A 243,793-nucleotide genomic window follows, 5' to 3' on the forward strand; every position below is an offset into this window, starting at 1 on the left:
TATTTATGCAGTTGTTTCTTTCAGGCTATACAGATATATTGCTTACCGGCACTTCACCAGATGGATTTACCACATCCTTGGTAAAAAAAAAAAAAAAAACAGAAAAGTTTTGCCATCTTGTGCAGTCTCACGAATTCGTGCACAGTGGGAAAGTGAGGACTATACATACTGTGGTTTCAAATATCCCCAAGTTTGATGTGAACGCAATGACATGTGATATAAATACCAGGAAGCAATGTGGACTTATGAAATCACTGTTAGTTTGATTACAAAGTCATGTACCATGTACTAGTCTGTTGACTCTTTATCATGTTTATGTGATGGCAATACTGCTGCTGTACACAACCTAGTCAGTGCTTCAATGATTAAACCGTGTTCGCGGTCTTTCAGACACTACATCTGATTTAGTGTGTCTTTTGTAGGTATCTGCAATATTTTATACCTCCGGTCCAGCGGCGGCGCCAGGAATTTTTAGTTGGGGAGGCTAAGGGGGGGCTGAGCAAATTTTTGGGGGGCTAATAGTAATATGATAATACACATATATTATCCTCATTTCAGAAGGGGAGGGGGTTAATGGTAGGGCTGGCACTGATGGCTGACAAATCTTTAGCCCTGGCAATTAAAAATTCCACTTAATAAAATTATTTAAATGAGTGTTTTAAATTTTCAATTTGCTCATTTCAGTTTGGGGGGCTAATGGGGGGGCTGGCCACTTTTTTGGGGGGCTAAAGCCCCCCCAAGCCCCCTGGCGCCGCCACTGCTCCGGTCCATGGCTTCAGGGCCAGTTTAATTCACTAGGCCTATATAGGCCATCCTGCATGTCCATGGAATTTATAACAAGCCCTCTCTGACATAGGCATAGGCCTAAGCCTAACGCATGCACATGATGCATGGAGTCAGAAAAAGTAAACTGCCTACGGTACCTCAAGCCTCCGGCGTTTATCAAACGCTGACCTCCTACTTTTCTTTTTTGGTTTCGGCGTGGAATGCTTTGTAGTAGCTGCAAAAATTTAGGGCACGGCATCAGGTTTTAGATGTCTCCTGGTCTTCTCCATAAATCCAATCGATAACGCTAGATTCATTTCGAAGCATTCCTCTTCGAAGTGGTCAGAGCAAAGTTCTGAAAACTTCGAAGGCTCCCACAGTTTGCTCGGTCTTTTGCCTGCTCTGTTCACCTTTCTATCCATTCCGATCGTCGGGCTGGTTCCGTAGGAAATTGAAAGAAACTCCTCCCACTTCCACTACCATTGTTGCAGCCTGCGGCAACGCAGTACACCATTATTATCACAATTTTGTGACAATAAAAAAAAAAAAATTGAGACACTCAAGAGACGACACACGACTGACAATGCAAAAGCGATACGATGCACTCTCAGAATAACAATATTGTTTGGCAACTGTGACGTCACGAACGCGGAATTCCCCGAACGTTCCCGAAGCGCACGGGCGGGTTGTTTCGAATAGCAGACGACGCAATGAGATGAAGACAAACAACTGTTTTTGCCAAATTTGATAAGATGTAGATGGTGGAATTATATAGAATAATGTCAGTATGCTTTTTTATGTACATTAAACTGTAAATACAAAAAGTTACGGAAGTCTTGATATCTGACCTTTAAGTACAAAGGGTTGGGACAACGTCCTGCCATTTTATTCTAATTGACCTTTCGTTCAGATAGTTGCAGAGCATCCGAGTGAACGGCAGGGCAGAGTCGAAAAAATGGTACAGTTTGTACTAAAGGCCTTCGTACCAGACAGTGTCGAATACCTTCTTGCACACCATACTTGCCTTTCCGGGACGATCGTCCGGTGGTTTCTGGGCCCATTGAGCAATCAAGGAAATGACGTCCTTTGAGCTCTAGGAGACAAAATTAAGCGAAAAACCTGTGGATTTGACCCACAAATCAGTCTCGCCTAAAATGAAAAAAAAAAAAGATTCTATATGTAAAAAAAAAGTCAGGCTTATAAGAAATACAAGCGTTCTCACTCACCTAATTACCTGCCACACTTAATCACCACCATCTTCAGAGGCAGTGGAATATGATTCTAAGTACTTTTACTGTTCGTTTAGAAAAACACCTAAGCTTTAATGTTTGATTCGCTTGTTTAGTAATTTCTTCGTTTAACCATCTATTCTTAACATCCGACCTAGTTGTGGACCAAAAGGTCCCTTGTCGGTATGATACTCTTCCTTTGTAAAAATCTTTGTAATACTGTGAACTATTTCCCTTCCCTACCTCTTTTTCTCCTTTCACTTCCCTCTTTCTCTTCTTCCTTCCATTCCACCCTCCTCCCACACCTTACATTCTCACTCTTCTCCTTTCTTCCTCCTCTCCCCTCTCTTCCTTCCCTTTCCCGCTTTCCCTTCCTCCTAACCACTCCGTCTCTCCTTACATTTTCCCTCCCTCTTTCCCTCGATCTTTCTCTCTTTTCTCTATCTCCTTCTCCACCCCTCTCTCTCTCTCTTTTCCTCTTTCTCCCATACCCTACTTCCCTTTCAAGACAAGATAACATATATGGGGCAAAGTGACATATTTTGAGTGAAGTAGGTGAACAGCATTAGGTGAAAAGGTAGGTTAATTAAAACACGCAGGGACAAAATCTCAGGGAGGTATATTGCGTAGAAGATGGTGGACGAGAGAATTCGCAAAGAAGCGAATCCTACCGGACAAGTTCCAGCCAGTAATGATGAGGTTATTATGACCCCGACGTGGATTAACGATGATGACAAGCACTTTCTGCAACTCCTGCTCCATTCCTGAGGTCCCTTACGTTTCTAGCCGCTCCTCCCTCACCCCTTCCTCTCTCTCTCTCTCTCTCTTTCTCTATCTATCTATCTATCTATCTATCTATCTATATATCTATCTATCTATCTATCTCTCTTTGCCTATATTTTTCTCTTATACACACTAATGCATCATACACAAACAACACCTTCAGACACATACACAAGTTCGCACAAACAGTAAATACAAATGCAAAGCAGTAAGATACAAAAATAAAGCGATGTGAAAGATGGAAAAAGAAGAAAGAGAAAAGACAGACAGCGAAAAATGTCGGAGGATAACGGTCTTCAATAAATTCGACTCAAGTATACACATTCTGTAAAAAAGATAGAGAAGTATAAGTACGATGAGAAAACATTATGCATATCGTACACGTGTACGCACACAAAGTGGTAGATGCCTGGAACAAATTGGATGAGGCAACAGTGTGTGCTAAAACTATACAAGAATTTAAGAACAAACTAGATGCTGAAAGATAAAAAGACGGGTCACTAAGAGCATAGCTCTCTTCCCGTATAATACAACTAGGTAAATACACGCGCGCGCGCACACACACACAGCTATTCTATAGATTTATAAACAACAAATTGAAAAACGAACAAGAATTAGTGAAACTACGACAAGGAGGAGTTGAATACACAGAGGAAATAGAAATGGCAGAAATTATGAACAAGCATTTTAAGTCGGTGTTTACGAAGGAGAACATACAACTTAGAGATGTCGAGTGGGAGGATAAAGTCCCCCTATGAAACAGAAGTAACAGGGAAAGAAATAATGAATCACTTGAGTAATCTCGATGTCAGATAATCGCATGGATCAGATAAAATGGCAAACTGAATTTTCAGAGTATGCAGGAATGAACTAACAGACAAAATACATAGTCTAATAAGCAGTTCATTGAAAGAAGGAAAAGTTCCAGAAGATTGGAAAAGAGCAAATATAGTACCAATATATAAAGGGTGAAACAAGGAAGACCCTCCTAACTATACACCGGTCTCTCTTACAAGTACAATAGTTAAAATTTGTGAAAGAATGATCAAAATTTGATGGGGAAGGCATTTGGAAAAAACAATGTACTAAATCCAAGGCAGTTTGGATATAGACAAGGACGATCATGCGTCACAAACTTGTATTTATATTCAAGACTAATAGATGTAATACAAGGAGATAGATGGGCTGATTGTGCATTTCTAGACCTGAAAAAAGCTTTTGATAAGGTGCCACATAAGAAATTGCTATAGAAATTAGAAACTGCAGGAGGAATACAGGGCAAACTGCTGAAGTGGATGGAAGACTTCTTTCATGAAAAAAAAAATGAGAGTGGTGATAAGAGACAAACATTCTAATTGGGATGAAGTGATTAGTGGAGTTTCCCAAGGAACCGTTCTTGCCCCAATAATGCTTGCTATATATATTAATTATATGGATAAAGGAATTGAAAATTATATGAGCTTCTTTGCGGACGATGCAAAATTGTTGAAAAAAGTGAACATTGTAGAAGGTTGTGAATCGCTGCAGAGTGATCTCAATAAAGTATGGGAATGGAATAGGAAGTGGGAGATGGAATTCAATATTAAGAAAGTAGTATAATGGAATTTGGAAGAAGCAAAAAAAGAATAGTGGGATCATATAAATTGGGAGAGGAAGAAATTAAAAAAGTAGAAAATGAGAAGGACCTGGGAGTCATTATCATGAATAATATGTTCCCTGAGAAACATATAAACAAAATTTTTGGAGAAACATATAATTTAATAAGAACAATCAAAGCGGCATTTATACACCAGGACGACGTGGTCACTAAGTACAAAAAAATGTATAAAAAACTTGAAAGAATACAAAGAGCAATTACAAAATTGGCACCAACACTCTCAGAACTATCATATGAAGAGAGACTAGCAAAACTTGAGCTACAGACATTAGAGCAAAGAAGAGAGAGAGGAGACTTGATAACTATTTATAGAATCATGAAAGGCATAGAAGCTATTGACAGAGAGCATCTAATAAAATGGAATAGTAGAGATACAAGAGGATACGGAAAGAAAATCAAGAAAGACAGTTATAGAAGACACCTGAAAAAGAACAGCTTCCCCCACAGGGTAATAGACGTTTGGAACAAGTTAGATGAATAAGTGGTGTGTGCAAAAACGATACACGAATTTAAAAACGTCTAGATAAAACGAGATATGAAGACGGGATACCACGAGTATGCTGTAGATCCCCTTCCCGTATAATACAACTAGGTAAATACAACTAGGTAAACACACACACACACACTCGTTGCGCAGTGATTAGAGTTCCCGGCTGCCACCAGGGCGGTCCGGGTTCAAATCCCGCCCAGGACTGAAATAATTTCAGTTGCGCGTCGTTACTCCAGCTCTCGTGGGTGGGAAATTGTGTGTATTCACCTTGGTCTTTGGATCACGTGTTGGACTTGTGATCGACAGCTATTTCCCTCCCGGAAGAGAGCTCAGAGCTCGTATGACCGATCTATGGGTAATGCTATGACCTTTCACACACACACACACAACTCCCCGCCCACGAGAGTCAGAGTAACGACCCGAAGCACAGCGATACCGAAATAATTTCGGCCCTGGGCAGGATTCGAACCAGGTACTGCGAGCACCACCGTACTTCCCAGTGTGTGTGTGTGTGTGTGTGTGTGTGTGTGTGTGTGTGTGTGTGTGTGTGTGTGTGTGTGTGTGTGTGTGTGTGTGTGTGTGTGTGTGTGTGTGTGTGTGTGTGCGTGTAAGGTCACAGTATTACCCATAGATCGGTCATATATGAGCTCCAAGCTCTTCCGGGAGTGATCCAAGACCGTGGTAAGTCACACAAACACACACACACACACACACACACACATATGTATATGTATATATATATATATATATATATATATATATATATATATACATATATATACATATACACACACACACACACACACACACACACACACACTTTCAACGAACGGACGGCTTGAAGAACGTTCTGAAGAAAAGTGCAGATTGTGGATCCCAACGCAAAGAGAAGTGCCTTTTTGTATTTGCAGGGTGGGGGGAAATTGCTCGTGGGGTAGTGGGAAAGTAAGGAAAGAGGAGAGGGGGAGGGATTGCTGGGGAAATGGAAGGTAATGAGGAGGTGGAGGAATTGGCCCTGACGGGCCGCCGAAAGGTGGACAAGCGACCGCAAGACGAGCTGGTGGATGACGACATGTCTAATAGGAATGTGAAGATTAGAGGTATAGATAGGAGCAATACAGTAGAAAGTGATGAGAATATTTTCAAGGGATTTAAAGAGGGTGGGGAGGACACAACCCCCCCCCCCCCGACTGACAAGACTGGAAGAGAAGGTCGATAAGATGAACGAGGACTTGGAGCGTAGGTTCGGTAATGTTGACAGTATGATACGAAGAATTGAAAAATTGGAAGAACTAGAGAGGGCGAACAAAAACTTAACTAAGGAAATTGAAGAATTAAAACAACAGTTAAAAGAAGTAAAAGATGAGAATAAAGTCTTAAAGGAGAATAATATGGAGAACAAGGAGGGTTGGAAAAAATTCATGAAAATAGCAAGGTTGCATTCACTGACATAATCAGACAGCAAATGAATGAACAAACTGAAAACTCAGTTATTAAAGTGATGAGACAGAAGGAGAATATAGTAAGAGACTTAGCAGACAAAAAGAAATGTATAATTATATTAGGAATGGAAGAGAAACATAACCCAGATAGAACCACAAGAATCAAAGAGGAAAATGAAAAAGTAAGAAATTTACTAGAATTAGTTCAGGAAGATGAACCAGAAATAATGAAACAAATCGAAGAGAAATTCAGGCTAGGGAAATATAGTACAGACAAGACCAGACCAATCAAGATTAAATTCAGGTCACAAACTACGGCTGAGAATATCTTATCCAAAACAGGGAAACTAGCAACAAGTGAACAATATAAAAAGGTATGGATAAAAAGGGAAATGAATAAAGAGGAAAGAGAGGAAGAAAAACAGAAAAGACTTGAAGCAAAGGAAAAAAACGAGATAAGAACGGAGTCAGAAAAAGAGAGATTCTATTGGAGAGTAGTGAATATGAAACTGAAGAAAGTCGACATACAAGAGAAAAACAAAAGGGAAACAGAGAACACAATGGAAGTGGCAGAAAACTAAGAGTGTCTTACACAAATATAGATGGAATAATAACAGGATTGAATGAACTGAATGATTACTTGAAAGAAAAAGAACCAGACATAATGGGAATTGTAGAAACAAAATTAAAAGGTCCACTACCACCCAACAGTGTAGGACATGATGCATATAATTATTGGATTAGAAACAGAGTGAAAAAGGAAGGGGGTGGAGTTATGTTCCTAACTAAGAAGGATATAAACGTGAAGGGTGTCACATATGGAAAGAATACAGTAGAAATGATAATGATGGAAGTAGAAGACAGAGATAAGAAGAACAGAAAGTTTGTGATAAATTATGTGCCCCCAAAAACAACCTCATGGGAAGAGAGTGAACATAAAAGTATGTTAGAGGACACAATGATAACATTAAATAAGATAATGGAAGAGGGAGGAAAAATAGTTATGATGGGCGACTTTAATTGCAAAGAAATCTGCTGGGAAGAAATGACAGTAAAGGGTGGAGACGGCTCATGGGGTAACGCTCTACTCGAGATGGTTACTGACCATACAATGACACAATGGATACAGGAGAACACTAGGTATAGAAATGAAGAAGAGCCATCGAAACTAGACCTAGTAATTACATCCGAACCTAGAATAGTGGACAAAATTGAATATAAAACACCAATAAGTAAAAGTGACCACATATTGATTGAACTGGAACTCAATGAAGAAAAATATATCAAAAGAAATTAACAATACAGAAAAGGAAGAATGATGTATGAAAAAACAAACTTTGATCAAATAAGAGAATTCTTTCAAAAGGAAAACTGGGAAGAAATATACAAAGAAGAAACAACAGTAGAAGAGAAATGGAATATTTTGACAAAAATTTACAAAAAAGGAGTGGAAAAGTATGTCCCAAGACAAAAACAAGAAAAAGAATATGTAAAATGCTGGTACAACAAAAGCTGTAGGGAGTTAAAAGACAAAAGAGACAAAGCATGGACCAGATGGAAAAAAGACAGAAGACCTGAAAAATGGAAAATATATACCTGCTATAGAAATGAATATGTACAAATGTGCAGAGAGGAAAAGAGAAAATATGAAAAAGATATCATAGAAAAGTGTAAAGATCAACCGAAACTATTCTACAGATTTGTAAACAATAAACTGAAAAACAAACAAGACTTGGAGAAATTAAGAGGGGAGGGAGTCGAATACACTGAGGAAATGAAAATGGCGGAAATTAAGAACAAACATTTTAAATCAGTGTTTACAAGGGAGAACATACAACCTGAAGAGAACGAATGGAAAGAGAAAGTCCCCCCTATGGAAGAAATAGAAGTAACAAAGAATGAAATATTAACACACTTGAGTAATCTTGATGTCAGAAAATCGCATGGACCAGATGAAATAGCAAACTGGATACTAAAAGAATGCAGGAATGAACTGGCAGACAAAATACATAGCATAATAAATAGTTCCTTGAAAGAAGGAAAAGTTCCAGAAGATTGGAAAAAAGCAAACATAGTACCTATATACAAAGGAGGAAATAAAGAAGAACCTACCAACTATAGACCAGTCTCTCTAACAAGTACAATAGCAAAAATTTGTGAAAGAATTATCAAAAGTAGATGGGTAAAATATTTAGAAAAAAAAAGTGTTAAATCCAAGGCAATTTGGATTCAGACAAGGACGATCATGCGTCACCAATTTAATATGTTTCTATTCAAGACTAATAGATATAATACAGGAAAGAGATGGATGGGCAGACTGTGCATTTTTAGATCTAAAGAAAGCTTTTGACAAAGTACCACATAAGAAGTTGCTTAAGAAATTAGAAACTGAAGGAGGAATACAGGGCAAGCTACTAAATTGGATGGAGGACTTTTTGCAAGAAAGAAAAATGAGAGTAGTGATAAGAAACCAGCACTCAAAATGGGATGAAGTAATAAGCGGTGTTCCGCAGGGAACAGTTCTGGCCCAATAATGTTTGCTATATATATTAATGATATGGATGAAGGAATAGAAAGCTATATGAGCTTCTTTGCAGATGATGCAAAACTACTGAAAAGAGTGAAAACTGAAGAGGATTGTGAATCACTACAGAGAGATCTAAATAAAGTACAAGAATGGAGTAGGAAATGGGAGATGGAGTTCAATACAAAAAAGTGTAGTATAATGGAATTTGGAAAAAGCAAAAACAGAATAACAGGAGCATATAAATTGGGAGAAGAAGGAATAAAAAAGTAGAAAATGAGAAGGACCTGGGAGTCATTGTTATGAATAATATGTCACCTGAGAAACATATAAATAAGATTTTCGGAGAGACTTATAATCTAATAAGAACGATTAAAGTTGCATTTACATACCTGGATGAAGAAATGGTGAAGAAAATCCTAATCACCCTGATAAGACCAAGATTGGAATATGCAGCAACGATATGGTCACCAAGTACAAAAAAATGTATAAAAAAACTTGAAAGAATACAAAGAGCAATTACAAAACTGGCACCAACACTCTCAAAACTATCATATGAAGAGAGACTAGAAAAACTTGAACTACAGACACTAGAGCAAAGAAGAGAGAGAGGAGATTTGATAGCTATTTACAGAATCATGAAAGGCATAGAAATTACTGATAGAGAGAATCTGATAAAATGGGATGACAGAAATACAAGAGGACACGGAAAGAAAATAAAAAAAGACAGCTATAGAAGAGATTTGAAAAAGAACAGCTTTCCTCACAGAGTAATAGACAGTTGGAACAAGTTAGATGAGAAAGTGGTGTGTGCAAAAACAATACATGAATTTAAAAATAGTTTAGATAAAATGAGATATGAAGACGGGACCCCACGAGCATAGCTCCCCTTCCCGTAAAATACAACTAGGTAAATACAACTAGGTAAATACACACACACACACACACACATATATATATATATATATATATATATATATACATGTATATGTATATATAATATATATATATATATCCTTAAAAGTGGCAGTTTGCCGACAAGATTGACGAGATAAACACCATATGAGGTCGGAGCCTTTATTTGTACGACGTTTCGCTTATTACAGCTTTTTCAAGTACTGGATTCTGGATTCCAAGGAAAGACCACCTCGCTTGCGCGGGATCGGGTTTTGTGGGAGGGGAAGAATGTCTGTAGGAAAATGAAAAGATAGTAGCGTATAAAAGAGGGCTATTGCCACCGGGCGAATTGCGAGCGATTAGGGGTTTATTTGTTGTCGTGGCTTGGGAGAAATGGACCGGGAGCTTGGAGGGCAGCGCTTGACGCCGGGGTTAGGATTAGGATCACCAACGAAAGTTTAGAAAATGGTAGGAGGCGTAGTAGTAGAGAAAGGTGGAAAAACGGAAAGATCTTTAGTGGGAGGTAAACTGAAATGAGAAGATGTAGTAGAAGAGAAAGTTAGAAAGGAAGCGAATTTTAGTCGAAGAAAAAGTAAGTGTAGATGTTTGTGCGTGTGTAGTGGCATTGTTCGTGAGAGGTGCAGTATGTGTGTATCTTACGGAAAGTGAGTTGAGTTCACTTCCCGCGTGTAGAGGGCGGTCCTGATAAGCCACAGGTGGGGCGAGCGTATCCTGATTTTCCCCAGGTTTTGGGTTTGAAGTCCTGTAGAGCTGATCCAGTGGCGGTGCGAGGGGGGGCAGACGGGCGGTGTACACCCGCCTGCCGACGTCAACGAAGAGATCCATAACCAGACCGGCAGCGGCAAAGGAGATGTAACTCCTCGCCACCACCGCTGGCGAGCGCGTTCCTGATGAGCCACAGGTGGGGCGAGCGTTGCCTGTTTATCCCCAGGTTGGGTTTGGATTCCAGAAGAGTTGATTCAGTGGCGGTGCGAGGGAGGGGCAGACGGGCGGGTGTTGTATGGTCTCTTTCCTTCCAATCACAACTCTGAAAACAGAGAATTACGCGATTGGGAATTGTGTGTAAATGTCAGAAGTGTAAACTCGCTCACCAGCGTCAGCGAGAGGCCAGCGTTAGGTTGCGGGCCGGTTGGACAGAGAGGTGTCCCAAGTCTCTCCGTCTACCAGCCTGCGATCAGATTGAGCGTTCTGAGTGAGACGGTTTGGGCCTCTGCTTTTGCCAGCGAGCAAGTGTGCGTGTGCCTCTTTTCTTCCAAGCACTACTCTGAAAACAGAGATTTACGTGACTTGGGAAATGTGTGTATTTGTCTTGGTGTAAACCCGCCTGCCGACGTCAGCGTAGAGGTCGGCCATGCCAGACCGGCAGCAGCAAGGAGATATCTCTCCCCACTACCACCGGCCGGCGAAGATTCCTTGGAGCTTGTTGAGAGAGCTGGTTGAAGAGACGTCCGACCTCTACGAGCCCTGTGTTGATTCTGCCTGGGAGACTTCACGATATGTATTATCATCAGCCTCGGGCTTAAGTTTGCAACCGGTACCCACAGGAATAATCAAAACATCGATTTGATCACGAAAAACTACAGATACCAAGACAGTGAATTCATGCAAGGTTACACACAAGGACTACTGACCTTAACTCTCAACGAACGTCCCAACCCTACAATACCCAGAAGGTACGTTCGAGCTCCAGCAGAGCTAGCCAAGGATTCTTCCATCAGAATCACCACCGCTGACAAGGGAGGTGGAGTAGTGGTGATGGACAGCTCAGACTACGAGAAGAAGATGAAATATCTGCTCAGTGATGATAATACATATCGTGAAGTCTCCCAGGCAGAAGTAGACAACGAGACGAAGAACTTCGCATACAAGGTAAGAAAAATTCTCAAAAGTTCAGATGCAGGTAAAAAGCTCCTTCACTTATTGCCAAATCTCCCACGCACAGCTACGATGTATGGTCTGCCCAAAAACACACAAAAATGATATTCCAATGAGACCTATAACATCAGGGATAGGGAGTGCTCCCCACAGATTAGCAGGTACGTTGGCCAGATATCTGTCCCCCCTCCTGGGAACCATCAGTGGAGCTCATCTCAGACACTCAGGGGACCTACTAGACAGAATCCGAGATATCTCCGCCAGAAACAAGAAGTTGGCCAGCCTGGACATGAAAAGTCTCTTCACATGTGTCCCCTCGGATAAGGTAATACAGCTCCTTGGGGATAGGATCGAGAAGGAGAAAATCGACTTCCCCCTGCCCCCCAACCATTTTGTCGATTTGATCAAACTTTGTGTTGAATTTAATTCTTTCAAATTCCAGGACCGTTTCTTCCACCAGAAATTTGGCATGGCCATGGGCTCTCCATTAAGTGCAGTCCTGGCCAATTTATTTATGGAATTTCTAGAAACAGGACCCTTTGCCAACATCGTTCCCGAGCATGTGACCTGGCTGCGATATGTGGACGATATCTTACTCGTCACACCCAGGCGTTTCAATCTTCAGCGCTTGCAGACGGCCTTAAACGAAGTGGAGCCCACCATTCAGTTTTCTCTAGAGGAAGAAATCCACGAGACTCTTCCTTTCCTGGACACACACATCTTTAAGTACGGTAACCAACTTGAATTCAAAGTGTATAGAAAGCCCACCAACAAAAATTATTTAATTCATTTCTACTCCCACCATGATATAAGGACCAAGAGAGGAGTAGTAATAGGCTTTTTCCTTAGGGCATTTAGGATATGTAGTGCAAAATACTTAGAAGAAGAGTGCAGGTATATTAAAGAGACCTTTTTAACACTAAAATTTCCAGAATTTCTTTTAGATAATTGCAGACAGCAGGCCGCTAAGATTCGGGAAAGCTGTAGGCAGCAGGACAGCACAACAAGACGTCTCGTGTTGCCAACCGGCGACGTTGCCACCAACCTGACACGTCTTTTAAGAACCACCAACTTGGAAATAGTGTGCCAGACAAGCAGAGCGATAAAAGACATCACGAAGACGGAAATACACAACAACCAGACACCGGGCACCAAAGCCGGTGTTTATCGTATTCCGTGTTCAGGATGTGATAAAGTTTACATCGGAGAAACGTCACGCGACCTGAATACACGAATACGTGAACACCGTTACGACGTCAGGCATGATGTCACCACCAATGCATGTGTGACACATAGAAACAAGGAAAACCATCTTATGGACTGGAAGAATGCAGAGCTGCTGATACGGGAACCAGACAAAATCCGCAGAAAGTGTTTAGAAGCAGCAATCATTCAAGGAACGAACACTATTGAACAAAACAGGGACATGTTTAACATCTCGCCACACATTATTCCCCTAATACCCATGGCCAGCAAAATATTAAATATCTAAACCACCCTCTTGGATATTTCGCCCACGGACGTTTGGGCCAGCATTCTCATTCTTTCTCCTCCTCCTCCTCCTCCTCTTCCTTCCCCCCCTTTTCTCTCCCCATTCCCTCCTTTCCCCTTATTTAATCTCAAGCATTTGTATCTCAACTTGTACTTGAAAAAGCTGTAATAAGCGAAACGTCGTACAAATAAAGGCTCCGTCCTCATATGGTGTTTATCTCGTCAATATATATATATATATATATATATATATATATATACATATATGTATATATATATATATATATATGTATATATATATACATATATATATATAAATATAATATATATATATATAAATATATATACACACACACACACATTTGCTGGATGAAAATATAATCCAAGCCAACTCTATAAATGAATTCTCGTCAAGGTTTGACCAATGGAGGACAGGAAACGGTATCCCATGAACACAGTTCCAACCTCCTGCATTATAGCTAGGTATATATATATATATACATATATATATATATATATATATATATATATATATATATATTATATACATAAATATATATATATATATATATATATATATACACGCATTCGCGCGTGCGCGCACACACACACAAACACACACGCACCCACACACACATACACACGCGGTTGGTAGAGTACCAGACTGTCAGTATGGCGGTACAGGCGGTACAGGCGGTACCTGGTTCGAATCCTGCCCAGAGCTGAAATCATTTCAGTATCGCTGCGCTTCGAGTCGTTACTCCAACTCTCGTGGGTGGGGAGTTGGGTGTGTATGTGCGTGCAAGGTCATAGCATTACCCATAGATCGGTCATACGAGCTCTGAGCTCTCTTCCGGGAGGGAAATAGCTGTCGATCACGAGTCCAACACGTGATCCAAAGACAAGGTGAATCACACATACACACACACACACACACACACACTTCAATGAACGGACGGCCTAGACGACGTTCTGAAGAAAAAGTTCAATTTCGTGGATCCCGAAGCAAATGAAGTACCTATTGTATTTACAGGGTGGGGGAAATTGCTCGTGGGGTAGTGGGAAAGTAGGGAAAGAGGAGAAGGGGAGGGATTGCTGAGGGAAATGGAAGGAAATGAGGAAGGAGAAGACTTGGCCCAGGCCGACAGACGTAATGTAAACAAGAAACGGCCCCCCGATCAGCTAAGTGACGACGAAATGTCTAATAAAAATTTAAAGATCAGAAACATAGATAAAAGCAGTTCAATGGAAGGTGAGGATGATAATTTCCAAGGATTTAATGAAAGGGCGGCGGATACCAACCTCCCCCGACTGAAAAAACTGGAGGAAAAACTTGAACAAATGTCTGACAACTGGGAAGTTAGGTTTGGCAAGATGACTAAAATTGCCGAGAGGTTTGAAAAATTGGAAAAACTAGAGAAGGCGAACAAAAACTTAACTGATGAAATAGAAGACCTAAAAAGACAGTTAAGAGAAGTAAAGGTGGAGAATGAGGAATTGAAGAGGAATAGTAAAGAAAACAGAGAAACCATAACTAAAGAAGCTAAAAATTGGAAGACAACCCAAGAAGAAAACAAAGTTTCATTCACTGACATAATCAAACAGCAATTGAAGGAACATACTGAAGACTCAGTTATTAAAGTGATGAGACAAAAGGAGAATATAGTAAGAGATTTAGCAGACAAGAAGAAATGTATAATTATATTAGGAATGGAAGAGAAACACAACCCAGATAGAACCACAAGAATCAAAGAAGAAAACGAAAAAGTAAGCCAATTACTAGAATCAGTACAGGAAGATGAACCGGAAATTATGAAGCAAATCGAAGAGAAATTTAGACTTGGAAAGTATAGCACAGACAAGACCAGACCAATTAAGATTAAATTCAAGTCACAAACGACGGCAGAGAATATCTTATCAAAAACAGGGAAACTAGCAATAAGTGAACAATATAAAAAGGTATGGATAAAAAGGGAAATGAATAAAGAGGAAAGAGAGGAAGAAAAACAGAAAAGACTTAAAGCTAAGGAAAAAAACGAGAACAGAACGGAGTCAGAAAAAGAGAGATTCTATTGGAGAGTAGTGAATATGAAACTAAGGCAATTCGACATACAAGAGAAAAACAAAAGGGAAACAGAGAACACAATGGAGGTGGCAGAAAACTAAGAGTGTCTTACACAAATATAGATGGATTAATAACAGGATTGAATGAGCTGAATGATTATTTGAAGGAAAAAGAACCAGACATAATGGGAATTGTAGAAACAAAATTAAAAGGTCCACTACCACCCAACAGTGTAGGACATGATGCATATAATTATTGGATTAGAAACAGAGAGAAAAAGCAAGGGGGTGGAGTTATGTTCCTGACTAAGAAGGATATAAACGTGAAGTGTGTCACATATGGAAAGAATACAGTAGAGATGATAATGATGGAAGTAGAAGACAGAGATAAGAAGAGCAGAAAGTTTGTGATAAATTATGTGCCCCCGAAAACAGCCTCATGGGAAGAGAGTGAACATAAAAGTATGTTAGAGAACACAAAGATAGCATTAAACAAGATAATGGAAGAGGGGGGAAAAATAGTTATGATGGGCGACTTTAATTGCAAAGAAATCTGCTGGGAAGAGATGACAGTAAAGGGTGGAGACGGCTCATGGGGAAACGCTCTACTTGAGATGATTACTGACCATACAATGATACAATGGATACAGGAGAACACTAGGTATAGAAATGAAGAAGAGCCATCGAGACTAGACCTAGTAATTACATCTGAACCTAGAATAGTGGACAAGATTGAATATATAACACCAATAAGTAAAAGTGACCACATATTGATTGAACTGGAACTTAATGAAGAAAAATATATCAAAAGAAATTAACAATACAGAAAAGGAAGAATGATGTATGAAAAAACAAACTTTGATCAAATAAGAGAATTCTTTCAACAAGAAAACTGGGAAGAAATATACAGAGAAGAAACAACAGTAGAAGAGAAATGGAATATTTTGACAAAAATTTACAAGAAAGGAGTGGAAAAGTATGTCCCAAGACAAAAACAAGAAAAAGAATATGTAAAATGCTGGTACAACAAAAGTTGTAGGGAGTTAAAAGACAAAAGAGACAAAGCCTGGACCAAATCGAAAAAAGACAGAAGACCTGAAAAATGGAAAATATATACCTGTTATAGAAATGAATATGTACAAACGTGCAGAGAGGAAAAGAGAAAATATGAAAAAGATGTCATAGAAAAGTGTAAAGATCAACCAAAACTATTCTACAGATTTGTAAACAATAAACTGAAAAACAAACAAGACTTGGAGAAATTAAGACAAGGGGGGAGTTGAATACACTGAGGAAATGGAAATGGCGGAAATTATGAACAAACATTTTAAATCAGTGTTTACACGGGAGAACAAACAACCTGAAGAGAACGAATGGAAAGAGAAAGTCCCCCCTATGGAAGAAATAGAAGTAACAAAGAATGAAATATTAACACACTTGAGTAATCTTGATGTCAGGAAATCGCATGGACCAGATGAAATAGCAAACTGGATTCTGAAAGAATGCAGGAATGAACTGGCAGACAAAATACATAGCATACTAAACAGTTCCTTGAAAGAAGGAAAAGTTCCAGAAGATTGGAAAAAAGCAAATATAGTACCTATATATAAAGGAGGAAATAAAGAAGAACCTACCAACTATAGACCAGTCTCTCTAACAAGTACGATAGCAAAAATTTGTGAAAGAATGATCAAAAGTAGATGGGTAAAATATTTAGAAAAAAAAAGTGTTAAATCCAAGGCAATTTGGATTCAGACAAGGACGATCATGCGTCACCAATTTAATATGTTTCTATTCAAGACTAATAGATATAATACAAGAAAGAGATGGATGGGCGGACTGTGCATTTCTAGACCTAAAGAAAGCTTTTGACAAAGTACCACATAAGAAGTTGCTTAAGAAATTAGAAACTGAAGGAGGAATACAGGGCAAACTGCTAAATTGGATGGAAGACTTTTTGCAAGAAAGAAAAATGAGAGTAGTGATAAGAGACAAACACTCAAAATGGAATGAAGTAATAAGCGGTGTTCCGCAGGGAACAGTTCTGGCCCCAATAATGTTTGCTATATATATTAATGATATGGATGAAGGAATAGAAAGCTATATGAGCTTCTTTGCAGATGATGCAAAACTACTGAAAAGAGTGAAAACAGAAGAAGATTGTGAATCACTACAGAGAGATCTAAATAAAGTACAAGAATGGAGTAGGAAGTGGGAGATGGAGTTCAATACAAAAAAGTGTAGTATAATGGAATTTGGAAAAAGCAAAAACAGAATAACAGAAGCATATAAATTGGGAGAAGAAGGAATAAAAAAAATAGAAAATGAGAAGGACCTGGGAGTCATTGTTATGAATAATATGTCACCTGAGAAACATATAAATAAGATTTTTGGAGAAACTTATAATTTAATAAGAACAATCAAAGTTGCATTTACATACCTGGATGAAGAAATGGTGAAGAAAATCCTAATCACCCTGATAAGACCAAGATTGGAATATGCAGCAACGATATGGTCACCAAGTACAAAAAAATGTATAAAAAAAAACTTGAAAGAATACAAAGAGCAATTACAAAATTGGCACCAACACTCTCAAAACTATCATATGAAGAGAGACTAGAAAAACTTGAACTACAGACACTAGAGCAAAGACGAGAGAGAGGAGATTTGATAGCTATTTACAGAATCATGAAAGGCATGGAAATTACTGATAGAGAGAATCTGATAAAATGGAATGACAGAAATACAAGAGGACACGGAAAGAAAATAAAAAAAGACAGCTATAGAAGAGATTTGAAAAAGAACAGCTTTCCTCACAGAGTAATAGACAGTTGGAACAAGTTAGATGAGAAAGTGGTGTGTGCAAAGACAATACATGAATTTAAAAATAGTTTAGATAAAATGAGATATGAAGACGGGACCTCACGAGCATAGCTCCCCTTCCCGTAAAATACAACTAGGTAAATACAACTAGGTAAATACACACACACACACACACACACACACGCCCGCGCGCTAGGGCCTATTCAAATTAAAAACCATAGAACATATGGTAGTCTTAAAAATGTTGGTTGACACTTTATTGGGAAGAACCAGCAAAATTTAATGACATCATGGAACGACAAAGGAATGAGGAACATGTTGGTACTGAAAAACAGGCGATGAAAGAAAAATTATACTGAGAAAGAGATAAGGAGAGAGATTGTGAAAGAATACAAAGTTAACAACAATAGAATTGAACAAAAGAATATCTTGTCTAGTGTTTTCAGCCAAAATCAAAGAAAATATACATGAAAGGGAAAATACAACAAAGCGGTGCAACAAACATGACAAGAAAATTAAAAGTTGTATTTGTGAATGTGTAGAGGTTGTGTAGATCAGATCTTTGTGGTAAGACAGATATGTGAGAAAGCTATAGGAAAGGGGAAGGATGTTTTTTGGCCTTTTATGGATCTGGAAAAGGCTTGTGATAGGGTGGACAGGAAGGCACTGTGGGAGGTTATGCAGATATACGGGATAGGAGGAAAGCTTCTGGGAGCTGTCAAGATTTTTATGAGAATAGTAGAGCTTGTGTCAGGATTAGAAATGGAGAGAGTGAGTGGTTCGAGGTAAAGTTGGGACTTCGTCAGGGATGCGTTATGTCGCCCTGGCTGTTCAACTTATACATGGATGGGGTGGTGCGAGAGGTAAATGCAAGGGTAGTGGGCAAGGGATTGGAGATGGTTAAAGAAAATGGAGAAAAGTGGGAGGTGAGCCAGCTGTTGTTTGCGGACGACACTGCACTTGTGGCAGGATCGGAGGAGGGATTGAGGAAGTTGGTGGCAAAGTTTGGGAGAGTATGTGATAGAAGAAAGCTAAAGATAAATGTGGGTAAAAGTAAGGTGATGAGATGTACAAGGGGTTAAAGTGGCAGTAGACTGGAAGTGAGCATTAAGGGAGAGCAACTGGAGGAAGTGGATAGTTTTAGATACTTGGGTGCAAATGTGGCAGGGAAAGGTGGAGTGAAAGTGGAGGTAGAATGTAGATTGAGAGAAGCGAGTAAATACCTTGGTGGATTAAAGAGTGTAATGAGGAATAGACATTTGGGAATGGATGCTAAGAGGAGACTGTATGAAGGAGTGATTGTGCCAACAGCACTGTATGGGGCAGAAACATGGAACATAAGAGAAGAAGAGAGAAGGAGGTTGAATGTGTTTGAGATGAGGTGTCTGAGAAGTATGATGGGGGTTACTAGGCTAGATAGAGTGAGAAATGAGGAGGTGAGGAGGAGAACAGGGGTGGAAAAGGAGCTGGGAGATAGGGTTGATGAAAGAATATTAGGATGGTTTGGACACATGGAAAGAATGAGTGAAGAAAGACTAGTAAAAGAGGTGTGGAAGGCAGATGTGGAGGGAGTGAACATGAGGGGACGTCCTAGGATGAGGTGGATGGATGGGGTGAAGAGGGCTTTGGGGAAGAGGGGAATGACTGTTGAGGAAGGACGGGAGAGGACAGAAGACAGGGGTGAATGGAGAATGGTTGTATATGGATGATGTTGTGATAGCATGAGGTGAAATGGGCGGGTGGATGAGGGGTGAGGTAGTATGTGTAAGCAAAATTTGACGCAGCCCGATGGGATTTCTCCCCGTCCTCTCGTTTTATGCAATGGGGGAACGGAGAGGGGGGGGGTCGCCGATTTAATGAAGCGGCCTTGCTGTGGATGTGCTGTGTCTTGCGACACTGCTTCTGACCCAGGGCAGTGGACAAGGTGCAGGGATGACCCTTCATTCAGGAGGTGCTAAGATAAGAGGGAGGGTGGAGGGGTGTGGAGTGTATTCAGGGATGGAATGGGTGGAAATGATTTTATGCCTTTTTCTTTTTGGCTACCCCCCTTGTAAGGGGGAAAAAGCCTTGGTATATGTATGTATGTATTTGTGAATGTGGATAAATCATCATAATCCAGGTTAGAAATAAATTATTACATATTGCCCAATGAATATGATATATTGTGTCTGGTCGAAACTAAGATAAAAAAAAATAATAATAATAACTGGAAGGTGGTAGAAACGCTAGAGACGCCATAGAAAATAATGAGAGTAGTGGTGGCACCTAAAGTAAATCAAGTTAAACTGAGCGAAAGAAGGGCTTTAGAAGTGAAATTAAAGGAAAAGAAGGAAGAGGCTTCATGGTAGCTTAGGTACCACACAAAAGGAACGCATGTACGAGTAAGGCTGGGTTCACACGAGTGAGTACGACCACCGTGCACACGAGCCATTTGGTGGCAATCACAAATGAGGACACACTATGAATGTGCCATGTCGGACATTGGTCGTGTTGGCACTAGAGAAGGAATATGAGAAAGCCATAAGAGATCACTTCACCTTATATTTTATTATTCCTCAAAGAGCTTTCTCATGGCAGTACAATAAAGTGTAGATACTGACCATGATAAGTGAATCTCATGAGTCTGAAGATTGTTATAAGAAGGGAATATATATTATGTAAACATAAACACACACACACACAGGCTACATACATACACACTTTCATCCACAAATGCACATGTGAACAGATACACAAATATATACAAACACACATATATGTATGCATACAGAGACTGACTGACGCAAAGGAGGCAAGTATAAATGTTATACTTGCCTGCTTTAAGTCAATCTGATGATTTTTTATCAATATAGTATAGTGTTACCTTTCTCGTTTTTTTTTTTTTTCAAAAGATACTCCAGTCAGTGTTCTCAGCATAGCATACATTGGTCCACAATTTTTCTTTAATATTCTCATCACTGTATTCCTTCAGATTCAAATCGTAAAGTGCTGGTCTCTCCACTCATTGAAAGGATTACTTGACTCTGTAATAGACAGGACAAAACAGCGCAAAAGCAGCAGGAGGCAAGGAAACAGATAGTGGCTCGTGCGTATGCTACCGTTTGAAATAACGGTTTCTATCGCTGGCCACTGTGGTCGGCCAGAGTGGTGTGGTCGAAAAAATGGCTCCGCCCGCCACAGGTCGCAATTTTTTTTTGTGGATGCCACAGAAATGTGCCCGTGTGAATGGAGACATATAGGTGCAGTAACGTGCACAGACATTGCAAGAGGCAGGTGCTTTGGGCTGGAAATTGGGCACTTCACTCTTTTGTATTATTCGCGTGTGTGATTCACCTTGGTCTTTGGATCACGTGTTGGACTCGTGATCGACAGCTATTTTCCTCCCGTAAGAGAGCTCAGAGCTCGTATGACCGATCTATGGGTAAAACTATGACCTTACACACACACCCCAACTCCCCACCCACGAAAGTTGGAGTAACGACTCGAAGTGCAGCGATACTGAAATTATTTCAGCCCTGGGCAGGATTCGAACCCGGTACCGCCTGTACCTCCATTCTGACAGTCTGGGACTCTACCAACCGCGCCACCGAGACGTGTTGTGGGTTCCATTATAAACGGAACAAGATCATCATCAGAAATTTGGAGCCCACTGCTGAATAAATGCCTACCCTAATCTATTCCAAGAATTCCTTTATATGAGTCTGTGTATGTGTCTAATGTGGAGACAATGTAGACTATGAATAGGTACAAAAAAATAAATCATATCCAGAATCAAGAAATTTATATTTAAAAAAAGGCAGACTCATCCAAGCATGTACGGAGCCTTTAAATAAAAAATTAATAAACAGACACCCATTATAGGACCCAAAAATCAATGCATATCAATTTAATAAGTAAAAATTAGATATGAGGTAAATGAAGACAAACATTACAGTAAAAGAACAATATTCATAGTAATGACACATTGTAAATGCAGCAAAAATCGACGAGCAATCCCCTCAACCAAGCACGAATTACAATGATAATAGAAAAACTGAACATAACATAGCATTAATAACACATTATAGAACAAAGAAACACATCGATCGGTTGGTGTAATTTTCAGTTTTCACTGCAATCTTTCTGTTGACAATGTTCTTGAAAATATCGATGACTTCATCATGACTGACATGAATATCATTCTCAAAAGCCAGAAGTAATAAATCAGAAAACCTCTCCTCACCACAAAGACTGCGAATATTTGTCTTCACGAGCTTAAGTTTGGAAAAAGACCTCTCTACTGTAGCTTTTGTCACAGGCAGTGTAGCATATGTCTTCAATAGTTTGGGTAAATTTGGAAATATGTCCTGAACGTTGTTCTCCTTCAGAGTCCCAAGCATACTGCCAACTGTATTCTGCGAGGAACAAGAGAATGTTAGATGAAAAACTTTCAATTCTGACTGGAGTTTGTCCACTTCATCAATCTCGTAGAATTCACACAGGTTTTGCACCAACTTAAGTGACTATTCCTCAACAGTGTGTAGCAATTTGTCCCGCTCTGTCAGTCTGTAGAAGGCTTTGAGGATCTCAGAAGTTGAGTCTCCACTACCCTTGAACCTTCGGTCTAACTCCTGCGTAATTGAATCCAAGAAAACATAGAAAACTTTGACTCGGTAGTAGTGCTCCACACTTTGAAACTGTTCATCTTCGGTTGCAGATGTGGCACTGTACTTGAATCGTTCAGGGATTTTCCTCTTTCTACTGTGACCCGGGACCACAGATGGACTGTCTATATCCATGGTATCAGCTTTATCTCTAGCTTTCTTGAAATTTTCTTTAAACTTCTCTTCGTTTCTCAACATCCTCATGTTATGTAGCACTACTTCCACAAGATTTAGCCATTGTAATGCGTCAGAGGCATATGCAGTCTCTTGAAAGATAGGGGCGGTGATTTCAAGACAGACAACAAATTCAAAACTGATACTTTTCATTCAATAACATTGATGCGTTTCCTGCTGATGCAGGAGGTACTTTCAGCGTTACTTCTTCCAGAAACTGTTGCAGGGGTCTGATAACTGCACTCAAAGTTTGGTTGGTTGTGGGTTTGTTTGTGATTTTGTACATGCTGAGGTTTTTCAACTTGCTGTTTCAATCTTGTAAATCGTTTTCCCCACATGGAGATGATTTCACTTCATGTATCTGTTTTTATATTGTGGTGCTGCTACTGATATATGGGCATTTTTATGCATAATTATATAAAAAACTGTATATGTACTTTCCACTGTTCTTGTTTCGTTGTGAAGCACATTTTTTTTTCTTAATTTCACAGTTCCACTAATAATTATACAGGCTCTTGTTTTGGATGTTTTCTATTCTTTTAGTGGTTGTTGCTCGCAGCACATTAGAGCAGGGGGACCCGCTTGGTTTCGAGTCCAATATTACCAATATTGGATTTTAAACGAATCCAGCTACCCTATCAAGATGACACTGTTACTATACTATAAATTTTGTTATTTGATAATAGTGATATTGAGAACGCCAATAATGTTTTATATGAATTTTGTGTTAAAAGACAAAGAGGAAAGATAGAAATGTTAAAGAAGAAATATTAATCTCTTCTTAGAGAATTAGAATCAATGTAAAAATAAAACCTAACCTAAACTAAACCTAACCTACCTAATGTATTTGCCAATGGTGACAATTGACGAATGAGTCACGAAGTCCATAAGTGGTCCGAATCAGCCATTGCTAGCGAGGGCCGAATGAGCCACGAAAATAAACACAATTTCTGATTGTTATAGTAGACGCAACGAGAACTGGCCGCTAAGGCGGGGTTAGGGAATTTCCCGGTGTTGCCACATCTCCACAGATAACACGGCCCGCACGGCTCGCCCACCCACCCACCTGCCCGCTCTCTCTCTCTTTCTCTCTCTCTCTCTCTCTCTATATATATATATATATATATATATATATATATATATATGTATATATATATATATAAAATGTATATATCCATGGCGAGAACGTGCGTGTGGATGCAATGCTTTCTGAATGCAGTGTGGGGGCGTGGCCAGAGAAGGGATGGAGTGGCAACGTCGCTCTCTCCCGCACATATGCCATGTCCACGACCCGAGGAAACGAAAGCTTTGTATAGAAAACATTGCTTTGATTTTTACCTCAGTGGTGGTGTGTGACAAAAAATTATGATATAATTACATGTTGCAACATTATAAAATTATAAAATAAAATTTAAGATAAAATAGAATTATGAAATAATTATATGTGGCACCACAGGGGGAATCCCCGTGCTCCGCCCTAACGGCCAGTTTTCGATGCACCGAGTATAGTGTGTTATGTATAGGGCCTATAGTACTTAAAGAAAAATTCGTCCCACCCCCATTTTTAATCATGTGTTCTAGTTTTCTGTATAGGTCATGGATCGCTTCCTAATTCCCCACAAGAGGCAACGAGTTAATGACGACGATCAAGAACCATGTACTTCTAGTTCTACTGAAAATCCGGAGTTGGAAGAGAATGTGAATGATGATAGTACCCAGAAAAACACAAGACGTCCTCCAGGGCCAAACAACATCAGCCTGCTGCCAAATAGTGGGCCTACCTGTCCTGATTTGAAGAAATATCCTTCACACATGCAAGGTGGTCAGACAAGATCATTCAATAAAAGATGGCACCAACAATATTCTTGGCTTGAATATTCCGTGGTCAAAGATGCAGCTTACTGTTTTGCGTGTCGTCATTTACAACTTCCCATCTTGGTCGAGCTGAACAATCATTCACCCACAACGGATTCAAGAATTGGAAGAAGGCAACCATGTCTGAAGGCTCATGATACTTCAGCTTGTCATAAATTTGCGATGCAAGCTTGGGGAGAATTCAAATTGCAGAAAGTTACAGGGGCAACAATTTATCAAGCCATTGATGCCGGGCATGCCAAGACAGTAGTGGATAATCGGCGATACATTAGAGCAGTTATTGATGTACTTGTCTATACAGCATGTCAAAATGTTGCCCAGAGAGGGCACAGAGAAAGGGATGAATCCGACAATTCAGGAAACTTTTTAGAATGACTTAATGTGCTAGCCAAATATGATCATACAGTTGAAAAAAAAATTAACGGTCTGGGGAATGCAAAATATACTCAGGTATGATCAGAAAGGAGATAAATGATGAGGTGAAACAAGCAGTGTTGTGAGGTATCTCCATGATCAGGAGCTTCATGAAGAATTCTTGGATTTCACACCGACTGAAGGCCTTGATGCAGAATCGTTACTCCAGAAGATAAAAGAAACTTTAGCCAAATGTAAAATTGACCACAATACCTGTGTGGTCAGTGCTATGATGGAGCGGCAGTTATGTCGGGTTGCACCAATGAGGTCCAAGAAAGATTCAGAAGAGATGTTTCGTAGGCTGTATACATCCACTGCTATGCTCATAGGCTAAACCTCGTTTTAGTTGACTGTGTAAACAATATAAGGTCAATCTCTGAGTTTTTCGTCACAATCCAATCACTGTACAATTTTTTCTCCTCGTTGGTGGTGTATCAAGAATTTCTAAAATTCCAAAAGGAGCTGAACCCAGAAAGACCACATATAGAACTCAAACGGTTATCGGATACCAGATGGGCATGCCAACACTCAGCCTGCCAAGCTGTTAAGAGGACCTTGCCTGGCATCGTTGCAACCCTAAAACATTTAATGGAAGGGGAAAATGTAGACAGGGCCAGTGAAACAAGGTCACTCACTGCCCTTCTGGATCACCATTTTGTGACGAATCTGGTGTTCATGGAGAGTTTGCTGCATTTGACGAAAACCTTATCAGATCAACTTCAGTCCCCCGATCTCCAGCTTGCCTCAGCAGTTGATTTGGTTGAAGCAGTGATGTCTAGTCTCACAGAGATGAGAAACGAAGAGAGCTGGGAGCAACTACGAAATCATGCTGAAGAATTGTGCCAGACTGTAGGGATTCGCAGACAAATTGCACGTCAGAGGCAAAGGGCAGCCCAACGATACTTCGATGAGTTTGTCATAACATCCGGCATAGGACAAGATGATGATTCGAATGACTCCGATGTTACCAAGAGACGGATTTACTACTCCGTGATAGACAAGTTTCTCAGTGAGTTGAGAAGAAGGTTTTCCGGCGATACATGTCAGGTACTTATTGGAGTATCTGCCCTCAACCCCAATCATCCAACCTTTTTGAACAAGGAAAAGCTATCAGGAATGGCTGCAAATTACGGGGTGGAGGACAAAGATCTATCCGTAGAGCTGCACCAAAATAGAAAGTTGATTGCCAGAAAGCAAGAGCAGGCAATGGAAGTGGACACACCTATGCAACTTGCCATCATGCTCCAACCGTACAAAGATGTATTCATAGATTTGTATAAGCTAGTGCGTATTAGTGTTACTCTTCCAGTCTCAGCATCATGTGAAAGCTTTTCGTGCCTAAAGCAACTGAAACCTACTTGCGTAACAGTAGCGGTGACAAATGTACCAGCAATCTTGGAGTATTAAACATCAGTTCCCAAAGAGCAAAGATGTTGACAGGGATATGATTATCGATGCATTTGCTGCCAACCATAATAATAGGCGTATCATTTTAAAGTAGATGGAACGATGTATTTCCTGAGATTATCATCGTGAGCTTCTCTTCTTTTTTTAACTTTATCTGTTTATGGTTGAAATCCATGAAATGTCAAAACATCAAGGATTTACTAGCTTTTTCATATGAAGGACACTGAATGAAGAAAACATGTATTTCTATCTGTTTTTAAAATTATTCTTAAGGAACAACTTGCAATTAAGTCTAGCAAAAGGCTTACATTTTTGTTATCGAAATATGTAAATAGTTTCTAGGGAAGTGCTTATGTTTCAAAAGTGTTTGTTCAGCTATATATGAATTTCATTTTCATTCCTATAAATGTTTTACAAACCGCAAAACCTTTTTGTTTTTGTTTTTATTTCAATTTTTGTTTATCCAACAATTGAAGAAATGTAGCCCACTTCAAGTAATGTTTCATGAAGCAATTTACACAGACGTATATGCTACATGGGTTAAAAGGGTGATTAGATGCCAGGGCCCACAATACTATATAAGAAGCTTTTGAATGTCCACATTGGCCCTGAATTTCCCATGGCATGCACTGCATGATGAATTGGTCACGGTAAAAATATACACTTGATTTCCTTCCTGGCCCAATTACACAATTTGATGATTGACAGACAATAATACCCCATTCATTGACATTTAATCCAGCTCAGGAAACCCTAGTCACAGCATGCAGAGCATGTAGAGGGGGTTTTGATTACAATCCTGCCCAAAGTACCGTGTAATTTTTTGCAACCTAAGTGGAATAGCAGCTCGGTGAAGTGATAATAATAGACCTCCAGCAGTGGGTTTGGAAACTCGATATACCTCACTCGAACAATAGATAAGTGAGGTTAGAAAATAATTTTTTTTACCGGGAGCAAAACAGCATGATGCCTCCCATGTTCAGATGTTCGTGAATGATCATCATCTGAGTTTATTTTTCTGAGACCACCACCTCGTTAACACATCGAGTCCCTCCTCAGCCCCCAACAAAAAATCCTAGCAATGTTTCCCGTCAGGGCGGTGCCCCTGGACCCCACCAAGGACTCTAGGCCGGCTCCTTTGACCCCATGCCGGACCTTGGACTACGCCTTTCGGATTGCTGCTAACGCGGAAATTATAGTACTGTAAGCCACCCAAAAAATTTGCTCATCCCCCCCTTAGCCTCCCCAACTAAAAATTCCTGGCGCAGCCGCTGGTGAAAACGTAGAATATGGACAAGACCATCGTTATTATACAACAGGATCGGCGAAGCGCACCAAACTCTGATAAACATATTGATAGGGGATGATGCGTGTTTTACGACACGCACAATAGAAGAGAAAGGAGTGTTCAAAAACTTCTTAAGGATCTCAAGATGTGATTTTGACTACTTGCTGCAAATGATTGGTAGCAAGATCAGTAAGCAGGACACAAAATATCGGCAATCAATACCGGCCAAAGGCCGCCTTGCTGTGACACTGCGATAGTTGGCCACAGGAGACACCTACACCACCCTTGGAACTACGTTCAAGATTTCCAAACAAGCAACCATTCTCATTGTTCCAGAAGATTGTGAGGCGTTGATTACAGCTCTCAGCGACTAGACCTACACTGAGGCAAGGAGAATTATAACATTAACGAACCTTAAAAACACGTACCTAACATTACCAAAGCAAATGATTCAGGATATTCGAAGTAATAAAAAAAAAAATACTATGTACATTTACCTTTCTTTAATACTTATATACCAACAGCAGCCCCTTTCAATAGCTACAAATAAACATTCATAACAATACCCTTCACCAATTATGCATAAATGTGTTTATGACGCACGAATACGCTATGCCATTTATGAGCATAATTAAATATTGATATAAAAACCAGTAGTGAATGATCTTTTAAGGGCGTCTAAAGCTTCTACTCAAAAACATATCAGTTCTCAGTATATTTCTAAAATTCAGTATGTGTGGTTTATCCAACATGTCCGGGGCATTCATCTGTATCTAAGGGGGAAGGGGAGTGCCTAGGTGGATACTTCCAGTGGTTACGGGATTGAAGTGGATAGTCAAACATTCCCTGTTCTCCCTCATACAATATGTTTTGAATTCTATGCTGCACTGTTGCTTGATCATATGGAGTTTTTAATTTTCTTAATTTAGTGGCCACCAAGTTTCCAAATAATTGCTGATCATCTCTTTAAGTATAGCGTTCATACAAATCATTCATAATACTGTATGCGTTTTCTACCATGTCATTTTTGTCTTTTAGTTTGCAACACATGCCTTCTACCCTTTGTAGGAGGTCCAGCGGTACTCTGCTCGACATCTTGCACTGAATCATCAATCACTGCTAGTTCGTCCACACATCCATCATCGTCGGCCAATGCTGACGTGTTATCACCAGTATCATTCTCTTAGGGAAGAGAGCAAGTTGGTATTAATAAAATGAATTGTGTGCGCGCGCGCGTGTGTATTTACCTAGTTGTATTTTACGGGAAGGGGGAGCTATGCTCGTGTCCCGTCTACATATCTCATCTTATCTGGATTGTTTTTAAATTCGTGTATCGTTTTTGCACACACCACATTTTCATCTAACTTGTTCCAAACGTCTAATACCCTATGGGGGAAGCTGTTCTTTTTTCAGGTCTCATCTATACCTGTCTTTCTTGATTTTCTTTCCGTGTCCTCTTGTAAATCTACTATCCCACTTTAATGTGTATTTACCTAGTTGTATTTTACGGGAAGGGGAGCTATGCTCGTGGTGTCCCGTTTTCATCTCATTTGATCTAAACTATTTTTAAATTCATGTATTGTTTTTGCACATACTACTTTCTCATCAAACTTGTTCCAACTGTCTATTACTCTATGAGGAAAGCTGTTCTTTTTCAGATCTCTTCTATAGCTGTCTTTCTTGATTTTCTTTCCGTGTCCTCTTATATTTCTATCATCCCATTTTATTAGATTCTCTCTATCAATAATATCTATGCCTTTCATGATTCTGTAAAAAGCTATCAAATCTCCTCTCTCTCGTCTTTGCTCTAGTGTCTGTAGTTCAAGTTTTGCTAGTCTCTCTTCATATGATAGTTTTGAGAGTGTTGGTGCCATTTTTGTAATTGCTCTTTGTATTCTTTCAAGTTTTTTTATACATTTCTTTGTACTTGGTGACCACATCGTTGCTGCATATTCCAATCTTGGTCTTATCAGTGATTAGTATTTTCTTCACCATTTCTTCATCCAGGTATGTAAATGCCACTTTGATTGTTCTTATTAAATTATAAGTTTCACCAAAAATCTTATTTATTTGTTTCTCAGGTGACAGAATATTCATAACAATGACTCCCAGGTCCTTCTCATTTTCTACTTTTTTTATTCCTTCTTCTCCCAATTTATATGATCCTGTTATTCTGTTTTTGCTTTTTCCAAATTCCATTATACTACACTTTTTTGTATTGAACTCCATCTCCCACTTCCTACTCCATTCCTGTACTTTATTTAGATCACTCTGTAGTGATTCACAATCTTCTTCCGTGCTCACTTTTTTTAATAGTTTTGCATCATCTGCAAAGAAGCTCATATAACTTTCAATTTTTTCATCCATATCATTAATATATATAGCAAACATTATTGGGACCAGAACTGTTCCTTGTGGAACACCGCTTATTACCTCATCCCAATTTGAGTGTTTGTCTATTATCATTACTCTCATTTTTCTTTCTTGCAAAAAGTCTTCCATCCATTTAAGCAGTTTGCCCTGTATTCCTCCTTCAGTTTCTAATTTCTTAAGCAACTTCTTATGTGGTACTTTGTCAAAAGCTTTTTTTTTTTTTTAGGTCTAGAAATGCACGATCAGCCCATCCATCTCTTTCTTGTATTATATCTATTAGTCTTGAATAGAAACATATTAAATTAGTGACGTACGATCGTCCTTGTCTGAATCCAAATTGCCTTGGATTTAGCACGGTTTTTTTTTTTTTCTAAATATTTTACCCATCTACTTTTGACAATTCTTTCACAAATGTTTGCTATTGTACTTGTTAGAGAGACTGGTCTATAGTTGGTAGGGTCTTCTTTATTTCCCCCTTAATATATAATTACTATATTTGCTTTTTTCCAATCTTCTGGAACTTTTCCTCCTTTCAAGGAACTGTTTATCATGCTATGTATTTTGTCTGCAAGTTCATCCCTGCATTCTTTCAAAATCCAGTTTGCTATTTCATCTGGTCCATGCGATTTTCTGACATCAAGATTACTCAAGTGTTTCATTATTTCATTCTTTGTTACTTCTATTTCTTTCATGGGAGGGACTTTCTCTTTCCATTCGATCTCTTCAGGTTGTATGTTCTCCCTTGTAAACACTGATTTAAAATGCTTGTTCATAATTTCCAACATTTCTATTTCCTCTGTGTATTCAACTCCTTGTCTTAATTTCTCCAAATCTTGTTTGTTTTTCAGTTTGTTGTTTACAAATCTGTAGAATAGTTTTGGTTGATCTTTACATTTGTCTATGACATCTTTTTCATATTTTCTCTTCTCCTCTCTGCACGCTTGTACATATTCATTTCTATAACATGTATATATTTTCCATTTTTCGGGTCTTTTGATTTTCTTCCATTTGGTCCAAGCTTTGTCTCTTTTGTCTTTTAACTCCATACAACTTTTGTTGTACCAGCACTTTACATATTCTTTTTCTTGTTTTTGTCTTGGGACATACTTTTCCACTCCTTTTTTATAAATTTTTGTCAAAATATTCCATTTTTCTTCCACTGTTGTTTCTTCTTTGTATATTCCTTCCCAGTTTTCTTTTTGAAAGAATTCTCTTATTTTATCAAAGTTTGTTTTTTCATACATCATTCTTCCTTTTTTATATTGTTCATTTCTTTTCATGTATTTTTCCTCATTTAGTTCCATTTCAATCAATATGTGGTCACTTTTACTTATTGGTGTTTTATATTCAATCTTTTCCACTATTCTAGGTTCAGATGGGATTATTAGATCTAGTCTCGATGGTTCTTCTTCATTTCTATACCTAGTGTTCTCCTGTATCCACTGTGTCATTGTATAATCAATAATCATCTCGAGTAGAACATTGCCCCATGAGCCGTCTCCACCCTTTACTGTCATCTCTTCCCAGCAGATTTCTTTGCAATTAAAGTCGCCCATCATAACTATTTTTCCTCCATCTTCCATTATCTTATTTAATGTTATCCTTGTGTCCTCTAACATACTTTTATGTTCACTCTCTTCCCACGAGGCTGTTTTTGGAGGCACATAATTTATCACAAACTTTCTGCTCTTCTTATCTCTGTCTTCCACTTCGATCATAATCATCTCTACTGTATTCTTTCCATATGTGACACACCTCACGTTTATATCCTTCTTAGTCAGGAACATAACTCCAACCCCTTGTTTTATCTCTCTGTTTCTAATCCAATAATTATATGCATCATGCCCTATACTGTTGGGTGGTAGTGGACCTTTTAATTTCGTTCCTACAATTCCCATTATGTCCGGTTCTTTTTCCTTCCGATAATCATTCAACTCATTCAATCCTCTTATTAATCCATCTATATTTGTATAAGACACTCTTAGTTTTCTACCACTTCCATTGTATTCTCTGTTTCCCTTTTGTTTTTCTCTAGTATGTTGTATTTCCTTACTTTCATATTCACTACTCTCCAATAGAACTTCTCTTTTTCTGACTCTGTTCTCATCTCGTTTTTTCCTTAGCTTCATGTCTTTTCATTTTTTCCTCCTCTCTTTCCTCTTTATTCATTTCTCTTTTTATCCATACCTTTTTATATTGTTCACTTGCTGCTAGTTTCCCTGTTTTGGATAAGATATTCTCTGCCGTCGTTTGTGACCTGAATTTAATCTTAATTGGTCTGGTCTTATATGTACTATACTTTCCGAGTCTACACATCTCTTCAATTTGTTTCATGGTTTCAGGTTCATCTTCCTGAACTTATTCTAGTAAACTGCTTATTTTTTCTTTTTCCTCATTGATTCTTGAAGTTCTATCTGGGTTATGTTTCTCTTCCATTCCTAATATAATTATACATTTCTTTTTATCTGCCAAGTCTCTTACTATATTCTCCTTCTGTCTCATCACTTTGATAACTGAGTCTTCAGTTTGTTCTTTCATTTGCTGTTTAATTATATCAGTAAATGCAACTTTACTGTTTCCTGGATTTTTTTCCAACCCTGTGCTTCTTTTGCTATGGCCTCTTTGTTGTCTTTATTATTCCTCTTTAATTCTTCATTCTCCTCTTTTACTTCTTTTAACTGTCTTTTTAATTCTTCTATTTCATTAGTTAAATTTTTGTTCGCCTTCTCTTGTTCTTCCAATTTTTCAACTCTTTGCGCAATTTTGGCTACGCTACCGAACCTGTTTTCCCAATGTTCGGTCATCTGATCAAGTTTCTCCTCTAGTCTTGCCAATCGGGGGAGGTTGGTATCCCCCCACACCCTCTTTAAATCCTTGGAAACTACTATCATCACCTTCTACTGTGCTGCTCTTATCTATGTTTCTAATCTTTACATTTTTGTTGATCCCGTCGTCACCAAAATCATTATTGTCGGTCCGCCTCTTGTTTACAAGACGCCTGGCCTCCTGGACCATGTCCCTCTCTTTCTCATTTCCCTCAATAATCCCTTCCCTTCTCCTTCCCTATCACTCCCCCACTACTCCACGAGCACTCCCCTTCCCTATAAATACAATAAGGCACTTCCTGCACGTTGAGATCCACGTAGATTTTCCTTTTTCTTCGGTATACCAATTCTCGCCGTCCATTCGACGAAAGTGTGTGTGTGTGTGTGTGTGTGTGTGTGTGTGTGTGTGTGTGTGTGTGTGTGTGTGTGTGTATATACCTAGTTGTATTTACATTGTTGTATTTTTCGGGAAGGGGAGCTATGCTCGTGTTGTATACTATTTCATTGTCCAGTTTGTTCCAAGTGTCCAAAACTCTATGAGGAAAACTGTTTTACTTCAGTTCTCTTCTATAGCTATGTTTTTTTATTTTCTTTCCATGTCCTCTTGTGTTTCTTTTGTCCATCACCTCTTTCCAGTCTGAATATTTTTCTCTGAGCACTACTCTCATCTTTCTACCAGTCAGAAAGTCCTCTATCCATTTTAGTAGGTTTCCCTGTATTCCTCCTATGTGTTCCAGTTTTTTTAGTAGTTTTCTGTGTGGTACTTTGTCAAAGGCTTTTTGCAAGTCTAGGAATGCACAATCAGCCCATCCATTTCTTTCTTGCACTATGTCTATTAGTCTTGAGTAAAAGCATATTAAGTTTGTGGAGCATGATCTTCCTTGTCTGAATCCGAATTGTCTTGGGTTTAATATGTCATTGTCTTCCAGATGTTTTACCCATCTATTCTTGATTATTTTCTCACAAATTTTGGCAATGGTGCTTGTTAGTGATACTGGCCTATAGTTGGTGGGTTCTTCTTTGTTTCCTCCTTTGTGTATTGGTACAATGTTAGCGTTTTTCCAGTCCTCGGGTATCTTTCCTTCTTTGAGTGAGCTGTTTATTAAGATGTGTATTTTGTCTGTTAGTTCTTCTTTGCACTCCTTTAGAATCCAATTTGCAATACCGTCCGGGCCATGTGATTTTCTGACATCCAGCCTTGATAAATGTTCTGATATTTCCTTTAGTGATGCTGTAAACTCATTCATGAGGGGAGATTTCTTGTTTTTGTCTATGTCACAATTCGGTATTTTCTCTCTGGTGAAAACAGATTTAAAGTGATTGTTCATGACTTCGGCCATCTCTAAATCTTCTGTGTATTCTATGTTTCCTTGGCATAGTTTCACCAATTCCTGTTTGTTTTTAAGTTTACCATTCACATACCGATAGAATAGTTTGGGTTGCTCTTTGCATTTGTCTATAATATCCTTCTCATGGTTCCTTTTCTCCTCTCTTCTCACATTAACATACTCATTTCTGTAGTTAACATAAATTTGCCATTTGCTTTGTTTTTTGTCTTTTCTCCACTTTTTCCAAGCTTTGTCCCTTCTGTCTTTTGCCTCACTGCATCTTTTGTTGAACCAACATTTAATGTACTCTCTCTCTCGCTTTTGTCTTGGTGTGTGTGTGTGTGTGTGTGTGTGTGTGTGTGTGTGTGTGTGTGTGTGTGTATTTACCTAGTTGTATTTTACGGGAAGGGGAGCTATGCTCGTGGTGTCCCGTCTTTATATTTCATTTTATCTAAACTATTTTTAAATTCATGTATTGTTTTTGCACACACCACTTTCTCATCTAACTTGTTCCAACTGTCTATTACTCTATGAGGAAAGCTGTTCTTTTTCACATCTCTTCTATAGCTGTCTTTTTTTATTTTCTTTCCGTGTCCTCTTGTAATTCTATCATCCCATTTTATCAGATTCTCTCTATCAGTCATTTCTATGCCTTTCATGATTCTGTAAATAGCTATCAAATCTCCTCTCTCTCGTCTTTGCTCTAGTGTCTGTAGTTCAAGTTTTGCTAGTCTCTCTTCATATGATAGTTTTGAGAGTGTTGGTGCCAATTTTGTAATTGTTCTTTGTATTCTTTCAATTTTTTTTATACATTTTTTTGTACTTGGTGACCATATCGTTACTGCATATTCCAATCTTGGTCTTATCAGGGTGATTAGAATTTTCTTCACCATTTCTTCATCCAGGTATGTAAATGCCACTTTGATTGTTCATATTAAATTATAAGTTTCACCAAAAATCTTATTTATATGTTTCTCAGGTGACATATTATTCATAACAATGACTCCCAGGTCCTTCTCATTTTCTACTTTTTTTATTCCTTCTTCTCCCAATTTATATGATCCTGTTATTCTGTTTTTGCTTTTTCCAAATTCCATTATACTACACTTTTTTGTATTGAACTCCATCTCCCACTTCCTACTCCATTCCTGTACTTTATTTAGATCACTCTGTAGTGATTCACAATCTTCTTCCGTGTTCACTCTTTTCAGTAGTTTTGCATCATCTGCAAAGAAGCTCATATAACTTTCAATTCCTTCATCCATATCATTAATATATATAGCAAACATTATTGGGGCCAGAACTGTTCCCTGCGGGACACCGCTTATTACTTCATCCCATTTTGAGTGTTTGTCTCTTATCACTATCATTTTTCTTTCTTGCAAAAAGTCTTCCATCCAATTTAGCAGTTTGCCCTGTATTCCTCCTTCAGTTTCTAATTTCTTAAGCAACTTCTTATGTGGTACTTTGTCAAAAGCTTTCTTTAGGTCTAGAAATGCACAGTCCGCCCATCCATTTCTTTCTTGTATTATATCTATTAGTCTTGAATAGAAACATATTAAATTGGTGACGCATGATCGCCCTTGTCTGAATCCAAATTGCCTTGGATTTAACACTTTGTTTTTTTTTTTTCTAAATATTTTACCCATCTACTTTTGACAATTCTTTCACAAATGTTTGCTATTGTACTTGTTAGAGAGACTGGTCTATAGTTGGTAGGGTCTTCTTTATTTCCTCCTTTATATATGGGTACTATATTTGCTTTTTTCCAATCTTCTGGAACTTTTCCTTCTTTCAAGGAACTGTTTAGTATGCTATGTATTTTGTCTGCAAGTTCATTCCTGCATTCTTTCAAAATCCAGTTTGCTATTTCATCTGGTCCATGCGATTTTCTGACTTCAAGATTACTCAAGTGTTTCAGTATTTCGTTCTTTGTTACTTCTATTTCTTTCATGGGAGGGACTTTCTCTTTCCATTCGATCTCTTCAGGTTGTATGTTCTCCCTTGTAAACACTGATTTAAAATGTTTGTTCATAATTTCCGCCATTTCAATTTCCTCTGTGTATTCAACTCCTCTTTGTCTTAATTTCCCCAAGTCTTGTTTGTTTTTCAATTTGTTGTTTACAAATCTGTAGAATAGCTTTGGTTGATCTTTACACTTTTCTATGACATCTTTTTCATATTTTCTCTTCTCCTCTCTGCACGTTTGTACATATTCATTTCTATAACAAGTATATATTTTCCATTTTTCAGGCCTGTCTTTTTTCCATCTGGTCCAAGCTTTGTCTCTTTGGTCTTTTAACTCCCTACAACTTTTATTGTACCAGCACTTTACATATTCTTTTTCTTGTTTTTGTCTTGGGACATACTTTTCCACTCCTTTTTTGTAAATTTTTGTCAAAATATTCCATTTCTCTTCTACTGTTGTTTCTTCTTTGTATATTTCTTCCCAGTTTTCTTTTTGAAAGAATTCTCTTATTTGATCAAAGTTTGTTTTTTCATACATCATTCTTCCTTTTCTATATTGTTCATTTTTTTCATGTATTTTTCTTCATTTAGTTCCAGTTCAATCAGTATGTGGTCACTTTTACTTATTGGTGTTTTATATTCAATCTTGTCCACTATTCTAGGTTCAGATGTAATTATTAGGTCTAGTCTCGATGGTTCTTCTTCATTTCTATACCTAGTGTTCTCCTGTATCCATTGTGTCATTGTATTGTCAGTAATCATCTCAAATAGAGCGTTTCCCCATGAGCCGTCTCCACCCTTTACTGTTATCTCTTCCCAGCAGATTTCTTTGCAATTAAAGTCGCCCATCATAACTATTCTTCCTCCATTATCTTATTTAATGTTATCTTTGTGTCCTCTAACATACTTTTATGTTCACTCTCTTCCCACGAGGATGTTTTCAGAGGCACATAATTTATCACAAACTTTCTGCTCTTCTTATCTCTGTCTTCCACTTCGATCATAATCATCTCTACTGTATTCTTTCCATATGTGACACACCTCACGTTTATATCCTTCTTAGTCAGGAACACAACTCCACCCCCTTGATTTGTCTCTCTGTTTCTTATCCAATAATTATATGCATCATGTCCTATACTGTTGGGTGGTAGTGGACCTTTTAATTTTGTTTCTACAATTCCCATTATGTCCGGTTCTTTTTCCTTCAAATAATCATTCAGCTCATTCAATCCTCTTATTAATCCATCTATATTTGTGTAAGACACTCTTAGTTTTCTACCACCTCCATTGTGTTCTCTGTTTCCCTTTTGTTTTTCTCTTGTATGTCGAATTGCCTTAGTTTCATATTCACTACTCTCCAATAGAATCTCTCTTTTTCTGACTCTGTTCTGTTCTCGTTTTTTTCCTTAGCTTCAAGTCTTTTTTTTTTCTTCCTCTCTTTCCTCTTTATTCATTTCCCTTTTTATCCATACCTTATTTATTTTGTTCATTTGTTGCTAGTTTCCCTGTTTTGGATAAGATATTCTCTGCCGTCGTTTGTGACCTGAATTTAATCTTAATTGGTCTGGTCTTATCTGCACTATACTTTCCGAGTCTGAACTTCTCTTCGATTTGTTTCATTATTTCTGGTTCATCTTCCTGAACTAATTGTAGTAAACTGTTTACTTTTTCATTTTCCTCTTTGATTCTTGAGGTTCTATCTGGGTTATGTTTCTCTTCCATTCCTAATATAATTATACATTTCTTTTTGTCTGCTAAATATCTTACAATATTCTCCTTCTGTCTTATGACTTTGATAACTGAGTCTTCAGTTTGTTCTTTCATTTGCTGTTTAATTATATCAGTAAATGCAACTTTACTGTTTTCTTGGATTGTCTTCCAACCCTTAGCTTCTTTAGCTATGGCCTCTTTGTTTCCTTTATTATTCCTCTTTAATTCTTCATTCTCCTCTTTTACTTCTCTTAACTATCTTTTTAGTTCTTCTATTTCATCAGTTAAGTTTTTGTTCGCCTTCTCTAGTTCTTCCAATTTTTCAACTCTCTCTGCAATTTTTGACATTTTACCGAACCTAATCTCCCAATGTTCAGTCATTTGTTCAAGTTTTTCCTCCAGTTTTGCCAGTCGGGGGAAGTTGGTATCCGCCGCCCCCTCATCAAATCCTTGAAAATTATTATCCTCACCTTCCATTGTACTGCTCTTATCTATGTTTCTAATCTTTACATTTTTGTTAGTCCCATCATCGAAATCCAAATCATCGGTTCGGTGTTTGTTTACAAGCCGTCTGGCCTCTTGGACCAAGTCCTCCCCTTCCTCATTTCCTTCCATTTCCCTCAGTAATCCCTCCCCTTCTCCTTTTTCCTCACTTTCCTACTACACCACGAGCAATTTCCCCCCACCCTGTAAATACAATAGGTACTTCCTTTGCTTTGGGATCCACGAAAATTTCACTTTTTCTTCAGAACGTCCTCTACGCCGTCCGTTCGATGAAGTGTGTGTGTGTGTGTGTGTGTGTGTGTGTGTGTATTTTCACTTGGTCTTTTGGATCACGTGTTCGACTCGTGATCGACAGCTATTTCCCTCCTGGAAGAGAGCTCAGAGCTCGTAGGTCCGATCTATGGGTAATGCTATGACCTTTCACACACACACCCCCAACTCCCCGCCCACGAGAGTCAGAGTAACGACCCGAAGCGCAGCTGTACCGAAATTAATTTCGGCCCTGGGCAGGATTCGAACCAAGCACTACGCGCACCACCATGCTAGTAGTTCATCGTTCTACCAACTGCGCCACCGAGTCGTGTGTGTGTGTGTGTGTGTGTGTGTGTGTGTGTGTGTGTGTGTGTGTGTTTACCTAGTTGTATTTACCTAGTTGTATTTTACGGGAAAGGTAGCTATGCTCGTGGTGTCCCGTCTTAATGTCTCGTTTTATCTAGACTTTTTTTTAATTCGTGTATCGTTTTTGCACACACCACATTTTTATCTAACTTGTTCCAAACATCTATTACCCTGTGTGTGTGTATGTTTTCATGCAAGATGTTTCAGTAAAGTAAATACAACCTAAACATGCTTTCAGATACCAGCAACTGAGGGTGAATGGCGAGAAGTAGCCCAGAGGTTCGAACATAGGTGGAGCTCCTCGCACTGTGTAGGTGCGCTGGATTGTAAACACTTCACAGTGCAGAGACCAGCGTCAAGTGGTAGCGATTACTACAATTATATCGGATACTTTAGTATCGTTTTGTTAGCTATTGTTGACAGTATGTACAATTTCCTTTATATAAATGTAGGTAGTCAAGGTAGATTGTCCGACGGTGGTGTTTTGTCAAACTCTAGATTTAGTCAGTCTATGAGGAATGGTACTTTAAATCTACCATCTTCACATTCTCTTCCGGGTCGCGATATTGCCACCCCTTACAAATTTGTTCCTGATGATGCTTTCCCCTTAACCCATTCAACTCCGATGACAAGATGTCTTGTCATTTGGTCAAATAAAACAAAAAATCATAAAACACCAAAATGTTTGATCAAACACCAGAAAAAATATGACGTCAGTCCTCGCTTCGCTGCGAGCGAAGCGAGGACTGACGTCATATTTTTTCTGGTGTTTGATCAAACATTTTGGTGTTTTATGATTTTTTGTTTTATTTGACCAAATGACAAGACATCTTGTCATCGGAGTTGAATGGGTTAACGGAGAATATCATTAAACCCTACCAAGGTCAGTAACGTCTAGGCTCAAACGAGAGAATATTTAACTATCGTTAGCAGGGCTAGAAGAGTTGTAGAGAGCGTGTTTGGGATTCCTTCGGGGGTATTTAGAATTTTGTGTAAACCAATGTATGAAGCCTGATTCTGCAAAGAAAGTAACATTAGCATGTGTATATTTACACAATTTCCTACGGAGGAGTTCGACATCCCAATAATTATACACTCCACGTACTTCTGATACCTATGATATGGACTATAACACTTTTATCCCAGGATCTTGGAGGGAAGTAGATCTACCACCACTTGAGGATACCCTGATACTGTTAGAACCACTAACGGAGAACAATACAAATGTAAACGGTAGTGCTATCCGTAGAGAATTTACAGAATATTTCATCAGTGATAGGGGTCGTTTGAGCTGTCAGGATAGGGACATGATAAAGGAAAGATAATACAATGAATACTATACAGATATATTGGTAGTTTAATTTTACTTTGTTTTTTAAACACAACATTATAAACTTTCATTCGAAACAGACTAATGTTAATAAATGTAGTATATAAAAATGTGCTTATTATCTTACCTGAAATCCAGCGTCGTATGTCCTGTGAGGTGTGTAATTTGTCCACCAGGAACAACATGCTGTCGAAGCCAAACCACTGGCTATGGTATGTATTGCCACCACAGCTGCTGCCGTTTTTGTTGTTGTTGTTGTTCTCTCTCTCTCTCTCTCTCTCTCTCTCTCTCTCTCTCTCTCTCTCTCTCTCTCTCTCTCTCTCTCTCTCTCTCTCTCTCTCTCTCTCTCTCTCTCTCTCTCTCTCTCTCTCTCTTCAGTTCTCTTTCGAACTGTGCAATACAAAATTTTACTTTCTTCTCAGCCTCTTTTCGGTCTACATTAAGAATGTTGGCAATGTCAACCCAAGCAACTGACCTCTTTATGCGGTTCTTGTACATCATATGGGTTGGTTGCCACAGCAACGTGTGGCTCCGGTAGCAATCAACTCCAGCGTCTTCTATATCGTTCACTACATATTGGTCTGTTAGTTGGTTAGAGGTCTCTGACGACATCACCTCATCCACACCAGGATTGCCAACATATCACCCAACAAATCCGTACCAACAAGTCCAACATGTCTACTACGATGTTCCTCAACGACTTAACAACTTGCTACCCAACTTGTCAGTCTTAATGTTCCCATCGTGTTTTGTCACTGGTGTTGACGCAGCCTAAGGCTCTATCGGCTCAGTCTCGCTGTTTACATTCTGATGCATGCCATATGCGTGCACTATAAAATGACATGCTGCGCTGTTAACTTGATCAGTGAATTGTCATATTTCGTGTGTTAGCAAGGTTTTATCAAATATTTAGTTCGAAAATGGTTTGTTGTATCGCCACAAATTGCAACAGTGATTCGATGAAACTTTCTGCTGCGAATGGACTTCATTTTCATTCTTTTCCGAAAGATCCTGTTCGCAAAAAGGACTGAATTATTCGGCGCAGACGGCACGAATCATGGAAGCCTGGATTTAAAGCGAAAGTGTTCGAAACATTAAAAAAAAAAAAAAAAAGTACACTCGGGACCCTGGCCTTGTCAGCAAGTTCGAAGGTCATGGTGAAATACATTCAACCTGTCTGCACGAGCCCGTTGACGATAGGGAATAGCTGAAAGAAGGTAATAAGCCCAGTTCACACTGCCAAAGATTTGATCAAAACTTCGTCCTCTTTCCTGTACAATGTAATAAAATTTAAAATTTAACAGTCTTTGACAGTGTGAACCTGGCGTTTCTTGTAAGTTATAATACAAAGTGTAGTAAAGGGAATTGATGACATCAAAAGTGACAAAATTTTCACACTGAGAATTCGACAAGAAATAATGGTCTCAAACTGTCAGGAAATATATTTAATTAGGAATTGGATAGAAACAACTTCAACCGTATAGTTAATGAATGGAATAAACTTCCTGCAGAACCAGTGCAATGTTGTTCAGTTCGAAGCTTCAAGATTCGTTTAGATAAACACTTAAGCAAGATACTGTAATGCCTGCTATTTATTTTATATTGTTTGTTTATTTGTTTGTCATTATTTGTCTGTTTATTATTATTTGCTTGATTTTCATTATTAGTTATCTGTCAGCTTATTATCATTTGCTATTTCCCTGTTTGTTTATCATTTTTATATACCTATGCATTAATTTATTTATCTTATCTATTATGATTTATATTATTATAATTTTATTTCCCCGTCTAGGGTATTGGCTGCATATTATTGTGGCTAAGAAGCAAGCAGCTGATACTTTAGGGTCTATATGGGGTGCCCCTTAGGACCAGAACCACACATCATTTGTCTGTGATAGAGGAAATCTCTGTTCAAAGAGAAATGATGGTACTTTATTATACTGCAGCTGTCCCTCCGTTATGCTGTCCCCCTACCCCTTGTTTCTGTCCTGTACCATTTCTCTGAATGTTTATTTCCTTTTATTGCCTAACCCTGTGGTGGGGGAAAAGAATACTGCCACCAAGTCTTCCCACTTGAGCCATACGAGGCGACAAAAAATGGGACGGGGACAGGACTATGCATTCCTCTCCCTGTAGCCCCACAGGGGACATTCCTAAAAACAGTAAAGGCATAAGAGGGTCTAGGGGTTTTCCAATCAGTACCCTAAGGCGTGGATGTGGTACAGATGAGAGTAAAAGGGAAGAGATATGCAGTATGTTTGTGAGAAGAAAGATGGATATGTTGGCATGAGTGAAACTAAGTTGAGAGGGATGGGCGAGTGTGAGTTTATAAATGTAGTGGGGAGGTTCTCAGGAGTGAAGAGAGGACGAGGAAGAGAAGGAGTGGCTATACTAGTAAGTGAAGAGATAGGTAAGAGTGTAGTGGAGTGGAAGGAGGTTTCTTCAAGGTTAATGTGGATGAACATGAAACTGGGAAATATGTGGGTTTTTGTAAGTGCATATGGGCCTAGTAGCAAGAAGAGTGTAAAGGAAAGGGAGGCTTTTTGGATATATTTAAATAAGTGCATAGAGGGATTAGGGAGAAATGTCAATGTAGTGGTATTGGGAGACCTTAATGCTAGGGTAGGAAATGATCCAATAGATGGAGTGGTTGGAAGTGTGAAGTTCCAGGAAAAAATCGTAGTGGAGAGTTGATGGTGGAGATGTGTCTAGAAAGTTGATGATAGCAAATACAGTGTTTAGGAAGAAAGTCGAGCATAAATACACATGGGAGAGGGTGGTGGATGGAAGGGTGGTAGATGGAGCGTTAATGGACTATATAGTGGTAACCAGGAGTATAGTAGGAAGAGTTAAGAATGTACATGTTCTAAAGGGAGAGAGTGGGGAAATATCAGATCATTTTTTGGTGGAAGGTAAGTTGAGAGTGGAGGATAGATGGAGAAAGAGGAAAAGGACAAAAGGTAGGTAGGTGCTTAAAGTGAATTGCTTACACGAGAAAGAAAAGGAGGAGTACAAGAAGGATAGAGTAGAATTAGGAGTGGAGGAGAAATGAGGATGGTTCAAGGAGGGAGTCATAAGGTGTGCAAAGATGGTGTATGGAACAAGGAGGATGGGAGGAAATAGAAGGAAGGGTTGTGAGTGGTGGGATGAGGAAGCAAAGAAGGTTGTAGAAGAGAAGAAGTGAGCTTTTACAGATTAATTATAAAATAGGACAAGGGAATCATATGAGAGGTACGAAAAAAAGAAGAGAAGTACATACATACATATACCAAAGGCTTTTTTCCCCTACACGGGGGGGGGGGGAGTAGCCAAAAAGAAAAATGCATAGAAGCCACTCCCACCCGTCTGGAGTATTGGCTGCATGTTATTGTGCCAAAGTAGCATGCAGTTGATACTTTAGGGTCTATGTGGGGCGCCCCTTTGGACCAGAGCCACACATAATTTTGTCTGTGATAGAGGAAAACTTTGTTCATTGAGAAATTATGACACTCATACTCCGGCTATTCCTCCGTTATGCTGTCCCCCTACCCCTTGTTACTGTCCTGTACCATTTCTCTGAATATTCATTTCCTTTTTTCGCCTACCCTGTGGTAGGGGAAGAGAATGCTACCAAGTCTTTCCACTTGAGTCGTAAAAGGCGACAAAAAATGGGACGGGGGATGGGATTAGGAGTCCTACTCTCTATAGCTCCATAAGGGGACATTCCTTGAAAAAAAAAACTATGTTCAGTAAATGATCACACCATATACCGGTATATCACTGTTTCCACTACTTTGGTGGTGGGTGCTGTTGAGTTAATCTTGAACACTTGTGGAGCAGGCCTTATTTTATGTTTCAGGAAAAAAAAAACAGGATGTTTGTGCAAATAGTGTAGGCATTGCCATAAGAACACTTTTTTGTTTATTATAATAAACCTTCATAGTGTTAATCTTGATTCGTGTTCTCACCTTCATATTTCGTTAGGTTTGGGTAAATTATAAAGGTTGATATATTAACCAGTATATTACATATATTGTCACGTTCGATGGTTATCAATTGATTAGTTAGTAACCAAATTGCATCGCAACGTTTTGGCAATTTTAACACAGGCGAGCACTCGACGGCCCGAGATTAGAGATAATTGAGAGTTACTTGTGTTCTCGATAAATGCGCGTGCATTGAGTGTATGATACTCCAGTTATTCGTTTTAAATACGAACGAGTCTCCACCTATTGTGTTGCGTTAACAAAAAATAACAAAAAGACGGTGAGTCTTCGTGATTATAAGTGCCGTTAAGTGTAGAAGAAATTTATACGAACTATGAGTGATAGTTTTCCGTTCCGCCCTCCCACCCGCTTCAAACAAGCATACCTCAAATTCATTAGCTGGTGCCTGATTAAGTCATAACATACATACAATATTAATAAGGATGCCTCATGTTAACTTCTTTATGGAAAGTGACTGACAAAATTGACACAATTGTCAGCCACTCAAGTCTCTCGGTGCAATCAAACGTGAACGAGTCGTTGACAGTCCTGCAGGATGCACCAGAGCTCCGAGGATCCTGATAACGTGTGCACCGGCAATATCCCTATCTTCAACTGGCTTCAGAAATGTAGGTCCTTGTGTTGTAACGTAGCTTGACCGTGTTACCTCATGATTATACAGTATTACATTAAGGCCTTTGTGTGCGATGTAATGGGTAGACAGTTCGGGTAGGGGTGTGTACATATTGGACATATTTCAGGCAAGAAAGGTGATGTTACAATTCCTGAAACTGACGATCCAAATGACCCAAAATACTTGGTGTCTTTCAGAATGTTCATCTGTCCAAGATATTTGGTTAATCGATTTTTTACAATCCTTTCACAAAATTTCACTGTTGTGCTGGTCAGTGATATACCAACCTATAATTCAGTGGTGTCTATATTAACAGTAAATACACTAATACACAAATCAGGTTAATTATCAAAGGTAAAACAAGGAAAAAAATAAAAGTGATAGATAGAAAACAATAGAGTGAAAAAGTCAAACTTTGATCATGCAAGAATATATGTCGAAAATTTCGATTTGACGGTTTAAAACGAAAGTATATCCATGGAAATAATCACTGAACTATGCAAGTCTTAACTTATTTAATAAACATTGCAACTACTTTTTACAGATATAGGTAAACAGTACAACTATTTTCACGCCAAATTTCAAGTACATACTCTGAAATGAAAATTGAGGCTTCTGGGATTTCGGAGGTCAAATCAAATCAGCCATCCTGACTCCACTACTGATCACTCCTGCAAACTTCTCAATTTCGTCTCTCCGTCTTCTGTCTGGTCTCCCTCTTCCACGTTTCACACCTCGCGGCGTCCACTCAGTAACACACTTGCTCCATCGCTCATCAGGCGTTCGCACAAACTTACCTGCACAATTCCACATCCTCTCTTTTAACGCCTCCACAATATCTTTCACTCTAGTCTGTTCTCTTACCCAACTTGTAATGATGAAATGGCAAATGAACTTCAATATCTCAAAGTGCAGCGTGTTAAACGTAAGGCTACACAACCCCGAAAATAAATATAACTTAGATAACACATTTTTAGAGAAAACTGAATGCGAGAGACTTGGGAGTTCTTGTGAGTCCTGGCCTTAAATCCAGGAAACAGTGCATTAGCACCAGGAATAAAGCAGAGCATTAGGTTTCATTGATTGACGGTTACGAATAAGAGTGCTGAGGTAATTATCAAAATCTAGCCAGCGCTAGACCCATCCTTGACTATGTGGTACATTTTTGGTCTCCATCTTACAGAATGGACATAAATTCACTAGAATCAGTACAAAGGAGAATGACCAAAATGATACATGGGCTCAGAAATTTTCGTTACGAAGAGAGGCTTAGGCACCTTAACTTAAACTCTTTGGAAAGACGCAGAGTGAGGGTGATCTAATAGAGCTGTTTAAGTGGATCAAAGACTTTAACAAGGGCGACACAAACAAGGTCATCATATTAAGACAACAGGGCAAGACTCGTAGTAATGGATTTAAACCGGACAATTTTATATTTAAGAAATAGGTAAGAATTTGTTTACTAATAGGGTGATCAACAAATGGAACAGACTTAGTAACCATATAGTGAGCGCTGAAACTATCAGTTGTTTTAAGAAATGTAGGTTGTAAGTTACGTACATTGGGAATTGGTGGTGAAATAAACTTGGGTGGAGTTGTTGGCTTTAATGTGCCAGGCTTAGTTCTGTCTACAATATACACGGCAAGTTCCAGTCAAAACTCGGAGGGTTGCCAGAAACATACTATACTACGTTTGTACAAGGGTTGCCAAACATGGTAATAGTGGGTTGTTGCCATATTGTAAGGAAATTTGGAAGGTTGGGTCCGACACAGAGAGGCGCCGGCCGAGATCCTTTGTCCGAGCAGGTGGGTTACCCGAAATGCAGTGAGGCCATTGTTCAAAGTTGAGGGCTTGACCTGAGATGCAGAAAATATATTGTCGCTGAAGGGCGTTGTCAAGAAAGGTCGGTGAGCTGGGTCACTTGGAACAATGAACCGTCCCTTGGGAGATGCTCACTGTCGTCGATAGTACCAAGTTGCAGCCTATGTGTGCATACGCGCGTGTGCACGCTAGGCATTGCAGGGAGATGGCAGCTACGATGAATATAGATTTGATAACAAAAACTGTTAGACAACTTTATGGATGGGGATGGCAGGTGGTAGTGGACATGGAACTGCCTAGTGTAGACCTCATGGTCTCTTGCAGTCTCATTCATTCTCATGTTCTTATGTTGCTCTCTTTCGGTCTCTCAGCGTTATTCCCATTACTGATCTCTCCATTCTCCTCTTTGTAGTCCTTAGTTTTGTCTCCATCGTCTTCGTCAATTTCCAAGTCTCACACTCGGAGATTATTGCTGGCAGAATGCATTGATTGTAAACTTTACGTTTCAAATATAAAGGGAGAGAGCTTCTCAGGAATTTATTATACTTACCAAACACTTTCCAACCAGTTGTAATAAGCATTTTTATTTAATTATCATGATCTTTGGTCACTTTCACCATCTGCCCTAAATAACTATATTCTTCAACTTCTTCAAGCCTCTCATAATCGATTATAATCTCTTTTCTTTTAACTTTCGTCTTCAAGATCTTACAAATAGACTAAGTCAAAATTTAGATGGAAACCAACCGAGAGAACAGACAGGCTTTAGAAGCAGATATTCGACTCTAGATCATTTGTAGGTGATGAACCAACTAACCGAGAAAACAACAGAATATAATATACCTCTTTGTTTAGCTTTTGTAGATTACGAGAAAGCCTTTGACTCGGCAGAACAAATAGCAATACGCAAGCAGGGCACCGTTGTAATTTGACTACATAAAGATACAGAAAAGATCAAGATCGAGAAAGGAGTACGGCAAGGCGATAAAATTTCACCCAAATCATTTACAGCTTATTTGGAAGATATTTATTAGAAAATTGAGTTAGGAGGAGAAAGATTTGAAGATTAATGGCGAATATATGAACCACCTAAGATTTGCGAATGATATTATTCTTATATCAGAAAGAGCAGAAGACTTGCAAGATATGCTGAATGATCTGAAAAGGGAAAGTCTCAAAGCAGGTTTAAAAACGAATAAGAGTAGAACCAAAGTAATGTTCAATACGAAGCAACAAAGTAATGTCTGGTCGAAATATGCGGATATTTTTACTTTCGCCTATTTCTCTCCGAAAGTGGATAATTAGTATAATTCAATACGAAAGTTCAACACGAAAGTTTCGGGGGTACCCCCGGGAAATTTGAAAGTTGTTTTGATGTTGTATCCGAAGAAAGAAATTGGATTTGGCTTTAGTTTCCTGTAGTTTATTAATTTGTATGTAAAATTACCCAGTATTATTTATTAAGTCAACGGGTAAATTTTTATATCTTGAATCTTTATATGAACTAATTATAATTATCAATTATTTTTAAATAATGCGAATATAACAACGTTTTACTCCTTTGAGGGTTAAAACGATGGCCGCTACGATGAGGAAACTGCTAAATGATTTCAGGTAATTAGATAATATTTTAGGCTGTCATGTGTTAGGAACATATGAAAACCATATTATTTTGATAACTGAAATTATGATTAGATACACATGAGGCAGTTTTTAGCAGTGAAATCGAATACGTGCATACTGGGAAGGTGTAAATGTTAATATGGACAGCTCAATTTTGTATATTCTATTCCATGTGTTTATTAAGATTGTAATATTGTGGTCATAGCTTTATCCAAACGTACTATGACATATGACATAAAGCTTGGTAATTGTATAGTTGTTTGCCAGCTTCACAGATGCAATTATTACCCATATATTTCATCATTCTGGGTATTTTGAACTCGACGAATGTACCACAAATTAATAAATAGCAATGTTGGTAGTGATTTATTAATATATATATATTTTTAGCAAGACTCAGGGATGACCTATCATCCAAGAGAAGCTGAAAAAAAAGAGAGGGATGGATGGTGAATGGGAGTGGAGTATGTTGGGATGAAATGGGTGGGAGTAGATTTATGCCTTTGACTTTGGTGACCTCCCATGTAAGGGAGAAAAACCCCTTGACATATGTAGTATATGTATGTATTTTTTTTGGCGAGTGGGGGCTATGGTGCAGAGTAGCACACCCTTATGTTAGATGTTAAGGAGTGGGCTACAAGGCTAGGTATTTATTCGTCAACATCTACAAAGGGGAAACACTCATCCAGACTTTCTTTGCTAGCTCTGTGCCCCACTTCATGACAAGTGTCATCAGCCATGTATAGTACCTCCACTTGATATTTTGAGCAGTGAATAAGCTGACAATAGAAAATGATGGGACATTTTTTTTTTTTTTTTTTTTTTTTTACTTTTCTGGGAAACATCTTTACGTACATACCAGGTTGGGTTAGGTGTGGTTATGCTATTCTCCACTGCATCCCCAGCCAGAAAACCACTAGATTTTTGAAATTCATGACTGACATTACTATTAATTTGTGGTACTTATTCATGGGGTTTGGAATACTTGGAATGACAAAAGTTATCCAGTGATATAGATAAGAATTTCATTTGTGAGACTGGCAAACAACTTTATATTTACTAATTGTTACACAAGGTCTTATCACCTTTTTTTATAAATAGGGCAAACAGTTGCCTTCCCCTAGTCTTGAGGATTACAAAGGAAGAGCATTCCAACCAACCTTTTGGTCCATATATGTGAAAAAATAGATAAATTAATTAAATGAATAAGTGAATAAATAAAATCAATCAATAATGATGAATAATAAACAAAAATAATATTAAATAATAGATAAATGATAAACAGATGAATAGTAATAGATAAATTATAATAAATGAATAGATAAAATAAATGGCAAGCATTACAGCATATTGCTTAGTTGTTTATCTAACTTCAATTGTACTACATTGCACTGTCTCTGCAGGGAATTTATTCCATTCATTTACTACATGGTTGGCAAGGTTGTTTCTCCCCACTTCCAAATTTAATCTACTTCCCAAAAGTTTGAGACCATTATTTCTTGTATGATTTAAGTCAGTGTAAAAAATTTCTCACCTATGACGTAACTTCCCTTTAGAATCTTTAAGACCTGTATCAAATCACTCCATAGTCAACGCTCTTTTAGGGAAAATAAATTCACAAGTTTTAGTCAATTTTTGTATGATTTATTTCTAATATTTGGAATCAGAGGGGGATGTCTTGAGGAAGGAAGAGAGAAGACAGAAGGTAGGGATGAGTGGAGAATGGTTGTGTATGGAAGTTGTGATACATGGAAGGGAGTTGGTGGGGGAGGGGAGGTTAGGGAGTGGTTATGTGTGAATGATATTGTGAAGCATCCCAAAGGGATCCCCATCTCTTTTTCTGCATGAGGGAATGGAGAGGGAGGTCACTGATGAAATGAAGCAGCCTTGCTGTGGATGTGTTCTGTCTTGCTGCATTGCTTATGACCCAGGGCAATGGGCAAGATGCAGGGATGACCTGTCATCCAGGAGGAGCCCAGAAAAGGGGGAGGGAGGGAGGGTTGGTGAATGGGAGTGGAGTGGTGGGGATGAAATGGGTGGGAGTGGATTTATGCCTTTTGACTTTGGCTACCTCTCCTATAAGGGGGAAAAAGTCCTTGGTATATGTATGTATGCTTATATAAACGGGGTATTCAATATCCAGTACATGCTTTTTACAATAACTTTTCTCTGCATCCACTGTAACTGAGATGCTGCAATGTCCAGTTTTCAAGGAGGTGCACTGAATGTTGAGAAGGTGAGGAAAGGAACATTTGAAAATGATAGGAACACAACACAATTCTACACCAGAACCCTATACATCACACACCCTTCACACTACATATCACAACCACCAAGAACAATATACAGACTTTTTAGAATGGAGCACTGGGAGTAATAACAGGTTGCACCAAAACTACCTCTATTGGATACCTGCATAAAGAAACCAAAAACCTCCTCATAGAACACCTCATGAAAATGACAGGAACACAATTCTACACCACAACTTATGATATTTCACAACCTATATACTAATTTCACAAGCACTACTAACAGAAAAAAAATAGCAGTATATTACTCAAACATCTATAATAACCTAACAACTATACCACACAAAAACACTTATACACTCAGAATACTAAAGAAGGGCTTCAAGACAGACCTAAACTCAATACTCCAATGACAGCCCCCAAACATAAACCTCACAGAAAAAAAAAAATCCAAATGCAACTACTATACAGAGGACAGAGTACCTTATACTACAATGCCGCACATTAACAATCCCCAGAGAACAAGACAATATATCTTCCCAAAGTGATTTATGATCCCACCTGCAAGCTGTTCTATGTAACCTGAAGGCCACTGGTTTTCTGCAAGAGAGAGCAAGGGCAATGGATTAATTGGATTGAATATATTGGTTGCAATAAACAGCACAATCTGAAATCAGTATACATGAGCTACTGATCTTAATACCTCTACAGAGTTCAAGATATTTTCCCCATATTTTATTCATTTAACTGATTAACCTTGCACATTTCTGTTCAACATTCCCTACTAAATATATAATAGAATGGTCATCAAACATTATGTAAATGTCCATTTTCAAGAGGCTTCAACTTATCTAGTATAATACTGATCATCATCTGTGAAATTAGCATGTGCATCCACCAGAATGTGAATTGATTGAACTAAATGAAAATGTGTTAGAGAAGCTATAGAAACACCAGTTGAAAAATAAGATTTTTGGGATGCTGAGAACAAACCTTGGAGACTTCACCAATCTCATACACATACCCATTTTCTGATGCACCTGAAAGTGAAGAACACTTGTGTAATACTGAATAGTAAACTGACTTCAAGTAATCAGTTTCACAGATACAAGATGGCATGAACGAACGAGAGGCTGGAACGGACATTTAACAATGAGCTCTGAAGTGCAGGGTTTTTTTGATAAGTTGGAGGAACACTTAGCTTCATATTTGTATTTTGGACAGAAATGATAAAATAGAGTAATTTCACATTAGTGGTCAATACACAAAATGGAAAATGAAAGACAAAAACATAGTGAACCAGCGAAGAGAAGACTGAATGTAAGCAGGGTGGAATCACTGTTAGGGGTCATACCAAAAAAAGAGCATTGCAGTATGGAAACCCTGAAATTGAATTACAGGTTTGAAAATAATGTTTTGTCAGGGTTTATAAAAGAAAATGGAATACTAAGTAGAGGTTTAGAATTGGAAAGAGAATCAAGGTATAGAAATATCCTAAGAAATCAGGAGCCTACAGAATTGATAAATGAAATTATAGATCTGAAAGCTGAATACAAAGAGATAAACCAGCTGAAAAGACTGAATGCTGGAACTAATAGAGAGCTTAATGATCTAAAAAAGGAATTAAACATAAAAGTGAAAATGAAAGAATGAAAAATGAAGATACAAACAAAAATGAGGCTTTGAAAAAAGAAGTAAAAGAACAAGTGGTGACCCGGAAAGTTGGAGAAATAATAAAAGAGACATTTCCAAGAAATAAAAAAATCATTGGAAAGTGGAGCAAAAAAAAAAATAAATAAATAAATAAAAATAAAGAAATAGTACAGCAACAAGTGGAAGAAAATACTAAAGAAACAGTAATTAAAGTGATTAAGGAGAAAGAGAATTGGGTCAGAAATGCAGTGGATAAAAAAAAAGTGCGTAGTAGTTTATGGTATTAATGAGAAACATTATGTAGCTAGATACCAAAGAGAAAAAGAGAAAGAAATTGCAAAAGAAATCCTGAAAGAGATACAAGAGGAGGGACAAGTAATGGAAAAAGGAATAGAAATGCATAGAATGGGTCTATACTCTAAAGAAAACAATAGACCACTAAAAATGAAAGTAAGGTCTCAAATGATAGTGGAAGAAGCACTGTCAAAAACAGCAAAGTTGACAAAAAGTGAAAATTACAAAAATGTATGGATAAAAAAAAAAGAGTGATGAGGAAAAAGAGAAGGAAAAGATACTAAGAAATGAAGCAAATAAAAAAATGAGAGAAAAACAGAGACCAAAAAGAGTGTTTTTGGAGAGTACTAGACCTGAGGCTGAGAAAACTGTATTAAAAAAATAATAATAATAATGTATACCATCATAAATGGCATGATTTCAGAACTAAACAAATTAAATTACTATCTGGCAGAAGAGAAACCAGATATAATGGGAATTGTGGAGATGAAATTAAAAGGTCCACTACCACCTAATACTGTGGGACAAAATCTATACAACCATGGATGAAAAATAGAAAAGAGAAACAGTGTAAAGGAGTCATGTTTTTGACTAAGAAAGGCAATGTGATCAAGATAACAGAAGGAAAAAATAATGTGGAATTGATTATGATAAAAGTTGAAAACCATGACATGAAAAGTAGAAAATATGTAGTAATATATGTGCCCCCAAAAACACAGTCTTGGACAGAGAGTGGTCATTCCAAAATGTTGAAAGACACAAAGCATGCATTAAATGAATTACTAAAAGGAGGAAACATAGTAATTGTGGGTGACTTTAACTCAAAAGAAATATGTTGGGAAGAAATGACAGTGAAAGGTGGAGAAGACCTTTGGGGAAATACACTACTGGATATGACCATTGAATGCACAATGACTCAATGGGTAAAGGAAAATACCAGATATAGAAACAGTGAAGAACTGTTGAGATTAGACTTAATATTTACATCAGAGCCTGAAATTCTGGATAAAATGGAATACAAGACACCAATTGGGAAGAGTGACCACATACTAATAGAGTTTGAACTAAAATAACAAATTTATTTGAGAAGAGATGAGAAACATAGAAAAAGAAGACTAATGTACAACAAAACAGATTTTGAGAAACCCAGAAAATTCTTTCAAAAACTAAATTGGGAAAACTTCTTAACCACTTCAGTACCGGACTTAAATCTCGCGGGCAGCAGCCAATGCCAGCCGTATGACGTGTCGTAATAATACTCGCATCATAGAATATAGTCACCGCTTATATCGATCGTTCTCTCTTTCACCCGCGAATTTTGAAAACCACAGAGAATGGGATTCAGGGCGCATTTGGGAGAATGTAAAAACACAGGGGCGACTACAATAAATATAATCAAGACGCCGATATGGCAGCATCGCGAATCCACTTGCTCCTCATGACGCCTACGTGTGTGGCACCGTATGGAAGGGGTTAATCACTTCCATATGGTGCTGCACACATAGGCGTCATGAGGAGCAACTGGATACGCGAGGCTGCCATATTGGCGTCTTGATTATATTTATCGTAGTTGCCCCTGCATAGTGACATACTCTCTAAACTGTCTTCATCACATTTTCTATGGTTATCAAAATTCACGGGTGAAAGAGAGAACGATCGATATAAACGGTGACTATATTTTAGGATGTGAGTATTATTACGACACATCGTACGTCTGGCAGCTAATACTGCCTGCGAGATTTTGGCCCGTACTGAAGAGGTTAAATGAAGAAATATGGAATATTTTGAAAGAAATTTATGAAGAAGGAATAGATAAATATGTACCAAAGCAGAAGCATGAAAGGGTACATATTAAGTGCTGGTACAACAAAAAATTCCCTGTCTGGGGTATTGGCTGCATGTTATTGTGGCAAAGTAACATGCATTTGATACTTTAGGGTCTATATGGGGCGCCAGAGCCACACATCATTTTGTCTATGATAGAGGAAAACTGTTCATAGAGAAATGATGACACTTTTATACTACAACTGTCCCTCTGTTATGCTGTCCCCCAACCCCTTGTTGCTGTCCTGTACCATTTCTCTGAGTATTCATTTTCTGTTTTCCCTGTGGTAGGGGAAGAGAATGCTACCACAGTCTTTCCACTTGAGTCGTAAAAGGCGAAAAAAAAAAAAACGGGATGGGGATGGGATTAGGAGTCCTACTACCTGTAGCCCCAAAAGGGGACATTCCTAAAAAGAAAAGAAAAGGCATAAGAGGGTTTAGGAGTTTTCCAACTAGTACACTAAGGTTTGGGTCTTTTAATGTGCGTGGATGTGGTACAGATGAGAGTAAAAGGGAAGAGATAGGCAGTATGTTTGTAAGAAGAAAGATGGATGTGCTGGCTTTGAGTAAAACTAAAATGAAAGGAAAGGGCAACTGTGAGTTTGGGAGTGTAGCTGGGAGGTACTCAGGAGTGAAGAGGGGATGAGGGAGAGAAGGGGTGGCTATACTAGTAAGTGAGGAGATAAGTAAGCGGGAAGTGGAGTGGAAGGAGATGTCATCAAGGTTGATGTGGATGAAGGTGAAGCTGGGAAGGGAGATGTGGGTTTTTATAAGTGCGTATGGACCTGGTAGTGAGAAGAGCATAGAGGAAAGGGAGGCTTTTTGGGTAGATATAAATGAGTGCATAGAGAGATTAGGGAGAAATGTCAATGTAGTTGTATTGGGAGACCTTAATGGTAGGTTAGGAAATGAGCCAATAGACAGAGTGATTGGGAAGTATGGAGTTCCAGGTAAAAATCATAGTGGAGAAATGATGGTGGAGATGTGTCTTGAAAGAGAGCTGATGATAGCAAATACAGTGTTTAAGAAGAAAGTCAAGCATAAGTACACATGGGAGAGGGTGGTGGATGGAAGGGTGGCAGATAGAGCGTTATTGGACTATATAGTGGTGACCAGGAGTATGGTAGGAAGAGTTAAGGATGTACATGTTCTAAGGGGAGAGAGTGGGGGAATATCAGATCATTTTCTGGTGGAAGGTAAAATGAGAGTGGAGAATAGGTGGAGAAAGAGGAAAAGGGCAGAAGGTAGGGAGGTACTTAGAGTGAACTGCTTAAATGAGAAAAAAAGGAGTGAGTTTAAGAAGAAACTGAAAGAGTAGTGGGAGGGAGTAAAGGATAGAGTAGAACTAGGAGTGGAGGCGGAATGGGGATGGCTCAAGGAGGGAGTCATGTGTGCAAAGATGGTGTGTGGAACAAGGAGGGCAGGAGGAAAAAGAAGGAAGGGTAGTGAGTGGTGGGATGAGGAAGCAAAGAAATGTGTAGAAGAGAAGAAGCAGGCATTCATAGATTGGCTGCAAATTAGGATGAGGGAATCATATGAGAGGTACAAAGTAAAGAGAAGGGAAGCTAAGCATAAGATAAAGGAAGCAAAGAGGAGAGCAGATGTGAAATGGGGTAAGACTATGACAGAAAATTTTGAAAGCAATAAAAAGATGTTTTGAAAGGAAAATAAAAGAGAAAAAGGAGGCGAATCAAGTAGAGAAGAAAAGGAAAAAGGTGCAGATGGAGAGATGATAATGAAAGAGAAGGCAGTGAGAGGAAGGTGGGCAGAGTATTTTAGGGAGTTGCTAAATGTGAAGGAGGATAGGGAGGGAAAGGTGGTTGCAGTGGGAAGCGCTAAGAAAATGAAAGTGATGAGTGAGGAAAATGGAGGAGAAATAGGGAAGGATGAAGTGAAAGCAGCTGTTAAGATGATGAGAGCAGGTAAGGCACCTGGTCTGGATAGATGCCATGCAGAATGTCTGAAGAAAGGAGGTACAGTGATGGTGGACTGGCTGGTGAGGTTGTTTAATGTTTGTTTAAGAGAGGGTAGAGTGTCAGAGGACTGGAGGAGTGCTTGTATAGTTCCGCTTTACAAGGGAAAGGGGGACAAGTGTGAGTGTAGTAGTTTCAGAGGGATCAGCTTGTTGAGTGTAGTTGGGAAAGCTTGATTGAGAGGATTAGGAGAGGAACAGAGGGAGTAATTGGTGAGGAACAGTGTGGGTTTAGGACAGGTAGGGGTTGTGTAAATCAGATCTTTGTGGTAAGACAGATATGTGAGAAAGCTATAGGAAAAGGTAAGGATGTTTTTTGGGCTTTTATGGATCTGGAAAAGGCTTATGACAGGGTAGACAGGAAAGCACTGTGGGAGGTACTGCAGATATATGGGATAGGAGGAAAGCTGTTAAGAGCAGTCAAGAGTTTTTATGAGAGTAGTAGAGCTTGTGTTAGGATTAGAAATGGAGAGAGTGAATGGTTTGAGGTAAAGGTGGGACTTCGTCAGGGATGTGTTATGTTGCCCTGGCTGTTCAATCTTTACATGAATGGGGTGGTGCAAGAGGTGAATGCAAGGGTAGTGGGTCAGGGATTGGAGATGATTAAAGAAAATGGAGAAAAGTGGGAGGTGAGCCAGTTGTTGTTTGCTGACGACACTGCGCTTGTAGCAGGATCAGAGGAGGGATTGAGGAAGTTAGTGACAGAGTTTGAGAAGGTGTGTGAAAGAAGGAAGCTGAAGATAAATGTGGGTAAAAGTAAGGTGATGAGATGTACAAGGGGAGAGAGTGACAGCAGGCTGGAGGTGAGCATTAAGGGTGAAAGACTGGAGGAAGTGGATAGTTTTAGATCCTTGGGTGCGAATGTGGCAGGAAAGGGAGGAGTAGGGGTGGAGGTAGAATGTAAATTGAGAGAACTGAGTAAATGCCTTGGTGGATTGAAAAGTGTAATGAGAAATAGACATCTGGGAATGGATGCTAAGAGGAGGTTATATGGAGTGATTGTGCCAACAGCATTGTATGGGGCAGAAACATGGAACATGAGAGAGGAAGAGAGAAGGAGTGAGAAGGAGTTTGAGATGAAATGTCTAAGTATGATAGGGGCTACTAGGCTAGATAGAGTGAGAAATGAGGAGGTGAGGAGGAGAACAGGGGTGAAAAGGGAACTGGGAGATAGGGTTGATGAAAGGGTATTAGGATGGTTTGGACACATGGAAAGAATGGGTGAAGAAAGATTTGTAAAAGAAGTGTGGAAGGAGTGATTTGAGGGGGTGTCCTAGGATGAGATGGATGGATGGGGTGAAAGGGGCATTACAAAAGAGAGGAATGTCTGTGGAGGAAGGACGGGAGAGGACAGAATATAGGGGTGAATGGAGAGGGGTTGTGTATAGATGATGCTGTGATGCATGAGGGGGAGTGGGTGGGGGATGGGGGGTTGAGGAAGTATGTATGAGAAAAAAATTGACGCAGCCTGAAGGGATTTCTCCCCATCTTCTCCTTTTCTGCATGAGGGGATGGAGAGGGGGGGGGTCGCCAAATTTATGAAGCGGCCTTGCTGTGGATGTGCTGTGTCTTGCGACACTGCTTCTGACCCAGGGCAGTGGACAGGATACAGGGATGAACTGTCATCCAGGAGGTGCCAAGATAAGAGGGAGGGAGGAGGGTGGAGGGGAGTGGAATATATAGGAAATGGAATGGGTGGGAGTGGTTTCTATGCCTTTTTCTTTTTGGCTACCCCCCATGTAGGGGGAAAAAGCCTTTGGTATATGTATGTATATATGTACAACAAAAAATGTAGTGGAGCTAAAGATAGAAGAGACAAAGCTTGGAAAATATTGAAAAAAAAACAGCTAAGTGGCAAATATATATCAAACTAAGAAATGAATATGTAAAAATATGCTAGGAAGAAAAAAGAAACTATGACATAATAGACAAATGTAAGGACCAACTTAAACTATTCTACAGGTATGTAAATGGTAAATTAAATAATTAATAGTGAAACTGCATCAAGGGGAATGAGGAATATACAGGAGATGTAGAAATGGCAGAAATTATGAACAAACATTTTAAATCTGTAGTCACAATTGAAAATACACAAAATTGAGAAGACAGAAAGATCCCCCCAATGAAAGAAATATTTGTGACACATACAGAAATAAGGGATCAAATAATAAACTTTGATGTCAAAAAGTCACATGGTCCAGATGGAGTTGCAAATTGGTTACAAAAATAATGTATAGATGAAATAACGGACAAAATATATAAGATAAAGAATACCCAACAAACTATAGACTGGTTTCCCTTACAAGCACAATATCTAAAATATGTGAAAAAAATGATCAAAAATAGATGGATTAAACATCTGGAAGAAAATAATGTATTGAATCCAAAACAATTTAGCTTTAGACACAGAAGATTGTGTGCTACCAACTTGATCTGTTTTTACTTAAGGCTAATAAACATAATGCAAGAAAGGGATGGATGGGCTGATTGTGCTTTTCTAGATTTACAAATGGCATTTGATAAAGTACCACACAAGAAGCTACTAAGAAAACTCTAAATAATAGGTGTACAAGGAAAGTTATTTAAATGGATGGAAGATATCTTGAATGGGAGAAAAATGAGGGTGGTACTTAGAGACAAAAACTTGACCTGGGAAGAAATAATAAGCGGAGTCCCACAAGGTTCTGTATTAGCTCTGATGATGTTTGCCATATACCGTATTTTCCGGCTTATAATGCGCATCGGGTTATAATGCGCACCCATGCACTTCTTTATCTCAGTACACAGATAGCGCGCACCGACGTATAATGCGCATGCCCGATCGCATTTGTCTATAACGCAGTTTTACCTTTGTATTTATATCATGTGAACGAGGTTACATGGAGAAGTATTTTTCATTGGCTAGAGCCACCGCTGGGAAATCTGTTTATTTGTCACTAAATTAACCCCTTCCATACGGTGCCGCACACGTAGGCGTCATGGACTTAGATCTCGGTGGCAGCAGCCAATGCCAGCCGTACGACGTGTCGTAATAATACTCGCATCATAAAATATAGTCACCGCTTATATCGATCGTTCTCCCTTCACCCGTGAATTTTGATAACCATAGAAAATGCGATTACAAAATAATTAGAAAGAATGTCATTATGGAGGGGCGACTACAATAAATATAATCAAGACGCCGATATGGCAGCCTCGCGAATACACTTGCTCCCCATGACGCCTACGTGTGCGGCACCGTATGGAAGGGGTTAAGTGTCAGTTTAGGCATCAATCAGGACACAACTAAGAAAAATTCAGAACTACATGTACCGCAATATGACTCATGTTGTGCATTGGTCCCTTATTACTTTGTAGCTTAAATAGTTTGTTGGAAATATGATCTAAAAAAGTTTATTGAAAGTAGAATATACAGAAAAATTTCGGGATTTTTACAGAAAATGTTCATTTTATATCTTGAGGAAATAATTCGTCTTTATCATTTTTTTTATTTAATACTGAAACAAACTACAGACTGTTTCGTTTTAGCTTTGAACCTGCAATGACAGTGGTGAAATAGGACAGTCTCTGATCGAGGTGACGTTTAGTTAATATAACTCCCGAAAGAGGGTGTTGTAGTCAGGTGTTTGACACGTTTATGAACGGCCGCAACGGAATTTGTACCATACCTAAAGTGAAGCAACAAAGCCAATATAAAAATTCAAACTAAGATGCTGTGAACATGGGCAAATATCATGAATATTGATCATGTTTCATGGTGTTTAGGCCTATTTAAACATGAAAAATAAGATTCGATAGATACCTACCTATACCAAATATTCATATACGGTAGCCCATGCTGGCATATTCTTTCATGTCACCATGGCTGTTCTTCTTGTTCTCACGGAATGTCACGGAGAGGTGTGCGTCCCGACTTTGTTGTGAAAAAAAATTACACACACAGCCGCAGAATTTTTATCGTAGGCCGTAGATAATGCGCACCGCCGGATAACGCGCAACCCCCATTTTTAGGCCCTTCCAACAGAAAAAAGTCGCGCACTATACGCCGGAAAATATGGTATATAAATGACATGAATGAAGGTGTAGAACAAGGGTTCTCAGCCTTACTTGGCCCATTCACCCCTTTCACCATTTGTCTGAATGTCATTCCCCCCTCCTTTCCAAGATTGCCTGTTTCAAAAAGTGCATTCTAAATAATATGCCAATACAGGTAAACGTCGACTTACGATGGCCGCGACTTACGATTGTTCGACTTTACGATGACGACGACGACGACGACGATATGATAATTTAACCCCTTCCATACGGTGCCGCACACGTAGGCGTCATGAGGAGCAAGTGGATTCGCGACGCTGCCATATCGGCGTCTTGATTATATTTATTGTAGTCGCCCCTGTGTTTTTACATTCTCTCAAATGTGCCCTGAATCCCATTCTCTGTGGTTTTCAAAATTCGCGGGTGAAAGAGAGAACGATCGATATAAGCGGTGACTATATTTTATGATGCGAGTATTATTACGTCACGTCGTACGGCTGGCATTGGCTGCTGCCCGCGAGATTTAAGTCCCGTACTGAAAATACATATTATAGTGTTTGAATATGGTAAAAAGGATAAAAATAATTAAATAAACTACTGTACATGTTTAATAGGCTATATTCAGTATCTCTGGTGGTTAATATACAGGTAGGCTAGGTACAGTGACCACGGAACAGAGTGGGGATCGACTTACGATGAGATCGTCTTACGATGGGTCTATCGAAACCTAATGCCATCGTAAGTCAACGTTTACCTGTATTACTAAAAAAAAAATTATTTTTTCTAAATTAGTATATATTTTTCCTATATTAGTATAATTCCAGCCCAGGTGACAGGCCAGATAGGCCAAAACCTATAATTGCTTTCCTCACCGCATAAACTGACTGTGGTCACAAATCACCCCCAGAAAACCCAAAATTCCCCCCTGGGGGTGAATTTCTCCCCTAATGAGAACCCCTGGCGTAAAATGTTATATGAACTTCCTTGCAGATGATGCAAAATTATTAAAGAAAGTACAGGAAAAGACTAAATCACTACAAAGAGACCTGAACAAAGTCTGGAAATGGAGCCAAAAGTGGTAAGTGAACTTCAACATCAAGAAATGTAGTATAATGGAGTTTGGAAAAGTAAAAATAGAATACCAGGACAATATAGAATTGGTGCAAAGGAAGTAAAAACAGTCAGCTCAGAATAGGACCTAAGAGTAATTATTAACAAAGCCATATCAACAGACAAGCATATTGACAAGATAGTCGGAGAAACCTACAATTTACTAAGATCAATAAAGGTGGCCTTCAACTACTTGGATGAGGTAATGGTAAAGAGAATATTAGTCACACTGATAAGACCAAGATTGGAGTATGCTGTGACACAATGGACACCCAGCACAAAAAAAGAATATAAAGAAATTAGAAAGAATCCAAAGAGCATTGACAAAGATGGCACCAGCATTTTCATAATTGACATACAAACAGAGACTGTCCAAACTGGAACTACCAAGCCTGGAACTAAGAAGAGAAAGAAGAGATCTACTGGCCATTTACAGAATCATGAAAGGAATGGAAGTCCTCAACAGAGAAGATTTGTTAAAGTGGGATAAAAGAAAAACAAGAGGACATAAAAAGAAATCCAAAAAGGATAGTTATATAAGAGATCTGAAAAAAAAAAAAATAGTTTCTCATACAGAGTGGTGGATGTCTGGAACAGATTGGATGAAGCAACAGTGTGTGCAAAAACCATCCAAGAATTTAAGAACAAACTAGATGCTGAAAGATACAAAGATGGGTCACTACAAGCATAACTCCCTGTATAATACAACTAGGTAAATAGATACAACTAACATACAGATGTTGCAAATTTGCTTATGCTTGCATTCTGCAATAACTGATGTACAGTGCTGCCAACTACCTACAAAAAACAACATACAAAACAAAGCCCTAAAGATGATTACAAGTTACACAAACACAACACCTAACAGACCATTTACACAAGTGATTCTTAACTTGGTGGGGAATGTGCCTCCCTGGGGGGCTATCTGTAATTTCTAAGGGGGGCACAAGCCCTTGGGAAAAAGCAAGAATTTCACTATATGCTATTGTTTTAAAGAGAGTATGATCAAATAGTGGGAAAATATTGAGGTATTACCTTATGATTTTTTTTTTTTTTTTTTTTTTTTTTTTATTCATACTCAGTAAAAAGACTAAGACCATATATTTTACTTTATAATCTAGGAGGAAATTTTATTCATATATATAAAGGTGTGGAGAGAAGGCCAAATTCTTAGAGGAGTCATGTTAGTAAAACAGTTAGAACCACTGATTTACACCATGAAACAAAAGTCCTCAAAGTCAAGTGTCACCTTGACATGAGAGGCACAAACACATCACACCCAATACACTAACTGACAAAAAACATAACATAATAAATTGCTCACTCAAAGAAGGAAAAATACCAAAAGACTAGAAAAATGCTAACATTGTACCAGTATATAAAGAAGGAAACAAGGAAGAACCGAAGAACCAACTAACTATAGGCCAGTCTCACTAGCAAGCACTATAGCCAAAATATGTGAGAAAATCATCAAGAATAGATGGGTAAAACACCTGGAAGACAACAATATAATAAACCCAAGACAATTTGAGTTCAGACAAGGAAGATCATGTACCACAAACTTAATATGTTTCTACTCAAGATTAATAGACATAGTGCAGGAAAGGAATGGATGGGCTGATTGTGCCTTCCTGGACTTACAAAAAGCTTTTGACAAAGTACCACACAAAAAAATTATTAAAAAAACTGGAACATATAGGAGGGATACAAGGGAACCTACTAAAATGGATGGAGGATTTCCTGATTGGTAGAAAGATGAGAGTAGTGCTTAGAGAAAAATATTCAGGTTGGAAAGAAGTGATCAGTGGAGTACTGCAAGGATCTGTATTGGCTCCAATAATGTTCGCTATTTATGTGAATGACATGGATGATGATGTGAAATGTTACATGAGCTTCTTTGCAGACGATGCCAAACTAAGGAAAGTAAAATCTGAAAAGGATTGTGAATCACTGCAGGAAGACCTGAATAAGGTGTGGAAATGGAGTCAGAAATGGGAAGTGGACTTCAATATTAAGAAGTATAGCATAATGGAGTTTGGAAAAAACAAAAACAGAATATCAGGACAATATAAAATTGGAACCAAGGAGGTAAAGAAGGAGAGATCCAAAAAAGATTTGGGGGCAATTATCTCAAACGACTTGTCCTATTTCAAACAGATAAACAAAATTATCAGAGAATCCTACAACTTGCTAAGATCAATAAAAGTGGCATTTACATATTTGGACAAAGAAATGATTAAGAAAATATTGGTCACACTGATAAGGCCTAGAATAGAATATGCAGCAACATTGTGGTCACCCAGTACCAAAGAGAATATAAAGAAAATAGAAAGAATCCAGAGAGCAGCAACAAAAATGGCACCCGCACTTGCAAAACTTTTCATATGAGAAGACATGGGCTAAACTGGAGTTACCGACTCTGGAGCAAAGAAGAGAGAGAGGTGACCTACTGACCATCTATAGAATCATGAAAGGCACAGAAATACTCGATAGAGAGGACTTGTTAAACAGGGACGAGAAGCACAAGAGGACATGGAAAGAAAATAAAAAAAAACATAGCTACAGAAGAGATCTGAAGAAAAACAGTTTTCCATATAGAGTGGTGGACACTTGGAACAAACTGAACAATGAAATAGTGTGCACAAAAACCATTCATGAGTTTAAGAGCAAACTAGACACTGTGATATACAAAGGCGGGACACCACGAGTGTAGCTCCCCTTCCCTAAAATACAACTAGGTAAATACACTAGTCATAGCAGAACACCCACACACACCACATGAAAACAATACCCAAATATCCATATCACATACAAATACTCTCTTCTCTTCCTCCACAACCACCAGACACCAGCCTCTAGAAGTATATCCATAATCATGTCACTCACTGCTCTGTCAACAAACTGGAAGACACTACATTGCTGTATGCCAGACCCCCTAATACCCAGCCCTCTTAATCCCCTCTCCCACAAAAGGATGGAGTCCACCTGGCCAGACTGCAGTGTAGCCACCATCCAGCCCCTGTAAGCTACCAGAAGAGGCTGGATGACTACATCCCAGATAACTGTCCAGAATGCAACACTTCACCCTATACTAACACATTATGGAAGACTGCATTGTACACAATCACACATGCCAACAAAACAATATACACTCAATAAAGGATTTGTTGGAAAACCACGTTCCAGCCATGGTATTCCTCAGGGAGGCAGGACTGCCCAGCTAGACAGTCTAGGGAGCAACAACAACTAACATAATTAGATTTACCTCCAAATGTGGTTGTAGCTGATGAAGTCTGTTCCAGAAATACCATAATACATAAAAAGGATTTTTCCCATTAAACCACCCCAAGAAAAGACTGATCATCCCTGGCAAATCTTAAGACACCTCTTTCATTGTTACTTTTGATTTCAGCCATCCTCCTTCCACTCAATCTGGTTTTATGCCTCTCAACTTCTCCCATTTCCCCACGTGTCCTTTGTCATTGCTGTAAACTGTAGACTGCAATAGCTCATGAATATGTAATTTACTGTTCATTACAGGGGAAAATGGTTGAATTCAGTCAACATCATCTTACAAAATGCCACAAGATCATCTCAACTGAGGTGTATGTCTTCACAGAAACAACATTTTGCTAACGTGTCACCACTGCTCTATCCCTTGGACAGTCATCCCCTGAGTCCTCTCTCCTTCTCCACGAGCCAGGTTCTTGCCAAGAAAAGGAAAGGTGGTGAGAAGGTATGAATAGTAATTACTTTCTTGCTGCACTAAATTAATGTTATGATTACATTCATGGGGAAGTTTGCCATGGAGCCAGTGACAGGTACCTGTATGTGGTGGTCATGCAAGATGGACAGCAAAACTGCTTCCCATTTTCAAAACCTTTGAACCTCCTCACCTCTTTCTATCAGCTTCAACTATATTTCTTACACTTTTTCACACATGTAGAGATGACAACTAATAGCTCCTATCCTTCCCTACCACTTTCAGCCGGTGAAATGTGTAAAGGATCTGAAGAAATAGTTGTTCATAGAGATGCATAAATACTCAGAATAACTTAGGTGATACAGCCCAAGCTTTGAATATTACATGAATTCAGAACTAAATATAATAATTGTAAATTAAAGATACAGAACAAATGGGAACTTAGGTATGATAAATTGTAGAGTATGAGATGGGACCCAAAGAACATTTCTCCTTTCCCAGAGAGATCATCTGTGCGAGGTTCCAAGGACTGTTGCCAACCATTGTGGGGCTGCAGGCTTCCACTCATTGATTGGCCTGTCAAAATTGCCTTCAAGTAAAGGATCCTGCTTTTTCATAAAGACAGAATAACTATTATCTTTAGGTGCTTTTTTATATGTGCAGGTAGCATAATCAGAGCTGCAGAGTAGCCCAGTAGATACCATGTCAAATTCATGACCAGGTGGTCATGAGTTCAATTCCTGGGATCCGCTATGTGCTTTTTCTGTTGGCTCCAGACAGCCTTGGCCAGGCAGGGAAGTGACCCAAACATCAGCCTTAAAAACCCAGTGACTTGCTGCAACTGACATGGCTTACCCTACCAGGGGTTTCTTACTTCCCAATTCATGGGAGTGGGATGGTGAGGAGAGGTAGCATAATCAGAAGCATGCTGGTCTTGCATTCATTAATATGTAAGTTCAAATACCTCTCTGTTCTCTGATTCCCAGCCATGATTTTTGCCTGCCCCAACAGTCCAGCTTTGGCTGCAGCTATGTGCCTCATGAGATAGGCTCTTCACCACCTTTACAATTAATTGGATCTTTACAATTTTCCCCGAGCTTTTCAAAATGAGCAGAATGAAATTATGGATAACTGCCAACTGGTGACTATTCTCTTCTCCCTACAAATTTGAGCTGGTAACATTGAAACAGTTTCACACTGATACAAAACAAGCAACAGTTCAAAGTGTCTTTCCAGAGATATCTGTGGGAAGTTCCAAGGACTGTTACCAACCACTGTGGGGCTGCAGGTTTTCCACCTAGTGAAACTCAAGGTAGCAATTCATTTATTGATTGTAAAGTGTAAAATGTACATAATTTATTTATTTATTTGCAGTTGTATTGCTATTCACAAAGAGATTAGCAAAAAGAAGAGTGGAAGGTTTTGAGTGAACTTTAGGGGACAACCACCGCATGTGTCAATTACCTCATTTAGCCTACTGCCTAGTTCAGGCCACCTTTCAAGGCAAGAAGGACATTACCTGTTTGAGCTGGGTCTGGGAATGCAAGACAGCTTTACAAGTTGTAATATCTGGCGATAGTATATGAGGTGAGGGTGGTAGAAAGGTTGGAGTAAATCTTAAAGGAGAGAGGTTACAGGAAGTGGATAGTTTTAAGTATTAAAAGTCACATGTAGCAGGGAATGTAGGAGTGGGTGTGTAGGTAAATTATTGAGTGAGGGAAGCAAGTAGATATCTTTGGGAAATGAAAAGTGTCATGAGAAATAGATATCTGGGAATGGATCCAAAGACCTCAGCTCAGTCTGCTCTGTGACCTCAGCTTGAGAACTCGTCATCTGTTGAGACACCAGCTAGCAAATACCTCGTGTTAAGTTTATTACTTCTTGTGAAGTTTATATCTTCAAATAGTGACTAGTGATTATGTTGTGTATTTGTAATTCTATATGTATAGTGCTATACAGTTACAGGTATAAGATAAAGTGTAGTGTTCTAGTAATTTAGAACCAAAACAGTACTCTAATGGTAAGAGTAATAGTATAAGTATTTAGTGACTGCTTTTGTTTTCTTTTGTTGTTTTATATTTTCTCTTTGCCATTTGTATTGCCGAAGGAGGAGCAAAATGGCTTGTGAAGGTTGTGTGAACCTGGAGGACCGTCTCAGGAAGTGTGAGGAGGAAATTCGTCTTCTCAAGAGTGCGCTCTGTGAGAAGAGTGAATCTTCCCCGCAGCCCAAAGAGCGTTCCACCTCTTGTACTTCTGACACTGCTGTGAGCAAGTGGCACTCCATGGGGTCCTGTTTGTCGAGCCCGCGTTCGGTAAGTGGGTCCCCTGTGGAGCAAGTGCTGGCTCTAGCCAATCATTTTTTGCTCTGCTGGAAGACGAGGTGGCCGAAAATCAGGAGTTCTTGGTGGTGGGGGACTCCATGGTGCGAGGCTATGATGACATCCTGCAGCAGAAGACTAAATGACATTGCAAGCTTGTATGTAAACCAGGCCGTGGGATCGCTGATTGTACTCAGACCATCTGGGAGCAAAGGTGGACAAACAGGGTTATGATTGTTCATACGGGAAGTAATGATGTGGGTAGGGTGAGATCAGAGGAACTTGTTCGGAATTACAAGTTCCTTCTTGGGGAGATGAAGGAGCATGGGAGTCGTCATGTAGTCTGTGGGATCCTTCCGAGGATCTACACTGGCACGTGTTGGAACAGTAGAGCCAGGTCCTGGAGCCGCAGCGTCTACGTCATGGGACCACCCCCCAACCCCAAGAGTTGGGGGCCAAACGGCAGCAACCAGCCCTGGCCATCGGCTCTACGCAGGTGGCACCGATCCCCAAGAGGAGCTACGCCTGCCTTGGGGAGTACCACAATCCTTTTTCTCAACATGCAATGTTACATTTTTTCTGCACTGAGGGGTGATTTTCTGGCAATCACCCCTCTTCTTCTATTTTTAGCCGGAGATGTATAGAGCAATCCTGGGCCCACCACAAAATACACATGCCCAACATGCTCAAAACCCATTACTTCGAGCAGACAGACAAAGGGCTCAGTTCAGTGCAACATGTGCAAAAACTGGGCCCACCTCACTTGTACAACACTTGCTGACACAAACCAATACACAAACCTTTGACACAAGCCTTTGACAAAGTACCACACAGAAAACTACTAAAAAAACTGGAACACATAGGAGGAATACAGGGAAACCTACTAAAATGGATAGAGGACTTTCTGACTGGTAGAAAGATGAGAGTAGTGCTCAGAGAAAAATATTCAGACTGGAAAGAGGTGATCAGTGGAGTACCGCAAGGATCTGTGCTGGCACCAATAATGTTTGCTATCTATATGAATGACATGGATGAGGACGTGAACTGCTACATGAGCTTCTTTGCCGATGACGCCAAACTGCTAAGGAAAATAGAAACTGATGAGGACTGTGAAGCACTGCAAGAAGACCTAAATAGGGTATGGAACTGGAGTCAGAAATGGGAAGTGGACTTTAATACTAAGAAGTGTAGCATAATGGAGTTTGGAAAAAGCAAAAACAGAATATCAGGAAAATATACAATTGGAACCAAAGAAGTAAAGAAAGTAGGATCCGAAAAAGATTTGGGAGTAATTATCACGAACGACTTGTCCTATGATATACAGATTAACAAAATTGTCGGGGAGACTTACAACTTGCTAAGATCAATAAAAGTGGCGTTTACATACTTGGACGAAGACATGATGAAAAAAATATTGGTTACATTGATAAGGCCTAGATTAGAGTATGCAGCGACATTGTGGTCCCCCAGTACCAAAAAGAATATAAAGAAAATAGAAAGAATCCAAAGAGCAGCTACAAAAATGGCACCTGCACTTGCAAACCTATCATACGAAGAGAGATTGGCTAAACTGGAGTTACCGACACTGGAGCAAAGAAGAGAGAGAGGTGACCTATTGACCATCTACAGAATCATGAAAGGCACAGAGGTACTCGATAGTGAGAACTTACTTAACTGGGACAAAAGAAACACAAGAGGACATGGAAAGAAAATAAAAAAACATAGCTATAGAAGAGAACTGAAGAAAAACAGTTTTCCTCATAGAGTTTTGGACACTTGGAACAAACTGGACAATGAAATAGTATGCGCAAAAACCATTCATGAGTTTAAAAACAAACTAGACACTGCAAGATACAAAGGCGGGACAACACGAGCATAGCTCCCCTTCCCGCAAAATACAACTAGGTAAATACAACTAGGTAAAACACTTGGACATGTTCTACCTGCCCTCCAGTAACCCCACTCCCACCTCCCCAACCACAGCCAGCACCCTTACCCACTCCCAATTTCCCTTTGCCCTTATCCCCAATCATTACTCCCCTTCCTTTGTCCCCAATCTCTCCTTTCCCCCCCTCTAACCCAGATCCTATACCCTCCCCGTTAACACCCCAACCTCAACCCCAAATGGCAACATACAACACATACAGAACACACAACATCAACATATTACAACACAACATTGACAGTATTAACACAAAAAAACATGAACTCGAACACTTTCTTAAACAACACAACATACACATTGCAATCATACAAGAAACAAAACTAAGACACTCACACAAAACACCATCATTTCATAATTACACCACCATCAGACAAGACCGGACCGACGGCAATGGCGGTGGACTCATCACCCTCATCCACCACTCCATCTGTTTTGTGGACACAAGTGCCACAACCAAAATTCTCCTCCCTACCACAGATAACACTACAGAAATCCAGTCCATTCGAATCTGCACAGGCAACAAATCAACACTGACAATAGTTAACATGTACATTCCCCCCCAATCATCCCCCACAGTTCCAAACACCTTCAGGCCTCAATTTAGCCAACTAGCCTCAATCCCCAACCTGATCATGGGTGGTGACTTCAACACCAAGTTGTCTGCCTGGTATGTCGACAACCCTGACACAGACAGAGGGCTTGATATACAGACTCAGTTTGACTCATTGACTATCATGAACAACAGACATAATCATACACATCCCACACCAAGCCCTCTACACTCCCTCCTCTCCTGATATCACCTTCTGCTCCCCCTGCCTAACCCCAACAACATCATGGAGAGTGGTCGGAACCCTTGGTTCTGACCACCTTCCAATCATCATCACTACCAAAACAAGATGCACCCCAGTTGGCCACAGACACACATACACCAATTACAAGAGAGCTAACTGGGAAGCTTTTACTAAAGAGACAGAACAAAATTTGAAACACTTAACAGTACACCAATCACAAACATAAACAATGCTGTGCACACTTTTAATACAATCATACAAAACGTAGACAAGAGATACCTCCCTAGAGGCAACCGAAAATCACACAACCCCAACTTCACACCAGAAATCCAAGGCCTCATCAGACAACGAGACACACTTAAACACAATACCCCCACACCTATCCCTCAAAACATAGCAGACCGAATACAAACACTAAACACTGTGATTGCCAATAAAATACACGAACAAAAAACACAAAATTGGCAAAACTTTACCAATACACTTGATCACAAAACAAACACCAGCAAATTGTACAAAATACTCAACAGCATTACACTATCCAACAGTAACACAACACGCTCTCATGCAGCAATAATCACAACAACAGACAATCTACCCTCAAACAGACAACAAGCAAACACACTCATAAATCATTTTGCACAGACAAACCATCTCACTTCTCACCCTGACAACTGACGCACTATTCGATGTAGGAAAGACTTTCCCACAGACTCAGGCTATACATCCTTCATAGACAGTCAGACAAAACACATAATACATAATCTCAAGCACTCATCTGCCTGTGGCCCTGATAACATAAGCAACATCCACCTAAAACACATTGGACCACAAGGTATACACGCACTCACAAACATTGCAAACTACAGCTATTCACACAACACTATACCCGACATCTGGAAGCATGGTAAAATAATCACCATTCCAAAACCGAACAAAGACCCAACAATCCCAACATTGCACTGCCCAATCACACTTCTCTGCACCCCCTCTAAAGTCATTGAACGCCTAATACTTAAACTTGTCACACCACATATTCCCCTTGCTGACTCACAACACGGTTTTCAGCCACTACACTCCACAAACACTCTTCTGATAAACCTCACACAAAGAATTTTAGATGGCATCAATTCAGATAGGCCCCACCACAGAACACTTCTTATAACATTAGACATTAGTAAAGCTTTTGATGCTATCCCCTGCCACAACCTAACAAATATAATATATAACACAGACATGCACAATAACATCAAAAGATAGCTGGCCAATTATCTGGCAGGTAGGAATGCTTACGTGTCATATAATGGCCAATCATCGCACATCAGAAACATTAAGAATGGAGTACCACAGGGCTCAGTTCTATCCCCCACGCTCTTTAATCTATACATGCATGACTTACCCACACCAGACACCTCAGAAATACAAATCTCTTCCTACGCAGACGACATAACAATCACATGCACACATTGTAACACAGACAAAGCTGCAGAAATAATCCAGCCATACCTTGATACACTCAACACATGGTTCATCACAGACTCAAAATAGCTCCAACCAAATCTACAGCAACACTTCTCACCAACTGGACAAAAGAACACAAATACATACCTCATCTCTACATCAACAACACTCTAATACCGCACACAAACACACCGAAAATTCTTGGTGTAACGATACATCCATGTCTTTCAAACAACACATCACAAACATAAAAAACAAATGCACACCTAGACTTAACGCACTTAAGTCAATCACTGGAACAACATTTGGACAAAACAAAGAAACTAATATAACAATATACAAACAATGCTTACGCTCAGTGATGAATTATGCGAGTCCTGCATGGGCTCCTAATCTCAGTGAGACACACCACAACACCCTTCAAATCATACAAAACAAAGCCCTAAAAACAATTACAGGCTGCACAAATACAACACCTACAGACCATTTACACCATGAAACAAAAGTCCTCAAAGTCAAGGACCACCTCGACATGAGAGGCACACAAACACTTGCTGCAGCCACCACAAACACATCACACCCGCTACACTACATAGCAGAACACCCACACACACCAAGAAACATTAAAACAACACCCAAAGACCTTTATCACACACAGATACTCTCTTCTCTTCCTCCACAACCACCAAATACCAGCCTCCGGAAACATATTCATAATCATATCACTCACCGTTCCATTAACACACTGCTGCATGCCAGACCCCCTGATATCCACCCTTCTGAATCCTCTCTCCCACAAAAGGACAGAGTCCACCTGGCCAGACTGCGGTGCGGCCACCACCCAGCACTTCTAAGCTACCAGAAGAGGCTGGATGACCGCATTGTGAACAGCTGCCCAGGATGTAACACTTCACCCCATACCATACAACGCATAATGGAAGACAGCATTATATACAATCATGCATGCAAACAACACAACATACACTCTATAAAGGATTTGTGGGAAAACCCAATTTCGGCTGTGGCATTCCTTGGGGAGACGGGACTGCTCAGACAGACAGTCTAGGGAACGACAACAACAACAGTAGAGCCATAGGAATCAATGAGAGGATATCACGATTGTGCACGCAACTGGGATACCACTTTCTTGATCCTTGGTATCTCTTTTCCAGGTGTCATGACCTTTATGCTTCTGAAGGGATCCACCTTACTCGCAGAGGCAAAGATGTTCTTACAAACCTCATTGTGAGAGTTTGTAATGAACTAGTTCCTTTTTTGGGGTAGGAACTCAAAGGGAAGGAAAAATGGAGTGTATTGGGGAAAACAGAGTAGGGTATAGTAATAATGTAGAGCAATATGTCAGTGTAGGACAAAATATCATTTTAGGATATAATGTCAGGAGAGGACAAAATATTACACTAGGGTGTAATGTCAAAGGACAAAATGTCACTATGGGATATATTGATAGTGGAGGACAAAATATCACAATGGGATATAATGATAGGGGAGGAAAAAATATCACGATATACAATGAAAGTAGAGGACAAATATCATGGTAAGATATAATGTCAGTGGAGGACAGAATATCAGCGAACAATGGGTGGCTGGTGTGGAATGTGATGACGTAGTTGGGCAAAGTGCACACAAGAGATGAAATGACTGAGAGGGACCAGATGTCCGTGATGGGGCAAATGTCCATGAGGCATTGAATGTCAGTGAAGGACCAAATGTCATTATAGAGTAATGTGTCAATAAAGAACAAAATTATAATGTAAGGCATCATGTTGAAATACAAAACCTGTCAAAAAGAAATAATCACGAGTTTCTTAATACCATGTATTTTAATGTTCGTAGTATTAGGAATAAATTTCAAGAAATACAGGCATATGTCAAAAATGAAAATCTCGATATACAGGTAAACGTCGACTTACGATGGCCGCGACTTACGATTGTTCGACTTTACGATGACGACGATATGATATATTTAACTCCTTCCATACGGTGCCGCACACGTAGGCGTCATGAGGAGCAAGTGGATTCGCAAGGCTGCCATATCGGCGTCTTGATTATATTTATTGTAGTCGCCCCTGTGTTTTTACATTCTCTCAAATATGCACTGAATCCCATTCTCTGTGGTTTTCAAAATTCGCGGGTGAAAGAGAGAACGATCGATATAAGCGGTGACTATATTTTATGATGCGAGTATTATTACGACACGTCGTACGGCTGGCATTGGCTGCTGCCCGCGAGATTTAAGCCGTACTGAAAATACATATTATAGTGTTTGAATATGGTAAAAAGGATAGAAATAATTAAATAAACTACTGTACCTGTTTGATAGGCTATATTCAGTATCTCTGGTGGTTAATATACAGGTAGGCTAGGTACAGTGACCACGGAACAGTGATACACAAATTGGGGATCGACTTACGATGAAATCGTCTTACGATGGATCTATCGAAACCTAATGCCATCGTAAGTCGACGTTTACCTGTAATAGGAATAACCAAGACGTGGTTAAATGGTAAAGAGTTTGAAGCTTGATTTAATATTGCGGGATTTAAACACTTTCATCTGGATAGAAACCATAAAAAAGGTGGAGATGTTCTGTTAGACATTAAAAGCAATGCCCATGCCTGTGTTTTAGAGAAAGTAAAACAGGATGCATATGATAGTTTGTGGGTAGAATTAACCCAAACAAATGGACAAAAAATGAATGTAGGTGTAATATATAGGCCAAAAATATTATCATTAGCAGACGACAAACTGTTGTTTCAAGAACTGTCTAGTTTCTGCAGCCGGGACTTATTGATAATGGGTGATTTCAATTTTACTGACATTGATTGGATGACCCTTGAACATGGCCATATAGGTAGTCACTTGATAGATTTTCTCAGTGACAAATACTTAGTTCAGCACGTAAAAGAACCCACGAGAGGACACAGAGAAAAACTGAAAAAGGATAGTTATAGAAAAAACTTGAAAAGGAACAGTTTTCCACACAGAGTGATAAATACATGGAACAAATTAGACAACAAAATAGTATGTGCAAACACTATACAAGACTTTATGATAAAACTTGATGCGGAGAGATACAAAGACGGGTCACCACGAGCATAGCTCCCCTCCCGTATATTACAACTAGGTAAATACAAGACATGGAAACTTACTCGATCTATTGATCACTAGCCATGAAAGCATGATAGCCGATGTGGAGGTTGGTGAAACTATTGCAAATAGCGACCACAACTTAGATTCAAACTGCTAAAAAAAAATTAGAATAGATACATGTGCATCTAAAATACCCAATTTTAGTAAAGCTCAGTTCATAGGACTATGTCAGGAGCTTCAGCTTACAGATTGGGAGGCAATTTTAAGCGAAAGACCTATAGATTAGATTTGGGAAATATTTCAAAATACACTTACTAAGATGATTCATACTTACAATCGTCACCAAGAAAATCTATCAAGCGACTACCTATATGGTCATGTTCAAGGGTCTTCCAATCCTTACCTTTTCCTATAGTTTTCTCACATATCTGTATTACCATAAAAATCTGATCTACACAACCCCTACCTGTCCTAAACCCATACTATTCCTCACCAATTACTCCTTCTGTTCCTCTCCTAATCCTCTCAATCAAGACCCTCCCATAAGCCTTCACAACTACACTTAGCAAGCTGATCCCTCTGAAACTACTACACACACTTGTCCCCCTTTCCCTTGTAAAGTGTATACAAGCACTCCTCCAGTCATCTGGCACTCTACTCTCTCTTAAACAAACATTAAATAATCTCACCAGTCAGTCCACCATCACTGTACCTCCTTTTTTCAGACATTCTGCATGACATCCATCCTACCCAGGTGCCTTACCTGCTCTCATCATCTTAACTGCCCTCACTTCATCTTTCCTTATTTCTCCTCCATTTTCCTCACTCATCACCATCATTTTCTTAGCACTTATCACTGCAAGTACCTTTCCCTCCCTATCCTCCTTTACATTTAGCAACTCAAAAATACTTTGCCCATCTTCTTCTTACTGCCTTCTCTTCCATTATCATCACTCCATTTGCACCTTTTACCTTTTTTTCCTCCACTTGATTTGTCTCCTCTTCCTCTTTTAATTTATTTCCAAAACATCTTTTTATTGCTTTCAAAATTTCTGTAATACTCTTAGCAATTGATAGTTTGAGAAATTATTTTTTGAGCAATTTATTTTGAGTCATTGATTTCAAAAAATTTACCTTGATCCCTGTGGATGTGTGGTGTCTAGCTGGATTGCTTTTGATCCAACCAGTGGGTGACAGGGATGACCTTTCATCTACAAGGAGTTAAGATAAAAGGGAAAGAAATGGGTGATGAAGTGGAGTGGGTTGGGTCATGGTGGACCCCTCGTATCAGAACCTTTGGTATATAGATAAATCACTTCATTATTTCATTCAGATATATGGTAACTTGTTTGGTATTGAAAGGGGTTATTTTTTAAATAAATGTTATTTTCTTGTTTAAAGCTGAAATAGAATTAATATTTCTGAGATATGGTGTCTGAAAAAGAAATTTTTCAGTAATGGATAGTGAGAGAAATGCAAAGGTGGGGCAGAAAAAGTGTGTTTAAAACAATCTGCTGGATTGGGTAGACTAGTATTGATGTAGTTTGGGCATATGGTAAGAATGAAGAGTGTGTTACCTTTCAAGCAGAAGAGAAAGAGTGCAAAAGATAGGAATGAATGGATGAATGGGTGAGCCCCTTGAGGATGTCCTCTTCTACTTTATAGATGGGTGGATAAGGAGGATTGCCTAATGACAAAGCAGTGGAGTTAAATCAGATGTTGGGTCCTAATAAGTGTATGTTGTGCTTTGCTTCACTGCATAGTACCAAAGCAGTGTGGTTGCAGACAAGGTGACAACACTGGCATCCTCGCATTCCCACTTTTGCCTCATGACACCTACATAGGTGTCATCATATGGAAGAGGTTAAAACCAAACCACCCCTCTTATCTGAATACTCAAATAGTAGGGGTGGTTTGGTTTTAACCTCCTCCATACAATGTCATGAGGCACGAGTGGGTATACAAGGATGCTGGCATTGTCATCCTCATTATATTAATTTTGTAGTTGTAGATGAGTGATCTCAAAATTCTGTGTTTATTGTTACTCAGAATGAAAAAGATAGCGACACTGCTTCTGACCCAGGGCAGTGGACAGGATGCAGGGATGACCCATCATCCAGGAGGTGCCAAGATAGGAGGGTGGAGGGGAGTGGAATATATGGGAAATGAAATGGGTAGGAGTATTTTCTATGCCTTTTTCTTTTTGGCTACCCCCCCATGTAAGAGGGAAAAAGCCTTTGGTATGTGTATGTATGTAGAATGAAAAAGAACAAGTAAATCAACAGCGACCATATATTTTATATTGCGAGTTTTGTGATGTATCATTGAATCATCATACATCAGGCATCTGATGCTGTGTGCAAGAATTTGACTTGTATTGAAGAGGTTAATTTCTGAAGTAGATGTATGCTTTGATTTGACCAGCTTCCCTTGTAAGTGGGAAAGGGCCTTTGGTCCATAAAATAATGATGTTTGTTGACTCAGTTTTAAGTGACTGGAAACCTACAGCTCCACAGTGGCTGACGATAGTCCTTGGGTCCTTACATAGATCTCTCTTGAATTTTTTTTTGGGTCATTGTGCTGTATTAATATTGGACAGGTTCTCTGTAATAAACTTGTAGAAGAAGGAGGGGAACCATTGATGGTTGTCAGCCCCTCCTATGTATTTACCTAGTTGTATTTAACGGGATGAGAGCTATGCTCGTAGTAACCAGCTTTTGTATTCCTCCACATCCAGTTTGTTCTTAAAATCTCGTATAGTTTTGGCACTCACTTTTCCCCATTTAGTTTGTTCCAGACATCAATCACTGTGTGAGAAGCTATTCTTTTTCAAATCTCATTTGTAACTGTCCTTCTTTAGCTTCTTGTTTAGGGTTCAATATTTTATTCTCTTCCAAGTGTTTGATCCATTTGCTCCTGAAAACTTTCTTGTATATTTTTGCTACTGTGCTTGTAAGGGATACCGGTCTGAAGTTTGTAGGATCTTCTTTGTTTCCTCCTGTATATATTAGTACGATGTTTGCATCTTTCCAATCTTGTGGTACCTTTCCTTCTTTGAGTGAGAAGTTTATTATCTTGTATAATTTGTCCATTAGTTCATCTATACACTATTTCAGTATCCAATTTGCAATTCCATCCAGTCCATATGATTTCCTAACATCTAGGTTTTTTATTTGGTCTCTTATTTCTTTCTGTGTTACCTTTATTTCTTTCATTTGAGGGGATCTTTCTCGTCCATCTTCCCAAATTTGTGAGCTCTCAATTGTAAAAACAGACCTGAAATGTCTGATCATAACCTCTGCCATTTCTATGTCATCTATATATTCTTTATCTCCTTCACGCAGTTTTACAATTTTGTATTTGTCTTTTAATTTATCATTTACATATCTATAAAAGAGTTTAGGTTGATCTTTACATTTGTCCATAATATCTTTTTCATAGATTCTTTTTTTTTTCCTGTGTATATTCACATATTCATTCCTAAGTTTTATGTATGTTTGCCATTTGGATATTTTTTGTCTTTTTTCCATCTTTTCCAGGCTTTGTCTCTTCTGTCTTTAGCCTCACTGCACCTTTTGTTATACCAACACTTTATATAAATCTCTTTTTGCTTCTTCTTTGGTACATATTTATCAATTCCTTCCTTGTACTTTTCTTTAAATATGTTCCATTTGTCTTCCATCTTTGTTTCCTCTTTGGAAAATTTATCCCAGTTTGTGTTTTGGAATTTTTTTCTAAGTTTTACAAAATCCGTTTTGTTGTACATTAACCTTCCTTCTCTATGTTTTTCATTCCTTCTCACATTGTTTTGTTCTTTTAATTCAAACTCTATTAGTATGTGGTCACTCTTCCCAATTGGTGTCTTATACTCCATTTTGTTCACAATATCAGGTTCAGAAGTGAATACTAAGTCTAGTTTCAACAGTTCCTCATTGTTTCTATATCTAGTATTTTCCTTAACCCAATGTGTTGAGGTATATTTGATGGTCATATATAGCAGAATGTTGCTCCAAGTTCTTCTCCCCCTTTTATTATCATTTCTTCCCAGATTATATCCTTTGCATTAAAGTCACCCATAATTACTATGTTACCACCCTCTTTCAGTAACTCATTTAAAACATTCATTTCGTCCTCCAGTAATTTAGAATGATCACTATCAGACCAGGCCTGTGTTTTTGGTGGCACATATACTACTACAAATTTTCTGCTTTTCATATTTTTATTTACAACTTTAATCATAATTAATTCCACATATTTGCCTTCATTTATCATTTGTCACGTTTAAACCCTTTTTGGTCAATATCGTGACCCCTCCTCCCTGTTTATCTGTTCTATTTTTTTGCCCAGTGGTTGTATAGACCTTGTCCCACCATACTTGTTGATAGAGGGTCTTTCAGTTTTGTCTCCACAATTCCCATAATGTCAGGTTTTTCTATTTCCAGATAGTCATTTAATTCATTGGTGGAAGTGATACAGTTGAAGTTGGGACTTGTTGAGGAGAGGAAGTGTCAGCCTCCAGACAGAGTGAGGGTTTTGATGGGTTTTGAAGATGGGCAGCAAAGAGATTAATTTCCTGATGTCCATCTTGCAGGACTCCCTTTCAGGTGTCATTAGCCCATGGTACAAATATATTATGGAATGTTGGAAAATCTATTTTTTCCCATATCTACTGACATGTATTTGTTTTTGTTTTCTGTTACAATTATATTTCCTATAAGATTAATGTATTTTTAACAGAGAGGACCAAATAACGATAAAGATTTGAAGGAAAAACCCAAGATTGTGACCATATGGAAGAACATGACAGTACAAGAACTAGCAGATAGTATTCAAAGAGATATAGGTGGGTAATGAATGATAGATTTGTAACATAGGAGTATCATTAGATGGAAATCATCACCAGAAATTGTGTTGATTTACAGGATGATATGTATGTAGAATTCTCATGGAATAGGGGCACAGTAGTCCATCAAGTTTCCCAACATCTTGTGGTAAGTTTTCTGTGGGGTTTATAACTAGGAATTGTTGTTGGAGTATTGAGTCTGGTCTGTCTTGAAGGGCTTGTTTAGTGTCCTGTTTGTATTTACCTAGTTGTATTATACAGGAAGGGAGCTATGCTCATGGTGATCCGCCTTTGTATCTTTCATTATCAAGATTTTTCTTAAAATCTTGAATAGTGTTTACACACACTGTTTCCTTATATACCGTAATTTATTCCAGGTATCCACGACTCTATGTGGGAAGCTATTCTTTTTCAGATTTCTTCTATAATTATCCTTTTTGAGTTTCTTTTCATGTCCTCTTGTTTTTCTGTTGTTCCATTTTAATAAATTATCTCTTTTGTGTGGAGGTGGTACTTTGCTCTAAATGTTTGAGTAATATGCTTCTGTGTTTTTTTTTGTTTTTTTATCATTATGTTGATGTTTGTGAAATATAGTGTGAAGGGTGTGTGGTGTTTAGGATTCTGGCATAGAATTTTGTTCTTACAATTTTCATGTGGTGTTTCATGCAGAGGATTTTGGTTTCTATATTAAGGCATTCAATAAGGATGGTTTTGGTGTACCTTTTATTACTCTCAGTGCTTCATTCTGTAAAGTTTGTGTTCAACTTGCTGATTGTTGGAAACCATGCTGAGGAGACATAGTCTACAGTGGTTCTTATGAATTGCTTACAGATGGTTGATAGTTTCTATTTTCCACAATCAGTGCTTGTGATGAATTTAAGTAGGTTTGTTTCCTTGTTGATTTTTGCTGTTAGGTCTGATATGTGGGCCAGAAATCATACGAGTATCAAGTGTGAAGCCCAGAACTTTAATATTCTTTTCCAGTGGAAGGATTTGGCCATTTAATCTTATCATAGTGTAGTCTTTTGATTCATAGTTGTCCAATGTGAGCACTGTTAATGTTAATTTTGGAGTGAAGCTTTCATTCTGTTATTTTTTGAGCCAATGTTCTAGTTCAAGTAGGCTCAGGTGTTCTTTACTATTATTTTATATTTAATGCACTGGGTTATTATTTTCAGGTCATCTGTATATGAGAATAATGTTGGTGTTTAGTTCTGGTTCTGTAACTGGAAGATTACTCATGAAGAGATTGAACAGAAATGGTGAAACTATAGCACCCTGAGGGACTCCATTGTGTCAATTTTTTCCTGAGATTTGGTTGTTTTGGGTTACTCTGCACATTCTTCCTGCTATAAAGTTGATTAATCACTTTTCAATGTCATAAATATGTACCCCACTTATCTTTTTGGATTATCTTGGAACCTTGTCAGAATCCTCTTTTATATTAATGGCTTCCATGACTGTTTTTTTTTTATTATGCCAGTACTTATGTGATGTTTGTCATTAGTTTGCTGGTGGGGTTGTGTTCCTTGAATCTACATTAGTTGGGAGATATGGGTATTCCTGATTTAATTCTTGCTGCTATCAGCCTTTCCATTAGTTTGGATATTGTGGATATCAGTGAGATACAAGGTGATATCAGTGTGATACAGGGTTTTCAGTGGGCTTGTTAGGTTTCAAAACAGGTATAATGTGAGGAGTGACTACTTTTAACTTTTTTCCTTCTTTTATATTTCCCTCCTCGAATCTGCCATTCATCTTCTGAGTATCACTTTTTTCTTCTTTTTTTCCCTCTCCAATTAGATGCAAAGCATGGTGCACTTACTGTATGTAGATAAATCATACATATATTCATAATTAAGGCAGTAATGATCTGTATGCTGGAGTTTATTTTTATTATTAAAAAAAATTATATTTGATTAGTGTGTATATGCTCATAGACCTAATGTACATTTTGGTTTCAGATGAACTTTATGAAATTTTTCTGTATGTGGAAAATAGTGAACAGTATGATGGTCCAGATGTGCTCATAGACAATTTGAAAGTTTCTCAAGATGCTGTTAAGAGAGCAGGACTTCGTTTTGCACTCAGAAAGTCACTACCTGAAACAAGAAAGGAGGCAAAAGATGTTGATGTCAAAAGAAGGTTAGTTATAGACTTCAGATAGAGTTGTTCAGGATACTAAAATATCACTGACATTTGACTGTAAGAAAATCAGGAAGAAGAGCCATCCAATTGCTCATCTAATTGCTATATACCTAGTTGTATTTTATGGGAAGAGAGCTATGCTCGTAGTTACCCATCTTTGTATCTTTCAGCATGAAGTTTGTTCTTAAATTCTTGTATAGTTTTTGCACTCACTGTTTCCTCATCCAATTTATTCCAAATATCCACCACTGTGTGGGAGACTATTCTTTTTCAGATCTCTTTTATGACTATCCTTTTTAAGTTTCTTTTCGTGTCTGGTTTTTCTTTTATCCCACATGAGTAAATCATCTCTATCAAGGACTTCCATCCCTTTCATAATCCTGTAGATGGTCAGTAGATCTCCTTTTTCTCTTCTTTGTTCCAGGGTTGGTAGTTCGAGTTTGGACAATCTTTGTTCTTATGTTAGTTTGAAGAGTGTGGACTAAACCTTAAGATTTTGTATATATGACTTCCGCAATTTTTCTTCCACTTCTCTCATACAAAACATGTAACTGGCAATTGTGGTCTTCCTCATTTTCCTTTTCCTCCTTTTCTTATTCTTTCTTTTCAAGCACCCCAACAGGATACCTTTCTGTTCATAACCAGGTCAGATGTGGAAAAAAAATTATAACAATGATAAAATGAAATAAAAATAAATAAATATTAGAATAATATAAATAATAATAAAATAAATGCATATGTATAGTTAAATAATAAACAAACAGGTAAATAGTAAATAATAATAAATTGACAGATAATTAATAATAAATAAAAATCAAGCAAATAATAACCAAACAATAACAAAGAAACAAATACAGGAGTCCCTCAAATAACGCGGGGGTTAGGTTCCTGAAATTACCACATATGACCAAATCCGCGTATGCTGACTTTCCATATTAAATACCGAGAACCGTATGTATGTGTATGTATTTACCTAGTTGTATTTTACGGGAAGGGGAGCTATGCTCGTGGTGTCCCGTCTTCATATCTCATTTTATCTAAACTATTTTTAAATTCATGTATTGTTTTTGCACACACCACTTTCTCATCTAACTTGTTCCAACTGTTTATTACTCTGTGAGGAAAGCTGTTCTTTTTCAAGTCTTCTATGGCTGTCTTTTTTTATTTTCTTTCCGTGTCCTCTTGTATTTCTGTCATCCCATTTTATCAGATTCTCTCTATCAGTAATTTCTATGCCTTTCATGATTCTGTAAATAGCTATCAAATCTCCTCTCTCTCTTCTTTGCTCTAGTGTCTGTAGTTCAAGTTTTTCTAGTCTCTCTTCATATGATAGTTTTGAGAGTGTTGGTGCCAGTTTTGTAATTGCTCTTTGTATTCTTTCAAGTTTTTTTATACATTTTTTTGTACTTGGTGACCATATCGTTGCTGCATATTCCAATCTTGGTCTTATCAGGGTGATTAGGATTTTCGTCACCATTTCTTCATCCAGGTATGTAAATGCAACTTTGATTGTTCTTATTAAATTATAAGTTTCTCCAAAAATCTTATTTATATGTTTCTCAGGTGACATATTATTCATAACAATGACTCCCAGGTCCTTTTCATTTTCTACTTTTTTTATTCGTTCTTCTCCCAATTTATATGCTCCTGTTATTCTGTTTTTGCTTTTTCCAAATTCCATTATACTACACTTTTTTGTATTGAACTCCATCTCCCACTTCCTACTCCATTCCTGTACTATATTTAGATCTCTCTGTAGTGATTCACAATCTTCTTCAGTTTTCACTCTTTTCAGTAGTTTTGCATCATCTGCAAAGAAGCTCATATAGCTTTCAATTCCTTCATCCATATCATTAATATATATAGCAAACATTATTGGGGCCAGAACTGTTCCCTGCGGAACACCGCTTATTACTTCATCCCATTTTGAGTGCTGGTTTCTTATCACTCTCATTTTTCTTTCTTGCAAAAAGTCTTCCATCCAATTTAGTAGTTTTCCCTGTATTCCTCCTTCAGTTTCTAATTTCGTAAGCAACTTCTTATGTGGTACTTTGTCAAAAGCTTTCTTTAGGTCTAGAAATGCACAGTCCGCCCATCCATCTCTTTCTTGTATTATATCTATTAGCCTTGAATAGAAACATATTAAATTGGTGACGCATGATCGTCCTTGTCTGAATCCAAATTGCCTTGGATTTAACACTTTGTTTTTTTCTAAATATTTTACCCATCTACTTTTGATAATTCTTTCACAAATTTTTGCTATTGTACTTGTTAGAGAGACTGGTCTATATTTTGTAGGTTCTTCTTTATTTCCTCCTTTATATATAGGTACTATATTTGCTTTTTTCCAATCTTCTGGAACTTTTCCATCTTTCAAGGAACTGTTTAGTATGCTATGTATTTTGTCTGCCAGTTCATTCCTGCATTCTTTCAGAATCCAGTTTGCTATATCATCTGGTCCATGCGATTTTCTGACATCAAGATTACTCAAGTGTGTCAATATTTCATTCTTTGTTACTTCTATTTCTTCCATAGGGGGGACTTTCTCTTTCCATTCAATCTCTTCAGGTTGTATGTTCTCCCGTGTAAACACTGATTTAAAATGTTTGTTCATAATTTCCGCCATTTCCATTTCCTCAGTGTATTCAACTCCCTCTTGTCTTAATTTCTCCAAGTCTTGTTTGTTTTTCAGTTTATTGTTTACAAATCTGTAGAATAGTTTTGGTTGATCTTTACACTTTTCTATGACATCTTTTTCATATTTTCTCTTTTCCTCTCTGCACGTTTGTACATATTCATTTCTATAACCGGTATATATTTTCCATTTTTCAGGTCTTCTGTCTTTTTTCCATCTGGTCCAGGCTTTGTCTCTTTTGTCTTTTAACTCCCTACAACTTTTGTTGTACCAGCATTTTACATATTCTTTTTCTTGTTTTTGTCTTGGGACATACTTTTCCACTCCTTTTTTGTAAATTTTTGTCAAAATATTCCATTTCTCTTCCACTGTTGTTTCTTCTTTGTATATTTCTTCCCAGTTTTCTTGTTGAAAGAATTCTCTTATTTTATCAAAGTTTGTTTTTTCATACATCATTCTTCCTTTTCTATATTGCTCATTTCTTTTCCTATATTTTTCTTCATTAAGTTCCAGTTCAATCAATATGTGGTCACTTTTACTTATTGGTGTTTTATATTCAATCTTGTCCACTATTCTAGGTTCAGATGTAATTATTAAGTCTAGTCTCGATGGTTCTTCTTCATTTCTATACCTGGTGTTCTCCTGTATCCATTGTGTCATTGTATGGTCAGTAATCATCTCAAGTAGAGCGTTTCCCCATGAGCCGTCTCCACCCTTTACTGTCATTTCTTCCCAGCAGATTTCTTTGCAATTAAAGTTGCCCATTATAACTATTCTTCCTCCATCTTCCATTATTTTATTTAATGTTATCTTTGTGTCCTCTAACATACTTTTATGTTCACTCTCCTCCCATGAGGCTGTTTTCGGAGGCACATAATTTATCACAAATTTTCTGCTCTTCTTATCTCTGTCTTCCACTTCTATCATAATCATCTCTACTGTATTCTTTCCATATATGACACCCTTCACGTTTATATCCTTCTTAGTCAGGAACATAACTCCACCCCCTTGCTTTTTCTCTCTGTTTCTAATCCAATAATTATATGCATCATGTCCTACACTGTTGGGTGGTAGTGGGCCTTTTAATTTTGTTTCTACAATTCCCATTATGTCCGGTTCTTTTTCTTTCAAATAATCATTCAGCTCATTCAATCCTGTTATTAATCCATCTATATTTGTGTAAGACACTCTTAGTTTTCTGTCCCTTCCATTGTGTTCTCTGTTTCCCTTTTGTTTTTCTCTTGTATGTCGAACTGCCTTAGTTTCATATTCACTACTCTCCAATAGAATCTCTCTTTCTCTGACTCCGTTCTGCTCTCGTTTTTTTTCTTAGCTTCAAGTCTTTTCTGCTTTTCTTCCTCTCTTTCCTCTTTATTCATTTCCCTTTTTATCCATACCTTTTTATATTGTTCACTTGTTGCTAGTTTCCCTGTTTTGGATAAGATATTCTCTGCCGTCGTTTGTGACCTGAATTTAATCTTAATTGGTCTGGTCTTATCTGTACTATACTTTCCGAGCCTGAATTTTTCCTCAATTTCCTTCATAATTTCTGGTTCATCTTCCTGAACTAATTTTAGTAAACTGCTTACTTTTTCATTTTCCTCATTGGTTCTTGAGGTTCTATCTGGGTTATGTTTCTCTTCCATTCCTAATATAATTATACATTTCTTTTTGTCAGCTAAGTCTCTTACTATATTCTCCTTCTGTCTCATCACTTTAATAACTGAGTCTTCAGTTTGTTCTCTCATTTGCTGTTTAATTATATCAGTAAATGCAACTTTACTGTTTTCTTTTATCGACTTCCATCCCTCTCTGTTTTCTTTACTATTCCTCTTCAATTCCTCATTCTCCACCTTTACTTCTTTTAACTGTCTTTTCAGGTTTTCTATTTCATCAGTTAAGTTTTTGTTCGCCTTCTCTAGTTCTTCCAATTTTTCAACCCTTTGTAGAATGTTGTTAACATGACCGAACCTACGCTCCAAGTCCTCGATCATCTTATCGACCTTCTCTTCTAGTCTTGTCAGTCGGGGGGGGTTTGTGTCCCCCCCACCCTCTTTAAATCCCTGGAAAATATTCTCATCACTTTCTACTGTATTGCTCTTATCTATACTTCTAATCTTTACATTTTTATTAGACATTTCATCGTCGCTCAGCTGATCGGGGGGCCGTTTGTTTACCTTTTGCCTGTCTGCCTGGGCCAAGTCTACTCCTTCCTCATTTCCTTCCATTTCCCCAGCAATCCCTCCCCTTCTCCTCTTTCCCTACTTTCCCACTACCCCACGAGCAATTTTCCCCCCACCCTGCAAATACAATAGGCACTTCTCTTTGCTTTGGGATCCACGAAACTTCAATTTTCTTCAGAACGTCTTCTATGCCGTCCGTTTGTTGAAGTGTGTGTGTGTGCGTGCGTGTATGTGTCTGTGTTAACATGTACAAGTAAGCATGTACATGCGTGTGTCTGTGTTCATATTTGTGTGTACACGCACGCGCATTCACAACATACACTGGTTGTCTAACACATGTCTACATGTGCGTGTCTACACGTGTGTAAGCGTGTATATGTCTGTTTTTGATCTCCCAAACCACCACCGCCAGTAACAAGAACCTCAAAATAGCTCCAACCAAATCTACAGCAACACTTCTCACCAACTGGACAAAAGAACACAAATACATACCTCATCTCTACATCAACCACACTCTAATACCACACACAAACACACCGAAAATTCTTGGTGTAACATACGATACATCCATGTCTTTCAAACAACACATCACAAACATAAAAAACAAATGCACACCTAGACTTAACGCACTTAAGTCAATCACTGGAACAACATTTGGACAAAACAAAGAAACTAATATAACAATATACAAACAATGCATACGCTCAGTGTTGAATTATGCGAGTCCTGCATGGGCTCCTAATCTCAGTGAGACACACCACAACACCCTTCAAATCATACAAAACAAAGCCCTAAAAACAATTACAGGCTGCACAACTACAACACCTACAGACCATTTACACCATGAAACAAAAGTCCTCAAAGTCAAGGACCACCTCGACATGAGAGGCACACAAACACTTGCCGCGGCCACCACAAACACATCACACCCGCTACACTACATAGCAGAACACCCACACACACCAAGAAACATTAAAACAACACCCAAAGACCTTTATCACGCACAGATACTCTCTTCTCTTCCTCCACAACCACCAAATACCAGCCTTCGGAAACATATTCATAATCATATCACTCACCTCTCCATTAACACACTGAAAGACAACACACTGCTGCATGCCAGACCCCCTGATATCCACCCTTCTGAATCCTCTCTCCCACGAAAGGACAGTGTCCACTTGGCCAGACTGCGATGCGGTCACCACCCAGCACTTCTAAGCTACCAGAAGAGGCTGGATGAGCGCATTGTGAACAGCTGCCCAGGATGTAACACTTCACCCCATACCATACAACACATAATGGAAGACTGCATTATACGCAATCATGCACGCAAACAACACAACATACGCTCTATAAAGGATTTGTGGGAAAACCCAGTTTCGGCTATGGCATTCCTTGGGGAGACGGGACTGCTCGGACAGACAGTCTAGGGAACGACAACAACAACAACAACAAGAACCTCATAAGAGAAATTAAGACACGACAAGCGCAGTCATTATCAGACTTATTAGTTGTGTTCCAAACGAAAGAAACATTACACATCAACAGGTTAGGGCGGTAAAATTGTTTGCGATGTTGCCGCGTGTGTGCGTATGCGTCCCCGACTCGGCGCGAATTTTAAAACGGTTCTCTACATTTGAGATGGTTTTGAAATAAAATCCGCGTATGATTGAATCCATGTTATTCGAATGCGTGTTATTTGAGGGACCCCTGTAATATAAAATAAATGGTAGTCATTACAGCATCTTGCTTAGGTATTTATCTAAATGAATCTTAAAGCTTTGAACTGAACTACATTGCACTGCCTCTGCAGGAAGTGTGTTCTATTCATTAACTACACAGTTGGCAAAGTTGTTTCTACCCACTTCCAAATTAAATCTATATCCTGACAGTTTGAGACCATTGTTTCTTATCGGATTCTCATTCAGTGTGAAAATGTTGTCACTTTTGATGTCAATTCCCTTTAGAATCTTAAAGACCTGTGTCAAATCACCTTTGAGTCTATGCTTTTTTAGGGAAAACAGATTCTTATGTTTTAGTCCATTTTTGTATGATTTATCTTTGATATTTGGAATCAGTTTTGTGGTTCGCCGTTGTACTTTTTCTAATCTGTCAATGTCTTTAACCCCTTCCATACGGTGCCGCATACGTAGGCGGCATGAGGAGCAAGTGGATACGCATGGCTGCCATATCGACGTCTTGGTTATATTTATTGTAGTTGCCCCTGCGTAATGACATACTCTCTAAACTGTCTTCATCACATTTTCTATGGTTATCAAAATTCACGGGTGAAAGAGAGAACGATCGATATAAGCGGTGACTATATTTTATGATGCGAGTATTATTACGACACATCGTACGTCTGGCAGCTAATGCTGCCCACGAGATTTTGGCCTGTACTGAAGAGGTTAATGAGATTAGGTGACCATACGGAAACAGCATATTCCAAATGTGGATGAACTAACGATTTATTTAGCTTGTTAATGAGAGATGGGCTTTTGAATCGAAAAGATCATGCAGTCAACCCTAGAATCTTATTTGCTTTCTTAGAGGCTGAAATACACTGCTTAAATGATTTGAGATTGTTACTGATAATTACGCCGAGATCCTTTTCACTATCCATTTTTGTTAATGAATTTCCAAATAACTTGTAATTGAACTTACTGTTATTTTTACCTACGTCTGAGGTATTGGCTGCATGTTATTGTAGCAAAGTAGCATGCAGTTGATACTTTGGGGTCTATTTGGGGCACCCCAATGGACCAGAGCCACACATCATTTTGTCTGTGATAGTGGAGGACTCTTTTCATAGAGAAATGATGACACTTTTATTATACTGCGACTGTCCCTCCATTATGCTGTCCCCCAACCCTATGTTACTGTCCTGTACCATTTCTCTGAATATTCATTTCCTTTTTTTGCCTACCCGGTGGTGGGGGAAGAGAATGCTACCACCAAGTCTTTCCACTTGAGTCGTAAAAGGCGACAAAAAACAGGATGGGGGATGGGATTAGGAGTCCTACTACCTGTAGCCTCAAAGGGGACATTCCTAAAAAAAAAAGTAAAGGCACAAGAGGGTCTGGGAGTCTTCCAACCAGTACCCTAAGGTTTGGGTCTTTTAATGTGCATGGATGTGGTACAGATGAGAGTAAAAGGGAAGAGATAGGCAGTATGTTTGTGAGAAGAAAGATGGATGTGCTGGCTTTGAGTGAAACTAAAATGAAAAGGAAGGGCGAGTGTGAGTTTGGGAGTGTAGCTGGGAGGTACTCAGGAGTGAAGAGGGGACGAGGGAGAGAAGGGGTGGCTATACTAGTAAGTGAAGAGATAAGTAAGAGTGTAGTGGAGTGGAAGGAGGTTACATCAAGGTTGATGTGGATGAAGGTGAAGCTGGAAAGGGAAATATGGGTTTTTGTAAGTGTGTATGGGCCTGGTAGTGAGAAGAGCATAGAGGAAAGGGAGGCTTTTTGGGTAGATATAAATGAATGCATAGAAGGATTAGGGAGAAATGTCAATGTGTCGTGCTCCTTGTTTACAAATAATTATAAGTAAGTTTAAGTAAATGGTAGCTTTGGCTGAGATGGTTAAATCAACAAGGAATACAAACGTAGGTACATGTAATTATCAATTTACATTTGGTGGTGAATAAGACTAATGTTTCCTAAATATGTGACTTTTATTATGTGATTTTATTAATTTAAATTCAAAATAGTGAATGACTGTGATGTGTATGGGTGTGTGGAGGCTGGACTTATAGCCTTAATCATACAGACCTTACAACATCCTGGTTGTAGTTCTAACTGTAACCGCTAATCAATGAGCGTACTCACGGACTCACTATTTCTTAGTTCTCTGAATTAACACAATCTCTTCTTGAACTGATAGAACTGAACTTGACTCTGTTGTAACTTTTTAAGAATATCACAGAAGACTGACTTTTTCTCTGTTGATGGCCAGAAGGAAACCTCTGAATGATATAGGCTCCTCCTACAACTAATTTTGATTGGCTCCAAATCTTTCTGTATACTAAAATTGGCCAATGGGAACACATGCCTTTTCGTAAACATCTTATCATGTGCCTATTACAGAAATACTACTTCAGCAACACAACACATGGCTTGAGAATGTTTTTATGGCTCGAGAAGGGCCCAGCGTATGATGTATCATGCCCAGCACGCGATGCGATGACGAAAACTAGTATCGACTAGTATCACTGTCTAGTATCAACTAGTGGTGATAGTGGTGTCATCAAACCAATCACCACAAATGTAGTTGTATTGGGAGACCTTAATGCTAGGGTAGGAAGCAAACCAATAGACAGAGTGATTGGGAAGTATGGAATTCCAGGTAAAAATCGTAGTGGAGAAATGATGGTGGAGATATGTCTTGAAAGAGAGTTGATGTTAGCAAATACAGTGTTTAGGAAGAAAGTCAAGCATAAGTACACATGGGAGAGGGTGGTGGATGGAAGGGTGGCAGATAGAGCATTAATATAGTGGTGACCAGGAGTATGGTGGGAAGTGTTAACCCCTTCCATACGGTGCCGCATACGTAGGCAGCATGAGGAGCAAGTGGATACGTGAGGCTGCCATATCGGCATCTTGATTATATTTATTGTAGTTGCCCCTGCATTTTTACATACTCTCTAAACTGTCTTTAATCACATTTTCTATGGTTATCAAAATTCACGGGTAAAAGAGAGAACGATCGATATAAGCGGTGACTATATTTTATGATGCGAGTATTATTACGACACGTACGGCTGGCAGCGGCTGCTGCCCGCGAGATTTAAGGCCCGTACTGAAGAGGTTAAGGATGTACATGTTCTAAGGGGAGAGAGTGGGGGAATATCACATCATTTTCTGGTGGAAGGTAAATTGAGGGTGGAGAATAGGTGGAGAAAGAGGAAAAGAGCAGAAGGTAGGGAGGTACTTAGAGTGAACTGCTTAAATGAAAAAGAAAAGGAGAAGGAATATAAGAAGCTGAGAGAGGAGTGGGGGGGAGTGAAGGATAGAGTAAACTAGGAGTGGAGGAGGAATGGGGATGGTTCAAGGAGGGAGTTATAAGGTGTGCAAAGATGGTGTGTGGAACAAGGAGGGCAGGAGGAAATAGAAGGAAGGGTAGTGAGTGGTGGGATGAGGAAGCAAAGAAGGGTGTAGAAGAGAAGAAACAGGCATTCATAGATTGGCTACAAATTAGGACGAGGGAATCGTATGAGAGGTACAAAGTAAAGAGAAGGGAAATTAAGCATGAGATAAAGGAAGCAAAGAGGAGAGCAGATGTGAAATGGGGTAAGAGTATGACAGAAAATTTTGAAAGTAGTAAAAAGATGTTTTGGAAAGAAATTAAAAGAGGAAGAGGAGGCAAATCAAGTAGAGAAGAAAAGGTAAAAGGTGCAGATGGAGAGATGATAATGGAAGAGAAGGCAGTGAGAGGAAGATGGGCAGAGTATTTTAGGGAGTTGCTAAATGTGAAGGAGGGTAGGGAGGGAAAGGTAGTTGCAGTGGGAAGTGCTAAGAAAATGAGAGTGATGAGCGAGGAAAATGGAGGAGAAATAGGGAAAGATGAAGTGAAAGTAGCTGTTAAGATGATGAGAGCAGGTAAGACACCTGGGTTGGATGGATGCCATGCAGAATGTCTGAAGAAAGGAGGCACAGTTATGGTGGACTGGCTGGTGAGGTTGTTTAATGTTTGAGAGAGGGTAGAGTGCCGGAGGACTGGAGGAATACCTGTATAGTTCTGCTTTACAAGGGAAAAGGGGACAAGTGTGAGTGTAGTAGTTTCAGAGGGATCAGCTTGTTGAGTGTAGTTGTGAAGGCTTATGAGAGGGTCTTGATTGAGAGGGTTAGGAGAGGAACAGAGGGAGTAATTGGTGAGGAACAGTGTGGATTTAAGACGGGTTGTGTAGATCAGATTTTGTGATAATACAGATATGTGAAAAAGCTATAGGAAAAGATAAGGGTGCTTTTTGGGCTTTTATGGATCTGGAAAAGGCTTACGACAGGGTAGACAGGAAGGCACTGTGGGAGGTACTACAGATATATGGGATAGGAGGAAAGCTGTTAAGAGCAGTTTTTATGAGAGTAGTAGAGCTTGTGTTAGGATTAGAAATGGAGAGAGTGAATGGTTTGAGGTAAAGGTGGGACTTCGTCAGGGTTGTGTTATGTCGCCCTGGCTGTTCAATCTATACATGGATGGGGTGGTGTGAGAGGTGAATGCAAAGGTAGTGGGTCAGGGGTTGGAGATGGTTAAAGAAAATGTAGAAAAGTGGGAAATAAGCCAGTTGTTGTTTGCTGACAACACTGTGCTTGTAGCAAGATCAGAGGAGGGATTGAGGAAGTTAGTGATAGAGCTTGAGAAGATGTGTGAAAGAAGGAAGCTGAAGATAAATGTGGGCAAAAGTAAGGTGATGAGATGTGCAAGGGGAGAGAGTGACAGCAGACTGGAAATGAACATTAAGGGTGAGAGACTGGAGGAAGTGGATAGTTTTAGATACTTGGGTGTGAACATGGCAGGAAAGAGAGGAGTGGGGGTGGAGGTAGAATATAGATTGAGAGAAGCGAATAAATGCCTTGGTGGGATAAAATGTGTAATGAGAAATAGACATCTGGGAATGGATGCTAAGAGGAGGTTATATGAAGGAGTGATTATGCTAACAGCATTGTATGGGGCAGAAACATGGAACATAAGAGAGGAAGAGAGAAGGAGTTTGAATGTGTTTGAGATGAAATGTCTGAGAAGTATGATAGGGGTTAATAGGCTAGATAGAGTGAGAAATGAGGAGGTGAGGAGGAGAACAGGGGTGGAAATGAGCCAGGAGATAGGGTTGATGAAAGAGTATTAGGATGGTTTGGACATGTGGAAAGAATGAGTGAAGAAAGAGTAGTAAAAGAGGTGTGAAGGCAGAGGTGGAAGGAGTGAATATGAGGGGGCATCCTAGGATGAGATAAATGGATGGGGTGAAAGGGGCATTACAAAAGAAAGGAATGTCTGTTGAGGAAGGAAGGGAGAGGACAGAAGATAGGGATGAATGGAGAAGGGTTGTGTATGGATGATGCTGTGATGCATGAGGGGGATGGGGGGTGAGGAAGTATGCATGAAAAAAAAAAATTGACGCAGCCTGAAGGGATTTCCCATCTTTTTTGCATGAGGTGACAGAGAGGGGGGGTTGCCAAATTTATGAAGCGGCCTTGCTGTGGATGTGCTGTGTCTTGCGACACTGCTTCTGACCCAGGGCAGTGGACAGGGTGCAGGGATGACCAGTCATCCAGGAGGTGCCAAGATAAGAGGGAGGGTGGAGGGGAGTGGAATATGTAGGGAATGGAATGGGTGGGAGTGGTTTCTATGCCTTTTTCTTTTTGGCTACCCCCCCCCCATGTAAGGGGGAAAAGCCTGTGGTATATGTATGTATGTACTCTTCAGTTGATTGATGAAGACATAAAAGTTGTTGACTTGAAACTTTTGATACCCCAATGTCCCTTTCACAGCATCTGTGGCATCTCCATTACTGACGTGCTTGTTACACTTGGTTACTCGCCAACTTTCAAATTTGCATGTGCTGCTACCACAGTGATCACCTACCTGCTGCTCCCAATAGTCAAACTTCTCTTTGCATTCATCCAAGAATTTGTTCATGCTCCTCAGAAGAGCAATAGCTCATGTTAATTCGAAGGTAGGACTTTGCAGAAATTTGCTACTGCAGTTGAAGCACTACAAAATGTCATTCCAGAGTTCACACATTAGGGCAATTTCATTGGTGTCCAAGTGTTTAGCCAATCCATCTGCCTCATTTTGTGTACTGTCTTTCTGAATAGCATCTCCAGAGATTTCCCGGGGAGCACTTTGAAACTGGTGGTACATACATACATACATATACCAAAAGCTTTTTCCCCCTTACAAGGGAGGTAGCCAAAAAAGAAAGGCATAAAAACCACTCCCACCCATTCCATCCCCACATACTCCCCTCCCATCCACCCCCTGAAAACTGTTTCTGTGGTATCAACTTGAGCAGACCATTGAGTATCCAATAGATGTTTTGGATCAAGGCATTCGGGTTGCTCTTTAACATGGGTCATCAGGGCACCCTAATGATGTGATGCCACAAAGAATGTATACAGGTGCTGTAATAATTCAAAAAATGAAACTGCTTCAACCCAATAATCCAGTTGACTATCCAATTAGACTCAAAGAGTGAGCAGCACAAGGAATATAGTCTAATAAAGTATTCTTGTTTTTCAAGATTTGCTGCAAGCCAGTGTAATTACCAGATATATTGAAGGCCACAGCAATTTTTGTAGTTGATGTCCTGATCTAACAAGTATAGAAGCAGAGTGTCTGCCCTGTTTGACTGGAGATATTGATGAATGTCAGAAAACACTTCACAGGTTGGTGATCCATCATATGGACATAGAGAAGAGAGATGGTTAGCTGGTCTGTATGGGTATCTTGAGTGGACTCCACTGAAACTGAGAAGTACCATAACATTGCAATCTCATCCTTGATAAGACCAATGACTTGTATACCCATCCTAGCAATTAATTCTTCACTGATTGTTTTTGACAAATATGAAGCATGACCACATCCATGATTGGCATGAGTACAGATGTGCTGCAACAAAAATGGATCAAATTGACCAATTACCTCTAAGATAAAAAAAATATATATAATAATTTGACACAGTCTGAAGGGATTGCTCCCCATCTTCATTTCTGCATGAGGGGATGGAGAGAGGGGTTGCTGATTAAATGAAGCAGCCTTGCTGTGGATGTGCTGTGTCTTGTGACACTGCTTATGACCCAGAGCAGTGGGGGAGATGCAGGGATGACCCATCATCCAGGAGGAGCCAAGACAAGAAGGAGGGAGGGGGTGGATGGGAGTGGAGTATGTGGGGATGGAATGGGTGGGAGTGGTTTTACCCCTCCAAGATGCCCAAATAATTACCATTGTCTCTGGAACAAACAATATAATTCCTACCTCAAAGAGCCAAACCTCTGAGAGAAAAGTAGACATTGCAACACAATGTGACAGAACATTTTTCAGTAGTTGCACTGCTCCAGTATATTGTGATGCAATTGCTCATCAACTTGCCCAGTACCAACACTGCTGGTATGTCAGAACTGATTTTGAAGTGCTTTGGACTTATTTCATGGGCTTTTAAGTACTGGGCCATATTCTTCCAATCTGTAAATCCTGGGCCAGAAAGCTGTACATGGTCAGAAGAAAACAATGCAAGGGAAGCAGAAAACACAGGCTTTGGCGGGAGAATACACAATCCAGTCATGATCAGCCACCTCTCTGTTTGGTAAAACCCATTTGAAGGCACTGGAATTTAAGAAATTATTCACTCTAGAATAATCATGCTTTGTTTCTGGATAACTGTCTGCCAAATTTTGAAAATAGCTTTTTCCCAGACTGATGCACATCTCATATAAATAGTCTGTTGTCACCAAATAGCCCATCATCATTAGGAATGGTTACTGAAGCAGTGTCAGCCTTACTCTCAACAGTGACAGCTAGTCCAACTTCAACAGCAGGCCCAACAGGAGCCTCTTCCTAGAGGATGGGATCAGCAGGAACACTGTCTCTGTCCACCTGAGATATTGAAGGTGAATCATCAGTAGTAGTAGTACATAACATAACACAAGAATGAAGGAGACTCCAAGAGACCATAAGGCCTACACAAGGCAACTCCATATCCATCACCACCTGTCATCCTCATCCATAAAGTTGTATAATCTTTTCTTAAAACAACTGATAGTTTCAGCATTTACTACATGGTTACTAAGTCTATTCCATTCTTCAACCACCCTATTAGTAAACCAATTCTTGCCTATTTCCTTAAATCTAAATTTGTCCAGTTTAAATCTATTACTGCGAGTCCTGCCCTGTTGTTTTAATATGATGACCTTGTTTGTATCACCCTTGTTAACCCCTTCCATACGGTGCCGCACACGTAGGCGTCATGGGGAGCGAGTGTATTCGCGAGGCTGCCATATCGGCGTCTTGATTATATTTATTGTAGTCGCCCCTCCATAATGACATTCTTTCTAATTCTTTCGTAATCGCATTTTCTATGGTTATCAAAATTCACGGGTGAAGAGAGAACGATCGATATAAGCGGTGACTATATTTTATGATGCGAGTATTATTACGACACGTCGTACGGCTGGCATTGGTTGCTGCCACCGAGATCTAAGTCCATGACGCCTACGTGTGCGGCACCGTATGGAAGGGGTTAAAGCCTTTAATCCACTTGTATTCCTCTATTGGATCACCCCGTACTCTGTGTCTTTCCAGAGAGTGTAAGTTAAGATGCCTAAGCCTCTATTCGTAAGGCAAATTTCTGAGTCCATGTATCATTTTGGTCATTCTTCTCTGTTCTGATTCTAGTGAATTGATGTCCACTCTGTAGGACGGAAACCAAAACTGTACTGCATAGTCAAGGATGGGTCTAACTATTGTTAGATAGAATTTGATAATTACCTCTGCACTTCTATTCGTTACTGTCCTAGCAATGAAACCTAATGTTCTGTTAGCTTTATTCCTGGCACTGTTTCCTGGTTTTAAGGTCCGGACTCACTAGACCTCCCAAGTCTCTTTTGCACTCAGTTTTCTCTAAAAATGTTTTCTAAGCTGTATCTATTTTCAGGGTTGTGTAGCCTTATGTTTATGTTAGTAGTAGTAGTAGTAGTAGTAGTAGTACCAGTAGCATCCTTCTTCAGGACAGGGGAAAATGAAATCAGTTTGTGTATTCTTGAGTGCTTCAGTTTCATGACATTTCTTCCCCAACTCCATTGTTTACTCCCAACCACCCTTACATCTCGGCATTGACATTGATTAAGCTATGACCTGCAAACGGATAGTAAGATTTAGATAAGGTTTAGAGATGGATAAAACACTGTTTTTTGTGTTATTCCTCTTCAGTGATATTAGTTTGTTGCATACAGCAAGATCATTTATTTGTTATGTTTCGGTTGTCAATTTCTAATTTTTAAAACAATGCAACTGGGGATTATTCTTCTGTTACCATTTGTTTCACAACACTGTCAACATAATCACTGTTCATAACAGACTATTTGACACTGGAAATAATCACACTTCCACTTCCACTACTGACTAGAGATTTACTAATGGGTGCACGACAATTGGTTGAAAGACATTTGGTCGAATGGGACAATTCGTCGACACTACGTTTCGTCGAACGTGACATTTCATCAACACGTAAAAAATTGTACTTTTGGTGTTATATTTCTAAATTATTTGGTAATATTTGTGTTCTGTGTAAAATTTCCAATCATTTGATGTATTACTCTACATAATTGGATTACCAGGCTCAGAGTTATAAATGTTTGAAGTTTTAGACAATTGCACTTTTTGCCGACACCTTATTTTGTTGCCATTTCAGCCATCTTGATTACCTAGATCAGCAGTAGATCATCACCACTCAGTTGAGTGAGCAGCAGCTTTCATTTTGCTTATCTGAACGGTAACTTTGGTTTTAGTCACATCCGGAACATGTGAATGCCCTTTGGTGGACAGAACATTGTTATCTTCTGTGATAGCTTGACCTTTACCAGTACGATCAGAGCATTTCCAGTAAATCTTTGTGGCTTGTTCACAATCTTTGGTGTAGGTGTAGCCTTCAAAAAGCAGACGTACACCACCATGAGATGTTTTGCAAAATTTAGCCATTATCAAAGTGTATCAAAGAGTGTTCTGATTTTTGTAGGATATGGTCAGACAGTGTCAACCATTGGGAGAGTGCACAACAGTTGGTTGAAAGACATAGGAACACAGCCATGAAAAAAATCCTCGCCAAAACTTATATTGATGTATTTAACATATAATGTGTAATTATTTTATCTTATTGCAATGTCTCAGTGTCGCCAATCAGTGAACAAATGGTGGCATAACAAGTCCTAAATACTCCTTTTAATTCATTTGATATTGTAACTTTTTCTCATGTAATGTCATCTAAACTACCCTAGCATTCCTCCAAAATGAAAATATATGAATATATTTATTAAATTAGTACTTTACATGGATGGGGTGGTGCGAGAAGTAAATGCAAGGGTAGTGGGCAAGGGATTGGAGATGATTAAAGAAAATGGAGAAAAGTGGGAGGTGAGCCAGCTGTTGTTTGCGGACAACACTGCGCTTGTGGCAGGATCGGAGGAGGGATTGAGGAAGTTGGTGGCAGAGTTTGGGAGAGTATGTGATAGAAGAAAGCTAAAGATAAATGTGGGTAAAAGTAAGGTGATGAGATGTACAAGGGGTGAAAGTGGCAGTAATCTGGAAGTGAGCATTAAGGGAGAGCAACTGGAGGAAGTGGATAGTTTTAGATACTTGGGTGCAAATGTGGCAGGAAAAGGTGGAGTGGAGGTAGAATGTAGATTGAGAGAAGCGAGTAAAGCCTTGGTGGTTTAAAGAGTGTAATGAGGAATTGACATTTGGGAATAGATGCTAAGAGGAGACTGTATGAAGGAGTGAGTGTGCCAACAGCACTGTATGGGGCAGAAACATGGAACATAAGAGAAGAAGAGAGAAGGAGTTTGAATGTGTTTGAGATGAGGTGTCTGAGAAGTATGATGGGGGTTACTAGGCTAGATAGAGTGAGAAATGAGGAGGTGAGGAGGAGAAAAGGGGTGGAAAAGGAGCTGGGAGATAGGGTTGATGAAAGAATATTAGGATGGTTTGGACACATGGAAATAATGAGTGAAGAAAGACTAGTAAAAGAGGTGTGGAGGGAGTGAACATGAGGGGATGTCCTAGGATGAGGTGGATGGATGGGGTGAAGGGGGCTTTGGGGAAGAGGGGAATGTCTGTTGAGGAAGGACGGGAGAGGACAGAAGACAGGGGTGAATGGAGAATGGTTGTATATGGATGATGTGATTGCATGAGGTGGAATGGGCAGGTGGATGGGGGGTGAGGTAGTATGTGTGAGCAAAATTTGACGCAGCCCGAAGGGATTTCTCCCCGTCCTCTCATTTTATGCAATGGGGGGACGGAGAGGGGGGGTTGCCGATTTAATGAAGTGGCCTTGCTGTGGATGTGCTGTGTCTTGCGACACTGCTTCTGACCCAGGGCAGTGGACAAGGTGCAGGGAAGACTCGTCATTCAGGAGGTGCTAAGATAAGAGGGAGGGTGGAGGGGTGTGGAGTGTATTCAGGGATGGAATGGGTGGGAATGATTTTATGCCTTTTTCTTTTTGGCTGCCCCCCTTGTAAGGGGGAAAAAGCCTTGGTATATGTATGTATATGTAGTACTTTAAATGTATTTTTAATATCTGTTGACGAAATGTCACATTCGACGAATTGTCCTATCGCCCAATTGTCGCTGTCGACCAATTGTTGTTCGACCAACTGTCGTAGACCCTTACTAATGGCTGACTGGGCTGAGGATCATCTTTTCACAGAAATACCATTGGAATTTTCACATTAGCTTCCCTAGTTATTTTCATGGATTTATCTTCTAAAGAATTTTTTTTCCCCAATGTTTCACATATTTTGTTGGTCTAAGCATGTTTATAGTTATGTGAAATATATATAAATCTAATGTCAATTTCAGAATCAATGAGAAAATAACAAAAATTACAAAATTACTTATTAGATTCTTCCCCACAACAAATGTAAACAAAACCCTCACGTGTAAAGTGATGAAACATCCAGTCAACCCATTGCCAGGCAACAAAGAGTATGAAAAGTCTTCAAAGACAAATGTGTTGTTGTTGTTGTTGTTGTCGTTCCCTAGACTGTTTGTCCGAGCAGTCCCGTCTCCCCAAGGAATGCTACAGCCGAAACTGGGTTTTCCCACAAATCCTTTATAGAGTGTATGTTGTGTTGTTTGCATGCATGATTGTGTATAATGCAGTCTTCCATTATGTGTTGTATGGTATGGGGTGAAGTGTTACATCCTGGGCAGCTGTTCACAATGCGGTCATCCAGCCTCTTCTGGTAGCTTAGAAGTGCTGGGTGGTGGCCGCATCGTAGTCTGGCCAAGTGGACTCTGTCCTTTCGTGGGAGAGAGGATTCAGAAGGGTGGATATCAGGGGGTCTGGCATGCAGCAGTGTGTTGTCTTTCAGTGTGTTAATGGAGCGGTGAGTGATATGATTATGAATATGTTTCCGGAGGCTGGTATTTGGTGGTTGTGGAGGAAGAGAAGAGAGTATTTGTGCGTAATAAAGGTCTTTGGGTGTTGTTTTAATGTTTCTTGGTGTGTGTGGGTGTTCTGCTATATAGTGTAGCGGGTGTGATGTGTTTGTGTGCTTCTCATGTCGAGGTGGTCCTTGATTTTGAGGACTTTTGTTTCATGGTGTAAATGGTCTGTTGGTGTTGTATTTGTGCAGCCTGTTATTGTTTTTAGGGCTTTGTTTTGTATGATTTGAAGGGTGTTGTGGTGTGTCTCACTGAGATTAGGAGCCCATGCAGGACTTGCATAATTCAACACTGAGCGTATGCATTGTTTGTATATTGTTATATTAGTTTCTTTGTTTTGTCCCAATGTCGTTCCAGTGATTGACTTAAGTGCGTTAAGTCTAGGTGTGCATTTGTTTTTTGTTTGTGATGTGTTGTTTGAAAGACATGGATGTATCGTATGTTACACCAAGAATTTTCGGTGTGTTTGTGTGTGGTATTAGAGTGTTGTTGATGTAGAGATGAGGTATGTATTTGTGTTCTATTGTCCAGTTGGTGAGAAATGTTGCTGTAGATTTGGTTGGAGCTATTTTGAGTCTGTTTGTGACGAACCATGTGTTGAGTGTATCAAGGTATGGCTGGATTATTTCTGCAGCTTTGTCTGTGTTACGATGTGTGCATGTGATTGTTATGTCGTCTGCGTAGGAAGAGATTTGTTTTTCTGAGTTGTCTGGTGTGGGTAAGTCATGCATGTATAGATTAAATAGTGTGGGGGATAGAACTGAGCCCTGTGGTACTCCATTCTTAATGTTTCTGATGTGCGATGATTGGCCATTATATGACACGTAAGCATTCCTACCTGCCAGATAATTGGCCAGCCATCTTTTGGTGTTATTGTGCATGTCTGTGTTATATATTTTATTTGTTAGGTTGTGGCGGGGGATAGCATCAAAAGCTTTACTAATGTCTAATGTTATGAGAAGTGTTCTGTGGTGGGGCCTATCTGAATTGATGCCATCTAAAATTCTTTGTGTGAGGTTTATCAGAAGAGTGTTTGTGGAGTGTAGTGGCCTAAAACCATGTTGTGAGTCAGCAAGGGGAATATGTGGTGTGACAAGTTCAATGACTTTAGAGGGGGTGCAGAGAAGTGTGATTGGGCGGTGTGATGTTGGGATTGTTGGGTCTTTGTTCGGTTTTGGAATGGTGATTATTTTACCATGCTTCCAGATGTCAGGTATAGTGTTGTGTGAATAGCTGTAGTTTGCAATGTTTGTGAGTGCGTGTATACCTTGTGGTCCAATGTGTTTTAGGTGGATGTTGCTTATGTTATCAGGGCCACAGGCAGATGAGTGCTTGAGATTATGTATTATGAGTTTTGTCTGACTGTCTATGAAGGGTGTATAGTCTGAGTCTGTGGGGAAGTCTTTCTTACGTCGAATGGTGCGTCAGTCGTCAGGGTGAGAAGTGAGATGGCTTGTCTGTGCAAAATGACGTATGAGTGCGTTTGCTTGTTTTCTGTTTGAGGGTAGATTATCTGTTGTGATTATTGCTGCGTGAGAGCGTGTAGTGTTACTGTTGGATAGTGTAATGCTGTTGAGTGTTTTGTACAATTTGCTGGTGTTTGTTTTGTGATCAAGTGCATTGATAAAGTTTTGCCAATTTTGTGTTTTTTGTTCGTGTATTTTATTAGCAATCACAGTGTTTAGTGTTTGTATTTGGTCTGCTATGTTTTGAGGGAAAGGTGTGGGGGTATCGTGTTTAAGTGTGTCACGTTGTCTGATGAGGTCTTGGATTTCTGGTGTGTAGATGAAGAAGGCTGCCATTTATTCATATGAAAATAAAGGAAAGAATTTTTTACATCACCTGATAATTATATATTTTCAATTTGTTTTTTACTTTATTTTCATGTGGCCTGGATTTTTGGCTGGCCCTAAGGCACGTCTTATTTGCCTAATGGTTAATCTGGCACTGGGTCTGCCTGGTGCCTGTTGGCAGTTATTATGGAAGTTGTGGTTCTTCTGTAAGAGATGTATCAAGAGAATGGTAAAATGTAAGTAAAATCTACATTAGTCTTTGTTTCTTATTACAGACCTCCTTCTGCACCAGAAAACATGGTAAAAAGACCACCGGTTGTTACTATAATGGGTCATGTTGATCATGGCAAAACAACTCTGTTGGATGCATTACGAGATACTTCTGTTGTTGATCATGAGTTTGGTGGAATCACACAACATATTGGTGCTTTTTCTGGTCAGTAATTTTCTTTTCTTTTCTTTTGTTTTTTTATGATTATCTTCATACCTCATAAAGATAGTTATGGGAAGATGAGGGAGAAACATGGGACATAGGGAGAGATTTTATTAGGTGAATAACATATCACTCAGTGGTTTTGACTTGTATTTTTATCTACACAACCTCTTATGAGAAATATTAGTTGAAATTAGTTGAATGATGTACCATTCACCAAATGAGATAGTTTCAGAATCCTTTATTTTCCTCCCCTTATCTTCCCATAATTGTTTTCATTAGAATTACAGTGTGGTTAATTAGTTAAATGTTGCCTTGAGTTCTAGGGGGAGGAATGAAATCACTGGTTGTCAACTCTCCATGTGTGAAAAAATGTAAGAAATATAACTGAAGTTGATAAAGAGCTTGGGCCCAGTCAGTCTGGAGACTGAGTGTCAGTCCCTCTTGAAGGAGGTGAGAGTTAACAGGTTTTGAAAATGGATAGCATTGCTCTCCATTTTGTAGGACCATCACATACGGTCCCTTGCAGTGAGGTACTTACATGTGAAAAGTTCATTATATGAACAAACTGAATAATGATCATGTTTTTTTAAGCAAATTGAGTTTACATAAAATTCTAAAATTTAAACAAGCTCTGAATAAAGTGTATTATTAGCTGGAAACACTATGGATTATGTAGTGGTAAATAGGATTATGATAGGAAGAGTCAAGGATGTACATGTGCTAAGGGGAGAGGGTGGGGGAGTATCAAATCATTTTTTGGTGGAAGGTAAGTTGAGAGTGGAGGATAGATGGAGGAAGAGGAAAGGAACAAAAGGTAGGGAGGTTCTTAGAGTGAACTCTTTGAATGAAAAGGAAAAGGAGAAGGAGTACGAAAAGAAGCTGAAGGAGGAGTGGGAGGGAGTGAAGGATAGAGTAGAGCTGGGTGTGGAGGAGGAATGGGGATGGTTCAAGGAGGGAGTCATAAAGTGTGCAAGGATGGTGTGTGGAACAAGAAGGACAGGGGGAAATAGAAGAAAGGGTAGTGAATGGTGGGATGAGGAAACAAAGAAGGTTGTAGAAGAGATGAAGCGAGCTTTCACAGATTGGTTACAAAATAGGATGAGGGAGTCATATGAGAGGTACAAAGAAAAGAAAAGAGAAGTAAAGCAAAAGGTAAAGGAGGCAAAGAGGAGAGCAGATGTGAAATGGGGTAAGAGTATAACAGAAAATTTTGAAAGTAAGAAAGAGATGTTTCAGAAAGAAATTAAGAGAGGAAGAGGAGGCGAATCAAGTAGAGAAGAAAAGGTAAAAGGTGCAGATGGAGAGATGATAATGGAAGAGAAGACAGTAAGGGGAAGATGGGCAGAATATTTTAGGGAGTTGCTAAATGTGAAGGAGGATAGGGAGGGAAAGATAGCTGCAGTGTGAAATGCAAAGAAAATTAGAGTGATCAGTGAGGAGAATGGAGGAGAAATAAGGAAGGATGAGGTGAAGGCAGTTGTTAAGATGATGAAAGCAGGTAAGGCACCAGGTCTGGATGGATGCCATGCAGAATGTCTGAAAAAGGGAGGTACAGTGATGGTGGACTGGCTGGTGAGGTTATTTAATGTTTGTTGGAGAGAGGGTAGAGTGCCGGAGGACTGGAGGAGTGCCTGTATAGTTCCTCTTTACAAAGGAAAAGGGGACAAGTGTGAATGTAGTAGTTTCAGAGGGATTAGCTTGTTAAGTGTAGTTGGGAAGGCTTATGGGAGGATCTTGATTGAGAGGATTAGGAGAGGAACAGAGGGAGTAATTGGTGAGGAACAGTTTGGATTTAGGACAGGTAGAGGTTGTGTAGATCAGATCTTTGTGGTAAGACAGATATGTGAGAAAGCTATAGGAAAGGGGAAGGATGTTTTTTGGGCTTTTAAGGATCTGGAAAAGGCTTATGATAGGGTAGACAGAAAGACACTGTGGGAGGTTATGCAGATATACGGGATAGGAGGAAAGCTTTTGGGAGCTGTCAAGAGTTTTTATGAGAGTAGTAGAGCTTGTGTCAGGATTGGAAATGGAGAGAGTGAGTGGTTCGAGGTAAAGGTGGGACTTCGTCAAGGATGCGTTATGTCACCCTGGCTGTTCAACTTATACATGGATGGGGTGGTGCCAGAGGTAAATGCAAGGGTAGTGGGTCAGGGATTGGAGATGGTTAAAGAAAATGGAGAAAAGTGGGAGGTGAGCCAGCTGTTGTTTGCGGACAACACTGCGCTTGTGGCAGGATCGGAGGAGGGATTGAGGAAGTTGGTGACAGAGTTTGGGAGAGTATGTGATAGAAGAAAGCTAAAGATAAATGTGGGTAAAAGTAAGGTGATGAGATATACAAGGGGTGAAAGTGGCAGTAGACTGGAAGTGAGCATTAAGGGAGAGCGACTGGAGGAAGTGGATAGTTTTAGATACTTGGGTGCAAATATGGTAGGAAAAGGTGGAGTGAAGGAGGAGGTAAAATGTAGATTGAGAGAAGCGAGTAAATGCCTTGGTGGATTAAAAAGTGTAATGAGGAATAGACATTTGGGAATAGATGCTAAGAGGAGACTGTATGACGGAGTGATTGTGCCAACAGCACTGTATGGGGCAGAAACATGGAACATAAGTGAGGAAGAGAGAAGGAGTTTGAATGTGTTTGAGATGAGGTGTCTGAGAAGTATGATGGGGGTTACTAGACTAGATAGAGTGAGAAATGAGGAGGTGAGGAGGAGAAAAGGGGTGGAAAGGGAGTTGGGAGATAGGGTTGAGGAAAGAGTATTAGGATGGTTTGGACACATGGAAAGAATGAGTGAAGAAAGACTAGTAAAAGAGGTATGGAAGGCAGATGTGGAGGGAGTGAACATGAGGGGACGTCCTAGGATGAGGTGGATGGATGGGGTGAAGGGGGCTTTGGGGAAGAGGGGAATGTCTGTTGAGGAAGGATGGGAGAGGACAGAAGACGGGTGAATGGGGAGTAGTTGTATATGGATGATGTTGTGATGCATGAGGTGGAATGGGTGGGGGGATGGGGGATGAGGTAGTATGTGTGAGCAAATTTTGACGCAGCCCGAAGGGATTTCTCCCCGTCTTCTCCTTTTATGCATGGGGGGGACGGAGAAGGGGGTCACCGATATAATGAAGTGGCCTTGCTGTGGATGTGCTGTGTCTGGCGACACTGCTTCTGACCCAGTCATCCAGGAGGTGCTAAGATAAGAGGGAGGGTGGAGGGATGTGGAGTGTATTCAGGGATGAAATGGGTGGGAATGATTTTATGGCTTTTCCTTTTTGGCTACCCCCCTTGTAAGGGGGAAAAAGCCTTGGTATATGTATGTATGTAGTTACATAATTGTAAGAACAAGCCCTTCAAGACAGACCACCAAACTCAATACTCCAATGACATCCATCAAACATAACCCCCACAAAATTATGTTGGGGGATAGTGATCTGAATGCATATGTGTTGTTGTGTGGTATAGATGGTAGATTGTTTTAGATTGTTGTTATTATTGAACCTACAAACAATGGTGTATGAAGATGCTGGTCATGGTGATGACACCACCATGACATGGTGTTGATGTGATAGATATGCCAAGTGGTCTCTCACAGGGAATATGCATGGAAATATCTGACTGTTAATTTAATGCTTGCTTGTGGGTAGCATATCACTTCAAACATAAGTATGGGACTTACCAGGAGATGTACTCAAGTCGGGCACGGAGGTCAGACTTGGGGTGCCACGTGTGGCCCTTAGGCTTGAATAGTGCCCAATTGCTAGCAGGAACTATTGCCACTTCTGTAGTTATTTCTGCTTTTCCTCTATCAGCTTTCCATAACTCTTTCTCTTTTACCTCTCCAGCTGCTGTCTGTAAACAGGGTAACTTCATACAGGGGTCCCCTACTTCCACCTTAATTTCAGCCATTCTCACTATATTAATGGGTACTTGGCTTGACACCTGGCATTACCAGAGGTTATGTCCCCTCTAGTTGGGGCAACAACAACCATTTAACCACATTACCAACCATGAATTGGTGGATTGGTGGGAACTTGGCTGATGCATACCCAAACACGATCCCCACACAAGACAGCATCACCATGACTTTTGGATCTGGACCAATCACAGACCAATACACCAACACGGACATCGGGTTTGATCTGCAGACACAACTTGGCTCATTGACCAAGTGAGGGTTTGATCTGCAGACATAATTTGACTCATTGACCATCACTAACAACACCCCTAATCACACAAGTATTCCTTGTAATCACACAAGTAACTGCCTTGTTGTGGTGGTGGGGGGCTTGCGTGTATTTACCTAATTGTAGTATACAGGAAAGGAGCAGTGCTCATTGGGTCCTGTCTCCTATTCTCTAATTTTCTAACATACCTAAACTCAAATTCATGTATGGTTCCAACTTAATGACCTGGTTTATGATGCTAGAAAGGGCTTCAGCCCCTACTTTGCCCTACTTAGAGGGGGAGGACTACCCATGCTAGTAAGGTTGCCATATGAAGGACCACCATATGAGGTCGTCCTGTGCTAGATAGTTAGGTGTCTGGGCTGGGATGAGTTGTGGAGGGAGGTCTTAGCTCTGTCATGGACAAACATTTGAGTCAAGAGGATCCACTTTTTAAATTGAGTGCCCTCCATGGGGACAAGGTACCCCATTTACAGCAGCCAGTACTCATCCCTTTGTAATCCCAGTAGGCTGTTGCCCATTGCCCCTGGAGCTAAATAAATAACATAACAACTTATGGATCAAAACCAAGACTAAAACCACTGAGAGGAGGTTGACCAGGCCCCCAGGATATCACCCGCTGGTCGTAATGGAAGTGAGGTCACACTCCCCCTGCCACTGTGTCCTGTGCTGGAAGACCCCATGAGTCCCCTGTTGAGTCTTGTCTTGATACAGTCAAGATAACAAACATTTACCCATCACAGATGATATCCTACAATTATGTCCAGATAATGTTCAACGAGCTACAAAAATCCAAGGAAGTAATATGGCCATGCTCAGGTTTTATGGTTCATATCTTCCCGAACAAGTAAATATTGGTCCTATTTCTCTCCCAGTAAAAGCTTAAATCAACCATCTGTTACAATGTTACCGATATTATGAGTTTGGTCATGAAAAGAAGAACTGTACAAATGGTCCCCAGTGTGGTCACTGCTGCTCTGCTATGGCATATGTTACATTTAATGGATAGTTGATATTTTTGGTGCAGGTGGGGTAAGTGTATAGGAAAAGAAGTGGGTGGGCAGGCATCAGTGTACTGACCTTCTTATATCAAAATATTGGCATATAAAAGAGTGAGAGCATAGAAAGAAGAGTGTGACTCTGGCCTAGTCTGGAGACCAGGTGTTGGCCCCTTCGGGCCACACCCTTTGGCTAGGATGGGGAAGGTGTGTCTGCTTGTGGAGCACACTGGATAACTTCTGCATCTCGTTGTCCATTGTTGCTCCAGTGGTGCAGCCACACACAGGCCGGACACAGTAGCACATTAATCACATGGGGGGAGACTTAGAAATTTATTCTAAGTCATTGGATTTTGGATCTTTCCTCTGAAATCCATGAAATTGACATCAGTTAAATGGAGGGCTGAGTGTAGTTGTTTGTGAGGTATCTTGTGAGAAGGCTCTCACTGGATCTAGGTACAATCCATCCAATCCTCTCTTAAAGCCCCTCAGCTACCCTTGAGTAAAAGTTTAATGTGTTTGATACACATCATCCAATTCTGAAACTGAATTTGTCGTCACCTAAGATGTTTACTTTTTCATGGTATTAGGTTTACTTTTCTTTTACAAACTTCTCACAAAGTTTATAGTTCTGACTAGAAACACTTGTATTTAATTTAAGGGCTTCTCTTTATGTATTGGCATCTCATTTGTCCTCTTCCAGCCCCAAGACACAATTCGTTCTTATGAACACACAATTAAGTTATGAATTTTTTCCAGTTATTCGCTTCATTTCATAAACATCCAGTTGGAGATTGTGTCAAGCCTTGTATATAAGTGTGTTCATGTATACTTACCTTTTGTATTTTTTCTACAGTTCGGTTGCAAGTTGGAGAGGAAATAACATTCTTGGATACACCTGGTCATGCTGCCTTCAGTGCCATGAGATCCAGGGGTGCCACAGTGACAGACATGGTGGTTCTTGTAGTTGCAGCAGATGATGGTGTCATGCAGCAAACCAAGGAATCCATTCAACATGCCCTAGAGGCTAATGGTGAGAATTTAGTACAGTGGTCAATTCCTTAGGGTCATGTTATTTGAATATTGTCCTTTTTCGTTATTGTCAATCATTCTATATTCTTAATGTATGTCAAGGTTTCTCACCAGAAATCAAAATCCTTCCCATAGAACAGTGCATGAGAAGGATTAGAACACATACCCATTATTAAATTTTATTTATTAAGTGTGAGCACAGATTACAGAAGGTCAAGATAACCTATATATCTCTTTCATGGATTTCTCCCAAGTTTTCCTATTTGGTCTACTATTCTCTGTTGCACTCCTCCCATGGTGGGAATGAGAATCTTTGTTGCTCAGTAGGGAAAATCTTGGTGTCCCCTGGACCTATGACTGAAAAACCTAGTTTAGTATATGGCACTTATTTACTACATAGACTACACACATCAAGTCATTTTACTATTAGCCACTTATGTACTACACACAAACTACACACATCAGATTATTACATATATCCCCCTGCACAGAAAAAAAATTAAAGTCTGTGAAGAAAACATTATATGTTTTGGCATGATAATGTGTCAGCTACCACATTTAATTTTCCAGGAATGTGATGTAGACTTAAACCATATCCCTGGAGTGTTAATCCCATCTGGCTAGCCTATCATTTTTACATATTCCTTCTAATATATATATTTCAGTGGATTATGGTCCCTCAAAATTATTACCTTACCATCTAAAAATATTTTGAATTTCTGGAAAGCTACCATGAGGCTGAGGGCCTCATTTTCTGTTGTAGACTACTGCCTTTGACACTCCTTCAAGATTTGGAACATGAATGAGATGGGTCTCATGACACCATCTTTCTCTTGAGCTATCTTATATACAGTGCTTAGAGATAAGAGTACTACATGAGGAAAGGTAATTAGTGGAGTTCCACAAGGATTAGTATTGGCTCCAATAACGTTTGCTATTTATGTGAATGACATGGGAGAGGGTGTGGAATGTTACATGAACTTCTTTGCAGATGATGCAAAATTGTTAAAGAAAGTGAGTACTGAAATGGACTTTGACTCACTGCAGAGAGATCTGAACAGGGTTTGGGAATGGAGTCAGAAATGTGAAATGGACTTCAATATTAAGAAATGTAGCATAATGGAATTTGGAATAAGTAAAAAATAAGATATCAGGACAATATAAAATTGGTGAAAAGGAAGTAAAGAAAGTGGGATCTGAAAAAGACCTGGGAATAATCATCACAAAAGATATGTCCCCTGATAAACATATAAACAAAATTATCGGTGAAACCTATAACTTGCTAAGATCAATAAAAGTGGCTTTTACTTACTTGGATGAAGAAATGGTAAAGAAAATACGAGTGTCACTGATAAGGCCAAAATTGGTGTATGCAGTGACACTATGGTCACCCAGTACTAAAAAGAATATAAGGAAGATTGAGATAATCCAGAAAGTAACTACAAGGATGGCCCCAGCGCTATCAAAACTGCTAAAGGAAGAAAGATTGTCAAAACTAGAATTTCCAACCCTGGAACAAAGAAGAGAAAGAGATGACTTATTGACCATCTACAGAATTATGAGAGGTATAAAGTCTTTGATAGAGAAGACTTACTAAATTGGGATAAGAGAAACACAAGAGGACATGGAAGGAAGCTCAAAAAGGACAGTTATAGAAGATACCTGAAAATTATAAGCTTTCCCCACAGAGATGTGGATGTGTGGAACATACTAGATGAAACAATAGTGTGTGCAAAAACGATACAAGAATTTAAGAGCAAATTAGATATGGCAAGATATAGAGACTGGACACCATGAGTGTAGCTCCCCTTCCAGTAAGATACAACAAGGTAAATAGTAAATACAACTAGGTAAATAAGACTTTGGAACCATGATCAAGTAAGGTCCAGTTACTACACCTCCAGATTTATTGGATATGCACCAGCACAGGGTATTCTTGAACACTTCACTTTTGTGACAGAGGGCTTAAATTGTCATGGCCTCCTGCAGGTTTCATTGAATGGCCCAAGTAACTGGTCTTTCTTTGATAAATTATCAAAGCAGTTGAAACAACATCAGGATGAAGAATTAATAAACATTGGAAGTTGTGGCCTACATGTGTTGCATGGAGGCTTTCAGACCGGCATGAATACTACAGGTCAATGATGTTTTATCAAGTTTGTACCACTTGTACCAATTCCCGTCTGGGGTATTGGCTGTTTGTTATTATGGCAAAGTAGCATGTAGGGTCTATATAGGGCACCCCTATGGACCAGAGCCACATATCATTTTGTCTGTGATAGAGGAGGACTCTGCTCACAGAGAACTTATGAAACAAAGGATTACAAAGGCGGAGCATGCCGACAGGAGACCTTTTGATCCATATCTAGGTCAGATGTGAAAAAAAGAAATCATATTAATGATAAAATAATAAATAAAAACTATGATAATGTAAATAACAAATAAAATACATAAATAAATGCATAAGTATAGTTAAATAATAAACAAACAGGTAAATAGTAAATAGTAATAAATTGACATATAACTAATAATAAATGAAAATCAGATAGACAAATGATAACAAAACAAAAACAAATAATATAAGATAAATTATAATCATTACAGCATCTTACTTAGGTATTTATCTAAATGATTCTTAAAGCTTCGAACTGAACTACATTGCACTACCTGTGCAGGAAGTTTATTCCATTCATTAACTACACGGTTGGCAAAGTTGTTTCTACCTACTTCCAAATTGAATCTATTTCTGGACAGTTTGAGACCATTGTTTCTTGTCTGATTCTCATTCAATGTAAAAATTTGGTCACTTTTGATGTTGTCAATTCCCTTTATTATACTGCTACTGTCCCCCAACGCCTTGTTGCTGTCCTGTACCATTTCTCTGAATATTCATTTCCTTTTTTTGCCTACCCAGTGATGGGGGATAGAATGCTGCCACCAAGTATTCCCACTTGGATCGTAAGAGGCAAGAAAAAGGGATGGGGATTGGGAACAAGCATCTCTCTCCCTGTAGCCCCATAGGGACATTCCTAAAAAAAGTAGAGGCATAAGAGGGTATAGGAGTTTTCCAACCAGTACCTTAAGGTTTGGGTCTTTTAATGTGCATGGATGTGGTACAGATGAGAGTAAAATGGAAGAGATAAGATAGTATATTTGTGAGAAGAAAGATGGATGTGTTGGCCTTGAGTGAATTTAAGTTGAGAGGGAAGGGCGAGTGTGAGTTTAGGAGTGTAATTGGGAGGTTCTCAGGAGTGAAGGGAGGGCGAGGAAGAGAAGGGGTGGCTATACCAGTAAGTGAAGAGATAGGTAAACGTGTGGTGGAGTGGAAGGAGGTTTCTTCAAGGTTAATGTGGATGGAGGTGAAACTGGGAAAGGAGATGTGGGTTTTTGTAAGTGCATATGAGCCTGGTAGTGAGAAGAGTGTAGAAGAAAGGGAGGCTTTTTGGATAGATTTAAATGAGTGCATAGAGGGATTAGGGAGGAACATCACTGTAGTAGTATTGGGAGACCTTAATGCTAGGATAGGAAATAAACCAATTGATGGAGTGGTTGGAAAATGTGGAGTTCCAGGAAAGAATTGTAGTGGAGAGTTGATGGTGGAGATATGTCTAGAAAGAGAGTTGATGATAGCAAATACAATGTTTTGGAAGAAAGTCAAGCATAAGTACACATGGGAGAGGTTGGTGGATGGAAGGGTGGTAGATAGAGCATTAATGGACTATGTAGTGGTAGATAGGAGTATAATAAGAAGGGTTAAGGATGTATATGCTCTAAGGGGAGAGAGTGGGGGAAATATCAGATAATTTTTTGGTGGAAGGTAAGTTGAGAATGGAGGATAGATGGAGATAGAGGAAAAGGACAAAAGGTAGGGACGTGCTTAGAGTGAACTGCTTAAATGAGAAGGAAAAGGAGAAGGAGTACAAGAAGAAACTGAGAGAGGAGTGGGAGGTAGTGAAGGATTGAGTAGAACTAGGAGTGGAGGAATGGGGATGGTCCAAGGAGGGAGTCACAAGGTGTGCAAAGATAGTATATGGAACAAGAAGGACGGGAGGAAATAGATGAAAGGGTAATGAATGGTGGGATGAGGAAACAAAGAAGGTTGTAGAAGAGAAAAAGCGAGCTTTCACAGATTTGCTACAAAATAGGATGAGGGAGTCATATGAGAGGTATAGAGAAGCAAAAAGAGAAGTAAAGCACAGGATAAAGGAGGCAAAGAGGAGAGCAGATGTGAAATGGGGTAAGAGTATGACAAAAATATTGAAAGTAATAAAATGTTTCAGAAAGAAATTAAGAGAGGAAGAGGAGGCAAATCAAGTAGAGAAGAAAAGGCAAAAGGTGAAGATAGAGAGATGATAATGGAAGAGAAGGCAGTAAGAGGAAGATGGGGAGAGTATTTTAGGGAGTTGCTAAATGTGAAGGAGGATAGGGAGGGAAAGATAGTTGCAGTGGGAAGTGCTAAAAAAAAAAGACCGAGATGAATGAGGAAAATGGAGGAGAAATAAGGAAGGATGAAGTGAAGGCAGTTGTTAACCACTTCCATACGGTGACGCCTACGTAGGCGGCATGAGGAGCAAGTGGGTACGCGATGATGCCGATGTCAGCGTCTTTATTATATTTATTGTAGTCGTACCTATGTAACCTCCATTCTCTTTAAACTGGCTTCATCATATTTTCTATGGTTATCAAAATTCACGGGTGAAAGAGAACGAACGATTGAGCACTGACTTTATTTATTATAATGCGATTATTATGATGCAACATCGCACATCAGGCAGCTAATACTGCCAGGCGTGCTATGTGCCCCAGAGTGAAGAGGTTAAGATGATGAGAGCAGGTAAGGCACCTGGTCTGGTATGGATGCCATGCAGAATGTTTGAAAAAATGAGGTACAGTGATGGTGGACTGGCTGGTGAGGTTATTTAATGTTTGTTGGAGAGAGGGTAGAGTGCTGGAAGACTAGAGGAGTGCCCGTATAGTTCCACTTTACAAGGGAAAAGGGGATAAGTGTGAGTGTAGTAGTTTCAGAGGGATTAGTTTGTTAACCCCTTCCATACGGTGATGCCTACGTAGGCGTCATGAGGAACAAGTGGGTACGCGAGGCTGCCATATCAGCGTCTTGATTATATTTATTGTAGTTGTACCTGCGTGACCCCCATACTCTTTAGACTGGCTTTATCATATTTTCTATGGTTATCAAAATTCACGGGTGAAAGAGAATGAGCATTACAGGGGTTACTTTATTTTTTATAATGTGAGTATTATGACACAACATCGCACGTCTGACAGCTAATGCTGCCCGCGAGATTTTGGCCTGGAGTGAAGAAGTTAAGTGTAGTTGGGAAGGCTTATGGGAGGATCTTGATTGAGAGGATTAGGAGAGGAACAGAGCGAGTAATTGGTGAGGAACAGTGTGGATTTAGGACAGGTAGAGGTTGCATAGATCAGATTTTTGTGGTAAGACAGATATGTGAGAAAGCTATAAGAAAATTAAGGATGTTTTTTTGGCTTTTATGGATCTGGAAAAGGCTTATGACAGGGTAGACAGGAAGGCACTGTGGGAGGTTTTGTAGATATATGGGATTAGAGGAAAGCTTTTAGGAGCTGTCAAGAATTTTTACGAGAGTAGTAGAGCATGTGTCAGGATTAGAAATGGAGAGAGTGAGTGGTTTGAGGTAAAGGTGCTTTGTCAGGGATGTGTTATATCACCCTGGCTGTTCAACTTATTACATGGATGGGGTGGTGCCAGAGGTAAATGCAAGGGTAGTGGGTCGGTTATTGGAGATGGTTAAAGAAAATGGAGAAAAGTGGGAGGTGAGCCAGCTGTTGTTTGTGGACAACACCGCACTTGTAGCAGGATCAGAGGGGGGATTGAGGAAGTTGGTGACAGAGTTTGGGAGAGTGTGTGAAAGAAGTAAGTTGAAGATAAATGTTGGTAAAGGTAAGGTGATGAGATGTACAAGGGGAGAAAGTGGCAGCAGACTGGAAGTGAGCATCAAGGGAGAGCGACTGGAGGAAGTGGATAGTTTTAAATGCTTGGGTGCAAATGTGGCAGGAAAGGGAGGAGTAGAGGTGGAGGTAGAATGTAGATTGAGAGAAGCGAGTAAATGCCTTGGTGGATTAAAAAGTGTAATGAGAAATAGACATTTGGGAATGGATGCTAACAGGAGTTTGTATGAAGGAGTGATTGTGCCAACAGCATTGTATGGGGCAGAAACATGGAACATAAGAGAGTAAGGGAGGAGTTTGAATGTGTTTGAGATGAGGTGTCTGAGAAGTATGATGGGGGTTACTAGGCTGGATAGAGTGAGAAATGAGGAGGTGAGGAGGAGAACATGGTGTGGAAAGGGAGTTGGGTGATAGGGTGGATGAAAGAGTATTGGGATGGTTTGGACACATGGAAAGAATGAGTGAAGAAAGACTAGTAAAAGAGGTATGGAAGGCAGACGTGGAGGGAGTGAATATGAGGGGGCGACCTAGGATGAGATGGATGGATGGGGTGAAAGGGGCTTTGGGGAAAAGGGGAACGTCTGTTCAGGAAGGATGGGAGAGGACAGAAGACAGGGGTGAATGAAAAATGGTTGCATATGGATGATGTTGTGATGCATGAGGTGAAGTGGGTGGGGAGGATGGAGGGTGAGGTAGTATGGGTGAGAAAATTTTGATGCAGCCTTAAAGGATTTCTCCCCGCCTTCTCCTTTTCTGCATGAGGGGACGGAGAGGGGGGGGTCACCAATTTAATGAAGCGGCCTTGCTGTGGATGCGCTGTGTCTTGCAACACTATTTCTGACTCAGTGCAGTGGACAAGATGCAGGGATGATCCGTCATCCAGGAGGTGTCAAGATAAGAGGGGGGGTAGTGGGTAAAGGGGAGTGGAGTGTATTAGGGATGGAATGGGTGGGAATGGTTTTTATAAGGGGGAAAAAGCCTTTGGTATATGTATGTACCACCTGTTCAAAGGCTGTCCTGATCATAGGGAGGACTACATAACTTAACAGAGTGCATATTTCCCTCTAAAATTTTGTAGTCACAGATGGTTAGAAATTGGCCCCATTTCTAGTTGTGCAGTCACCATGTGGGACAGTGTCAAAACTTATGTAACAGCTATTGAAAAAAAAAAAAAAAATGTGCCTTGTCCTGGTAATACACAGTTGTGAAAGATACCACAAAGGACCCATTGATTATTGCAAAACTTTAAATTTTTTATTCCCTTAATAGCGAAATAGAACTATTTCTTCCCCAGTACCAAACAGAGAGTTATGATACCATTTCTCACCAGTTACTTTGAACATTTAATGAGAAACTTGATGGGTAGGTTCCTTAGTGATGATGTGTTAGAAGCAGCAAAAAGTGCTCATGATCTCTTAAAGAAAAAAAAACCAAATTAGGTTCAAAAGCAGAATTTGAAGTGAAGAAACTTTTGTCTTGAGAGTTGATCACTGAATGTAAGGCTTTTGAATATTGGGATGATTGCAAGAAGTGTGTGGTGAGGTTGGTTGAAAAACTGTGAGATCCACATTGAAGTATCCTGTAGCCAGTAACTTGCCATGCTTGGACCCTACAGCCATGGTCAAAAAGCCTGACAGCTGCAACTGGAAAATGCAGAGGTTGTTAGAGTTGGTGGTGAAGAAAAATTGTGCTTGTGATAATGTTGATACAATTTGCCTTTACAATGAATTTTTGAGGAATGTGGTTAGTGGTGATGAAATAGCTAGATTCAGATTTTTATGTAACTGACAATAGTGTTGACAAGCCACTGTATGAAACCATAGGCATTGACAAAAGGTTCAGTAGAGTGTGGAAAGTGGTCAGAAAATTTTTCTTTATATCCCATTGCTAGGCCTCTGTTGAGAGGGGGTTCCCCACAAACAGGCTAATTGAAAAGGAGAGTATGTCAGAAGGGATGACTGTTGCATTTTGAATAATCACTGACCATTTGTCCAGTGTTGATGGAACATTTAATGTGATATGAACAAACAGCTCTTCTGTTCTGTTTCTGGGGCTTGCCAGAGATACCACCAGTATCTAGAGGAAGAAAAATGAAAGAAGACCACTGCAAGGGTAAACCACATATTCCCCTTGCTGAATCACAACACAGTTTTAAGCCACTACACTCCACAAACACTTCTAATAAACCTCACACAAAGAATATTAGATGGCATCAACTCAGGCCCCATCACAGAACACTTCTTATAACATTAGACATTAGTAAAGCTTTTGATGCTATCCCCCGCCACAAACTAACAAACAAAATATATAACACAGACATGCACAATAACACCAAAAGATGGCTGGCCAATTATCTGGCAGGCAGAAATGCGTATGTCATATAATGGCCAATCATCTCACATCAGAAACATTAAGAATGGAGTACCACAGGGTTTGTTCTATCCCCCACACTCTTTAATATATACATGCATGATATACCCACACCAGACACCTCAGAAATACAAATCTCTTTCTAAGCAGATGACATAACAATCACATGTACACATTGTAACACAGACAAAGCTGCAGAAATAATACAGCCATACCTTGATACACTCAACACATGGTTTATTACAAACAGACTCAAAATAGCCCCATCCATATCTACAGCAACATTTCTCACCAACTGGACAAAAGAACACAAATACATTCCTCAACTCTATATCAACAACACTGTAATACCACACACACATCCTGAAAACTCTTGGTGTAACATACAATACATCCATGTCATTTAAACAACACATCACAAACATAAAGAATGAATGCACACCTAGACTCAACACACTTAAATCAATCACTGGAACAACATTTGGACAAAACAAAGAAACTAATACTACAATATACAAACAATGCATCCACTCAGTGATGAATTATGCGAGTCCAGCATGGGCACCTAATCTCAGTGAGACATACCTCAACACACTTCAGACCATACAAAACAAAGCATTAAAAACAATTGCAGACTGCACATATACAACACCCACAGACCACCTACACTATGAAACAAAAGTCCTCAAAGTTAAAGATCGCCTTGACATGAGAGGCACACAAACACTTGCTGCAACCTCCACAAACACAGCACACTCTGTACAGTACATAGCAGAACATCCACACACACACCAAGAAAAAAGAAAAAGAAAAAATATATATATATCACACGCAAATACTCTCTTCTCTTCCTCCAAAACCACCAAATACCAGCCTCCGGAAACATATTCATAATCACATCACTCACTGCTCCATTAACACTAAAAGACAACACATTGGTGCATGCCAGACCCCCTGATATCCATCCCTCTGAATCCTCTCTCCCACGAAAGGACAGAGTCCACCTGGCCAGACTGCAATGCGGCCACCACCCAGCCCTTCTAAGCTACCAGAAGAGACTGGATGACTGCATTGTGGACAAATGCCCAGGATGTAACACTTCACCCCATACTATTCAACACATCATGGAAGACTGCATTATACACAATCACACACGCAAACAACACAACATACACTCCATAAAGGATTTATGGGAAAACCCTGTTTCGGCCTTTGTATTCCTTGGGGAGACGGGACTGCTTGGACAGATAGTCTAGAGAACAACTACAACCAAAAAGAGAAAGGCAGCTATTGATGAAATTGATGAGCTGAAGAAAAAAAGGAAGACTGGCTTTTGACACCACTGCTCTTAAACAATCTGCTGTCAAATTTGCTAATGAGAGGGAGAAAGCCCAAGATGCAACCAGTCTATCATTCATTGTAAAGTCTAATGCAGTGCAATGCACAGTAGAAGAAAGAGAGGCTGCCCCCAGATTTAAGAAAAATTCTATTTTTTTTTTTTATTGCATAAATACATAGTAGGGATCTTGCTCTAGATGCTGGTAAAGTGTTTTTATCGTACTGCCATTTTTAAAGGGTTTAAAGGGCCTACCCTCCCTCCCCCCGGCAGCCACATGCTGCGCACGACCATTGTTTACATACGTTTTGACCATATTTTACTCTATTTTTTTGCGTTTGATGCACTCATAAAGTTTTCTCTTACGTCCGGCATGCACGTGAGTATGTGGTGTGAGGAAGCTCAGCCTGCACGACTGGCAGTGGCCTGAGCCTTACAAAGTAAAGGACATGTACACGTTAGCTTGCCACATTCACTAATTTGCCGTGTGAAATTCGCATCTATTTTTCAGTGAAGAGATATTTGAAGATATTAGCCATGCCTAAGCTATCCAAACAAAAGGCACACTTGCAGAAGATAAGAACGTCTACATTAGCAACTCAAAGGGAGAAAGAAAGAACCCCAGCATCAACTTTGTTATCACCACCTCCGCCACCACCACTAGTACTCCCTCCAGCAGCTCTCTCCCTTCCATCTACATCCACATCCTCAGCACCTGATCCTCTGTCCTCTACACCTATATCAGACAAGTTGTCTCTACGCAAACAACTGTTTGCTAACAAGTGGCTACAAGGATGCCTCCTTGTTGCAACACCTTGGGTTTAGAGTCTCAAACCTCACAGTGATGTCCCTGATGCAGCAAGAGCCTGTTCCAACACCAGAAAGGAAACCCGAGAAAAGAAAGAGAGCTGAATCCCAGCAATCAGACTACCTTGCTGGGTCATTCTAGACCAAGAACTCAAACTTTGCGACAAAGAGTGAGGTGGCGGCTTATGAGACCCTCACTTTGAGTGAATAATATCCTACACTGTAGGAGGGTACAAAGTGCCTGAGTTACTTGAAAGATGCAAAATCATCATGAAAATACAATGGAACCTGTTTTCAATGGGTCTTAGGAGGTCCAATGTAAAATTTAGTCAAACTAATGGAAAAAAAAAACAACTTTAACACTCATTTCTGAAAAACTTAAGTTTTTGATACTCAAAGTCTATCTCCTCCCTCAATTTTCAACCGATTTTTGCATATGAGGTCTCTATTAATAGCTAGATAAATGACAAAAAATGAAATAGAGAGTTTTTTTGCATATGTTAAATAAATATTTTTTAATAACGTGTCAAAGTCAAAATTTTGCGTTTTTTTCAATAATTTTTTTTTTATATTTTTTTTCCTCGGCATTAAACAAAGATATTAAAAAAAGCTTTCTATTTTGTTTTTTTATATATGTAGAAGATTCTTTTGCTGCAAAATGAAAGACATCGAATAGAAATTGTAAGAGGAGATAGGATTTGAAAGAAGCCCAAAAATATGGTATTTTTTAGGTTTTTTATTAAAAAATAAAAAACTACTCGTCAGATCTGAATAAAACTCATGCTGTGAAGGTTTCCTCAGACCTAAATATCACACAGAAAAAATCAGCAAGATCCTTAAAAAAAAAAGACCAAAGAATCTCCTGGGTAGTTTGACTTGTGATTGACACTTCTTGTGAACATATTACATGTAACTTTGTGTGTGTAGAATGAGTCTAGGCAATGTATTGTAGTGGTGTTTACCTTGGACTTTTCAATTTGACATGGATTATCCAGAAGTCAAGAGGTGACTACATTCTTTGAACCCTACTAAAGCCTACATGTCTGTGTATGTTACCCAAATTACTATATATATTTCCATGAAGTTGGGGATTTTTTATATTTGATATTACAAATTGTTGAACAATGTGAAGTTGTGTGTATCAAACTTCTAGAAACAAAATACATGTTATTAGTCTTGTGATATTGTCTTGTTTACCTTTCTTTTTGTCACTGGCCAGTGGGAACCAGAGTAGCCCTTGTCTGGTTACATAATAAAAGGATTTGAATGCCTGCTGCATTGAATAGAAGTCTGAATAACCCAACCTGTACTCTCTAGCCCAGTGGTTCTTAAAGTGGGTTCTGCAGAACCCCAGGGTTCCATGAAGACCTTTCAAGGGTTACGGGGCAAAAAATGATAATTATTCATTTATTTGAACAGGAATGAATACATACATACATATACCAAAGGCTTTTTTCCCCTACACGGGGGGTAGCCAAAAAGAAAAAGGCCTAGAAACCACTCCCACCCATTCCATTTCCTATATATTCCACTCCCCTCCACCCTCCTCCCTCCCTCTTATCGTGGCACCTCCTGGATGACGGGTCATCCCTGCATCCTGTCCACTGCCCTAGGTCAGAAGCAGTGTTGCAAGACACAGCACATCCACAGCAAGGCCTCCTCATAAATTCGATGACACCCCACCCCCCTCCGTCCCCTCATGCAGAAAAGGAGAAAATGGGGAGAAATCCTTTTGGGCTGCGTCAAATTTTTCTTCATACATACTTCCCCATCCCCCACCCACTCCCCCTCATGCATCACAGAATCATCTATACACAACCCCTCTCCATTCACCCCATCTTCTGTCCTCTCCCATCCTTCCTCAACAGACATTCCTCTCTTTCATAATGCCCCTTTCACCCCATCCATCCATCTCATCCTAGGATGCCCCCTCATATTCACTCCTTTCACCTCTGCCTTCCACACTTCTTTTACTAATCTTTCTTCACTCATTCTTTCCATGTGTCCAAACCATCCTAATACTCTTTCATCAACCCTATCTCCCAGTTCCCTTTCCACCCCTGTTCTCCTCCTCACCTCCTCATTTCTCACTCTATCCAGCCTAGTAACCCCTATCATACTTCTCAGACATTTCATCTCAAACACATTCAAACTCCTTCTCTCTTCTTTTCTCATGTTCCATGTTTCTGCCCCATACAATGCTGTTGGCACAATCACTCCTTCATATAACCTCCTCTTAGCATCCATTCCCAGATATCTATTTCTCATTACACACTTCAGTCCACCAAGGCATTTACTCGCTTCTCTCAATCTACATTCTACCTCCACCCCCACTCCTCCCTTTCCTGCCACATTCGCACCTAAGTATCTAAAACTATCCACTTCCTCCAGTCCTTCACCCTTTATGCTCAGTAGCAGCCTGCTATCACTCTCTCCCCTTATACATCTCATCACCTTACTTTTACCGACATTTATCTTCAACTTCCTTCTTTCACACAACCTCAATCCCTCCTCTGATCCTGCTACAAGCACAGTGTCGTCAGCAAACAACAACTGGCTTATTTCCCACTTTTCTCCATTTTCTTTAATCATCTCCAACCCCTGACCCACTACCTTTGCATTCACCTCTCGCACCACCCCACCCATGTAAAGATTGAACAGCCAGGGCAACATAACACATCCCTGATGAAGTCCCACCTTTACCTCAAACCATTCACTCTCTCTATTTCTAATCCTAACACAAGCTCTACTTCTCTCGTAAAAACTCTTGACTGCTCTTAACAGCTTTCCTCCTATCCCATATATCTGCAGTACCTCCCACAGTGCTTTCCTGTCTACCCTGTCATAAGCCTTTTCCAGATCCATAAAAGCCCAAAAAACATCCTTACCTTTTCCTATAGCTTTCTCACATATCTGTCTTACCACAAAGACAGAATGAATAAAATAGAATATGAAAGTGATGAAATCTTTTGCATTTTAGGAGAGTGACTGTATGTGTGTACAACTATATACTGTGCGTGTTGGTGACGGTTAGTCTTAAATCTTTTTGAGTCTGTCAAAAAAGTCTGTTAAAATAGGTCAGAATTGTGATGTGAGCACTATACTAAACTTTGCACTTTTATTTAGTCATGTGTGTCTATTCACCTTGGTCTTTGGATCACATGCTGGACCCATGAATGACAGCTACAGTCAAACCTCGGTTTTCGAACATAATCCGTTCTAGAAGGCTGTTCGAAAAGCGATTTGTTCGAAAACCGAAACAATTTTTCTCATTATAATCAATGTAAATAATTTTAATCCGTTCCAAGTCTAAAAAACAACTTTTTCTAATTTTTTTTTTACTATTTTACACCATAAACTGCACTGTATACTGTTTACCATAAATAAGTGTATCCCACTTCTTTTCTTAAACTTTTCAAACCACCCTCTGCTTGCTTATCAAACCCTTCCGGAATAATGCTAGGATCTTTTTTTATCAAATCTTCATACAATTGTCTTGCTTTGGCACAAATTGCATCTTCACTAAGAGTATCACCTGCTAACTGTTTCTCATTTACGAAAATCAGCAAAAGTTTTTCCACTTCCTCCAATACCTGTGGCCTTTGTTTGCTAAAAACACTTGATCTTTTAGCCACATCACTTGCTTTAACCTGGTCTTTATTTTTTAGGATGGTGCTTATCGTCGATTTCGCCATCCCAAACTCCTTAGCCAACGCAGACACACGAACGCCAGATTCATATTTCGCTATTAATTCTTTTTTAAATTCAATAGTTTTGCGCACTACTTTCCTCTTTTCTTCACCACTTGAACTTGCTTTCTTTGGACCCATGATTAGGGGCTAATACACGATGCAAAGATGAAAAAAAGTCAGATTTACGTAAATAAGAACGAACACGTCTGCTCGGAATGAACTTTGATCGCAAATGCGCTACGGAGGAAGCGTCCTTAGCGTTCGAGTTCTCTCGGCTCGCGAGTGAGCCGCGTTCGGGTACGCTCGGCTTCTTTCGGTTTGTTCGAGAGCCGAAATTTGGTCGAGTTCTGAGACGTAAAATTCTCGAAATTTTTGGTCGAAAACCGATTTGGTCGAGAACAGAAGCGTTCGATAACCGAGGTTTGACTGTAGTTCCCTCCAGAAAGAGAGCTCAGAGCTCGTATGACCGATCTATGGGTAATGCTATGACCTTACATGCACACACACCCCGAACTCCCCACCCATGAGAGTTGGAGTAATGACTCAAAGCGCAGTAATACTGAAATTATTTCAGCCCTGGGCAGGATTCAAACCCGGACTGCCATAGTGACAGTCAAGGACCCTACCATCCGTGCCACTGAGTGTATTTACCTAGTTGTATTTTACAGGAAGGGGAGCTATGCTCGTGGAGTTCTGTTTTCGTATCTCGTGTTATCTAGACTGTTTTTAAATTCGTGTATCATTTTTGCACACACCACACTTTCATCTAACTTGTTCCAAACGTCTATTATCCTGTGGGGAAAGCTGTTCTTTTTCAGGTCTCTTCTATAACTATCTTTCTTGATTTTCTCTCCGTGTCCTCTTGTATCTACTATCCCATTTTATTAGATCCTCTCTATCAGTCTATGCCTTTCATGATTCTATAAATAGTTATCAAGTCTCTTCTCTCTCTTCTTTGCTCTAATGTCTGTAGCTCAAGTTTTGCTAGTCTCTCTTCATATGATAGTTCTGAGAGTGTTGGTGCCAATTTTGTAATTGCACTTTGTATTCTTTCAAGTTTGTTATACATTTTTTTGTACTTGGTGACCATGTCGTTGCTGCATACTCCAATCTTGGTCTTATCAAAGTGACTAGTATTTTCTTCACCATTTCTTCTTCCAGGTATGTAAATGCCACTTTGATTGTTCTTATTGAATTATAAGTTTCTCAAAAAGTTTTTGTTTATATGTTTCTCAGGGGACATATTATTCATAATAATGACTCCCAGGTCCTTCTCATTTTCTACTTTTTTAATTTCTTTCTCTCCCAATTTATATGATCCCACCATTCTTTTTTTGCTTTTTCCAAATTCCATTATACTACACTTCTTAATATTGAATTCCATCTCCCACTTTCTACTCCATTCCCATACTTTATTGAGATCACTCTGCAGCGATTCACAATCTTCTACAGTGTTCACTTTTTTTTAACAATTATGCATCGTCTGCAAAGGAGCTCATATAACTTTCAATTCCTTTATCTATATCATTAATATATATAGCAAACATTATTGGGGCCAGAACCGTTCCTTGTGAAACTCCACTAATCACTTCATCCCAATTAGAATGTTTGTCTCTTATCACCACTCTCATTTTTCTTTCATGCAAGAAGTCTTCCATCCACTTCAGCAGTTTCCCATGTATTCCTCCTGCAGTTTCTAGTTTCTTTAGCAATTTCTTATGTGGCACTTTATCAAAAGCTTTTTTCAGGTCTAGAAATGCACAATCAGCCCATCCATCTCTTGTATTACATCTATTATCCTTGAATAGAAACACATTAACTTTTTGACGCATGATTGTCCTTGTCTATATCCAAATTGCCTTGGCTTTAGTACATTGTTTTTTCCCATATGCCTTACCCTATTTTCACAAATTTTAGCTATTGTACTTGTAAGAGAGACTGGTCTATAGTTAGTAGGGTCTTCCTTGTTTCCCCCTTTATATATTGGTACTATATTTGCTCTTTTCCAATCTTCTGGAACTTTTCCTTCTTTCAATGAACTGCTTATTAGAGTATGTATTTTGTCTGTTAGTTCATTCCTGCATTCTCTCAAGATCCAGTTTGTCATTTCATCTGGTCCATGCGATTTTCTGACATTGAGATTACTCAAGTGATTCATTATTTCATTCCTTGATACTTCTATCTCTTTCATAGGGGGGACTTTCTCCTCCCACTCAATATCTCTATGTTTTATGGTCTCCCTCGTAAACACCGATTTAAAATGTTTGTTCATAATTTCTGCCATTTCTATTTCTTCTGTGTATTCAACTCCTCCTTGTCGTAGTTTCTCTAATTCTTGTTTGTTTTTCAGTTTGTTGTTTACAAATCTGTGAAATAGTTTTGGTTGATCTTTACATTTTTCTATGACATCTTTTTCAGACTTTCTCTTTTCTTCTCTGCACACTTGTACATGTTCATTTTTATAACTAGTACAGGTAAACGTCGACTTACGATGGCCGCGACTTACGATTGTTCGACTTTACGATGACGACGACGACGATATGATATATTTAACCCCTTACATACGGTGCCGCACACGTAGGCGTCATGAGGAGCAAGTGGATTCGCGACGCTGCCATATCGGCGTCTTGATTATATTTATTGTAGTCGCCCCTGTGTTTTTACATTCTCTCAAATGTGCCCTGAATCCCATTCTCTGTGGTTTTCAAAATTCGCGGGTGAAAGAGAGAACGATCGATATAAGCGGTGACTATATTTTATGATGCGAGTATTATTACGTCACGTCGTACGGCTGGCATTGGCTGCTGCCCGCGAGATTTAAGTTCCGTACTGAAAATACATATTATAGTGTTTGAATATGGTAAAAAGGATAAAAATGATTAAATAAACTACTGTACATGTTTAATAGGCTATATTCAGTATCTCTGGTGGTTAATATACAGGTAGGCTAGGTACAGTGACCACGGAACAGAGTGATACACAAATTGGGGATCGACTTACGATGAAATCGTCTTACGATGGCTCTATCGAAACCTAATGCCATCGTAAGTCGACGTTTACCTGTATATATTTTCCATTTTCAGGTCTTTTCTCTTTTTTTAATTTTATCCAAGCTTTATTCCTTTTGTCTTTTAACTCCCTACATCATCTGTTGTACCAACACTTAACATACCCTTTTTCCTGTTTTTGTCTTGGAACATACTTTTCCACTCCTTTATAAATTTTTGTCAAAATATTCCATTTTTCTTCTACTGTTGTTTCTTCCTTCTGTATCCTTTCCCAATCTGCTTTTTGAAAGAATTCTCTTATTTTATCCAAATTTGTTTTTCCATACATCAATCTTCCCTTTCAATATTATATTGTTCAATTTTTTCCATGTATTTTTCCTCATTTAGTTCCAGTTCAACCAATATGTGGTCACTTTTACTTATTGGTGTCTTATATTCAATCGTGTCCACTATTTTGGGTTCTGATGTGATTATTAGGTCTAGTCTCTGGTTCTTCCTCATTTCTATACCTAGTAGTCTCTTGTATCCATTGCATCGTTGTATGTTCTATAATCGTATCAAGTAGTACATTTCCCCATAGGTCGTCTCCACCCTTCACTGTCATTTCTTCCCTGCAGATTTCTTTACAATTAAAGTCACCCATTATAACTATTCTTCCTCCATCTTCCATTATCTTATTTAGTGTTATCCTTGTGTCTTTTAACATATTTTTATGTTCTCTCTCTTCCCATGAAGCGGTTTTAGGAGGCACATAATTTACCACAACTTCTTGCTCTTCTTATCCCTGTCTTCCACTTCCATCATAATCATCTCTATTCATTCCATATGTGACATTCCTCACATTTATATCCTTAGTCAGGAAGATAACTCCACCCCCTTGTTTTACCTCTCTGTTTCTAATCCAATAATTATATGCACCATGTCCTAAACTGTTGGGTGGTAGTGGACCTTTCAATTTTGTCTCTACAATTCCCATTATGTCCGGTTCTTTTTCCTTCAGGTAATCATCGAGTTCGTTCAAGCCTGTTATTAATCCATCTATATTTGTGTAAGACACTTTTAATTTTCTGCTAGTTCCATCATGTTTTCAGTTTCCCTTGCATTTTTCTCTGCTATGAACCATTTCCTCACTTTCATATCCACTACTCTCCAATAGAATTTCTCTCTGACTCTGTTCTTTTCTCGTTTTTTTTCCTTAGCTTCTAGTCTTTTTGTTTTCTCATCCTCTCTTTACTCTTTATTCATTTCTCTTTATATCCATACCTGATTATACTGATCACTTTTTTCTAGTTTCCCTGTTTTTGCTAAGATATTCTCTGCTGTCGTGTGTGACCTGAATTTAACCTTAATTGGTCTGGTCTTATCTGTATTGTATTTCCCTATTCAATATATTTCTTCAATTTCTTTCCCTGTTTCTTGTTCATCCTCTTGAACTACTTCTAATATCTTGTTTACCTTTTCCTTCTCTTTTACTCTTGTAGTCCTATTCGGATTATGCTTCTCTTCCATCCCTAATATAATTATACATTAATTTTTGTCCGCTTAGTCTCTTAGTATATTCTCCTTCTCTCATCACTTTAATAACTGTGTTCTTAGTTTGTTCTTTCATCTGTTGTGTCATTATATCTTTAAATTAAATTTTGTTTTTCTCTTGGACTTTTCTCCAATCCTGTACCTCTTTTGCTATGGACTCTTTATTCTATTATTATTCTTTAATTCCTCATTCTCATATTTTACTTCTTTTATCTTTTTAATTCTTCTATTTCATCTTTTACTTCTTTTATCTGTCTTTTTAATTCTTCTATTTCTTTATTTGGGTTTTAGTTCTCCTTCTTTAGTTCTTCCAATTTATCAACTATTTACATAATCCTTGTAAGTTGGCTGAACCTAACCTCCCAGTGTTCATTCATTTTCTCTAGTTTTTCCTCTAGTTTTTCCTCTAGATTAAATCCATGGAAATTATTATTTCCACTTTCTATTGTTGTTCTTATCTATATTTCTAATTTTAGTGCCTTTACTGATATTTTTTACTTCACCTGCGTCATCTGCAGCCCTTTTGTTGACATTCCTTCTGCCATCTGGGGGAGCCCGTTTGTCTCCTTCCTCATTTCCTTCCATTTTCCTCAGTAATCCCTTCCCTTTCTCCTTTCTCTTCACCTTCCCACTACACCACAAGCGTTCCCCTTCCCTACTAATACAACAAAGGTACTCTCTTGTCATTTAGATCAACAAAATTTGAAGTTTTCCTGGAGTTCCAAACTTTGCTGTCACTTCAACCATTGTGTGTGTGTATTTACCTAGTATTTTACGGGACGAGAGCTATGCTCGTAGTGACCTGTTTTCGTACCTCTCCACATCCAGTTTACTCTTAAAATCGTGTATAGTTTTGGCATTCACTGTTTTTCCATTCAGTTTGTTCTAGACATCAATCACTCTATATGGGAAGCTATTCTTTTTCAGGTCTCTTCTGTAGCTGTCTTTCTTTAGTTTCTTTTCATGTCCTCTTGTTTCTCTTCTGTTCCACTTTAATAAGTCGTCTCTGTCGAGAATTTCCATCCCTTTCCAGTGATGACAGATGTAACTTTTGCAATCTTTGTTCATATGTCAGGTTTGTCAGTGTAGGCGCCATCTTTGTCGCTGCTCTTTGTATTCTTTCTAACTTTCTTATGTTCTTCTTTGTGCTAGGTGCCCATAATGTTGCAGCATATTCTAGTTTAGGTCTTATCAGTGTAACAACTATTTTTTAATCATCCCATCTATGTAGTCAAAGACCACATTCATTGATCTCAATAAGTTATGAGTCTCTCCAAATAATTTATTGACATGTTTATCAGGTGTCAAGTCACTTGAGATGATTACTCCCAGTTCCCTTTCTGAATCAACTTTTCCAATTTTATATTGTCCTGATACTCTATTTTTACTGTTTCCAAATTCCATTATGCTACTTTTTTTATGTTGAAATTCATCTCCCTTTTCCAACTCCATTCCCATATTTTGTCTAGGTCTTCTTGTAGCAATATACAATCTTCTCCTCTTACTCTCGAGTAATTTGGCATCGTCAGCAAAGAAGTTCATATAACAGTTTACTCCCTCATCCATATCATTTATATATATATGGCAAACATTAAAGGAGCCAGTACAGAGCCTTGTGGGATGCCACTTTTCACATCTTCCCAGTTCAAAATTTTGTCTCTAAGTACCACTCTCATTTTTCTTCCAGTTAAGAAATCCTTCATCCATTCCAGCAGTTTACCTTGTATTCCTCCTATCATTTCAATTTTTCTTATTAATTTTTTATGTGGTACTTTGTCGAATGCCTTCTGCAAATCCAAAAAGACACAATCTACCCAGCTATCTCTTTCTTGTATTACCTCAATTAACCCCTTCCATACGGTGCCGCACACGTAGGCGTCATGGGGAGCGAGTGTATTCGCGAGGCTGCCATATCGGCGTCTTGATTATATTTATTGTAGTCGCCCCTCCATAATGACATTCTTTCTAATTCTTTTGTAATCGCATTTTCTATGGTTATCAAAATTCACGGGTGAAGAGAGAACGATCGATATAAGCGGTGACTATATTTTATGATGCGAGTATAATTACGACACGTCGTACGGCTGGCATTGGCTGCTGCCAGCGAGATCTAAGTCCATGACGCCTACGTGTGCGGCACCGTATGGAAGGGGTTAATCTCGAGTAAAAGCAGATTAGGTTTGTGGTGCATGATCTTTCACTTCCAAATTGTTTGGGGTTTATTATTTTATTTTCTTCCAAGTGTTTGGTCCATTTTTTTCTGATGACCTTTTCGCATATTTTTGCTACTGTGCTTTTAAGGGATACCGGTCTGAAGTTTATAGGATCTTTCCTATTTCCTCCTTTATATATTGGTACTATGTTTGCATCTTTTCAATCTTGCAACACCTTTCCCTTTTTGAGTGAGAATCAGTTATCTAGTATAGTTTATCTGTCAGTTCATCTATACACTCTTTCAGTATCCAATTTGCGATTCCATCTGGTCCATGCGATTTCCTGATATCTAGTTTTTTTTTATCTGGTCTCTTATTTCTTTTTGTGTTACCTTTATTTCTTTCATCGTGGGTGATCTTTCTTGTTGTCCATCTTCCCAAGATTGTGAGCTCTCAGTTGTAAAAACAGATCTAAAATGTCTGATCATAACTTCTGCTATCTCTGTGTCATCTATATATTCTTTATCTCCTTCCCGCAATTTCACTATTTCATGTTAATCTTTAGTTTTTCATTTATATATCTGTAAAAGAGTTTAGGTTGGTCCTTACATTTGTCTATAATATCTTTTTCATAATATCTTTTTTCTTTCCTGCATATATTCACATATTTGTTCCTAAGTTTTACATATGTTTGCCATTTGGATGTTTTTTTGTCTTCCATTTTTTCCAGGCTTTGTCTCTCCAGTCTCTAGCCTCACTACACCATTTGTTAAACCAACACTTTATGTAAATCTATTTCTTTCTTTTTTGGTAGAGTGAGTCCTCCTTATATGGTAATTCTTGATCCAGTAAATTCACAGTTACGGTATTTGGTAATTACTACCCTCGATTCTATTTACGGTAAGAAAAATTCACAGATACAGTATCCGGTCATTTTTTGAAGAGGAAAGAACAGGGAGAAGGTATGTCTGCCATATCCTAGTATTACATGTTATAATGGGTTCGGTATACGGTAATTTCAATTTGTGGTAAGGTTTTCAGGAACACATATGTACTGTATAACGAGGACTTACTGTACATATTTGTTAATTCCTTCCTTGTACTTTTCTTTGAATATGGTCCTTTTTTCTTCTATCTTTGTTTCCTCTTTAGAGAATTTATCCCAATTTGTGTTTTGGAAAATTTTTCTTAGTGTAACAAAATCCGTTTTGTTGTACATTAATCTTCCTTCACTGTTTGTCATTCCTGTCTGCATTGGTCTGTTCTTTTGATTCAAACTCTATTAGTATGGTCACTCTTTCCAATTGGTGTTTTATACTCCATTTTGTTCACAATATCTGGTTCAGAAGTTAATATTAAGTGTGTGTGTGTGTGTGTGTATTTACCTAGTTGTATTTTGCAGGAGAAGAGCTATGCTCGTAGAGACCCACAGTTGTGTCTTTCCACATCCAGTTCTTTCTTAAAGTCATGTATAGTTTAGCACTCACTGTTTTCTCTTTCAATTTATTCCATGTATCTATCACTGTGTGGAAAGCTGTTCTTTTTCAGATCTCTTCTGTAATTGTCCTTCTTAAGTTTCTTCTTGTGTCCCCTTGTAGTTCTTCTGTCCCATTTAAGTAGATCATCCCTATCAAGGATCTCCATCCCTTTCATAATTCTATAGATGGTTATCAAATTGCCTCTTTCTCTTCTTTGTTCCAGAGTTAATAAGTTTAGTTTGTCCAATCTTTTTTCGTATGTCAACTTGCTAAGTGTTGGTGCCATCTTTGTTAATGCTCTTTGAATTCTTTCTAGTTTCTTTATGTTTTTTATTGTACTGGGTGTCCATAGTGACGCTGCATACTCTAATTTTGGTCTTATCAGTGTAACTAGTATTCTCTTCACCATATCCTCATCCATGTAGTCAAAGGCCACTTTCATTTATCTTATTAAGTTGTAGGTTTCTCCAACTATTTTGTTTACATGTTTGTCTGGTGTCATGTCATTTGAAATGATGACTCCTAGGTCTCTTTCTGAGCTTATTTTTGTAACTTCCTTTATTCCAATTTTTGTATTGACTGGATATTCTATTTTTGCTTTTTCCAAATTTCATTATACTACATTTTTTAATGTTGAAATTCACTTTGTTCTTTTTACTCCAATTCCAGACTTTGTCCAGGTCTTCCTTAAGACTTGCAATCTTCTTTGTTACTCTCTTCAATAGTTTCGCATCATCTGCAAAGAAGTTTATATAGCATTCAATTCCTTCATCCATGTCATTTATTTAAATAGCAAACATTATTGGAGCCAACACTGAGCCTTGGGGGACTCCACTTATCATGTTTACCCATTTTGAGTTCTTTTCTCTAAGTATCACTCTCATTTTTCTTCCTTCCAAGAAGTCTTTCATACATTCTAATAATTTTCCTTGTATTCCACATATTGTTTAAATTTTTTCTTAGTAGTTTTTTTGTGTGGTACTTTGTCAAAAGCCTTTTGTAGGTCCAGGAAGGCAAAGTCTGCCCAGACATCTCTTTCTTGTATTATGTCTACCAATCTTGAGTAAAACCATATTAAGTTTGTAGTACATGATCTTCCATTTCTAAATCCAAATTGATTGGGGTTTAATATTTTGTTCTCTTCCAAGTGTTTAGTCCATTTATTTTTTACCAATCTTTTGCATATTTTTGCAATTGTGCTTGTAAGGGATACTGGTCTATGATTTGTTGGATTTTCTTTATTTCCTCCCTTATATATTGGTACAATATTAGCATTTTTCCAGTCTTGTGGTACTTTTCCATCTTTGAGTGAGAAGTCAATCTTGTGTATTTTATCTGTGAGTTCATCTATGCATTCTTTTAATATCCAGTTCGCTATTCCGTCTGGCCCATGTGACTTTCTGACATCGAGTTTCTTTATTTGGTCCCTCGTTTCTTTCTGTGTCATCATTATTTCTTTCATTTTAGGGGATCCTTCTTGGTGACTATCATCCCACAATTCTGAGCTATCAACTGTAAATAAAGACTTAAAGTGTCTGGTCATTACATCAGCCATTTCTACATCCATCTTCTGTGTATTCTTTATTTCCTTCACACACTTTCACTATTTCGTGTTTGTCTTTTAGTTTGCCATTTACATATCTGTAAAATAATTTAGGTTGATCTTTGCATTTTGCTATTATATCTTTCTCATAGTTTCTTTTTTACTCTCTTTGTATGTCTATGTTATTCATTTCTCAGTTTAATGTATGTTTGCCATTTATTCTCTTTTTTTGTCTTTTCCATCTTTTCCAAGCTTTGTCTCTTATATCTTTAGCATCGCTACAATTTTTATTATACCAGCACTTTATGTACACCCTTTTCTGTCTCTGTTTAGGTACATGTTTGTCTGTTCCCTCCTTATATATGTCTTTGAAAATGTTCCATTTCTCTTCAATCTTTGTTTCATCATTTGCAATTTTTTCCCAACAGGTGTTTATTTTTTTCTAAGTTTTGCAAAATCAGTTTTGTTGTACATTAATCTTCCTTCTCTATGTTTCTCGTTCCTTCTTACAACATTTTGTTCCTTAAGTTCGATCTCGTATGTGGTCACTCTTACCAAATGGTGTTTTATAGTTTATTTCTTCCTCACTTTCAGGCTCAGAAGTGAATATCAAATCTAGTCTCGATGGTTCTTCGTTTTGTCTAAATCTAGTATTTTCTTTAACCCATTGAGTCAATGTGTAATTGATGGCCATATCCAGTAGGATATTGCCTCGGAGTTCCTCTCCACCTCCCATTGTCAGTTCTTCCCAATTTATTTCCTTTGCATTAAGTTCACCCATAATTGCTATATTTTCTACATATTTCAGTATCTTGGTTAATTCATTCTTTGTGTCTTTTAATAATTTTGAGTATTTACTGTCAGTCCAAGTCTTAATTTTTGGTGGCACATATACAACTATAAACCTTCTGCTTTCATACTGCTATTTTTTACTTTAACTGTGATTAATTCCACATTGTCTTTTCCCTCTGTTGCCTTTATTACATTTAGGTCCTTTCTAGTCAATAGCATGACTCCTCCCCCCTGTTTGTCCATCCTATTTTTCGACCAAAGGTTGTATAAACCTTGTCCCACCATACTTGATTGTATAGGACCTTTCAGTTTTGTCTCCACAATTCCCATTATGTCAGGTTTCTCTATTGACAAATAGTCATTCATTTCATTTAATCCTGAAATCATACCATCCATATTTGTACATGCCACTTTTAATTTTTTTCTTTTCTCTTCTTTGGTTTAAGTTTCTATTTTTTTATATACCATTTTCTCAGTCTCAAATCCAGCACTCTTCAAAAAACTAATTTTTTTTTTTCGTCTCCATTCTTTTCTCTTTTTTTTTCCATGGCTTCACTTCTCATTGCCCTATCTTTCTCTAATTCCTCTTCATTCATTTCCTTTTCTATCCACACATTTTTGTATTTTTCACTCTTTGCTAGTTTTGCCCCTTTTGATAGTATTTCTTCTGCTATCATTTGCGTTCTTAGTTTGATTTTCATTAGTCTGTGTTTTTTTTCTTTTGAGTATGTACCCATCCTATGTACATTATCGATTTCTTTATCTAGATTCTGTCCTTTGATTTGAACCGCTTTTAGTATCTCTTTAGCAATTTCTTTCTCTTCCTTTTCTCTTTGGTAATTGTGTGTATTTACCTAGTTGTATTATTCGGGAAGGGGAGCTATGCTCATGGTGACCCGTTTTTGTATCTCGCAAGATCAAGTTTGTTCTTAAATTCTTGTACTGTATTGTGTTTGCACACACTATTTCTTCATCCAATTTGTTCCATATATCTATCACTCTGTGTGGGAAGCTGATCTTTTTCAGGTCTCTTCTGTAGTTATCCTTTTTGAGTTCCATTGCATGTCGTCTTGTTTTTCCTTTGTCCCACTTTAATAAGTTCTCTCTGTCAAGGCATTCTTTTCCTTTCATAATTCTGTAGATGGTTAGTAGGTCCCCTTGTTCTCTTCTTTGTTCCAGGGTTGGCAATTCCAGTTCGGTCAGTCTTTGTTCATATGTCAGGTTTGAAAGTGTTGGGGCCATCTTTGTCATTGCTCTTTGTATTCTTTCTAATTTTCTTATATTCTTTTTTGTACTGAGTGACCATATCAGCGCTGCATATTCCAGTTTTGGCCTTATCAGTGTTTGTAATATTTTCTTAATCATTTCCTTATACAGGTATTTAAAGGCCACCTTTATTGATCTCAACAAATTGTATGTTTCTCTGACTATTTTATTTATATGTTTATCTGGCGACATGTCTTTGGTGATGATTACTCCTAGGTCCCTTTCAGAATTTACTTTCTTTACTTCTTTTCCATCAATTTTATACTGTCCTGATATTCTCTTCTTGCTGTTTCTAGATTCAATTATACTGCACTTCTTGATATTGAATTCTACCTCCCATCTTTTGCTCCGCTGAGACTTTGTTCAGATCCCTCCGCAATGAGTCACAGTCTAATTTGGAGTTTATTCTGTTTAATAATTTTGTGTCATCCGCAAAGCAGTTCATGTAACTTTCAATGCCTTCATCCATGTCATTTACATATACAGTAATCCCTCCCATATCCGGATCAATTGAGCCACAGCCGTTGACGGATATGCGGAGTTTCTGGATACACGGATTTTTTTTTTTTTTTTTTTTTTTGAGCCATTATTATAAAAGAAAATGAGGGTTAAAAAAAAAAAAAAAAAATTATTGTGTCCAATACACTGTTATTTTATTCTAAATAAATTTATAAACACACGTGTACATTAATGTGTTTATAAAAAAAAACCACACAGTACATACTGTAGAGTACAACAGTACATGATTACATTATGGTGTGGGCAGTGGTGGTGATGGAGTTGACTAAGGTGTTGCTGGAGGAGAGCGAGTTGGTGGTGTTGGTGAGTTGTCACGAGTTGATGGTGGTGGTGATGACGACTCGTGATGAGTCAATGGCCCTGGGTGTGGTGAGTCCTCACGAGTTGATTTTGGTGGTGGTGGTGGTGGTGGTGGTGATGACAAATCAATGGCCCTGGGCATGGTGCGTCCTCACAAGATGATGATGTTGTTACCCTGAAGGTGTCCAGCTTGGTCTGCCTCGTCGGCCACTTGCTGTGTTCATCCGTAATGATGAGGTGTAGCTGCGCATTTCTTCGTCAGCAGCAGGATATTCAATAAAATCCAGGAGCACTTCAAGGCTTCTCCTGGCCTCAGAAAACTTAGGCCTTGCCTCAACAACAACCTCATCATTATCATTATCACTATCAGAGTGAGGCTCGTACGGGTGCATCACCTCTTCAGCAATTTCTTCTTCGGTTTGCAAGTGCATCCCAGGGTCTGCTTCATCACACTCTAGCCAGTCTTGCACGTCCTCTTCTGTGGCCGCTTCACCTGGGATGGGGGAGGAAGTGGGGTGGGACACGCGGGCTGTTTGAATCACTCCAGATATGTTCACCAGGTCCCGGTCACTATACGGATACTCGAAGGAACTCCGGTAGTTACAGGGCATCCAGATAGTGGCGAGTTCCGAATAATGGCGAACCAGATGCGAGAGGGATTACTGTATAGCAAACATTATTGGAGCTAGTACTGACCCCTGTGGGACACCACTACTCATTTCTTCCCATTTTGAATATTTGTCTCTGAGCACCACTCTCATTTTTCTTCCATGTAGGAAGTCCTCCATCCAATTCATTAGTTTTCTGTGTATGCCTCCTATTGTTTCCAGTTTATATAGTAATTTTCTGTGTGGTACCTTATCAAATGCCTTTTGTAAGTCCAGGAAGGCACAGACTGCCCAGCCATCCCTTTCTTGCAATATATCTATCAATCTTTAATAGAAACAGATTAAATTAGTGGTACATGATCTTCCTTGTCTGAATCCAAATTGCCTCGGGTTCAGTATATTATTCTCCTCCAGATAATTTGTCCATCTATCTTTTATGATTCTCTCACAAATTTTAACTATTATACTCATTAGGGACACTGGCCTATAATTTGTTTGGTCTTCCTTATTTCCCCCTTTATATATTGGCATTTTTCCAGTCTCCTGGTAAGCATTCAATTATTTTGTATATTTTTCCTGTTAGTTCATCTATACATTCCTTCAGTATCCAGTTTGCAACTCCGTCTGGGCCATGTGACTTGTTAACGTCAAGTTTTAATATTTGATTCCATATTTCATTCTGAGTAATGTTTAATTTCTTCAATGGAGGAAATCTTACTTCAATTCTTTGATCACTGTTTTGTAGATTTTTTTCCTCTTTGGTGAATACAGACTTAAATGTTTGTTCATAATATTTGCCATTTCTATATCTTCTGTATATTCTCTGTTACCTTGACATAATTTAAGTATTTCCTGTTTATTTTTTAGCTTGCCATTTACATATCTATAAGATGATTTGGGTTGATCTTTACATTTATCTATTATGTCCTTTTCATAATTTCTCTTTTCTTCTCTACATATTTTTACATATTCATTTCTTAGTTTGGTGTATATTTTCCATTTCTCTTTTTTTTCCCACCTTTTCCAGGCTTTATCTCTTCTCAATTTTGCCTCACTGCACTTTTTATTATACCAGGATTTTCTATATACCCTTTCCTGTTTTTGTCTAGGTACATGCTTATCCACTCCTTCATTATAGATTGTCTTCCAAATTGTCCATTTCTCTTACACCTTTGTGTCTTCATTATTGAATTTTTTTCCAATTTGCTTCTTTAAAGAATTTTCTAAGTTTCTCAAAATCTGTTTTGTTGTACATTAGTCTTCCTTTTCTGCATTTTTCGTTAATTTCTATATTTGTTTCTTCATTTAATTCTAGTTCTATTAGTATGTGATCACTTTTTCCAATTGATGTCTTGTATTCGATTTTATCCATTATTTTGGGTTCTGATATGAATATCAAGTACAATCTTGAGGGTTCATTGTTATTTCTATATCTGGTGTTTTCCTTGACCCATTGCATCAATGTGTAATCAGTGGTCATTTCTAGTAAAATGTTTCCCCAGTGATCTTCTTCACCTTTCACAGTAATTTCTTCCCAACATATTTCTTTCGAGTTAAAATCACCCATAATTACCAGATTTCCTTCGTTCTTTAGTATTTCATTTAGTGTTTTTTCTTGTGTCTTCCAGCATTTTGGAGTGTTCACTTTCATTCCATGCGTGAGTTTTAGGTGGGACATAAAACACTGCATACTTTCTATTTTTCATATCTCTATCCTCAACTCTTATCATAATCAATTCCACATTGTTCTCTCCTTCAGTGATAATTGTCACATTTAGGCCTTTCTTGGTTAGCAACATCACTCCACCCTGCTTTGTTTCTCTATTTCTGTACCAACAATTATATAATCGTTGGCCTGTACTATTTGGTGGTAATGATCCTTTTAATTTTGTCTCCACAATCCCCATTATATCTGGTTTTTCTTGTTCTAGATAGTCATTTAATTCATCCATTCCTGGTATCAATCCATCTATGTTCCTTTTCTTCCTTTTTTTTCTTTTTCCTACATTTCCTTCTCTTATGTACCATTTCCTCTGTCTCAAGTCCATCACTCCAAAAAAACTCCTTCCTTTCTTTTTCTGTTCTTTTCTCGTTCTTTTCCTAAGCTTCCTCTTTAAGTGTTTTTTCTTTTTCTTTTTCCTCATCACTTGGTTCCTTTTTTATCACTATATTTTTGTAGTTTTTACTTTTTGCTAGTTTTCCTACATTTGTTAATATTTCTTCTGCTATTCTCTGTGAATTAAGTTTTACTTTGAGAGGTCTATTCTTCTTTTCAGAATATTTGCTCATCCTATAGATCTCTTCTATTGCCTTTTCGAGTCCTAGGCTCTCCTGTATTTCTTTTAGTATTTCTGTCACTATATTTTTCTCCTCTTTTTCCATTTGGAACCTTATTAGACCATGTTTTTCTTTGATACCATAGATTACAATGAAAAAAAAATTAGTCTATTGTGTCTCTTACCCAATCTCTTTTTTCATTCATTACTTCCATTACTGTGTCCTTTGTACTTTCATTCATTTGTTCTTTGACTATTTTATTTAATAGTATTTTTTTCTTTTTCTTTTTTGTCTTTCATTTGGTTTTTGATTTCCATCATGTTTGATTTTTTTATATTTTCACCAGCTTTGCCTGCCTCTATTAATATTTTTCATTAACTTCCCTCAACAAAGTTTAATTTTTGTGTATTCATTTTTCATCTTTTCATTATAATTTTTTACTTTAGCCAGTTCCTTTTTCATTTCTTCCAATTCCTTAATAGTGCATTTTCCTTCCTCAATTCACTCAATTCTTTGTATGATTGGTTATGTTTCCTTTTCCATTCAATAATATAGTTCCATCTATATGGGGGTGGGTCCATCTAGATTTGGTGAGAGGGTTGTTGGGGGTTCCGCCGAGTACCAGCAGATGTGAAAGGGTTCTGTTTGGTGGAAAAGTTTGAGAATCACTGCTCATCAACTGTGGTGGTTCTAACAGTGTACAAGATGTTCTTCAGGTCCACTGCCCTTGAATGACATTTTCTGGTTATTTTTTGGAAGTGCTGGGCTATGTAAAATCTCCAGGAATTTCTGTACATAGGTCCTGAAAAAGTGCAAGAATGGGTCATGAAAAGGCCTTGAAAAGTAATGAAAAAAAAAATCTGACCAAGAGTGGGAACTTTCTCCCACTCAGAGGCTGCTGCTGATTGCCTAAAGGCCACAGGTCTTCTGCAACAAAGGCCAGGGGGCAATGGATTGGTTGATATTCAGAATATCACAAGCAAGAGAGCAAAAAACATCCTAAGCTGTGAGGATGCTGTATACTAATATTATCCTGGCTAATACTATACAGATTTTGCCCTGACTAATTACTGTAACGAAAGGATTAAGAAAAGCTTTCTGATAAGATTAATTTTTGTAATGCTGAAGAAGTTTTTTGTTTATTTCAGTACCCATCATTGTTGCTATCAACAAAATTGACAAGCCTGAAGCAGATATTGTAAGTATGTTGCCACTATTTTGTATTAATGATAATTACTATGGTTTAGAGTACTGGTCCTGTGTAAAATATTTTTATTGTTATTATAGTTTTATGTGGCTCATTGCAGTATACCATGCTTCATATTGATGGATGTTTGAGTAGAGTGGCTCTCATTCAAGTGCTATTTGGATGTTGCATATTAGAAAAGCAAATGTATGAATTTAAGTGAAAACAAAAACCACTGTCTTGTCCACAACAAAGTAATCCGTTAACTCTTTTATTTACTGAAACAGCCAAGGACAAGACAAATGTTGCTCAATGAAGGGATTCAGCTGGAAGAATTAGGTGGTGAGGTGCAAGCAGTAGAGATCTCAGCATTGAAAGGAACCAATTTGAGCAGTTTGGTGGAAGCTTTGGTGACCCAATCCGAATTGTTAGACCTACGTGGAGATACAGGAGGACATGTTGAGGGAACTGTGATTGAGTCCATGACTGATCCTGGCAGGGGGAAAGTAAGTATTTTTGAAAAGGCCTCACCAAAGGACTATAATTGTATATATACTCATATTCACATACACAGACATACACATATGGAATAGCTTTGAAAGCAATGTAGCCCAAGCTCAAACAATACATGAGTTCAAATCCAAGTATGATAATTGGAATTCCAGGATATAGATTAAGTTAGAACTGTACATGAATTTGAGTCTAGGTATATTAGAAAATTAGAGAATAAGAGATAGGACCTAATGAATATTGCTCCTTTCCTGTATACTACAATTAGATACACACACACATACTCGTTGAAACCCTGATACATCCAAGACTGGAATATGTATCAGTAGTATGGTCCCCACATAGAGTGAAGGATATAAGCAAAATTGAAAGAATACAAAGGGTAGCAATCAAACTGGTCCAGTGAGGCAGATAAACCATATGAGGAAAGACTAAAAGTACTGGGTCTGTCAACCTTGAAAGAACGAAGAGAAAGAGATGACATGATTACAGTTTTCAGGTCACTAAAGGGGATAGATTGCATTGATAGAAGGCATAAAATCCACTCCCACCCATTCCATCCCCACATACTCCACTCCCGTTCACCCCTCTCCCTCCCTCTTATCATGGCTCCTCCTGGAAAACAGGTCATCCCTGCATCTCACCCACTGCCCTGGGTCAGAAGCAAAGTAGCAAGACAGCACATCCACAGCAAGGCTGCTTCATTTAATCAGTGACCTCACCTCTCTGTCCCCTCATGCAGAAAAAGAGAAGATGGCAAGAAATCCCTTCAGGCTGCATCAAAATATCATTCACACATACTCTCTCACCCCCCATACCCCACCCACATCCTTCCATGCATCACATCATCATCCATACACAACCATTCTCCACTCACCCCTGTCTTCTCCCTTCTTTCCTCTACAGACATTACCTTCTCTCCCAGTCTTCCTCTCACCCCATCCATCCATCTCATCCTGGGTTGCCCCTTTATGTTCACTCTCTACATCTCTGCCCCCCCCCCATACCTCCTTTACCAGTCTTTCCTCCCTCATTCTTTCCATGTGCCCAAACCATCCCAATACTCTTTCATCAACCCCATCTCCCAACTCCCCTTCTCTGATGGCCAGGGGTGGTTGCTGCTGATTGGCACGCAAACAACACAACATACACTCTATAAAGGATTTGTGGGAAAACCCAGTTTCGGCTGTGGCCTTCCTTGGGGAGACGGGACTGCTCGGACAGACAGTCTAGGGAACGACAACAACAACAACAACTCCCCTTCTCTCCCCCTCACCTCTTTGTTTCTCACTCTATCCAGCCTAGCAGCTCCCACAAAACATCTCAAACCTTTCATCTCAAACATATTCAAACTCTTCCATTCTTATGTCCCATGTTTTTGCTGGAGATATCTAAAGGGAAATAAAAAATTCTGCATTGTGTCTCAGTTGACCAGGAAACATAATGACACTCCCAAGAAGGTACCCATGTGTCCAGTTTTTGTCATTGAGGAACCTTTCAGTAGAATTGTTGATTGTGTAGGACCCCTCCCAAAAACTAAGTCTGGTAAGTCATTTCTGCTTACCATTATTTGTCAATCCACACAGTATGCTGAAGAGATACCTCTGCCAAACATAAAAGCAAGGACAATCACTAAGGCCTTAATGTCTTACTTTAGTAAGATGGGTATGCCTTGGGAGGTACAAAGTGACAAAGGCACTAACTTTTTAAGTGGAATATTCAAGGGAGCCCTGGAAGGCTTCAATATAAAACATGTGGTCATGTCAGCATACCACCCATAAAGTCAAGGGAGTCTCAAGAGGTTCCATGAAACTCTAAAATGCATGATCAGAGCATTTATTTTAGAATTTGAGAAGGATTAGGATGAAAATATAGATTTGTTGTTATATGCCACTAGAATAACAATGCATGAGGTGTCTAGGATTTTCTTCTTTTTATCTGATATTTGATAGAACCCCACAAGAATCCCTTACTTCCTTATATGAGATGATATTGTCAAAAGATTAAAAAAAAAATATGCCATACTCAAAGCTTGTAGGTACTAACTTTGAAAAATTGAAGAAAAAGAAATAGCTAAGAAGAACTTAGAAAAGTCACAAGAAGTTTATAATGAGAAAATTCAATGTAGGAGATTATGTATTAATTTGATCTCCCAAGCCTACCTCATTACACCCAAAATATGAACAACCATTCAAGGTGCTTGAGAGAAGGGTTAGTAATAATTACATAATAAGAAATCTACCGATTAAGACAGGTCAGCGATAAGTGAGGCATTAGAAGGATCCATCATCACTAGCAGGAGAGATGCATGAAGAAGTCTGAGAACTCCTCTGCAAAAATGCTAAGATATTTTCCTCATGCCCCACCATTACTCAAGCCATATCACACAACATTGTCTTAGAATATGGGGTCAAGTCAGTGAAGCAGACCCCTTACAGATTGTTACCTCAGAAGAAGAGGATTATGGAGGAAGAAGTGAAACGGCTTAACCTCTTCAGTACGGGCCAAAATCTCGCGGGCAGCATTAGCTGCCAGACGTACGACGTGTCGTAATAATACTCGCATCATAAAATATAGTCACCGCTTATATCGATCGTTCTCTCTTTCACCCGTGAATTTTGATAACCATAGAAAATGTGATGAAGACAGTTTAGAGAGTATGTCATTACGCAGGGGCAACTACAATAAATATAATCAAGACACCGATATGGCAGCCTCGCGTATCCACTTGCTCCTCATGCCACCTATGTATGCGGCACCGTATGGAAGGGGTTAAGGAACAAGGATTACTGGAGCCTACTAGTCTGTCTGGGGTATTGGCTGCATGTTGTTATGGCAAAGTAACATGCAGTTGATACTTTAGGGTCTATATGGGGTGCCCTTATGGACCAGAGCCACACATCAATTTGTCTGTGATAGAGGAAGACTCTGCTCACAGAGAAATGATGAAACTTTTATTACTGCTACTGTCCCTCCGTTATGCTGTCCCCCAACCCCTTGTTGCTGTCCTGTACCATTTCTCTGAATTTGATTTCCTTTTTTTCACCTACCCTGTGGTGGGGGATAGAATGCTACCACCAAGTATTCCCACTTGGATCGTAAGAGGGGAGAAAAACGGGACGGGGATTGCGACTAGGTATCCTTCTACCTGTATCCCCAAAGGGGATATTCCTAAAAAAAAGTAAAGGCATAAGAGGGTCTGGGAGTTTTCCAACCACTACCCTAAGGTTTGGGTCTTTTAATGTGCGTGGATGTGGTACAGATGAGAGTAAAAGGGAAGAGATAGGTAGTATGTTTGTGAGAAGAAAGATGGATGAAACTAAGTTGAGAGGGAGGGGAGAGTGTGAGTTTGGAAGTGTAGTTGGGAGGTGCTCAGGAGTGAAGAGAGGGCGAGGAAGAGAAGAGGTGGCTATACTAGTAAGTGAAGAGATAGGTAAGCGTGTGGTGGAGTGGAAGGAGGTTTCTTCAAAGTTAATGTGGATGAAGGTGAAACTGGGAAAGAAGATGTATTTACCTAGTTGTATTTTACAGGACTGGAGCTATGCTCGTGTTGACCCATTTTTGTATCTCTCTACATCTAGTTTGCTTTTGAATTCATGTATATTTCTGGCATTAAATGTTTCACTATTAAATTTGTTCCAGACGTCAATCACCCTGTGTGGGAAACTGTTCTTTTTCAGGTCTCTTCTGTAACTGTCTTTCTTTAGTTTCTTTGCGTGTCCTCTTGTTTCTCTTTTGTCCCATTTTAATAGGTCATCTCTATCAAGAACTTCCATTCCTTTCATAATTCTAAAGATGGTCAAGAAATCGCCTCTCTCCCTTCTCTGCTCTAGTGTTATCAGTTATAATTTCTCCAATCTTTGTTCATATGTCAAATTTGATAGTGTAGGTGCCATCTTGGTTGCCGCTCTCTGGATTCTTTCTAATTTCTTTACGGTGTTTTGTAAGTGCATATGGGCCTGGTAATGAGAAGAGTGTAGAAGAAAGGGTATGCTTTTTGGACAGATTTAAATGAGTGCATAGAGGAATTAGGGAGAAACATCAATGTAGTAGTACTGGAAGACCTTAATGCTAGAGTAGGAAATGAACTAATTGATGGAGTGGTTGGGAAATATGGAGTTCCAGGAAAGAGTCATAGTGGAGAGTTGATGGTGGAGATGTGTCTAGAAAGAGAGTTAATGATAGCAAATACAGTGTTTCAGAAGAAAACCAAGCATAAGTACACATGGGAGAGGGTGGTGGATGGAGGGGTGGTATATAGAGCATTAATGGACTATGTAGTGGTAGATAGGATTATAATAGGAAGAGTTAAGGATGTACATGTGCTAAGAGGAGAGAGTGGGAGAATATCAGATCATTTTTTGGTGGAAGGTAAGTTGAGAGTGGAGGATAGATGGAGAAAGAGGAAAAGGACAAAAGGTAGGGACGTGCTTAGAGTGAACTCTTTTAATTGAAAAGGAGAAGGAGTACAAGAAGCTGAGAGAGGAGTGGGAGGTAGTGAAGGATAGAGTAGAACTAGGAGTGGAGGAGGAATGGGGATGGTTCAAGGAGGGAATCACAAAGTGTGCAAAGATGGTGTGTGGAACAAGAAGGACGAGAGGAAATAGAAGTAAGGGTAGTGAATGGTGGGATGAGGAAACAAAGAAGGTTGTAGAAGAGAAGAAGCGAGCTTTCACAGATTGGTTATAAAATAGGAAGAGGGAGTCATACGAGAGATACAAAGAAAAGAAAAGAGAAGTAAAGCACAAGGTAAAGGAGGCAAAGAGGAGAGCAGATGTGAAATGGGGTAAGAGTATGACAGAAAATTTGGAAAGTAATAAAAAGATGTTTTGGAAAGAAATTAAGAGAAGAGGAGGCAAATCAAATAGAGAAGAAAAGGTAAAAGGTGCAGATGGAGAGGGTGATAATGGAAGAGAAGGCAGTCAGTAAGAGGAAGATGGGCAGAGTATTTTAGGGAGTTGCTAAATGTGAAGGAGGATAGGGAGGGAAAGATAGTTGCCATTTCATAATTCTATAGATAGTAAGTCTCCTCTTTCCCTTCTTTGTTCCAGAGTTGGTAATTCTAATTTGGACAGTCTTTGTTCATATGTCATTTTGGAAAAAATTGGTGCCAGTTTTGTTGCTGCTCTTTGTATTCTTTCTAACTTCTTTATATTCTTTTTGGTACTGGGTATCCATAGTGTTGCTGTGTACTTGAGTTTTGGTCTTATTAGTGTATTTAATTTTTTTTTATCATTTCCTCATCCAAATAGGCAAATGCCACTTTTATTGACCTCAATAAGTTATAGGTTTCTCCAACTATTTTATTAATATGCTTATCCAGTGTCATGTCTTTGACATTTCCTCATCCAAATAGGCAAATGCCACTTTTATTGACCTCAATAAGTTATAGGTTTCTCCAACTATTTTATTAATATGCTTATCCAGTGTCATGTCTTTGATCATCACTCCAAGCTCTTTTTCCGAGTTTACTTTTTTGACCTCTTCACCAATTTTATAATCTCTCGATATTCTGTTTTTACTTTTCCAAACTCCATTATACTACATTTCTTGATATTGAATTTCACTTCCCACTTTTGAGTCCATTTCCAGATCTTGTCCAAGTCTTGTTGTAATGAGTTGCAATCCTCCTCCGTTTTTACTTTCTTTAGTATTTTTGCATCATCTGCAAAGAAATTCATATAACACTACTCCTTCATCCATGTATTTACCTTGTTGTATTTTACGGGAAAGGGAGCTATGCTCGTGGTGTCCCGTCTTCATATCTCATTTTATCTAAACTATTTTTAAATTCATGTATTGTTTTTCCACACACTACTTTCTCATCTAACTTGTTCCAACTGTCTATTACTCTGTGAGGAAAGCTGTTCTTTTTCAGATCTCTTCTATAGCTGTCTTTCTTGATTTTCTTTCAGTGTCCTCTTGTATTTCTATCATCCTATATTATTAGATCCTCTCTATCAATGGGGTGGGAGTGTTTTTATGCCTTTCCTTTTGGGGCTACCTCCCTTGGAAGGGGGAAAAAGCCTTGGTATATGTATGTATGTATGTATGTATGTATCAATGATTTCTATGCCTTTCATGATTCTGTAAATAGCTATCAAATCTCCTCTCTCTCTTCTTTGCTCTAGTGTCTGTAGCTCAAGTTTTGCTAGTCTCTCTTCATATGATAGTCTTGAGAGTGTTGGTGCCAATTTTGTAATTGCTCTTTGTATTCTTTCAAGTTTGTTGTAATTTTTTTTGTACTTGGTGACCACGTCATTGCTGCATATTCCAATCTTGGTCTTATCAGAGTGATTAGTATTTTCTTCACCATTTCTTCATCCAGGTATGTAAATGCCACTTTGATTGTTCTTATGGAATTATAAGTTTCACCAAAAATCTTATTTATTTGTTTCTCAGGTGACATATTATTCATAACAATGACTCCCAGGTCCTTATCATTTTCAACTTTTTTTATACTTTCTTCTCCCAATTTATATGATCCTGTTATTCTGTTTTTGCTTTTTCCAAATTCCATCATACTACACTTTTTAGTATTGAACTCCATCTCCCACTTCCTACTCCATTCCCATACTTTATTTAGATCACTCTGTAGTGATTCACAATCTTCTTCTGTGTTCACTTTTTTTTTAATAGTTTTGCATCATCTGCAAAGAAGCTCATATAACTTTCAATTTTTTCATCCATATCATTAATATATATAGCAAACATTATTGGGACCAGAACTGTTCCTTGTGGAACACCACTTATTACTTCATCCCAATTTGAGTGTTTGTCTCTTATCACTACTCTCATTTTTCTTTCTTGCAAAAAGTCTTCCATCCATTTAAGCAGTTTGCCCTGTATTCCTCCTTCGGTTTCTAATTTCTTAAGCAACTTCTTATGTGGTACTTTGTCAAAAGCTTTTTTTAGGTCTAGAAATGCACAATCAGCCCATCCATCTCTTTCTTGTATTATATCTATTAGCCTTGAATAGAAACATATTAAATTGGTGACGCATGATCATCCTTGTCTGAATCCAAATTGCCTTGGATTTAGCACATTGTTTTTTTTTTTTTCTAAATATTTTACCCATCTACTTTTGACAATTCTTTCACAAATTTTTGCTATTGTACTTGTTAGAGAGACTGGTCTATAGTTGGTAGGGTCTTCTTTATTTCCCCCTTTATATATAGGTACTATATTTGCTTTTTTCCAATCTTCTGGAACTTTTCCTTCTTTCAAGGAACTGTTTATTATGCTATGTATTTCGTCTGCCAGCTCATTCCTTCATTCCTGCATTCTTTAAAAATCCAGTTTGCTATTTCATCTGGTCCATTCGATTTTCTGACATCAAGATTACTCAAGTGTTTCATTATTTCATTCTTTGTTACTTCTATTTCTTTCATAGGGGGGACTTTCTCTTTCCATTCGATCTCTTCAGGTTGTATGTTCTCCCTTGTAAACACTGATTTAAAATGCTTGTTCATAATTTCCACCATTTCTATTTCCTCTGTGTATTCAACTCCTTGTCTTAATTTCTCCAAATCTTGTTTGTTTTTCAGTTTGTTGTTTACAAATCTGTAAAATAGTTTTGGTTGATCTTTACATTTTTCAATGACATCTTTTCCATATTTTCTCTTTTCCTCTCTGCACACTTGCACATATTCATTTCTATAACAAGTATATATTTTCAATTTTTCAGGTCTTTTGTTTTTCTTCCATTTGGTCCAAGCTTTATCTCTTTTGTCTTTTAACTCTCTACAACTTTTGCTGTACCAGCACTTTATATATTCTTTTTCTTGTTTTTGTCCTGGGACATACTTTTCCACTCCTTTTTTGTAAATTTTTGTCAAGATATTCCATTTCTCTTCCACTGTTGTTTCTTCTTTGAATATTTCTTCCCAGTTTTCTTTTTGAAAGAATTCTCTTATTTTATCAAAGTTTGCTTTTTCATACATCATTCTTCCTTTTCTATATTGTTCATTTCTTTTCATGTATTTTTCCTCATTTAGTTCTAGTTCAATCAATATGTGGTCACTTTACTTATTGGTGTTTTATATTCAATCTTTTCCATTATTGTAGGTTCAGATGTGATTATTAGGTCTAGTCTCGATGGTTCTTCTTCATCTCTATACATAGTGTTCTCCTATATCCACTGTGTCATTGTATGGTCAATAATCATCTCGAGTAGAACATTTCCCCATGAACCGTCTCCACCCTTTACAGTCATCTCTTCCCAGCAGACTTCTTTGGAATTAAAGTCGCCCATCATAACTATTCTTCCTCCATCTTCCATTATCTTATTTAATGTTATCTTTGTGTCCTCTAACATACTTTTATGTTCACTCTCATCCCACGAGGCTGTTTTTGGAGGCACATAATTTATCACAAACTTTCTGCTCTATTTATCTGTCTTCCACTTCGATCATAATCATCTCTACTGTATTCTTTCCACATGTGACACACCTCACGTTTATATCCTTCTTAGTCAGGAACATAACTCCACCCCCTTGTTTTGTCTCTCTGTTTCTAATCCAATAATTATATGCATCATTGCCTACACTGTTGGGTGGTAGTGGACCTTTTAATTTTGTTTCTACAATTCCCATTATGTCCGGTTCTTTTTCCTTCAGATAATCATTCAGCTCATTCAATCCTGTTATTAATCCATCTATATTTGTGTAAGACACTTTTAGTTTTCTGCCACTTCCATTGTATTCTCTGTTTCCCTTTTGTTTTTCTCTTGTATGTCGACTTTCTTTATTTTCATAGGGTAGTGAGTCAGGGATTGGAGATGGTTAAAGAAAATGGAGAAAAGTGGGAGGTGAGCCAGCTGTTGTTTGCGGACGACACTGCGCTTGTGGCAGGGTCAGAGGAGGGATTTGAGGAAGCTGGTGGCAGAGTTTGGGAGAGTATGTGATAGAAGAAAGCTAAAGATAAATGTGGGTAAAAGTAAGGTGATGAGATGTACAAGGGGTGAAAGTGGCAGTAGACTGGAAGTGAACATTAAGGGAGAGCGACTGGAGGAAGTGGATAGTTTTAGATACTTGGGTGCAAGTGTAGCAGGAAAAGGTGGAGTGAAGGTGGAGGTAGAATGTAGATTGAGAGAAGCGAGTAAATGCCTTGGTGGTTTAAAGAGTGTAATGAGGAATAGACATTTGGGAATGGATGCGAAGAGGAGACTGTATGAAGGAGTGATTGTGCCAACAGCACTGTATGGGGCAGAAACGTGGAACATAAGAGAAGAAGAGAGGAGTTTGAATGTGTTTGAGATGAGGTGTCTGAGAAGTATGGTGGGGGTTACTAGGCTAGATAGAGTGAGAAATGAGGAGGTGAGGAGGAGAACAGGGGTGAAAAAGGATTTGGGAGATAGGGTTGATGAAAGAATATTAGGATGGTTTGGACACATGGAAAGAATGAGTGAAGAAAGACTAGTAAAAGAGGTATGGAAGGCAGATGTGGAGGGAGTGAACATGAGGGGACGTCCTAGGATGAGGTGGATGGATGGGGTGAAGGGGGCTTTGGGGAAGAGGGGAATGTCTGTTGAGGAAGGAAGGGAGAGGACGGAAGACAGAGGTGAGTGGAGAATGGTTGTATATGGATGATGTTGTGACTGCATGAGGAGGAATGGGCGGGGAAGTGGGGGGTGGGGTAGTATGTGTGAGTAAATTTTGACGCAGTCCGAAGGGATTTCTCCCCGTCCTCGCCTTATATGCAAAGGGGGACGGAGAGGGGGGGTCGCCGATTAAATGAAGCGGCCTCGCTGTGGATGTACTGTGTCTTGCGACACTGCTTCTGACCCAGGGCGGTGGGCAGGGTGCAGGGATGACCCGTCATCCAGGAGGTGCTCAGATGAGAGGAAGGGTGGGAGGGGTGTGGAGTGTATTTAGGGATGAAATGGGTGGGAGTGTTTTTATGCCTTTCCCTTTTTGGCTACCTCCCTTGGAAGGGGGAAAAAGCCTTGGTATATGTATGTATGTATGTACTACTCTCCAATAGAATTTCTCTTTTTCTGACTCTGTTCTGTTCTTGTTTTTTTCCTTAGCTTCATGTCTTTTCATTTTTTCCTCCTCTCTTTCCTCTTCATTCGTTTCTCTTTTTATCCATACCTTTTTATATTGTTCACTTGTTGCTAGTTTCCCTGTTTTTGCTAAGATATTCTCTGCCTTCGTTTGTGACCTGAATTTAATCTTAATTGGTCTGGACTTATCTGTACTATACTTCCCGAGTCTATACATCTCTTCAATTTGTTTCATGATTTCAGGTTCATCTTCCTGAACTAATTCTAGTAAACTGCTTACTTTTTCTTTTTCCACATTAATTCTTGTGGTTCTATCTGGGTTATATTTCTCTTCCATTCCTAATATAATTATACATTTCTTTTTATCTGCAGCGTCTTCCTGAGTCAGTTTCTTGTATGTCAGTTTCCCAAGATTCATGCTCACAACTATTAAGTATCACACTCAAATTTTCCTAAACTTTTCTGTTTCAGGGTGGCATCTGCTGTGGTGACGTTAAATGTACCTACCATTTCTGTATGTCCCTATTGATTTCATAGAGTTTGTTTCTGTAAATACCCCCAATGTTCCTGTCTGGAGTCCTTTTGTTTCTAATAAAAAGTTATGTGTTATGAGTACCATGCATTGTTCTTAGAACACTGATGTTGGGGTCTGATACAGTGTTATATTCCCTTCATTCTGTTGAGGCAGTAGCCTTCTAGTGTTGCTTCTGTTTTTACAGTAAAGTTATCTGTCATTATCTGTGCATGAATTTGAGGCTGGGTATGATAAATTGGAGAGTAGGAGATGGGACCCAGTGAGCACTACTTCTTTCCTATATACTATGATTAGGTAGTACCAATCAGTACATCCACTCAAAAACACAAAAGAAGTTACAAAAGTAAACTCAGAAAAAGACCTAGGAGTAATCATTTCAAATGACATGACACCAGACAACCATGTAAACAAAATAGTTGGAGAAACCTACAACTTAACCTCTTCACTCCGGGGCACATCGCACGTCTGGCAGCATTAGCTGCCCGACGTGCAATGTTGCATCATAATAATCGCATTATAAAAAATAAAGTCAGTGCTCAATCGTTCGTTCTCTTTCACCCGTGTATTTTGATAACCATAGAAAATTGATGAAGCCAGTTTAGAGAGAATGGAAATTACGTAGGTACGACTACAATAAATATAATCAAGATGACGACGTTGACATCATCGAGTACCCACTTGCTCCTCATGCCGCCTACGTAGGCGTCACCGTATGGAAGTGGTTAATAAGATCAGTGAAAGTGGCCTTTGACTACATGGATGAGGAAATGGTGAAGAGAATACTAGTTACACTGATAAGACCAAAATTAGAATATCCAGCGTCACTATGGACACCCAGTACAATAAAAACCATAAAGAAACTAGAAAGAATTCAAAGAGCATTAACAAAGATGGCACCAACACTTAGCAAGTTGACATATGAACAAAGATTGGACAAATTAAACTTATTAACTCTGGAGCAAAGAAGAGAAAGTGGCAATTTGATAACCATCTATAGAATTATGAAAGGGATGGAGATCCTTGATAGAGATGATCTACTTAAATGGGACAGAAGAAATACAAGGGGACACGAGAAGAAACTTAAGAAGGACAGTTACAGAAGAGATCTGAAAAAGAACAGCTTTCCACACAGAGTGATAGATACATGTGCTAAACGAGTTACTGAAAGAGGGTGGTAACATAGTAATTATGGGCGATTTTAATGCAAAGGATATAATCTGGGAAGAAATTATAGTAATAGGGTGAGAAGAACTTTGGAGCAACATTCTTCTGGATATGACCATCAAATACACCTTAACACAATGGGTTAAGAAAAATACTAGATATAGAAGCAATGAGAAACTGTCGAAACTAGCCTTAATAGTAACTTCTGAACCAGATATTGTGAACAAAATGGAGTATAAAACACCAGTTAGAAAGAGTGACCATATACTAATAGAGTTTGAATTAAAAGAACAGAACAATGTAAGGAGGAATGATAAACATAGAGAAGGAAGATTAATGTACAACAAAACAGATTTTGTAAAACTAAGAAAAAAATTCCAAAACACAAACTGGGATAAATTCTCTAAAGAGGAAACAAAGATGGAAGACAAATGGAACATATTCAAAGAAAAGTACAAGGAAGGAATTGATAAATATGTACTAAAAAAGAAACAAAAAGAAATTTATAGAAAGTGTTGGTATAACAAAAGGTGTAGTGAGCCTAAAACAGAAGAGGCAAAGCTTGGAAAAAATGGAAAAAAGACAAAAAAAACATCCAAATGGCAAACATATATAAAACTTAGGAACAAATATGTGAATATACGCAGGAAAGAAAAAAGAAATTATGAAAAAGATATTATAGACAAATGTAGGATCAACCTAAACTCTTTTACAGGTATATAAATGAAAAACTAAAGGATAAACATGAAATAATAAAATGGGAAACAAGGAAGTCAAAAAAGTCAATTCAGAAAGGGACCTGGGAGTGATCATCTCAAGTGATTTGACACTTGATACACATGTCAATAAATTATTTGGAGAGACTTTTAACTTATTAAGATCAATGAAAGGTGGCCTTCGACTACATGGGTGAAGAAATGGTTAAAAAAAATAGTGTTACACTAACAAGACCTAAACTAGAATATGCTACAACACTATGGCCACCTAACACAAAAAAGAACATAAGAAAATTGTAAAGAATCCAAAGAGCAGCGACAAAAATGGCACCTACACTATCAAATTTGACATACGAACAAAGACTGGAGAAATTACATCTATCGACACTGGAACAGAGAAGAGAAAGAGGTGATTTATTGACTATTTACAGAATTATGAAAGGGATGGAAATTCTCGATAGAGACAACTTATTAAAATGGGACAGAAGAGAAATAAGAGGACACAAAAAGAAGCTAAAGAAGGACAGTTACAGAAGAGACCTGAAAAAGAATAGCTTCCCACACAGAGTGATTGATGTCTGGAACAAACTAAATGCAGAAACAGAGTGCCAAAACTATACATGATTTTAAGAATAAACTGGATGCATAGCTCTCGTCCCGTAAAATACAACTAGGTAAATACATGGTATAAATTGAAAGAGAAAATAGTGAGTGCTAAAACTATACATGACTTTAAGAAAGAACTGGATGTGGAAAGATACAACTTCGGGTCGCTACAAGCATAGCTCTTCTCCCGCAAAATACAATTAGGTAAAAAATACATGCACACCTATATTGCTAGACAAGTTCATCAGTACGTTGCTGCATGCCAGACCCCCTGATATCCATCCCTCTGAATCCTCTCTCCCCCAAAAGAACAGAATCCAATGGTCAAACTGTGGTGCAACCACCATCCAGCCTTTCTAAGCTACCAGAAGAGGCTAGATGACTGCATTGCAGATAACTGTCCACGATGGAACACTTCACCCCATATTGTACAACTCATTATGGAAGACTGCACATTACACAATTCCCCTTGCCAATAACACAATATACACTATATAAAGAATTTGTGGGAAAATCATGTTCCAGCTATCATGGCTTTCCTTAGGGAGATGGGGCTGCTCGTTCAAACAGTCTAGGGAACAACAACAACAACAATAAGCTCTTTCAAGATGCCATCAAACTCAATGCTTCATTCAGGACACTACACAGCTCTAAGACCGCAGTACCACTGCACCTTCTCAAGAGTGCAGTGATACTGCTCTTGACCACCAATTTAGGGATATGAGTTCAAGTCCTGAATAGCTGCACTGCTTGGTGGCAGACAAGGATGTTAATGTATGTGTTACTACTTTATGTGTGGTCATATGCACTCTGAGCTCTCATCTTTAAAAGTAATAGTTGTCAATCATAAATCCAACTTGTCTTTACCTAATTGTATTTACCAAATTGCAGTATACAGAAAAAGAGCAATACTCAATGAGTCCCATCTCCTACTCTCTAATGTATCATAATTATCCTCAAATTCATGAACAGTTCCAACTTATCTCCTTGATTTCCAATTATCACATTTAAATGTTAATTCATGTATTGTTTCAGCTTAGGCTATATCCTTCTAAGATATTCCATGTATTTATGCATCTATGTGGAAAACTATTTCTTCATGCCCTTTAGACTTTTGTGAATCACTAACACAGATTAGGTCTGGCCACAGAATCAAAGTACCCCATGTACAACCACCACATAGGTGACACTGAGCACATCATCCTAAACTGACCCCCGTACTATCAAACAATAAACAACAACACAAGATTTCTTTCTGGCGTGACTTGCGTGCCTGCATGGCATCAGTTTCCAGTTACCTGAGAGCTGAAGGTCTCTTGCAAGATAGACTTGGAGTTATAGATTTATTATCAGAATCTTTAGTAATTTTTAGATTTATTCTTTTTTAAAAGATCATTTAACTCATATCCTCTCAGAAGTGTAGTAATGTGTCTCTTCTACTCTGAGTTGCACCCGTGAAATAGGGTAGTTCCTAGTAATTTCCAGTTTCATAGATCATTGCTTTCAAGCAGTGAAAATAAGGTAAGATTATGGTAGTGACCCTAGATTGTGTCTTAGGAAATAATGTTTCGTGTACTTTTACATATTGAATCCAATATACAGTACTTTATATTCTGAACTTATGCTACCCATGATCTTATGTTCTGAGGAATAATGGTACCATTAAGAAGAAACAAGAATGACTGATTATCAAAACTAATGAATTAGCTGTAAAGCAGTCCAATTAATTTGCAAAATGGCTGACAAGGCCAATTACAGTAAAAGCTCTCTTATCCAGCATCATTGGGACCGAAGGCATGCCGGATACTAAAAAATTCTGGATACTTGAAGGGGTTGCTAAAATAAGTGAAGGGTTACAGAAATATGTCTACAATCACCCCCTTTACTCCTTATTAATGTCAGTTAACATATAGTATCACATACTGTAACATAAACAAAGCATCACATGATTGTGGCATCACCACCTCACTTGCCAACATACAGTTCATCACTAGACACTAACCTTCTCTGTACTTTTCTGAAGGGGTTACTAAAATAAGTGAAGGGTTACAAAAACACTATGTCTACAATCAACTCATCTTATTCACTATTAACGTTTAACATAACATAAACATTTAACTTAACATAAAAAGCATATAAACAAACAAACAAAACCACCTCACTCGCCAACATCCGGCTCATCACTCCATTTTATCACTATACTCTGTACTTGTTTGCCGCTCTTTGTTTCCTTTACAACCTACTTTAAAATGGTTTCTTATGTCAGCTTGTTTGCAGCTCTTTCCTCTTTGCAATAGAAACTCATTCTGAATGCAGTGAAGAGACATAACATCTCAGGTAGACATATAGCTGCACTGCTCTGCAAACTTAACAAAGACAGCTAAACCATTTGCAGCATCTTTCCATGCCACCTTAGGCTCAGGTTATCTTCTTCCTCACTATCTGCCTCTGTCATCTTCTCAAGATTATCTTCAATTACTGCATTGATAAGTTCCTCATCAGTTAGAGTGAATGTTACCGCTTCGTCTTTGTCCACATCTACCCACTCTTTTAGCGCCTCATCTGTTATGCTAAGTTTAGCACCACCACCCATCTCCCTCAACTCACTCACCACTGAATTTCTCTTGCCACCAAACCCTTCAAAGTCAGAATCATCCGGCTCTTCAAACATGATCAAGGGATACAATTTATGCCAACATCGCATCAAGGTTTGTTTTTTGACATCCTGCCAAGCTAACGAAGCCATGAAGATAGCATCTTTTACATTAAAAAATTTTGGAACTCAGGGATTGTACCATCATCATAATTTACAAACTTTTGCAGGGAACTTTTACGGTAATTCATTTTGAAATTCTGAATTACAACCCTGATCCATGGGCTGGATGATACTGGTTACATTCAGGGGTAAATAAAGAGCAAATATTTTTCCCACTACAAGTTCTTCAGCTGGCGGATGTGCTTTGCAGTTATCCAACAGCAAAACCACTTTACTGTCCTCTAGGCGCCCTTTCTTTTTCAAATTTTCCTTAACCAAGGAACAAACAAATGCTTAAACCAGTAAATAAATATTTCTGAATTCATCCAAGTGCTACGTTGTGCTTGATAATCAACAGGCAGGTATGTGATGTTCTTAAAACAGCATGTTTTTTTTGTACTTGCCTACCACACACAACTTTATCCTGTGAGTTTCTGCCATATTTCCACAGCACAGTCAGTCGATCCTTGCTGTGCTTGAATCCTTTGCGAGACCCCTCTGCCTTGCTTGCAAGCGTTGTTTTTGGAAGACGGCGATAGAAAAGGTCAGTCTCATCTGCATTGTAAACCTGGTCCGGGGTCAGTCCATGCTCCTCTACCAATTTGGCAAACCTATAAGATATAAAAACAGAGAACGTGAATTAGAGAAAGAAATTATAAGAATGGAGAAGAAAAAGAAGGATAGGAGTAAAACATCTGATGGTATAAATCATGTTAGCATGGGCTAGGCCTAGGCCTATTTAACGCTAAACTAGCATAAATTTAACAATCCTTACCTGTCTATAAACTCGTCAGCCGATGGTTGATCTGCAGATTCCGATTCACCAGCAATGTCCAGCTTCCTTATTCCATGCCGAGTCTTGAATTGGTGTAGCCAACCATCTGAGAACTGGCATGTTTCTGCTTCACCCATCGTCTTTGTTAGGTCGCGTCCTTTTTCTTGCAGCATGGGGCCTGTTATTGATACTCCTTCGGATCTTTTCAGGCAAAACCACTCGTACAACACTTTGTCAATCATGTCCCCATGCTGATATTGTAAAGTGTGACAGTTTTCAGCAGCTTTTGGGGTATCTGTCCCCTTCATAAACTCACGTAACTTCTTCGATTGGGCCTTAATATCGTAGATGGTTGATGAGCCTATGCCAAATTCGTCCATGAGTATTTTTCTGTTTTCCCCTTTCTCTAAACATTTGCAAATGTCCACCTTCTGCATAAGTGTAAGCACAACACATTTCCGTTTATCAACTTTGGGCATGATGAAAGATTACAGGGGAACACTTGAGGAAGAATGTAGCTGAACTGAGCGGAGACAAACACAAACGTGGTACATGTGAGGCTAAACAGCGTGGGCAGTGGGCTGTGGCGGGTGGCGCTAAACTGACCCAGACAGTGGTGTGCTCTGGTGATGGCGGGAACAATTAAAGCCTTGCGCGGGAAATTTTATCGATTTGTATTGATTTCATATAGATTTTTATAGATTTTAATGCTCAGAAAAAATATGCCAGATACTTGAAGTTGCAGGATACCTGAATGCCGGATAAGAGGGCTTTTACTGTGCCAATCATCTGCTGAATATCAGTGCAACTTTAGTATAGATAATAATAATAATGATAATGATTATTGCTTCAGGTTTCACTGACTGGAAGTCCACAGCCTTGTAGTGGTTGACATTGGGTCAGGGCCCTCCTGTAGTTTTCTTTGGGATGAAACATTAGCTTGTTTTCCCCATTGAATTCAAGTGGAACTGTTTCTGTCATTGGCTTGTAGTAGGAGGAGTGGAACAGTCATTGTCAGCTCTCATCATACAAAAAGGCGGAGGAAATACAGTCAGCACCTAAAGTGATGGGGCCAAATGTTTTGTACTTCACAACACAGTGTAGGCTGGGAAAAAAAAAATGTATGTTATCTCCAATACTTTGTTGGGTGGTTCCTCCTCTTTAGACAGCTCTGGAGATGTTTGGGTACGGATAAAACCAGGTTTTGCAGAAGGGATGGTTTTAGATTGCTCCAGATCTGGAGGTGAATATGGCAGGAACTAGTAATTGGCGCTTCATCAGACTCTAGAGGTTTTCTGTGGAGTTTAGATGAAGACTTTTACTTGGCCAGTCCTTGATGTATTCAATAACCACACACTCAAACCATTCACAGATCATTTTGATAGTGTGAAATGGTGCACTGTCCTGCATATATATATATATATATATATATATTTTTTTTTTTTTTTTTTTTTTAAGGCTGTGAAACAGAGCTCTAAGTGATCACAAAGAAGATTGAAATAACATTCTTTTGTGTTCACCGTGAAATTCTTTGGCAACACCTCCAAAACCCCAGTGCCATGGCCTCCAAATGCCCTCCAGACTCTAGGTGTTTTACAATCCCCTCAGTGTATTTTGGGAGGTGAGGGTCCAATCCAGGACACAACCTGACACTGAAGGCAGCCTTGTCCATTACTGAGAGGGCAGCTTCATCAGACCATGGAGCTGTCTTCCACTTCTCTGGATCCCAGGCTAAGTATTTATGAGAAAACTGTAGTCTTTTCCTCTTTGGTAATGATGTAGTGCTGTGTAGTTTAGAGGTGGACAAAAAAGTAGGGACACAGGAAGCAGCAAATGGCCATTTCATAAGAAAAGGTCAGGGCAGCCTCATGTGACTTCTGAGAGAACCCTGATGAAGCTGAAGGGTCAGGTGGACAATGAGCCTTGCATCAGTAGAAAAAAAAAATTGAAGGAAAAGAACCCAAGGCTACTTCAGGTTGTCTTAATGTAGACAAAAAAAAGAAAAGACTACTGTCTTGTTGTAAATATATAGCCTGGGATCCAGAGAAGTGAAAGACAGCTTTATGGTTTAATGAGGCCACCTTTAGAGTGACTGGTAACTGAAGTGGGAAGGTCAGCTTGGATCCTGGCAATCCTTACCTTCCAAAGTACACTGAGAGAACTATAAAACACCCAGATAGTGTCATGGTGTTATGGGCATTTGGGTACTATAGCACTGGGGATTTAGGGGTGTTTTCAAAGAACTTCACAATGAACTAAGAATGTTATTTTGAGCTTCTTCCTGAGCACTGTTTCACATCCTGAAAACAATTAGATATTTATGTAGGATAGTGCACTAGCTCACACTGCCAAACTGATCTGTGAATGGTTTGAGTGTAGATATTGACTATGTCAAGGACTGGCCAAATAATAATCTTGATCTAAACCCCACAAAAAGCCTCTGGGGCCTGATGAAGTGCCAATTACAGGTCCACAACACAACCACCTCCAAAAAATCTGGAGCAATTTGGAACCATACCCCCTCCAAAACTTGGCTTTATCTGTACCCAAACACTCTCTAGAGCTGTTTGAAGAGGATGGGCCACACAACAAAGTATGAGAGGTAAGATAAGTACAATATAAGTATTTTTTCTTAATTTTTTCTGTCTACCTACACTACATCATGAGACAAAAAACATACAGCACCATCACTTGGGACATTAACAGTACAAAGTAATTTGATAGAGATCTTTGGGCCTTATCTGAAGACCAAATATTAACTCCTGAGGGATGTACCCCTTGATGGAAGTGGAGATGTTGATGGATTTTGAATGATTCACCATTTTGTCCAACTTACAGGACCACCTCATATGTATTGATATGTAAAAAAATAATTCTTATTTCAGGTTTCAACATGTATTGTGCAGAGGGGCACATTACGTAAAGGTGCAGTGCTGGTAGCTGGCACAGCTTGGTGCAAAGTGCGCAACATGTTTGATGAAGGAGGACAAGTTGTCAGGGCAGCACCACCCTCTACACCAATACAGGTGAGCTAGTATCTCTTATAACTGACATTTTACTACAATTTTGAAGAAAGATGTTGATCTGCCAGTATCATCAGTGTGTTTACCTGATTGTAATGTATAGGAAAGAAGCAATGCTCATGGGGTCTCATCTATTTTTCTACAAGTATACCAACCCAAATTTTAGGTTGATATGATGCTTTTATAATAGTTGTTGATACTAGTGGGAGGTAAGTTAGTCATTGTTTGCTGATGACACTACTTTTGGTAAGGTCAGAGAGCTAAGGCAGTTAATGATGGAGTTTGGGAAGATATGTGATAGATGAAAGTTGGAAATAAAATATGGTTAAAAGCAAGTTAGAAATAAGGGGAGAGGGTGGTAGTAGGTTGGAGATAAGCCTTAGAAGAGAGAGGTTACAGGAAGTGGATAATTTTAAATACTGGTCACATGTAGCAGGAAATGGAGAAGTTGGGTTGGAGTTAAACTGTTGTGAGGAAAGCAAGTAAATGTCTTGGAATGAAAAAAAATTACAAGAAAGATATTTGGGACTGGATGCAAAGTGAAGACTACATGAAGGGGTGATTGTTCTCTTAACACTGTATGGGGTAGAAACTTGGAATTTAAGAAGGGCAGAAAGAAGAAATTTGGTTATTGGGTTATTATTGTTAGGTCCTCTGCATGTGAGAGAACATTGGTGTTTAATTCTGGTTCTGGAGTTCGGAGATAGCTCATTAAGAAATTGAATAGTAAAGATAAAATTATTTATTGCACCCTGAGGGACTCCATTATGTAGCATTTTTGTACCTGAGATTTAGATTTTTTTGGCTACTCTGCATTGTCTTCCTACTATGAAGCTGGTTGACCCGTTTGTTATTGTTGTTAGAGTTAACTCTGTAGAGCATGGGGAGTTGTTCAAGTATTTTGTGTCCTCTTTGATATGCAGTGTATGTTAAGCTAGACTGGATAATTTATATTCAGATCATCTGCCAATATGTGCTTTATTAATTAGTTCAGTATTTGAGTTTAGGGATAAAGGCTTGTAGGATTGATGTTGTTGGTGGGACATATATGTTTGTGATAGTCTAGGTTGTTTTCTTTATTGTGCTTAGATTATAATTACCGTATTTTCCGGCGTATAGTGCGCGACTTTTTTCCGTTGGAAGGGCCTAAAAATGGGGGGGTGCGCGTTATCCGGTGGTGCGCATTATCTACGGCCTACAATAAAAATTCTGTGGCTGTGTGTGTAATTTTTTTCACAACAACGTGACGATGTTGGCCGTCACAAAGTCGGGAGGCACACTTCTCCGTGACGTTCCGTGAGAACAAGAAGAACAGCCATGGTGACATGAAAGAATACGCCAGCATGGGCTACCATATATAAATATTTGGTATAGGTAGGTATCTATCGAATCTTATTTTTCATGTTTAAATAGGCATAAACACCATGAAACATTATCAATATTCATGATATTTGCCCATGTTCACAGCATCCTAGTTTGAATTTTTATGTTGGCTTTGTTGCTTCACTTTAGGTATGGTACAAATTCCATTGCGGCCGTTCATAAACTCGTGTCAAACACCTGACTACAACACCCTCTTTCAGGAGTTATATTAACTAAACGTCACCTCGATGAGAAACTGTCCTATTTCACCACTGTCATTGCAGGTTCAAAGCTAAAATGAAACAGTCTGTAGTTTGTTTCAGTATTAAAAAAAAAATGGTAAAGACGAATTATTTCCTCAAGATATAAAATGAACATTTTCTGTAAAAATCCCGAAATTTTTCTGTATATTTTACTTTCAATAAACTTTTTTTAGATCATATTTCCTACAAACTATTTAAGCTACAAAGTAATAAGGGACCAACGCACAACATGAGTCATATACCGGTACATGTAGTTCCAACTTTTTCTTAGTTGTGTCCTGATTAATGCCTAAACTGACACTTAATTTAGTGACAAACCAACAGATTTCCCAGCGGTGGCTCTAGCCAATGAAAAATACTTCTCCATGTAACCTCGTTCACATGATATAAATACTGAGGTAAAACTGCGTTATAGACAAATGCGATCGGGCATGCGCGTTATACGTCGGTGCGCGCTATCTGTGTACTGAGATAACGAAGTGCATGGGTGCGCATTTTAAGCCGGAAAATACGGTATTTCAGTTACAGTTTCTGTGAGTGTTTATCTGGTATCTCTTGAGAGAAGTGTGTGCTGTTTTGTACTGGTGTTATGAGTACCTGTGTCTCTTGTGTTATTTTCTATTATTGTTGTTTAATTGCTGAATGACTGTATTGTATTTGTAGTGTAAATTTTGTTTCTTGAATAAGTGCAGTATGTATACTGTGTTGGTATAAGAAGTGGAGCAACTTTTGATTGTTTGTTATTGAGTCTGTTCATGTCAATCACCATGTTTGGTGTGTTGGTGTATTTCTGGGTATTTACCTAGTTGTATTATACGGGAAGGGAGCTATGTTCGTGGTGACCCGTCTATATCTTTCAGCATCAAGTTTTTTCTTAAAATCTTGAATAGTGGTTGCACACACTGTTTCTATATCAAAATTATTCCAGGTATCCAGTACTCTGTGTGGAAAGCTTTTTTTTTTTTTTTTTTTTCTCTTTCTCTCTATCTCTATCTCTCTCTTTTCTCTCTCTCTTTTTTCTTCTTCAGATCTCTTGTATAGTTATCCTTTTTGAGTTTCTTTTTGTGTCCTTGTTTTTCCATTGTCCCATTTTAGTAAATCATTCCTATCTAGGATTTCCATTCCTTTCATGATTCTGTAGATAGCAGATCTCCTCTTTCTCTTCCTTGTTCCAGAGTTGGTAATTCCAATTTGGACAATCTTTGTTCGTTTGTTAATTTGGAAAGACTTGGTGTAAGCATTGTTGTGTATTGGTTGATGCTCCAGTTCTTAGTGTATTGGATTGCATTGGTAAATTGTACATATTAGGTGGAACCAATAGTTGCAGGTGTTGCATTTGATGGATGTACGAGTATTTGTGTAATATATGGGTTTAGAGCATGTGGAGCATATTGACTTTAAGGGGAGGTTAGGTATTGGGTCAGTGACCTTTTTATGTGAAAAAAAAAATAGGAACATAGGAAAGAGATAATTGAGAGTTGTGTGGGAGTGTGAAATTAACAACTCTGGCCTAGTCCAGAGCCCAGGGGCCAGACCCTTGGGGCCACACCTCCATGAGGAGGTAGGATTTGTTGTGTCCATTTGACATTTGCAGCAAAGATTGGATAACTTCTTTGCATCTTCTTTGGGGCAGAAGGGCACAGCCATCATCTCTTCATTGTCTTGATGCTTGATGCAGCTGCTTGAAAGCTGGGCACTGCAGCACCATATGTATGTCAAGTGGCAGATTGTCTTTTATCATTACTCCCAACTCTTTCTCCTATCTTGTCTGTGTATTAGATTCAGAAATAGTTCTTTGAGCTACTGTACATTCCCATTATTTTATTTATTTATTCATTTATTTTCCAAGAAAGATCCTAACTTGCCTATGGAACATTATTGATGCCATTTGGAATCTTTTGGAATCAATTTTGCCTTCACTAAGGGTGAATCGTATAATGTCCCCTTTTCTATCTCAAAATTAAAGATAGCTTTATCATACTGCAGTGATTTGTCACCAGGCCTTGATGACATCCTACATGCCTTTCTATGTCACATGTCTGATAGGGCTTACAGGTAAACGTCGACTTACGATGGCCGCGACTTACGATTGTTCGACTTTACGATGACGACGACGACGATATGATAATTTAACCCCTTCCATACGGTGCCGCACACGTAGGCGTCATGAGGAGCAAGTGGATTCGCGACGCTGCCATATCGGCGTCTTGATTATATTTATTGTAGTCGCCCCTGTGTTTTTACATTCTCTCAAATGTGCCCTGAATCCCATTCTCTGTGGTTTTCAAAATTCGCGGGTGAAAGAGAGAACGATCGATATAAGCGGTGACTATATTTTATGATGCGAGTATTATTACGTCACGTCGTACGGCTGGCATTGGCTGCTGCCCGCGAGATTTAAGTTCCGTACTGAAAATACATTATAGTGTTTGAATATGGTAAAAAGGATAAAGATAATTGAATAAACTACTGTACATGTTTAATAGGCTATATTCAGTATCTCTGGTGGTTAATATACAGGTAGGCTTGGTACAGTGACCACGGAACAGAGTGATACACAAATTGGGGATCGACTTACGATGAAATCGTCTTACGATGGCTCTATCGAAACCTAATGCCATCGTAAGTCGACGTTTACCTGTATTTCTTTTTATTAGACCTCTTCAACTTTATTTGGAATACATACATACATATACCAAGGCTTTTCCCCCTTACTAGCGAGGTAGCCAAAAAGGAAAAGGCATAAAATCATTCCCACCCATTCCATCACTGAAAACACTCCACACCCCTCCACCCTCCCTCCCATCTTAGCACCTCCTAGATGACGGGTCATCCCTGCACCTTGTCCACTGCCCTGGGTCAGAAGCAGTGTCACAAGACACAGCACATCCACAGCAAGGCCGCCTCATTAAATAGGTGACCCCCCCTCTCCGTCCCCCAATATAAAGGAGAAGACGGAGAGAAATCCCTTCGGGCTGCGTCAAAATTTACTCACACATACTACCTCACCCCCCATCCCCCCGTCCATTCCACCTCATGCATCACAACATCTTCCATATACAACCATTCTCCATTCACCCCTGTCTTCTGTCCTCTCCCGTCCTTCCTCAACAGACATTCCCCTCTTCCCCAAAGCCCCCTTCACCCCATCCATCCATCTCATCCTAGGACGTCCCCTCATGTTCACTCCCTCCACATCTGCCTTCCATACCTCCTTTACTAGTCTTTCTTCACTCATTCTTTCCATGTGTCCAAACCATCCTAATACTCTTTCATCAATCCTATCTCCCAACTCCCTTTCCATTTTGGTTGTGGCACTTGTGTCCACAAAACAGATGGAGTGATGGATCAGGGTGATGAGTCCACCGCCATTGCCGTCGGTCCGGTCTTGTCTGATGGTGGTGTAATTATGAAATGATGGTGTTTTGTGTGAGTGTCTTAGTTTTGTTTCTTGTATAATCGCAATGTGTATGTTGTGTTGTTTAAGAAAGTGTTCAAGTTCATGTTTTTTCGTGTTAATACCGTCAATGTTGTGTTGTAATATGTTGATGTTGTGTGTTTTGTATGTGTTGTATGTTGCTGTTTGGGGTTGAGGTTGGTGTGGTAATGGGGAAGGTGTAGGATCTGGGTTAGAGGGGGGGAAAGGAGAGATCGGGGACAAAGGAAGGGGAGTACTGATCGGGGGTAAGGGCAAAGGGAAATTGGGAGTGGGTAAGGGTGCTGGCTGTGGTTGGGGAGGAGGGAGTGGGGTTACTGGAGGGCAGGTAGAACATGTCCAAGTGTTTGTGAATTGGTTTGTGTCAGCAAGTGTTGTACAAGTGAGGTGGGCCCAGTTTTTGCACATATTGCACTGAACTGAGCCCTTTGTCTGTATGCTCGAAGTAATGGGTGTAGAGCATGTTGGGCAAGTGTATTTTGTGGTGGGCCCAGGATTGCTCTCTACATCTCCAGCTAAAAGTAGAAGAAGAGGGGTGATTGCCGGAAAATCACCCCTCGGTGCAGAAAAAACGTAACATTGCATGTTGGGAAAAAGGATTGTGGTACTCCCCAAGGCAGGCGTAGCTCCTCTTGGGGATCGGTGCCACCTGCATAGCCAACTAGCCTCAATCCCCAACCTGATCATGGGTGGTGACTTCAACGCCAAGTCATCTGCCTGGTATGTCGACAACCCTGACACAGACAGAGGGCTTGATATACAGACTCAGTTTGACACATTGACTATCATGAACAACACACATAATCATACACATATCCCACACCAAGCCCTCTACACTCCCTCCTCTCCTGATATCACCTTCTGCTCCCCCTGCCTAACCCCAACAACATCATGGAGAGTGGTCGGAACCCTTGGTTCTGACCACCTTCCAATCATCATCACCACCAAAACAAGATGCACCCAAGTAGCCCACAGACACACATACACCAATTACAAGAGAGCTAACTGGGAAGCTTTTACTAAAGAGACAGAACAACATTTTGAAACACTTAACAGTACACCAATCACAAACATAAACAATGCTGTACACACTTTTAATACAATCATACAAAATGCAGACAAGAGATACATCCCTAGAGGCAACAGAAAATCACACAACCCCAACTTCACACCAGAAATCCAAGACCTCATCAGACAACGTGACACACTTAAACACAATACCCCCACACCTATCCCTCAAAACATAGCAGACCAAATACAAACACTAAACACTGTGATTGCTAATAAAATACACGAACAAAAAACACAAAATTGGCAAAACTTTATCAATGCACTTGATCACAAAACAAACACCAGCAAATTGTACAAAACACTCAACAGCATTACACTATCCAACAGTAACACTACATGCTCTCATGCAGCAATAATCACAACAACAGATAATCTACCCTCAAACAGACAACAAGCAAACGCACTCATACGTCATTTTGCACAGACAAGCCATCTCATTTCTCACCCTGATGACCGACGCACCATTCGACGTAAGAAAGACTTCCCCACAGACTCAGACTATACACCCTTCATAGACAGTCAGACAAAACTCATAATACATAGTCTCAAGCACTCATCTGCCTGTGGCCCTGATAACATAAGCAACATCCACCTAAAACACATTGGACCACAAGGTATACACGCACTCACAAACATTGCAAACTACAGCTATTCACACAACACTATACCTGACATCTGGAAGCATGGTAAAATAATCACCATTCCAAAACCGAACAAAGACCCAACAATCCCAACATTGCACCGCCCAATCACACTTCTCTGCACCCCCTCTAAAGTCATTGAACGCCTAATACTTAAACTTGTCACACCACATATTCCCCTTGCTGACTCACAACACGGTTTTAGGCCACTACACTCCACAAACACTCTTCTGATAAACCTCACACAAAGAATTTTAGATGGCATCAATTCAGATAGGCCCCACCACAGAACACTTCTCATAACATTAGACATTAGTAAAGCTTTTGATGCTATCCCCCGCCACAACCTAACAAATAAAATACAGGTAGTTCTCGTTATATGCGGGGGTTCCGTTCCGCGGACCCCCCGCATATAACGAATTCGCATATATCGAACTATTGAACCTATGGGAAAAAGGGGGATACGTTCTCAACTCAGATTGATTTTTTTTTTTTTTTTTTTTTTTTTTTTTTTTTTTTTTTTTTTTTTTTTTTTTTTTTTTTTTTTTTTTTTTTTTTTTTTACTGTAAACATCACTTATTTCGCCAAGCGTAATTTCTTCAGCTGTTTGAAAAATCAGTCTGTTTACAATTCACATTTCAGACTGCTTGCTACGCTTAAACTGACTGTTGATGTGCTCTGGAGATACACAGGCAGGCTTACTGCTTAGAGTTTATCCAGTGCGAAGAATAAACGATAATTCTTGCAGAGAGTGAAAATTGACGAAATTAATTGGGGCAGTAATAAGTATCAAAAATTAATTTGTTTGTGAAAAAAATAATTAATTTGTGTATCAAAAAAGCTTAATTACCTGCAGAAAGACAATGGTTTGGCCTATGAAACAGGAAGGATGCCTAAGACGATGCTGTCTGTACAGCTGCTGGTGTTGTTGTGATAACGCCGCAGTGATGCCAGCTCTACCTAGCTGATGCAGCCAGTGTTACCACACGGCTTTATGCGCACCAACTTCAAATATATAATAGGTATTTTGAAAAAAATAATCGGCCGTGACTATTTTTATTTATTATTTTTTTTTTTTAGGTCAAATCGCATATCTTCGAATATATCCCCGCACATATCGAAAAGTGGTGCAAATTCTTGAATCGCATATATCGAAGTCGCATATATCGAGAACTACCTGTATATAACACAGACATGCACGATAACACCAAAAGATGGCTGGCCAATTATCTGGCAGGTAGGAATGCTTACGTGTCATATAATGGCCAATCATCGCACATCAGAAACATTAAGAATGGAGTACCACAGGGCTCAGTTCTATCCCCCACACTATTTAATCTATACATGCATGACTTACCCACACCAGACAACTCAGAAATACAAATCTCTTCCTACACAGACGACATAACAATCACATGCACACATCGTAACACAGACAAAGCTGCAGAAATAATCCAGCCATACCTTGATACACTCAACACATGGTTCATCACAAACAGACTCAAAATAGCTCCAACCAAATCTACAGCAACACTTCTCACCAACTGGACAATGGAACACAAATACATACCTCATCTCTACATCAACAACACTCTAATACGATACATCCATGTCTTTCAAACAACACATCACAAACATAAAAGACAAATGCACACCTAGACTTAACGCACTTAAGTCAATCACTGGAACGACATTTGGACAAAACAAAGAAACTAATATAACAATATACAAACAATGTATACGCTCAGTGTTGAATTATGTGAGTCCTGCATGGGCTCCTAATCTCAGTGAGACACACCACAACACCCTTCAAATCATACAAAACAAAGCCCTAAAAACAATTACAGGCTGCACAAATACAACACCAACAGACCATTTACACCATGAAACAAAAGTCCTCAAAGTCAAGGACCACCTCGACATGAGAGGCACACAAACACTTGCTGCAGCCACCACAAACACATCACACCCGCTACACTACATAGCAGAACACCCACACACACCAAGAAACATTAAAACAACACCCAAAGATCTTTATTACGCACAAATACTCTCTTCTCTTCCTCCACAACCACCAAATACCAGCCTCCGGAAACATATTCATAATCATATCACTCACCGCTCCATTAACACACTGAAAGACAACACACTGTTGCATGCCAGACCCCCTGATATCCACCCTTCTGAATCCTCTCTCCCACAAAAGGACAGAGTCCACTTGGCCAGACTGCAGTGCGGCCACCACCCAGCACTTCTAAGCTACCAGAAGAGGCTGGATGACCGCATTGTGAACAGCTGCCCAGGATGTAACACTTCACCCCATACCATACAACACATAATGGAAGACTGCATTATACACAATCAAGCACGCAAACAACACAACATACACTCTATAAAGGATTTGTGGGAAAACCCAGTTTCGGCAGTAGCATTCCTTGGGGAGACGGGACTGCTCAGACAGACAGTCTAGGGAACGACAACAACAACAACTCCCTTTCCACCCCTGTTCTCCTCCTCACCTCCTCATTTCTCACTCTATCTAGACTAGTAACCCCCATCATACTTCTCAGACACTTCATCTCAAACACATTCAAGCTCCTTCTCTCTTCCTCTCTTATGTTCCATGTTTCTGCTCCATACAGTGCTGTTGGCACAATCACTCCTTCATACAGTCTCCTCTTAGCATCCATTCCCAAATTTCTATTCCTCATTACACTTTTTAATCCACCAAGGCATTTACTCGCTTCTCTCAATCTACATTCTAGCTCCACCTTTACTCCACCTTTTCCTGCCACATTTGCACCCAAGTATCTAAAACTATCCACTTCCTTCAGTTGCTCTCCCTTAATGCTCACTTCCAGGTTACTGCCACTTTCACCCCTTGTACATCTCATCACCTTACTTTTACCCACATTTATCTTCAGCTTTCTTCTATCACACACTCTCCCAAACTCTGTCACCAACTTCCTCAATCCCTCCTCCGATCCTGCCACAAGCGCAGTGTTGTCCACAAACAACAGCTGGCTCACCTCCCACTTTTCTCCATTTTCTTTAATCATCTCCAATCCCTGACCCACTACCCTTGCATTTACCTCTTGCACTACCCCATCCATGTATAAGTTGAACAGCCAGGGTGACATAATACATCCTTGACGAAGTCCCACCTTTACCTCAAACCACTCACTCTCTCCATTTCTAATCCTGACACAAGCTCTACTACTCTCATAAAAACTCTTGACAGCTCCCAGAAGCTTTCCTCCTATCCCGTATATCCGCATAACCTCCCACAGTGCCTTTCTGTCTACCCTGTCGTAAGCCTTTTCCAGATCCATAAAGGCCCAAAAAACATCCTTCCCCTTTCCTATAGCTTTCTCATATCTGTCTTACCACAAAAATCTGATCTACACAACCTCTACTTGTCCTAAATCCACACTGTTCCTCACCAATTACTCCCTCTGTTCCTCTCTTAATCCTCTCAATCAAGATCCTCCCATAAGCTCCAACTACACTTAACAAGCTAATCCCTCTGAAACTAGTACATTCACACTTGTCCCCCTTTCCCTTGTAAAATGAAACTATACAAGCACTCCTCCAGTTCTCCGGCACTCTACCTTCTCTCCAGCAAACATTAAATAACCTCACCAACCAGTCCACCATCACTGTACCTCCTTTTTTAAGACATTCTGCGTGGCATCCATCCAGACCAGGTGCCTTACCTACTTTCATCATCTTAACAACTGCCTTCATTTCATCCTTCCTTATTTCTCCTCCATTTTCCTCACTCATCACTCTCATTAACTTAGCATTTCCCACTGCAGCTATCTTTCCCTCCCTATCCTCCTTCACATTTAGCAACTCCCTAAAAAATTCTGCCCATCTTCCCCTTACTGCCTTCTTCTCCCTTATCATCTCTCTATCTGCACCTTTTACCTTTTCTTCTCTTCTTGATTCGCCTCCTCTTCCTCTCTTAATTTCCTTCCAAAGCATCTTTTTATTACTTTCAAAATTTTCTGTCATACTCTTACCCCATTTTACATCTGCTCTCCTCTTTGTCTCCTTTACCTTTTTCTTTACTCCTCTTTTCTTTTGTTTGTACCTCTCATATGACTCCCTCGTCCTATTTTGTAACCAATCTGTGTAAGCTCGCTTCTTCTCTTCTACAACATTCTTCATTTCCTCATCCCACCATTCACTACCCTTCCTTCTATTTCCTCCTGTCCTTCTTGTTCCACACACCATCTTTGCACACTTTGTGACTCCCTCCTTGAACCATCCCCATTCCTCCTCCACACCTACCTCTAGTCTATCCTTCACTCCCTCCCACTCCTCCTTCAGCTTCTTCTTGTACTCCTTCTCCTTTTCCTCTTCATTTAAAGAGTTCACTCTAAGCACCTCCCTACCTTTTATCCCTTTCCTCTTTCTCCATCTATCCTCCACTCTCAACTTACCTTCCACCAAAAAATGATCTGATATTCCCCCACCCTCTCCCCTTATTTGGAATACTGGTGACTATCCTTATCTTGGGGTGTTGCTGTAATCATCCCAATCCCAAATCCTGGAAAAGACCATCAGTTGGCAACCAATTATTGCCTCATATCCTTAACCTCTTGCATCTGTAAACTGCTGGAAAAGATGGTAAATGGCAGGCTTACATGGTACTTAGAAAGAGGCTATTATATGTTGCCTGTTAATATGGTTCTCAAAAAATGCTGTCCACATCTAATGCTCTTTTGCCCCTAGAATCTTCAGTTTGTGAAGCATTCACAAATAAACAACACATTACTATGTTTTTTATTTCGAAAATACATAGAACATGGCTAGGAGATATGGCAATTTACAAAATTATTTAAGTTTCCTGACTGGGGTATTAGCTGCATGTTATTGTGCATTATAGATTGCTCATCAGCATGCAGCAGATGCTTTAGGGACTATATGGGGTGCCCCTAAGGACCAGAGCCATACATCATTTCGTCTGTTAGAGGAAATCTCTACTCATACAGAAGTTAATTGAACTATGACTGCTCCTCTGTTATGCTGTCCCCCACCTAATACTATCTTGTACCACCTCTTAGAATATATATTTTCATTTTTGCCTCAGTCCTCTGTGATAGGGAGCAGAAAGAATACTGCCACCAAGTTTTCCCATTCAGGTTGTAAAAGGCAGCATAAGAGGGTCTGGGAAGAGTTTTCCAACCAGAACCCTAAGGTTTGGGTATTTTATTGTGCATGGGTTTGGTACAGATGAGATTAAAAGGGAATAGATGGATTGGTTAGGAAGTTTGGAGTGCCAAGTAAAAATCATAGTGGAGAGTTGAAAGTGGAGATGTGCATAGAGAAGTGATGATAACTAACACAGTGTTTGAGAAAAGGATCAAATATAAGTACAGATGGGAGAGGGTGGTGGGTGGAAGGATGGTTGATGAGGCATTAATGGACAAAGTAGTGGTATCCAAAAGAAGAGTAGGAAGAGTTCTGGATACACATGTTCTTAAGGGAAAGAGTTGGGGAATAACAGATAATTTTTTGGCAGAATATAAGTTTAGAGTGGAGGATAGGTGGAGAAAGAGGAAAAGGGCAGAAGGGAGAGAATTCCTTAGAGTAAACTGTATAGCTAAGAAGGAAAAGGAGTACCAGGGGAAGCCGAGAGAAGTGTATTTACCTAGTTGTATTATACGGGAAGGGAGCTATGCTCGTGGTGACCCATCTTTGTATCTTTCAGCATCAAGTTTTTTCTTAAAATCTTGAATAGTATTTGCACACACTGTTTCTTTATCTAAGTTATTCCATATATCCAGCATTCTGTGTGGGAAGCTATTCTTTTTCCGATCTCTTCTGTAGTTGTCCTTTTTTGAGTTCTTTTCATGACCTCTTTTTTTCCATTGTCATTTCTTTAGTAAATCTTTTCTGTCAAGGATTTCCATTCCTTTCATGATTCTAAATATAGTCAGCAGATCACCTCTTTCTCTTCTTTACTCTAGTGTTGGTAGTTCTAATTTTGATAATCTTTGTTCATATGTTAATTTGGAAAGAGCTGGTGCCAACTTTGTTGTTGCTCTCTGTATTCTTTCTAGTTTTCTTATATTCTTTCTAGTACTGGGTGTCCATAGTGTTGCTGCATATTCCACTTTTGGTCTAATCAATGTGACTAATATTTTTTTAATAATTTCTTCAAGTAATTAAATGCCACTTTCATTGACTTTAGTAGGTTGTAGGTTTCACCAACTATTTTGTTTATATGTCTATCCGGTGTCATGTCTTTGCTGATTATCACTCCAAGGTCCCTTTCCGAGTGCACTTTTTTTTTTTATTTATTTTTCACCAATTTTGTAATTTTTTAAAATTCTGTTTTTGCTTTTTCCAAACTCCATTATGTTACACTTCTTGATATTGAAGTTCACCTCCCACTTTTGAGTCCATTTCCAGATTTTGTCCCGGTCTGATTGTAATGAATCACAGTCCTCTTCTGTTCCTACTTTCTTCAATATTTTTGCATCATCTGCGAAGAAATTCATATAACCTTCAACTCCTTCATCCATGTCATTTATGTAATTGCAAACATGATTGGAGCCAGTACAACCCTTGTGGAACACCACTTATCATTTCTTCCCATTTCAAGTATTTGTCTCTAATTACTACCCTCATTTTTCTCCCAGTCAGGAAATCTTTCATCCATTCTAATAAATTGCCTGCAATGCTACCCATTGATTCTAATTTTCCTATTAATTTCTTGTGTGGTACTTTGTCAAATGCCTTTTGTAGATCTAGATAGGCACAGTCTGCCCATCCATCTCTCTCATCTATTATATCTATTAGTCTTGAATAGAAGCAGATTAGGTTTGTTGTACATGATCTTCCCTGTCTAAATCCAAATTGGCTCGGGTTTAGTATAGATTTTTCTTCCAGATGTTTAACCCATCTACTTTTGATCACTTTTTCACATATTTTAGCTACTGTACTTGTTAGGGAGAATGGTCTGTAGTTAGTTGGATTTTCCTTGTTTCCTCATTTATATATTGGTACAATGTTTGCATTTTCCAGTCTTGTGGTACTTTTCCTTCCTTTAGTGAGCATTTGATTATAGTGTGTATTTTATCTGTTAATTCTTCTATGCATTCCTTCAGTAATTTGCAATTCCATCTGGACCATGCAATTTTCTAATGTCAAGGTTTTTTATTTGGTCACTGATTTCCTTTTTTGTTAGTTATTTCCTTCATTTGGGGGGATTTCTGTCCCTGTATTCCCTCACAGTTAGGTGTGTTCTCAATTGTGAATACCGATTTGAAGTGGTTACTCATAACATCTGCCATTTCTTGCTCTTCTGTGTATTCATGACTTCCTTGGCACAGTTTTTCTATTTCTTGTTTATTTTTTAGTTTACCATTCACATATCTATAAATTAGTTTCAGTTGTTCCTTGCATTTTTCTAATATTTCCTTTTCATAATTTCTCTTTTCTTCTCTTGTGTATTTTTACATAATCGTTTCTTAGTTTGATGTATGTTTGCCATTTGCTCTTTTTTTTTTCCAGGCTTTGTCTCTTTTATCCTTGGCTTCACTACATTTTTTGTTGTACCAGTTCTTTATGTATATTCTTTCTTGCTTTTGTTGTGGAACATATTTGATCACACCCTCATTATAAATTTCTTTTAGTATATTCCATTTCTCTTCCATCCTTGTTTCTTCATATAGGAATTTTTCCCAGTTTGCATTGTGAAAGAATTTTTTAAGTTTTTCAAAATTCGTTTTGTTATACATTGGTCTTCCTATTCTATGTTTCTCATTTCTTCGTAGGTCTATTTGCTCTTTTAGTTCAAATTCTATTAGTACATGGTCGCTCTTTCCTAATGGTGTTTTGTAATCTATTCTGTCTACAATTTTAGGTTCCGATGTAAGTACTAAATCCAGTCTCGAAGGTTCCTCATTGTTTCTGTATCTGGTATTTTCCTTTATCTATTGAGTCATTGTGTATTCAATGGTCATATCAAGTAGCATGCTGCCCCATATATCCTCTACATCCATCACTGTCATTTCTTCCCAACATATTTCATTTGAATTAAAATCACCCATAAATACTGTATTTCCTCTTTCAGTATATCAATTAGTTCATGTTTTGTATCTAACATTTTGGAATGATCGTGTTCTGTCCAGGCCAGTGTTTTAGGGGACACATACATTACTACAAATTTTCTACTTTTCATTTGGTTGTTTTCTATTTTTGTCATGATTGACTCTACATTGTTTCTTCCTTCTGTTAGCTTTGTCACATTTAAGTCTTTCTTGGTCAGAAAAAGTACTCCCCCTCCTTGTTTTTCCTTTCAATTTAGTTTCCACTATTACCATTATGTCCGGCTTTTCTGATGTCAGGTAATCATTCAATTCATTCCCGAGATCATTCCATCAATGTTGGTATAGGCTAATTTTAATTTTTTCTTTCTTTTCTTTTTCTGTCTGTTTTGCTTCCTTCTTCGTGATATACCATTTTCTCAGCCTCAGGTCCATCACTTTCCAAAAGAAATCATTCTTTTCATTCTCGGTTCTCTTTTCATTCTTTTCCTTCGCTTCACTTCTAAGCTCCTTTTCTTTTTCTTTTTCTTCTTCACTCATTTCTTTCTTTATCCATACGTTTTTGTGATTTTCACTATTTGCTAGTTTTGCTGTTTTGGATAGTACTTCCTCTGCTATCCTCTACTTTCTCCCCACAAATGTGACAATGAAAACAAGTAATTATATCAAGGATTTGAGGGATCACATGCTCACTTTCTGGGATATTCATGAGTGCACTTCGTGCATGATGGTGCTCCCTCTCACAGGTCCAAGGCAGTGAAAAAGTTCCTTTCTGACCATCCATTTCAATAGTAGTGTTTACCTCCTGTTGTTTTGAGTTTTCTTAATAGTTTTTTGTGTGGTACTTTATCAAATGCCTTTTGTAAATCCAGGAAAACATAGTCTGCCCATCTATCCCTTTCTTGCATTATATCAATTAACCTTGAATAGAAACAGATCAAATTTGAGGCACATGATTTTCCCTGTCTAAAACCAAATTGTCTCAGATTTAGTATATTGTTCTCTTTTGATGGCTTTCTCACAAATTTTAGCTATTGTACTTTAAGGGATACTGGTCTATATTGGCATTTTTCCAGTCTTCCGGTACCTTCCCTTCTTTGAGTGAGCAATCTATTATCTTATATATTTTGTCTGTTAGTTCATCTATACATTCTTTTAGTATCCAGATTTTCTGACATCAATGTTCAATATTTGGTCCATTATTTCTCTCTGTGTCACAATTATTTCTTTCATTGGGGGGGATCTTTCTCCCCTTCCTTCATCCCAATTGTGTATGTTTTCTTTTGTAAATACAGATTTGAAATGTTTGTTCATAATTTCAGCCATTTCTATATCCTCTGTATATTCTGTGTTCCCCTGACATAGTTTTACTATTTCGTGTTTATTTTTTAGTTTACCATTTACATATCTATAGAATGATTTAGGTTGATCTATACATACTGTGTATGGATGATACTGTTGCACTGGGAAGGGAGGGATGGAGTATAGGGGTAGGGGGTGCTTATATATGAATGATATTTTGATGCAGCCCTAAGGGATTTCTCCCCATCTCTTTTTCTACATGTGGGGACAGAGAGGGGGGGTTACCAATTAAGTGAAGCAGTCTTGCTGTGTATGTACTGTGTCTTGCTGCATTGTGTTTCATCCAGGGCCACTGCCAGATGTAGGGATGACCTGTCATCCATGAGGAGCTGAGATGGGAGGGGTGGAGGGGATGGTGAAAGGGAGTGAAATGGGTGGGAATAGGTACATGCCTCTGACTTGGCTACCTCCCTTATAAGGGGGAAAAACCTCTCAGTATATAGATAGGCCATTTCCTGCTGTCACAGCTCTGGAACAAAGACTTATGTCTAGTCACCATAGTGAAAGTCAACCCAGGGTGGTTCTGTTTCTATGAGTGAGGCTTCATAGAAATATTTATGGAAATAGTTATAGTTAACAGAGATCTATGGCCTGGTCTGAAGACCAAATATCAGCCATCAGCACTGTGAGATGGCGTTGAAAATAGTGGTAGGTTTAGATGAGGTGATGGAGAGATGATTCTATTTGATGTCTTATCTTGCAGGGTCACCACTTGACTAGTTAGGTATTATGAAAGATGAAGATGGCCTTTACCTTTTAGAGAGTAAATGAAAAACTGTCATATTTTGGTCAAACTAAACCTAAGTTACAAGAATGTGAAAGAAAACAAGTCAGGTCATTCACTTTAATTTATGTGAGATTATATGTGGACTTGGAGTTAAACATGTTAATTATATACTAGAACAAAATAAGATTAAATTACATGAACAATAGTGGCAAAGCTTACTGACAGGACTTTGGAACCTTTGTATATGTATCCTAGTAGCAGTATATTTCATTATGTTTAATTTTGTTACACAGATTATAGGTTGGAGAGATTTACCTTCTGCTGGTGATGAAGTATTGGAAGTTGATTCAGAGAAGCATGCACAACAAGTTGTGACATGGAGGAAAAACCAGAAGCTTCAAGAGAAACAGAAGGAAGATGAAATTGTGATTCAGGCCAAACTGGAGGAGCATCTCAAGGTGTACAAGGCCCAGCTGGAAGAGAGGAGAAAACTAGGATTAAGGTAATGAGAAAATTTATATAAAAGTGCAAAATAAGTGTTGGTATATATGATTGTTTTTCTAAGAAAGTGACTTTCTGGCCAGGTCTGTAGACCAGGTTCCAGTCCTTTGGGGCCACACCTTCTTAAAGAGGTGAGGGTCAGTTGTGTCCACTTGTAGACTTACTGTATGTGTAGGGGGAGGGGAGGGGGATCTCCCTCTTATCTGTTGAAGGACTCCAGCGGTGCAGCCTCTTACAGGCTAGACATAGTAGCACCCAACAGAAGCACCTAAGCACCACACCACCAACAGCCGGTGACTGCTCCCTTTGTCTTTCTCCTCTTCCTTGTGGTGTACATAGTCCCCCACATGCTCTCTGATGCAATACTTATGCTTACTGTATCATTGTTGCTGTGTGGGTGGACAATTAAAAGATAAATTATGTATGAATAGCTGGCCCTCAGCCTCATATCATTCATCGCTTGGCCTTCAAGCCAAAAATTCCATAAATCAATCAATCATATCATTCATGTATAGGCTACAGCCACAGTGTGCCTGTAGTGAAGGCATTTATACTATTGTGGAAACACAACTCATGTAGAATCTGGGCCATTTTCTGTGTGACCTTTCTCTTCACTTCTTCTCAGTCTGCAGGGGTGTTTATATTGGCTGCCTGGGTTGAGTTGGCACTCTGTCTCTGTCTAAGTTGTACCTAATGTCCTTAGGTCTGTTCAGTCTGCAGTTAACCCCCGTTCAAGGCGACTCACACCCAACTCTCTTAGGCTGCCTTCTTGTCAGAATAAAGAACAGGAACCAACCTATACATCATTCACTCCCTACATCACTTAGTCTAAGTAACAAACCTAAGTTACATCCTCCTCCTCCTCCACCACCACCACTAGCTGGTGACATAGAAACAGAGCCACACAGATAGTAGTCAAACATTTCTTTCTAGAGAAGTCTGTGTGATGCCCCAAAGTCCATTGTTTTCTACTGTGGGGCTGTAAGTTCTCAATCAGTGAAATTCAAAGTAACAATTACAAGTCTTCCATTTGTTATAACAAATGTTGTAGAGGAATTCTGTGGAAAGGAATTTTCTGACTACTGGAAGTATTCTATAGTAGATGGGAAATATATCCTATATTTGAAAGTGTTTCATATGAGCTAAAAAGTCTACATTATGGAAAAGGGTACTCAAAACATGGAATTTTCTGATATCTTGTATAGAAAATATAATACCCATAAGTAAAAATATAGTACATTCATGTAGACATATATATGACAGAAGGCCTTTTCCACCCTACAATGTGGATGGCCAAGTCAGAATTGACATCTACATCCATAGCATCCATCCAAAAACCCATCTACTGCCCCTCACATCTTTGACAACCAGAGCTGGTTAATGTCATATCATTTGCTCATACATTTACAACCTAACTCCATTCACTCCTCATTTGACAGACATTCTTCTTGCATCTAATGCCCCTTTAACCCATTCATATACCCTATTCTTAATCTTCTCTTCAAGGTCCTTCCATCCACTTCTTTTTCCTACATCTTCTTGCTAGTCTTTTCTTGTTCATTCTTTCCATATACCCAGAACATCTCATCATTATTTGATCAACCCTATCTCCTAGCTCTCCACCCCTGTTTTCTGTCTCATCTCTATATTCTTACTCTATTCATCATAATACCCACTATACTTCTTAAATACTTCATCTCAAACAGGTTTAGGTTATTTTTGTCTGCCTGCTTCATACAGTGCAGTAGGCAAAATCATCCCTCTTGTATCATCTGGATCTAAAGCCAAATTGATTATATTTTAGAATGTTCATATCTTGAAGAGATGAATATTTGGGCAATCAGTTAGTATGGCTTTAGAATTGGAAGGTTATTTGTTGCCAAACCTTTAAAGCTTTTACTCAAGAATGATTGATGTGCTGCAAGAGATGGAGGGGTGGGTGAACAGTGTGTATCTCAACCTAGAGAAGGATTTTGATAAAGTACTTTAGGGAATTGCTAAATGTGAAGGAGGATGGGGAGGGAAAGATAGTTGCAGTGGGAAGTGCTAAGAAAATGAGAGTGATGAGTGAGGAAAATGGAAAAGAAATAGGGAAGGATGAAATGAAAGCAGCTGTTAAGATGATGTGAGCAAGTAAGGCAACTGGGTTGGATGGATGCCATACAGAATGTCTGAAGAAAGGAGGTACAGTTATGGTGGACTGGCTGGTGAGGTTATTTAATGTTTGTTTAAGAGAGGGTAGAGTGCCGGAGGACTGGAGGAGTGCCTGTATAGTTCCACTTTACAAAGGAAAGGGGGACAAGTGTGAGTGTAGTAGTTTCAGAGGAATTAGCTTGTTGAGTGTAGTTGGGAGGGTCTTGATTGAGAGGATTAGGAGAGGAACAGAGGGAGTAATTGGCGAGGAACAGTGTGGTTTTAGGACAGGTAGGGGTTGTGTAGATCAGATCTTTGTGGTAAGACAGATATGTGAGAAAGCTATAGGAAAAGATAATGATTTTTTTTGGCTTTTATGGATCTGGAAAAGGCTTAAGTCAGGGTAGACGGAAAGGCACTGTGGGAGGTACTGCAGATATATGGGATAGGAGGAAAGCTGTTAAGAGCAGTCAAGAGTTTTTACAAGAGTAGTAGAGCTTGTGTTAGGATTAGAAATGGAAAGAGTGAATGGTTTGAGGTAAAGGTGGGACTTTGTCAGGGATGTGTTATGTTGCCCTGGCTGTTCAATCTTTACATGGATGGGGTGGTGTGAGAGGTGAATGCAAGGGTAGTGGGTCAGGGGTTGGAGATGATTAAAGAAAATGGAGAAAAGTGGGAGGTGAGCCAGTTGTTGCTTGCTGACGACACTGCGCTTGTAGCAGGATCAGAGGAGGGATTGAGGAAGTTAGTGACAGTTTGAGAAGGTGTGTGAAAGAAGGAAGCTGAAGATAAATGTGGGTAAAAGTAAGGTGATGAGATGTACAAGGGGAGAGAGTGACAGCAGGCTGAAAGTGAGCATTAAGGGTGAAAGACTGGAGGAAGTGGATAGTTTTAGATACTTGGGTGCAAATGTGGCAGGAAAGGGAGGAGTGGGGACGGAGGTAGAATGTAGATTGAGAGAAGTGAGTAAATGCCTTGGTGGATTAAAAAGTGTAATGGGAAATAGACATCTGGGAATGGATGCTAAGAGGAGGTTATATGAAGGAGTGATTGTGCCAACAGCAATGTACGGGGAAGAAACATGGAACTTGAGAGAGGAAGAGAGGAGTAGTTTGAATATGTTTGAGATGAAATGTCTGAGGAGTCTGATAGGGGTTACTAGGCTGGATAGAGTGAGAAATGAGGAGGTGAGGAGGAGAACAGGGGTGGAAAGGGAGCTGGGAGATAGGGTTGATGAAAGAGTATTGGGATGGTTTGGACACATGGAAAGAATGAGTGAAGAAAGATTAGTAAAAGAAGTATGGAAGGTAGAGGTAGAAGGAGTGAATATGAAGGGGCGTCCTAGGATGAGATGGATGGATGGGGTGAAAGGGGCATTACAAAAGAGAGGAATGTCTGTGGAGGAAGGACAGGAGAGGATAGAAGATAGGGGTGAATGGAGAGAGGTTGTGTATAGATGATGCTGTGATGCATGAGGGGGAGTGGGTGGGGGATAGGGGGTGAGAAAGTTGTATGAGGAAAAATTTTGATGCAGCCCGAAGGGATTTTTCCCCCATCTCCTTTTCTGCATGAGGGGACAGAGAGGGGGGGGGGTCGCCGAATTTATGAAGCGGCCTTGCTGTGGATGTGCTGTGTCTTGCAACACTGCTTCTGACCCAGGGCAGTGGACAGGATGCAGGGTTGACCCATCATCCAGGAGGTGCCAAGATAAGAGGGAGGGAGGAGGGTGGAGGGGAGTGGAATATATAGGAAATGAAATGGGTGGAAGTGGTTTCTATGCCTTTTTCTTTTTAGCTAACCCCCATGTAGGGGGAAAAAGCCTTTGGTATATGCATGTATGTACTCTACAATTGACCCTATATGGTTATTATGCCTTTTTACAATTTACCCTATATGATTATTATGCCTTTTTCTTTTTGGCTACCTCCCTTGTAAGGGGGAAAAAGCCTTTGGTATATGTATGTACTTAACAATTGACTTTTGTGGAAATCAGAGCATATTAGAGGACTAAGAAGCAAACTACTCAATTGGATGAAAGGGTTTTTGAAGGGAAGATACATGAGAACAGTAGTAAAGGAAAAAGTATTAGGATGGAGATCAGTAACAAATGGAGTTCTACAAGGTTCAGTGTTTCCACTAATAATGTTTCTTGTCTATCAGTGACATGATGGAAGGTACAACAAGCTATGGAAACATGTTCACAGATGATGCAGATAGTTTGGCTTCAGATCTGGAATATCACGTTTGTCCAACATTTTAATGTTTTACTTTAGTGTGATCAATGTGCTGCAAGAGACTGTGTGTACCACAAGGTTCAGTGCTAGCTCCTATAATGTTTCTTTCTATGTCAGTGACATGATAGAAGGTATAGCAATTTATGCCAGCATGTTCACAGAATATGCAAAAATCATTAAAAGAGTGAAAAAACAATCAGATCTGTAGGTTAATGGAAAAAGGTCAAGACACCAGTTTTGCATGGAGCCAAGAATAAGAATTAAAATCAATACTAAAAAATGCAAAGTACTGGAAATGGATAGTAGTTGCAAAATACCACCTTTAAACTATTCCTTGGGAAGTGAACACATTACAAAAGCAAAATAAGAGAAAGATTTGAGTGTTTATAAAAGATAACCTGTCACTTGACAAACATATCAGTAGGATTGTGGGAGAGACATGGACAGCTTTTCAATATATGAATGAAGAGATGATGAAAAAACTCATCGAAGCCCTGATCTATTAAAGACTAGAATATGTCTCAGTGTTATGGTCCCTACAACTAGTGAAGGATATAAACAAGATCAAGAGAATACAAAGGACAGGAACCAAACTGGTTCCCAACTTGGCAGATAAACCATATGAGGAAAGACTAAAAGCACCAGGTCTGCCAACTTTGAAAGGTCAGAGAGACACTTCACCCCATACCATACAACATATTATGGAAGACTGCATTGTACACAATCATGCACATCAACAACACTGGATACACTATATAAAGGATTTGTGTGAAAACCCCATTCCAGGCATGGTGTCCCATAGGGAGATGGGACTGCTTGGCCAGACAGCCTAGGGAACAACAACAAGAACCAAGGTTGCTTCACTAGCTCGACCTGCCTCATCCCAGGATTCTGAAATAATTTGTCCTGTGTCATCCCAGACTCCACCAGTAGCTTACCCTGCCTCACCTACTTCAACCCAGGATTCAGAGGAGGCCAGCTGAACATGTGCAGTGTATCATGTCGCAGACCTCACTACAGTTGTTTGTTTTAACTTTGGTACTAAATTATTGATTAGACATTAGTTTGAAGTTCATTTATCTTTTATTGGCATTACAACTGTAGATTTAAGAGCTTTACTATCTGTCAAGCACTTACCTTAGGGTTACTTGTGGGATAATTTTTTTAATATACAAATTATCAATACACGGAAATGTTTAAAGGTACATATCCCTTTCATATATGGAGCTTCTATAGTGATGGAGAGCACAATAAGCCAGTGGGTAAATGAAATGACTCTGGTAAGAAGAAATGACATTCTCACAAGATTAAATCTGCTACTAGACATGTTGAGCTTTATAAACTACCTTTGCCCCATAGGAAAAAGTGACCATGTAACAATTTAATTTCACCTGGAGGATGAGGAAATAGAGCCAACAAATGAATCATTTAGGCAAAGGAGACTCAGTTTAGGGAATGCAGATTACTCAGGCTTGAAGAAATTCTTTGGAAAAGCAGACTGAGGAATTCATGAATACATACATATACCAAGGCTTTTTCCCCCTTACAAGGGAGGTAGCCAAAAAGAAAAAGGCATAAAAACCATTCCCACCCATTCCATTCCTAAATACACTCCACTCCCCTCCACCCTCCCTCTTATCTTGGCACCTCCTGGATGACGGGTCATCCCTGCACCTTGCCCACTGCCCTGGGTCAGAGGCAGTGTCGCAAGGCCGCTTCATTAAATTGGCGTCCCCAAATGCAGAAAAGGAGAAGACAAGAAAAAATCCCTTCAGGCTGCATCAAATTGTTCTCACACATACTACCTCACCCCCCATCCCCCACCCATTCCACCTCATGTATCACAACATCATCCATATACAACCATTCTCCATTCACCCCTATCTTCTATCCTCTCTCGTCCTTCCTCAACAGACATTCCCCTTTCCCCAAAACCCCTTTCACCCCATCCATCCATCTCATCCTAGGATGCCCCCTCATGTTCACTCCCTCCACATCTGCCATCCATACCTCTTTTACTAGTCTTTCTTCACTCATTCTTTCCATGTGTCCAAACCATCCTAATATTCTTTCATCAACCCTATCTCCCAACTCCCTTACCACCCCTGTTCTCCTCCTCACCTACTCATTTCTCACTTTATCCAGCTTAGTAACCCCCATCATATTTCTCAGAAACCTCACCTCAAACACATTCAAACACCTCTCTTCCTCTCTTATGTTCCATGTTTCTGCCCCATACACTGCTGTTGGCACAATCACTCCTTCATACAGTCTCCTCTTAGCATCCATTCCCAAATGTCTATTCCTCATTACACTTTTCAGTCCACCAAGGCATTTACTTGCTTCTCTCAATCTACATTCTACCTCCACCTTCACTCCACCCTTTCGTGCCACATTTGCAACCAAGTATCTAAAACTATCCACTTCCTCCAGTCGCTCTCCCTTAATGCTCACTTCCAGTCTGCTGTCACTTTCACCCCTCCTACATCTCATCACCTTACGTTTACCCACTTTTATCTTCAACTTTCTTCTTTCACACACTCTCCCAAACTCTGTCACCAACTTCCTCAATCCCTCCTCTGATCCTGCTACAAGCGCAGTGTCGTCCGCAAACAACAGCTGGCTCATCTTCCACTTTTCTCCATTTTCTTTAAACATCTCCAGTCCCTGACCCACCACCCTTGCATTTACTTCTTGCACCACCCCATCCAAGTATAAGTTGAACAGCCAGGGCGACATAACACATCCCCGACGAAGTCCCACCTTTACCTCAAACCACTCACTCTCTCCATTTCTAATCCTGACACATGCTCTACTACTCTCATAAAAACTCTTGACAGCTCCTAGAAGCCTTCCTCCTATCCCGTATATCTGCAAAACCTTCCACAGTGCCTTCCTCTCTACCCTGTCATAAGTCTTTTCCAGATGCATAAAAGCCAAAAAAAACATCACTACCTTTTCCTATAGCTTTCTCACATATCTGTATTACCACAAAAATCTGATCTACACATCCTCTACCTGTCTTAAATCCACACTGTTCCTTGCCAATTACTCCCTCTGTTCCTCTCCTAATCCTCTCAATCAAGATCCTCCCATAAGCCTTCCCAACTACACTTAACAAAATAGTCCCTCTGAAACTACTACACTCACACTTGTCCCCTTTTCCCTTATAGAGTGGAAATATACAGGCACTCCTCCAGTCCTCCGGTACTCTACCCTCTCTCCACCAAACATTAAATAACCTCACCAGCCAGTCCACCATTACTGTACCTCCCTTTTTTAGACATTCTGCATGGCATCCATCCAGACCAGGTGCCTTACCTGCTCTCATCATCTTAACAACTGCCTTCATTTCATCCTTCCTTATTTCTCCTCCATTTTCCTCACTCATCACTCTCATTTTTTTTAGCACTTCCCACTGCAACTATCTTTCCCTCCCTATCCTCCTTCACATTTAGCAACTCCCTAAAATACTATGCCCATCTTCCCCTTACCTTCTCTTCCATTATCATCTCTCCATCTGCACCTTTTACCTTTTCTTCTCTACTCGATTTGTCTCCCCGTCCTCTCTTAATTTCTTTCCAAAACATCTTTTTATTATTTTCAAAATTTTCTGTCATACTCTAACCCCATTTCACATCTGCTCTCCTCTTTGCCTCCTTTACCTTTTGCTTTACTTCTCTTTTCTTTTCTTTGTATCTCTCATATGACTCCCTCATCCTATTTTGTAACCAATCTGTGAAAGCTCGCTTCTTCTCTTCTACAACCTTCTTTGTTTCCTCATCCCATCATTCACTACCCTTCCTTCTATTTCCTCCTGTCCTTCTTGTTCCACACACCATCTTTGCACACCATGTGACTCCCTCCTTGAACCATCCCCATTCCTCCTCCACTCCTAGTTCTACTCTATCCTTCACTACATTCCACTCCTCTCCCAGCTTCTTGTACTCCTTCTCCTTTTCCTTTTCATTGAAAGAGTTCACTCTAAGCACCTCCCTACCTTTTGTCATTTTCCTCTTTCTCCATCTATCCTCCACTCTCAACTTACCCTCCACCAAAAAATGATCTGATATTACCCCACCCTCTCCCCTTAACACATGTACACCCTTAACTATTTCTATTATACTCCTATCTACCACTACATAGTCCATTAATGTTCTATCTACCACCCTTCTATCCACCATCCTCTCCCATGTGTACTTATGCTTGACTTTCTTCCAAAACACTGTATTTGCTATCATCAACTCTCTTTCCAGACACATCTCCACCATCAACTCTCTTTCTAAACACATCTCCACCATCAACTCTCTACTATGATTCTCTCCTGGGACTCCACATTTCCCAACCACTCCAATTGGTTCCTTTCCTACCCTAACATTAAGGTCTCCCAGTACGACAACTTTGACGTTCCTCCCTAATCCCTCTATGCACTCATTCAAAATCTATCCAAAAAGCCTCCCTTCTACACTCTTCTCACTACCAGGCCCATATGCACTTACAAAAACCCATATCTCCCTTCCCAAATACCATAAGAATAAGTAGAACATGGAAAATATTTCTTGACATTTACAACCTGATAATGAACAAACATGTGCCAAAGATTAATGGAAGGAAGAAGCAAAACCGTGACTGGTTTAACAAAAGGTGTGAGATTGCAAAAAAAGCCAGGGACCTGGTTTTTAGAAAAGCTAGAGAGAGAAGAAGTGATAAAACAAAAGCAAGACACAAGTTAGAAAGGACTACTGTATACAAGAATCTATGGGTAGCAAGAAGTAATCTTGAAAGGGTATTGTAGATAATTGTAGAAATGAACCAAAACAGATTTACAGGTTTATCACTGGTAAATTGAGACATACGGAAGTAATCACCAAGTTAATATTTACCTAGTATCATACAGAAAGGGAGCAATGCTTATGGTTACCTGTCTTTGTATCTTTCAGCATCAAGTTTTTTCTTAAAATCTTAAATAGTGTTTGCACACACTGATTCTTTGTCTAATTTGTTCCACGTATCTATCACTCGGTGTGGGAAGATTTTTTTTTTTTTTTTTTTTTTTTTTTTTTTTTTTTTTTTCAGATATCTTCTGTAATTATCTTTTTTAAGTTTCTTTTCATGTCCTCATGCTTTTCCATGGTCCCATTTCAATCAATCATTCTTACCTAAAATTTCCATTCCCTTCATAATACTAAAGATAATATCGTAGGTCTCCTCTTTCCCTTCTTTGTTCCAGAGTTGGTAATTCTAATTTGGACAGTCTTTGTTCATATGTAATTTTGGAAAGACTTGGTGCCAGTTTTGTTGTTGCTCTTTGTATTCTTTCTAATGTTTTTATATTCATTTTGGTACTGGGTGTCCATAGTGTTGCTGCGTACTCGAGTTTTGGTCTTATAAGTGTAGTTAAAATATTTTTTATCATTTCCTCATCCAAATAGACAAATGCCACTTTTATTGACCTCAATAAATTGTAGGTTTCTCCAACTATTTTATTAATATGTTTGGCCATTGTCATCACTTTGCTGATCATCACTCCAAGGTCTTTTTCCGAGTTTACTTTTTTGACCTCTTCACCCATTTTATAATCTCTCGATATTCTGTTTTTACTTTTTCCAAATTCCATTATACTACATTTCTTGATATTGAATTTCACTTCCCACTTTTGAGTCCATTTCCAGATCTTGTCCAAGTCTTGTAATGAATTGCAATCCTCCTCCATTCTTACTTTCTTTAGTATTTTTGCATCATCTGCAAAGAAATTCATATAACACTACTCCTTCATCCATGTCATTTATGTATATGGCAAACATGATCGGGGCCAGTACTGATCCCTGCGGGACACCACTTATCATTTCTTCCCAATTTGAGAATTTATCTCTAATTACTACTCTCATTTTCCTCCCAGTCAGGAAGTCTTTCATCCATTCCAATAATTTTCCTCTGATGTCACCTATTGACTATTTTTCTTATGAGTTTCTTGTGTGGTACCTTATCAAATGCCTTTTGTAGGTCCAGAAAAGCACAGTCTGCCCAACCATCTCTCTTTTGTATTATATCTCGAGTAGAAGCAGATCAAGTTTGTTGTACATGATCTTCCTTGTCTGAATCCAAATTGCTTTGGATTCAGTATAGTTTTTTCCTCCAAATGTTTAACCCATCCATTTTTGATGGATGGTGAGGTTTTTGAGTAGGCTTCAGCTGAGGCAGACACAATGAATGAAAGTTTCCAATCTGTTCCCACAAAGGAGAGCAGTATTTTAGAAGTGAGAGGAGCAAGATTTTGGGTTTAGAGGGAAATTCTCAATTTTTTGGGACCATTGGATGTGACAAAAGCTTCAAGACCTGATGGGATCTCAAAGTGGACACTTAAAAAATATAGGGAACTTCTGGCAGACAAGATTCAGTTGTATATTCATTAAAAGACATGGTGCCCTATGATTGGGAAAGGGCTAATGTGTAGGTAGAAGTAATAAAACATCCCTAAGTTATAAGTTACTATCACTGACCAGCATAATAGTGAAATTATGTGAAAAGATTGTGAAAGAATGCTGGACCAGATACTTTGAAGAGATGAATATATATTTTGGCAGACAGTTTGGTTTTAGATCTGGAAGGTCATGTGTGTCAAATCTTTTAAAATTTTACTTGAGTGATTCAGCAATCAAGAGTTTTTACAAGAGTAGTAGAGTGTGTGTTAGGATTAGAAATGGAGAGAGTGAGTGGTTCGAGGTAAAGGTGGGACTTCGTCAGGATGTGTTATGTCGCCCTGGCTCTTCAATTTATACATGGATGGGGTAGTGCGAGAGGTAAATGCAAGGGTATTGGGGCAGGGATTGGAGATGGTGAAAGAAAATGGAGAAAAATGGGAGATAAGCCAGCTGTTCTTTGTGGACAACACTGCACTTGTAGCAGGATCAGAGGAGGGATTAAGGAACTTAGTGACAGAGTTTGGGAAGGTATGCAAAAAAAGGAAGTTGAAGATAAATGTGGGTAAAAGTAAGGTGATGAGATGTACAAGGGGTGAAAGGGACAGCAGACTGGAAGTGAGTGTTAACCACTTCCATACGGTGACGCCTACGTAGGCATCATGAGGAGCAAGTGGGTACGCGATGATGCCGACGTCGGCGTCTTGATTATATTCATTGTAGTCGTACCTAAGTAACCTTCATTCTCTCTAAACTGGCTTCATCATATTTTCTATGGTTATCACAATTCACGGGTGAAAGAGAACGAACGATTGAGCACTGACTTTATTTTTTATAATGCGATTATTATGACGCAACATCGCACGTCGGGCAGCTAAATTTTTAGCATTAATATAAGACAGCCTGTCACCTGACAGACATATTAGTCGCTTTTTACTACATGGATAAGGAGATGATGGAAAAACTCATAGAATCCTTGATCTGTCCAAGACTAGAACATGTGTCAGTAGTATGGTACTCACACAGCATGAAGGTTATAAGGGGTTGTGTGTGGATGATATTTTGATGCAGCCCAATGGGATTTCTCCCAGTCTTTTCTGATTTCTGCTTGAGGGGACATAGAGGGAGGTCATTGCGTAATTGAAATGGCCTTACTGTAGATGTGCTGTCTCTCGCTGCATTGCTTCTAATCTGGGCAGTGGGCAGAAGACCGAATGACCCTTCATCCATGAGATGCCAAGATGAGGAGGAAATAAGGGGTGGATGGGGGTAGAGTGAGTATTTACCTAGTTGCATTTTACGAGATGAGAGCTATGCTCGTAGTGACCCATTTTCATATATCCCAACATCCAGTTTATTCTTAAAATCGTGTATAGTTCTGGCATTCACTGTTTCTCCGTTTTTTTTTTTTTTTTTTTTTTTTTTTTTTTTTTTTTAAGGTATCTTCTGTAACTGTCTTTCTTTAGTTTCTTTTCGTGTCCTCTTGTTTCTCTTCTGTCCCACTTTAATAAGTCATCTCTATTGAGAACTTCCATCTCTTTCATAATTCTGTATATGGTCAACAAATCACCTCTTTCTCTTCTCTGTTCCAGTGTTGACATGTAATTTCTCCAATCTTTGTTCGGATGTCAGATTTGACAGTGTAGGTGCCATTTTTGTTGCAACTCTTTGGATTCTTTCCAATTTTCTTATGCTCTTCTTTGCGCTAGGTGCCCACAGTGTTGCAGCATATTTTAGTTTAGGTCTTATCAGTGTAACAACTATTTTTTTACCATCTCATCTGTGTAGTTGAAAGCCTCTTTCATTGATCTTAATAAGTTATAAGTCTCTCCAAATAATTTATTGACATGTTTATCAGATGTCAAGTCACTTGAGATGATTACTTACAGGTCCCTTTCTGAATTGACATTTTTAACTTCTTTGTTTCCAATTTTATATTGACTCGATACTCTGTTTCCAATTTCCATTATGCTACATTTTTTAATGTTGAAGTTCATCTCACATCTCTGACTCCATTCCCATATTTTGTTTAAGTCTTCTTGCAGCGATCTGCAATCTTCTGTTCTCACTCTCTTTAGTAATTTGCCATCATCATCAAAGAAGTTCATGTAACAATTTACTCCCTCATCCATATCATTTATATATATATGGCAAACATTAAAGGAGCCAATACAAAACCTTGCGTGATGCCACTTTTCACATCTTCCCAGTTCGAATTTTTGTCTCTTAAGTACCACTCTCATTTTTCTCCCAGTTAAGAAAGCCATCATCCATTCCAGCAGCTTACCTTGTATTCCTCCTATTATTTCAATTTTTCTTATTAATTTTTGATGTGGTACTTAGTCGAATGCCTTCTGCAAATCCAAGAAAGCGCAATCTGCCTAGCCATCTCTTTCTTGTATTATCTCAATTACTTTCAAGCAAAAGCAGATTAGGTTTGTGGTGCATGATTTTCCACTTCTAAAGCCAAATTGTTTGGAGTTTACTATTTTAATTTCTTCCAAGTGTTTGGTCCATTTGTTTCTGATAACTTTTTCGCATATTTTTGCTACTGTGCTTGTAAGGGATACCGGTCTGAAGTTTGTAGGATCTTCCCTATTTCCTCCTTTATATATTGGTACTATGCATCTTTCCAATCTTGTGGTACCTTTCCTTCTTTGAGTGAGAAGTCTATTGTCTTGTATAGTTTATCTGTCAGTTCATCTATACACTCTTTCAGTATCCAATTTGCAATTACATCTGGTCCATGCGATTTCCTGACATCTAGGATTTTTATTTGGTCTCTTATTTCTTTTTGTGTTACGTTTATTTCTTTCATTATGAGTGATCTTTCTTGTTTTCCTTCTTCCCAAATTGTGAGCTCTCAATTGTGAAAACAGACCTGAAATGTCTGATCATAACTTCGGCCATCTTTTTGTCATCTATATATTCTTTATATCCTTCACGCAGTTTCACTATTTCATGTTTATCCTTTAGTTTTTCATTTATATATTAGTAAAAGAGTTTAGGTTGATTCTTACATTTGTCTATAATATCTTTTTCATAATTTGTTTTTTCTATCCTGCGTATATTCACATGCTCCTAAGTTTTGTGTATGTTTGCCTTATGGATTTTTTCTCTCTCTCTCTCTCTCTCTCTCTCTCTCTCTCTCTCTCTCTCTCTCCAGGCTTTGTCTCTCCTGTCTCTAGCCTCACTACATCTTTTATTATACCAACACTTTATATAAATCTCTTGTTGTTTCTTTTTTGGTACATATTTGTTAATTCCTTCCTTGTACTTTTCTTTGAATATGTTCCATTTGTCTTCCATCTTTGTTTTCTCTTTAGAGAATTTATCCCAGTTTATGTTTTGGAATTTTTTTTAGTTTCACAAAATGTCATCCTTCTCTATGTTTATCATTCCTACCTACATTGTTCTGTTCTTTTAATTCAGACTTTATTAGTATATGGTCACTCTTTCCAATTGGTGTTTTATACTCCATTTTGTTCACAATATCTGGTTCAGAAGTTAATATTAAGTCTAGTTTCAACAGTTCCTCATTGTTTCTATATCTAATATTTTCCTTAACCCATTGTGTTAGGGTATATTTGATGGTCATATCCAGTAGAAAGTTGCTCTAAAGTTCATCTCCCCCTTTTACTATCATTTCTTCCCAGATTATGTGTTTTGCATTAAAATCGCCCATGATTACTATGTTTCCACCCTCTTTCAGTATCTCGTTTAGCACATTCATTGTGTCTTCCAGTAATTTAGAATGTTCGCTATCCGAACACACGTGTTTTTGGTGGTACATACACTGCTACAAGTTTTCTGCTTTTTATCTTTTTGTTCACATTATTGATCATAATTAATTCTACATTGCCTTAGCCTTCAATAATCTTTGTCACATTTATTCCCTTTTTGGTCAATATCATGACTCCTCCTCTCTGCTTGTCTGTTCTATTTTTCGCCCAGTGGTTGTATAGACCATGTCCCACTATGCTTGTTGATAGAGGTCCTTTCAATTTTGTCTCTACTATTCCCATGATGCCAGGTTTCTCTATTTCTAGCTAGTCATTTAACTCATTGATTCCAGAGATCATGCCATCGATATTTGTGTATGCCACTTTCAGTTTCATATTTTCTTTTCTTTTTTGGTTTAACCACTTCACTCCGGGCCAAAATCTTGCAGGCAGCATTAGCAGCATTAGCTGCCAGACATACGATGTTGCGTCATAATACTCGCATCATATAAAATAGTCACCGCTTATATCGATCGTTCTCTCTTTCACCCGTGAATTTTGATAACCATAGAAAATGTGATGAAGCCAGTTTAGAGAGTATGTCAGTTACGCAGGGACAACTACAATAAATATAATCAAGACGCCGATATGGCAGCCTCGCGTATCCACTTGCTCCTCATGCCACCTACGTAGGCGGCACCGTATGGAAGAGGTTAAGTTTCCATTTTTTTTTATGTACCATTTTTTCAGTCTCAAGTCCAGCACTCTCCAAAAAAACTAATTTTTTTTCCATCTCTGTTCTTGTCTCATTTCTATCATTGGCTTCAATTCTAAGAGCTTTGTCTTTCTCTTTTTCCTCATCACTCATTTCTTTTTGTATCCATATATGTTTGAATTTCTCGCTGTTTGCCAAATTAACCGCTTTCGATAATACCTCCTCGCCTATCATTTGAGTTCTTAGTTTTATTTTCAAAGGTCTGCAGTCGGCGCCACAGGTATTGGTGCAATGCTTTTTTTTCATCTGTAGCACTAAAACAAGTGCATTACTAACATATGTAGAACCTAACAGCCTCTAATACTTTGTGGGTAGTCCTTTCCTTTTCAGACAGCTTTCAAGGCATCGAGGAACAGATTCAGCCAGTCTTTGGAGCATTGAGGGTTCTAAGTTGTCCCAAATGTCCTTAATCTCCTTCACAAGCTTTTCCACAGTTGCTGTGTTACGTCCTCGTAGTCTTCGTTTTATCAGTGCCCACACATTTTCAATTGGATTGAAATCTGGACTATTACCAGCCCAATTGTTTATGTAATCCACTCCTACAAATTCAAGCCATTCTTTGACTAGTTTTGCTGTGTGTGCAGGGGCACCATCCTGCATGAACACCTCACTCTTACAGGAATCAAAGCAATTCTCGAGATGGTCACACAACAGTTCCTTGTTCACTGTTGTGTTTTTAGGTAATATAACTAGCTTGCCCACACCATAGTACCCAAACGCACCCCATACCATGACACTATCAGGGTGCTTGACTGCCCTGTGTGTACTTGGGATGGTACAGGTCCGCACCCGGACGGAGCCTAACCTTACCTCCTCGGTTCCCAGTAACATTAAATGTAGCCTCATCAGTCCACAAAACCTTCTTCCACTTTTCATTGTCCCAATTCAGATATTTCTTACAAAATTTCACACGATTGTGTTTCTGTTTCTCCATCAGAAGAGGTTTGCATCGTGGTGCCCGATGCTCATAAGACAAATCGTCCTTGAGGCGGCGTTGTATTGTCCTAACAGACACATCTTGCTGGAGTTTTGGATTTTTTTTCTTTCAATTCTTTAGCTGTTATCCTTGGTTCAGCTTACACCTGTCTTTGGATAACCTTCAGAGTCCTTTTTGATGTCTTTTTAGCTGGTCCAGTCCTCTTGACTTGGAGTGGGGGATAATCACCTCCCACTGTCTTGCATTTATTTGTCCATCTCTGGACACTGCGCAGCGATACTCTGGTCTGGATTGATATATCCTTGTTAGACTTTCCTGTCTTATAAAGTGAGCTTATTGCTGCAATTTTCTCCCTTGTGAGCTCTGGGCCTCATGGCATTATTACAAAAATCCCACAAAAAACACAGCACGTCAGAGCGAAAAAAACAAAACAATTGATGCGGTCACAACTTATCACAAAAAGCAACTGAGTTATTCAATAGGCAACTGAGATCTTTATTGTCTGCACGTGGGACTTAAGCTCCGCCTACTCTACCATGTGCTTTCGCGCCAATACCAGTGTCAGTTTTCTTAGGTGTATAATGGGGGTCCTTAATAATTTGTCACGGGTATTGGCGCACATTTTTCGCTCCAATACCCATGGCGTCGACTGTATGTTGTTTTTCTTTTGAATATTTGCCTATCCCGTGGATTTCATCGATTTCTTTATCGAAATTTTGCCCTTCATCCTGTATTTCTTTCAGAATCTTGTTAGCTATTTCCTTCTCCTTTTCTCTCTGGTATCTATACATTTCATGTTTTTCCTAGATACCATGAACCACAATACACTTACCTTTGTCAACTGTATCTCTCACCCAATTTTCCTTTTCTTTGATTACTTTCATAACTTTCTTTTGTATTTTCCTCCATCTGCTTTTGTGGTGGGGGAAAAGAATACTGCCACCAAGTATTTCCACTTGGACCATAAGAGGCGAGAAGAAAGGGACGGGGATTAGGACTAGGCATCCTTCTCCTTGTAGCCCCACAGGGGACATTCCCACACGAAGTAAAGGCAAAAGAGGGTCTAGGAGTTTTCCGACCAGCACCCTAAGGTTTGGGTCTTTTAATGTGTGTGGATGTGGTACAGATGAGAGTAAAAGGGAAGTAGTATGTTTGTGAGAAGAAAGATGGATATGTTGGCTTTGAGTGAAACTAAGCTGAAAGGGAAGGGCGAGTGTAAGTGGGAGGTTATCAGGAGTGAAGAGAGGGCGAGGGAGGGAAGGGGTGGCTATACTAGTAAGTGAAGAGATAGGTAAACGTGTAGTGGAGTGGAAGGAGGTTTCCTCAAGGATAATGTGGATGAAGGTGAAACTGGGAAAGGAGATGTGGGTTTTTGTAAGTGCATATGGGCCTGGCAGTGAGAAGAGTATAGAAGAAAGAGAGGCTTTTTGGATAGATTTAAATGCATGCATAGAGGATTTAGGGAGAAATGTCAATGTAATAGTACTGGGAGACCTTAATGCTAGGGTAGGAAATGATCCAATTGATGGAGTGGTTGGGAAATGTGGAGTTCCAGGAAAGAATCATAGTGGAGAGTTGATGGTGGAAATGTGTCTAGAGAGTTGGTGATAGCAAATACAGTGTTTCAGAAGAAAGTCAAGCATAAGTACACATGGGAGAGGGTGGTGGATGGACAGGTGGTAGAGTGTTAATGGATTATGTAGTGGTAAATAGGACTATGATAGGAAGAGTTAAGGATGTACATGTGCTAAGGGGAGAGGGTGGGGGAATATCAGATCATTTTTTGGTGGAAGGTAAGTTGAGAGTGGAGGATAGATGGAGAAAGAGGAAAGGGACAAAAGGTAGGGAGGTGCTTAGAGTGAACTCTTTAAATGAAAAGGAAAAGGAGTACAAGAAGAAGCTGAAGGAGGAGTGGGAGGGAGTGAAGGATAGAGTAGAGCTAGGTGTGGAGGAGGAATGGGGATGGTTCAAGGAGGGAGTCACAAAGTGTACAAAGATGGTGTGTGGAACAAGAAGGACAGGAGGAAATAGAAGGAAGGTGTAGTGAATGGTGGGATGAGGAAACAAAGAAGGTTGTAGAAGAGAAGAAGCGAGCCTTCTCAGATTGGTTACAAAATAGGACGAGGGAGTCATATAAGAGGTACAAAGAAAAGAAAAGAGAAAGCAAAAGGTAAAGGAGGCAGAGAGGAGAGCAGATGTGGAATAGGGTATGACAGAAAATTTTGAAAATAATAAAAAGATGTTTTGGAAAGAAATTAAGAGAGGAAGAGGAGGCGAATCAAGTAGAGAAGAAAAGGTAAAAGGTGCAGATGGAGAGATAATAATGGAAGAGAAGGCAATAAGAGGAAGATGGGCAGAATATCTTAGGGAGTTGTTAATGTGAAGGAGGATAGGGAGGGAAAGATAGCTGCAGTGGGAAATGCTAAGAAAATGAGAGTGATGAGTGACGAAAATGGAGGAGAAATAAGGAAGGATGAAGTGAAGGCAGTTGTTAAGATGATGAGAGCAAGTAAAGCACCTGGTCTGGATGGATGCCATGCAGAATGTCTAAAGAAAGGAGGTACAGTGATGGTGGACTGACTGGTGAGGTTATTTAATGTTTGTTTAAGAGAGGGTAGAGTGCTGGAGGAGTGCCTGTATAGTTCCACTTTACAAGGGAAAAGGGGACAAGTGTGAATGTAGTAGTTTCAGAGGGATTAGCTTGTTAAGTGTAGTTGGGAAGGCTTATGGGAGGATCTTGATTGAGAGGATTAGGAGAGGAACAGAGGGAGTAATTGGTGAGGAACAGTTTGGATTTAGGACGGGTAGAGGTTGTTTAGATCAGATTTTTGTGGTAATACAGATATGTGAGAAAGCTATAGGAAAGGGGAAGGATGTTTTTTTGGGCTTTTATGGATCTGGAAAAGGTTTACGACACGGAAGACAGAAAGGCACTGTGGGAGGTTTTGCGGATATACGGGATAGGAGGAAAGCTTCTAGGAGCTGTCAAGAGTTTTTATGAGAGTAGTAGAGCTTGTGTCAGGATTAGAAATGGAGAGAGTGAGTGGGTGGTTCGAGGTAAAGGTGGGACTTCGTCAAGGATGTATTATGTCGCCCTGGCTGTTCAACTTATACATGGATGGGGTAGTGCGAGAGGTAAATGCAAGGGTAGTGGGTCAGGGATTGGAGATGGTTAAAGAAAATGGAGAAAAGTGGGAGGTGAGCCAGCTGTTGTTTGCGGACGACACTGTACTTGTGGCAGGATCAGAGGAGGGATTGAGGAAGTTGGTGACAGAGTTTGGGAGAGTGTGTGATAGAAGAAAGCTGAAGATAAATGTGGGTAAAAGTAAGGTGATGAGATGTACAAGGAGTGAAAGTGACAGTAGACTGAAAGTGAGCATTAAGGGAGAGCAACTATAGGAAGTGGATAGTTTTAGATTCTTGGGTGCAAATGTGGCAGGAAAAGTGGAGTGAAGGTGGAGGTAGAATGTTGATTGAGAGAAGTGAGTAAATGCCTTGGTGGATAAAAAAGTGTAATGAGAAATAGGCATTTGGGAATGGATGCTAAGAGGAGACTGTATGAAGGAGTGATTGTGCCAACAGCACTGTATGGGGTAGAAACATGGAACATAAGAGAGGAAGAGAGGAGTTTGAATGTGTTTGAGATGAGGTGTCTGAGAAGTATGATGGGGGCTACTAGGCTAGATAGAGTGAGAAATGAGGAAGTGAAGAGGAGAACAGGGGTGGAAAGGGAGTTGGGAGATAGGGTTGATGAAAGAGTATTAGGATGGTTTGGACACATGGAAAGAATGAGTGAAGAAAGACTAGTAAAAGAGGTATGGAAGGCAGATGTGGAGGGAGTAAACATGAAGGGACGTCCTAGGATGAGGTGGATGGATGGGGTGAAGGGGGCTTTGGGGAAGAGGGGAATGTCTGTTGAGGAAGGACAGGAGAGGACAGAAGATAGAGGTGAATGGAGAATGGTTGTATATGGATGATGTTGTGATGCATGAGGTGAAATGGGTGTGGAGATGGGGGGGTAAGGTAGTATGTGTGAGCAAATTTTGACGCAGCCTGAAGGGATTTCTCCCCGTCTTCTTCTTTTATGCATGGGGGGGACGGAGAGGAGGGGTCGCCGACTTAATGAAGCGGCCTTGCTGTGGATGTGCTGTGTCTTGCGACACAGCTTATGACCCAGGGCAGTGGACAAGGTGCAGGGATGACCTGTCATCCAGGAGGTGTTAAGATAAGAGGGAGGGTGGAGGGGTGTGGAGTGTATTCAGGGATGGAATGGGTGGGAATGATTTTATGCCTTTTCCTTTTTGGCTACCTCCCTTGTAAGGGCGAAAAAGCCTTGGTATATGTATCATGTATATTTTTTTATTTTCCTGTTCTTGTTTCCATTGATTTTTTATTTCAATGAGTTCTATTTCTTTGACTCTTCCACCTTTCCAGTACCTGTTAATACTCTTTGACCTCCTTTTTCAGTTCATCATTTTTATTTTTGTCTTCATTTTTCATTCTATCATTTTCTCTTTTAAGGATTTCAAATTCACTCTTTAGATCACTTAATTCTTTTATCATTTGCTCATTACTCTTACGCAAAGTAATCAATTCCCTAAGTACAGCTTGGTAATCCAATTTTAAATTTATTATTTCTTCCATTAAGTCATTTACTTCATGATTTCTTAATGCATTACTATATCTAATTTCTCCATCAACATCTAAGCTCTTACCTATTTCACCTGGGTTTCTTTGAAACCCTGAAAAAAATTTATTTTCCCACCTTTGGTTTCTCCTTGGAGTATCTATCAAACAATGTGTTTTGGGGATGACACCTCTCAGACTTTCCACTATGCTTGCATCCAATCCTCTCATTTGTTATTCTTTCTTCTTTTTCTTTCTCCATTATGTCAAAACTTATACCTATTTCAAGAACTGGATTGCTTTTACCAGAATTCGAGTACCATAGCCATCCCATCCCGCACAATAACAACTGGTTTCCTTCGTTTTCGGTGAGAAACTGCTAGATTGGCGCACTCAAACACAGCACTTCCTTTCGCTTCGGTGTCTGGATGTGTGTGTGGGTGCATGTCATTAACTTAGCTACTTCCCTTACAAGGGAGTTATATAGATAGTATAGAGGTAGCTACAAGGTTGATTGAAAATCATGCAGTTTCCTGTCATGAAAAAATGATATGTTACTTTGCACAAAGATGCATAAAACTTACATTGTCAGTAACCCATACAAAGTTGTCTGAAATGTGATTTCTATATTTGTGATATGTTACTTTCCACAAAGATGCATAAAACTTACATTGTCAGTAACCCATACAAAGTTGTCTGAAATGTGATTTCTATATTTGTGAAATCTATAATTGTTTATTTGCAATCTTGAGGTTTCGAATATTTAGGGTGAATGTCATGTGCATGTCAAATGTAAAGCCCAGCATTGTAGTGGTTTTTATCTAATGGAAAGAGTTAACTGTTTTGATATATCTTGATGCATAGCCTTTATTTCCCTCATATTGCATTATTTTGACAGCAATCGTTTTTTGCTCTCCAGGTATAAGCGAAGACCCAAAGGTCCACGTGAGAAGGAAAATCGTGACATTGATAAAGGAACTTATGTATCAATTGTTTTGAAGGCAGATGTGGATGGTTCAGTTGAAGCTATTCTGGATGTTTTGGATACTTATCACTCCGATGAATGCAAACTAGAAGTTATTAGCTATGGTGTTGGAGCAGTCACAGAAAATGACATTGTCATGGCAAAGTCATTTGATGGTGAGTAGTTGTCTGCATTTTAAGTTACTGGATTTTATTTATTTATGTATTAGACATTAAAAAAAAGTACAGTAATCCCTCCCATAAATTAATTGGGCCACAAGGTATTTGGATTAAGGGAGTAACGGAGTATTCATGAGGTAAAATTATTCCCCTCCACCCAGATCTCCACTCTGCCACTGCAGTACAAAATTTTTACTTCTAAAAGAACAAAAGTTTTGCCCTGTTTAGGGTATGTTCATTTATTGAGGTTTTGATATGGTAGGGATTACTGAAGATGGTATAAATCATATTTGTGCATTGAAGTTGGAGGAAATTTTTGTTGTAATTTGAAGGTTATTCTGTAGGTCATGTAAATAGACCAATTATTCTATATTCTACAGAAGGGGACACCATTAACCAAAAAGTTAACTTCGTTAATCCTTAACCAAAAAGTTAACTTCATTAATCTGTTAACCAAAAAGTTAATTTCATTAATCTTTACCTCATCAATTTAAGGAGAATATAATGGAAGTTACCGTATTTTCCGGCTTAAAATGCGCATCGGGTTATAATGCGCACCCATGCACTTCGTTATCTCAGTACACAGATAGCGCGCACCGACGTATAACGCGCATGCCAGGAAAAGTCACTGGTGGCTAAAGCTCGTGAACTGCATGTATGCGACTCTTGCTTGCGTTGGTCCATTGTTTTGTGGGAAATTTGAGCCATGAAAAGTTTATTGAATACAAAATGTACATGAAAAATTTCGGATTTTTATAGAAAAATTGTAATTTACTATCCTGAGGGAATAATTCATCTTACAAGTTTTTATCGCCATGCAGCAACTATGTTTCGGTTCATAAGTGTCTTTACTGAAGTGACGTTTAGTTTAACAAACTCTCGCAAGAGGGTGTTTAGTGTAGGCTAGATTGGCAATAGAACTGTCAATCTCGGCCCTGATCTCGCATATTCCGGGTGAGCTAAAACGGCCAACGTTCATGATGTTGGTACCAGTGCTGTTTTACGGATCCCAAATATTTGCATAGACTACGATAATTAATGTTAGTAAAAATAAACCAATGAAATAACGGCGATTAATTACTTAGTATCATGTGAACGAGGTTACATGGAGAAGTATTTTTCATTGGCTAGAGCCACCGCTGGGAAATCTGTTGATTTGTCACTAAATTAAGTGTCAGTTTAGACATCAATCAGCACACAACTAAGAAAAAGTCAGAACTACATGTACCGGTATATGACTCATGTTGTGCGTTGGTCCCTTATTACTTTGTAGCTTAAATAGTTTGTAGGAAATATGATCTAAAAAAAGTTTATTGGAAGTAAAATATACAGAAAAATTTCGGGATTTTTACAGAAACTTTTCATGTTATATCTTGAGGAAATAATTCGTCTTTACCATTTTTTATTTAATACTGAAACAAACTACAGACTGTTTCGTTTTAGCTTTGAACCTACAATGCCAGTGGTGAAATAGGACAGTCTCTCATCGAGGTGACGTTTAGTTAATATAACTCCCGAAATAGGGTGTTGTAGTCAGGTGTTTGACACGAGTTTATGAACGGCCGCAACGGAATTTGTACCGTACCTAAAGTGAAGCAACAAAGCCAACATAAAAATTCAAACTAGGATGCTGTGAACATGGGCAAATATCATGAATATTGATCATGTTTCATGGTGTTTAGGCCTATTTAAACATGAAAAATAAGATTCGATAGATACCTACCTATACCAAATATTTATATAGCCCATGCTGGCGTATTCTTTCATGTCACCATGGCTGTTCTTCTTGTTCTCACGGAACGTCACGGAGAAGTGTGCCGTCCCGACTTTGTGACGGCCAACATCGTCACGTTGTTGTGAAAAAAATTACACACAGCCACAGAATTTTTATCGTAGGCCATAGATAATGCGGACCACCGGATAACGCGCACCCCCCATTTTTAGGCCCTTCCAACGGAAAAAAGTCACGCACTATACGCCGGAAAATACGGTACTGTTAATCCATGAAGCCACTGGGAGTAGCCATGATGCTAAAAGACTACCCAATGGTTTGCTGACGTGCTTTCTTGGGAGATGAGGGTAAAAATGAGCTTGACAAAATGCAGCTATTCAAACCTAAGGAAGCCTAAACCTAGCTTTCCTGGAAAGAAGAACCTACCTTCACCAGGTCTTCAAACTGTATGAACTTAGTGGTGTGGGTTCTCTTCATGTGCTGTTTGAGATTGTTCAGACTTGACATGTGCCTCTATTAGAACAGACTTGGATAGACACACCTTGCAGCTGAAAATTAACTTCTCTTCCTTGAGTTAAGAAAGAAGTAGTCCTCCAGTTGGGTTTCAAACCTCTTGTTGATGAGGATGAGTAATGCTGACATTTTTGATAGATTCAAATTCTTGAGAGGATGTAATTAATGTCAGACTAGGGACTACATAACTTATATACAGTACAACTCTGTCTCAAGGCCCACAGTTTCATAGCACAACTCAGCTACTGGGTCAAGAACAGAACATAGTTTTGTGCGAGAGCAAGGCCCAATCAGATTCTGTCTTACATAAAATGTTTTGCCTTATGATGTCTAAGCTCTTAACCAGTCACAGAAGGTGGCACTGTTTAAGGCTGATTTTACCAGGATCTGCAATGGCCCCTAGCGAACTAAATATAACCAGTCTAGATATTCATTGAATTTGGAAGTAGGCTTGATTATCTGACTGAAAAATTGTTATTTTTTTTACTGTGCATATATATATATATATATATATATATATATATATATGCCACTGTCAAGGAGATTGTCTGAATTGATGCCGCCGTTCACTAGCGAATTTCTCATATAGTTAAGTTGGCGATAGCGTGAAAGGGATTTGTTCTGGTCCTTACCCCTCCCACGTGTGTGGTTGTCCTTGGGGTGAAATGGTGTGTATGGGGTGCAGTGAGCGCCCTCCCCAATCTCGATAGTCAGATCGACTATGAGTTCTCAAGGTTTTATACCGTCAATGGTCGAGCAGAGTAAGGCGGGTGTCTTGGAAGTTTGCTTCCAAGTACAGCGGGTTCGAATCCCATACCCCACTGTCAAGGAGATTGTCTGATTGATGTCGCTGTTCACTAGCGAATTTCTTATATAGTTAAGTTGGCAATAGCATGAAAGGGATTTGTTCCGGTCCTTACCCCTCCCACGTGTGCAGTTGTCCTTGGGGTGAAATGGTGTGTATGGGGTGCAGTGAGCGCCCTCCCCAATCTCGATAGTCAGATTGACTATGAGTTCTCAAGGTTTTATACCGTTGATGGTCGAGCGGAGTAAGGCGGGTGTCTTGGAAGTTTGCTTCCAAGTACAGCGGGTTCGAATCCCGTGCGCCACTGTCAAGGAGATTGTCTGATTGATGTCACTGTTCACTAGAATTTATCATATAGTTAAGTTGGCGATAGCGTGAAAGGGATTTGTTCCGGTCCTTACCCCTCCCACGTGTGCAGTTGTCCTTGGGGTGAAATGGTGTGTATGGGGTGCAGTGAGCGCCCTCCCCAATCTCGATAGTCAGATTGACTATGAGTTCTCAAGGTTTTATACCGTCGATGGTCGAGCGGAGTAAGGCGGGTGTCTTGGAAGTTTGCTTCCAAGTACAGCGGGTTCGAATCCCGTGCGCCACTGTCAAGGAGATTGTCTGATGTCGCTGTTCACTAGCGAATTTCTCATATAGTTAAGTTGGGGATAGCGTGAAAGGGATTCGTTCCAGTCCTTACCCCTCCCACGTGTGCGGTTGGCCTTGGGGTGAAATTATATATATATATATATATATATATATTTATATTTATATACCGGTATATATTTATATATATATATATATATATACATATATGTATATATATATATATATTGTTATGGCTTGCTTAGGTGTGCTGAACTACTCCAGGACTGAATAGTGGCTAGGTCTGTACAGAGTTGAAACCGATTGTTTGTGAAGGCACGATTCAGCCATAACAAAGTATGTTCATAGATCTAGTGGCTCTCAGTTGAATTTTACACATGTAAAGGCAAATCGAGAAGTCTAATAACATGAAAACATTTAATCTGTACCATCACCAATACAAATAAATATATCCCGAAGGATTACATTAGACATATTATAAAAAGAAATACAATGGAACAAGAAACTTATAAATAATTTAAACACAAGAGAAATGTTCCCAGTCACAAAAATACATGTAAAGGTAGGCAGATATAAAAAAGGGGAATTCCACTTCTACCAAGTTAGAGACAATTTACTCAGTTTAGTTGTAGACGGAACGAGGCTTGTCCTGGGGAGGCCAGTGGTTGAGCAGCAGGTAGAAGGGCTGGAACGAAGTCAACGCGAGCGTCTTGAGACCTTGGGGAAGCCACTGGTCTGGAATTGTGGAGTGACTATCCAAAGTTGGTGGCCACCTTTAAGTAGTGAGTGGAGTGGGCGGAGCTATGACATGGACCTTGTCAGTGGTTCACCATCTGCTTCGAGTCCAGCTCAAAAACAGGTCAACAACCCATTGAAGCTGTTAACAAGTCATTGATGATGATGATGATGATGGGGGGGAGGGGTGATAGGTTGTTTTCGAGAGCCTTCAAATAGTTGTGGTTTCAGGGTTGACAGAAGAAAATGATGGTGGTGACCACTGACTATAACACCCCCTTTCCAGAAGTCCAACATAAAGGGGTGGAGCTGGGCTAGAGGTCTTTTAGTCACTGGGAGCTGTTTGGGCATCTGGTCCTCTTGAGAGAGTATCTGTCAGGATGTTGTCTTCACCCTTGATGTGACTTATCCAGAAGTTAAAGGCTTGGAGTTGGAGAGCCCACCGAAACATGTGTTGGTTGGTGAGTCTGGTCTTTTCAATAAAGATGAGAGGGTTATGGTCTCTGCAGACAATGGTCTCATGTCCAGGATAGCTGAAATAGCACTCGAAGTGTTTGAAGGCAGAGAAGAGGGCCAAGGCTTCTTTTTTCACCATGGAGTAGGAGCATTGGTAGGGGAGTAATTTGAGTAGTAGCTAACCAGGTGGAGAGTGGGGGAGTGGTCATCATCTTGGAGAAGGACACCTGCTATCCCCTCTCTGGAGGAGTCTATTTGGAGGACAATGGGGCGCGAGTAGTCAGGAGTCCTAAGTATGGGCTTGGTGCTCAGGAAATGTTTGAAGGCTTCAAAGGAGTCTTGGCAGGTGGTGGACCAGACAAACTTCTCTTTAGCACTGGTCAGGGTTGTGAGGGGGGCCACTATTGCTGAGAAGTTGCGGCAAAAGTGACGGTAGAACGCTGCCATCCCCAAGAACTTTTGGATCAATTTCCAGTTGACTGGGACAGAGAAGTTGAAGATGGCTTGGATGTTGGCCATCTTGGGTCGGCACAGCCCGTGACCAACCACATGCCCTAGGTAGGTGACCGTAACTCTGCTGAACTTGGATTTGGACAAGTTGGCCACAAATCCTGTGGTGGAGAGGCGTTCTAGAAGGGAGTTTAGTCTGGTGAGGTGGTCTTCCCATGAATCTGCCAAATCAAGAAGATCGTCAAGATAGGCAAAAGTGTTATCTACTCCAGAGATGGTATGATTGCTGGCCTGCTGAAAGGTGGCAGGAGTGTTACACAGGCCAAAAGAGAGGACCAGATACTTATACAGGCCAAGAGCGGTTACAAAGGAGGAGAGAGTTTGAGCTTCAGGAGTCAGTTTGAACTGGTGGTACCCCTTGATTAGGTCTATCTTGGAGATGAAGCGGGACTTCCCTACCCAGTTGACTATATTGTTGATACAGGGTAAGGGGTAACGGTCCTTAATCATAGCGGCATTCAATTTACGGTAGTCCACGCAGAGTCTCCAACTTATGTCTTCCTTGGGGACCAGCAGAGCAGGGGATGCCCAGGAAGAGGAGCTTGGTTCTGCCAGATGATGTTCCACCAGGTAGTCCATCTCAGCTTTCATAATTTTGAGTTTGTGGGGGGTTGAGATGATAAGGGGCATAGTGAATAGGAGAAATGTTAGGAAGAAGTTTGATGTCATGTTCAACTGTAGTACACAACCCTGGGTGGTCTGCAAAGACTGTAAGGTGTAGTAGGGTTAGATCCTCTTGTTGTTTTTGGACAAGGAATGAGGATGGATTAGAGAGGAGGGAGGAGTTAAGCTGGAGAATGGTGGGATCATTATTTTGTACTGGGGGAATTAATTCACATTGTGGGTTTTGGTTACAATGGATAGGTCTCTGGGAGTCATCTTCAGATTTACATAACTAATTTGGAGACTTTTTGCCTGTCAGGAGTAAGAACAATGTAGTTGAGTTTATTAAGGTGGTTGGAAACTATATAGGGACATTGAAACTTGTGGGTGAGGGGAGCTCCAGGTATGGGCAGATACAGGAGTACCTTGTCACCGGGTTTGAAGGTTCAAACCTTGGTTTTCTGGTCAAAATGGATTTTCATTTTAGCTTGAGATGTGGCTAAGTTCTCTAAGGCATTGTTTAGGACTACTTTCAGACGGTGTTTTAATTTATCAGTATATTGGTTCACCGTCTGTTTGGGATGTTGAGGGGTCTCTTGATACCACTGTTCCCTAAGGATCTTAAGGGGTCCTCTTATTTGGTGACCGTACAGCAGTTCGAAGAGAGAAAACCCTAATGAGGACTGTATGGTTTCCCTTACAGCAAATAACATGAGGGGTAGTCCTTCATCCCAATCAGAAGGTGAATTTAAACAAAATTTTCGAAGCATGGCCTTGAGTGTCTGATGGAACCGTTCAAAAGCGCCCTGAGTTTCAGGATGATAAACGGTGGATAGGGTTTGGGTAATGCCTAACTCTTTTAGTACACTGGTAAAAAGGTCACTGGTGAAGTTTGTTCCTCTGTCAGATTGGATCTCTTTGGGTAGACCCACTTGAGTGAAAAAGTTTAGCAGGGTGTTTGCTATGATTCGAGCGTTAATTTTCTTCAGAGGAAAAGCTTCAGGGTACCTAATTGCCAGACGCATTACAGAGAGGATGTATTGGTTTCCTTTCTTTGTCTTGGGCCACAGCCCTACACAATCTATACTCACCTTTTCAAAGGGTTCACCAGAGACGGGGATGGGGTTCAGAGGAGCTTGTGGGATTTTCTGGTTGGGTTTTCCCACCATCTGGCAAGTATGGCAGGTCCTAACGTAATCAGTGACTGTCTTCTTTAGACCGGGCCAGAAGAAGTGCTCATTGATTCGATCGTAGGTCTTGCAAATACCTAGATGTTCTCCAGAACCATCATGAGCAATCTGGATGATACTGGGTTGGATAGAACAAGGGGTGACAATTTGGTGTCATTCAGCCCAAGTATCGAGATTAGAATGGGAAAGAGCTTTTGTTACTCTCATTAGAATTCCCCTTTGGTAGTAGAATCCAGGGAAGTGGTCAACTTCTTTTCAGGAACTGACTGCTACCCTATGGAAGTTTTGGAGGGTGGTATCCTCAAGTTGAGCTCTTGATAGGTTTTCAGAGGATATGATTTGGTTAGGAAGATCAGAGGTACTGGGCAGAGGGGGATCTACAAGGCAATTTTGTGAGCAGATGACCGCACACACAAGAAAATTTTTGGGATGCAAGTGGTCTTCTACAAGAGGGCTTAGGTTACAGGGAGGATTTACTATCTCAGGTAGAAGGACTGCTAGGGCGCTGGCAAGATCGTTGCCAAGGATGAGTTCAACTCCTGGAATAGGCAGGGGTTTGGGCCAGATACCAATCTCCACTTCCTTTTGGAATAAGTTACACTTGAGGAATACATTGACCAGTTCTGTGGACTGAACTGAGGACAGATCACTTATGGTTACTTTGTGTCCAGAGATTCTGGTTCCAGTCTCGGGTAGAGCGGATTTTATGATAATGGACTAAGTGGCACCATTGTCTTTAAGAATAGCAATGGGGAGGAAGGGATTGTTTCTTGAGATGGCAACTTTACCTTGAGATTTGAAATCTTGGAAAGGGTCTTTCTGGGATTGAGAACCAGCTTTTACAACGTGGGACATGGGTCTTGGAGGGTTTTGCGAGTTAGACTTTCCCTTGAGGGGAATTTAATTCGATGTTTATATGATTCTTTTTGCTGGTTAGTGAATGAGGAGGTTCTACAGCCTGGAGCCTGACATCAAGAAATATGGTGACCAGGTTTCTTACAGTAGTTACAGGTATTGGAGGAAGGAGGGGTATATGACGACTTATCCCTAAACCACGTATCATCCTGAGATGCGAGGGAATCTGCTAATGACTGTACACATTGACGTTCATGTTGTGATCCCAACCTGTGCACCACCATAAATTGATCGGCCAACAGGGCAGTCTCATTCAAGTCTAGTACATCCTTGTCATTGATATACATCATTACTTGGAATGGAAGTCTTATTTTAAACTCTTCAATAACCATCAAGTTTACCAGTTGATCATGTGTGTTAATTTTATGGGAGGAGATCCATTGCTTGAAGCTTTTTGGCAGCAAATTCTACACAAGTTGAAGCTGAAGATTTTAACAAGTTTCTAAATTTTTGCATATAGGATTCTGGGGTAACTTGATAGGCATTAAGGATACTGGTTTTGACTTGGTTATAAGAGGTATACTCCTCGACTGTTAAAGACCTTGGCGGCAGTTCCAACTAGTTTACTTTGAGCTATATCCACTCTTTCTCAGGCCACTTGAGGAGTACTGCGAGTCTTTCAAACTGTTGAAAGAAGTACTCTGGTTCTGACTCATCAAAAGGGGGGATAGGGGCTATGTTGTTGTGTAGTTGGATGGAACTCTTTGTCCCTCTATTATATTGAGCTAATTCTATCTAATGTCTCTGCTCACGTTCTTTCATCTCACATTCATGTTCTTTCACTCCATGTTCAAATTCTTGCTGATGTTCACACTCTTCTTGCTCATAATTGATTCTCTTTCTAACTTAAGTCTTTCTAGTTCTAAGGAAACTATTGACCTATTCGTGTGATCAGGGGTAGGGTGGATATTACTAGGATCTGGAGGAGTGTTTAGTGTTTGGTCGTGTGTGGCTGTCTCTGCTGTTTCTACTTCTGTGTCTGATTCTACATTATGTCCTGTTGTCCCACTAGTGCCGGGGAGTAATTGATAGGCGTCAACATCTAAGACTTCCAAATCAATGAGGCGATTTATGACAATGCTTCTAAGTTCTGTTTTGTTAAGAGAAGGAGGGGCATTTATATTATAAGTTTGGGACAAAGTTCGCCAGTCTTTCAGTTTGAGGTCACCTGTTAATTGATCCACAGAGGGATTTTCATGGAAAGTTTTGATTTTGAATACCATTTTGAATGGTGGGTTAGTTGATTATTTAGGAGAATGATAAGAGGAATTCCACTCCAATGAATTACGTTAACCAACTCTTGAACTTAACAAGGAATAAACGGGACGTTATTCAATGTTTTGTTAGAAGTGGAATTAGTGGGTTTGAAGTACCCAGGTCAGAAAATAATTGTTCTGATGAATGTATGCTAGTTAGAATACCAGCGCTCAGGACTACCCAACCGAAACTACAGATAGCCTGCATAGAGAGAGTTCGCTATGAACGAGGGTCATCATTCTCCCACTCAGGCGCTGAACTGACTAAGGTAAATAATGGGTCTGGATTCTAGCAAGCACGACTTACTGCACGAGTATAGAAAACTTTGGAAACTGCTAGGAGGAAACTGACTCCTTATACAGACACTAGGAAAGTTTCTACAAGAGTCAAAACAAGGTTTGACTGAGGGCTTACAGTAATTGTAGAAGTTTAGGTGGGGCTGACAGTTAACTCAAGGATTGGTAGTTGAATACCGAGAAAATTTGTGAGTTATAGTGGTGCCAAGAATTGCCGGTTCTCCTTCGGAACCATGAAATAAAGAGGAGGGGCTTGATTGGACATATGAATGTAAAGCAGTTGAGGGGGGTAGTAAGAGGTCTCATGCTTCAAAGTTCCGTTTCTTTTCACCATAAGACAAAAAATAGAGGGAAATAGTTATAGAGGAAAATTGGTAATTTGTCATAATGACAAGCACAATAATATATGTATTGTGATGGTTACTATGAGAAAAAGAAATAGATAAACTTCTGAAATACTCCAAATTCGTTACATTAATTTACGTATGGTAAACTAATGAATCTGTGGACAGGCCCCCATTTGCTTAGGTGTGCTGAACTACTCCAGGACTCTAAATAATGGCCAGGTCTGTACAGGGTTGAAACCGATTGTTTATGAAGGCACAATGCAACCGTAACAAAGTACGTTCATAGATGTAGTGGCCCTTGGTTGAATTTTACACACGTAAAGGCAAGTCGAGAAGTCTAATAACATGAGAACATTTAATCTGTACTATCACCAATACAAATAGATATATCCCAAGGGATGACATGAGACATATTATAAAAAGAAATACAATGGAACAAGAAACTTATAAATAATTTAAACACAAGAGAAATGTTCCCAGTCACGAAAATACATGTAAAAGTTAGCAGATATAAAAAGGGGGGATTCCACTTCTACCAAGTAAGAGTTGATTTACTCAGTTTAGTTGTAGATGGAACGAGGCTTGTCCTGGGGAGGCCAGTGGTTGAGCAGCAGGTAGAAGGGCTGGAACAAAGTCAACACGAGCATCTTGAGACCTTAGGGAAGCCACTGGTCTCTGGAATTGTGGAGTGACTATCCAAAGTTGGTGGCCACCTTTAAGTATTGGGTGGAGGGGGCGGAGCTATGATGTGGACCTCGTCAGCGGTTCACCGTCAGCCTATAGTCCAGCTCGAAAACAGGTCCAAACCAACAACCCATTGAAGCTGTTAACAAGTCGTTGACGTGGATGGGGGTTGATACAGGTACTCCTCGTTTAACGACCTACTCGGTTAGCGACGACGCGGAGTTACGATAGGGTTTATGACAGACGTTTAACGTAAATCTCCCGAAGTTATGACGTCGTGTACGATAATTAATTTGGCTGAGGCAAATTTGTATGATGTTATAATTGAACTTGTACGGTGGATATTAGCTGTGAGGTAAAGTGTTCGGAAGCTTAGGTCTACATTACCATCCTGCAAGCTGCAAAAACTACCTGGGGTACAGTATATACCGGTAGTGGTAAATTTTTAGTTTCGACCATGGGCGCAATATAGCAATAGAAAATTAATTATTAATTTTGTAAATTATAATGTATCAAAGTAATATGCAATTTTGTGAGCGGAAATAAAAAAAAATGAGCTAAAACAAATTTCGTTAGTAACAAAGTCATGTTGGACGAATGGTACACCATGTTTGTTATGATAGATGCCGATGTCGAAGAAATGAAAGGATGATGAATTCGTCTAACCTAAACTAACCTAACCTGTGTTTGATAAATCATTACTTGCAAATTAAATGTCATCCGGCTCGTCCTCGTCGTCGTCGTGGGAGACGTTGGCAGACGACAAGATGGCGTCCCAATCCTATGCTACCGACTTCGTTCATTAGCATATTTTCTTGTAGCATGGTATTTTTTACTTTCATTTCCGCTCACAAAATTGCATATTACGTTGATACATTTTAATTTACAAAATTAATCATTAATTTTCTATTGCTATATTGCGCCCATGGTCGAAACTAAAAAAATACCCCGGTATTCAATATGGAATGTCAGCATACGCGGATTTGGTCATATACGGTAATTTCAGGAACCTAACCACCGTAAATAAACAGTAAATAAAGCTTTAATGTACTGTATAAAAGAGGGAAAATACACGAAAATAAAGATACAGTATTGCTGGACATTGTACATACTGTACGTATATGTATACACTTTCGCTTAACGACCAATTCGGTTAACGACGGCGCGCTGGTCCCAATTGTCGTCGTTAAACGAGGAGTGGTTGTAGGTCATTTTCAAGGGCCTTCAAATACTGTAGTTGTGGTTTTGGGGCTAACAGAAGGAAATGATGGTGGTGACCAGTGACTATAAATATATATGCATATATATATATATATACTTTTTTTTTTTTTTTTTTTTTTTTTTTTTCTTCTTCTTCTTCTTCCCCTGACTCTAGTCAGGGTCTTAACACTTGCGTGCTCTTAAAAGTCACCAACAAAATCAAAAGTTGATTTAATTTGATTCTCTAGGGGTCTTTACCTTTAGCTTTTTCTTTGTACTTTTCAACAACGAGTATTCTAAAGTGGATACATTTTCACTTTTACATCTAAAAGTCTGCAAAGCTTGCATAAAAATTTCTTACGACATTGTAGATATTTTTTAACCTAATTAATACTCAGTAATTGTGGGATCTTGGTACTTGTGATAGGTCATGTGAACGCATAATAAATTTGTGCACAGAGAAAAAGGGTAAGTCCATGTACACATTTTTTGTAAAAACATGGTATTTCATTAATAAGCTAATATAACAGTTGACCATTTTTAACTTTTACTTTTTATTTATTCTATTTCAAGGATACCAATATCTGTTGAGCCTGGAAACATGTTAAATCGTGTAAAAAAAAAAAAAAAGTTTTATAAGGCTTGGTAACATGCAAAGCCAGATAGCAAATGCACATAGATCCAACATCAGTTCAACGTTGGTACAAATGTTGGATCTACGTTGGCGTATTTACCTAGTTGTATTTTGCAGAAAGGGAGCTACGCTCGTGGTGTCCCGCCTTTGTATCTCGTAGTGTCTTGTTTGCTCTTAAACTCATGAATGGTTTTTGCACACACTGTTTCATTGTCCAGTTTGTTCCAAGTGTCCACCACTCTATGTGGAAAACTGTTTTTCTTCAGATCTCTTCTGTAACTACAGTATGTTTTTTGTTTTTCTTTCCATGTCCTCTTATGCTTCTCTTGTCCCAGTTTAACAAGTCCTCACTATCGAGTATTTCTGTGTCCTTCATGATTCTGTAGATGGCCAGTAGGTCACCTCTCTTCTTTGCTCCAGAGTCGGTAACTCCAGTTTAGCCAATCTCTCCTCATATGACAAGTTTGCAAGTGCAGGTGCCATTTTTGTTGCTGCTCTCTGGATTCTTTCTATTTTCTTTATATTCTTTTTGGTACTGGGTGACCACAATGTCACCACATATTCTAATCTAGGCCTTATCAGTGTGACCAATATTTTTTTAATTGTTTCTTTGTCCAAATATGTAAATGCCACTTTTATTGATCTTAATAAGTTATAGGATTCTCCGACAATTTTGTTCACCTGTTTATCATAGGACAAGTCGTTTGAGATAATTACACCCAAATCTTTTTCAGATCTCTCCTTCTTTACCTCCTTGGTTCCAATTTTATATTGTCCTGATATTCTATTTTTTATTTTTCTAAACTCCATTATGCTACACTGTTAATATTGAAGTCCACTTTCCATTTCTGACTCCAGTTCCATACCTTATTCAGGTCTTCCTGTAGTGATTCACAATCCTTTCCAGTTTTTACTTTCCTTAACAGTTTGGGGTCATCTGCAAAGAAGCTCATGTAACATTTCACATCATCATCCATGTCATTCACATAAATAGCAAACATTATTGGAGCCAATACAGACCCTAGTGGTACTCCACTGATCACCTCTTTCCAACCTGAATATTTTTCTCTGAGCACTACTCTCATCTTTCTACCAATCAAGAAGTCCTCCATCCATTTTAATAGGTTCCCTCGTATCTCTCCTATATATTCCAGTTTTTTTTTTTTTTTTTTTTTTTTTCTGTGTGGTACTTTGTCAAAAGCTTTTTGTAAGTCCAGGAAGGCACAATCAGCCCACCCATTCCTTTCTTGCACTATGTCTTTTAATCTTGAGTAGAAACATATCAAGTTTGTGGTACATGATCTTCCTTGTCTGAACCCAAATTGTCTTTTGTTTATTATATTATTATCTTCCAGGTGTTTTACCTATCTATTCTTGATGATTTTCTCACAAATTTTGGCTATTGTGCTTGTTAGTAAGACTGGCCTGTAGTTAATTGTTTCTTTCTTGTTTCTTCCTTTATATATTGGTACAATGTTAGCATTTTTCCAGTTTTTTGGTATTTTTCCTTCTTAAGTGAGCAATTTATTATGTTATGTGTTTTATATCTTAGTTCTTCTTTGCATTCTTTTAGAATCCAATTTGCAATTCCATCCGGGCCATATGATTTCCTGACATCAAGGTTTGATAGATGTTCCAATATTTCTTTTTGTATTTACCTAGTTGTATTTTACGGGAAGGGGAGCTATGCTCGTGGCGTCCCGTCTTCATATCTCATTTTATCTAAACTATTTTTAAATTCATGTATTGTTTTTGCACACATTACTTTATCATCTAACTTGTTCCAACTGTCTATTACTCTGTGAGGAAAGCTGTTCTTTTTCAGATCTCTTCTATAGCTGTCTTGATTTTCTTTCCATGTCCTCTTGTATTTCTATCATCCCATTTTATTAGATCCTCTCTATCAATAATTTCTATGCCATTCATGATTCTGTAAATAGCTATCAAATCTCCTCTCTTCTTTGCTCTAGTGTCTGTAGCTCAAGTTTTGCTAGTCTCTCTTCATATGATAGTTTTGAGAGTGTTGGTGCCAATTTTGTAATTGCTCTTTGTATTCTTTCAAGTTTTTTTATACATTTTTTTGTACTTGGTGACCACATCGTTGCTGCATATTCCAATCTTGGTCTTATCAGTGATTAGTATTTTCTTCACCATTTCTTCATCCAGGTATGTAAATGCCACTTTGATTGTTCTTATTAAATTATAAGTTTCACCAAAAATCTTATTTATTTGTTTCTCAGGTGACATATTATTCATAACAATGACTCCCAGGTCCTTCTCATTTTCAACTTTTTTTATGCTTTCTTCTCCCAATTTATATGATCCTGTTATTCTGTTTTTGCTTTTTCCAAATTCCATTATACTACACTTTTTAGTATTGAACTCCATCTCCCACTTCTTACTCCATTCCCAGACTTTATTTAGATCACTGTAGTGATTCACAATCTTCTTCTGTGTTCACTTTTTTTAATAGTTTTGCATCATCTGCAAAGAAGCTCATATAACTTTCAATTTCTTCATCCATATCATTAATATATATAGCAAACATTATTGGGGCCAAAACTGTTCCTTGCGGAACACCACTTATTACTTCATCCCAATTTGAGTGTTTGTCTCTTATCATTACTCTCATTTTTCTTTCTTGCAAAATGTCTTCCATCCATTTAAGCAGTTTGCCCTGTATTCCTCCTTCGGTTTCTAATTTCTTAAGCAACTTCTTATGTGGTACTTTGTCAAAAGCTTTTTTTAGGTCTAGAAATGCACAATCAGCCCATCCATCTCTTTCTTATATTATATCTATTAGCCTTGAATAGAAACATATTAAATTGGTGACGCATGATCGTCCTTGTCTGAATCCAAATTGCCTTGGATTTAGCACGTTGTTTGTGTTTTTGTTATCTCGCTCATGGGGGGAGATCGCCTTTCATTACCTTTGTCCCAATATTGTGCTTTCTCTCTCGTGAAGACAGATTTGAAGTGATTATTCATGACTTCGGCCATTTCTAATTCTTTTGTGTATTCTGTATTCTCTTGGTGTAGTTTCACCATTTCCTGTTTGTTTTCAAGTTTACCATTCACATATCAATAGAATAGCTTGGGTTGCTCTTTGCATTTATCTATAATATCCTTTTCATGGTTCCTTTTTTCCTGTCTTCTCACTTTAACATACTCATTTCTATAGTTTATATAAACTTGCCATTTTCCAGGTTTTTTATATTTTCTCCATCTTTTCCAAGCTCTGTCCCTTCTATCTTTTGCCTCTGCATCTTTTGTTGAACCAGCATTTAATGTACTCTCTAGCTTCTGTCTTGGTACATGCCTATTCACCCCTTCATTGTAATTATCCATCAAGATATCCCAAGTCTCTTCCACTTTTGTCTCTTCCATGTAAAACTTTTCCCAGTTAGCATTCTGGAAGAATTTCTCTAGTTTTGCAAAGTCTGTTTTGTTATACATCAATCATCCTTTCCTATGCTTTTCATTTCTCTCCATGTATATTTCTTCCTTTAGTTCAGTTTCCAATTGGTGTCTTATATTGGATTTTATCCACAATTTCAGGTTCTGTTGTAAATATTCAATCTAGTTTCGACGGCTCCTCGTTATTTCTGTATCTGGTGTTTTCACTGACCCACTGAGTCAGCAAAAAGATGTGAAACTCTTAAATTTTTCATTCATTTATAGAGAGATTCTTTGGAATGCACCTACTAGGTGGCTCTCACTGCAAGCATGCATTGAAAGACTTTTACTCTCTTGGAAATCCTTGAGTTTCTATTTCATAAGCAGACCAGCTGATTGTTCTAAGCCAGTTGTTCTGAAACTTTTTCAGCCCCGATACCCCAACGTTCAACTCCAAGTCAACCTGATACCCCCTCTCCAATAGTAGCCTGTGGTTCCTGATATCTGACTTTTGATTTACTGTAAAAAAGAGAAAAGAGGATGGCTGTGAACAAGCAGCTGAATTCTAGGGACTTTTTATTTTCATTTTTAGTAAATAAATTAACCCCTTTCGCACTATCACGTACATAGGTATGGGATATTGCATGCAATACATATAAACTATCCCGTCTGGGTGTACGTGATTTTTTGTAGCTTTTAGTCCGGTGTGATTTGAAGCTTGTATACAGGCTTGTAGCTGCTTGTAGGTGCTAGTATAGGGTACGGGGACTTTCCAAGACTCTGCCCACGTTATACGTCAGCCAATCAGCGTCTAAAGACTACACGAGTTTGTCTCAGTCTTGTTATGGCTGGCGTGCTAAAAGGATCGTCGTGCGTTTTTTTGCCCTGTTTTGCGCCATTTTGAATTCGTCGTCTGAAACTTTGTGAACATTTTCGTGCATTTTGTATCATAATGTCGAGTGACGAGCTTTCAGAATCGGGCTCAGAATATGTGCCAGGTTCTTCTGATGAGTATGCGAGTGGTGAACGTGTGTTTACAGACGACAGTGATACAGAATTATTAGAAGAAAGTGAACCTATAGTAGAGGCTGGTTGGGGCCTATGGTTGACCCTTTTGATGATGTCCAGCCTACCCTTGCCCCAGCATTCTTGGGTGAACCTGCCGCTGTATGCTCCCACATTCCCACATTTACTTGCCCATGTGAAGTGTTCTCATACTTTATGGATGAAGAGGTGATTGGTAAACTTTGTTTATGGATGAATGCATGTGCTGATGCTTGTTTTGTGGAGACTGGGAAGAGGGAAGTCAATGGATTTTTATGGGTGACCTGAACAACTACATGATATGAAAGAAGTCTTCTTGATGAGTACCCATATTTGATTTTCTCTGTTATTATTATTATAAAGAAATAACCAAATAAAAAGTGATATAGCAAAGCGATATTATAGCGTGCAGTCGCGTGTGGGAGATGGGTAGGCAGGTGGTAGTGCAGTCCTGGGGTAGCCTGAGGCGTCGAGTGTGGAAGGGGTTAATGAAATATAATTCTTACACAAAACTATTATTTCAATATTTTCTAGGATGAGTTTTTGGATACCCCCAAGAAGTTCAGTACCCCTATTAAGGCACTACTTTAAAAAAAAACCTGCTCTAAGCATTTACTTGAACTTCTTTCAATTGATGACTCCACAGAAATACCCCCAAATTATTGAAAGCTATTTGATGTTCTCAAAGCATGTAATGGAAGTATCTAATCTGTTAAAAAATGTGAAAAAATTAAACTACAGTGATAGATATTTTTAATATTGTGATAAATTTAGGAATTAAGTTAAAATCTTGATATGAAGAAAAAAAAATTGGCTACCAAGTTCAACATTTGAACAATTTAGATACTGCTGAAGCTTGAAAGGTAATTGGAGACATAAAATATTTTCTTACTTCTGCAATTACATATCTGGAAAACAGAATAAACTTAAATGAAAATTTAACATTTGGAAAAAAATAAAATTAAGTTTCATAGACAATTCATTCCCCAAATACCAGAAATTTGTTGAAGTAATAGAACATTTGAAGCTAAAAGAAAAACTGAAATTTAAAATGGATGATGTTTTTGATGAAGTGGCATTAATAACAAAATATAGACACTACTCAAATATCTGAACATAAGCTCGAAAACAACAAGTTTATCTTAAATGTGTCAGTATTTTCAAAAATGCTTCTTTTGTGTTTTCATTTACTGGAACATCAGCATATTGTGAAACAAAATTAGTGTAATGTCATCTAAATGGTGAGATGAAAGAAACAGATACTCCATAAAACTAATTAAGAATGAACTTTTCATATACTTTAACTTGAAAGATAGTTGTTTGGAATTTTCCAAAAATAACAGATGACAAAATTTCTGAAGTTAGCAAAAAGCCTTAGCAAATGCAATTTTAAAGATCGAAATTCTTGTATTAAGTTAAAATGAATGCATTTTTATTCTTGTATCAAGAGATGTATTTTTCAATTGTATTTTTATTGGTATTTATAAGAATTAAATAAAAGAAAATATGCACATAGATAAAATCTGTAAAGTTCTTGGGACCATTGTTATAATTTGACAGAGTTGGCAGCCCTGCTACAGACTCAAATTGCATCAGATGCAGTCATACACAGAAGACACAAAACACCTCATCATACACTACCCTACTCTCACCTTATCCAGATAGTAACATATCTTCCTTGAGCGACATGTATGTGAAATTGGAGCCAGTTGGTGGTTAAAATTGGGCTACAAGAGAGACCCTAAGTTAATGGATTGATTTATTTCATTTTATTTTTTTATTAATTCATTTATTTTGAATTAGTCTGTTTTATTATATTTCCTTGCATAATATGAAAATAAATTAAACTTGTGTTTCTTTTTCAGGGTCAGTGTATACCTTTAATGTAAACACTCCAGAACCAATCCAAAAACTAGCAAGGAAAGAAGAGGTGGGCATCAAAGAAAATAATATTATATATAAACTCATTGATGATCTTAAGGAAGAGATCTCTTCAAAGCTGCCAAAAAAAGATGTGGAAGAAATTATAGGTAAATAATGTTTAAATTACATTCAGATTACCATTTTTAGATAGCTCAGTCCTTGATTTAATGGACCCCCGTGTAACGGCTTTCAAAAGCAGTAGACAAAATCCAGTGATATGAAATAAATTTCCGAGCCCCCTCTATACAATCACAGCTTATCAAGAACCTATCTTTACAATCCTTATTAAGTCTGATATTAAATGATAGTAATATGTTGAATTTATTGTATTCATCAGACCAGTGTTCCTTCGTTTTGTCAATTAAATCAAGGGATGGGTAACATATGTAGGAGTGAGACACCAATGATGGGTACCTGCAAGATGGTAATAAAAGAGAATCCTCTCCATGTCACTCACCCTCAGAATCTGTCAACACCCTCACCTCCTAGTATTTATCTAATTATAGTATACAGAAAAAGAGCAACACTTATTGTGTCCCATCTCCTACTCTCCAATTTTTCATATCTAGCCTCAAGTTCATGTATGGTTCCAACATGGTTTGTATCCTTAATTTCCAATTAGAATATTTAGATTCGAATTTATGTATTGTTCCAGGTTGGGGTATACCACCTTCTAACATATTCTTAGTATTTATGCATCTAAATGGAAAACTTTATTTCTTCATATCCTTTAGACATGATTTTCATGACCTCTTAAAGCTCTCCTCTCCCTAATCTTACTGCAATCTATCCCCTTGAGCAACCTGAATACTGTAATCATATCACCTCTTTCTCTCCAACCTTTAAATTTGGTAGACCTAGCACTTTTAGTCTCTCCTAATATGGTTTATCTGCCAGGCTGGAAACCAGTTTGGTTGCTGCCCTTTGTATTCTCTTGATCTTGCTTATATCCTTCACATTGTGCTGGAACCATACACTATTCTAGTCCTGGATGGATCTAGGTTCCTGAGATTTTTCATCTTCTCTTCCTCCATGGAGGTGCAGCCATGAGAGCCTGACACTCAGAATCAGGACTGGGACCAAGAGTTCTTTGTCAAATGCAGTTTTTTTTCCTGCACTTCTTAAGATGAGCCAGATGAAGCTGACAACTGCTTCCCTATTACCATTATAGGCCATTAATATAGAGACTGCCTCACACAAATAAAACACAGACAGCATTCCCATGTTTCTTCCCAGAGAAATTTCTGAGAGGATCCAAGAACCAATGCCAGCCACGTTAAGGTTTCAGGTTTCCAGTTAATGAAAATGGAGGTAACTGTTGTTGTTATTATTATTATTATGATTGGCAATGACGATGATGATGACTGAAAGTAGTTGAAGGGAGCAGTCCCTGGTTGTCAGCCATACTTTAGTCAAAAGGTCCTGTGAAACATAGTGCCAACCCCATGGATCTGCTCCTTCAGATTGAGATGGGATTAACAGGGTAAAATAGATGGGTATCAAGGAGATTATTCTCCTTGTGGTCCTTATATTCTTATATGACAAAATGCTACCAGGTACCCATTATTGACTGAGTGGGCTAGGGAATTATTACTTGAGGTGAAGGTCGAGGGAATGGCAGTTCAAGCCCTGCCACCAGCAAAGTTAAACCAAGGGCATGGGTCATAAAATTCCATGCTACAAAATCCCTTGTAAGGGGCACTGTCCAAGCCTTCCAATAGGAGTTTGTGACCATATGATCATCATTATTGTTAATATTGTGAAGGAATGATTATGTTTTTGAATCTTTATGCTAGGTTGATCATGCTACAAAATTTTAGAAGCTTCTTATATTTATAATAGGAAAGATGTTAACGAAGAGGAATGAGGAAAGACACAAAAAATTTTAGTGGAAGCCAAAGCCAAAAATGATAGGACACTTTGGAAAAAGATTTAATTTGAAAGTGTACAGAAACAACTTTGCCAATCATGTAGTTAATAAATTGAGTAAACTTCCTGCAGAGGCAGTGCAATGTAGTTCAGTTTGAAGCTTTAAGATTTGTTTAGTTAAACACTTAAGCAAGATGCTGTAATACCTGCCATTTATTTTGTATTATTTGTTATTATTTGATTATTATTTATTATCTGTCCATTTATTATTATTTACTATTTACCTGTTTGTTTATTGTTTAACTTTACCAAGACAAGAGGGAGGGAAGAGGGTAGAGAGGAATGGAGTATGTAGGGGATGGAATGGGTAGGATTGGTCCTTTGTTTTTTGGCTACTTCCTGTGTAAGGGGGAAGAAAGCCTTTGGTATATGTATGTATTATTTATGTCATTATTTCTATTTATTTCTCTTCATTATTATAATTTCTTTGCATTTACCTAGTTATGGACCAGAAGGTCTCCTGTTGGCATGCTCCTTTGTAATCCTTTATAGTTTACTATCAGCTAAGTTGGAGGTAAATGACTACTTAAGTATAAATGAGCTTGATATATTGTGCCTAGTAGAGACTAAACTTCCCAAAAATGTTGATATACAGTTAGGGAACAACAGGTACACCTCCTGGAGAAGAGACAGAGAAAATAAAAAGGATGGAGGAGTAATGTTTATGGTGAGAAGTGACATAAAGGTGGAAGAAGTAAATCTGAGTGAAGGCAAGGCTGAAGCAATTCACCTAAAGATCAGTACTAAAGCCCAAGACAAGAAAGAGCTTGGAGTGAAACTAAATATCAAAAAATTTTGAAGTAATAGTAGTAACATAGTCCTTATTGGAGATTTTAATTGTGGTGATGTCAACTGGGAGGAATGAAAAGCAAGTGGCAAAGCAGATTCCTAGGGAAATACACTGAGTATAGCAATGGAAAACACAATGACCCAGTGGGTAAAGGAAGTGACCTGGGTAAGAGGAGATGACATTCCCACAAGATTAGATCTGTTACTAACCAAAGAGCCAGACATCATCAGCTCCTTGAACTACCTTTGCCCAATAGGAAAAAGTGACCATGTTACAATTGAATTTCAGCTGGAAGATGAGGAAATAGAGCCAAAAAATGAATCACACAGGCAAGGGAGACTCAATTTTAGGAAAGCAGATTACTTAGGGTTAAAAAAAATCTTTGAAGAAACAAACTGGGAGGAATTCATGAATACCACAGGAAAAAGGAGAAAATGGGAAATCTTTCTAGGCATTTACACCTTAGGAGTGAATAAACATGTGTCAAAGAATAGAGAATTTACCTTGCCTTGAAGCGCTTCTGCCTCAAGGGGGTGTTGCTCCCCTGATGGAACTTGAGGCAAGGCCACGGCATAGCCGCCACCTTTCAGGAATGTTGCTTGGGGAAAATGGAGAACAAAAAGAAGCCTACCAACAAACTAGGAATGACTATACCATGTTTTGCAGGGAGGAAGAAAGCAATTTTGAAAGAGGTGTAGTAGAAAAATGCAAAGATGAATCAAAACTGTTTTACAGGTTCATCAATGGTAAATTGAGACAGGGAAGAAATAACCAAGGTGATAATAGATGGTGAGGTCTTTCAAGAGGCCTCAGCTCAGGCAGAAATAATGAATGAAGATTTCCAATCAGTCTTCACAAAAGAGCATAACTTTTTGGAGAAAAGCAAGGGGAACAAAAAAAAAACAGGTTTAGCAGATATAAATGTAGAAGTGAGGGAAGTGCTCAATCTCCTGGGATCATTGGATGTGACAAAAGCTTCAGGACCTGATGGGATCTCAAACTGGATACTTAAAGAATGTAGGGAACAACTAGCAGACAAGATCCACAGTCTTATTACATATTGAAAGAAGGTATTGTGCCACTTGACTGGAAAAGGGCAAACATGGTGCCAATTCACAAAGGTGGAAACAAGGAAACCACTAAATTATAGGGCAATATCACTAACACAATATTGAAATTATTGTGAAAGATTGATCGACCAAATATCTTGAAAAGATTATCATTCTGACAAATAGTTTAGCTTCAGATCTGGAAAGTCATGTGTGTCGAACCTTTTAAGCTTTTACTTGAGAGTGATGTGCTGCAATAGAGAGAGAGGTGGGTGGACTGTGTGTACCTAGACCTAGAGAAAGCATTTGATAATCTCACAATTGACTTATGTGGAAATTGGAACATGTCGGAAGACTGAGAGGCAAATTATTAGAATGGATTAAAGACGTTTTGAAAGAAAGATACATGAGGACACTAGTAAAGGACAAGATGTCAAGCTGGAGAGCAGTAACAAATGGAGTACATCAAGGTTCAGTGCTTGCATCACTAATGTTTCTTGTCTCTGGCAGTTTCAGCTCAGGCAGAAATAATGAATGAAAATTTCCACTGTGTCTTCACAAAGGAGAGTACTTTTTTAGAGGAGAGGGAGTGGAACAAAAATTCAGGTTTAGAAGACATAAATGTAGAAATGAGGAAAGTGTTCAATCTTTTGGGATCATTGGATGTGACAAAAGCTTTAGGATCTGACAGGATCTCACATTGGATACTTAAAGAATGCAAAGAGCAACAGTCTTATTGTATGTTTGTTGAAAAAAGGTATAGTGGCACATGATTGGAAAAGGGCAGATTTGATACCAGTTCACAAAGATGTAAGGAGACCCCACTAATTATAGGCTGGTATCACCAACCAGCACAATAATGAAATTATGTGAAAGGATTGTAAAAGATTGATGGACCAAATATCTTCAAGAGATGAACATTCTGGCAGACAGTCAGGCTTCAGATCTGGAAGGGGATGTGTGTCAAACCTTTCAATCTTTTACTTAATAGTGATTGATGTGCTGCAAGAGAGGGAGGGGTGGGTTGACCTAGAGAAGGCCTTTGATAAAGTACCTCATAAACAATTCATGTAGAAATTGGAACATATTGAAGAACTAAAAGGCAACCTACTTAGATGGATAAAATATATATATTTTTAATGGAAGATACATAAGGATAAGATTTCAGGATGGAGAGGAGTAACAAATGGATTTTCACAAGGTTCAGTAATTGCATCAATAATGTTTCTTATCTGTATTGATGATATTATGAGAGATACAACAAGCCATGTCAACCTGTTTGCAGATGATGCAAAAATCATGAGAAGCGTGAAAAACGATCTAGATACTATTTTTGCATGGAGCCAAGAATTGGAAATGAATTTAAATTCCAAAAACTGTGAAGTACTGAAAATGGGCAATATTTGCAAAAAACGAAATATAAATAAATAGATAAATTAAAAGTATTACCTGGGAAGTGAATCTGGTACAGAAGCAAAAGAGAAGAATGATTTGGGAGTGTTAGTAAAAGAAAACATGTCACCTGACAGACATATCAACAGGATTGTGGGAGAGACATATGGACTACTGGAGAAGATTAAAGTGGCTTTTCACTATATGGATGAAGAGATGAAAAAACTTTTAGAGAGAAGGATTTGAGCAAGATCAAGAGAAAATATAGGGCAGTAACCAAACTGGTTCCCAGCCTTGCAGATAAACCATATGAGGAAAGACCAAAAGTGCTGGGTTAGCAAACTTTGAAAGATAAAAAAGAAAGAGTTTATAGATTCCAGTATTCCTGTCACTGAAGGGGTTAGACTACATTGACAAAAAAGAGCTCTTGATTAGGTATAGGAGAATTTAAGAGGTCATGAGAACAAAGTAAGGAAGACTACATGTTTAAAGGGTGAGAAAGAATATAGTTTTCCATATAGATGCATAGGTACTTGGAACAGCTTAGAAGGTGACATAACCCAAGCTGGAACAATACATGAATTGAAATCTAAATATTATTAGAAATTAAGGATATAGACCAAGTTGGAACTGTATATGAATTTGAGGCTCTATGATAGATTGGAGGGTCAGATATGGGACTTAACAAGTGTTGCCCCTTCTCTGCATACTACAATTAGGTAAATATGTAGGATCAGAGTGGCAACACTCATTTCCCCTACCACAGGGGGATTAGGAAGAGGTAGTCATAGAAGTACTAACAAACATGTTCAAGGGGACAACATAAAGTAGGGATAGCAAAAGTACAAAAGTAATATCATTTCTTTATGAGTAGAGATTTTTAATGTTTTTAAAAGGTTTTAAAGAAATTATTTATGTCTGGTCCATAGGGGCACCCCAAAACATTCTCCAAAATATTTACTTTATGTTACCTTGCAGCATAAGTACACATGGGAGAGGGTGGTGGAGGGAAGGGTGGTAAATAGAGCGCTAATGGATTATGTAGTGGTAAATAGGATTATGATAGGAAGAGTTAAGGATGTACATGTGCTAAGGGGAGAGGGAGGGGGAATATCAGATCATTTTTTGGTGGAAGGTAAGTTGAGAGTGGAGGATAGATGGAGAAAGAGGAAAGGGACAAAAGGTAGGGAGCTGCTTAGAGTGAACTCCTTGAATGAAAAGGAAAAGGAGAAGGAGTATGGAAAGAAGCTGAAGGAGGAGTGGGAGGGAGTAAAGGATGGAGTAGAGATGGGTGTGGAGGAGGAATGGGGATGGTTCAAGGAGGGAGTCATAAAGTGTGCAAGGATGGTGTGTGGAACAAGAAGGACAGGGGGAAATAGAAGAAAGGGTAGTGAATGGTGGGATGAGGAAACAAAGAAGGTTGTAGAAGAGAAGAAGCAAGCATTCACAGATTGGTTACAAAAGAGGACGAGGGAGTCATATGAGAGGTACAAAGAAGAAAAGAGAAGTAAAGCAAAAGGTAAAGGTTGCAAAGAGGAGAGCAGATGTGAAATGGGGTAAGAGTATGACAGAAAATTTTGAAAGTAATAAAAAGATGTTTTGGAAAGAAATTAAGAGAGGAAGAGGAGGCAAATCAAGTAGGGAAGAAAAGGTAAAAGGTGCAGATGGAGAGATGATAATGGAAGAGAAGGCAGTAAGGGGAAGATGGGCAGAATATTTTAGGGAGTTGCTAAATGTGAAGGAGGATAGGGAAGGAAAGATAGCTGCAGTGGGAAATGCAAAGAAAATGAGAGTGATGAGTGAGGAGAATGGAGGAGAAATAAGGAAGGATGAGGTGAAGGCAGTTGTAAAGATGATGAAAGCAGGTAAGGCACCTGGTCTGGATGGATGCCATGCAGAATGTCTGAAAAAGGGAGGTCAAGTGATGGTGGACTGGTTGGTGAGGTTATTTAATGTTTGCTGGAGAATGGGTAGAGTACCGGAGGACTGGAGGAGTGCCTGTATAGTTCCTCTTTACAAGGGAAAAGGGGACAAGTGTGAATGTAGTAGTTTCAGAGGGATTAGCTTGTTAAGTGTAGTTGGGAAGGCTTATGGGAGGATCTTGATTGAGAGGATTAGGAGAGGAACAGAAGGAGTAATTGGTGAGGAACAGTGTGGATTTAGGACAGGTAGAGATTGTGTAGATCAGATCTTTGTGGTAAGACAAATATGTGAGAAAGCTATAGGAAAGGGGAAGGATGTTTTTTGGGCTTTTATGGATCTGGAAAAGGCTTATGATAGGGTAGACAGAAAGGCACTGTGGGAGGTTATGCAGATTTATGGGATAGGAGGAAAGCTTTTGGGAGCTGTCAAGAGTTTTTATGAGAGTAGTAGAGCTTGTGTCAGGATTGGAAATGGAGAGAGTGAGTGGTTTGAGGTAAAGGTGGGACTTCATCAAGGATGCGTTATGTCGCCCTGGCTGTTCAACTTATACATGGATGGGGTGGTGCGAGAGGTGAATGCAAGGGTAGTGGGTCAGGGATTGGAGATGGTTAAAGAAAATGGAGAAAAGTGGGAGGTGAGCCAGCTGTTGTTTGCGGACGACACTGCACTTGTGGCAGGATCGGAGGAGGGATTGAGGAAGCTGGTGGCAGAGTTTGGGAGAGTATGTGATAGAAGAAAGCTAAAGATAAATGTGGGTAAAAGTAAGGTGATGAGATGTACAAGGGGTGAAAGTGGCAGTAGACTGGAAATGAACATTAAGGGAGAGCGACTGGAGGAAGTGGATAGTTTTAGATACTTGGGTGCAAGTGTAGCAGGAAAAGGTGGAGTGAAGGTGGAGGTAGAATGTAGATTGAGAGAAGCGAGTAAATGCCTTGGTGGATTAAAGAGTGTAATGAGGAATAGACATTTAGGAATGGATGCAAAGAGGAGACTGTATGAAGGAGTGATTGTGCCAACAGCACTGTATGGGGCAGAAACGTGGAACATAAGAGAAGAAGAGAGAAGGAGTTTGAATGTGTTTGAGATGAGGTGTCTGAGAAGTATGGTGGGGGTTACTAGGCTAGATAGAGTGAGAAATGAGGAGGTGAGGAGGAGAACAGGGGTGAAAAAGGAGCTGAGAGATAGGGTTGATGAAAGAATATTAGGATGGTTTGGACACATGGAAAGAATGAGTGAAGAAAGACTAGTAAAAGAGGTATGGAAGGCAGATGTGGAGGGAGTGAACATGAGGGGACGTCCTAGGATGAGGTGGATGGATGGGGTGAAGGGTGCTTTGGGGAAGAGGAGAATGTCTGTTGAGGAAGGAAGGGAGAGGATGGAAGACAGAGGTGAGTGGAGAATGGTTGTATATGGATGATGTTGTGATTGCATGAGGAGGAATGGGCGGGAGGGGGGGTGAGGTAGTATGTGTGAGCAAATTTTGACGCAGCCCGAAGGGATTTCTCCCCGTCCTCTCCTAATATGCAAGGGGGGACGGAGAGGGGGGGTCGCCGATTAAATGAAGCGGCCTTGCTGTGGATGTGCTGTGTCTTGCGACACTGCTTCTGACCCAGGGCGGTGGGCAAGGTGCAGGGATGACCCGTCATCCAGGAGGTGCTCAGATGAGAGGGAGGGTGGGAGGGGTGTGGAGTGTATTTAGGGATGAAATGGGTGGGAGTGTTTTTGTGCCTTTCCCTTTTTGGCTACCTCCCTTGAAAGGGGGAAAAAGCCTTGGTATATGATGATGTACCTTGCAGCCAGCATCCCAGTATGGGTAAATGTATATAAAATAGTGTGTAAAAAGAAAATCAGATTCACTTAGTAATAATTATATATTTTTTATATGACAATACCTTATGTCAGTTTTTCTTTTAATTTTCTTTATACTAGGTGAAGCCAATGTATTGGAAGTGTTTCTGATCAGTGAAGGCAAGAAGAAACATCCTGTGGCAGGTTGTCGTTGTGTCAAGGGTGAACTTAAGAAGGATGCTCTATACCGTGTTCTTCGTGGTCATGATATAGTATATGAAGGTGAGACATACAGTTGGTATATTAATCATTATATTGTAATCAATATTATGAGAATGGCATTAGTAGCTATCAAAGAAGTCCAAGGTCATACATATCTTCTTCTTACTTAGTAGTTAGTTCTTTATTTTCATTTAAGGAATTTTGAATACCCTTGTCCAATTTGAGAAATTGTTATTTGATAAGTCAAATAACTAATTTTCTAGAAAAAAAATATATATATTAACAAAGTGTTTCATTAGTGACATGAAAGAAAATTTTAAAAGTAATAAAAAGATGTTTTGGAAAGAAATTAACCCCTTCCATATGGTGACACCTACGTAGGCGTCATGAGGAGCTAGTGGGTACGCAAGGCTGCCATATCGGCGTCTTGATTATACAGTCGAACCTCAAAAGCCCGGACCCGGAATGCCCGGACCCTTGTATGACCGGTCAAAATGAACAAAGGGTGGACTTTTCAAGCAAAGTTCCCTATTTGTCCGGTAGGTGGTAGCAATGGCCGTACACGTGTACTCAAGCCCGGCCCAGTCAAGCCGCCACCAGGGCTGCCGTTTCATAGAATTTTGTACCAAAACGTAGTAAAATAGCAGCATGTGGCAACTGCACAAGGACATGAGGAAATTTTTTCTACATATCAGCGGGCTGTTACAAACATTCAAAAACTCAAACTTTTGTTTAAAAATCATAGAACTAGTTATCAAATAATAAATGGTACATCAAAATATGACTTTTATTGGTAATTGTGTTACTTATAAAATATTATACCCCAAAAGATACGTTTTTATGGTGTAGAAAAAAATTCTACAGAAAGTTTCGGCTTTCTTTTAGCACCAGGGCTGCCGTTTCGTAGAATTTTGTACCAAATCGTAGTAAAATAGCGGCATGTGGCAACTGCACAAGGACATGAGGAAATTTTTTCTACATATCAGCATGCTTTTAAAAACATTAAAAGACTCAAACTTTTGTTTAAAAATCATAGAACTACCCCCAAAAGATACGTTTTTACGGTGTAGAAAAAAATTCTACGCAAAAGTTTCAGCTTTCTTTTAGCGATAACAATATAAAAAAAAAATTATATCTTACTGAATATGTTAGGGAATGGGTGCCTTATATACATTCAAGAATAAAAAAAACTAAAACCAATATTTTGTCAAAGTTTGACAAGTATATCTTGCTATGAAAGTCTGCACAAGCCCGAGAAAAATGTATGCCCCGGTATGGCAACACTCCCATTCTACACGGCAGTGTAGAGAACGTGGCAACCCTGGCCGCCACCACTGCCCCGCATGCATACCTTCCGATATTTACAGTGTTATAGTGCTATTGTGCGCCTATTGTGCATCCATAACCATGCCTCCTAAGCCACTAAAGCCTCGCAAAACTACTTAGGTGATGCTGAACCTCCAGCAGAAGCTACAAATATTAAAGAAAACTTGAAAAGGGAACTACTGTGGTGCAAGTGTGTGAGGAATATGGGTTTATGAAGCAGACCGTGTCGGACATCAAAAAGGCCAAAGAAAAATTACAATCTTATGCCACTAAATTCAGCATTGACGGTTCAGCCAGCAAAAGTGGGAAGGTAACTGCAAGAAAATATATGAAAACTGGAAAGATAAACCTATTAGATGAGGGAGTTATGAAGTGGTATCTGTCGCAAAAAAGTGTGGGGTTAAATGTTAGGGGAGTGGAGATCATAGCCGCAGCACAACAAATTGCCGAAAATCTAGGCATAACAGATTTCAAAGGAAGTGATGGGTGGTTGTGGCGCTTTAGAAACCGACATGGCCTTTTTAATGTAACAACACATGGGGAGAGTGGAAGTGCCAACAGTGAGTGTGTGGAGCCGTTTAAGTTAAGTAAATACATCGTAGGATAAGTTAAATGAAAACTTTTACTTTTTATTAATACACTAAATGTAAATGTACTGTACCATATCCTATCATTTAAAAAAAGCAAAAGATTGAGCCCAGTAGTTAGTACCTAACGTAATAAAAAATACAGTACAGTACACTGTATGTACAGTACATTTACATGCCTGTATTACAGTTATTATTACAGAATTATTAGTATTATAGTATTATTATTACAGTGTTAGAGTATTATTCTTATGTGTTTCTATGCCATATCACACAGTACTTATACGTATAGACGCTCCTCAACTTACGTTTTAGTTACGTTCTGAACGGCCGAACGTAAGTTGAAAATGAACGTAAGTTGTTACTGTACTATACATCCGTAAATTCTATTACCGTATTTTATAAAACACCCCTAAATCATTAATTATACACATAACATTGTAAAATAATAACATTAATTTCAAATAAATTGAATTCAAGCAACATAAATTGAGATGGTGGGGGAGGAGGAGGAGGCAAGGCATGTTCAGTTTGTCGTTTGTGCAATGTAAACAATGGACGCAGCATCATGCGCAAGTATCATTTGAACTATGGAGAGCGCGCTAAACTAAAAGATTCACTAAAAAAAATTTCTACAATTTTTTTTTCAGTCAGTTCAAACAAAATCGAAAAAACGTAAAATGAATGAACGTAATTAGAGGAGCGTCTGTATACCGCTACGAAAATCTACGGGTGTTAGGGCAACATTTTCGATGACCGGACTTTTGGCATGACCGGACCTCCCTTCCCTCCAATTAGTCCGGGCTTTCGAGGTTCGACTGTATTTATTGTAGTTGTACCTGCGTGACCCCCATACTCTGTAAACTGACTTCATCAAAATTCACGGGTGAAAGAGAGAATGATCGATACAGCGGTGACTTTATTTTTATAATGCGAGTATTATGACAACATTGTACGTCTGGCAGCTAATGCTGCCTGCGAGATTTTGGCCCAGCATGAAGTGGTTAAGAGAGGAAGAGGAGGCAAATCAAGTAAAGAAGAAAAGGTAAAAGGTGCAGATGGAGAGATGATAATGGAAGAGAGGACAGTAGGAGGAAGATGGACAGAGTATTTTAGGGAGTTGCTAAATGTGAAGGAGGATAGGGAGGGAAAGGTAGTTGCAGTGGGAAATGCTAAGAAAATGACGGTGATGAGTGAGGAAAATGGAGAAGAAATAAGGAAATATTAAGTGAAGACAGTTGTTAAGATGGTGAGAGCAGGTAAGGCACTGGATTGGATGTATGTCATGCAGAATGTCCAAAGAAAGGAGGTACAATGATGGTGGACTGACTGGTGAAGTTATTTAATGTTTGTTTAAGAGGGGGTAGAGTACCAGAGGACTGGAGGAGTGCCTGTATAGTTCTACTTTACAAGGGAAAAGGGGACATGTGTGAATGTTGTAGTTTCAGAGGGATCAGCTGGTTAAGTGTAGTTGGGAAGGCTTATGGGAGGGTCTTGATTGAGAGAATTAGGAGAGGAAGAGAGGGAGTAATTGGTGAGAAACAGTGTGGTTTTAGGACATGTAGGAGTTGTGTGGATCAGATTTTTGTGGTAAGACAGATATGTGAAAAAGCTTTAGGAAAAGGTAAGATGTTTTTTTGGGATTTTATAGATTTGGAAAAGGTTTATGACAAGGTAGACAGGAAGGCACTGGGAGATATTGCAAATATAAGGGATAGGAGGGACGCTTTTAAGAACAGTCAAGAGTTTTTATGAGAGTAGTAGAACTTGTATTAGAATGGGAAATGGAGAGTGAGTGGTTTGAGGTAAAGGTGGGACTTTGTCAGGGATATGTTATGTCACCTTGGCTGTTCAATTTATACATGGATTGGGTAGTGCAAGAGGTAAATGCAAGGGAGTGGGCCAGGGATTGGAGTTGGTTAAAAAAAAAATGGAGAAAAGCAGGAGATAAGCCAGTTGTTGTTTGCTGATGACACTGCACTTTTAGCAGGATACAGAGGAGGCAATGAGGAAGTTAGTGACAGAGTTTGGGATGGTGTGCGAAAGAAGGAAATTGAAGATAAATGTGGGTAAATGTAAAATTATGAGAAGTACAACAGGAGGAAAGTGGCAGCAGACTGGAAGTGAGTATTAAGGGAGAGAGACAGGAGGAAATGGATAGTCTTAGATACTTGGGTGTGAATATGGCGGGAAAGGGAGGAGTGGAGGTGGAGGTAGAATATAGATTGAGAGAAGCAAGTAAATGCCTTGGTGGATTAAAAAGTGTAATGAGAAATAGACATTTGGGAATGGATACTAAGAGGAGATTGTATTTACCTAGTTGTATTATGTGTGAAGAGAGCTGTGCTCATAGTGCGTCTTTATATCTTTCAGCATCAAGTTTGTTCTTAAATTCTTGTATATTTTTTGCAAACAATATTGCCTCATCAAGGACTTCCATCCCTTTCATAATTCTGTAAATGGTCAGTAGATCTCCTCTTTCTCTTCTTTGTTCCAGGGTTGGTAGTTCCAGTTTGACAGTCTTTTTTCATATGTCAATTTAGAGTGTTGGTGCCATCTTTGTTGTTGCTCATTGAATTCTTTCTAATTTCTTTATATTTTCAGTATTGGGTGTCCATAGTGTTGTATTGTACTCCAATATTGGTCTCATCAGTGTAATTAATATTTCCTTTACCATTTACTCATCCATGTAGTCAAAGGCCATTTTCATTGATCTTAGTAAATTGAAGGTTTCTTTGACTATTTTGTTGATATGCTTGTCTGGTGACATGTCTGCTGATAATTACTCCTAGGCCCCTTTCTGAGCTAAATTTTTTACCATCCTTTGTACCAATTTTATATTGCCCTGATTTTCTATTTTTACTTTTTCCAAACTCCATTATACTACATTTCTTGATGTTGAAGTTTACTTCCCACTTTTGACTCTATTCTGACTTTATCCAGGTCTTTCTATAGTGATTCACAGTCTTCCTGTACTTTCTTTAGTATTTACCTAGTTGTATTATATAACATTCCACACCTTCATCCATGTCATTTATATATATGGCAAACATTATAGGAGCCAATACAGAACCTTGTGGGACTCCACATATCACTTCTTCCTAGGTTGAGTTTTTGTCTCTTATGTACCACCTTCATTTTTCTCCTGTTCAAGAAATCTTCCATCCATTCCAATAACTTTCCATGAACACTACCTATTGTTTAAATTTTTCATAGTAGCTTTTTTTGTAGTACTTTATCAAATGCTTTTTGTAAATCCAGAAACGCACAATCCACCCATCTGTCCCTTTCTTGCATTATTTCTATTAGTCTCGAGTAAAACCAAATCAAGTTAGTGGCACATGATCTTCCATTTCTAAATCCAAATTGTTTTGGATTCACTATATTATTTTCTTCCAGAATCCATCTACTTTTGATAACTTTTTCACATATTTTTGCAATAGTGCTTGTATGGGAGACCAGTCTATAGTTAGTTGGATTTGCCTTGTTCCCTCTTTTATATATTGGTACAATATTTGCATTTTTCCAATCTTGTGATACCTTTCCTTCTTTGAGTAATAAATTATTTTATATATTTTGTCCATTAGGTCATCTATACATACATATACCAAAGGCTCATTCCCCCTACATGGGGGGTAGCCAAAAAGAAAAAGGCATAGAAACCACTCCCACCCATTCCGTTTCCTATACATTCCACTCCCCTCCACCCTCCTCCCTCCCTCTTATCTTGGCACCTCCTGGATGACGGGTCATCCCTGCATCCTGTCCACAGCCCTGGGTCAGAAGCAGTGTCGCAAGGCACAGGACATCCACAGCAAGGCCGCTTCATAAATTCGGCAACCCCCCCTCTCCGTCCCCTCACACAGAAAAAGGAGGAGACTAGGAGAAATCCCTTCGGGCTGTGTCAATTTTTTTTTTTTTTTTTTCTTTTTTTTTCTTTTTTTTTTTCTCATACATACTTCCTCACCCCCATCCCCCACCCACTCCCCCTCATGCATCACACCATCATCTATACACAACCCCTCTCCATTCACCCCTATCTTCTGTCATCTCCCGTCCTTCCTCCACAGACATTCCTCTCTTTTGTAGTGCCCCTTTCACCCCATCCATCCATCTTATCCTAGGACGCCCCCTCATATTCACTCCTTCCACCTCTACCTTCCACACTTCTTTTACTAATCTTTCTTCACTCATTCTTTCCATGTGTCCAAACCATCCTAATACCCTTTCACCAACCATATCTATCAGTCCCCTTTCCACCCCTGTTCTCCTCACCTCCTCATTTCTCACTCTATCTAGCCTAGTAACCCCTATCATACTTCTCAAACATTTCATCTCAAACACATTTAAACTCCTTCTCTCTTCCTCTCTCATGTTCCATGTTTCTGCCCTGTACAATGCTGTTGGCACAATCACTCCTCTTAACATCCATTCCCAGATGTCTATTTCTCATTACACTTTTCATTCCACCAAGGCATTTACTCGCTTCTCTCAATCTACATTCTACCTCCACCCCCACTCCTCCCTTTTCTGCCATATTCACACCCAAGTATCTAAAACTATCCACTTCCTCCAGTCTTTCACCCTTAATGCTCACCTCCAGCCTGCTGTCACTCTCTCCCCTTGTACATCTCATCACCTTACTTTTACCCACATTTATCTTCAGCTTCCTTCTTTCACACACCTTCTCAAACTCTATCACTAACTTCCTCAATCCCTCCTCTGATCCTGCTACAAGCGCAGTGTTGTCAGCAAACAACAACTGGCTCACCTTCCACTTTTCTCCATTTTCTTTAATCATCTCCAACCCCTGACCCACTACCCTTGCATTCACCTCTCGCACCACCCCATCCATGTAAAGATTGAACAGCCAGGGCGACATAACACATCCCTGACGAAGTCCCACCTTTACCTCAAACCATTCACTCTCTCCATTTCTAATCCTAACACAAGCTTTACTACTCTCGTAAAAACTCTTGACTGCTCTTAACAGCTTTCCTATCCCATATATCTGCAGTACCTCCCACAGTACCTACCTCTCTACCCTGTCGTAAGCCTTTTCCAGATCCATAAAAGCCCAAAAAACACCCTTACCTTTTCCTATAGCTTTCTCACATATCTGTCTTACTACAAAGATCTGATCTACATTACCTCACACTGTTCCACACCAATTACTCCCTCTGTTCCTCTCTTAATCCTCTCAATGAAGACCCTCCCATAAGCCTTCCCAACTACACACAAAAAGCTGATCCCTCTGAAACTACTACACTCACACTTGTCCCCCTTTCCCTTGTAAAGCAGAACTATACAGGCACTCCTCCAGTCCTCCAGCATTCTACCCTCTCTCAAACAAACATTAAACAATCTCACCAGTCAGTCCACCATCACTGTACCTCCTTTCTTCAGACATTCTGCATGGCATCCATCCAGACCAGGTGCCATACCTGATCTCATCATCTTAACAGCTGCTTTCACTTCATCCTTCCCTATTTCTTTTCCATTTTCCTCACTCATCACTCTCATTTTCTTAGCGCTTCCCACTGCAACTACCTTTCCCTCCCTATCCTCCTTCACATTTAGCAACTCCCTAAAATACTCTGCCCACCTTCTTCTCACTGCCTTCTCTTCCATTATCATCTCTCCATCTGCACCTTTTACCTTTTCTTCTCTACTTGATTCGCCTCCCTTTTCTCTTTTAATTTCCTTCCAAAACATCTTTTTATTGCTTTCAAAATTTTCTGTCATACTCTTACCCCATTTCACATCTGCTCTCCTCTTTGCTTCCTTTATCTTATGCTTAGCTTCCCTTCTCTTTACTTTGTACCTCTCATATGATTGCCTCGTCCTACTTTGCAGCCAATCTATGAATGCCTGCTTCTTCTCTTCTACACATTTCTTTGCTTCCTCATCCCACCACTCACTACCCTTCCTTCTTTTTCCTCCCTTTTAATATCCAATTTGCAATTCCATCCGGAACATGTGATTTTCTGACGTCAAGGTTTTTTATTTGGTCCCTTATTTCCTTCTGTGTCACAGTTATTTCTTTCATTGGGGGGATCTTTTTCTCTGTCCTTCCTTCCAATGTTGTGTACTTTCAATTGTGACTACAGATTTAAAATGTTCATAATTTCAGCCATTTCTACTTCTTCTATATATTCATTATTCCCTTGATGTAGTTCTACTATTTCTTGTTTTTCTTTTAGTTTACCATTCACATACCTGTAGAATAGTTTAGGTTGGTCCTTGCATTTTTCTATTATGTCTTTTTCATAGTCTCTCTTTACCCTGTGTATTTTTACATATTCTTTTCTTAGTTTGATATATATTTGCCACTTAATTTTTTTCCCTCCCATCTTTTCCAAGCTTTAGCTCTTCTCTCTTTAGCCTCACTACATTTTTTGTTGTACCTGCTTCTGCTTTGGTATGTATTTGTCTATTCCTTCATTATAACTTTCTTTTAATATGTTCCATTTCTCTTCCATCCTTGTTCATTAAAGAAGTCTTCCCAATTTACATTTTGAAAGAATTTTTTGAGTTTCTCAAAATCTGTTTTGTTGTACACTAGTCTTTCTTTTCTATGTTTCTCATTTCTTCTCAAATCAATTTGTTATTTTAGTTCAGAATCTATTAGTATGTGGTCACTTTTCCCAATTGGTGTCCTGTATTCTATTTTATCCACAATTTCAGGCTCGGACATAAATATTAAATCTAGTCTCGATGGTTCTTCATTGTTTCTACATCTGTTATTTTCCTCTACCCATTGAGTTATTGTGTATTCAATGGTCATATCCAGTAGTATATTTCCCCAAAGGTCTTCTCCACCTTTCACTGTCATTTCTTCCCAACATATTTCTTTTGAATTAAATTCACCCATAATTACTATCAAGTAGACAGGAAAAGGTAAAAGGTGCAGATGGAGAGATGATAATGGAAGAGATGGCAGTAAGAGGAAGATGGGCAGAGTATTTTAGGGAGTTGCTAAATGTGAAGGAGGATAGGGAGGGAAAGGTAGTTGCAGCGGGAAGCACTAAGACAATGACTGTGATGAGTGAGGAAAATGGAGGAGAAATAAGGAAAGATGAGGTGAAGGCAGTTGTTAAGATAATAAGAGCAGGTAAGGCACCTGGGTTGGATGGATATCATGCAGAATGTCTGAAAAAAGGAGGTACAGTGATGGTGGACTGACTGGTGAGGTTATTTAATGTTTGTTTAAGAGAGGGTAGAGTGCTGGAGGACTGGAGGAGTGCCTGTATAGTTCCACTCTACAAGGGAAAAGGGGACAAGTGTGAGTGTAGTAGTTTCAGAGGGATCAGCTTGTTAAGTGTAGTTGGGAAGGCTTATGGGAGGGTCTTGATTGAGAGAATAGGAGAGGGAGTAATTGATGATGAACAGTGTGGGTTTAGGACAGGTATGAGTTGCATAGATCAGATTTTTGTGGTAAGACAGGTATGTGAGAAAGCTTTAGGAAAAGGTAAGGATGTTTTTGGGGCTTTTATGGATTTGGAAAAGGGAGACAGGAAGGCACAGTGGGAGGTATTGCAGATATATGGGATAGGAGGAAAGCTTCTAGGAGCTGTCAAGAGTTTTTACAAGGAGGAGCTACGCCTACCTGGGGGAGTACCACATGTAGAATGAGTGGTTTGAGGTAAAGGTGGGACTTCGTCAGGGATGTGTTATGTGGCCCTGGCTGTTCGATTTATATGTGGATGGGATGGTGCAAGAGGTTAATGCAAGGGTAGTGAGTCAGGAATTGGAGATGGTTAAAGAAAATGGAGAAAAGTGGGAGATAACCCAACTGCTGTTTGCAGATGACACTGCGCTTGTAGCAGGATCAGAGGAGGGATTGAGGAAGTTAGTGACAGCTTGGGAAGGTGTGCAAAAGAAGGAAGTTGAAGATAAATATGGGTAAAGGTAAGGTGATGAGATGTACAAGGGGAGAAAGTGGCAGCAGACTGGAAGTATTAAGGGATAGAGACTGGAGGAAGTGGATAGTTTTAGATACTTGGATGCAACTGTGACAGGAAAGGGAGGAGTGGAGGTGGAGGTAGAATGTAGATTGAGAGAAGCGAGTAAATGCCTTGGTGGAATGAAAAGTGTAATGAGAAATAGACATCTGGGAATGGATGCTAAGAGGAGATTGTATGAAGGAGTGATTGTGCTGACAGAACTGTACGGGGAAGAAACATGGAACATAAGAGAGGAGGAGTTTCAGTGTGTTTAAGATGAGGTGCCTGAGAAGTATGATAGGGGTTACTAGGATAGACAGAGTAAGAAATGAAAAGGTGAGGAGGAGAATGGGGATGGAAAGGGAGTTGGGAGATAGGGTGGATGAAAGAGTATTGGGATGGTTTGGACACATGGAAAGAATGAGTGAAGAAAGACTAGTAAAAGAGGTGTGGAAGGCAGAGGTAGAAGGAAGTGAACATGAGGGGTTGACCTAGGATGAGATGGATGGATGGGGTAAAAGGGGCTTTTGGAAAGAGGGGAATGTTGGTTGAGGAAGAATGGGAGAGGACAGGAGATACGGGTGAATGGAGAATGGTTGTATATGGATGATGCTGTGGTGCATGAGGTGGAATGGGTGGGGGATGGGAGTTGAGGGAGTATGTGTGAGAAATAATTTGATGCAGCCCAAAGGTATTTCTCTCTATCTTCTCCTTTTCTGCATGAGAGGACAGGAGGGGGGTCACCAATTTAATGAAGCAGCCTTGCTGTGGATGTGCTGTGTCTTGTGACACTGCTTCTGACCCAGGGCAGTAGGCGAGATGCAAGGATGACCCGTCATCCAGGAAGTGCCATGATATGATGGAGGGAAGAGGGTGGAAGGGAGTGGAGTATGATAGGGATGGAATGGATGGGAGTGGTTTTTATGCCTTTGTTTTTCTTTTTTTTTTTTTGCTATCTCCCTTATAAGGGGGGAAAAAGACTTGTATATGTATTTACTTTACCATTTATTTAGCATTTTCTTCCACTTGTTGCTGTACTATTTCTTTAAAAGTTTTTTTTTTTTCTACTTCACATTGATTTTTTATTTCTTGGAGATCTGTCTATTTAACTGTTTCTCTAACTTTCTCAGTCACCGTTTGTATTTGTTCTTTCACTTCTTTTTTCAAAGCCTCATTTTTGTTTTTATCTTCATTTTTCATTCTTTCATTTTCATTTCTGACCATGTTTAATTCCTTTTATAGATCTTTAAGCTCCCTGATAGGAATGATTGTGCCGACAGCACTGTATGGTGCAGAAACATGGAACATAAGAGAGGAAGAGAGGAGTTTGAATGTGTTTGAGATGAAGTGCCTGAGAAGTATGATAGGGGTTACTAGGCTAGAGTGAGAAATGAGGATGTGAGGAGGAGAATAGGGGTGGAATGGGAGTTGGGAGATAGGGTTGATGAAAGAGTATTAGAATGATTTGGACACATGAAAAGAATGAATGAAAAAAAGATTAGTAAAAGAGGTATGGAAGGCAGAGGTGGAAGGGGTGAACATGAGGGGGTGACCAAGGGTGAGATGGATGAATGGGGTAAAGTGGGACTACTGTATATACTTGTGTATAGGTCGCACCAATGGATAGGTCACACCGCCAGTTTGTGGTTGTCAAAGTGGTTATTTGTGGCTGACCCGCGGATAGGTCGCACTATAATCTGGCAATTTACGAGACCCATTCAAACATAAAACTTATCAGATATTTACCTATATTTCAAAACTTTACTCACAAAATTTTGATATCAGAACACATGTAGATTGTCCAACTGTCATGCATGTGCATAATGCAAACTTACATAAACAACAGTTACATTTCTAAAACTATAATCATAAACGAATGTACTTGCGTTAAAAACGTTATAGTCAACTTGACAAAAAAATCAATAGAATTTAACTGTCATGTGGACACTATACAACAGTATAGAAGAAAAATTCTTTAACCACTTCCATACGGTGACGCCTACGTAGGCGGCATGAGGAGCAAGTGGGTACTCGATGATGCCGACGTCGCCATCTTGATTATATTTATTGTAGTCGTACCTACGTAATTTCCATTCTCTCTAAACTGGCTTCATCAATTTTCTATGGTTATCAAAATACACGGGTGAAAGAGAACGAACGATTGAGCAGACTTGATTTTTTTATAATGTGATTATTATGACGCAACATCGCACGTCGGGCAGCTAATGCCGCCAGACGTGCGATGTGCCCCGGAGTGAAGAGGTTAAACTGATCTTTCTGCTTTCTCCATCCCCTCCCTGCCTTTTCTGAAACCCGAAACTCCCTTTCTGCAGATCTGTTTCCATATTCTTCTGTGTAATCCACCACTTTCAGCTTAAAACCTACTTCATAGCTCTTTCTCTTACTGATACTCATGATTAGGGTTTGCAGTTATTAGGCCTAAAACTCTGTGTGATCTACCATAGGCCTAATGGAAGTTTACGAAAATGATAATTTTTTATTACAAAAATCATAAGTATTTTTAAGTTACGTTACGCCATGAAAACATATTTTGCGCACATATAGGAATGCAACCACAAGTGAAACGGGTGATGTACGATAAACGGGTCAAGGTCACATTGCTTATAAACACTATAAAACACACAAAAGAGAATATTTTACAATTTTATTGTAATTAATATATAATTTTGTAGCAGTAATAGCTCAATTTAGAGCAGCAGGTCAGTAGGAACCTTTGATATATATATTTTATGCATACAAAAGGCTTGAATTAACCTTTCCGATGCATATTGTGTGAACACCATTGAAATTCCATGTCACTGTCACATTGAAATCGCCAGTTGTTGTGACTTCAGTGACAGAGTAGTGCTGTCCCTCATTAATGTCGAGTGGATAGGTCGCACCCCTGATTTTGGCAAAATATTTAGTTAAAAAAGTGCAACTTATACACGAGTATATATGGTAATAGGTCTTCATATTAGGAGAAGAAAAATCAGCTAAGAGGAATGTGCAGGGAGAAGCACTGCCATTGTCATAACCACTAAATGGCAGAAGTGGTTTAGTTGGACCTTATACCACTTATGGGAGTGGTACTGAAATGAGAGAACAACATTGATTTGTATCAAGCATAGATTCGTGTGTGTAATGATTAGGATCCATGCTTAGCAACTTAATTTTGTTCACTAGTGTTGCATGTGATAGCTATGTTGTATGTAACAGTTGTTTTATCTTTCCAGTCAAATACATCTTAATATCACTTAATTGGTTCTCAGTATTTCAACTACAAGTACATTCATATACATACATATTGATTTTGTAAAACTTTTTCCAAAATGCCTGTTGGGAAAAATTTGCAAATGATGAAACAAAGACAGAAGAGAAATGGAACATTTTCAAAGAAATATATAAAGAGAGAACAGACAAATATGTGCCTAAGCAGAAACAGAAAAGGGAGTACAGAAAGTGCTGGTATAATAAAAAGTGTAGCGATGCTAAAGATAGAAGAGACAAAGCTTAGAAAGATGGTAAAGAGAAAAAAAAGAGACTAAATGGCAAACATACATCAAACTGAGAAATGAATACATAGACATACGAAGAGAGGAAAAAAGAAACTGAAAAAGATATAATAGCAAAATGCAAAAATCAACCTAAACTGTTCTACAGATATGTAAATGACAAAGTAAAAGACAAACACGAAATAATAAAACTGTGAAGGAAATCAAGAATATACAGAAGATATAGAAATGGCTGAAGTAATGACCAGACATTTTAAGTCTGTTTTTACAATTGAAAGCTCATAATTGTGGGATGAGTCACCAGGAAGAATCCCCTAAAATGGAAGAAATAATGGTGACACAGAAAGAAATAAAGGACCAAATAAAGAAACTCAATTTCAGAAAGTCACATGGGCCAGACGGAATAGCAACCTGGATATTAAAAGAATGCATAGACAAACTCACAGACAAAATACACAAGATAATTGACTTCTCACTCAGAGAAGGAAAAGTACCACAAGACTGGAAGAATGCTAATATTGTACCAATATATAAGGGAAGAAATAAAGAAAATCCAACAAATTATAGACCAGTATCCCTTACAAGCACAATTGCAAAAAAATGCGAAAGAGTTATTAAAAACAAATGGACTAAACACTTGGAAAAGAACAAAATATTAAACCCCAACCAATTCGGATTTAGAAGTGGAAGATCATGTACTACAAACTTAATGTGCTTTTACTCAAGATTGCTAGACATAATACAAGAAAGAGATGGCTGGGCAGATTGTGCCTTCCTGGGCCTACAAAAGACTTTCGACAAAGTACCACACAAAAAACTACTAAGAAAAATTGAACTAATAGGTGGAATACAAGGAAAGTTATTGGAATGGCTGGAAGACTTCTTGAAAGGAAGAAAAATGAGTGATACTTAGAGAAAATAACTCAAAATGGGCAGACATGATAAGTGGAGTACCCCAAGGCTCTGTATTAGCTCCGATAATGTTTGCTATTTATATAAATGACATGGATGAAGGAATTAGATGCTACATAAACTTTTTTGCAGATGATGCAAAACTATTGAAGAGAATGAGTTACGAAGAAGACTGTAAATCTTTTCAGGGAGATCTGGATAAACTCTGGAATTGGAGTAAAAAGAATGAAGTGAATTTCAACATTAAAAAATGTAGTATAATGGAATTTGGAAAAAGCAAAAATAGAACATCCAGTAAATACAAAATTAGAACAAAAGAAGTTACAAAAGTAAATTCAGGAAGAGACCTAGAAGTGATAATTTCAAATGACATGACACCAGACAAACATGTAAAAAAAATAGTTGGAGAAACCTACAACTTAATAAGATCAATGACAGTGGCCTTTGACTACATGGACAAGGAGATGGTGAAGAAAATCCTAGTTACACTGATAAGACCAAAATTAGAGTATGCAGCATCACTATGGACACCCAATACAAAAAAAAACATAAATTAGAAAGAATTCAAAGAGCACTAACAAAGATGGCACCAAATATCAGCATATTGACATATGAACAAAGATTGGACAAACTAAACTTATTAACTCTGGAGCAAAGAAGAGAAAGAGGTGATTTGATATCCATATATAGAATTATGAAAGGGATGGAAATCTTTGACAGGGATGATCTACTTAAATGGGACAAAAGAAATACAAGGGGACACGAGAAGAAACTTAAGAAGGACAGTTACAGAAGAGATCTGTAAAAGAATAGCTTTCCACATAGAGTGATAAATACATGGAATAAATCAAAAGAGAAAACAGTGAGTGCTAAAACCATACACAACTTTAAGAAAGAACTGGATGCGGAAAGATACAATTGTGGGTTCCTACGAGCATAGCTCTTCTCCCACAAAATACAACTAAGTAAATACATATACCAATTTTTTTTTTTTTTTTTTTTTTTTTTTTTCCATATAAGGAGGCAGCCAAAAAACAAAGGCATAAAAACCACTTCCACCCATTCCATCCCTAACATACTCCACTCCTCTCCACCCTCTTCCCTCCCTCTTATCTTGGCACTTCCTTCTTCCACACACCCTCCCAAACTCTGTCACCAACTTCCTCAATCCCTCCATTGATCCTGCTACAAGCACAGTGTAGTCCACAAACAACAGCTGGCTTATCTCCCACTTTTCTCTATTTTCTTTAACCATCTCCAATCCCTGACCTAACTACAATTACCAAATATATTACAGGATGCTTGGAGTCTATGCGCCATTTGAAGAATGAGGTTAACACAATACCAAAGGAGAAAGAATGTGGCCTTATGTTTGAAGACCCAGAGATTGATTTTGCACCTGGTGACACAATACAGTGTTACAGAGTGGACCAGGAAGATCAGTATACAGACTGGGATCCAGGTTTCTAGAAGTTTCTATATATATATATATATTTATATATAATTTTTTTTACAAAAGATGTGAATTGTATAGACACCTGTTGAATAAAATATTATTTGATATGTCTTTAATATATCATTACAAGTTCTCATCTTGTACAAAGATTATATTGGGTAATTTCTTTTAGGAAGATTTTCACTTGAGTCTTCTTTAGTGTATCATTTAAATATCTCCTGATTCACAAAAAGGGAATGAGGAAGGGTACTTGCACATGACATTACTGTCTGAAGGACATCAGAAATTTATTTCGCTGCTGTTCATCTTCAAATCCCATCAACTTCCTCACTTCCATTTGGAGATACAGACCCAAGGGGCTGACATTCATTTTCCAAAGAGG

The 243,793-nt window shown here is 39.1% G+C and overlaps 1 protein-coding gene across 1 annotated transcript; it reads left to right on the plus strand.

The window, feature by feature from the left end:
- The first annotated feature begins 48,510 nt into the window (after positions 1–48,510).
- mIF2 (mitochondrial translation initiation factor 2) lies at positions 48,511–243,522 on the plus strand. The gene is made up of 14 exons (XM_076188967.1): positions 48,511–48,553; positions 65,240–65,435; positions 79,769–79,874; positions 81,839–82,019; positions 103,060–103,220; positions 109,251–109,427; positions 140,203–140,252; positions 140,528–140,746; positions 160,193–160,333; positions 177,549–177,757; positions 199,522–199,742; positions 218,519–218,683; positions 227,589–227,729; positions 243,253–243,522. Exons 1-14 carry the CDS (start codon positions 48,516–48,518, stop codon positions 243,423–243,425), a joined length of 2,178 nt encoding a protein of 725 aa, XP_076045082.1. The 5' UTR covers positions 48,511–48,515; the 3' UTR covers positions 243,426–243,522.
- Positions 243,523–243,793: the final 271 nt, after the last annotated feature.

The sequence above is a fragment of the Oratosquilla oratoria genome, chromosome 8 (assembly GCF_046742065.1).
Source record: "Oratosquilla oratoria isolate Oo_2021 chromosome 8, ASM4674206v1, whole genome shotgun sequence".
Lineage (NCBI taxonomy): Eukaryota > Metazoa > Arthropoda > Malacostraca > Stomatopoda > Squillidae > Oratosquilla > Oratosquilla oratoria.

What these genes read in the sequence shown, in the direction of transcription:
- mIF2 (XM_076188967.1), top strand. Translation starts at nt 48,516, where the DNA reads ATGGCCGCTACGATGAGGAAACTGCTAAATGATTTCAG. An exon ending in CATGGCAAAGTCATTTGATG is followed by an intron (nt 199,743 to 218,518) that starts GTGAGTAGTTGT and finishes TTTCTTTTTCAG; the next exon opens with GGTCAGTGTATACCTTTAAT. An exon ending in TCATGATATAGTATATGAAG is followed by an intron (nt 227,730 to 243,252) that starts GTGAGACATACA and finishes AATATATTACAG; the next exon opens with GATGCTTGGAGTCTATGCGC.